Source organism: Tenrec ecaudatus, chromosome 8 (genome assembly GCF_050624435.1).
Source record: "Tenrec ecaudatus isolate mTenEca1 chromosome 8, mTenEca1.hap1, whole genome shotgun sequence".
NCBI lineage: Eukaryota > Metazoa > Chordata > Mammalia > Afrosoricida > Tenrecidae > Tenrec > Tenrec ecaudatus.
In genome coordinates, this window is record NC_134537.1 from 150693094 (window position 1) to 150923053 (window position 229960).

A 229960-nucleotide genomic window follows, 5' to 3' on the forward strand; every position below is an offset into this window, starting at 1 on the left:
GGGCGAAACCTGCAGTGCGTGTGAGAGACAGAGGAAGACAGAGACGGGCAGGAGAAAGAGGAACACTTCTATGCAGAGAAAACCAATCTTATTCATAGACGTCTCCATCCGCCATTGAGACAGCGGGCCAGGCCCACAGAAACCACTCGAGAGCAGCAGCTCTGGCTTGAAGCACAAAGACCTCTTCTCTGATAAGACACCTATGAATGTCAACACCATCTCCCAGGACTCTCCAAGCGGTATCTCCTAACAGGAGGTGTTCAAGGTAAGATAGAAACAGGGATGGCGGTGCCCTGGGCATAACTGGAAGCCACTGAGCAGTTTCTTTATCAACCTTAGCAGTCCCTGTGGCCAGTCGTGAGAGGTTATTCAGCAAATTAAAATGAATGCTTCTTTACTGAGAGCCTCAGTGGGCAAGTCACACCGGGTGATCTGTTCTGTGCCCCCAAGTGTCCCCAGCAGCATTGGTGAAGGGGCAGAGCCGGTAGTCTAGCAGGCCAAGAAACACTGTCTACTCCCTAGCCTGGGCCTGGGTATTCATTTGACTCTATTCGCTCCGATGAGCTGAAGAGATGTGGGAAGCAGCCCTGAGGAGGCCAGCCAGGCTGCATGTCGCTTCCCACTCTGAATCTTTTCCTTGTCACCGCTTCAGGGGCTCCTGGGACTCCTCCTGCCCTCACCTTTGGGCGTCCTTGGCTCCCTCCAGGGGGGGTCTCGCTTCCCGCCCTCCTTCCTCTGTGCCGTCCTCTTCATCCACTCACTGCCACTGAGTCATGCCAACTCTTGTCTACCTTATAGGACAGGGTAGAACGGTCCCTGGTGGGGTCCAAGACTGTAACTCCTTAGAGGGTGTCTTTCTCCTGCAGAGCAGCTAGTGGTTTCAAACTGCTGACCTTGGGCTTTGCAACCCAGCATGTCACTCCTAGCCCACCCCACCCCCCGCTGTCCCACCAGGGCGTTGAGTGGCAGGGAAGATCTGGGGGCCGAGCGGCTGATCTATCTCTAATTCCAAACACCCTGCTCTTCCAGAGGTTAGGTCCGGTGGGCGTGAACATGTGCGGAATGGTTCCCAGGTGTGAAGTTCCCAGGACCACTCTGCTGAGTGCAGGAGAAGAAGCTGAAAAGAGAGATTTTGAACACATCCTAGACCAAGTGGCCAATGCCCATGCGTCCGTGACAGCCAGGAAGGTACCGCTGGAAAGTTCATAGAGTGCCATCGTGCGTTAAGAAAAAGGTGAACTGGTTTGACCTGTATTTTTGAGCTAATATTATGGGAAAGTTAGCTAAAAGGCAGTGTCAGGCATCTGGATGGAGGACCGGGCTCAGTGCTTGCTGTGGGCGCTCTGTTCCATCAATGCCACCGGTCCTACAGAAGGGGTTTCTTCTCTGTGTGGAGGCACACGGAGTCCTAGACAAGTTGTAGCAGAAGATGTGGCCCATCTGCCACTCGGTGTGGTGTTCTTAGTGGAGCCCAAGGCCTGGCCCAACGAGGTTGCAACAGACAGTTGGCAAGTGGAAGGTGAAGTGGAAAATTACCTAGCTTGTACCATCTCGATGTGCGGAAACTTATCATGGCCTAATTGAGTCACCCTGCAGGCCTGTAACCATGATTTTCTTGGGAAAGTCGTGGTTAGTAACTAACCAATCTGGAGAACTTGATATTGGAGAGAAGCAGAGTTCCAGGCGGAAAGTACCCTGTGTCCTTCTCATGAGCTGGTGGTCTCAGGTAAGCTACCTAGCCTCTGGGGCCCTCGGTTTTCTCTCTCTATGAGAGGGTTGGGCTGAATGGTCTCTGGTCTCCATCCCATTCCTGCCATCCTGTCAGTGTGTAATCCTGAAAGCCAAGTGTACCTTACAAAGAGCTCTGCAGTGTGGTGGTTAAGCATCGGACAGCTAACTGCAAGACCAGCAGTTCAAAAACATCAGCAGCTCTGTGGATGAAAGTTGAGGCTTTCTACACCCACAAGTGCCAGTCTGAGAAAGAAGAAGTGAGTGAGCACCTTACAGAAAGAAAAGGGAGCGGGGGAAGTCTCAAAGCCTTGGGCTGCTGCAAGGCCCCCACCCACCCAAGATCAAGGTTCCTGAGCTAATGACATGGACTTTGAGTTTGTGAAAATCTACCGTTCACATCATTAATTTCTGTCCATTAAGGTGAACATCCTTTTGTTTTGTTTTGTTTTTGAGTTTTCCTGGAAGGAGGAATTAAAACTAAGAAATACTCCAGTCTACTTTGGAAAGTCTGAAATGCATGGTTAGTGACCCCGGCCTGAGCCTACACTCAAGAAGAGTTCAGGGAGAGCGATGGTAGGGACACACATTCATGGCTGTTTCCTGAACACCTAGTGTTAAACCTAGAAACTCACAGAAATTTTGCTAAATGATCCTAACCTGCACTGGTTCCATCCCGGGCTCCTTCCCAGAGCAGCAGGAGACAGGGACCAGTAGGGGCTGGTTTGGGAGAACCTTAACTTTTGGAGTGCTGGTGGCAGAGTGCTTATGAGTTGGGCTGCGATCTACAAGGTCGGCAGTAAGAAACCACCAGCAGCAACGTGGGAGAAAGACGGGGCTGTCTCTTCCTCTCAACAATAACAGTCTCTGAGACTCACAGGGCAGTTCTACCCTGTCCTATAGGGTCGCTATGAGCTGGCATCTACTTTTAATGGCAGTGAGTTTAGCGTTAGTGGTGCTGGTACCTTTTATAAGGTTCATACACTGGAGCAGCGGGTCCAACTCACTAACTCCACATTAGAGAGAAGCAGGGAAGTGTGACACCGTGGGGAGACCAGCAGCCGTGCAGACTGTCTTGATGGTATGCTCAGAAGACCTGGGGATTGTGCTTGGACACCGGAACGCACTTTCTGGAGGAGTCAATCACAAGATGTGCTTGTCCACCATCACCGTCAGATTAACCATACGAGCAGTATGGTTGCTGTACAGCAGTGTCCCGAGCCGTCCTGATAGTCTTCCAGCCAGAGTTGTCCAGACAGCCCTCAGGGCCAAATCACGCGGATGATGGCACACCCCATATCTGCCTTGGAGAAAGATATAAAAAGGTATAAAAAATGTCCCCAGGCTGGAGTAAGATAAGAACAATACAAACATGAAGTGACTTAGGCTAATGACAAGCAGAGAGTAAGTCTAGGCTAGGCTGCTATGCTAGAACTACCGCAAGGGAGTGAATGTTCACAATCGGCTTTCTCACCTTTTAGGAGACTAGCATACAAATGCATGACCCAGCTGTAGAGGAAGGCTTTCTCTCGGTCGGCGCTGGGGGGAAGGTGTTGGTCTCTTTCTTTGCAGCTCGTTTCTTGGCTCCTTGGGGAGCTCACGGGGTGGCATCTGTCTTCTCTCATCTGTGCTGGCTTCTTGCTTAATCTGCTCCTTTACATCTCAAAAGAGATTGACTTAAAACACCCTTCACTAATCCTGTCTCATTAACATAACAAAGAAAATCCTACTCCCCAGTGGGGATTGTAATGGTAGGCACTGGAGGACTGAAGGCACAATTCTATCCAGGACTTTGTCCTCTTCCCCAAACCCAACCTCTCTATGACTGGACTTGTGGGTTCCAGAGGCAGAAGCAGGTGTGTGGGGACTGAGTATGACTCGACCAATGGCCAGGCTAACTCATCCAGCCTGGCACACAGCAAGGGCAGACTTACCCCCCAAGTGAAAAGATGTCCTCCAGTGAGACTCGGACATCAGACTACTGATGTGAGAAATGGAGAGGGCTTGGGGGACTAAGGAGAACTCAGCCCACCAAGATCAAGGTTGTTGAACCAGAATGAGAGACGAGGCAGCCCCACCCTGAGAAGTTGACAGTAAACTTATTTTGATGTGCAGAATCCTTGGGTTCCGCCTCAAAGAACTAGGAAGCTGCTGGCATCAGTAAAGGATGCTGTAAGCCTGTGGAGGAATACCCCCCAGCCAAACAAGACAGATGCTCTAAAGTCCTGAAAAGAGCTTGTTGGGTGGGGCAGGGGGTGGGGGAAGCAATGAGAAGTAGTCCTGTGAGCTTCCCACAAGTGAGGCCACTACTTAACAAGTGTGCCAGAATGGTGTCCCCTAACACAAAGCGGGTGCATAAGTAAATGTGGTGAAGAAAGCTGATGGTGCCCGGCTATCAAAAGATATAGCGTCTGGGGTCTTAAAGACTTGAAGGTAAACAAGCAGCCATCTAGCAGAGAAGCAACAAAGCCCACGTGAAAGAAGCACACCAGCCTGTGTGACTATGAGGTGTCAAAGGGATCAGTTATCAGGCATCAAAGAACAAAAACTCATATCACTGTGTGCTCACCTCCCTGATACAATCACTGAAGACAAATGGGTGCATAAGCAAATGTGGTGAAGAAAGCTGGTGGTGCCTGGTTATCAAAAGATATAGTGTCTGGGGTCTTAAAAGCTTGAAGGTAAACAAGCAGCCATCTAGCTCAGAAGCAACAAAGCCCATGTAGAAGAAGCACACCAGCCTGTGTGATCATGAGGTGTTGAAGGGATGAAGTATCAGGCATCAAAGAACAAAAAATCATATCGTTGTGAATGAGGGGGAGTGCAGAGTGGGGACCCAAAGCCCATCTGTAGGCAACTGGACATATCCTTACAGAAGGGTCTCCAGGAGGAGACGAGCCAGTCACGGTGCAATGTAGCAATGATGAAACATACAACTTTCCTCTAGTTCCTAAATGCTTCCCCCCGCCCCCCCGCCCCACTATCATGATCTCAATTCTACCTTACAAATCTGGGTAGACCAAAGGATGTACACTGGCGCAGATAGGAACTGGAAACACAGGGAATCCAGGATGGATGATCCCCTCAGGGCCAGTGCTGAGAGTGGCGATACTGGGAGGGTGAAGGGAGGGTAGGCTAGAGCAGGAGAACTGATTACAAGGATGCACATGTGACCTCCTCCCTGGGGGATGGACAACAGAAAAGTGGGTGAAGGGAGACCTTGGACAGTGTAAGATATGAGAAAATAATAATTTATAAATTATCAAGGGTTCATGAAGGAGTGGGGAGTTTGGAGGGAGGGGGCGGAAATGAGGAGCTGATGCCAGGGGCTTATGTGGAGATCAAATGTTTTGAGAATGATAAGGGTAATGAGTTTGCAACCCTAGTGTAAGGAAAGACGCATGGTGAAGACAGAGTAGACTCAAAGGTCTTCAGGATAGTAAACAGAGGAGGAAGGGGATACCTTCACGTCTTCCTCATTCCACCAGCTCTAAGCCGAGAGCAACAGCGGCCTAGGAGAAGGAGCAACACCCAAATGGGTTTTATCTCCAGAAAGAAAACAGACTCTATCGAAGAGGCGAGAAGTCTCCCCCAAAGAAGAAGTCCCAGCCCCTGCCTGGGGAAAAGCTCTCAGGAGCCTCGACCCTGAGGTTTGAGTCCACTCCTGCTCCTTCCACCCCGACCGAGCCGCCTCCTGCTGCTCGTGGCCCTAGTGCGCCTTCCCCAGCCACACACATGCTGCAGGCTGCAGGGCGATGGAAACCAGAAACAGCCACATCGTTTACCAGGGGTCTTCTTAAGGAGCCCCGGCGGTGTGATGGACTGCAGGTTCAGAGACCCAAAGGGGCAGTTCTATGGGGTCATGGTAAGTCAGACTTGTCTCAATGGCAGTGGATCTGTAGGTTTGTTGTGCTTTTGTGGTCATCATCATCTTGAGGGGGTCTTTTTGGGGGTTAGAGCAAATCCCACACGCTCCTCTTGAGTCTCTCTGCTCTTGAAAAACTGTTGGTGTTGAGTTCACTCCGACTCATAAAGACCCCCTGTGGGTCAGAGTCCGGCTGCCTCTCATAGAGTGTTTTCAAGGACTGAGTGTGAAGAAGTTGACCTCCAGGCGATTTCCAAGGCAGCTCTGGGTGGACTCAAACCCCCGACCTGTCCGTCACCACTGTTTTCCCCACCCAGGGATTCCACCCGCCCTGGGAGGGAAGGAAACCCACAGCACCTTTTCATCGGGGTCTGAACGCACTCTGAGCGGCCCTGGCATGTTCAAGTGTCTGGCTCTGCTAGAGCTGAACCCGTGGGATCTGACAGGCTAATCCACCACCTTCCAAGAAGCAAGTTCAGACCCAGTTCAAGCCCCACCTCCTTGAACTCAAATAGCACTTTAACTCTTGGCCTAAGAGCCTGACAAATCTGAGCCGGGTTTCGTTTCAAGAGGATGAGCCAGAAGTCAGCTCATGGATCTTTTCCAGATGCCTGCCTCCAAGCGCTGAAGTCAGACTCGCTCCTTCCAAACAAGGTGAGCCAAGGGACTGTCCCTGAGCGCCTACTTTCCCACTGCCTTCTGGAGTGCAGCCTCCCCAGGTCTGCGAGCCACCAGACCGCAGAGCCCCAGTATTTGGCCCACAGTTTTCAGAAGCTGGAATTTGGCACGGCTGAGTGGGTTCTGTCATGCAGTTTCCAAGTCACTTGGAGAAAGCAGCCACTGACTCTCCCGAAGACACTGCCCCCAATCCAGTCAAGGTCAGGCAACTGGAATTGAGGGTGCGCTTTCCAAAAGAGCTGAAGTGTGGCGAGGGTGAATGCGGAGGGACTGGCCTTTGAAGGGGGAGTCACGTACTGTGCCCCTTATCCGGTGTTCCTGCCCCCGACCATGCAATTCCTCGTCTCCTCTAGGCAGAAAGTGAAAAACAAAATTGGTGCCAACGCTGAACAAAAGGCTCTCCCCAACCGTCTAATCCTGCAGTCTAATTAAGCGCGGCTCCTACCTCCATGCCAGCAGAACCAGTTCGCCCAGACTAAAAGCGATTACCAGCTCACTTGTGGTGTGTTGGTAAATCCCTGCAGACATAGAGCTCTGGGCTCATCCACTCAGAGGCGCTGTGGTCAGAAAAGCAAGTTTCCGCACTTCTCTGCCTTTCCATTTCCCAGAGGGCCTGATGGGTTTGCTGAGTCGCAAAAGAGCTGCTTTCTTGGTTGAGGAGGGCAGCAGCTGAGTCCTGGGGCCTAATAAACCACGAGTCTTGCACATCCAAGACCGGTGGCTGCATCTTGTTAGCAGGTGTTGCTGGTCACTTAGGAGCAGTCCGTATTTTCCTTGGCATCTGCTTCACCGGGGAGAGTTACCAACTCTCATCCAGCTGTGACTGGTAGCAAGATGAGGCTAGACAAGTTCTCCCCGGCTGGATGCCCCGGCAGCCTGCTCCCCATCGTGGGCCACTGGGTCAACAGACTGTTGAGTATCAGTCTAGTATCCCCTGAGGATTTGTGAGCCCATGCTCCTAGGAGTAAAGGCCTCCGAGAGGCTGGCCCATCTCTTTCCTCAGCACCCAAGAAACTCAGCTCTTGCTACTGCTTTATCTGGGACCGGAAAGGAACTTTGGGGGGAAGCATATGACACACTTACAAGTCTAGCCTCTAGCTCAGGGTCTGGCACATAATAGGTTTTTAGGAACTTCCAGGTAACATTGTCAGTTCAGAGGGTTCTTGACGGACTGGGGGGACTCAGAATGGCTTAGAATGCATTTGGATAGAGACAGGCTGGTTCACCCAGGGAAAAGCCCACACTGGAAAACTCCTCCATAGACATAAAAGCTAGTAGGATTCACCCATTTGCTCAGTACATTTATTTCGTGTCTATTTTGTTGCTTATCCTGCCAAGAGGAGCCCCTTGTGGGGAAGGGAATCAAGATTTACTGAAGACTTATGAGTTGGGCACTGTGCCAGGTACTTGATATTATCTTGTTAATCGTCAATAGTATTTCCATTTTACAAGTAAAGAAACTGAGGCACAAGTGTAACCAGTAACCAGTCCTGGATTGCATATGATAAGAGACAGAGCCGGCCTTTGCCTTTAAGGCTCATTTTTCCCACTAAACCACACTCCCTGCCTATCCAGCCACAGAATGAGGTGAGCCACCACAGTGGCACAGGTGCTGGGGCAGAGGGTCGGCCAGACACCCCACCCAGGTTCCAGGCTGACTTCATAAATGGCAAGATCCATCCATCAATCTCCCTTCCTCTGGGCTGAAAGCTCTGGCTACAGATTTCCTCCAAGGAGAATTGTAGGCCAAAGGTCGACCCAGACTAAGTGCGGGCTCTCGTTCGCCACCCAGCTGAGAGTGAACGACCCAACCAACTCGGTTCCATGGCCCCCAAAGTGCTGCTGTTTCTGGGTGCTTCTCCAAGCCCACCCGTGGTAGGACTGGGTCTCCACATTCTCTCAGTGACCTGGTGAGACTGTGGCATCAGATACATGTCTCTGCTTTAGCCGGCCTTGATGTTGGTGGCTTTGTCATGGAAAGTACGCAGCTTGCATTAACCCGCCAGGAAGCTCATCATTTTCTAAGCCTGGTTTACACTCTGTTTTTTTAAAAAAAAATTGTAAATAAAGTTTTATTTGCAACACAGCAACACTCATTAATTTATAGATTGTCTGGTTTCTTTGGCACTTAATAACAGAGTTGAGTGATTCTGACAGACACTATATACAAAATCCAACTATTTCATATATAGTCCTTTACAGAAAGTTATTTGATGTTTTTTTAGAATCATTTTATTGGGGGTTCGTTCAACTATTACCACAATCCACACATACCTCCATGGTGTCAAGCACATTTGTACATTTAATATTTATTGTATTGGATCCTCAGTTATCTTTCAGATTCAGTGGGTTATGGACTCTACAGGAATGTAATTTCTACCATTACCGGTGAAGTAGAAACTTTGAACAAGTCGCTCTTGGCAAAGCTAAACAAAGCTTCGGCAAACAGGCTGGTTGATTTACGTTGGTGTTAGCTTGCACAGCTTGCCGGGGTCTCCGTTTGGCCTGCCAGTCCAGGCTTCCGTGGAGGACATTTGCTGCTGCAAGATTGCTCGGCCCAGAGGAGGGAGGCAAGACAGATGGAGCTTCCCATTTACAGAGTCAGCCTGCCCCATATTTGGCTATTACTGAAGAATGTGTATTTTACAAGTGACCTTTTTTTTTCAGGCACTCATAGAAATACTGCTTTTTATTCCATCAGAGTTCCATTTAGAGTCTTTCTACCCAAGAATAGCAAACACATTCCTGCATTCCTCCTAGGTGCCCTCAGAATGTTTAGATTATCTATCAGAAGGTCAAATGATTTCTAGAATCAAGTGGAATCAGTCATTAGTAAAATGACGAGAAACTGGCTTCTTGTACCATTCGTTTCTCCTCTCTTCGGGGTTGACGGGAGAAAAAAAACAGCTCCAAATGTCAGCCAGAGGCCAGAGATCACGAGTCATGGACGCACAGGGCCTGTTTCCACAGCTCTTGGGACTGCACTAAACATAGTTTCTAAAATGCAAGAGATGGGCCCACCGTGTCAGGCTCCTAACTGAGAATCCCAAACTACCTCGCTTGTTCAAGCACTGGAAGCTGAGCCCACAACCTCAGCAGCTGAACACAGCCAGTCTCCCGGGCAGCCCTGGGATGGCGGCCTACAGCTGTGGAAAGATGCCCCACATTGCCATCCAAGGATCACTGGGAGCATTTCCCAAGGGACCCTGCTGGATCGAGCACATTGTATATTTTTGCTAAGAGTATGCTTACATAATTTTGTTTACAAGGATGATCACGAGGATTTCTCTTACAGGGATGGTCCCTATGAGGTTAGAGATGTCCCCAAAGTCCCACTTGTCCAAACTGCTATTTATGTCCATCCTTTCCACCATCGACTCCGACCTGTGCCCTCAGCACTCAGTACTCCCATTCCACGGATCAGAAATCCCCTGCCAAGTCTCACAGAGCTCCCAAACGGACAAGGAAATGGCTCACGGGCGTGAGTAGGCTGGCAAGTCCCTGATCTCTGGGTCAGGCAGTAGCCTGGATGATTTTCCTTACTTGCGTGGCTCTAGGGGCAGAGAACCCAGATCAGCCGGTTAGACAGCATGGTAAGGGCTCACAAGACCCTGGACGCTGATGAATTGGATCAGACAGTGGACTGCTATGGCAGGGACTGAAGAAACCTAATCAGCAGGCCAGACAGCAGTAGCTGGCTGGCAGACAGACTGGCTCACAGCTTGATTTGTTTTCTTCTTATCTAGCATCCAAAGAGTATTGAACCCTCAGTTCAGCGATCTTTAACTCGTCGTCTTATTCCCCCACAGCCAGTGTGTCAAACTTTTGTCACTTCCTCAGGACCCTTAGAAATTATTGCTCCCTGTGGTAGTTATATAATCGTTTGTCAATTTGAGGATTAAGAGTGTAGGGGTGGAGTCTAGCCTGTCCATGAAGATATAACCAATGAGGCCTCTGTGTGGGCATGGCCTTCTCCTGAGAATTCTGGAAACTCCTGGATTTTCCTCCATGGAGGTGGGAGACACATTCTCTCTCTCCTCACTCCCTTGGAGACGCTCTACTGACAAGATACATGGCACTACGCTGATAGACCCCTTGCCTTGGGAACTGGAAAAGCCACGTGGAGACCCCTGCCAGCACTGAGATCTTTCTACCACCACTGGATCCAAAAGACTTGGCACCCCCTGGCCTGTGACCTTCCTGCATCTGGCGTCATTGCATGTATTTCCTAAGTCTGAAGAGGACTTTATCGATAGGTATCAGACTTATGGGCTAATGTTGGACTTATGGACTTGGTCTGGACTGGACTGGGCTGGGATGTTTTCTCAATATCCAGTTGCCACTGTATATAAACCTCTTTCTTATTCGCATGAGTGCCTATGAATTTGTTTCTCTGGTCTACCAAGTCGAACACACTCCCTAAACTTCTGTCTATTCATGCTTTCATTGATTCATTTTCTTTAGCTATCATAGCACAGGGCATAAACAATACCGCCATCATCAAGCAGACACAGCCTTCATTCTCAGCAAGGAGCTTACGATCTCGCTTAAGGTCCCTCTCACTCCACAGATTTCTTCCCCAGACATCTCATCCCTCCTACAAGACTTCAGTCTCCTGCTGTATCCTAAGGGGCCCCTCCTTCTCAGATAAATCCTTAAATCCATGCGACTGTGCACCAGACAGGACTGCTTCACTACCTTTTAGGTGTCCTCTCCTTGAGGGTGGTGTGAAGAGGGGCAGTTGGGCCTCACCGTCACCGCTCCTGTTCCAGGCTAACTTCATCCCGGGTGGGATCACCCTGGCTAAAAACCCTCAAGCGCACTGCTTCCCTCTACCTGCCAGTCAGGCCTGGACCATATTCGTCGCTTCAGTCTCCATAGCAGAGCTACCACCAAGCTGGGACACTTAGCAAAGTGGGATTCAAGTCTCCAAGAGAACAGACGACTGATCTGCAAAGTGAGATGCCTAATTGGCTCAGGGATATTGGTTCTCCTTGAGCCCATCATCCCAAATGGCACCTGTAGGAGCTCTCTGCCGGCTCTGGCCACCCATTTGAAGTAGAGGTCAACTGCCCTACACGCTCCCACTGCCACAAGCACAGCTAGAGCGGGTTCCCAGAGAGAAGAAGGGGTGCCTGCTCCCTCCTCTACCACCCACTGTCTAAGAGCACAGGTTCCATCCCAGAATTCACTTCTTCCTGGGAGGATTGACAGGCAGCACAAAGCATTAAGTACTACTTTCAGAGTCGGTGGTTGCAACCTGCCCAGAGGCCGCTTAGATGTACTTGTGAAAGGTCACACGGCCTTGAAAAGCTCCTGCAGCATCAGCGTAGTTTGTCTCCCTGGAGTCGGTGTAGACAGAATGGAAATCCCTTTGTGTCTCAGGAAGATTGGCCTGGGTGACTTCTCTCATCCACGTGGATGGTGACTTCTCCTCGTGACTGGAACTGAACTCCATAGTCTATGCAATGTGGCCTGAGGATGGGTCGAGGCGTAGAAAAGGCCAGTGGTCATTCCCAAAGTTACCTTACACTCAATTTGTGTAAAGCCAAACATAATGTGTTCTTCTGGTGCCCTCCCCCAGTGTGCTCTTTGTGGACTTATTCTTACCTCAAAGAATCTTATCAGCATCCTCAAAGTCAACCAGGCCAGATCTGGGGGTCATCACCATGCTTCTCACTCAGATTGACTTCCACACCTCCTACTTCCTACATGTCTTTCCAGTCTCTCCCTCTTCTCCATGCCTGTCCCGTCTTCATCTCTCCCTGGACCAGAGCAGAGTCTTCACCCTCACTGATCTTCTGACCCACCTCCAGTATCTTTGCAGTAGTTAAAATTTGTGTTGATCTGGCTAGTCCAAGATTCTCGGGGATTTAGCAGTAATCCTCCATGACGAGATCTAACATGATGTGATCATGTCCATGATGAGATATGCCATCGGCAAACAATCCATTGAAAGGAAGTTACCTGGTGCATGTAGCCGGCTCCCAAGGTAGGTGGACACTGTGGAAAGTTGGTTTCTCTTTGCTGGGTCTGGATCTGCTTGTCATCCAACCTCCTGGTCTTTGGACATGAGCCAGCAGCCTGCTGTCTGACTCGTGATCTTGGGTTCATCAGCCCCTGCAGCTATGCAAGCCAAAAGAAGCTTCCAGACTAACACCTGATCCATGAACTTAGAACTTACCTGCCTCTAAGTCGCCATGTGGTGAACTCTTGAATATGGCTCTTCTAGCCATAGCCTTTGTTAATCCCACCAAGCAACTTTTCTTTTCCTGATGGGCCTGGGTAAGAAAGTAGAGGAATACATTGATTGGATTGGATTATATGAATTCACTTACATGGAATCAGCTCTGAGTGAGCAATTTTCCTGAGCATGTTTCACCTGCTACCTTCCCTAATAAACCCACACTGGCGAGTATCACCTGTGAATTCTGTGTAGCGATTGCAATAAAATATCAAACCCAGACACAGAAATTTAGTGCTGTGGGAAGGATGGGGGTGTCAGAATAGGTTAAAAGATGCAGAGTGGAGGCATGTCTGACCTCTGCCTTATGGCAGTCAGCTTTGCAAACTCGATGAGGTCAGATGCTGGCCACATGGCCCCCACATCGTTTGACACACACACACACACACACACACACACACACACACACACACACGGGCTTCCAAAGGCTCATGGGAAAATGCCATTATATCTAGATTCCATTTTCCACAAACTTTTTGGAGCCCGTGTGTGTGTCTATGTGTGTATATACACAGTACACATATGTATATATGCAAGTATTTTTTCAATTGCTCGTATGCATGTGAACGTTGGCCGTTGACTATGGATGACCAGAGGAGAATGGATGCATTTGAACTACAGAGGTGGGGAAGCATACCAAAAGCGCCACGGACTGCCGGAAGAACAGACAAGCCTGTCGTGGAGGAAGCGCAGCCTTGCCTCCTTAGAGGCAAGCATTTTGAGACTTTGCCTTAGGTACTTAGGACATGTTGTTAGGAGCGACCGGTCCCTGGAAAAGGACATCATGCCCGGTAAAGGAGTCATCAAAAGAGAGAAAGAGCCTCAGGAGATGGAGTGACAGCGGCTGTAGCAATGGACTCAAACGTTAATTGTGAGGATGGTACAGAACTGGACAATGTTTTATTCTGTTGTGCACAGGGTCACAGTGAACCAGAACTGACTCAATGGCACTTAACAATAATAATATACGTGTGTAGAACTATACATAAATATGTTTAATATCATGTATCAAATATATTTTAATATAATCTTATATGAGATATATGTAATATATAAATATATATATACACAGAGAGATGTGTGAAGTGAAATTCCATAATAAGGTTTGTCTATTGCTGTTTCCATAACTCCCACCAAATGATTGCCTAGGACGATGTAAGCAGGATGTGTGAAATACTAATAGAGGGAAATGGTTGGGTTTTCCATTCCGCCTGATATAAGGGAGCCATCTCAGACAGCAGGACAACATATCTTGTGCTCATCAAGAAAGAAAAGCCACCACTGGGGCATGGGTGAGATGGCGGCCTGAAGTGGCTGAAGTGGCCGGGGCACCAGAGGCTCCAGACACTGCCCGAGACCACGAGACAAAGCAGAGGAGCAGCGAGCAGCGCCGAGAACATGAGGCCACGCAGTGGGCTTCCTAGCCCACCAAACAAGGCAGAGGTCAAGGGGCCGTGTTGCTGAGAGAGTGAGGCTCAGAGAAGAGGTGGCTACAAAGAGGAGCTAAGGAGCGGCCCTGCTGTGGACAACCATTTCCTGTTCACTTCTCTACTAACACCCCCATAATCGAGAGCGTTGTCTGAGTCTGTTCAGTCACTGCAACGATGATCAAGCCCAGCAGGGAAGTAGAGTGCCGGGGAGGAAGACTTGGTGTCAGAACAGGGTGGAAGAAGGATGAAGGCTGGAGGCATGTCTGACACCTGATTTATGGCAATCAGTCTTGGGCTGGTGTGGATTGGATTATCCTTATCAACTCTATGGCAGTGAGGGTTATGTGTATGTGGCGGGGGGTGTGGGGGTTGTATTAGTCAAAGGAGAACAGAGGTGATTTCCATGCCATGTTATCAGTGAGAGAGAGACTTGGCCCACGGAAGCTGGCAAATCCAAATTTTATAGGACAGGTTGACAGGCTGATAATTCAGGCAAGATTTTTGCTGTGGTCTTTTGTGTTTGTTTGTTTGTTTTGCTGTGGTCTGAGACAGGATTTCTACCTCCTTCTCCAGGACACCTCCATTTTTGTTCCTAAGGCCTTCAACTAAGTAGTTGAGGCCCGCCTACATGATCAAGGGTGATCTTGTTTATTTAAGGTCAACTGATTGTAGATGTTAATCAGATTTGAAAAATACCTTCACAGGCAAACCCAGAGGAGTGTTTGATTAAATAACTGGGTACTATAACTTAGTCAGGAGCCATGGTGGCTTAGTGGTTACACAATGGGCTGCTAACTGCAAGCAAGGTCAGCAGTTTGAAACCACCTGCCACTCTTTGGGAGAGAGATGAGGCTTTCTACTCCCATAAAGAATTGCAGTCTTATACATTCACACTGGCAGTTCGACCCTCTTCAGTAGGGTTGCTATGAGTCAGCATCTACTCGATTGCAGTGAGTACAGCCTCACCAGGATTCCTGGGAGGGGCAAACAATTTGCATCCAACTACTTACTCAAAGACTGGCAACTCCAACCCACTCAGCAACGCTGTGGAAGACAGGGCTGGCAATCTGCCAAGCTGGCACTAAAGACTCACCATCACAAGTACGGTGGTAAACTCAAAAAATCAAACTCACTGCCATTGAGTCAACTCAATGGAACCTAACAACAACAACAACAACAACATGTATGTGTACGTGTGTATAAGATGTAGATATAGAAAGGGACTAAAGAGAATCAAACTCACTACCATCAACTCCATTCTGACTCACAGGGACCCCATAGGGCAGGATAGAACTGCCCTGTGGGTTTCTGAGACTGTAACTCCTTATGGGAGTAGAAAACCCCATCTTTCTCCTGTGGAGCAGCTGGTGGCTTAAAACTGCTGGCCTTCTGGATCACACGCAGCCCAATGAGTAACCACTATGCCACATGGCTCCTGGTACATACTGTGGGAGGCTGCTCCTAAAGTGTTTCCTATTGTTCTTGTCTTTGGGCACTTGTGCCCGTGTAGAATCCCTGTGACTTCCACGTAGCCCACAGATGCTCTCTCTGGCTCTTCTCACTTGCTCTTTAGAAGCAAGCTACCATGTTGTAAGCTGCCCTGTAGAGATGCCCACATGACCAGGCACTAACCGGGCTCCCGGTCAGCAAGGAACCGATTCCTGCCAATAGCCGTGTGGATGAGGTTGACACAGAGCCTTCCCAACAGAACACTCAGTTAAATGCTGCCCCAGCCAGCGCCTTGGTGACAGTTCTATGTCAAAGGCCCTAGCTAAGCTGCACCTGGATTCCTGACTCACAGAAGCTAATAACAAGAAAACTACTGAGTTTTAGAACAATTTGTTGCACAAACAATAGACAACTGATGCAATGATTAAAGGACATAATTCAGACAAAGGGCTGAAGAACAGTACCTGACAAACAGTAATACCATTATCGCCGTCATCATGTAGCCCCACTACTAAGCTAGCTGCTTACAAGGATAGAGCTCAGGCCTGCCTCCTTGTCTACTGTAGCTCCGGTTCTTTGCATAGTCCTAGACACAGAGCATTGTCGTCAATAATTAACATGTGTTGACCCGAAGAATAAACCTGAGGATCCGGGCCTTCCCTGGAATCTTATAGCCTCTCACCTTCCAGACCAAAAGGAAAAGGAGGGGGGGTTTGCTGAGAACTGGGGAGACAGTTTTTGAGGGCCCAAGTTTTCCCTGCGGGCAGTGCTTGAGTCAAGTAAAGTGGCAAGGATCTGTACCCCACCAGGCTAAGGTGGACACCCTTTCCCTGCTCGCACGCCTCCCTGAGCCCAGGCTGGAATCCTCAGGAGCCGTTATAACAATGCTGGCCCTTGTGTCTGTTCTCTGGCTCTGGAAGGCGCCAGGGAAACGATGACTCCATCATCACCCATCTGCCCTCCAAGCCTGCCCCAGAGATGTGCCCTGTGCTAGAAGCAGGCAGGCCAGAGGAGAGACTGTTTTATTTGGCTGGGTAGCATTATTTTTCTTGACTGAAGAAGTACATGCCAGAGATGTTAGTTAGAAGCAAAGGGTAGCTCTTATCTAAGAGCGCTTTATTCTCCAGAGGCCAGGCCCCACAGTAATGTAAAGGAGCTGTAGACAGAGTATCACAGGGCTTGACAGCAGGCTGATGGTCCAGTCCTCGGCGCCCACCGATTTCTTTCCTCTACCCATCACCACGGGAGAAAGACGGGGCTTTCTACTCCTGTGAACAGTTACATTCTCAGAAGCTCACAGGGGCAGTTCCACCCTGTCCTGTAGGGTTGCTATGAATTGGCATCGACTCATGGCAGTGAGTTTGGTTTTTGGTTTTACCCATCACCAACCCCTGCTGTAAGAACCAGCTCAGTGTCTCCTTCTCCATGATAACTTCCTTAACTGCCCAGGCAAACGTAAGCATCTCTCTCCTGGGCTCCTGAGAAACCCTGTGCATTCCTCTGTTTGGAGCAAGCTGTTTTCCAAGCCATTGTGAAGGTGTTCCTGGGAATTGCCTGGCCCATTGGGTGGAGAACTAGCTCCTGGAGCCCAGGAACAATGTCTTCATTGCTTTTGTGGCTGCCACCTCAGCAGAGTTGAAACCGTTTGGAATTCAGGAGGGGCAGAAGTACATTTCCACAAGAGCCTGAAGCCCTGCTAGTGCAAGAATGTCAGGGGAAAGATCGGGGTCATGTGTGGTTCATTCTATAAGGGCATTTTTCTGGAAATGCTGTGCTCCTTGGGTTAAGGAAGGCAGGGCTGCAGGGAACACGGCCTGTAAGTCTGAAGAATTTGATCTACTTCCATGCAGAAGGGCCCCCTCCTCTCTGCATTGACAAAGGATCTTCTTTATCCACAGCTCAGTGTGGTTCCTGGGTCCGCAAGACCAGCATCACTTGGGATCGTGTCAAAATGAACCCCGGTCCAGATATACTGATTCTGAGACTTCAGTGGGTGGACCCAGCGTGCCTTATTTTAATCAGGGTTCCAGGCAATTGTGATGTACACACAAGGTAAAAACCACAGCTCCAAATCCACCAAAACACACATGAAAAAGACATTCGAAATACCATCCAGATCAGTCTAAGATTAGAGGAGAAGCCAGGCCAATGCCCTGGGCTTTCAAATGCCCAGGATCAATGAAACCCACCACTGCTTTCCACGAAGCAGGTCTGCAGGCAAGTAAATGAGCCTGGCACATTTATTTTAAACGTGCAAAATGAATTTTCATATCCGAGGAGTAACACCAGATGTTCTACCTCTGTTTCCTAATTGATTTTCCAGCCTACAGCAATTCGTCTTTAAACTTTCCATTTGGATTCTAACATAGCAAGAAGAGTGTGGTCTGGCAGGCTTATGAAATGCCATGCATTTTAAAACAAGCAGAACTCGGGCTGCCATGCGTCATCTGAGTGGCCGTCTCTCCCCAATATGAAAAACAGGCAGCTCTCGGGACTGGGCAGGAACCTCCCAAAAGGCCCTTTCAGGGGTTGGTCCACTGGTTCTTGGTTGATTGGCTGCAAAACTGAGTCCTGGGCATTCAGCCCAATCCTGAGCAATTCCCCACAGAGCCCTACACTGCCTGGTACTAAGGATTTGCTAGCTATAAAACCCGCAGATAAACATTTTGTTTTTTCCATGGGAAGTTTTGTCCTTAGAAAGAAGGAAAATGGAGGCTGAGGAACTGAAGAAGGTAAGCAGGCCTGAGGGGCCTACTAAGGGGTGAGGCAGTTATTCAAAGAGGAAGCCAGATTGGATGGCCCTTCTGCTCTGTTCTGTGTGGGAAAGCCAGGCAGCTCCCCAGTGAGGGAGTGTTGGCCAATTTAGCCTGGCTGAGCAGGAGTCCTGCTACTGCCAGAGAAGTCAGTGAAAGGTCACTGCCAACCAGGGCAACCAGAATCTGGGAGACAGGGAAAGAGAAGCCCCAAGATTTCATGCAAAATGACCCTAGAGGCCATGGGGAAGGAGGTTGGCAACTAAGTGCCAGAGACCCAGAAAGTGCCAAGGGAACAAAAATACACCCCACACTTAAGGCGTTGGGAGGTTGGCGCTCTGGCTCTCTTCTCTTGAAGCGGCTGGGAGCTGGCAGCTTTGAGCGGTCGGCCTGCAGTATGACTATCATGTCGAAGGCCGCCAGGCTAGTTCTGAGCAGCGCTGCAGGTCTGCTGAATGCCTGCCATCAGAGCACATCAGGAGTCAGCCAGCTGTTCCACCAACCTTTGAGAAACACATGGCCCCAAATGCTAGGATTCTGTCCATGGCATGGCTCATCCAGGAACTTACAATAAAGCATTCTAGGTTCTTCGAGGCTTGTATTCCCATGAGAAGGCCCATGACCGACGAATTGGCTCCTTATTTGGGCTCTCCCCCACTTCTACCCATAAGCTCCAGCCCCCAGAATAACATGGGACAATCTCATGGGAGTACCCTGTAACCCCTTGATGACTAGGGACACCAGTAACCACTTTCTCAATCAACAACCTGGTCCCACATCAGTCATCCAATTTTAAAATGCAAAATTGACACATTTCCAAATATCAACAAATAGGACACAAAGGCCCCCTAAGACTCGGACACCGAAACAAAAGAAACTCAAACCTCTAGCCTCATCTCACTGGATGGAGCACTAGTTAGGGCAAAGGTTTCGGCCCTGGGTAGCTAAGGAAACCACTCATCTTCCTCTGCCACCCAGCCCCACCCCCACCCCCTTCATTCTAATTGACTGCCTTCCCAATGAGGGAAATGGAGTTGGTGGGAAGGACCCCCGCCTTGTGGAATTTCTCCCTTGCCCCCAAATTCCCCAGGATGATCTTTCACACAATTAAACCATAGGAGTCATTTTATAAATGTCATCATCATAGTCTTTTAATATTTTACATAAAAAACTGTGTACACAGCTTATAGAACTTTTATGTAAACATCATAAGCTCACCACTTTGTCATTTGTCAGTTTATTAAAAAAAAAAACGACAATTTAGTAGAAGTACCACTGGGGATAGGGGAGAAAGAATGGAATAGGGGCAAGATTATTCTCTGTATAGAGTTGCAGAGAAAACTTCAGAGTTTAGACTGGTTGGGGGGTGGCGATGTATTAAATAGGTTCCAATACATATTACTGCCCTTTATGAAAATCGTGCATTTGATCTGCACAAATAAAAGTAGTGTTGTTTCTGTCAGGAAAACAAAACAAAAAATAGAGGGACTCCCCCCCAACCCCACTTTTTACGTCTTCATCATGAAAAAAATAAATCTGAAGTAGATGAGGTTACAGTGTACAAGTGTAGTCCCAATGCTTCGGTCTTATGCAAATGACAAGTGCATTAAGTGTCAAACAATGAAACAATTGTGCAAAGAATACTTCTGGGGGGAAAAAAACCATTTTTAGCCTTTAAATAAATCAATTCCGTTTCTTGGACTCAACAATTTTCACTTGTAAGATAGGCACAGAGTTCGCTTATGGCAAGGAAAAAAACACAACACCCTCCCCTCCTCCTGCCCCAGCGGCTGGTAAGAGGTTATCAGGAGACGCAGTGTCGGGAAACCAGGTCCTCAGTCCCAAGTCAGTTCCACAGTCTTCCCCAGGGTTCAGAAAGATGGTCAAGTCCAGTTCATGCTTGGATGTCGGATGGGCGGCCTGGCTCAGGCCAGGCTGGAGTTCTTCTGGCGCCATCACCCCACCCACCACCGCCATTAAATAACACCATCCTACCCCCCTAAAATAAAATTATATCTATATTTATATAACCACCCGCCCACCCCCACCCAGCCCTCCCCTCCCACAGTCCCCGGGGTCTATGTTACAGACAAGGGATGGCAGGCGCTCGCTGACTCTGGGGGAACATCTGATGGGGCGCGGCCGACCCCGGGCGGCGGTGGGCCCGGCTCCGAGGACCAGAGGCGGGGGTGGGGACAAACATGGGGCGAAGAGGGTGGTACACACACACAAAGTCACACGCACACACACACTCTGCCGCCTAGCTCTTCAGAAAAGGATGCTCGGGGGGCCCTTGGCACTCAACGGGGCGCCGGGGCCTGTGCAACGCAGCCGGACGCACACGGACACTGGGAAGGGGGCGCCCGGTCCCTTCTTCGCCCTTTGCCGGCCGCCAGAGCCACAGCCGCCCGTGGACGGCGGCCGGTCCGAACGGCAGACGCCATGCAGTCCGGGGGGGGGGGTCGTTCGGGGACGCGGGTCTCCCGGTTCTCCGGACTCGTGGGGGGCGGGGCCAGGAGGGGGAGCCGCGGCGCTGGTGGGGCCAAGGCGGGGGGCCGGGCGCGGCCCTCATAGCACCTTGCAGCAGTTGATGCAGCCGGTCTGGGAGCCGTAGCGCTTCTGCAGCGCGGCGCGCGTGGCCGTCTCGAAGACCTCGCGCACGCCCTCCTTGGTCTTGGCCGAACACTCGAGGTAGTCGTAGGCTTGGATGCGCACGGCCATGGCGCGGCCGTCATCCGTGCGCACGGGTTCCTGCTTCATGCGCGCCAGCTCGGTGCGGACGTGCTCGTCGCTGCGGAGGTCTTTCTTGTTGGCCACCAGGATGATGGGCACGTTGGGGCAGAAGTGCTTCACCTCGGGCACCCACTTCTCGGGGATGTTCTCCAGCGAGTCCGGGCTGTCCACCGAGAAGCACATGAGGATCACGTCGGTGTCCGGGTAGGAGAGTGGCCGCAGGCGGTCGTAGTCCTCCTGGCCCGCCGTGTCCCACAGGGCCAGTTCCACCTGCTTGCCGTCCACCTCGATGTCGGCCACATAGTTCTCGAAGACCGTGGGCACGTACACCTCGGGGAACTCGTCCTTACTGAACACGATCAGCAGGCACGTCTTGCCGCACGCGCCGTCGCCCACCACCACGAGCTTCTTGCGGATGGCCGCCATGAGCGGGCCGGGCCCGGGCAGCAGGAAGGGGCCCGCGAACGGCTCGCTGCCGTCCCGCTCGCCGCTCACCTCGGGCTCGCGCTGGGGACGAGGGTCGCTAGGTGCACTCACGCCCCGCGGTGGCGCTTTCTCTCGGGGCGCTCCGGCTGCCGCGGCGGGGGCGCGGGGGCATAGGGCGCACGGGGCGTCCCAAGAGCTGCTCCCGGCCGGCGACCGCTCTGCTCGCCCCGGACGTGAGGTCGGCGCCTTTGTGCGGAATCGGCTGCTCGAGCGGCGCCCTCGGCCCGGCTCCCCGTTCGGTTCGGCTCGTCTCCCTAGGCCTCGCCAGAGGTACGGAACGCCGCCCCGCAACAACACACCAGACTGCGGTGGAAGATGCAGGCTGCGGCCCTAGCGCCTGCTATTTAAAGAGTTTGGCCACTTTCTTAATATAGCCGCCCAATGGGAAGCGAGCAGGCTGAGCTCATCGCTGCGGATCTCGGCTCTGATTGGCTGTCAGCTGCAGCCCAGAGGCGGGTCCGGGCGGGCTTGATTGACGGTCTGGGCCGCGGGGCTGGGAGAGGCGGCGACTAGGGAGTCTGCGCGACGGCTGAGGCCGCGGGCTCAGGCGGGACCGTGGCGGGACCCTGGCGGGACTCGGGTTCCCTCCTCCCCCTCCCTTTGGGCGCTGTAGCGGGGTCCCCGAAGCTGGCTGCTAGCATCCCGTGGTTCTGGGCTAGGGATTCGGTGAGATAGCACTTTTATGGGGGTGGGGGCTTAGGGTGGGGTTGGGGGGGGGCGAGTTGGTAGCTTCCGCCTTCTCAGAATTGCTCCGCTTGCAATTCCTTACAAACTCCGGCGGCTTGTTGGACCTGTGGGCGAGGCCGACTCCGTTAGCGTGCTTTTGTTTTTAAATGCACGTACACACACACTTTTATTGCCAAGTAAAAAGGTTTATTCTTTTCTTCTTAGAGACCGCCCCCATCTGGTTTTTCTTCCCCGTTCTCCTACAACGTGCTAGTGGAAAGCCTCAGGTTGGGATGCGAATTGAGACGCCAATTGCAAGCCTAGGCCGGCTCCCTTGGCGCCTCCAAACCCAGCCGCTTGGCTCACTTCTGGACCTTCGGTGAAGATTTGGGGCGGGGGGGGGGGGGGGGAGCTGAATGGGCCAAGAGCTTGACCTTCGTTTTGAGGAAGTTACCAGGCAAGGAAAAGGCAGCCTGAGCCCCTGGTTTGCATGGTGAACTCAGAATGCAGAAGACTGTCGGCTTTAGGTAAAAACCTCACTGGGCCATCCAGCCGTGGTCCCCCCCCCCCAGACCCCCCTCCTTCTTGGGCAGACCACAGACGGGGCTGAGGTCCCGGAAGGGAGGAGAGCCTTGCGGCCACAGTTAACAGGGCCTCCTGGGAAGGCGTTAGACCCCTCACCTCCAGATCCACCAACCCAAATCCAAACCCGGCTGCTGTGCAGCCCGCAAAGCAGAGCCGAACGGCTTGGTGAGCTCTCTCACTTTCTGACGGGTTCGTGGGTTCAGTCCCCTACACGTGGGTGAGCAGCCTAACTTTTCTCACCGCGCCACCAGGAGCTTCCTGTGTGGCGTCTCCCGATTCTGCAGGAGAGGACACCTGGGATTCACCGAGAATGCTGAGCTCAGCCCACTGATTTCAGTGGACCGATGAGGCTGGGAAGTCAGGAGGAAGAGGCAGAGAGGGCCTCCCAGGAAGGAAGAAAACTTAAGCAAAAGCAATCTGGTGGGAAAGAATGGGACACATTCTAGAACAGTGACTAGCTTCGCGTGGGTGGACGTGATGGGGAGAGAAGGTAGAGAGAGCCTGGAGGTGGGCCTGCACCCGGGAGGGCTGGAGAACCAACTGACTGACCTTAGCTGTAGCCGCTGTTGAGACAGTGAGTTACGGGGATCTTTAGCAAGGGAGAGACAACCATGTCATGATGAGCCTCTTACCTAATCCTCTGTTTTCTTCGCGATGCTGCTGGGCTGTTGGGAGGCCAGGAGTTTGTCTTATTTTTCTTAGCCTATTAAAACCTAAAACAATGCCAGCTGCTTGGCTAGAATCTGTGAATTAACCAAAATGCTCAGGAATTCAAGTGCAACCTTGCAAGTGAAGGGGAGGGGGTTCTTAAGAAAAAGAAAAACCTACATGCCATGAATGAGTCGATGCCTACTCATAGCGACCCTGTAGGACAGAGGAGAACTGCCACTGAGTCTCAGAGACTATCACAGTTCACAGGAATAGAAAGCCCCATCTTTCTCAGAAAGGCTGGTGGTTTCGAACTCATATCTCAACTCCGTTAACTCCTATTAGTCAATTCTAGTTTAGAGAACCATCACCCAGCCAAACCCATACATCTAGCTGTGATTGAGTCCGAATGATTTTACATCCATGGGTCCCAGCAACTTCTATCACAGCAGTGTTTTTTGGGGGTGGACACTTTGGGGACAGCTCTGTGGAGCGTGACTATTTCAAAAACGTCACCACTCCCAGGATAGACTTTTCCAACGTAGGTGATGTGCAGAACAATCTCCTCCCATTCCAAGACAATTTCAGTGACAGGTATTACCATGATGAATTCTATTAATATATAGATTCATTGTATGATAGCAAACATGCCCACAGCAGTGAGAGAGGGAAGTTATCCTTCCGCCAAAAGAGGATGCCAATTTTTCTCCAATCTGCTATTTAATGTTTTGGTTTTGCCTTTTGCCCAGTGCTTCCTGTGTAGCTCTGTAATTCAATCCTCGCCCCTCAAAGGCCAGCCCAGACATTCAAATTTTCACTAGATTTTAGCGCCACCTTGTGGTAAACTTTATAGGGCTTTTTTTTCTTTTACAATTTTAAGAAAACTTTTAGTTAAAGGGCTTGCATTTTATTCGATTTCTTATTTTTAAATATTTGTCTAAATGTCAAACTCTGAAGAAAAGTTTACAATTATCCTCTTTAGAAATATTTTATATACATATTTTTGTAACACTTTGTATGTATAACTTTTTCCAGACACTTAAAAAAATAACTAATTATAACTTCTAAAAGAGATTAACAGAAGGATGAAAGTTACGTAACCTTATCAGTCTACATTACACTTGATTTCTTTAGTGTTCAGTACATTCAGAACAACTTTTAACCACAAAAATTGCGTGCTTGTTCCAAGTGAATGAGTACAACACAATTTTCAGAGAAAAAGCTCTACATTCTACTTTGGGGAGTATTAACTAGAGTCTTACGAGCTTGTCAGTGGTCATCTAGGGTGCAACTATTGGTCTCTCCTCATCTGGCGCTGAGAAGAGTGAGGGAAATCAGAGTCCTTCACAGCCCTGAAGCCAGATGAACTAGATGGTGCCCACCTTTCTACCAACCGCTCTGAAAGGGATCACAGTGGAAGAGCCTGGAAAAGGGGGTGAAGTGGGGCAGGGTAATATGCAACAACATTTACAATCTTAGAAAATCCAGGCAGTCTAGTTGGATAGAGACAGGTGGAACTCCTGAAACGATGGCCCTGGTCTCCCCTCAACCCTAGAACTGAGCCCCCATGTGGCTTGATTTTCAGACGAGAGTTTCTGCAAAGGGACCAGTATCACTCGGGAGATAGGGCTTCTTTAAAACCATCCACTATTTTGAGACCCAAAGGGCAATATTTGCCCAGGAACAAAGTTCAGAAGTCAGGAAAGAGCAGGAATAAAGGATGAATGGAAATAGGCTGCACAGGGCGAAAGTGGAATGAGTGCTGCTACAGTGAAGCTCGTGGTTGCAGCCCCAGTGCCCGTCCATCTTGTCCAGGGCCGTCCTCTTCTGCACGGCCCCTCTGCTTTACCGAGCGTGATGTCCTTCCCCAGGGACCGGTCTCTCTTGATAACCCGCCCAAAGTGTATGAGACGACGTCTCGCCATGCTGGCCTCTAAGAAGCAGTGTGGCTGTACTTCTTCCAAGATAGATTTGTTTGTTCTTTTCAGCAATCACCCAATTAACAGTAAAATATTTGTTTAAAAGTCACTTGCTGTCACTACCGCCACCCCCAGTTAAGAAAGCAATTACAGGTAGTCCCCAACTTACAATGAAGTTCCAGTCCAACAACTAGGTTCTAAGGTGGTTCTGGCATAAGTTAACTACTTTTAACTTTTTTCCCTTTTTATTGCCATTTATTAACACGATCTTTATAAATCTGGTCTTCACTTGTCTTTGGGGTTGGTCACATTATCTATAAGCTTGCAGATAGCTTTTAATGCATATATACATTTTTTAAGTACAAACCATAAGAACCTACCTTGTTAATAAACAGTTGCAGAACATTGGCGTGGTTGTCTCTTGTGGCAATATCTCCACTAATGGAAGTTTCTGGATCATCTGGATTATCCCTGGGCATGCGGATGGTGCTTCTAGTCAGAAAATCAGTGAGTATTGCCCTCTATGTGGGCCTGTTCTTTTTTTCTTTGACTATTTTGTGGTAATATCCCACAACTTCCTGGATCTGCCTCAATGGTAGGAAAGCAATCTGATGATTGGGTCCATATATTGAACCCCTTAATCTAGTTTAGAAAGACATTCAACTAATTTAAAAACAAAATTACTCTCTCTTCCCTCTTCCTCATTATTTCATTCGTGTTCACCCTTTTTTCCCCCTCTAAAATCTACTAAGCCCTGATCTTTAATTACCCTTCTTTTTCTAAGCCGTCAACTCCCCCTTCCTTTGGATCTATGAGCAGTTCCACACCAGCGATACCAAGTTCTAAATTCAAGGTTCTTTCCATGTGGACAATTTCTCCTCCCGTCTCTTCCATCATAAGATCCTGATCAAATGCTTGAAGGGGATTCATATCCTTCAGGCTTTTCCCCCATGTTCCCTGCATATATTTTCCTGTCACCTCCTCTCAGGAAGATGTTATGTTCCGGGTATATTGAAGAATGTTATAATTCTTCCAGAATCATGTAAATCCATCTGCATCCTGTAAATCATGTGCCTCCATCTGTTAAAGCTATTGCGTGAACAAACATAGTTCTTAAATGTGTGGGGCTTTTTTAGGGGAGGGGGCTGTTTATAGGAAGAGAGACAGAAGCTAAAGTAGGGTTCTTTGTAACTCAAACATGTCATAAGTCAGGGATGACCTGTTGGATATTCAGTGCTATTTAGAAGTAATAATAATTCATTTGCCGTTAAACACTTACTGGGAACCAGCAAAACCATCCCTGACAGTTCATTTGATTTTTAAACTCTTCCAAATTGCCAACCTTCCAACTGTATACAATTAACTTTTAAAATGGGATGATGGGTAAGCTAGAACCGGCCATACTGTTTCATGTAGAAAAGCGTAGGCAGCTGTCCCAGAGTTATGTAACTGGTGTCCTTTGTTTCGATTTAGTGGGCTCCTAGCCATGGAAACTCCATGTGCAATGGAACAAACAGAACAAAATGTTACCTAGCTCAGTGCCCTCTTCATGATCCGTAATGTGGCAGAGTTCGTTGTTGTGGCCCCTATCGATTTTGAGTGCCTTCCAAGGGAACGGGCTCATCTTCTGGTGCCGTATGAGACAAGACTCTGTTGTGATCCACGGGGTTTTCAGTTTGGCTAATTTTTAGAAGTAGATCACCAGGCCTTTCTTCCTAGTCTCTCTCAGTCTACTGACACTTGCATGGGATCCTGCTGATATTGAAATACATACCAGTGGCATACCTTCCAGCATCAAAGAGCAGACAAGGTACCATAGTACCACCAACTGACAGTGAGGGGGTTACACGGCTAGGAGCTTTCACACGGCTTTCTGGAGACTGCAGCTACGAGCAACTGTTTTCTCCAGCCCGCATGTTTTGTGCCAATATGACCCAGGGAAGACTGGGCTCACAGATAACTCGCATTGAATCTTGGGAATATGTACATTGAGGTATGATCAGACCAATGGGAGAAGGCAGGGGACAGTGGGGCACCTCCTGATCTCTAAAGTGTTGCTGTCCATCAGTCGCCAGTAACCATGTGGGGCTAGTGAGCACTGGAAATGCGGTTGTTAACTACTATCACATCAGTTTGGAGTGGTGGCAACCTGGTGTTACAGAGGAGAATGGCCTCGTAGAGTTTGCTTGACTGGAATCTTTATGGAAGGAGATTACCGGGTCTTTCTCCAGCAGAGAGGGTTCTGGGAGAGTTCTGTCCATCTTTCATTGAGCACTTGATGTAGTGGTTCAGTGCTAACTAAAAGGTCCATCAGTGTGAACCTACCAGGACCACTGTGAAAGAAAAGACCCAGTGGTCCGGGCTCATAAAGATGACAGCCTACAAAGCCGAGGGGGACAGTTGTACCCTGCCCTGTAAGATAGCTGATTTGGAATGGACTCAATGGCATAAAGCAGCCTTTTAATTCATGTCAATTTAAAAATGGATGCTTGGTGGAAACATCTACGTAGATTTGAAATAACTTGAGTATGTGAATATACCTTTTCCACTGGAAATTTTATGCAATCTAAATACAGACAAGTGTTTTTTATTATTATTTGCCACCGGATTTAAGATGTGCTGTAATGATAAATAAACCCAGGACCTTGAAGACTTAGTATTAAAAACAAAAAAATAGATAAACTACCTCGTTAAAACTTTGTATGTTAATCTTAAGCAAAAACAAAAATATATTGAGTGTGTTTTTAACTTCATATGTAATATTTTAGATCTATTATCCAAGTTGATGTCACAATTTTCCTTTTTGTGTTTTTCAAATGTGAAAAGAGGAAAATATCAAATGACACCTTGGTTCACATGGCATTTCTATTGGACGACACTGCTCTAAAATGCCTAAAAGTGCAGCTGGGTTCCTCCCAAACTTCTCCTCTCTGGGAGCCACCTGTTTAGGTGAGCCTCTGGGATTTGTTACTCTTCCAGCTGGTAGGATTCCCTTGTTTTTTTCCTAAATTCCCGCTGGGATTAAGAGAGGCTGGGCACTCAGAGGAACACTAAGGCCTTAGGCAAGTTGGGGCTTCCCACCCTCTCACTTTCAGTCACTGCTTTCCCAGCCCTAAACCAAAACCTCCTGCCATGGATTCTAACTGCCCCTGTGGGTTTCTGAGATAAACTCTTTAAGAGAGGAGAAATCTTTGTCTTTCTCCCACAGAGCAACTGGTGGTCCCCTGGGGACAACAGCCCAACACATAACCAACCAAACCCCATAGGGCAGGGTCGAACTGCCCCCTGTGGGTTTCCAAGAGTATAACTCTTTATGGGAGTAGAAAGCCCCGTCTTTGTCTCTCAGAGCTCATGGTGGTTTAGAACTGCCGACCTTGTGGATCGCAGCCACTATACCACCTGGACTCCTACTAGGCCAATGGGCATTCCCAATCCTTTTCATCTCTTCCCAGAAGTAGCAGCACACCCCCCCCCTCACCTCCCCACCTCCCATTCTCAACACTAGGTGGCGTGCTCCCAACCTGCAAAAGTGGTTGGGGCCTCTTTTGCAATCCTGACTTCCTCTCCTTTCCAAATACATAAATGAAAATCTACTCCTTGTCCAATTTTGGTAGAAAAAAAATCGTAGTTGTTTGCAGTAATTTCGTGCATAGCCTCAATCAATCCTCCTGGTTCTGTGGGAATAAACATGATAAATCAGGTCGAGGGTCGACATGAGACACCCCCTACAGCCATGTACACACACACACACACACACACTCCACGACAGTACATGATACGCAGACACACAAATGAAGAACCGAGAAGGCTGCAGACCAGAGGTAGCATTTGAGCAGGGCCTTGAATAATGAAGTAGGGCGTCTCTAAGTATATTTAATGCACCTTGTGAAATACTTACTGGGTGGGTGGTACGGGGAGAATGGTTCCAACCAGAGACACATGATAGGAAGGGAGAATCACTGAACACCGAAAGGGAAGATATTCTTCCTTGTACACATGACGACGGGGGTGAGAGCTTTGCCTCGCCCTGAGTACGAAGAAGGAAGACAGCCCAAGAACTCACTGTCATGGCAGTGCTGCTGTTACAAAAGCTACCCCTGCAGACGAGGGCTGGCTCCGTGGCAAAGGTTGAGCTGGCACGGGCAGTTAGCAAGTTAGCCAGAGCCACGAGAGAGTGGTGTGTGGATGCAGTGAGCACAGGGACTGGGCTGGGAGGTGGAAGCCATGCATTTTAGGCTGGCCGTGGGCAAATCATTCTCTCTCAGTCTCAGTTTCCCCATTTGGAACACGAGAAGGAGAACTCAGGGGCTGGCAGCTTCGATGTCCACTGGGGTCCTGACCATCACTGTGGGCAAGACGGCCATGAAGGAGAAGTAGGGACTCGGAGGGGCTGGAGAGCCTTTCAGGACTAAGCGTTCTAGTTTAGAATTAAAAACGAAAACCGCTGGCTGTCCAACAACAGACGCAGGCAGAGCAGCCTGGGTTTGGCCAGTAAAACCAGTCTGTGGCCTCCGGACCAGAGGAGTTTCATTCTAACAGGATCAAGAGGAGCTAAAAAATGGTATGATTGCCAATCCTGTTATGAAAAGGGGGGGGGGGGAGGGCGGGTTTTATAAAGCTGTGAATCCTAGTTAATCTATGTTTTTATTATTCAATACTTGCCTTGATTGCAATTGTTTATACTGGGGTCCAGTGAATGACATATCCCCCAGGGTGGAAGGAACCCCGAGGCGTGCGGCCCTAAAGAAGAGGAAGTCACCCTCACAGCGGAGGGGGGCTGAGCACTTCACGGCTGGGGACTGGTTCCCCTGTGCCCATCCAGAAAGGAAAAACACATGATTTTTTCTTCCCTCTTTTTTTTTTTTTCCTTTCAGTCCGGAAAGCAAACGATCGAATCAACATTTAAACAGGATGATTCACTTCTGTGTTCTCTTGGGATGTCAGAACTTTGCAAGAGGAGGAGTGGCCTGCACTGTGGATTTCCACACACTCTGACCTGTGACCCAAGCAGGCGGGTTCTGGGGCTATTTTTAACGCCAGCTGGGGCCTCTATAAGGAACCCGGGGACCGAGCACACAGGGAGGAAGAGGCTGCGGGGCAGACAAAGCGAGACATCCAGAAGCACTGGGGTTCTCGAGCGTCCCCTCTCCCTGGCACAAACCCAAATTCTAGATGTGCTGTGGGAAAACGTGTTGAGCCATGCTTATCAGTGATTGGTGGGAATCCTCCACCAGTCTACGTTCCCAGACGCCGGCCAAAGGCCAACATTGTAAGCACAAGCAGTCAGGCGTCGTAGGGTGACTCTTTTCTGGGCAGAAGGCAAGGAGTTTAAGCTGAGGGCAACAGAGAGCCATTGGGTTTTTTAAAAAGGGAAATATGTTGCTCTGTTGGTTTGAAGGCAATGGGGGTGTGGTTGTAGTGCCACACCTCCTTTTTGAAGGCCGCACTGGCCTCATTGTGCCAAACAAACACAGCCATCCAGCTTTGCCAACTCACCGCGACCCTATAGGATGGGGAGAACCGCTTCGTGAGTTTCTGAAACTAACAGTTTACGGGCGTAGAAAGCCCCATCTTTCTCCCATAAGGAGCGACCAGCGGTTTCAAACTGCTGAATTTGGGGGTCAAAGAAAGCCCAACTAACTTGTAACCACTACGTCAACATGGCTAGGAAGGGCAACGTGGGGGAGGCAGAGGAGCAGGCTGCAGCGTGGGAACCTGTCTGTGCATCCACGCTGGAACCAAGACGACAGCGAAGAGGGGGTAGATTTAAGGAAAAGCAGCCCTCGGCGACATACTGCCCTCCTTTCCAGGCTGTCACCCCACTGTCACATTCAGCAAGACCCACGCTGCCATGGCGGCCCTGTGCGCTGTCTCTAGCCCCTGAGAAGATGGGGGGGGGGGGAGAGAAAGAGAGAGAGAGAGTTGCTGCCACCTCGTATCTCCCTGCTCCCCTCCTGGTTTAATAACGGTTCTGCCAGCGACAGTGGAGGAGGACAAAGGTTGTAGCCAGCTGCGGGCCGGGCGGGCCGGGGAGGACTGGACTGGTGTGCATTTCAGAAATAGAAACCGTGGTCTGGAACCCTGACTCTCTTCCTGAGCGTGCTGTTTGTGTGGTCTCTTCTCTCTCCTCTGAGCCTGCGTAGGGCTCCCTGCTCCCAAACACACGCTCCTCCAGCCACGTCCGCAGGGTTCCCTGGGCTCCTGGGTGTGTGCTGCTCCATGTTGGCACATGGACCAGCAGCGTTCGTGTTTCTGGGAAGCTTGTTAGAATCGGAAACTCTCGGGCCAGACCTACAGAATCAGAATCTGGATTTTAACAAGACCTCCAGGTGACTCCTGTGAACGCCGAAAGTTTGAGAAGCCCCTGGCCTAAGCTTTCCTCCTACCTGGCCATCAGAGGTGGTGTGGGTATGGTTGTTAGTGTGTGCTGGGATGCTGTGCTGTGGCCCTATCTTGCCCCTGTCGTAGGCCTCAGTTTCTCTTCTTGAAATTGGGGAAATGAAGAGTGCCTCTGTGTTAGTCTGGGTGCTTTAGAGAAACAAATCCACAGAAACTCATGTATAAGAGAGAGCTTTATCTAAAGGCTAAGTACACATCGTGAAAACATCCAAACCCAGTGCTGCCCAAGCCCACAAGTCCAACATTAACCCATATGTCCAACACCAATCCACAAAGTCCTCCTCCATCTCACAAAACAGAGGCAATGATGCCGACTGCAGGAGGAAAGCCAAATCAGTGAACATGTAAGCATCTCAGCGCTGGCAGGGGTCTCCACACGGGTTCTCCAGCACCCAGGGCTGCATCAGGGTAGGTCCACATGGCTCCTCTTCAGGGATGTTTCACAGGAAGTGACCTTTGCCAGCTGAAGCAGGGAACTGGCTAAGGCAGCTGCACCCTGGTCCGACCATCAGAAAGCAAGAGACCCAAGAACTAGAAAGGCGAGGCTCACTGAGCCATTTATCCCTCTGCCTTTCATTTAACCCCACATGTGTTTATCAGCCAGGTTGGCACAATAAACTAACTACCTCAGGTTAAATGAATTCTGGCATGTGCAATGCTCAGCCCAATGCCTGGCCCCTAGCAAGCACCCAATAACTATTCATTACTATCAAGGTTAGTGAAAGGTTACCCCCACTCTGGTTAACACATAGCCACCAATTCCCACACTGACTACTCTCAGACAACTGTCCCCCCCCATGTCTTATTGTGTATTGTGATGCAGTAAGGTTACTTCAAATGACTCTTCTATCCATGTCTCTGTAACCCTCCCCCAAGTAACAGAGTGGGACTATGCCTGTGTGCATGTGAAAGTTGGACATTGAATAAGGAGGACCAAAGAAGAGTGGATGCATTTGAGTTATGGAGCCAGTGAGAGTCTCACGGACTCCCAAAAGAACACACAAATCTGTCTGGGAAGAAAATGGCCTGTGGTAGTTACATAATCGGTTGTCAACTGGAGAGGATTAAGAGTGAAGGGGTGGAGTTTAGCCTGTCGATCAGGTCGCAGCTTGATGACCTCATTTAGAGGCGCTAAGGAGCTAAATAGCTCACTGGAGGCAGGATGCAGGCTCACTCCCTGGGAGACATTGCAGCTGACAAAACACATGGAGCTAGGTTTGTTAGACAGGGTTCTCTAGAGAGATAAAACCAGATTGGTGATAATTTTATATATATTTATAAAGATAGATAACACAAGAAATGAACTGTTAAATTATATACAGATAGATAGATAGATAATACAAGAAATGAACAGTTAAATTATAAAGCAGTACAAATGGCTCAGTGAAACTCACTCCCGTGAGAGAGTTGTGAGGCACTGGCAGTCCTTCAAGTCTTGAGAGCCGCCAGGGAGTCCTCTGTAGAGAGAGCTAGGCTATCCCAGCACAGGCAGCAAACAGCAAGGCAGTCACCAACTGTCAGATAGGTCACCGTCAGTCCCCAGCTCAAGAGATGTAAATTTCAATCTTGTGGTCTTAAAGGGCCTCAACGTACAGCGACACAGTCCACAGGTGAGGCGTCCCACAGGTAGTGTGGCCTGTAAATTGAGGCACAGATCAAGCAAGGCAGCCGCACACTGGTCCAATGATCAAAGAGCAAGAGATAAGAAAGGCGAGGCTCACCGAGTCATTTATCTCTCTGCCCTTCAATTAATCCCACTAGTGTTTATCGGCCAGGCTGGCACAATAAACTATCTCAGTAGGCTACTGCCCTGAGGTGGAGGAGCCACGTGGAGACCTCTGCCAGTGCGGAGGTGCTTACACGCCACTGAATCCATAAGACTTCCACCCACTGGCCTGTGATCTTCCTGCATTTGGCATCATTGCATGTGTTTCCTGAGTCTGAAGAGGACTTTATAGACTGGTATCAGACATATGGGCTGATATCAGACTTATAGACTTGATCGGGAGTGGAATGGTATGTTTTCTTAATGTGCAATTACTCTTTAGCTAAAGCTCTTTCCTATACACATGAGTGTCTGTGAATTTGTTTCTCCTAATCTACCCAGAGTAACACACGGCCAGAATGCTCCTTAGAGGCAAGGATGGAGAGACTTCACCCTTGTGTACTTTGGACAAGTTGTCAAGTGAGACCAGTCCCTGGAGAAAGACATCATGCTTGGTAAAGTAGAGGGGCAGCAAAAAAGAACAAGGCCCTCAGTGAGAGGGAGTGACACCGTGGTTGCAACTGTGGGCAATGGTGAAGCTGGTGCCGGACCAGGCAGGGCTTCACTCTATTGGACACAGGGACGCCATGAGTCAGGACCCACTAGACAGCGCCTAACAACAACAACAACATGCCAACACGTCTCATTAGTGAGACACTGATAGAGGGGACTGGTCAGTTGGGTTGTCCCTCCCCTGGCTGGAAGAGAGCTGTCCTAGAAGCAGGAGCAGACACGACTCCTGGGACTATTGAGGAGGAAACGGCATCTTCGGAGCAGGTGGGAAATCCCTGCTGGAAGCATCAGGAGTGGTAAAGACCGGGTCACTCCAAGAACAGAGGCTGAGGCCAGGAGGTAGTGTGACAGAGCGGAGGGACGGTGCTGAGGACTGGGAGGCAGAGCAGCAGGTGGGCTTCCTGGATCATGGAGGCAGAGGCCACGGCACCCTGTGGCTGAGAGGCTGAGGGCCAGAGAGAGAGACTTGGCTGCTGCCTGAGGAGAGCCACTGCTGTGGACCAAAGACAACCTCCTTAATGTCTTCAGATCCTAGCTTGTGATAACCTGCCAAGGTCCCTCCTCACTCGCTGTCACCTGATAGGACAGGGGAGAGCTTCCCCACCGTGAGTTCCCGAGACTGGCTCTTTATGGGAGTCACATGCCCTGTCTTTGACCTGCATGGTTTCAAACGGCTGACCTTGCAGTTAGCAAGGTGCCCAACACCTAGCCCCTCTGCCACCGGGCTCCTCATGTCCTCAAGAACCCCCTGGAATTGTCAGTGTTGCCAACTGTGCATGCTGGGTGTCCTTTGCATTGGATTATGGAACCCAGCAGAAAAGGAATGGTGGCGGGGGCGGTTCTGACCTCTGCCTCGGGACACAGGCCTTGGGCTGCTGTGAAAATGACTTAGCCTTGGCCCTGGGTAGCCAAAGGAGGTCAGATGCAGCCCTGGCAATGACTTTGCAGTCATCTAGTGTTGCTTCCATAGAGGCACCACACGCTGGTGACTATAAGAAACAGAATTTCATGTTCTCACTGTTCAGGAGGTTGGAAGTTCAAATCAGAGTGTTTGCTCGAGAGGAAGGCTTTCTTTCCCTCTGTTGGCTCTGGAGGACCATGCCTGTCTCTTCAGCTTCTGCCTTCTGGCCCCTTAGAACTCACCACATCTCCCCACGGCTGGACTCTGCGTGCTTATAGTACTCCATTGTATGTATGTATGCACCACGGTTGTTTTTTCTGGGAAACAAAGCACAATTTATTATTCATTCTTGCCTTAATTCATTTTTTCAGTGAATAATGATTTTGTCCCTGCCATGTACTAGGATCTGCTCCTGATGCTAGTAAGCATGAATAGCCCATCGAGTTCATGATGGTTCGTAGTGACACTATAGGACAGAGTAGAACTACCCAGATGGTTTCCAAGGCTGCACATCATGACTGAAGCAGACTGCTACCCCTTCCTCCCGTGGAGCAGCTGGAGGGTTCAAACCACCAACCTTTCAGTTTGCAGCCAGACACAGGCACCACGGTTTTTTAAACCACTGTCTGTTGATGGAAATGTGGGTGGTTTCACCTCCTTGCAATTGTGAGCTGCACTGTGATGAACACTGGAGCACAGATGTTTGGTTGGTTTCTTGTCTTTTCTGGGTATATGCCCCGTGGGAGGATTGCTGGATCATATGGTAGCTCAATTTCCATCTGTTTTAGATAGCACCAAATCTATTTCCATAGTGGCTGTATATACCTACAGGTCCACCAGAAGTGGATGAGAGTTCCTATCTCACCACAGGCCCTCCAGCACTTGTTGCTTTCTGATTTTTTTTAATTGGGCTGTCTTTGAGGGTGTTAGGTGATATCTTATAGTTGTTTTAATTAGCATTTCTCTTATGGCTAGGGATCTGGAACACTTTCTCATTTGTGTATTGGCCATTTGGATTTCTGCCCTTGTGAAACTTCTGTTCAGGTCCTTTGCCCACCTCCTCAGTGGACAATTGGTTTTTTTCTTGTTGTGTTAGCAGAGTATGATGGATTTTAGTAATAAGGCCTTTGTCTGCTTTGTCATTGCTAAAGATGTTTTTCCCAGTCTGTGATAACTCTCTTGGCTAATTCTTTCGATGTACACAAGTGCTTTATCTTTAGTATATCCCACTTGTCAATTTGTGCCTCCTCTGTGTTTGTGTCCTTCCCTATTTCCGATAGCCTATGTATTCCTGAGTCAAAGTTCTCAGATTTGTCTCAATTCCCTCATTGATGGTCCTAATAATTTTGGGTTTTACCTCTAGGTCTGTGATCCACCTAGAGTTTATGCTTGTGCATGGAGTAAGGTAAGGGTCTTGCTTCATTTTTCTGCAGGTAGATATCCATTTTTTCTAGCACCATTGATTGAAAAGGGCATCTGCTTCCCATTTGATATTTTTTGGGTCCTTGTTGAAGATCAATTGTCTGTATGCTTATGATTTTATTTCTGGGTTTTCAATCCTTTCGCACTGGTCTAAGTATCTGTCATTATACCAGTACCACACTGTTTTGACACTGTGCTGAAGTCGGGTAAAGCAAGCCCTCCAACTTTGTCCTTTTTCTTGAGTTTTCTGCTAATTCTGGGTTTCTTCCCTCTCCATATGAAGTTGGTAATCAATTTTCCAATTCTTGGAAGAAAGATGATGGTATTTGGATCAGGATAGCATTGAACTTATATCGTGCCTTGGGTAGAACTGACATTTTTACTATATTGAGTCTTCCGATCCATGAGCATGGGATATCCTTCCATTTGTTGAGGTCTCTCTTGGTTTCTTTAATAGTGTTCTGTAGTTTTCTTCATACAGATCTTTTGTTTTGTTTTGGAGGCTTTTTTTAGGTATATCCATAGATATTTCAATTTGCATTTCACCCTTTTTGAAACAAGAAAACCATGCATACACTTAAGTTTTTCCTATAGTGCTGTCCTTGTAAGCTGTGTTCTACATCACATTTTCTGCCACATTTTTTCCTAAGCAGGACAAAAAACTTCACAGCTCCATGCTGTTTTCTTAAATCAGTCATCACAAAAAAAAAAAAAATGAGGTTTGAGAGAAACTGCTTTTATGAAAAAATTCACTGTGACCAGAGAGAACCTTTCCAGGCAACACCACTGGGTGCACTAACTCAGAGCGAGTTGCTCGATGGTCGCTAGTGGGGAAAATGCATACTATGAAAGTTCTGCTCCGCCAAATGCAATTCCAATTTTGGGGGGTGTATCCCCTCATATGCACACTTCCCTGGGCATAGTTAGCACCAGCTAATAGTGGTTGTTCCCAAGGGGAGAATTATCTACCAACTCTTGACCACAAGGTGGTTTAGAATTGACTTTAAGTTGTTGACTGATATTCTCAGAATTCAAAGAAAATTGAGTCCTTAGCAATAATAAAACTAGAGATGTTAATAATGGGATAAATAATAACCAGCAAATTGAGGACTTCTGTGCTAGGTATTATTAAGTTCTTGACATGAACTGTATTACCTAATTCTCACCACAATCCTGAATAAGCATCTCTTACTACAGTGGCAGAATGTGTCAATACTCACACCTCCTTCCCTAGCTACTCTCCCTTGTAGTGATCATTGGTGGAGAGGAGAATTGAAAGGGGCCTCAAACATAAACTGACTTGAATTTTAAATTGCCCAGGAGCTAACCAGTGAACCTTGGCAATGCTATGGATTAGGCATTACAACTGCATGATTGGAGGTTCAAACCCACCAGTTGCTCCTCTGTACAAAAGTGAAGGTGTCTTGTCCCTGTAAATATTTATAGTCTCAGAAACCCTACAGAAGAGTTCTGCCCCATCCTATCAGGCCACTGTGAATCTGAATCAAGTCCATGGCAATGGATTTGGCTTGGCTTGCTTTGGGAGATGGGTCAATAAGGCGAGAGAGAGGGTCAAGAGAGAAGTGGGCCTGACAGAGGGGATTTAGAAAAGAGAGAAGACAGGTTTAGAGAGACTGCTTGAGGACAGGGCTGTGCGGAGCTAGCGGGATAAAAAAGAGATTGAAGAAATATTTGATGTGCTTGATACAATCGATGCATGGATTGTTATAAGAGCTGTAAGAGCCCCCAATAAAATGATTTATAAAGAAAAGAAAGAAATGTTTGTTGGTGGTACCACCTCTTTGGAAGGCATTTTTACATCCTTATCTTCCTTTTCAAGATTCTTTTGATTTATGTGTCTGGTGGGTGCACAACAGGGCCGAGCATGAACCTAGCATGGCTCAGCTCTACTTGTACTACACCATTGGCCTGGGCTTCCATGGGAGACACAGGCGTCTCACATGCCCTCCTGCTGATGAAAGGCAGGAAGTCTGAGTTCACCTGGAAGTATCTCAGAAGAACTACCTGGAGATCAACTTTAGGAACATATCAGCCACTGACAACCCCCCGGAGCCTGATTCGACTCCAACATGTGGGGCCGCTGTGGGTTGAAGTCAAGGTGGTAGCAACTGGTGACTGGTTAATACCGTATATACTCATGTATAAGCTGAGTTTTTCAGCACTTTTTTTTGGGGGGGGGTCTTATAAAGTTTTATTATTTGCTCCTCTGCTTTCTTTCTTTTAAATACTTTTATTGGGGGCTCTTACATCTCTGATCATAATCCATACATTCATCCAGTGTGTCAAGCATATTTGCACATATGCCGCCATCTTCATTTTCAAACCATTCTCTTCCCACTTGAGCCCCATTTCTTCCCCCTCCCTCCCACATCCTCCCTCCCTCATGAACCCTTAATAAGTTATAATTTATTTTTTCCATATCTTACATCGTCCTCCATTGCCCCTCACCCACTTTTCCATTATTCATCCCCCTGGGAGGGTGTTATAGATTGATCTTTGTAATCGATTTCCCCTGTCTCCCCCCACCCTCCCCTAATCCTTCTGGTATCTCTACTCTCCTTGTTGGCCCTGAGGGGTTTATCTATCCTGAATTCCCTGTGTTGCAGCTCTTATCTGTAGCCGTGTTCATGCTCTGGTCTAATTTGATTTGGAAAGTAGAATTGAGGTCATGATAGTGGGGTGAAGGAAGCACCAAAGAGCTAGAGGAAACTTGTATGTTTCATCAGTGCTATATTGCACCCTTACTCACTCATCTCTTCCCTGTGACCCCTCTGTGAGGGGATGTCCAATCGTCTACAGATGGGCATTGTGTCTCCACTCCATGCCCCCGCCCCATTCACCTTGGGTATGGTTTTATTCTGGGTCTTAGATGCCTGATTCCTGATCCCATCGATACCTCATGATCACACAGGCTGGTGTGCTTCTTCCATGTGGGCTTTGTTGCTTCTCATCTAGATGGTCACTTGTGTATGTTCAAGCCTTTAAGACCCCAGATGCTATATCTTTTGATAGCCGGGCACCATCAGCTTTCTTCACCACATTTGATTATGCACCTGTTTTGTCTTCAGCGATTGTGTTAGGACAGTAAGCATCGCAGAATGCCGGGTTGTTAGAACAAAGTGTTCTTGTGTTAAGGGAGTTAAGGGAGTACTTGTGTTAAGGGAGTACTTGAGTAGGGGCCCAATGTCCATCTGCAACCTTAATTTGTAACATATAAATGTGAATACATAGTTCTATTCCCCTCTCATTGTATATATATATATATATATATATATATATATATATATATATATATATATACACACACACACACACACACATATGTACATGCCTGTATTTAGGCCTCTAAAAATGTCCTTTGCCTCCTGGTTCTTTCCTCTATTTCCTTTTTACTTCCCTCTTGTCCCACCATCATGTCCGGCCTTCATTGGGGTTTAGTAATTCCTCGCTGCTACATTGCCCTTGATTGAGCCCCACTAGGCATCGTATGACCTTCCTTCAATTGATTTGAGTTCACTTGTTCCCTTGTCCCTGGGTTGGTTCCCCCCCCTTACTTTCTCCCACCTCCCCTTCTCCTGTACCCCCCAGAACGATTGGTCCTGATCTTTCATCTCTGAATTGTTTATCCTGTCTATCTTATCTAGATAGACATGCAGATACATTAATAAGTGCAAAGACCAGGCAAAGACAAATAAAACAACAAAGGAAGTCAAAACCAACTAAACAACAACAGCAAAAAACAAACACAAAAAATAACAAAAAGAAAGCCACTGGCAAAAATGGAAAAGCCTACAAATAGTTCAGGGTCTGTTTGTCGGCCTTTACAAGTGTTTTCTAGTCGAGTCGGATGGGGTGCCACACTGTGTCTCCCAAGTCTATTTTTGGTATTCCCCCAGGGTTCTATCACTCTGCTCCCCCTGCTGCTCTGCTGCATGCCTTCAGTGCCTGGCCCTGGCATGATGGGGCCAGACCGTGCACTGTCTCCAGGGCTGTCCCCCGCAGTGTCATGATTCCGTGAGGGATGCTGTGTCCAATGGTGGGGCCACCCCTATGGTCCTCCCTGTGCGTTGTCTGCTCCAAATAGGAACATCATCCTCAGGGCTTGGTGGGCCAGGATGTCCTCTCCTCCCTCTCCATCCCTTTGCTTTTCTCCCATGTGCTCTTATCTGACACACCCCTGCCACTCCCCAACCAGCACAGTTTTAATGCAGTTTTTGTGGTAAAATTAGGTGCCTCGGCTAAGACTTGGAAGATGCGCAAGAATTTTCCAAGCAAGGGAACGTGCAATGGCATTGTGCTACTCGTTAAGTTATTGTGTACCAGCTCCACATCAGCAGCTCTCTACTTGACTCTGTGCCTTTGGGGCTAAACTCCTGGCTGTTGAATTGATTCAAAAATAATGGTCACCACATGTGCATCAGAATAGAACTGAGCTCCTTAGGCTTTCCAATGGCTGCTTTTTCTACACAGATCTCCAGGACTTTCTGCCAAGGAGCCTAGGTGGACTCAAGCCTTTCACTTAGCAGCCTCACAAGAACCATTTCTGCCCTCCAGGGATCTTTGGTAAGCTGGTCCCTATAAGGTTCTACCAATGGAGGGCCCTAGGAGGAGATTGGAAGGCAAAGGGAGAGAAGGATTTAGGTTTTCTTGTTTGCTTTTCCTCCTGTTCCTTTCTCTCAGCAATGGTTCTTTACCTCCCAAAACATCAGCTGCTTCTAACCTCTAGCTCACTTCAGCCTCAGCAATTGAGTAACTGGAGAGTCAGAGCTGTCCACTCTGGGATCAGCAGCAGGCTTGCAGATGGCTCCTCTCATGTCAGTCACTTGGTACTGTAAGGTCTCTCTCTCCGGGCTAGAGTCCAACCTCGGTCCGTGGCTCCGCATGAGAAAGATTTCACGCCGAAGCTGGGCTTGTGATCCAAGTGAATTTAATGAAAGTTCAAAGAAGCTTCAGGTTTTACGTGGCACCCATAGGATTCCTTTGACCATGCGGCCTGGCAGAGACTGCTTAGGGTCACGCAACGATCTCTCGCCTCCCACAAAGAGGACCAGACCATCCAAGCAAGACCCTCTCCCTCTCGGTTCCTGCCTTCTTAAGGGTTCCCGGGGGAGGTGTGGTGAATGACCCCAGGTCGATCCCATTGGCTGAATTGCAGTCACCTGGCCCAGGTGGGCTGCTCCAGGTGTAACGCCCATCTGTGCCCACCGGCGGGAAAATCCAGCTTTGTCCTTTGTTGGCTCTCCTGGGCATGCATAAATGGACTTCCCAATTACCTAGGCTAAGCTACCTAACAGTACCAGGAAGGCTGGCAGCCAGAACAGGAGCCAGCCCCGGCAAGTTGAGAGGCAAGACCCCAGGCCTTGGATGGTGGGACCCAGGGGAGCTAAAGTACCAAAGCAGGGAACCAGAGCACCCAAGTGCCTACTGTGAGTTCCAAGAACTGGTAGTCTCACCATCCTTATTTCTAAGTGTTGCACTTCCTCCATCACAGATTGGTTTGGGTTTGGGGAAATTCATGGCACTTTCAATATTCTTTGCCAACACTATACTTTTCAACTGCATCAGTTTTTCTCTGGTTTTCCTTATGCAGAATCCGACTTTCATGTGTATATAAGGCAATTGAAGATACTATGGTGTCTTAGTCTGGGTAAACTAGGGATTTAAATCCATAGAAATTGATATATGTATGAGAGTTTTATATAAAGGGTAAGTGTACATTCAGAAAGCATCCCAATCCAGCCCAGTCCAATCCCGTAAGTCTGACTTAGCCCATATGTCCAACACCGATCTACAAAGTCCCTTCAAACTCTCAAAACACACAATGACGCCAAATGCAGGAGGATCACAGGCCAGTGGGTAGAAAGTCTTTGAATTCAGTGGCTGTGTAAGCATCTCAGCGCTGGCAGGGGTCTCCACGCGGCTGCTCCAGCACCCCAGGCTGCATCAGGGTAGGTCCATGGTGCTTTTCCTCAGGGATGTCTCTCAGGAAATGAGCCTTGCCAGCTGAGACAGAGAACTAGCTAAGGCAGCCACACAGTGTTCTGACCATCACAGAGCAAGAGACCCGAGAACTAGAAAGGCGAGGCTCACTGAGCCATTTATCTCTCAGCCCTTCAATTAACCCCACATGTGCTTATCGTCCAGGTTGGCACAATAAACCTTAACTATCTCACCTGGCTTCGGTCAGATGCACCTTTGTCCTCAAGGTGACTTCTGGTTCTTCAACATTTACTTTAAAGAGGTCTTTTGAAGCAGATTGCCCCAATGCAATGCATCGTTTGATCTCTTGACTGCTGCTTCCATGGGCACTGATTGCAGATCCAAGCAAAACAAAACCCTTGACAGCGTCAATCTTTTCTCCAATTATCATGATGTGGTCTATTAGCCCGGTTATAAGGATTTAGGTTTTCTTTGCATTGAGTTGTAAACCATGGCTGTATTCTTTGATCTCTATCAGTAAGTTCTTCAAGTTCTGTTTGCTTTCTGCAAGCAAGGCTGTGTTATCTGCATACGGCAGGTTCTTAATAAGCCACCCTCTAATCCTGATACAGTGTACTTCTTCATCTTGTCCAGTTTCTCAGATTATTTGTTCACCGTACATAATAAATAAGTATGGTGGAAGAATACAACCCGAACCCACACCTGTCTTGATTTAGAACCATGCAGTATTCCTGTACTGTGTTTGAATAACTACATCTTCGTCTATATATAGGAGTCGCATTAGTACAATTAAGTGTTTTTGAAATTCCCATTCTTTGCAAGCTTATCTGTAGTTTGTTATGATTCAAACAACCAAATGTCTTTATATAGTCAATAAGACAGATGCAAACCTATTTCTAGTATTCTCTGCTTTTGGCCAAGATCTAACTGATGTCAGCACTGATATCCATTATCCCCTCCCCCAACAAAAAGCTCAGAAATGCTGATGAGACCAGCATCCCTTTGCCAGTTCTATTATCTGTGGGAATTCATTGCAAGTACCCTGATCTGAACCTACGTCTCTGGGAGTTTGACCAGGGTGAGTCCATCTTCAGACTTGGAGCTCTGGGAGCAATGACTAGATCAAGCAGTGTCCACAGTAAGGGGGCAACTTGGTCCCTGATGATCTCGTTGTGTTGCAGGCTGGCCTGTGTAGCTTATCCTTACAGGACCCACAGAACAGTGGGCCATTCACAAGCAATGCCTTCATCCCTTGGGTTCTGTGCCACCGCTCTGAAATCCGCCCTGGTCTCAGATGATGACCTTTTCACTACCTCAAGGTTGTGGAGATGAACTTCTGCTCTGAAAGCAAAAGCAACAGGGCCCACCACCTGCCATTCAACAAGAAGCTGGTTGTTATTTTTCATTGAAAGGCTTATTTATCATCAGGACGGTATACCAAGAAGTCCCGAATCCAGCATAGGATCAGGACATCCCAAAGTCCTCTCCTGTCATCGTCTTCCAATGACCACGGAGCAGACCACTCGTTCACAGGCTATTCCAGACATGTGATACATTGTGAGCCATTGTCACTGCCAGCAAGCATGGCATTGATTGCTACCATGGCAACTTTGGTGGGCATGGAAACTTTGGTAGGGAATACTAGAAAGTAAATACTATTTGTCTCATCCAAAGAATAGAGGATCTAAAGAAACACAAATTAACCTCGCTTTTGGCAGAGGACCACTTGCTAGGGACATGATAGAGTGAACATAATATACGCCATGCAAATGCCAAAGATCTGTGTATATGTGGCGAGGGGTGGAGGACACACTTGACATCAAAAACTGCTGTTTAACGATATGCTATCGGTATTAGCTCCCAATAAAATGATTTTAGAAATAAGTTAAATTAAATTTTTTAAATTATGTTTTCAATGCTATATTCACAATCATGGCTTCAAATTCCATCTTTAAATGTGTATCTCTAGCCTTGACCTGGTTTTTTAAATGCAACTTCCTTGTTATGGGTTGATTTGTGATCCACACAAAAATTATGTTGAAGCCCTAACTCCTAGTATCTGTCATATCTGTGAATGTTACCTTGTTTGTAAATCTAGTCTTAGCAAATACAGCTCATTAAAATAAGTCCTCCCTGGAGTGGGGTGGACCCTCATCCAATATGACTGGGGTGAAGTGGAGGAGACCTAGAGACAGACAGACGCACTGCAGAGTGCCCATGGGAAGATGAAGGCAGAGATTGGAGCGAGGCATCCACAAGCCAAGGAGTGCCAACAACCACTGGATACTGGGAGAGCAACATGGGACAGACTCTCATTCAGAGCGTTCAAATGGAGTCAGCTTTGCAGACATCTTGCTTTCTGACTTGTCGCTTCCAGAATAAGATTCTGCTTCTGTAAGCCCCTCACTTTGCAGCGTTTGATGATAAATATCAGCCCTAGGGAACTAATATGCCACCTAGTGGACATTTCTAGAGGAATGCCCCCCCCCCCGCATGTCAAAGCTGACCAATTGAAACCACCCTTTCCTCTAAATCTGCTTTTCCTGTGTCCACGAATGTTTTCCAGGTCACCCAGGTTCAGACGCTCAGATTCACCTCTGGCATCTCTTTCTCACCCACAACCAAGAAGACCAGGCTGTGATGTGTCCGTCATTCCGACTGCCCCTGCCCCATGTCCCTTAGACAGCTGCTGTCCCGGTTCCTCACAGCACACCTCAAAGCACCACTGTCCTCTCTCATGCGAGTTTGACCTCTTGTCCATACAATGTGGCCCAAATCCTTCACGCTGCCATCCGGGGCTTTCATGTCCTGAGCCAAGCTTCCCTTGGGCCCCTTACCTCTCTCTCACCCCATAGTGACCCCTTGCGGTGGTGCCCAATCAGGCTTGCCCGCATCCCCAAGCCAGGCAAGTCTCCGGGACGCGCTCAGGGTTGGTGCTCAAAGCAGGGTGATGCTGCCTTCGGAACTGCCTGGTTGCCCCTAGCAATGGATGGCATCTCCCCCTGGTCTCCCTCCCTGTGTGAGGCTCACACTGGAGAGGCCACTCTCTGGGTGTGTGCTGATTAACGGTTGTGATGGCGCCAGGATCCAGGACTCGCAGACAGAGATGGAGCTGCCTGGAGCAGGCTCCCGGCACAAAGGCAGTAACTCAGGACTGTCAGCGACTCCTTCCTGCCTAGGACAGGGGAGGTGGGCAGCGGGCTGTGTGTGTGTGTGTGTGTGTGTGTGTGTGTATACACGCGCGCGCACACACAGGCCATCCCTGAGACTGTGAGCGATGGGGAGGAGTCCAATGCCTCCTCTCCACCCAGGGCCTTTCTTCCCGCCCGCTTCCTTTCTCACCATCTAGACTCTGCTTTGTCCTGTGCTGCTGAACTGCAGAGTCTGAGTTTGTGTAATTGACCAGATGAAATATCATTCATATGAAATCAGTCCTATCGGTGCCGTTTACTCTTAGAACCCGAAGCTTTATCTCTTTTTTTAATGTTTTCTTCACCTTTTGATCTCTAAAGCAGAGTCCCCTGGCATGGGTGATAGATACTGATCATATAATCTCGGGTGGGAAATTAGCTCCAAAGATGCCATCCAATCTGACATTTCAGAAATTCATAGCTTTTTCTTTCGGCTTTGGTATTAAGTATGAAAGATTGCCTTGTTGTGTGGGGGTTGTTTAGTGGATGGTGGTGGTTTTCTGTAAGATTTAGAATAGCTTTGGGACCAAAGGAATAATATCCTGACTTTAAAAAATGAAGTGTCACCTAATTTTTCCCTTTTAAACGTTGTATCTAGCACTTAGGTTTTAAAAGAGATGCAAATGTTCACAAATGCACACTTTATTCCCCAAAAGGTATTTCCTAAAGGAACATGCTCAGATATGGCTGCTCAAATGTGATGTTTTAAAAATAATGATTTGATTGTTTTTATGGTTCCTGCATGCTTTGCCCTCACTCCAAAGGGCATGGCTACACAAGATAGGTGGGTCAATAGAAGAGATACTTTAAAGAAAGTTCCAAGATTCTCCATGATACAAAAAAGATGGATGTGCGGGTTCTATTTGTGTGATAAAATGGTCAGCAGGATGGGGGTGCATCTCGTGGTGCTGTGGGGTCAGTGTGGGACTGCTAACCACAGATCAGCCGTCCAAGCTGCCGGCTGCCCCCAGGAGAAGGATGAGTCTGTATGCACCGGTACAGGAGCCTTATGTAGGGTCGCTATGAGTTGGAATCAACTTGATGCCCGGGGGGGGGGGGGTGCGGTTTGGGGCCCTTGGGTTTGTTGGTATATCAGCAGTGAACAAAGCTTCCAGTCAACATTGCAAAACTTTACAATAGGGATTTTCACTTCAAAAAATGGATTCTATCATGCAATTTGTAGAATGGGCTTTTCCTTGCTGACAGATGAAATAAGACTGTGCCTTTGCAGGAAGGGAGAAGGCAGGGGTGGGGGTGACAGAAGCAAAGGACAGAGAAAAGAGGGGGAAGTGGTCAATGAAACATGAGGGAGGTGCAGAAACCTCGATACGACAGGGAGCGGATGAACTCATATCAAGTGTGACTTCATCATGAACTCTTCAGTTGAGAATGAACTGCTGTTTAATAGTCCTAGGAACTTGTAAGACTTCTGGACAGGAGAGGTGGTCAAGTAGGCGGTTCTCGACTATGCTGTTGTAACAAATAATCCCCAGTCTCCATTGCTTCCCCCAACAAATGCTATTTTGGTTCACATTACATATCAATGTAGGGTGGCTGAGGACTGGCTGTACTCTAGGTCACTCTTGCCCAAGGCCTCAGGCTAGCAGTCCACACTGGAACTTTGCTAGTCACCACACCAACCAACCAGCTACTGCCAACATGTTGATTCTGACTCATAGGGACCCTGTATAGGGTTTCTGAGTCTGTGACTCTTTACAGGAGCAGCTAGACTCATCTTTCTCAATGCTTACTCTAAAGCACCTTCATCATCAGTCACTGTGATAGTTAGGTTTATTGTGCCAACTAAGCCAATAGGAACATGTGGGCAGAGTTTAATCAGGTCGCAACTTGATTGAAGGGTGACACATAAATAAAGATGACCAGCATCCCATCTCTCTCTTGCTCCCTGGTGACAGGACTAGAGTGCTGCTGATTGAGCTAATTCTTTGCCTCAATGTGTGCTGCACTACCTCTGGGCCAAGCCAACCCATGGATCTTGTTGCTAGAACTTGAGGTTCCTTCGAGACCTGCTTTGCCAGGCCGACACCGCTTGAGTTCGAGATCCCATCGGGGCCTGCTTCCCTAAGCTCCCGTGCTACTGACTGTTGCTGACCCACCCTGCTATCTGCTTCATTGACCTTGGACCAGCAGCCCTCATGAGTTGAGGGATTTAAAGTATATTAATTGTTCCGTGAAAGTGAGTTGAACTGTATTGCTGTGTGGACTAATCTCACTGTATAAATCTATATAGAGAGAGAGACTTATACATATATATGTATTCATAAGCGTCCTTGTTTGTCTCTCGAGAGAACCCTTCCTAACACAGTCACCATAGCAGAGGGCAATGAAAGACAAAGGAAAGAGTGCACTGGCTCTTGAAGTTCAACTGAGAGCTAACACAGTAATGTTGACTCACAGTTAACCGACCAGAATATGATCACATTGAACTCTAAGGGGCAGGAGAGTACCACTTGACCGTGTGTTCAGAAAAGGAACTAGAAACGCATGGGGAACAGCAGTGAAGGACCATCACGGTAGAAGACAGCCACCTGCTCTGAGGATGAGGACACTAAATGAGAGCAACTTCCATCACCAGGATGGAACCGAAGAGGGCCGTCATTATTCTCTACGGGCACAGATCAGCAAACCTTCCATTCTGGCTTGTCTTTATTTGCATCAAAACTTTCTAGAAGGAAGCAAAGGACACAAAAGCCCCTGGAAGTGGTGAGAGTGGAACACAAGATTTCAATTTGCACTTATGTTCTTGTGCAATGTTAGTAAATTTCATTTGTAATGACATTTGAAAATGACATTTATTTGGGTCCCTCTCTAAGAACTCAGAAGGAGGCAGGGGAACTGGCTATAAAGAAGTTTAAAGAAGTGAGTTTGTGTATGTGACTCTGAGAGGAACCAGGTTTTGCCCCAAACACAAACATGGCTGGTGAACTTGACCCAGGGTGAGGTGACGGTGCCCTGTTCCACCCGGGAGCCCAGCCCACATCTGCCACAGGTATGTCTTAGTACTTGTTGCCTCTCTGAATCCAAGAGTGAAGACTCTTTTTTTATCAGCCCTTGTTCTTGGCAGGGAATTCTTTTCAGCTCATTGGCCAGGACCATGAGAATTATTTCATCTCTGATAATATAAAGAATGATCTTTGGACACCATCACCGTGACTTAGAGTAAGAGAGTCAAGGTACACAGCCCCTAAGAAATCTCAGATTTCCAGCTGGAATCTCATCCCCACTACCATCCTGGGGGGGAGGCTGGGAGGGACCTGGGCAGGACAAGAGCTCAGGGAGGTGCTTGAGACGATGTGACTAGCCTTGCCTGGGGGGGGTCTTCTCCACCATCAAGACAGGACTTGCAGCCTGCTTTGCCATCCACGGCAGTTGGCCCTGAGAAAGGTGGGAGACTGGGTCGCAAAGTGAGAAAGAGCCTAACTGAGTTGCATCACTCATGGCCAAATTGGTTTCAGCCATTCCCTACCCCTTCCCCACCTCTGCTTTCCATCTCTAGACATGCATCTACTGGCCGGTGAAGGATGATGGCACTGAGTGTGCCCTGAACCCCTCCCCTTCTTAAAGCAAGCAGCCATCTAAGCTAGGCATCCACTGAGTTCATATAGGAGAAGCCCACCAGCCTGTGAGACCCAAGGATGATAAATAGTACAATCCAAAGGAAAGAATGGTATCAGAACTTAAATGGTGAACACCCCACTTGCAGACGGCTATGGATGACAGTGGGAGCCCAGAGTCCATTGTCAAGGTCCTTACATAGAAGAAGTCTCCGGTGGATCCCCTCTGACCACAGTCGAGGACGGCGAATAACCTTGTTAGCAGACAGGGATGATTGTAAACTCAATCATGGCAGACGGAATTAGGCTAAAATGTGGTGCCTGGTTAATTGATCTTCCTTTGACCCATTTTGGATTTATTTTAGTTTTCGTTTGTTCTAGGTTTTCTCAACAGAGGTTTTATTCTCTGGTTTATTTTAATATTGTTGGTGGTATATTTTAAACTATATTTGATTTTTTGGGTTTGAGGGGGTATGTTTTCCAGTATATGAAGCACAAGGTGGGTGGATGTGCAGAAACGGTAACAGGTGTAATGGTTTATTGAGTATACAAGGTAAATGAAGATTGGAGAAAAATGACATATAATGACAAAAATGGAGCATTATGAATGCAGAATGTTCTCAAACTCATTGTGATGATGTGCATACAACTCTTTTTAATATAACTGAACAATAGAAGTGTAATATATATGAATTATATCTCAATAAAACTTTATTGATCAGCAAAGAGTCCAGCACAGCACCATAATGAGACCTACAAGATGATGAAGCATAGCTAAGAATTAATTCCCACCCTCACCAAACCCACAACCTTGTAGGGGAATTAGAAACATAATCAAACACCAGACAAGGCACAGTTTGGTGGGAGAAGAAAGGTGAAAAGGATACATTTCTGCTAGAGGGATCCAGACACCTTTCCCGGGTGAACTTCTCAACCTGACCCATGGCCATCTTTGACAGAGGTGGCTAGGTGTATATTTCTTGTCTCCAAGGCACAATGTGTGGTTTGGAGCTGAAAACATGTCACACTTTTCCTTTTCCTTACTGGCAACCGCACCATCAGAGCAGAATGAGAAAGACTTTAAGGGTCAGAAGCAAGTTCATGGATCAGAAGCAGTGCATCCGTGGTAGCCCTTTGCCTCCTGTCTGCTCACTGAGGGAACCACACCACCTGCAGGCTGTCCGAGTCGACTTTTCAGGAGCAGAAATGCTCAGCAACATCCTCCACCCAGTCCCTTTTCTGATCACTGTCCCTGAGTGCACTTGGGAGCCGGCTTCTAGTCTGTCTTCCCCTGGGCACTGTGGTGATTCTTTCCCATCTCACATTCTCAGCTTGGCGTTATCAGCCTTTGCTCCCTTGTCTCTGAGCAGCCCATGAGCTTCTTGGGTCTGCTCTAACTTTTCATGTAGGACTCTCGCGGTCATTCTTTTTACCCAGCGCCAATGCGCATTCCTTCCCAGAGACACGTCTTCTGCATCTTTCCTTGTTCCATCCAGTTGGTGACCATACCCTGTCATTGAAGTTTCACGTCTTCCTGTACGGGAAGGCATGGCAGAGCCTTCTAGCGGCAAGAAATAGAAACCCACTCTAACTCACTTGGGCCAACCTGGGGGATTTATTTATCTCAGGTTGTGCCAGATGATCAAACAACAGGAAGGATGGCCAAATGGCAGGTGAGCACCAGCTAGGCACGGACCCGAACTGGAGGACAGTCCAGGATCAAGGCTGCTACCCTCTCAGAATCTCCCCTCTAACTCTTTGGTGCCACATGATTTCTCAGCCCCATCGCACTGTGATTACTCTTCCATTCTTCTCCACTCAGTGATCTTCCCATTTGGTTGCAATTGCCTAATGATAAGTTCCTGAGATGTACAGTTCCTCAAAGCATGAAACCATTAGAAGCAGAATTGTTGTTAGTGGTCATAAAGTTGGTTCTGACTCATACAACCCTACATACAACAGGACAGAAAACTACCTGGTCCTAGGCACGCTCACCATCACTCCTATGTTTGAAGCCACTGTTGGCCACGGTGTGTCAATCCATCTCATCGCGGGTCTTTCTCTTTCTTGCCAGATCCCAAGATGCTAATTCCACACTCTCACCTGGGTTACAAACAGCCGTATCCCAAAGAGGCAGCCACTGAAGGACCAGTTCTTAGAGAAGCCAGTGTTGTGTGGGGTGAATAACTCAAAAGTTCTTGACCACACCATTATGGCACTTACGGAGTTTATTACAATGATGTTGAATCAACTGTGAAAGACCTGCCGTGGCTACTTTTGTGACAATAGAGATGTTTGCATCCAAGAGGTCAATGCAGAGCCGATTCAGTTCTTCCGTGAGCATTTCTCATGGTTGGAGCAACTTCCATGAGCAATTGGAGATGCAGGGTAGCCATCTGCAAACACTTGGGCTGGCAGTGGAAATAAATAAACAGGAAATACACCAGGAAGCCACTGAGCAGGAACAGGAAGAGGTAAAAGAACTCCATCTCGGGATGGTCAATGATGGGTACCAGCACCAGGAAGACAGAAGCCAGGAACATAATGACCGGGATGACGGTGGGAACCTGCAGGGAGCACAGAACAGGCATATACTTGGCCCTGGGACCTAGATAGCATCGGGGAGCAAGGATGTTGGAATATGCCTGCTGCCTGCTGCTTCAACTTGACACAAACTCTTAGCTTCCCGTCCCAGTCCAGGTGGCCTACTCCACCTGTTGAGCTGAAGGGGCGCTCCAGGGAGCAGAGGTGCAGGACCTAGCAGGATTCTCTGTGAACCCAACCGTGCCCATGTGTCTCAGCCTCCGCATCGGTCTCCTGTAGTTTTACCTCAGGGTCCTTTCCCCCGAGGAGAAACTGGTCCTAGCGAGCAGGGTGAATGCCTGGTGATTCGGCTGTCCCTCACTCCCCCAAGTCTTGTTCTTAGAAAAGAGGCTGTCGTCCAGCAAATCATGCCACCCCTTGTTTTAGAAAAGTATGGAAATCTGGTACCAAACTTAATGAGATTGACAAACTCTTACATATGCCTTTGGAGTCTTGACCTGCCTTGGGAAGGTGGCCCAAAGACCTGCCTTGGGAGTGGAGAAGCTCAATGACCATCCTAAAGTGTACCTTGTAGGGTCTTGGAAGATGCTTCTCCTTCACCCGCAAGTAAAGGAGGCAGCTAATGGAGGTTCCGTAGATGATCCAGGCTGTGAGGCTGAAAGAGAAACATCAGCTGATCATGACCAGACTTTTCCACAGAGGGGCGGAACCTACAGAGTCCAAGCTCTTTACCCTGATGGACTAAAGAGCAAAGGAGGCCAGATTGGAGGGCCGAATACAAGAATGCACTGTAGGGAGGGTCAACGTTAACCCATTCCTGCCAGGGTTCTCTGTGGGCACAGAGTGGCACTCTCACAAGCCTAGTCCCCGAGAGGGCCCGCAGCTCAGACTTTCTGACGGTCCTGCATGGGCGATGTTCAAAGGGAAGGAGGAGCGGTTTGTTCTCAAGAAGGAGAGAGGATTGGATTGGCTGGTGAGCTCTCAGGGAAGTGGATGCTCCCCCCAGTAGTTTTCCTGGAAGCTGATAACTTTGCGCGGCTCAGCGAACCCCCAGACCAACCCTGCGTCTCTGCATTTCCCAGGCTGACGTGACTCTAATGGAAACTCCATGCAACCTCAGAGCAGGGTTCAGAATGAGGCCATCCCTTGAGGCTGTCAAGACTGGAGTAGATCATTCCAGAGTTCTCCTTCTGTGCTTGGAGACTCACAGTCACATTAGACCAGCGGTTCTCAACCTGTGGGTCGCAACCCCCTTGGGGGTCAAACGACCCTTTCACAGGGTCGCCTAAGACCATCAGAAAACAAATATTTCATACTATATAATTACATATTGTTTTGTGATTAATCACTGTTTTAATTGCTGTATATACTCTGTATAAGCCGAGTTTTTCAGCACAAACAATGTGCTGAAAAACTGGGGTTCGGCTTATACACGGGTCAGTGGTACCCCAGCAAGGTGTAACATCTCACGGGTGATTGCCATTCCTCTGCTGTTTATTTAAAACCCCGCTGACACTGCGGGGCTTTGAATGTTTGTTTACTCACATCTAACCAATCAGAGCCGTCCTATGACCTGGACGGCTACAATTGGCAGAAGCACCCGTAGTGATTCACTTAGCCGGCAACTGAACTGGTAAGGATGTGTCTGTGGCTGTGCTCCGTCTCTGCCCTCTGGTCTCTGTGTTAATTCACATCCTGCATTTCCCACCCTAAGCTTATACTTGAGTCAATCGGTTTTTCTGGTTTCCCAGGTAATAATTAGGTACCTCGGCTTATACTCGGGTCGGCTTATATTCAAGTACATAGGTATGTTTAATTATGTTCCATTTGTAACCATGGAAATACATCCTGCATATCAGATATTTACATGATGATTCATAACAGTAGCAAAATGTCAGTGATGAAGTAGCAACGAAAATAATTTTGTGATTGGGGGTCACCACAACATGAGGAACTGTATGAAAGGGTCGCGGCATGAGGAAGGTGGAGGACCACTGCTCTAGATAGTTTCAGCCTGAAGACAGTTAACACCCAACACTCACCATTCGATCCCTCTATAATGACTCATCCTAAGATGATTTTCTCCTTTCTCATGGGAGGGAGAAAAAAGATAGAAAGAGCAAACCACGTCTGTTCCCTATGGTTCCGAAGAAAATCACCTCGCGTGCCGTTCCAGTCCCGGAAGATTAGTTATACTTATCGCAACAAAGGGAGGGAACACATGAGGTGTATTTTTTTAATTACTCTTTGAACTCCATCTGCAGCCAGATATGATGCCTGCCCAGCGGTACAGATGAGCCCAGTGAACCTGCTGCTAGTGAAGTCAGACGACGCTAACTGGGTGCCCCAGGGAAGGTCAGAAAGCCGGTCAGAACACCAGTTCCCTTTGATGAAGGGACTGGCTGTGCCTAAAGCCTGACCGTGGGGCGGCCCCTCGGGCTCAGACCCCACACGGAGAGATCAAGGAAGAAAAGTGGTGCTGACCATCCCCGAATGTGTCTGAACATTAGCTTGGAGACAGAATAAGGGAATAATCTTCTCTTTTAGCAACTTGAAATTCCCTCATCACCACCACCCCCACCACCACCACCACAAAAGTGACAAGAACAGCACAAGCATTTCCCCATCCTCCTCCTGATGTCCTGCAGCATCCATTTCATTCTTGGAAAAATAATGGTTGTCAGGGGAGGAGTCACATCTTGTTTGGGAAACGTGGTGGGGAAGGATAGCTGACCTGCCTGTGCACGTATGAGGGTGATACGCCCGGGCTTCCAAGAGTGTGCACGTGTCTGTGTGTATGTTCACATCCGGGACTCCAAATACCTGACCTTGAAGCAGAGATGCACTTGCCTCAACAAGTTCACAATGGCGCTGAAGCTCCCTGGGATGATCAGGATCAACGCCACCGCGGTGGTGAACATCAGGGCTGGGGAGGGGGTGAGGCGATGCGCATGAACCATGGACAGAAGGCGAGGCTGGGAGGAAGAAGAGGGCAATGGTGAGCATGGGCCCAGGGAAGCACCTAGCTCTCCACCTCCCCTCGTGCGTTCTGGTCACTGGAGTGCTCAACCTCGCTGTCAGCAGTCACTCTCGCTTCCAGAGGTAGGTCTCTGTGGTTCACCTCTGGGATGATCAGTCCCAAGACATGGATTGGGAAAGGGGTCCAAGGCTCTCTACCTCCATGCCAGCCAACAGCCTTGGATGTGGAATTGGATATGGGGAGATTTAGCAGATGCCTGCCCAGGTCTTTCGACTTCCTCTTCCTCCCCATCTTACCCCAAACTGAAAGAGGGACAGGGAGGGGAAGAAAAGAGTTTGGGTAGCTATGGGTGGCTCATGGGATGGAATTCTAGGTGATTGTTGTACACTGTGTTAGTCTTTGTGTTATTGCATTATTCGGTGTATTACTAATCTTTGCATTATTCTATAAATATTTAATGTCCCTCTGTTAAACTCTGTGGAAGAACTATAGCTTGCCATCCTCTGGTGTCGACGTTGGCCATGTCACTTACTTTGGCCAATGGAATGTGAGCAGGAATGACATTAGACGAGGCTCACATACCTGGTCCCCTGTGTCCCTGACACCTGCTATAGGTTAAAATGCCCCAGCTTGCCTCTACTACATTATCCTAGGGCTCTGTGATAGGATCAAACTCCGACTCTGAGATGGCAAAACAACTTCCAGTCTGAAGTTGAGCCATAGCTGACCAATTCGATTCATGAGCATGTTTGATATAAGCTACTGAGAATCTGGGACTGGCGATTATTTAACATTATTAAAGCAAAAGCGTTAGAGTGTCAGAGACAGCCTTGGGAAAGGCCCAGAGGGTATACATTGACAACCCCCCATCCCTCCTCCCCAATATTCTTGCTTGGGTGCTGGAGACAAACATCTGGATCACCCACAACCTCCATGTTGGGACCCAGTTCTGTGCTCTTCCAAAAACCTAGTTGTAAAAGGACTAGAGTTTGGGGGTGAGATGATAAAACAGCTGAATACCTTTCCAAAGGAAAGGGGGATTTAGCTTATGGGGAAAGTCTGGTTTGGCTTCAGTGCTAGACTTTGGATCAGAGACTTCGTTTCTTGGTCCTTCCAGCACCCTTCCTACGACTACCTTGTCCCATTCCAGATGCCAATTCTCACCATGTGACCTTCTCGTCCAGCCACATGGCATAGACGGCTTCCACTGAAGAACGCCCCATTTGCAGAACCGAATCCAGAGAGCACAACAGCCACAGGCACCAGCCATCCCCAGGCCCCTAGAACTTGCTTTCTAGGACAACACAGAGATCAATCAGTGCAAAGAAATCCAGCAGTAGCTTGGAAGGCTGAGAGGTTGCATTATGAAATGGAACAAGCAATTCAAATTTAGATAAACATTCCATATCATCGATGATGCCCCCCTGTCCTCACCCCCCGCCCTCCTTAGAATGTTATCTCCAGGTTCGTGCAGTGCACCTGGTAGTTCCCAGACAGGCTGTCTGCCCAGAGCCCAAAGTCCATGTATCCAAGAAGCCTTTCTCAAAGCACAATTTCCTATCCCATACAGTCAGGCCTTCTGTTGGCAGTCCAGTCTGGTTCTTGGAACTTGGGCAAGACCTTCCCTGATCATCTCTGATTTGGTCTGTGTTTCTGTGATGCTCTGTGTTCTGTGTCCAGCATCATCTCTTGTGGCCCCAGCCCTTGCCCTGGCAATGCCTGGAGCACCTGACAAAGCAGATGGCATCTTCCTCTCCTGCCCTTCCCCTTCTTTGACTCTGCCAGAGCACTCTGTGATCTGTCACCTGTGCTGTGTTTGACCCCTACGGGTGCCATTATATTCAGTTCTCTTTGCCCTCATGCTCTCCCATCTAGCCCTTCTCCCTACCCCATCCTTGGTCTTTCTGTCTTGGTCTGTATCTGAGACCTCCTCCCATCAATGCCCCTTTCCCTTCCTGAGCCTTCCTGCTCAGAGGTGACCTCATGCTTTGGTTCTGTGGTCATCACATGGTCCCTCCCCACTGCTGACTCCAACCCAATCCTGACTCCCATGTCCTTCATCATTACCTGATTTCCTCAGCTTGGTTTCCAAAGTCCTTCGGGTAGCCCCTAGATCCTTCTCCAGAATCCCCAAGTGCACTTATTTTTGCAAATAAGCCACTGGCTTCATCGACTTGTCACCCTCTACCTAGTCCCACCATTGTGCTCTTCCTCCAGATTGGGATTGCTCCACCATCTCTCAGCCAGCCCACTGTTACTGAATTATGGAAACATGCCTCCACCTCTTCTAAGAAGTCCAGGTGGTCTGGTGCAGCCTTCACATCACTGAACCTCCAGAGCATTTAAGCCTAGAGCACATCATTTCCCCTGAGACATGGTCAACATGGGTATTTCTTCTGGTAACCTATGAGTTCTTCAAGAGGAGAGGTCACACCCATGGATCAGCACCCCCAACAGCTTGAGACCAACACGAGACCAACAAGAATAGCTCTAGAGCTCAGTACTGAAGCCTAAAAGTGACCAGCTCAGAGCTGAGCACACAGTGGTGGTCATCCCAGGCCAACACACAAGGAGGTGCTTGGGAAGGATTTCAAAGGTGTAGTCAAGAACAGGTCAAGTGAATCCTGATCCTGACAATGTGCCCTGAGAGGCCTAAGAAGAAAAGGAAAGGGTGGTCTAGACCAGCAGTTCTCAATCTGTGGGTCACAACCCCTTGGGGATCACCTAAGACCATATTTCCCATGGTCATAGGAACCAAGACACCATTCCTCTATCCATCTCCAGGTGGGTGTGTCCACATGCAAACACACCCACATACAGGGTCACCACTACATGAGGAACTGTATTAAAGGCTCACGGCATTAGGAAGGTTGAGAACCACCGGTCTAGACTCTAGACCCAGGATCTAGGGGTTTGAGCCGCACTAGAGGGAGACCCCATCCTCAGGACTATGTGGATCAGAGTCCCTGACTACCGCCTGAGTAAGAGCGCAGCCCTGTCCGAGGGATGCCCCATGTGACTCACTCACCCCCAGCTCACAGCCACCGCATCCGAGGAGAGGATCTCACTGGGTGACAACACCAGCAGGTAACTGATGTTGACCAAGATGTATAGGCAGGTGACCAGGGGAATGGCAATCATCAGAGCCCACACCAAGTTCCGCTGCAGAAACAGGGAAAAGAGGCCACATGGTCACCAATCAGGTCTTTCTCAGACCCCTAAACCAAGTACAACAGCATAATGTTCTCATCTTGGGCACAAAGCATCATGGCAGGCCTTGGTGGGCCATGCTAGCTAATTTCTTTTCATTCATGAACGTATGACTCTGCCTGGGCTGAGATGCAGCCGCTGGAAGCAAAGGTGGACCAGGGGAGCAAAGTCCTGGGTTCTCCTTTCTGTGAGCCATGGGTGTCCTCAGCGAGGTGAGCACCTGCCAAGCATGACCCAGCCCCATGCCAAGTCCCAGGGGAGGGACAGGTTATGCTTCTAAACTTGACTTTATCTTGGGCAGCCTACCCACTAGTTAATGAGCTGGGACAATTACAGAGCTCTGTGTACATCAAAGACAGGTTTCTGACCAAGGCATCTGAAAAACAGTGAAGTTTTATTTGGGGTATCTTAATTAAGGACTCAAATGCCAGGGCCCCAAGGCATAAGGCTGGCATTAGTTTGACCGAAGTCCTTCCGTTTCTTAAAAAAATAGTGTGAAACTAACAAAGATACCCCTCAGGTGTGCTTCCAAGGGCAGTGTTAGTGCCTGAACTTCAAATAGGAATGACTCTCCGCCCCAACCCATTTCTTTAAATGCTCTATAGCAGGGGTCCTCAAACTACAGCCTGCGGGCCACATGCAGCCCACCGAGGACATTTATCTGGCCCGCCGGGAGTTTTTGCCTCATTTTGTTTTTTTACTTCAAAATAAGATATATGCGGTGTGCACAGGAATGTGTTCATAGTTTAAAAATAAACTATAGTCCAGCCCTCCAACGGGTCTGAGGGACAGTGAACTGGCCCCCTGTTTAAAAGGTCTGAGGACCCCTGCCCTATAGCAAGTGCTGGTGAACTGTAGCCCATTGACCACGTCCAACCCATTGGGTGTTTTTATAGGTAAAATTTGTTTGGAGCATAATCACCCTCACTTGTCCCTCTGTGGCTGTCATGGCAGCCCCACGACAGCATACATTGTGAGGAAGACTAACTGACATTTTATAGAAAAAGGTTTCCGATCCCTGCTCTACGGCATGGGGAGCCTGCCCTACTGCTCTTTCCCTCAGTCAGGTCTAAGCCAGAGGGCCTGGATTCAGGCCAGGAGGGACCCAGCCCCTGTGAACCGAATGAGCCAATACCCCTGCTCTACAGCCCCACGCCCCCCATCCCCACGCTCAACCAGCCTGAAAACTCAGTTTAGCTCACTTGAAAGTCACCCTGTTCAGCTAGTTAAAGTTATGAGTCCTAGCCTTTTTTCATCGGTAATGGAATTCATTTACGTCCCAACGCCCTGTGGGATAGGCAGGCTCAGCTCTGAGGATGCTTATTTTACAAAGCAAAGAAAGAGGTGCAAGGACTTTCATGTGAAAATAAGCGCTAGACCAGTGGACTTCTGGTTGTCTCCCCAATTTCTTTCTATGCTCTTGAATTTCACCCTTCAAGCTGCTGCCAGTTTCTCCCAATCCCTCCCTCCAGGGATTCTTCGCTGAGACCCTGAAAGCTATCATGGCCCTTAAGCGGACTCCAAGAGCATCGGAAGAACAGACTGGCGGCTCTTATGTGTTCTACGAGAAGGGAGGAAAAGATCACAAAATCTGAACTAATGCCCTGCCAAACAAGTATATCCATCGTAACCCAAAAGTTCAATATTGCAACTGAGTCCCAAGTTGTTCTGCAAACCTGGGCAACGAGTGCTCAATCCTAGGCTCCCAGGTGGGGGAAGTCAGACTGGACATGGCCGTTCCCTGTCCCAAACGGGGCTCTGTCTGTGATGGCAACTGTGAATGAAAGATCCCCTATCCTCTTGTGGGAAGAACAATAGAGAAATATCACGCTGACACCAAGGAGGGCTTCTCGTGAGTACTAGGGTCTCAACACCACCTCATCTTTCTCCATCTCCGTTTCTTGTATCTGAAAGATGGGGTGGTAATGTTTTCCAGACAGGATACCAAAATGAGACCTTGGGTGTGATCCTGCAAAGTGCTGAGCTGATGGGAGGAGTTATGATTTACATCATTGTTGAGACTACTAGAGGTAGACAGCAGCCTCTCATCCTACCCTCCCATGAGTACCAGAGGGATGCCCAGGTGTCCAGCCCAAATGCTCAGGAGTCTTGAGTTAGCCCGACCAACCTTAATGGAACTGCGGAGGTTTGGAAATCTCACCCCCAGAGGTGACATCACGGAATCACGGACTCACGTGTGGATTTCTGAGCTCCTCCACCACGTAGTTGAGACTATTCCAGCCATCAAAGGACCACAGGCCCTGGTAGAAGGCCAGGCCAAAGCGACCCGCCTGCTGCGTTGTGTTGTGGAAGGCGTGCAGAAGGACTTCCTTGTGGCCCTGGCCCTGAGCCAGCACGACGGCCCCGCCCACCACGATGATCAGCAGCGAGAGCACTTTGGCCACGGTGCACACGTTCATCAGCCTGGTGGCCAGCCGCGAGCTCCAGCAGTTGACCAACATCAGCAGCAGGATACCGGCGGCGGCCACTCCCTTCACCGCAACCTGGGGCAGGGAGGAGCAGCCCAGGTAGAAGGGAGCTACCGCGTACTCCGCAAAGCTCAGCGAGAGGGCAGCGATGGCCGCTGGTCTGCCGACTAAGACAAATGTATAGATGACCAGGAAGGCTGGCAAGGAGCCAAAGGTCCGCAGGATGTAGGCATAGTCCCCGCCAGATTCAGGAACTAAGGCACTCAACTCAGCGTAGCACAGGGCCCCCAGTGTGGCCAGGAAACCACAGGCTGCCCAAACCAAAAGACTGGCTCCAGGGCTGCCCACGTAGACCAGCACCCGCTGTGGTGACATGAAGATGCCAGAGCCGATCATAGAGCCAATGATCAGAGAGACAGCACTCCACAGGCCAATCTCCCTTTTTAGCCTCAGCCCCTGTGTCCCACCGCCTGGCTCTTGCTCTTCCACCCCCTCACCGCCAACTCGATCCTTGCTTCTCTCCATCTCAGGGTAGAAAGAGATGCTGCCTCTGGCGGACCAGGGCCATGGACTGTGCCACCTGGTCATGTCGTGGACTTTTCGTATGAGTTAATGATTAGAGCAGCACAGGCGAATCTGAGCCACGGACCAAAGGGCCAGGACGCAGTGTATAGAAGAGACTGTGCCTTCACTGATCTGCTCGGCGCCTGTTTGACTCGGAGCCCAGGGCAGGTAATTTGCAGGAGAAGTTTGCAAATATAACCTGTGAAAGGTCAAGAAAAGAGGCGCTGTAATAGAAATAAATCCCTGTTGCCCAATTTCATAGCGAATATGTGTGAGAGAGCAGAGAAGGGCTCTGTAGGAGTAGTGTAAGAGATCAGCATTGTTTTTATGATCGTGGCTAGGGGCCGTCGAGGTGGTCTTGACTCATAATCACCCTGTACACAACAGAAGAGAACGCTAGCTGGTCTTCACGATTGTTAGAGGTGAACCCATTGCTGTAGCTTGTGGCAATCCATCTCATTGGGGGTCTCCCTCCTTTTCCCTGACCCTCCACCGAGCAGGCTAGCATTTCCCAGAGCAAGTCCTCCTGAATAAAATGTTCAGAGTCCATGAGATGAAGTCTCTCACTGTCCTTACTTCCAGGGAGCATTCTGGAGATTCTTCTTCCAAGGCAGACTTGTTTGTTCTGCCCAAAGTCCAAGCTACACATCCAGTACTTGCACCAAGGCCGTCATTCAGACGCACCCATTCTGCTCCAGTCTTTCTCATTCCTTGTCCAGCTTCCACAGATGTGTATAAGGCGATCGAAAATATCGTAGTTTGGATCATGTACACCTAGTCCTCAGAGTGACGTCTTTGCTCTTTAAAATTTTAACAAGCTACTGGGAAACAAGAATGCCAATGCAGGTGGCCTGAAATTAAAACGACATGAGACCTATCCTGACAAAGAGCCAGGAAAATCCAAGAAGAGGTTTCAGACAAGCTGAGACAGAGCTTGGTTCCCAGGGAAGCAGCTGGTTAAGAGTTCTGGAATGAGATCATTTGGGTCCGAATCCAAGCTTTGTTGCCTCACAGATATGTTAATTTGGGCAAGATCTCTGAATCACACCTTATCTCTCATATAATAATATTTGCCCCACAGTGTTGCTCTACAGATTAAATAGGATGCCCGTGTGGTTTCGTTTTGTAGTGCTGTCAGAATAGAAATATTGCAAGTGGGAATTTGAAAGAACAGAGATCTAGTTGCTCATCCCTTCCTAGTGAGCGTCCCCAGGTGTTCTTTCATGATCTCCATCTCTATCTTCCCTCCTGTGGGCCTCTGCGTCTACTCTGTTCTTTTTATAACTTAGAACTGATGACATTTAGAATTCATTCTACATTGATATGACTTCAACCGGCTGGTTGATTAGATTACATTAGATTACAGCAGTGATCTGCTCTGCCCAAGGCCAGCTGATTAAAATCACATTATCGGATCTTGACAGTGTATGGCTAGGCTTTCAATAAATATGCGGGGGGGGGGGCATAATTCAATCCACAATTCCAAGTAAAGTAGTTATAATAATTTATGACATATAGTAAGCTTTCCATGAATATTAGTCATTACGATCTGATTAACAAGTCAACTAGGGAGCAAGGACTAGAATTCATTCCAGAAGCAATAAGACTGGAGAATGAAACATATCAATTTAATGATTCCTTTTGCTCATCAATAGACAACATTCCATTCATTATTTAAAGATATTCCGATCTATACTGTTCAGAGACGCAAACAATGTTCAGCTATATATTTTTCATCGATCTTTCTTTATAGTTACACAATCTTGAGTGATAGAATCTTCATCAGTGTGATCACAGGAAAGACAGTAGAACTCACCAACATGTGGAGTGAAGAGAGTGGCTCCCAAAGTAGACGACAGGTACTTCCAGCCTCCCAGACAGGGTTTCCAGCTCAAGTTGGCGACATGACTTATTTGTATTTAATGTACATATGTAATCATAGGGAGAAAGATGAGGCTTTCTGCTCCCATGAAGAGATCATCTCAGAAACCCACAGGGGCTGCTCTGCCCTGTCCCATAGGGTCGCTATGAATCGGCATCCACTCGCTGGCAGTCAATGTAACATAAAAACCTCGGCAGATGCAATGGTCTGGGCGGAAGTGTCCTTCCCTGCCTCCCACCCATTGCTGCTCTCAAGTCAACTTGGCATGGGTCCCCAGAAAGTGAGGCGCTATCTGTCTCTGAAAATCCCCGGAGAAGAAGCCCTACAACATTCAAGAGTGCCCTCCAAGATTCCTTCCCACCCAATGAGAAGATAGAGAAGAAGACCACCCCCACCCCCCATCCCCCAAAAAAGCAGATAAAGGAATTGAGAAGAAAGAAGACAAGAATCTTAAAAGCTCAGGAAAGATAACTGCCTACCTAGGATCCCTTAATCATATTTAATCTACTAATATCTAACTAAGGAGCCTGAGCGGCACAGTGGCTATGAGTCAGTTCTACCCCATCCTAGAAGGTCACGCGGAATCAAATTGTATTTGCTGTATTTACTCAACCGCAAGGGGTATGGTGATCTGGAACTACATGTGGTTTTCTACTCTCTCTATTAGAGACAAAATCTATCAGGACATTGTGAGTTACCAAACTAAAGTTAAGAGAGTAATCCACAAACCTGCCCTCACTGCTGACACCAATTGCAAATAGTGATGTCCCTAAAGCCACTCTTTGTTCTGATGGTATGCAAAAATGACTCACAGAACTCACTGAAAACTGTAATAGTCATAATTACCACTTATGATTGTTAAAGGTTCCTGACTAAATTCGGCCAAAGGAAGAAACAATGAAGCAGAGTCCAGGAGAGTTCCAAACATGAAACGTCCAATCGTCCTTTCCTCGTGGTGTCAGGACAGCCTCATCACCCGGAGCTGATGTTTGCCAATGCACACAGAACATTTCCAATTAGAGAAGGCCATCGGGACTTGATCTCCAGAGTTGTTTGATTTTTATTAGGATTTCTTCACATAGATAATGTTGACTTACTGCAATGTAGTGGAAACTTATATAGTAGAACGTCATTTCTTTTTTTCCTGGTTAGCCCAGCTAAATACTTTATCAGTTTTACTGGCTGTGTCAGTCTGGGTTGACTAGCGAAATAAATCCAGGGAGGTGCATATGTGTATAAAAAAGAGCTTTATATACAAGAACAATTTAACATTGAGAAAACATCCCAACCCAGTTCAGATTAAGTCCAATATTCGCTCATATGTCTAATACCAATCTACAAAGTCCTCTTCAGACTCATGAAACATGCAATAATGCTGAATGCAGAAAGATCACAGGTCAGTGGGTTGGAGGTCTTGTGGATCCAATGGCATTGTAAGCATCTCAGTGCTGGCAGGGGTCTCCCTGTGGTTCCTTCGGCTCTGAAACTCTGACTGGGTAGCTTCATGTGGCTTCTCAGAAATGTCTCTCAGGGAGTGAGCCTGTCAGTAGAGAGTCTCCAAGGGAGTGAGAAGAGAGAGTGTGTCTCCCTCCTCTAAGGAGAAAATACCGGAGTTCCCAGAATCCTCAGGAGAAGGCCATGCCCACACAGAGGCCTCATTGTCTATGACCTGATTGACAGGTAAACTCTACCCCTTCACTCATAATCCTCTCAAATTGACACCAGATTATATAACTACCATGTTGATCTTTTCAAATAGCCAACTTTTATTTTTCTTTCTTTTTCTCTGTTAGCTTCCTGTTTTCATTGTATTGGTGGCTGCTCTTATTTTTATTATTTATCTTGTGATATTAATTGTTATCCCCAAAAGTACCAGCACACTTCCTACTTCTTACCCATGTTTAACATTGCCATTCATTGTCCTTCTTTACTAGCCCTTCCTCCTTCTGAGCTTTATCCCTGGGCAGACGAATCACCTATGGTTGATTGTTTTAGGTGTGTATACCTCCTTGGTGCTATTGCTCATCATATGGGCCTGTCTAGTATGTGTCTGGAAGTTGAATCATGGGGTGAGTTCAGCTTTAAACATGAAGAGTTTCTAAGGGCCATGGTCTCAGGGGCTCCACCAGTCTCTATCAGACCAGAAAGCTTGGCCTTTTTATTAGAGTGTTGTTCCATAAATTTCTCCCACTCTATCTGGGACCACCTATTGTAATCCCTCTCAGAGATATTAGCAGTGGTAGCCAGACACCCTCTAGTTCTTCTGATCTCCGGGTCATAAAGGCTGAAGCTCACCACATGGGCTATTCATCTTTTGGTCTCCTTTTTCAAGTTTCCTAAGGTAGAAACTTATTCAGTTTAACTTATTCTTCTTTTCTATTAGATGCATTCGGTGTTCTAAGTCCCCCAAATTAAAGAAGACTTGAGCAAGTTGAAAGGTACCTGTATTTATAGGCTGGAAGCTATAATATTGTTAAGATCGTGAAACCTCTAATGCGTATGCAGATTCAGGGTAACTTACAAAGAAAATTGAATGCCTCTTTTTTTCTGTAATACAGATGAGCTGAAACGAAAATTTATGGAAATTTAACAAACGTAGAATAATCAAAACAATCTTGCAATAATGAACAAAGTTGACACTGCTCAATTTTAAAACTTACTGAAAGCAACATTACTCAAACGGGGTGTATTGGCATGAAGATGAACATATAAATCCAATATAATTAAAAGTCTGAAAATAAACCCATACAATTCAAGTCAATTGACTTTTTTTATCAAGGTGCCAATATCATCCAATAGGAAAAGAATAATCTTTTCAACAAAAGGTGCAGGGACAACTAGATATCTACAGGCAAAAGAATGCACCTGGACACTAATTTACATCATATACAAAAATTAACTCAAAATAGATCAAAGACATACTGTAAGAGTTAAAACATGAAACTCTTTGAAGAAAATCCCCTGGATTAGGCAGTGGTTTCTTAAATATGACACACACAAAAAGGCAACAAAAAATCAAGAAATTGAACACCATCAAAATTAAAAACTTGTGTTTCAAACGGCACTATCAAGAAAACGAAAAGGCAACCCGCCGAATGGAAGAAAATATTGACAAATCATATATACGAAGGGGTCTAATAACCAAGATATATATAAGCTGAAATGCTGCGGTGAAAACACATCAAACAAGTGAAATAAAGTAAAAGTAGGCAAACAATTTGGAGCGACATTTCTTCAAGAGACATAAAAATTACAAAGAAGCACATTAAAAGCACTCAACATTCTTAGTCATTAGAGAAAGACAAATGAAATCTACAGTGAGATCCTACTTTATACCTTCTGTTGTTGATGCTGTTGTCGTTGTTAGGTGCCATAGAGTGGGCTCCTACCAACCCCTGTGTCCAACAGCACAACATTGCCAGCGCTGTGCTCACAACCATGGTTGCAGCCACTATGTCAATCCAGCTCCTTGAGGACCTTCCTCTTTCTCGTTGCTAGGCTACTCTGCCAAGGGCAATGTCCTTCGTCAGGGATCCATCCTGAGAACATGGCCAAAGGATCTGAGCCAAAGCTTCCCCACCCTTCGTTCCCAGCTCTACTTTCCTTGCATTCCAACTGCTCATCTTCCCAAACAAAACTGTTCATTCTTCTGGGGGTCCATGGAATAGTCACTCTTCTTGTCAATATCATAATTCAAATGCGCCAGTCTTCCTTGGTCATCCTTGTTCATTGTCCAGCTTCTGTTTGTATAGAAAGTGATTGAGAAGATCATGGGGCACCTTAATTCTCATGACATCTTTGCTTTTGACCACTTAAGTTTGTTATGGGTTTTTGTTTGTTTGTTATTGCAAGAATAGCCGATTTGACCAATACATTCTGTCATTTGATTTCTTGACTGCTGCTTCCATGGATATGATTGCAGATCCAAGTAAAGTGAAATTTTTAACAACTTCAAACTTTCCTTTGCTTATCATAATGTTGCTTATGGATCCAGTTGTGAGAATTTTGGCTTTCTGTGCCTAGAGGTGTAGCCTATACTGAAGTCTTTGAGCTTCCTCAGCAAACTCTTCAAGTTCATCTTCATGTTCAGTAAGCAAGGCTTTGTCATGTGCCTACTGCAGGTTTTCAATGAGTCTTCCTCTAATCCTCATGTAGTGGTCTCCTTCAGACTGTCCAGTTTCTTAGATTACTTTGCTCCACAAACAGATTGAATAAATGTGGTTGAAGGACCTAGTCCTGACACACATCTTTCCTGATTTTAAACCATGCAGTTTTCCCTAATCTCCTTTGAGTCTATGTATAGGTTCCTCACGAATGCCATTAAGCCTTTATTACCTTGGACCTGCTGATGGGTCTGAGCAGCTGACCTTGTGGTTAGCAGACCAACATGTAATGCTCTACAATTGAGCAATTCCACTCCTAGTTATATGCTCCAGAGAGCTGAAAACATATATGCACATAAAAACTTTTATGCGGATCTTTGTAGCAGCATTGTACGTGTGTGCCCAAAAGTGAAAACTATCCATCTGCCCACTGGCGTGTTCCTATAACAAAATATTATTGAGCCGTAAAAAGGGATGAAGGGCTGATGCATGCTACAATAGAGAACCTTGAAAACCTAAGTGGAAGAAGGCAGACTCAACAGGCCACATATTGCATGACTCCGTTTACATGAAATATCCACAATAGGCAAATTCCAAATTCCCAGAAACTGAAAATAGATTCATGATTGCCAGTGAGTAGGGGGAGGTCAAAATAGAGAATGCTTGATGAAGATAGTGAAAACACAATGTGATACAATAGTAGGGATGGTTGCATACCAAGATATACTAAGAGCCGCTGAATTATACACTTTGGAATGATTAAAATGGTGGGTTTTATGTTGCTTAAATCTGTTGATAATTTTTTAATGAAGCAAAAACAAAACAGAAATTAATGGCAGGGCCTTGGAAGTGGTCTATCTATATGAAGAGCTCCAAAGCTGAGGTCTGTTAGCTGCCCCAGGCCCATCGTCACGGAGGTAGCAGGAAGTACAGTTCACTGTGGTTCTCCCCCACCTCACATACCTGAGCTGCTGAGGATGCTTCCGGTGCCCTCAGCATTAGACTTCCCTGTCAATTATCTGCTGCTCTGAGGGGAGACCAAACTACAGACAGCCTCTTACGGTCAAACCCAGCAACTGGTACATCCACAGTCCCACCTGTTGGCCTTGGCCTCCTTCATTGCGGGCATACACCAAAGTACACGCAAGAGAGTGTATTTGATAAATAAATAGGCGAGACAAATATTAACCTCCCCCAAATGAGGCTCCCATGTATTCCCTAGTGAGCTATTTAAAGCACAGTACCAGCATCACCCTACTGTTGAATTGATCCATCTTACAGACTCGTGATGACATTGAAACTCAAAGGAGAGCAGACTTCATTCAGGTCACACAGCCAGTTAATGACTCCAGTCACACCTATAGGCTCTGTGCTCATTAGTGAACTCTGGCCCCAAGAAAGCAGGTCAAGACGAAAATGTCTGTGCCAGGTGGGCCATCTAGAAGTGATTCCTCCCTCGTCTGTGTCTCGGGACTCCTGCGTCCTTCTGCAACACTTAAGCACGTGGCTGCTAACTGAAAGGACAGTGACTTGAACCCGCCAGCTGTTCTGTGGAAGAAAAACCTGGCAGCCGTTATGCTTCCATAAGGATTTACAGCCTTGGAAACTGTATGGGGCAGTTCTACCCTGTCATTTAGGGTTGCTGTGAGTCAGAATGGACTTGATAGCAATGGGTTTGGGTTCGAGTGTTGGTTTGATGGCACTTGCTGGTATCCCTGACTAGCTGCCTGTGGCCCACCCAGGCTACATCCTGACCATTCTTCCCAGCACTGGCTATTGCTTTGAACTACCCCAGAAACACATAATAAAGAGCGGGTATATTGATCTTCCATTTGTTCAGACTAAAAGAAGGCTGATTGATGGACCCTTCTGTGGTGCACACTGCCTCCATTGAGAGAGAATAGGCCAGACAAAGGTGTGGACTCACAGGGGGAAAGGGAAGGCAGAGGAAATTTTCTATAATCCCAGCACCCAGTGATCACTGTTACATTATTGTGCGATTCCTGAAGCATTTGCCTGTTCACATATGTATTAGTCCGGGTTGACTAGAGAAAGAAATCCAGGGAGACTCATATGTGTACAGGAAAGAGCTTTATAGAATGAGTAATTGTACATTAAGAAAACATCCTAGCCCAGTCCAGATCAAGTCCATAAGTCCAATATTAGGCCAGATACCCAATAATTCTCCATAAATTCCTCTTTAGCCTCATGCAGGCATGCAATAATGCTGAATGCAGGAAGACCACAGGCCAGTGGGTGGAAAGTCTTGTGGATTGTGTTAGTGGAAGTACTTTAGAGACACAAATCCACAGAAACTCATGAATAAGAGAGAGTTTTATATAAAGGTTAAATGCACATCAAGAAAACATCCCAACCCAGTGCTGCCCAAGCCCACAAGTCCAACATTAACCCATATATCTGACACTAATTCACAAAATCCTCCTCCATCTCATAAAACAGATGCAATGATACAGACGGCAGGAGGAAAACCAAGTCAATGAGTGCGTAAGCATCTCAGCGCTGGCAGGGGTCTCCACACGGGTGCTCCAGCACCCAGGGCTGCATCGGGGTAGGTCCATGTGGTTTCTCCTCAGGGATGTCTTGCAGGAAGTGAGCCTTGCCAGCTAAAACAGGCTAAGGCAGCTGCACCCTGGTCTGACCATCAGAAAGCAAGAGACCCAAGAACTAGAAAGGCAAGGCTTACCGAGCCATTTATCCCTCCGCCCTTCAATTAACCCCACATGTGTTTATCGGCCAGGTTGGCACAATTAACGACCTCACTCGCCTATGCCCAAAAATTTACAAGACAACTACCTGGCCAACACACTTGAATGTAACTTCAGTGCAGAAAGGACTCTAACTCAGACAACAGCTAGAACAGTTCTTAGAACTCACAGGTATCAGCTCTGCACATGAAACTATGGGCGGGGTGAGTATACCTTCGGATCCCTGGCACTCATATAACATGGAAAACCTTAGTATGAACTTGAGTGGTGGCAGTATCCCCATGTATTCGAATTCCACCAGACTGCCAGATCAACAGCTCTTTCAGTGTTAGGGTTTGGACCACTCATCACCGCACCCTAGTTCGGAGCGGTCCCCCCAGTCTCTAGGTGGCAGTCGAGTGAGCTCGGGGCGCTGTGCTTTGGTAAACCATTAGCAGCATTCCTCCGCTGACGGGACTCTGATTCGGTCTGGGGGCTTATTCTAACTTGATTTAGTGAGTGAAGCCAGCAAGGATCACGTTTCTGCCTTGATTTCCCGCTTGTTATTTCTATTTACTAGGTCAGTTTAGGTTTCCGTGCAGTGAAAAACAAACCCCGGTGTCAGTGGCTTAGCGAGAGGTTTTCCCCCACTTGCCTGTCAGTTTGTTTTACTGTGGTGGCGTTCATGCGGTGATGACATTAGAAGCTGTATCACTGGTATTTCAAATATGAGCAGTGTGATAGTTACATAATCTGGTGTCAATTTGAGGATTAAGAGTGTAGGGGTGGAATCTAGTCTGTCCATCTGGATATAGCCAATGAGACCTCTGTGTGGGCTTGGCCTTCTCCAGAGGATTCTGGGAACTCCTGTATTTCCTCCTTGGAGGTGAGAGACTCTCTCTCTCTCTCTCTCTCTCTCTCTCTCTCTCTCTCTCTCTCTCTCTCTGCTCACTCCCTGAGAGACATCCTTGTGGAGAAGACACATGGAGATGAGCTGATGGAGCCAGATCTCTGTAGCCGGAGAATTCATGTAGAAGCCCCTGCTAGTGCTGAGATGCTTATATCGCGACTGGATCCACAAGACTTCCCACCCACTGGCCTGTGATCTTCCTGCATTTGGCGACATTGCATGTGTTTATGAGTCTGAAGAGGACTTTTCAGATTGGCATTGGACGTATGGGCTAATCTGGACTGGGCAGGGATATTTTTCCAATATTCAACTGCTCTTGTATATAAAGCTCTTTATTTATTTTTTTATAAAGCTCTTTCTTATACACATATGAGTGTCTCTGTGAATTTGTTTCTCTAATCTACCTGGACTCACAGTAGCAGGTCACCCAAAGTGAACCCGTTTTAACAGAGCTTCCAGACTAAGATCGCACTACAAAGACGGAGTAGGCTGTCCCCCTCTGAGGAATTAGCCGCTGAAAACCCTGTGCATAGCACCCAAACATCGTAAGACACTAAAAACCTCACGAAAAGAAGCAAAACATTGTTGGAGACATGCCGGAGAGTGAGCCCTCTGTTAGCATGCATCAGAAGGTGACTGAGCAGGGTCTGCCTTCTCAGAGGAAGTCGCCAGAATGCTGGGAATGGAGGACAGGTGGGGGAGCTTCAGTGCTGATGGGGTACCACTCAGAAGCAGCAGAAACAATAGTGAGCATCCATTAGAACTGGAGTTTAGAATATAAGAGTATGAATTTAGGAAAATTTGAAGTAGTCAACATGAAGTGGGCCTCATAAAGATGGATAGTTCAGATATTAGTGGACTTAAGTGGACTGGTTTGGGCCAGTTTGAATCAGCCACAGAGTTTGCTGTGCTCAGAATGACCAATTCAAGAGGAATGGCATCACATTCATCATAAAAAAAGGACATTTCAAGATCTATCTTCAATTATAAGTTTACCAGCCATAGAATAGTAAGTATAGGCATACAAGGGGATCCAGTCAAAACAAGTATTATTCAAATTAGTGTGCCAACCACTGTAGTACCCTTTCCAAATAAATGTGACCCAAGAGAATGCTCAGATTATTGAATGATATTACTGATGTCTGCGGAAGTACAGATGAAAGAAAAATTTGCTGAAGATCGTTCAATAATAGTTACAGTAGTATCATGAAAGGGAACTGCCAGAAATCCAAGCTGAATGCAGAAGAGGATTTAGTGCAAGGAATATCATGCCTGATTTCAGATGAATCTTATCTCAAAGCAGGAAATACCAGAAAAATGTTTACTTGTATTTTATTGATATGCAAAGTTATTAGACTCGGTTGATCATAACCAATGATGAATCATATTGAGAAGAATGGGAATTTGAGAACATTGCTTTGTGTTCTAGAGAACCTTCACATGGATCAAGAGGCAGTTGTGTGAACACAAAAAAGGAATACTGTATGTTTTAAAATCAAGAAAGGTGTACATTGAGGAGTATCCTTTCACCATACTTGTTCAATCTGTGTGCTGAGCAAATCATCGGAGAAGTTGGATTATATGAAGAGGATTGTGTCATAAGGATTGGAGGAAGATTTATTAACAAGCTGTAATGTGCAGATGATACAGCCTGGCTTGCTGAAAGTGAGGAGGACTTCATGAACTTGTTGACAAAGATCAAGAATTGCAAGCTTCAATATGGATTATATCATAAATAAAACAAAATCCTCATAACCGGATCAATAGGTAAAGTCATGATAAATGAAGAAAAGTTGAAACTACCAAGGATTTAATTTTGCTTGGATTCACAATCAATGCTCATGGAAGAAACACAACAGAAGTCAAATGACATATTTCATTGGGTAAATTTAAATCTCTTTAAAGTGTGGGGTCTAGCCTGTCAATCAGGTTACAGCTTGATGACCTTATTTGGAGGCTCAAAGGAGATATATAGCTCACTGCAGGGCAGACAGACTCTCTTGCTTCATCTTCCTGCTGACAAGACACATGGAGCTACGCTAGAGCCCTGGAGCTGGAGGAGCCATGTGGAATGTCCCTGCCACCACTGAGATGCTTCTACTGCCACTGGATCCACAAGATTTTCCTCCCACTGTGGAAAGTCTGCACTGTGATCTTCCTGCATTCAGCGTCATTGCATGTGTTACTTGAGTCTGAAGAGGAATTTATAGTCTGGTATTGGATATGTGGGCTAAGTCCATCAGATTTATGGACTTGAACTGGACTGGGATGGCATGTTTTCTTAATATACAATTACTCTTTGGTATAAAATTCTTTCTTATAAACATATGAATGTCTATGAATTTGTTTATCTCGTCTACCCAGACACACAAAGAGTGAAGATTTCACTTTGAGGACTAAGGTACATTTATCCCAAGATATGGTACTTTATATGCAGGTGAAGGTTGGAAATTGAATAAGAAAGGCCAAGAAGAATAGGAAATAGAGGAAAGAGCTAGTAGGCAAAGGGCATTTATAGAGGTCTAAATAAAGGCATGTATATATGTATATATGAGGATGTGGAAATAGATCTATGTGCATATATATATAGGTGTAGTATTAAGGTAGCAGATGGACATTGGGCCTCCACCCAAGTAGTCCCTCAAGGCAAGAATACTTTGTTCTATTAAACTGGCATTCCATGATGCTCACCTTCCCCACATGATTGCTGAAGACAAAGTGGGCGCATAAGCAAATGTGGTGAAGAAAACTGATGTAGCCTGGCTTTCAAAAGATACAGCATCTAGAGTCTTAAAGAATTGAAGGTAAACAAGCAGCCACCTAGCTCAGAAGTAACAAAGTCTAAATGGAAGAAGCACACCAGCCAGTGTGATCACGAGGTGCCGAAGGGATCAGTTATCAAAGAATAAGGCATCAAAGAACAAAACCAAGGCATCAAAGAACATAAAATCATAGCATTGTGAGTGAGGGGGAGTGCAGAGTGGGGATCCAAAGCCTATCTGTAGGCAACTGGACATCCCCTGAAGGAAGGGTCGTGGGGAGGAGACGAGCTGGTCAGCATGCAGTGTAGCAACGATGAAACATACAACTTTCCTCTAGTTCCTAAATGCTTCCTCCCCACCCACTATCATGATCTCAATTCTGCCTTACAAATCTGGTTAGACCAGAGGAGGTACACTGGTACAGATAGGAACCGGAAACACAGGGAATCCAGGATGGATGATCCCTTCAGCATCAGTGGTGAGAGTGGCGATACCGGAAGGGTGGAGAAAGGGTGGCATAGAGAGGGGGAACCGATTACAAGGATCTACATATAACCGCCTCCCTGGGGGATGAACAATAGAAAAGTGGATGAAGGGAGACGACGGACAGTGTAAGATATGATAAATGATGAAGGTAACGAATGTACAGATGTGCTTTATACAATTGATGTAGGTATGGATTGTAATAAGAGTTGTATTAGCCCCTGATAAAATGATAAAAAATAAAAAGAATAGACACATTTGAATTATGGTGTTGGGGATGAATACTGAAAGTATCACACATTGCCAAAAGAACAACCACATCTGTCTTGACAGAAGCACAAGCAGAGGTGAGGATCAGGCTGTTTCATTTTGTTGTGCTCGAGGTCAAATGAGAGACCAATGATTTCTTCATCATAAATACCTTTTCATGAACAACATGAACAATGATTATACCAGAGACATCTCCAGATGGAATAAACAGAGATCAAATTGACTACATGTAAGGGACGAGATGAAGGAGAAGCAGATAAAATGACTGCGGGCTGACTGTGGAATATACCAGCCACTGTTCGCATGCAAGTTCAAGTTGAAGGTGCAGAAAATTAAAACAAGTCCACAAGAGCCAACATAGAACCTTGAGTATATCCCACCTGAAATCAGAGGACATCATGAAAACAGACACGGTCCATTGAACACTGTCAGAAGACCTGAGGAGTTGTGGGATGACATTAAGGACATCACACACGAAGAAAGCAAAGGTCATTAATGTGACAAGAAAGAAGGAAACGATCGGGGGGATCCCGGAAGAAACTCTGACATTTGCTCTTCATCATAGAGTAGCTAAGGCACATGGAAGGAATGGCGAAACAAGAGGGGAACAGAAAATGCATGCACAGTTTGAAAGACAAAGTCGTACCCAGTGAGATGTGCAAAGACCGAGAGTTAGAAAACCAAAAGGGAAAGCCACATTCACCCTCTCTGAGACTGAAAACAAAACAAAACACAAAATTCAAGCCTCAAGCTGCAGTATTGAAAGACTCTCGGGGCACAATCTTGAGTGCTGCAGGATGCACCGACGGAGGATGAAAGAATACACGGAGGCACTGCACCAAGACGAACCGGCCCCAATGCAGCCACTTTGTTGTTGTTTACAGACGAGGTGCCGTTGCTCAAGGACTCCTTGCACACAGCAGAGCAAAGTATTGCCTCTCCGGCTGCATTCCCTGACCTTTGATGTTTGAATCCATCCATGGGTCACTGCGTTACTCCATCTCAGACGCATTTTTATTGCTTCTTGCTCTGATTTGATTCGGTGGCTGAAACCACTTTTTGTCAATCCACACGGATTCCTGACTTGACTCCTTGTTTTCCATCCCACAGAGGGTTTGTTATTATTCTGCTTTTATCCTGATAGGGATTGGTATTTTACCGCAGTCTGTAGATGGGCTTCTCCAAAGAGCAATCTGTGCGGGCTTTTCAGAGCCCCCATCCCGCACACACACAGAAAAAGCTTCCTGTTACCCTGGCTCACGAGAGCAGTGGTTCTCAAAGAGGGGGATTACGCAGCTGTGGCCCTTTCATCAGGGGAGGAAACAAAGTGTGGAATAGCTTTCCAGAGGCTTGTGTTGGCGTTCCCTTCTCCACAGTCTGCTGAGAATTGGTCCAAACTTGGCCTGACTCCCATGCTGCTTTGGCACAGCGTAAGGAAGGAGTTCTGACACACTGCACCGCTTACCTACCCGAAGGTCAGTGGTTTGAAACCCGCAGCCACTCCATGAAATGACTAGAGGCTCTGAAACATTCTTTGTGTTGGCTCGGACTAGATGGCAGTGCGTTTGGTTTGTTCTTCTGTTTACAGGTCACTGAAGATTGAGTGGGTAACAGGAGCTTTGGAGAAGACAGTGAGTACTTCTGACTTTTAAAATATCTGTCAACAGTATCAGTTGGAAAAGGGTGTTGAGTCATTGTTTGGGGGGAGAAATTCACATAAGCATTTATAATAGCTGCTTGCTTGATATCTGATATCTGGATCTCACTCAGTGCCTCCCAGTCACAGAAAGAGATGGTTCCTCTGGGGTTCATAAGATCCAGCTCCCGAGGATCCCTGCGTGTGTTCTCTCTCTCTCTCTCTCTCTCTCTCTCTCTCTCTCTCTCTCTCTCTCTCTCTCTCTCTCTCTCTCTCTCTCTCTCTCTTTCTCTCTCTCTTTCTCTCTCTATTCTCCCCTCCAACTGCGATAGAGAGGAAACAGGCATAGAACATTGAGACTTTCATCTTTCCTGCCTTAAAAACACCAAAAGCTCGTAACAAACTGACTGCAGAGGGAAATGTGTTCTTTGTGGCTTAACAACATATAAACAGTAGTCTTGGGAGGACCAGAAAATGGAGGGGTGCCTAGGCTCCTGAGAACTTTATTGGTCTTGGAAACTGTTCTGGAATTAGGTCACATGAGCAGTTTGGATTACTCAGTAAGCAAGGTTAGCAAGGGCTTGCTCGTGCTTACTTACTAATCTCTAGTGAACCATTTCGCATTTTCTTTTATAACCACACCGACGTCTAGCTTCTAGGCATGGCTGGCCTCTCTCTCTCGGCCTCCCTCACAGCATCTTCCTACACATTCAGACCCTCTCATATGTACAATCTCTGACAGGGTCAGAGTATTACTAACCAGGCTTACTGGTGGTTGTTTACTAATCTGCTGGAAACCATTTCACATGTCTTCTACCGTGAAACCCAGGTGAATTATTTGCTGTAGATTAGTAAGTCAGGGAAAATAAGCCTTTGCGTATCTTGCTTGCTGGGTGACCTGTCCGACCACAAGGATCGTCTCATTGAGTAATAAAAGGTATATGGCTAGGCGGATGCCTGGTGGCTGGCTACTGACTGCCTACACAGAACTAAAGAAAAACTGGCCCACTGGCTTTTCAGCTCTGCTCCTTCCCCTGCTATTTCTTCAGCCACTTATAGCATAGTGACAGATGCAGCTAGGCTAAACGTTGGCATGATTTCAGGCAGATAAATCATTTGCAGAGGCCTTTCCCAACTTTACTAGGAAAGGGAACTTTGGGAGCTTGGACTGGAATGTACTGATGTTTCCATTAACTATCAAATAGGAACCTGCTTGACACAAGGCACTCTTTAGAGAACCACACACTGTGTACCTTCTCTGGGTGAATGCTCTGCTGGGTTACTTGGAAAGACTCTAAGGCAGTGGTTCTCAAACTTCCTAATGCCGGAACCCTTCAATACAGTTCCTCATGTTGTGTTGACTCCCTCCCCCCCAACCATAAAATTGTTTTCATTGCTCCTTCGTAACTGTCATTTTGCTATTGTTATGAATCGGGTGACCCCTGTAAAAGGGTCGGCTGACCCCCAAAGGGGTCACAGCCCACAGGTTGAGAACCATTGCTCTAAGGTTTCCCTGCAGGCAAAATGACTATCCGCTGGGCACCGTGGGGTAGCAGAGGAATGTGCCGTCACGTTGCTCTGCTGCAGTCTTTCCTGCGTATAGAAGATCCTGCCTCAGCATTGAACGAGTGCTTCGGTTTTCATTGTTAAATAGCATAGAGAGTTTACTAGGGTAAACCTGACAGAAAATGGAGGGGAAAAGCCACCTGTAATTTTCTATTTTCCCTCTACCACCTGCCACTCCAATCTAGACAGTTGTCAAATTCTTGGACTGGGCCTTCTGAGTCCAATCTCTCTTATGTGTTCTCCTGGTGATGAGGGTCTCAGGTGAAAGCTCCGCTCTGTCCTGCCATTGTTTGGCCTGTTTGATGTAGTCACTTGTAGCAAAATCAAAAAACCAAAACAAAACGTGAGATGTAAACATGTTTGGGAAACAAGTACATTGGGGAAAGTTTCTTTGCTTTCCATACGGAACCAATCTAAAAAAAACCCTTTTCAAATACCTCCAAATCCCAGATTTAAAAGAAGTCATTACAGGTAGGTACTCGAAAACCCTGCTGACACATGCATGTCTGCTTTTATGGAGAGATCTGACATTTATAAGCAACTTTCCCAAACCCCCAAGGTGACACGCAGTTAGGAATACCTGAGTTCAGGTGACCACATTTCCCCATGAATTGTCTCTGAGGGCTTCCAGCAGACAGAACCTTGCATACTTTGAACCCAGGTGTCTGCACCAGGCAGGGCAGCATCTGGGAGGCACAAGGCTGCGTTTCTATTTCACTGAGACAGAACCTGGGCTTGGGTAGGCTGATATACACCCTCCGGCCTCATAGTTCTTAGAAGGCATTTCTCCAACGTGGCTCCTGACTGGCCGGGTGGAATGAGGACCCGCTCCTCCAGTCAGGTTGATTTATGGGCAACTAAAGAAAGCACAAAGCCTTGAGGTCAGATCGAAAATGCAAGGGGACAAGCATGCTTCTCGTGTCTGCCAAGATCTGCTAGGCTCTCCCAAGTCTCAGCCCTGGTCCCCTCGCCGAGCTTCTGCTGAGAATGGAGTCGGCCTAATGATGCTCAGTGCAGTTGTGTCAGACCCCAATCCTAATTCCAGATCTTTTAATGAGTCCATATTATCTTCTGAACAGTTCAACTATGTTTCTAGGGCATTAAAATTCCTTTGTAATCAGCCTTCAAACACCTAGCAAGGCGTATATTCTGTGCGTACCTGGCACTTATCCCGGCTCAGCCAAATTGACGCGTGTGCAATTTCCAGTCAGTAACACAACCGCTCTCACCTTTGTCACCGGAGCTCTCACTTCATGGTATAACCTTGCCCTTCGACTTTATATACATATGTGTACACACACACACACACACACACACATACATGTATATACACATGTTACTTCCTGGAAGATTTTCTCACTTTTACCTTCCAGTTCTTTTATTGAAATGTCCATTTCTAATACCTATCCAATCCATCCAGCCTAGGCAGCCAGAATGATTTTCCAATAGTATAGCTCTGCTCATGTCTTGAACCAGCTCAAAAACCTTCTTGGGATTCATTAGCTTTGCATCAAGACCCCGTGAAATCCACTCCCCTGCCTTTCTTTATTGCGTTTCCTACTCTTAAGAACCTAAACACTGGCACTGACGTTCTCAGACCCTCCCTAGCTTCATCAGCTGCTCTCTGGTGTAGTGTGTGTGTGTGTGTGTGTGTGTGTGTGTGTGTGTGTGTGTGTGTCGCTACTTCACTGTTCTCTGTGGCCAACACCTAGTTCCTCCTTCGAGACCTCAAGCCATGCCTTCAGATGTGCCGTGAGTCAAGAAGATGTCAACTGGATCAGAGGGCGCCCTCGTTGGGCTCTTTCTGTGTAAGAGAAATGACACAGATCCTCATTCTAAGAACCTTACATCCTGGACCTGACTAAGAGTGTTAAATACAAATAAGTGCACTTTTGCTCTAATATGACACTGCATAAGGATCGCCTCAAGGTTAGATACTAGACTATTCTATTAAGTACTGATCCTAGAGGGAGAAATGCAAATTCATGCTCAATCAATCCCTGCCAGTGAGATATGACGCTTCCATGATTTAGTGGACTATTCAAGTGGACACCACACCCTCCGAGCTGCTACCCAGGCCTGCGGTCACAGTCATGGGACGTCTGGGTTTGATGGGCTGATCAAAGGAAGATTGGCGTATGTCAGGTCAGCAAGGGACGATGTCTGGAGGTCAGGCACAGGCCAAACAGGGAAGCACATCACTTTTGACAGTGGGTGGGTGCCCCTGAGTGAAACCTTCTGCAGCCAAAGACCTTCTGGTCTTCCATTACAAGATAATGTTGACAGTCCTTTAAAAAAGTCCCCTGCTTATAGCTGTACAGCTGTCCTGTAGACATGTTTGCTTTTACTGTGATGAAATGATAAAACCAACACCCATAATCCCCTACATAAAGAAGATTGTTAAAATTCTGCTCAACTTTTTACCCCTTGATGCCTGTCTCATTTGCAGTAGTTGAGAACATATTACGTGTTCTCTATTCTACTTGCCTTTATACCATGTTGATACGTGGTCCCACTGAAGGTTTTCGTCCATTTTAAAATTAGGGGATAATTTATATATGCACTAAAATGTACTCTTCTATGGACAGGCTGTGAGTCTGATGAGTGTCCAGCGTCATACAACTACCGCGATCAGAAGAGAGGACAAGTCGGTCCCCCACGCCTCCTTGTGCTGCTTCGTAGTCAGACACTCCCGCCCGTCCCTGGTGCTGGCCACTCGTGACTTTGAAATTTTCTATGGGTTTGTTTTTGTTAAAATTTCCATATAAATGGGATAATACAATGTATTGACTTTGGCTATGGCGGCTCAGCTCAGCATAACTGATGTGGAGTTCATGTATGTTGCTGTGTGTAAAAGTATGTGTCCCTTTTATTGCTGCTTAGTGCGGGTGCGCCCGCTCTTCTCACACAGCTCTGCTTGTGAAGCAGCTGCAGGCGCACAGAGCAGATCATCAGTGTCCATCCAACCGCTCAGCACATCCCATCGCCTTGCCCTCCCCCCCTCCCCCATCTCTCTCTTACTGGACATTGCTTTCCCTTCTTCATCCAGGTAACATCTGCCTCCTCGCTAGCCTGCGATTTCCCCCATCCTCCCTTCCTCTCCCGCCCTTGAGAACCATGAAAGTCTACTTCTTTTACTGCAAATCAAATATTGTCTTGATGATAGCACTCTCACAGATACTTGTCTTTTTATTTATTTATGTGATTATTTTCTGATTATTTGTCTTTTTGTGTTTGACTAATGTCATGAGCACAATCTTCTCTTGGTTCATCCATATTATGAGGTGTTTCACAGATTAATTATTATTCTCTAATATTACCTATGAATCCATTGTTTACTATACTTTTTTGATGACCTACTTCAGGTACGTTTAAGTTTGAAAATTAGGAAAAGAAAAACCCAAAGTGTTATACAGGTTTTTATACAAAGATAGGATTTTTTTCTACTTGGGTAAATACCTAAGAATTTGATTACTGTGTTATATGATTGATGCATATTAAACTTTATTTTTTTTAATTACCCAACTAGTGCTCAGCTCTTGCTTTCTGGTCTGATTCTCCAATAAAAGGAACTGGGACTTTTTGTATAAATAGCTGGCTCTAGTACTGAGGTAGGAATATACAAGATGACCCTGGAACATCATATATTAACAAACAAAACAAAACCACCATATTCATAAGAATCAGCCCCAAAGCACATAGGTGAAAGAGTCTTCAACGAGCAGCTGGAACAATGGAAACAACTAAATAAATTAAGGAATGGTTGAATTACAACCCCAAGTAAAACTGAAAATCCTTGTTTCCATATTGATGTAAATACATGATTGAATAATTTAGCAAAGGAGGCAGAAGTGATTTATCTGCCAGGCAGAAAACTTTTTAACAAACTATGGGTAGCATTGAGAAGAATGTGGCTTCCATAATTTTAAATAGGGAACCTGTATAGGGATTAAGAGACAGTTGGTTGTTTTTTTTAACAGAACACAGGAAAACTGCATGGTTTAAAATCAGGAAAGTGTGCTACAAGGCTATATCCTTTCACCATATTTATTCAGTCTGTATGCTGAGCCAATACTCAGAGAAACTGGGCTAAAGGAAGAGTAATGTGGCACCAGGAGCAGAGGAAGGGATATAAGTAGCCCAGGCAGTGTTTGCTGGGGAAACGTGGGCCAAGCACAGCCCAAGGCTGAGCACAATGAGATAGAAGCCAGGTATAGATTTACTCTTACAGCTTTTCTTTTCTTAAAAATAATTAACAGATTTATTGACATATGACTTTCAAATCATACAATTCAATAGTTTAAGCAGATTTAAAAGAGTTCTGCAATCATCACCAGGGTCGATTCTAGAACATCTTCTTCTTTCTTGGATTCATTGTTAGCTCATCCCCCAGTCTCATCTACCATAACTGCAAGAAACTATCAATCCAGTTACTGTCTCTATAGAGTTACCTATGCTGGATTTCACATAAAATCACCCCGAAACAAACACAAAACCCAAAACATAACAAAGGAATAACCCCAATAACAGTAACAAAGTAAAACACAGAAAAGCCTAAATTGAAAAGAAAGCAGAAAATGATTTAAAAAACTATTAGCAATTTAAAGTGAATCAAAAGGGAGAACAACTGTTGAGGTGTTAAATTTTAGTTTAACTAATTAGCCCCCTGTGTTAGTCCAGGTTGACTAGAGGAACAAATCCAGGGATGCTCGTGTGTGAGTATGTGTGTGTGTGTGTGTGTGTGTGTGTGTGTGTGAGAGAGAGAGAGAGAGAGAGAGCTTACTTTATATCAAAGAGCAATTGTGTATTAAGAAAACATCCCAGCCCAGTCCAGATCAAGTCCATAAGTCCGATATTGGCCCATATGCCCAATAGCAGTCTATAAATCCCTCTCCAGACCCACGCAGCACATCCACTGATGCTGAGTGCAGGAAAATCCCAGACCAGTGGGTGGAAAGTCTGTGGATCGAGTGGTGGTGGAAGCATGTCAATCCTGGCAGGGGTCTCCACATGGCTCCTCCAGCTCCAGCGCTCTGGCTGCCGTCAGCATAGCTCCACGTGGCTTGTCAACAGGAATGTGAACCAGAGACAATGGGTGTCCCACTTCCATGGAAAACTCCAAAGGAAAACTCCCAGAACCCTCATGAAATGGCCATGCCCACAAGGAGGCATCAATCAGGCTGTGACCTGATTGACAGCTAGACTGCACCCTCTAGCCTATTTAACAAGCCGACATGATGTTATGGAACTACCACACCTCCTCTTCAAAGCGCTCTGTCTGATAGCAAGGCTATCCACAGCCCTGACCTCCGCTCAGAGGGATTGCCAGAGGCTGAATCCCCATGAGGACTCTACGCATGGACTGTGGGCATTCACTGTCATCCCATAGCCTTCTGTAAACCAGATCTTCAGAATTTAGACTCTACTTACATCCCCTCCTCCAGATTCGGAATTTATTTGTTTATAATCCTTAGAGCACACATTCTGATGTGCTTCTTCCATATGGCTTTAGCTTACATGACACTTAGATAGCTGTTTGTTTAAGGACAACCTTTTGAGGCTCTGGCTACTATTATTTCTTGTAGGGGGAACCAGCTGCTTTCCTCACCACCTGTTGCTGTAGCACCCATCTCCTCAGTGATTGCTTCCTAAGGGCAGGTAGCCAGAGGGCATGCCAGAAGAACTGCTTGTTCTAGAGAAGGCTACGATTAAGCAAGTTTGAGCTCAAAATCAATGGATATATCTATGTCCCTGGGTTGCTATAGAGATAACCTTATAATTTTATTGAAGAACGCTATACATCACCCTCATGTGGCATATAGTAATTCTATTGATACTATTAAATTAGCCAATGGAGTAGCCCAGTGGTCAGCAAACTGTGGTTCTTTGGGTACATACATGTGGATCTGAAGAAAAACTCAAAATAATTTAAAGGATATCATTCAGATAATGGCTATTTCATTTGTTTGTAAACCTATACTTATGGCTTTTGAATAATTTAAAATTTTTGTAGACACACACATTTCCTAATTTTAACCACGATCCCTTGTTCTGTTCACACAATTGCCTCTTGATCCATTTAAAAGGTCCCCATGGGCACAATGACGTGTTCTGGAATGCCCATTCTTGTCAAGGTGGTCCCTAATTGGTTATGACCACAACATTGAACGCCTCGGCACAGTCACTAAGACACAAGCCAAGATCTCTGTTTCCAGCCAAGCGCTATCAGACGTCAGATACTGGAGAAATTTAAACTGCATAGTCCCTTCTCCAATTCCTGCACGTTTCAGACCAAGCAGACAGCGGGCTACAGTCCAAGGCGCGACCAAGAGTTGCTTACAAGGAACCTACAGCGGGCCCTTCACCCTGGGCAACAGTAACAGGTCTTCCAGGGCAAGAAACAAAGAAACAACAAAAAACTCTGGCAAAACTGGGGCTTAGGAAAAATCTCTCAAAATCCTCCCTCTGCCCCCCCTCCACCCCAGGAGCCAGCACCCTACAAAGGAACTCATTTCACCAGAGCATCTAGAGCAGTGGTTCTCAACCTGTGAGTCGTGACCCCTTGGGGGTCAAATGACCCTATCACAGGGGTTGCCCGGTTCATAGCAGTAGCAAAATGACAGTGATGAAGTGGCAACGAAAATAATTTGATGGTTGGGGGGTCAGCACACATGAGGACCTGTGTGAAAGGGCTGTGGCATGAGGAAGGTTGAGAACCTCTGACGAGGCGGATAGCCTCTTTCCTCCTTTAGATTCCCCACAAAATCCCTTGAAGACAGGGGTCTGGTTTGACTCCAGGCTTCAGCCTAGTGTCTGACCCGCACTGGACCCGCGTAAATACATGTGGAACTAAGCTAAACTTCGTGCTCTGCGGACAGAAGAAGTCTCACTCCGTCTTGCCTCCTCCTGGTTTCCAGTCCAGGGAAAGAAAGGGGTGTTTTCCCAGTTCTACTCTATTTACCATCCTATCTGGAACCTAATCAGAGTGCAGAGTGAAGGGCAAAGGCTTAGCACACATTCTGAGAAATGGTAGCGGCTCAGAAACATTGCTCAGTTAAATCAGGAGTGGGGAATTCAGCCTGCAGGCTGTTCTTAGAGAAGACCAGCAAAAACAAAACGTGAACTTTCTGCCATCGAGTGCAAGAAAGGGATAATGAGACGAAAGCATCAGGAGACCTTCCGAGTTAGAGCTCGTGGAGGCTCCACAAGGTCTTTAGGGCCCCTGGTGTAGCAGCGTTCAGGCTTGGCTACTAACCACGAGGTCAGCGGCTTGAGTCCACCAGCCCCTCCGCAGAAGAAAGACACGTCAGTCTGCTTCCATCAAGAGTCACAGGCCTGCGAACTCCATGCGACGGTTCCACCCTGTCTTAAGACGCATCTATGCCTAGGAATTGAAGGAACAGGAAAGGGTGCTTGAATCATCAAGGGAAATCTCAGTGTTTATTAGATTGAAATCTCACTAAAATGTCCAAGCCCATTTATGGACCTTCTAAGCAGACGAGACTAATAAGTAGAGAAAGACTTTTGTTTTCCTGGAAAATACAATAAATGAGAATATTTTCCTGAATATATCAGTTAATGGGTAGCATAATGCACCTTCGTAGGTCAAAAACAATGTAGTTGTATAACTCAGGACTTACAATGTTGTCAGATTTTTGTCTTCCGGAAGGCAACTTAGTTTGTAGGTCCTTTTTTCAAGGATACAAACTGACAAGTTCAGTACATCGCAGGGTGTTCCTGTATTATATTAAATTTACTAAAGGCACTGTGAATAATAAAATTGCTTTCCTTTGAAAAATAATAGAAATTCTTGCAAATTCCTACAGTTATTCAAAGTATAGAAAGAAATGTGTGGACTATCTTTTAATTTAAAAACGACATGATGTCTTTTAGGGGGCAGGATCAGTTAAAGAACAAATGTGATTTTCTCAATTGTGTGCCTGAAGGCGGCAGGACCGTTAGGCTAAGAAGGCTCAGGAAAGATGTGAGGTTATAGGAAGCGGTTATTTGGTGAGGATTTCATTCATTGACCAGAAGTATTTATCAAGTTTGTGCTCTGTACCAACCACTCGTGCAGGCTCTGAATGCACTGAATGATGATGCAAACATATTTCATAAACAATCTGAGAGGAGATTTGCTGTTAGTTTCGTAAATGTCATGGAAGAGTTTCTTATCCTCTCTGGGATCCAGTTTTTGCGTATGAATGATGGAGGATCATGGAGTTAGAACACATGGTTTCTTAAGATCTATTCTTGTCTGTCATTCAGCAACACCAAGTGATTAAAACTGTGAACAGTTTAATAGACAATTTCAAAAATAGGAGGAGTTTAATATGCTAAGACTCAATACCAGAATAATCTGAGGAAGCTGTTCACATCACTCCCGTGACAAATAACGCGTGTTCTTGTTATGGTGGAAGGTGAGTGGGAAAGACTTGTCAAAGTTACAGGTAAGAATGGAATCCGTTAGTCCGTGTCTCCCTCCTAAGCTAAGAAGAGACTGGAGTCACTGTGAGCCCATCATGCATTGCTGCTGCTGCAGCTAGACGTCCGTGAGCTGCTCCGTCTCAGGGGCCTTCCGTAGAACAGAAGGAAACACTGCCTGGTTCTGAATTGTCCTGGTTATTAGACCCTGAGTCCATTGTTGATTGTGTTTTCACTGACCCTCTCTTAGCAAACACGCCCATTTCTAGCAATTGGTCTTTCGTAACGAGGTGGCTAAAGTAAGCGAGTAGAAGGCTTGTCATCCGTGCTTTAGAGGTGAATTCTGGTTATATGTCTTGTAAAATTAGTTTTCTCTTTCCTTCCAGCATCCTATCTCATTCACTGCCCTGGAGCAGATGCAGGCTCAATGGAACAGAGTAGGACAGGGTAGGACAGGGTAGACCTACCACTCTGGGTTTCCACATCTGTAACTCTTTACGGGAGTGGATGAGATGCATTACAATAGCAGGTTAGTTTCTTCTTACTGTGAATATGACAACACAGGAGCCTGTACTGTAGGACCAAATTGAATACCTATTGTTTTAGGTTTTTTTCTCTCATAAAGATAATATTGGATTTCATGTTCACTTTTTCAGAAAAATTCCAATTTACAGGCTTAGTTTTCATTAAATCATCTACTTGTCATTGGAGTTTTCTTTCTAAAATACAGTTTGTTTTTTAATCATTTTATTTGGGGCTCTTACACCTCTTATACCAATCTATACATCAATTGTCTCAAGCACCTTTGTATATATGTTGCCATCATCCTTTTCAAAACAGTTTCTTTCTACTTGAGCCCTTGGTATCAGCTCCTCATTCCCCCCACCCCCCACCTCATGAACCCTTGAAAATTTATAAATTATTATTTTTTGCATGTCTACACCACCTGCTGTTTCCCTTCACTCACTTGCTTGTTGTCCATCCTCCTGAGAGGATGTTGTCTGTCCTCCTTTTCTACCCCCACTTTTCCCCCACCCCCGCTACCACCACTCTCATTGCTCGTCCTGAGGGGTTTGTCTGCCCTGGATTCCCTGTGTTGTGAGCTCTTACCTGTCTGTACCAGCGCACATGCTCTGCTCCAGCCAGATTCGTCAGGTAGAGTGGGGGTCATGATAGGGTGCGTTGAGGGTGGAGGCAGGTGCAAAGTACAGTTCTAAGGGTATTACTCCCCTTTCCAAAAATCGGCAGCGGTTACCTAGTGCTTATTAGAGTCACATTCAAACCCTGCATCTTGTACTGTAAGCTCACCACGCTCTGTGTTGCAAGAAAGTGGAGCCCAAACAGGAAAAGCAACTCCGGACACCAACCTGTTAAGAGAAAGAGCCTTTTTTCCCCCACCCGTCGCCAAGGCTTCAGCTGGTCTGGAGGCCAAAGTGGCTGAGCCCGGCTTAGTCTTTGTGTTGACTTTGCACAGTATTACAAGACGAGGAGACCAAGAGAGCCGCCCTGTGACTTCTCTTTGGTGGTTCCTAGCTTAGCGGGTTTTACAGCAGGAAGAAGGGAGACCACTCACTGAAGCCATCATGTTTCAAACTATTGTTCCCCTCTTTGCATCGCACCTCATAACCCTCTTTCCCTGTGGTTCTCACTTCCCACTACACTTCAAAATCAAATCATGGGCCTGGTAAAATATTTATTTCTGAGCCCTCTGACTAGAGTTTCTCATTCACTGAGTTTGACCTTGGGGGCTGAGATTTTACATTTCTCATGAGTTCCCAGGTGATATTGGTACTACTTGTTCATGGGCCACACTTTAACCTCACAGGACCCTGGTTCTTGTTGGGATGCATCTGGCATGGCTGTGATGAAGTGGCATCTACTCGGTGGCCCCATATGTGGAGAGGAGAATGGTTACATAAGGGTTTCAAGGTGGTTTCGTTTTTCGAAAGAAGGAGGCTTCTGGGCGAGGTCACGTTGCCCGCCTTTTAATCAAGAGCATAGTCCAGGGAGGACTGTTCCTTCTTGCCATTTTTCATGCGCTCGTTCCCAGAGCAGCTTCTACGAGCAGAGTGCTTCCATTTCCCTAGGTGTGCTGATTTCTTTAGCGTTTCCCTCCACTGCTCCCGAGTAAGGGAGAGAGGCATGCTCGCCTGCACACTTCTACAGCCAGCTGTGCGCGTTTCTGGTATTCATCGGCCTTACGTTGTATGGAAGGTAGTTGTGGGTTTGCCTTCTCTCATTCAATTGCCATTGCCATAAAGGATGGGGCTCTATAGTTCATTACAGTTGGGATCCTCAACAGGATGAAATTTCACTGTGGTACCTCCCGGGGGCCCCTCTACACCCCACCCCCAATTCTCCTTTGTCTGCATTGCCGCCCCTCGCAGCCACTCCGATTCTGAGCATGAAGAGTCTGCTCTTGAAGTGCCCAGATTAGTCGCTTTCATCAGCAATATTATCGAGAAATCCACCAAGGTTACAGGGGGAAAAGTCTAAAATGTTTGTCTGGCAGGTTTCTGAGCTCCTTGATTCATAAAGAAGCTAAGTACCATTGCCATAAGTCAAGCTACAAAACCCAACACTATGTAAAGTCAACTTCAATCTAATGAGATGTTTGAATTATTTTTAAAAGGAAAAGTGCCAGCAGCGATTTCTTCTCTGTGGATAGTCCCTTCATTCACGGAATGTACAGGGACGAAACAGGGGGATTTGTAATGAAGCCGGGGTAAATGCAGAGTCTGGAAAAAGTTTTGTTCAAAGTAAATTTCAAGGACTGTAAAATAATCAATCTCCTTAAATAGCCTGTCGGTTTCCAAAGAGCACAGAGTGAAACCAATTCTCTCATACGAATGCCTGCTCCCTGCCTGGTAGTAAGATACTGCTGAGCCTCCCTCCTACTCCGACTCCTTTCCTCTCCCATCCTTTTTATTAAAAGAATTCATGGGCAGGGGCGGGGGGACTCATCTGACACTGTGACTCTATCATTTAAGTCAGTGGTTCTCACCCTTCCTAATGTCGCAACCCTTCAATACAGTTCCTCATGTTGTGGTGACCACCCCCCCCCAAACCATAAAATTATTTTCGTTGCTACTTCATAACTGTATTGCTACTGTTATGAATTGGGAGGCCATTGTGAAGGGGTGGTTTGGCCCCCAAAGGGCTCACGACCACTGGTTGAGAACCCTGCTTTAAGTGCTGATGAAGATTCCCACTCCTAGGTCTTTCTCCTTGCTTCACCTTGGCGGCTTCTTAAGTATCACAGACTTAACATGTCCCCAAATGAATTCACCATTTTCCTTGTGCTTTGATCATTTTGGGGATGGAGACAACCACTTCAGGAAACTGTTCAATAAATTCTTTTAAAGTTTAGCAAATGCAGAGCACACAAGAAAACCTAAGGCACTATTTTCCAATTGATTCTGATGGACAGTGAGTCTCTAGAATAGCGTAGACCTGTCTCATAAGGTGACCCAAAGTGGAAGGTGGGCTCAAACTGCTGGCCTTTGGTTAACAGACCAGTGCTTAACCTATTATGCCAGTCGGGCTCCTTGTGCAGCTCATAGGACCCAGAAATTACATACCTGGTAAATAGCTAACAGAAATGTTTACCTTTGTAAGGGACCTTTAGAAAATGTGGAACATGGAATGAAAAGATAATGGAGTCTTTTCCCACAAATGTTAAAGCATCTCCTTGTATTCACCAAAGATACGTGTCAAGTTGCTTATAGTGGCACGATTTGTAACGTATTTGAAAATGAAGCATCTGCATGGTGGGGCTGGAGAAGAATATTGAAAGTACCGGGGATGCTACAAGGACGAACCTATTCGCAGTGGAAGGAGTAAGGCCAGCGTGCTCCTTAGCGATGAGGACGGCAAGATTTCGTCTCCCATGTCAGCCAGGTTGGCACAATGAGCCTTAACCAGCACTCAGGCGAAAGTCTACCCCTTCACTCGTCAGTCTCAAATCGACAACAGATTATGTAACGACCACAATATATATTTTGATCATTTGCAAATACTGAATAGTATTGCACACACTATTTAACCTTTTTTCCCCATCTTAATTTTGAATATGTCCTTTGTCCAACATGTCCTTACCAAACAATTATTTCCCAGTCTGTAGGGACTCTTAACTTTTGGGGTAAAATATTTTGATGCACTTACGGATCTCATTCTTAGGAGGTCCCAGTCTTCTCGTCTGCAATCTTCTGTTTGTGTGTTTCCAGTGATGTCTGATAGAGTATTTACACCATGTCCCCCAAACCAAACCCACTGCCATCAAATGTAGTCCACCTCATAGGGTGACCCTAAAGGATTTCTGAGACTGTGAATCTTCATAGGAGCAGACAGCCTAATCTTTGCCCCTCGAAGTAGCTATTAGATTTTGAACAACTTACCAGGTGTTCAGAAGTCCCATGCTTATCCCATAGCCCCGCCAGGGCTCCTTACACCACGTATTCCAAAAACCCAAGCTCACTGCTGTCAAGTCAATGTCAATGCATAGTGACCTTATAGGACAGGGTAGAACGGCCCCTGTGAGCTTCTGAGACTGTAACTCTTTACGAGAGTGAAGAGCCTCATCTTGCTCCCATGGAGCAGCTGGTGGTTTTGAACGGCTGATCTTGCAGATTGCAGCTCAGAATATAACCACTGTGCCATCCAGGCTCTTTCACGCCATATACTGGGACCCTAAACCTGTCCCTATTTTTTCACTGATGATCTTTATAGTTATAGGTTATATGTTTGGCTACTTGATCCATCTTGAGTTTGTTTTTGTTTAAAATGTGTGAACCTGGTTGTTTCATATGTTCTGCAAAGAGATATACAGTTTTGCCAGCACCTTTGGCTAGAGGGACTACCTCTTCCCCATTTAATGAGATTCCACCCTTTGTCAAACATCAGTTGTCCATGGGTGGACACAGGTGGGTTCTCGGGTTTGTTCCATTGGCCGATGTGAATGGCGCTTTGACAGTGTGAGACTGTTTTCACTGCTGTGGCTGTGTAGTAGGTTTGGGGACTGGGCAATGTGAGACCGCTTTGTTCTTATTCTTTAGATGTTCTTTGCTTGTTTGGGGTCTTTTCCTTCCACATTAGGCTGGTGATGAGTTTTTCTCTCTTTAAAGAGTGAGGTTGGAATCTGAGCTGAGATTGCACAGCTGTAGACCTCCTTGGTAGTATCTGACCTTTGCATAATGTTATGTGTTCTTATCCGTGGGAATGGTGTGTTTTTCCCATTCATACAGGTCTCTAGGTCTCTCTGCTTCCCTGTAGGAGTGTTCGTAGTTTCCTCTGTATGGGTCTTTTGTTTCTCTGGTAAGACTTATTTCTAAATGTATCATCTTTTGGATGGTTATTACAAATGTCATTATGTTCTTATTTAGAGTTCTTTTTGTTTGTGTGAAGCCATGGTTCTCAAATTGAGGGTTACGACCCCTTTGGGGGGTTGAACGACCCTTTCACAGGGGTTGCCAAATTCATAGTAGTAGAAAAATTACAGTTATGAAGTAGCAATGAAAATTATTTTATGCTTGGGTGTTACCACAACATGAGGATCTGTATTAAAGGGTCATGGCATTAGGAAGGTTGAGAACCACTGGTGTAAAGGAATTAAGCTGGGTTTTATATGTTGATCTTGTACGCTGCCATTTTGTTGACTATTTCAATTCTCAAAAAAAACCTCACAGCTCACAAAGGACAGGGTCGAATTGCCCCTGTGGGTTTCCAAGACTGTAAGTCTTTTGGAGAACAGAAAGCCTCGTTTTTCTATTCCATGTAGCTGGTGGTGGTTTCAAAATGCAATTAGCAACCTTTCCTGATTGTATCCTCTCCTCGTACTTATTCGATCTAGATGCAGAGCAAATCATCAGAGAAGCAGGATTAGACCAAAAAAAAAAGTGTGGCATCAGGATTAGAGAACGGTTTATTAATAACCTACAATATGCAGGTTATACAACCTTGCTTGCTGAAAGGGAGGAGGGCTTGAAACACTTGCTGATGAAGATCAAGGATTGTAGTCTTCAGCATGGATTGCAACTCGATGTAAGAAAGAGCAGAATCCTCACAACTGGGCTAATAGGTAACATCCTGGTAAATGGAGAAAAGGTTGACGTTGTCAAGGATATTGTCTTACTTAGATGCACCATCAACGCTCATGGAGGCAGTAGTCAAGAGATCAAAAGACATACTGCATTAGGTAAATCTGCTGCGCAAGACCTCTTCAGAGTATTGAAGAGCAAAAATGTTCATTTGAGGACAAAGGTGTGCCTGACTCAAGGTATGGTTCTTTTAATTGCCTCATATACATGTGAAAGTTAGTACATTGAATAATGAAGAATTGATGCATTTGAATTAGGATGCTGGAGAAAATATATTGAATGTACCATGAACTGTTAAAAAGACAAACCAATCTATATTGGAAGAAATAAGGCCAGAGTGCTCCTTAGAGGCAAGGAGGGCAAAACTTCGTCTTGCATTCTTTGGAAATATTGTCAGGAGAGGCCAGTCCCTGGAGAAAGACATCATGTTTGGTAAAATGGTGACGGTGAAAAAAGGGAAGTCTTTTGATGAGATAGATTGGCACAGCTGCTGCATCAATGGGCTCAGGCTTAGGAACGATTGTGAAGATGGCACGGGACCGGGCAGTGTTTCATTCTGTTGTGCATAGAGTCGCTATGAGTCGGAGCAGACTCGGTGGCACCTAACAACAACAACAACCCTGAGAACAGAGGAATTAGATCGTGCTGAGCTACCATTACTAACTCTTCTGACAGGGATGCGATAGTCACGTTGATTGTGCCAACCTGGCCAATAGGAACATGTGAGATTAATCAGGTCGTACTTTGATTGGAGGGAAAGAGATAAAAGTGGCTCTGCAAGGCCCGCCCCTCTCTCTTGCTCGCTGGTGATGGGAGTGCGCTGCTTCTTTAGCTAGCTCTCTCTCTCAACCTGTGAACTACACTACCTGTGGGCCAAGCCAACCTGTGCATCGCACTGCTAGAGCTTTGAGGCTCCTTCGAAACCTACTTCGCCACACTACTGATGCATACATCGTTTGAGCTTGAGTCTGGTGGATCCTGTCGCCTTGCAGTACTTGTGTTCAATATCCCATCTGGGCCTGCTTCACAAAGCTCACAGATTGACTGTTTCTGACCCACCCTGCTGTTTGCTGCCTGTGGGCAGACTCTGCTTGCCTTGCCTGAGGGAGGACTCTGCTATCTGCTTCCTTGACCTTTGACCTGGAAGCCCACGTGAGTTGAAGGACTTCCAGTCTATTAACTGTTCTATGAAGTGAATTGAACTGAACCCTCTGTACTGCTGCATGGACTAATTAGCAGTTGTATTCCATCTCGTTGCATAAACCTATCCTCATATTTATATAATCATATTGCCCTGGTTTTGTTTCTCTCGAGAACCATGCCTAACACACTATCTCTTTAAATAACCCTGTCTCTCAAATAAAATCCAATTTCTTCATAGTTCCTCTCACCCTAATCCTCCTTCAGATGGCATCTATGTTCATGTGGGAGTGTAGTTGATAGCATTACAGAGATGCTGAAGAGCCTCACAGCTGTGCATGAAAAAAATTATCTGGCTCTGGGGCCTCTGGCCTGAATAATAATATCCTTTGTCTTGGATACAGGCCACCATGTGGGTATCCATCACTGTGGCATATGGTTGGTAGTTTTAAGGCAGTTTTATTTCAGGTACATCCTTGTGGTTCCTCCCTCACTGATTCACCGAACCAAAAAACTCACTGCCATTGAGTCACTGCTGACTCAAAGTGACCCCCTGTAACACTTATGATTTATATATACAGTTTCCCACACTGTAACTGTGTGGGGGAGTAGAAAGCCCAGTCCTTCTCCCACAGAGCTGCTGATGGTTTCAAACTCCTGACCATGTGGACCGCAGCCCAACTTGTCGTCACTATAATACTCATCTCTGAGGGCTCACACCCACCGCTATTAACACTGGTTCAGAATTATCAGTCATATCTTCCATCTGGCCTAATGCTTATGTTGGCCATGCTCCATCCACTGTTGGAGCCAGATTGCCTCGCTTCCAAGGTTCCCCACTAATGTTCTACACGACCAAGCACATTCTGCTATGAGACATGTAAGAATTTGGAGATATTTTCCAGTGTTTGTGGGAACCTAAGGAGATAAACCCAGGGCTAGCAACTAAGCAGCCATCATTTGCAAGTTCCATCCGATTTGTTGAGACCAACCTGCACAGTAGTCTTCTCTAGAGTCCCAGATAAGGAACAAAGGTCAAATGCACTCCCTGCTGTTAAGGACAATGGGCTACTTCTCTCTGAAGGCTTGAGACCATCAGTGTGGTCCCTGTAGGTGGAGTTCACGTCCTCTTGTTAATGGTTTCAATAGAGAGCCTGAGAACAGGTCAAACCTGCTCAGCGACATCCAAAATTAGGCTGCCTCCCTGCATCTAGAATCTGCCCATCTTGTCGCATGTATACCCTTAATCCCTCCTCTCTATAGTGTGTGGACCCCTAGATCATCCCTCTCTCATTATGGTATTACCTATAACACAACCTCTTCCTGTGACGTATGGCGTTACCTGTAATTGGGGGGTTTACACAGCCCCAAAAGATATATAAGTCTTGGTCAGTAAAGAAGCCTGCTCTCCCCACGTGGACCACCAAGTGAGGCTGGGGTGAGCATGCTACCATGAAATGTGTCTGACTCCATTATTTCCATCTCTCTTCTATCTCTCATGCTCTCTATGACTTTACTATAATCTTTACTTATTATCGCTGTACAATTGCGCCTACCAGACCTGTGATGATGTGTTAGGGGCTCTCTCCCCTGACATATTCCCATTGGATTTGGAGCAGGAGGAAGTTCAAACACACATATCTGACCTCTGGTTTTTCTTGTCTCTCTCTCTCTCTCTCTCTCTCTCATACACCCAACACCCCACCCACTGGAGCAAATGAGTCTGCTTCCCATCACCTGCCTGAAGGGAGTTTACATTATGTCTCCTTTCTTCCCTTGGATGGGCAGGCTTGTATGGCAGTGGTTCTCAACCTTTGGGTCATGACCCCTGTCACAGGGGTTACCCAATTCATAACAGTAGCAAACTGACAGTTATGAAGTAGCAATGAAAATAATTTTATGGTTGGGGGGTCACCACAACATGAGGAACTGTATTAAAGGGTTGCGACATTAGGAAGGTTGAGAACCACTCTTGTGGGGGATGTCATAAACTAAATGGAATCCTTACATCTTTATAAAAGCTACTGAGTCCATCCAGACTTGGCTCTTGAGATGATAGCCAGAAGACATGCAGAAAATGGAAGTTCCCGAGTATCCAACAATACTGCTATAGAATCCCCCAGCCCTGTCCTCATCCCCGAGTGTTCAGTGGCCAAGGGAGTTCCATTTTGTTCTGTTCTAATCAGGAGGAAAATGGCAGAGAATCACAATAAATATTGTCCAGTCACTAGAATAGTAACATTTCTCCTGATTTGGTAGATTTTAAGGGGGGCGGGGGGAGAAACACTTAAAAAACAGAGAAGAATTCTATGAAATCCAATATCCATAAAACCTATGGGCCCAACTACCATGGTCTTCATAACTGTTACTGACATGAAAACATCCTGGATCTTAGGACCGTGCATTAGAGAGTGGTGAGACTTGACCACAGAACAAACCGAGTGATCACAGTGTCAGCCACCGCCAATCTTGATCTTTCCCCAGTCTTCAGGATAGTTCTTTCATGGTGTTTCGGTTAAGTGGAGTTTTGATAGCCCCAAAGAACCACACCTGTCCCCTAAGGGGCCCGCTCTAATGCCGACATTCACATCTATGTGTGTGCCAAATAGGGGCTGGAGGGACCTGCCAGGGAAGCATTTAGTCCCCCAAGTGCTTTGAGGAGTTTCCTCCCAGAGTGTCCCCTCCCCAACCAGGTTGGCTCATTTGTCTTCCCACGGTTGGGGAAGTGTTGTTTCTCTGGGCCTCTCAGTGACTCCAGGAACTCTGAGGGTCCCAGCAGGAGCCCAACTTCAGGCATAATCCTCTGATGCAGGCGCTCTAGTTTCGCAGGGTCACAGGGGCCCTGGGGGGTCACTGGGGCCTCACGTCCCAGGACATTAGGTCCAGGCTGAGGACTCTGGGTAAGGTGAGATAGAGCAGCCGAGGGACTGGAGTTGTGCTTTCAACCCTGTGGTAGTTACATAATCTACCACAATTTGAGACTTAAGAGTGGATGGGGCGGAATATAGCCTGTCGATCAGTTTGCAGCTTGATGACTTCATTTGGAGGCACTAAGGAGATCAATAGCTTATTGGAGGCAGGACACAAGCTCACTTCCTGCAAGACATTTCCATTGACATTTCCACTGACATGATGCTATGCCAGAGCTCTGGAGCTGAAGGAACCCCGTGGAGACCCCTGCCAGTGCTGAGATGCTTACATCACCTCTGGATCCACAAGACCTTCCACCCACTGGTCTGTGATCTTCCTGCATTTGGTGTCATTGCATGTGTTTCGTGAATCTGAAAAGGACTTTATAGATTGGTATCAGACATATGGGCTAATATCAGACTTTACGTACTTGATCTGGACTGGGCTGGGACGTTTTCTCAATATTCAACTGCTCTTGTAGATAAAGCACTTTCTTATACACATATGGGCATCTATGAATTTGTTTCTCTAGACAACCCAGACTAACACAACTCCTATGAACAATGTTCCCGGAGCAAGAGGAGGCTGGGGAGGGCAGATATTTCAAGAAGTGTCTGTAACAAACATGTTCATAGATGGGAACAAAACGCAGCTCCCATTTCCTAAAGCTCTCAGTCCTGTAACCATGAAAGAACAGAGGAATAATGACTGGCAATTGAGAAATCATGGGTCGGTCCTATCACTTCTCTGGGCCTGAGCGTTGCACCTGCTCAAGGTAGGCACAGCCGGCTAACAATTCCGGTCCTTGATAGAGAATACAACATTTCCCACCCCCTGAGCTCCCTGACTCTTTGGAGAGGACTTGCCCCAAGAGCTTAAAGGTAATCTTGGTAGCTTTCTGACCTGAGGGCCGGGTTTAGGACTGCAAAGTCTCTGAAAGGGAGGCTGGGAGAGACTGCCCTCTAGTGGGTCCAGGGGTGAGAAAGAAGAGGGAAAAACAGAGGACAAAGGCCTCAACAATTCAAGGAAAGACGGAGAGAGGAGGAAGGTGATGGAAGAAGAAGGGGGAAGAGGCACCCCCACCCCTTGGACCGTTCTGTTTCTCATCATGCAGTCGCTACATGGCCCCTTAATTGTACAACTGCCACCAAGAGCTAGAATATAAGGTTCTCACTCAACTCCAAGAGCTTAAGTTGACATTACTGAGCCATGGCATGGATGACTGGTTTTTGCTGAGCTTATCAAAGCATCTCTGCTCTCGTGAGACCCCACTGAAGGGCAAGTACTGTAAGAGACAGCTCAGGCATCATCTCTTTCTGGCTCCCATTAACCTATTCCTCTGACTTCCGCTCCACTGACCAGTTAGTTGTTGCTGAATCTGTAGCTTTGTGCTTGTCCTCCTTCCTGAGCTTCAATCTTATCAATGCAAAAACCTCCTGATCCCCCACCTGCACGGTCCTTACACCAGTGAACACCAATGGTCATTGAGTTGATTCTGACTCACAGCCACCCCAGGCATATCAGAGCAGAACCATGCTCCAAAGGGTTTCCGATGGCTGATGGTTCCAAAGTAGGCCTTTCTTCTGGGGGCCTCTCTGGATAAACTCAATCTTCGAATTAACACCCAACCACGTTAACCATTTGCCCAACCATTTGCCCAGGGATTCTGATACTTCAAACCCGATATATCCACTCCTCCTTCCTGCAGTCATTATCTCAATGAACTGCAACCATTCCCTTCATATGCTGGTTGCTGTGATGGGGCATCAAGATCCCCCTTGGGCATAAGGGGCTTATTCCTCCAGCAACGGGCCCAAAGCCTTTAGCTGTCAATCTTCTTTAGCTATTTCCTCAACTGCAGAAATTGCCTCGGTGCGAGTAATTCTCTTCCCAGAGAGGCTCAGATACAATGGCTGATTAAAATGGGATATATGGTCTAAACCCACTACCCTAATGTAGCACTACTTGGAAGGCCAGGTTTAGAGCTCCCATATTTGGCTACGCTCTCTGTTGCTCGTATTACAACTCAGCTTCTCCCCTTCCCAGTCTCCCTTGCCTTTGCTTGACTGGCCTGGCCTTGTCTTCTCCCTCTCCCTTCCCCTCCCCTCCCCTTTCTTTTTCTCCCCCCTCACCAGGTGTTGATCGTAAGAGCCCTGCCTACTAGACCTCTGAAATGCTCATCTCTGACTCAGACTCCTTTCTAAAGAATGAAATCAGAAGCAACATCTCATCACAGAGACACCAACCCTCCGAACATCACTGGCATCTCCTTCTTCTTATCCACAACCAAGAAGACCAGGCAGTCCTCTGCTGTGACGTGTCTGTCATTCCGACTGCCCCTGCCCCATGTCCCTTAGACAGCTGCTGTCCCGGTTCCTCACAGCACACCTCAAAGCACCACTGTCCTCTCTCATGTGAGTTTGACCTCTTGTCCGTACAATGTGGCCCAAATCCTTCACGCTGCCATCCGGGGCCTTCATGTCCTGAGTCAAGCTGCCCTCGGCCCCTTACCTCTCTCTCACCCCATAGTGACCCCTTGCGGTGGTGCCCAATCAGGCTTGCCCGCATCCCCAAGCCAGGCAAGTCTCCGGGACGCGCTCAGGGTTGGTGCTCAAAGCAGGGTGATGCTGCCTTCGGAACTGCCTGGTTGCCCCTAGCAATGGATGGCATCTCCCCCTGGGCTCCCTCCCCGTGTGAGGCTCACACTGGAGAGGCCACTCTGGGTGTGTGCTGATTAACGGTTGTGATGGCGCCAGGATCCAGGACTCGCAGACAGAGATGGAGCTGCCTGGAGCAGGCTCCCGGCACAAAGGCAGTAACTCAGGACTGTCAGCGACTCCTTCCTGCCCAGGACGCGGGGGAGGTGGGCAGCGGGCTGTGTGTGTGTGTGTGTGTGTGTGTGTGTGTGTACACGCGCGCGCTCACCCAGGCCATCCCTGAGACAGTGAGCGATGGGGAGTCTAATACCTCCTCTCCACCCAGGGCCTTTCTTCCTGCCCGGTTCCTTTCTCACCATCTAGACTCTGCTTTGTCCTGCGCTGCTGAACCGCAGAGTCTGAGTTTGTGTAATTGACCAGATGAAATATTCTTCATAAGAAATCTGTCCTATCGGTGCCACTTACTCTTAGAGTCAGAATGTTTCTCTTTTTTAATGTTTGTTGGTTTGGTTTGGTTTTCCTCCTTAAAGTGTTTTAAAGGTAACGTGTTTGATATTTGTCGTTTAAGTTTCCGCACAACACCTAGACAAAACTACAAAATTCTGACCTTTTAAAAAAGTAGTGAATGTGCTTTTTCACCTTTATAAGTTCACAATCTTTGTGGTTTAAAATGAAAAAGATAACAAGAGGCAGCTTCAAAAAGGTCATGAAAAATCCCATTATCTCTTCAATCCATCCTGCTGCAAACTTTTTGAAGTCCCCTCCATGTAGAGCCCCAACTAAACTCACTGCCATCGAGTCCATACTGACTCATGGCAACCCTTCAGGTCAGGGTACCACTGCTACCTCCAAGACCACAACTCCTCATGAGAGTAGAAAGCCACATTATTCTCCCGTGCATCATAGTCATCTGGTCAACTGCGTATCTGCCTATTATTGTACAAGCTTACAGTCGAGTTCAGAAATCACACGCAAAGAATGGGAGGTAACCGGTCCCAGCTTCCTGTGTGCGGCACATAAGTCAGCAAGACAAGTGCCAGTGACAGCAGCAGCAAGAGGCCAAAGAAATGCCATCAATCTGGATTAGGAAGTGACACCAAGGTGTGAAATCAGTGAGTGCTCACAATTTGCTTATGTCACAATGGACAATCAGGTCAATCCTCAAAAACAAAGAAAAAAAATTGCCAAGCCATCAAGCGAGCAGCTCACCTGAAAGTTATTCGGCTAACAAAAATGTGAGCGAGACCTAGAGCAGATAGCAAGACATGGCTGTGTGGATCACGGCCCATGCTGACGTGCAGCCCTCGCACCCGACTCATGAGCCCTGCCAAGGCACAAAGCTTGTTCCAGGTGCTTAAGGCAAAGCAGGCCAGGCCACCCTATGGTAATCACACAACCTCCAAATCACCAGGCATCCTACTACATGGAACAGACCGGAATGATAAGTGTGCCTGTGTGTGTGCATGTGTGTGTACAAGGATGCTTCAGAAAGTTTGTAGAACAAAACGAAAAGATAATGACATTGTGTCCATATCATTACTAGGTGCTATCAACTCATAGCAAGCCGTGTGACAGAGCAATACAGTCCCGTGGGGTGGGGTTTGTTTGTTTGGTTTGGTTTTTGCCTGCAGATGAGTTTGAGTCACCAGCCTTTATCAGCAGAGTAAACACTTAACTATTTGTACTACCAAGACATTCTCCCACTCCAGGTGTGCATGCGCGTGTGTGTTTGTACAAAAGTGGTCTTTAAAAAATTCATGAAAATGGGTAATTTGGGGAAAAAAACTAAGAATGGACTTCAAAAAAATTTTTTATAGCAAAATAAGCTTTTAGTAAGGTGTTGGGTTTGAGGGGTTTTTTAAATAAATAATTTAGCTGTTATTGATTTAAAATAAATAATTTATTGGGGGCTCTTACAGTTCTTATAAAAATCCATACAGCAATTGTACCAAGCACATTTGTCCATATGTAGCCATCATAATTTTCAAAACATTTTCTTTCTACTTGAGCCCTTGGTATCAGCTCCTCTTTTTTTCCCCTCCCTCCTCCACCCTGCCACCCTCATGAACCCTTGATAAATTATTATTTTCATCTTACACCATTTGATATCTCCCTTCACCCACATTGCTGTTGTTTGTCCCCCTCGGTAAGGGGAGGGGAGCATTATATATCCATCAGTTTGATCAGTTCCCCCTTTTTCCCCTCCCCTCACCTTCAGTCTACCCTTATGGTATCACTGCTCCTATTGTTGTTCCTGAGGGATTTGTCTGCCCTGTATTCCGTGTGTCCAGAGCTCTTATCTGTACCAGTGTACATGCTCCAGTCTAGCCATATTTGTAAGGTAGAGCTGGGGTCATGATAGGGGGAGGAACTAGAGGAATGTTGTACGTTTCATCAGTGCTGTACTGCATCCTGACTGGCTCATCCCTTGCTTGTGACCCTTCTGTGAGGGGATGTCCATTTGTCTACAGATGGGCTTTGGGTGACCCCCTCATTCTCATGGATATGATTGATTGTTGGGGTCTTCTGATGCCTGATACCTGTTCCCTTCGATACCTCATGATCACACAGACTGGTGTGCTTCTTCCATGTGGGCTTTGTTGCTTACCTGCTAAATGACTGCTTGTTTAACTTCAAGCCTTTAAGACCCCAGACACTATATCTTGTAATAGCTTGGCACCGTCAGCTTTCTTCATCACGTTTGCTTATGCAATCATTTTGACTTAACGATTGTGTCGGAAAGGTAAGCATCATAGAATTCCAGAGTATTAGAACAGTGTTTTTGCATTGAGGGAGGACTTGAGTAGAGGCCCAATGTCCATCTGCTACCTTGATACTTAATCTATATCCTATATCCCTATTGTTATATATTAATATATTTACATATATTAATACCAATATTTATATCTCTGTAAAGGTCTTTTGCCTCCTAGTTCTCTCCTCTATTTCTTTTTACCTTGCTCCTGTCCCACTATCATGTTCGACTTTCATTCAGCTCTCGGTAATTCCCCTCGTCTTCATTGCACTTGATCGAACCCCACCAGGTGTCCCACACCCTCCTTGCCATCGATTTTAGATCTCTTGTTGTTCCCTTATCCCTGGGTTTGTTGGCTTCCCCCTCCCTTTCCACCACATCCCTCTCTCCCCTATCCCCCCTGAACCATCAGTCTCATTGTTGTCTCCTCAGGATTGTTTATCTTGCCTATCTTATATAGCTAGACATGAAAAATAAAGAAGGGTGGGGCTATAAATAGGTCCAGGTCTGTCTGCTGACCCTTATGCCCATTTTCTGATTGAGTCTGATGAGGTACCAAGCCCTGCGCTCCAATTGTGAAATCTATTTTCGGTATCCCTCGTGGACTTGCTTGCTTTGCTACACTTGCTACTCTATTGCTTTCCCTTTGTGTTTTGCTCCAGTGTAGGGGAGTCAGATCAGGCACAATTCCTGCACTGTGTCCCAGTGCTGACCCTGCAGTGCTTTGGGTCAATGAGGAGATACTGTCTTGTGGTGGAGCTGTCCCTATGATCCTCTCTGTGCCTTGAGTGCTCTGAGCAGAAGTGTCATCCTCGGGACTTGGTGGGCCAGATGTGATTCTCTCTCTCTTTCTCTCTCTCTCTCTCTCTCTCTCTTCTCTTTCACTTTCTCTCTCTCCTTCTTAGTTTGCTTCCATGTGGTCTGGGCCGACCCGCCACTCTTCCCAGACTGTATCTTCAGTGGTGTCTTCTGTAGTGGTTTGGGATATTGAGAAAGGCAAGACATCAATTTGGAAAGAGCATCATGAATTTTGCTAAAATCAAAGCAAGAAAAAACAAAATTTGTAGTGAAGCTTGACTGGAAGAATGGAGAAATAACTGATGCTTTAAAGACAGAAGGTAATATGGGGACAATGCCCCAGTGAAATCAGCAGTTTACAAATGGATAACCCACTGTAAGAAGAGAGAAATGATGTTGAAGATTGTGGTAGTTGCATAATCTCATGTCAACTTAAAGATGTTAAGAGTGAAGGAGTGGAGTCTAGCCTGTCATGGTCATGGTCTTCTAATGAGGATTCTGGGTACTTCCTCTCTTTCTGCCTGGGGAGCACACACTCTCTCTCTGATTCACTTTTCCTGCTGTTGAGATATTCAGAGAGCTGGAGGAACCATGTAGAGACCCATACCAGTGCTAAGATGTTTCCGCTGACACCGGATCTACAAGACTTGTCACCCACCAGCCTGCAATCTTCCTGCATTCAGCATCAGTGCATATGCTGTGGAAGTTATGGACTAGAATGGGACTTATGGACTTGAGCTGGACAGGGCTGCGATGTTTTCTTAATACATAATAAATCTCTGATATAAAGTTCTTTGTTATACATATATGAGTGCCCTTGGATTTGTTTCCCTAATCAACCCAACCTAACACAAAGATGTAACCTGCAGAGACAGACCATCCACCTCCATCTCCAAGGAAGCAATTCCTCTTCCTCCTGCATTCAGAAAGACAGAAGCATCAACAGCAGAAGCAGTAGTCAATGCCGTAGACCTCTTTCCCAGTTCAGTTGAACCAATTCTGACGGTGAAAGCTTCTTGTTTGGTTGGTGTCAAATCTGTTTCTCCTAGATAAGCTGCAGACAAGAGCAGAGTTTTTAAAGGAAATGTTAAAGAAGTGGATTCAAGATCCTGAAGTGTTTCTTCAAAGAATTGGAGCAGGAGAGGACAACTGACTTTCCCACCTCGACCCTGAAGACAAAGCAAATCCCAATGACGGCATTGGCCAAGTAGCAGCAGTGGTCCAATTAAAGCAAACGTGGGCCAGTCACAATCCACGTTTTGAAACAGTTATTTGGCAGGGTCAAAATGGATTGGCACAAAGCTGCAACGTGGGCTTGCACATAACTCTGGTGAGAATGGCCCAGGAGCAGTCAGTCTGCGTTTTGGTCTATTTGTGCATAGGGTCACTATGAGTCAGAGCCAATGTGATGGAACCAATGACAGTCAGCAGGCATTTTGCTTTTTGACTTTCTGATGGCCAAAGAACAATGCTATCTGCGTATTAGGAGCCTGTTTTGAAAACGTTAGCCAAAGCTCTAGCAAAAAGCTGCCCCGGAAAACATAGGCAGGGTCCTTCTCCACACAATGATGCCTTGCTCTTTCCTCTCATCAAACAAGGGCAACTTGGAGGGCGTTTCCATGAGAAACCATTAGGCATCACCTTGCAGTCCTGATTTGGCCCCTTCTGGCTCCTTTGTGATTCCTTATCATAAAAACTCTTTAAGGGCTATTCATTGTTTTCTTCAGTTAACAATGCAAAAAGGATTGCATTGTCTTTCAATTCCAAAGATGTCAAACTGGATGAATTCTTATGTTGAGAAATAAAGTTGGTATTTTATATATATGACTTTACTCCCAGAAGAGCATTACACATTGAAGCGGTTTTCCAAGAGCTATGTGCCTTATCCGTTAGTTCTTTAGTCCTTCTTGTTGCCCCTAAGTATTTTACATTTATTCCGAATAACCTTGGATCCATGTTAAGATTAGGGATGGAAATCATCTAGTTAAGAAATCAGTTATAGTTTATGAGTCTAATTTAAAATAAAATACCACAGAGGTCCTTAAAATCAATTAACAAACAGACTAAAATTCAGTGTAATTTCATTACATACACACAAGTTAATGTATGCTTGCAAATTTTCTGCAAGGATACAGAAGAAACTGTTAATCTGGTGACCTCTAAGTAGTGAGACTGGGCAGGAAATGAAGGCCATGCTTCTATGGCTGCTTGTGACTTTTAGCAAACCTGTTAAATGAGACATTTGTGTTGGCTTGGCTTTGGTTGCGGGAAGATAGATCTCAGTGGCTGGGCCCAGGTTTGTGGTACCAAGAGCCTGAATTGAATATAGGACATACTGTTGGGGTATGTGGCTTGGCATTGAGATAGGATGATCCTTAAACCAGCAGCGAGAGTGGTGACTTCCTTGGCAGGGCAGTTCTGTGAAGTTCTGTGGTGACAGGGGAGTTGCTTCTCAATGCCACCTTCTATCTACCCCTCTGGTTCTTCCAAAATATTTGTACCTGCCTAACGCACGGGCTTAAATCTTTCTTCGTAAGTTATCTGTAATAATTCCCACTACCTGTGAGGATACCCTTGAAAGGCACAGGAGATGGGGAATCACAATTCTCAGAGGAGGAGACATCCATATGATAATGCAACATTCTCCTGAACCAGATCCTATTGTCTCTACAGCAGATCTTTCTTTGTTCTAATTTCTTCACCTCCTCAGCAGGACATGTGTGTGTTACTTGACACTAGTTGTCTGTCTAAAGCCAAAAATCTACTACCAAAAACCTTTCTCAAGTGTTAAAAGGCAACAATGCCACTTCGAAGATAATGTGCATCTGACCCACGCTATATGTTTAGTCACCCCACATGCATGCAAAAACTAAACAATGAATAAGGAAAACCAAAGAAGAACTGATGCATTTGAATTTTCATGTTGACAAGAACGAGTGAATATCCCATGGACTGCCAGAATGAACCACTCTCTTGGAAGAAGTATATTGAGAAGTGTTCCTTAGAATAAAAGATGTTGAAACTTTGGCTCATATATTTCAGAAATATGTGATAAATTTTGTGTCGACTTGGCTGGTCCAGGATCTCAGTGATTTGGCAGGTAACACCGAAAAACTCTCCATGCACTAACCTGACACAAGCAATCACAGCCAATCAGTTGTAAGGTTGGAGTGGGTTGTAACACCCTTATTCTGGTGTAGCAGCCCTGATACAGCCAATTGATGGGGCATTTCCCCTGGTGTATTGCCTGCTTCCTATAGAAGTGGGCGCTATGACAAAGCTTGTTTGCTTCTGGCTCGATCTGGAGCCTGTATCTGGCTCATCAACCTCCAGTCCTTTGGAATTGAGCCAATAGTGTGCCATGTTGCCAGCCAATTCTAGAAGTCACTAGCAGCCTGGCCTCTGACCTGCCAAACTTGGATTTACTTGCCTCTACAATCACAGGTCTGACCTGCTAAGCTAGGATCCAGGTGCCTCTGTACTTACCAGCCTGCTGATTTGGGTTCATCAGCCCCGACAGCTACATGAGTCAAGAGTAGCCTCCTGTTCCACACGTGCCCCACAGGCTTGGAACCTGCGTGGACTTGGACTTGCCAGCTTCGACAACTGTTTATTTATATATAATGATACAAAATTATAATATAGTATAAATTTATATATTTATTTGTATACATTTATATATAATTTTAAATTTTCATTTAAAAGCTGTATTTTTTAAGTTTGTGTTCAAAGCTGTGTTTCTTTTGTTTAAAAGCTGTGACTCTCAAATACAATAAGGATTATATTTACTGATAGATTATTTACAACAACACAGAATCTGTACTAATTCCTCTCCCCCTATGTATTATACTTGTCCTCAAATAGTCTTCATACTATACTAGAAAACTGGTTTTCTGAAGAAAAGAAAAGTAAAACACTGATGTGTAGCAGGTTCTGTGATGTAAATAAGGAGGCTTGGTGGCATAGTGGTTACGAGTTGGGGGGCTAACCACAAAGATGGCAGTTCAAAACCACCAGCTGCTCATCAGGAGAGAGACAGGGCTTTCTTCTCCCATAGAGAGTTACAGTTTAAACAGAGTTCAATCAGGTAAGAAATCAGTTTGTACAAAGCAACAACTCATGGACTGCCGCTCACAGTGGGCTGTACTCGCATAAGCTCCTCATGCCAAGGGTATCTTAAATTCTTTGTTTGTTTGTTTTGTTTTGGTGTCAGGAGTGGGATACAAACGAGTATCTTAAATTCTATGTCATGGAAAAAATTACTGATGTTATCAATGCAATCACCTTATACCCAGACAAATGATTGACACTATATTTTTTTAAACTTGTAAATAATTACAGGAAGAAGGAATAGTCGTTTAGGGGGCACTGAGTTTATGTTAATGGGGAAATAATTTGGAAAAGGATATCAATAATGGTTGTAGAACACAAAGAGTATAATCAATGGCATTGAATTATTGTTACAATATTGTTACCAGTTACATAGTCTGGTGTCAACTTGAGACTGTTAAGAGTGAAGGGGTGGAGTTTAGCCTGTCAATCAGGTCACGGCTTGATGACCTCGTTTGGAGGATCAGTGGAGTTAAATAGCTCACTGGAGGCAAGATACACTCACTCCCTGCGAGACATTCCTGTTGACAAGCCACATGGATCTACACTGATGGACCCAGAACCCTGGAGCTGGAGGAGCCACGTGGAGACCCACACCAGCTCTGAGATGCTTTCACCACCACTGGATCCACAAGACTTTCCACCCTCTGGCCTGTTATCTTCCTGCACTCGGCGTCATTGCATGCATTGCGTGAGTCTGAAGGGGAATTTACAGACTGGTATTGGACATGTGGGCTAATATCAGACTTAGGGACTTGATCTGGACTGGGCTGGAATGTTTTCTTAATATACAATTACTCTTTGATATAAAGTTCTCTATTAGACATATGAGTGTCTATGAATTTGTTTCTCTAGTCAACCCAGACTAACAGAAGTATACATGTAGAACTCGTTGAATCGGAGAATATTTTGTTGTGTATGTTTTTGACGCAAGAAAATTACATGAAAAAGGTGGGGAAAAGTGACCTTTTTGTTAATCCACAGAGACAGTTCTACTCTACCCCCTAGGATCAATTTGAGTCGGAAATCATTTGATTGTAGTGAGTTTGGTTTTGATTTGGTTGTGTAAATATTTCTATCGTGGAAAATTTCAAACTGCTAATCATTTAACACGACTTGAAAAACCCCTGGAAATTTAACAGAGGGTTAAAATTTCCTACCAGTGAGAATAACACCTCTCCCCTACTGGCCCTGTGTTTGGCCGCCTGTAAACGCAAGTAACAGTAGAAGACCTGAAGCAAGCAGAAACCTGAACAGGGCCTGCACACTGAAGTGTGTCCTCCCTGGCTCCACTTGGGGCCCTGACAATAACCCTCCACAGGAGCCAGGGATCATTTGCTGGATGGTGGGGAACACCTCTGGTTGTCTCACAAAGGGGCAGAAATGTGAGGGAGGCCATCCATCAACTTAGGCTTTCCAAGACTTGAATGAACTCAGTCACAAAAGTGAGTCCAGCCACACACAGCAGAAATGCAGAATGGAACCAGCCCTGTTTGTTGGATAACAGAATGAACCATCGACTAACAAATGGTTACTGTGTCAAGTCCCTATATTGATATTTCGAAACAACTTGTTATGCAGCCAAAGACAAGCATCACATCCAGGTAGTGCACTCAGCTGAGTCTAGGATCTCTAAGTGATCTCTGTTCAACTGTGAAGATTTGAGATACGATTCGTCTGCAACTCTTTCACTAAGTGATAAGCCCAATGTTCTCCACCACTGCCTGATACAAGATCGTGGAGAAGGCGCAGGATCACGAACGTCTCTTTTAGAGGAAAAAGGAATGAGTACAATAAGATACCAAATATAATGCCACGTGTTATTATTTTTGGCTACCTGGGCTGCATTTCTTTCTGTATTTGAGACACCCCCAGCTTTATAAAGCAGAGCAAGGCTGCACCCCACAGTAGAAAGGAAACTCCAGACTCCCTTGCAGATCCGATATTGGCACATGGCCAAACTCTGCCAAGCAGATTCGTTTGCACTTTGAATCAGGAAATCTTCCTGGAAGAAGCAAGACCCAACAAAGTCCATCCGGTGAGTGAGTGGTGGTCTTCACAGCAGTTCTACTAAGTGCCCAGTGTCAGCAAGGGTGGAATTGTCAATGCAAACCACAGTAGTGCTTGCAGTGGGCACAACACTGATGTCTTCACCACGTGATTTTTAGGCTCTCATATGGCATCTTCCTTTGAGTCCCTCCTCCCCCACCAGCCTCACCTTCATGCCATCCCCACTATTGATCTAGGATGCAGTGGGGAGCAGAGCCGGTCTGGGACACCATCATCTGGGGTTCATTACAGCTATGTTTTTAATCAGCTACGTGGCCTGCTTCAGGTTCCTTGACTTCTCTTGTCCGTTCCACCCACCAAATGTGGGGTTAATAAAAATATCATCTCACTGATATTATGATTGTAGCTATGGTTATGATAAGGATTCTACAAGCATAATCTCTACAAAGAATTAAGAACAATGCCTAGCAAAATGTGAATGGTTAACAAATGTTAAATATTGTTAACATTGCCTGGTTTGACATTAATAAGTTTTCGGCTTAAATCGGTCTGAATACAGTTCGACAAGGTCCGGGGTTTCTACTCTCTTGCCAAACAGGAATTATAAGACTCATCTACTTACTGTCCAATGAGCTGGTTGCTAAGTTTTCTATTGACTCCGGGGTTTGGTTTTGTCCTGGGACCTTGAGCCGTTATTGGGTGTGCACCGCCTTAACCACCTACCTGCTGTCGTCCAGGTGTAAGCAGCAGGAGAAATGTTTGCACAGTCTGAGCACTACCCTGGAGTCCCCGGAGACTAGAGAAACTCCCTAGAGGCATGTTGTGTAGACATGCCTCCTAGCATCTCTACATTGCCGCACGCTGGCTGGCAGGGGGGAATTCTGGGACCTGGCAAGCTTTCCTGGTTACCTCCCTTGGATGTCAGCACAGTGTCGTCTGTCCTTGGGTCCTTAAACATATTTGTAGGTTCTACATAAGTCCTCTCTCACTCCATCTCCGTTACGCAGGAATCCTCCAACGAACAAATGCCAAAACAAAATGAGTGTGCAAGAAACATAATAGAGGACACACGGGTGAGGGGAGGCTGCCATAACACAAAATGCCATGATGTGCCTGGCGCTATAGGAACAAAATTAATTTCTGGAGTGAATGCCAGGCACCGGCCTTGTCCATTCCTTCTGACGTCTTTGAGTGAGAACACCTCTCCCTTCTGGTGGCTGCGGGCAATTTCCCCCTTGCTTTGTCACTAATAGATGGCTCCACTGTTACATGACCTCTGCCTTCCCCACGAGACTCTGTTTCCATGCCTCTTTTCCTCTTTCATAGATCACCATTCGAAAGGGATCATGATGAGGGCCCACCCTACTTCCGTATGACTTCCTTTAACTTTATGGATTAGCAACAGCAAACATTCTATTTTCAAACAAGGTCACAGTCACAGGTGCAGAAGCTAAGGATTTTTTTGTTTGTTTGTTCATTTGTTTGTTTGTTTGTTTTTTTAAAACATAGCCCTTTTGGGGACACAATTCAACTAATGAGAGAGAAGAGCCAGGAAGGCTGGAGAGCTGTCAAACCTCGATGCCGGCCCTACTTTGAATGAAGGAGATGTAGGAAGGAAAGGGAGGTGGAAATGTCTTGTTCCCAGGGCAGCTGTAAGGAGCTTTAAGCAAGAGCATGCAGGAGTTCTCAGCCAAAGTCACGCATCCAAGGAGTCACCTGTCCCCCAGAAATAGGCTAGCCTTAACGTCCCTGCCACAGTCCGTAGCTGGGGGAGCATCTCGGCAGAAGTAGTCTCAGTGGAAATGCACAGGTAGAGTTCAGAGGAAGAAGGGGATGTTCAGTAGATGATATAGGTATTACTGGCTATTCATGGGTGGGGGGAAATACTTTCTATGTTTTGCATACACGCATGCACAACACAACACTCAAATGGGTTAGAAATCATACAAAATTCAAAGTTATGGGTGGGGGAGGGGGGCAATGAGCTGATACCAAGGCCTCAAGTCGAAAGAAAATGTTTTGAAAATGATGATGGCAACATATGTACCAATGTGCTTGACACAACAGATGGATGGATGGATGGATTGTGATAAGAGCTGTAAAAGCCCCCAACAAAATGATTACAAAAGAAAAATCAAAGTTATAAAAGAATGTGAAGAAAATAGGGAACATTTAAAAGACAGAAATGCGCTCAGATTACTTAGAAATAAACTCTAACTACTAGGAAAAAAAGAAGAACTCGCTGTGAAAGCCAGAAGTGATCTTGCTAATGGAGAAGAAAGTGGGAAGGACAGAACTGAGTACTGTAATGCCTTACTTTTAAAATCATTCGAAAAATTGATCACATTCTAATATACACTATAACAAAGCTTTCAAAGGTGTAATTTATAAAACATACAATTTGTAACAGTTAGCTATGGCCATAATAATGATATATCACCCCCTCACACACAGACTCAGTAGCATAAATCAAAAATCATTTCTTCTCAGTCCTGCAACGAGAGGCCAATTGGGGCTCAGCAGATCTCCCTTGACTTTGCTCCATGTCCTTATCCTTTGGAGACCAATGAGCTGTGCTTGCGTTTATTGTTTTGAGATAAACAGGCTCCACGTGGGATGTTTTTGCACAATGGCAAAAACTGCAAAAAGGCCAACAGAAATCACAATTCTTCACATGATTGAAAACAAACAGACTAACATTTCTACCCAAATTTCATCCCAAGCAAAATATACGGCAAGTTCAACATCACGGGAGGGTAGATTTTGCTCTTCCTTTGAAAAGAAGGACAAAAACATGACACAAGGTGTGGGTATGGATGACAGGGCATTGGAAACAGTAATACACCGCCCCCACATTCTAATCGCAATAAAAATCATAAGGTACCTCGACATCACTAAAGATATTTCAAAATGCTACAAATTATAGTATATGAATCTGTTGAAAGCTATTTTTTCTAAAACAAAAATAAACAGGAAATGATATCAAGTTAGGAGACAGAAACCCAAAGCCATACGTTTGTTCATTTTCTGGAAAAATCCATCGGCAATCCAGCGCAATTTTATTCAAAAGAGATCAATCGCTTAAAAGAGATTAAACAACAAGTGAGCCAACAGGAGTGGGGAGTGAACATCACTAATGAACTGTGGAGTGGAAGCTGCTGAACCTGCAGCGAAATAGCCTTTTCACACACAGAGCGAGAGCCCTGTGTTTAGACTTTGAGCCTCCTGAGCGGTGAGAAAATATATCTGTTAACACTCCGCCGCAAAGTCAGAAGACTAATGGCTAATAAAGAAGAATATTTGCTACTTAAGGTCTACGCTCCCTAAAGCATAAAAAAATCATACGTGTCAATCAGGAAAGTGAATGGAAAAATATGCAAAGATCTGAAAAGACAACTCACCAACAAAGAAAGAAAATATAAATGTCGCTCAACACATGTGAAATGATGTATGTCCTTATTGATTGCGGGAGGTAGAATGGCTACTCCCCACTTCCCCCCTCCGCCCCATGCCCTCTCCCTGGAATCTGTTATTAGGTGCCATTACATCATAAAGTGAATGTAGGACCCCATGATAGGGAGATTTTCTTAAAAGCATAGATGTTTCTCTGGCTAGAGCCAGAAAGACACACCAAAAGGAGAGGTGTGAAGGGGACTTGATCCATTATTGCTGGAAAGGGCCACGTGGAAAGTATTGAAAACGCTGGAAAATAAAGCAAGGCCTTGTAAAACTCAGAAGAGACATCGGAGGGGGGAAATCAATCAGGGGAACCAAAAGAAAAGTAGAGGAGTCCAAGGGGGCATACGCATTGTGAAAAATACAGTATGAGAGCTAGAGTTTGAAAAAAAAAAAAAAAAAGCTCATGTGGAAAACGGAATAGATGTGGGGAGAGGGAGAAGACCATTCAGTTACTGCCATACAATGGAGTGCTAATGTCCCCCAAACCAACGGACAGTCCAACCAGAGTGATAAGTGAACCGTACTGGACATCCAAATCCAGATGCCGGGAGGGGGCCATATAAAGTCTCAGCGAAGGTGATTGCATTTCTGTTGGTAGGTAAACAGGGGGAGCAAAGCTTAACCATACTTACATATAACCCAAGGGGAGACTATGCCTGCGACTTCTGTTAATTGGACCCTTTTGACTTACTTTCTATCCAGCCCTGGGTGACCCAGGATGTGCACTATAGGCTATTGGGACTTTAGAATCTGTTCTGTCAAGGTGCACAACAATATACCGTAAAACAGTGGTTTTGTAGGATATCGGTCCTATTGTAATTGGCTAATTTTATTCAGCATAATGCTCTTTGAGTCCACTGATGCTACAAGGAACTTTCTGGTTTGATCATTGTGCTTTTAGGGATGCGTAGTACCCCGATGTGTGTTGTTCCACAGTTTCTTTATCCATCCTCTACTGATAACCGTTTCCATCACCTTTCTCTAGTGCTCAGTGAACATGAGCAAAGCAGAAGAGAACCTGTTCTCAGGCAGGCATGACTGTAACTCAACCATGACGAGTTGGTATAGGAGGATATGTTCTGATGTCATAAAGGGGCTTTGTCAACAGCTATGCAGATTTTCAAGTGAAGTAGAATTTCCTAGTAACCTTTTCCCCAAAAGTCAACTAAACCCAGGTCAGAGGAAGAAGTGGCACCGATCCCTTCCGACCAGCCCCGGAGGCCTAACGCTATGGAATATGTGTAAGCAGTGGTGGAGCGAAGGAAGCGAAGCTGCCGAAGGAAGAGACTCCATGAGAAATCATGTTAGAAGAAAGGAAAATTGCCTGGTGTCTGAGTTAATAAGTCATCAATTACTAAGACTCCCCCCGGAGAGTTTATTAATGTTTAACCAACACACTCACCTTTTGATCTACACTCATGGGGAGATAAAAGCTCGATTGCCTTCCGTGATGCCCTGCTATCAAGGTGATGATTGCAGGACTCTTTGCAGCAGTGGTTCTCAACCCTGCTAATGTCGAGACCCTTTAGTACAGTGCCTCATGTTGTGGTGACCCCCCAACCATATAATCATTTTCGTTACTACTTCATCACAGTCATTTTGCTACTGTTATGAATCAGGCGACCCCTGTGAAAGGGTTGTTCAACTCCCAAAGGGGTCACGACCCATCGGTTGAGAACCACTGCTCTGCAGGATTTCTGAAGCTTTGTAAATCTTCACAGCAGACAACCACATTTCTTTCCTGTGGAGCAAACAGTGGGTTTGCACCTCAGACCTTGCCGTTAGCAGTCCAACACTCAGCCCAGTGCCAACAGCGCTCCAAAATACAACGTTGAGCACATCCCACCTGAACTCGGAGAGCAGATTCGATGCATGGCACTCTGATGGCTGAAGGCCTGACCAGTTGTGGAACGTCATTAACATCGAACACAAAGAAAGGAAAAGGCAAGGCAAGGAAGAAAGGAAAAATCCAAGGGTATGTCAGAAGAGGCGGTGACCCTTGCTCTTGAACATGGAGTTTCTAAAGCAAGAGAAAGAAATGATGAAGGGCAAGAGCTGGACAGAAAATGTCAAAGGGCAGCCCCGGAGAATAAAGAAAAGCATTATAAAGAAAGAGATGAGGATTTGGAGTTGGGAAACCAAGAGGAAGAAAGAACATGCCCAGCAAATCTCAAGCTGAAAGTGCTGAGGAAAAAAATGCAAGTCTTGATTTGCAGTATTGAAAGAGGGTCACTAGGAGTCAGAACCGACTTGACAGCCCCTAACACTAACAACACGAGCAAAATACTGAATTGTGACTCAAAAGTAGACGGGTGGGATACACCGAGTCACGGTACCCAAAATAATTGGTTGACATTCAACCATTTCAAGAGGTGGCGGAGACTCAAGAACTAATGGTGCTGAAGGAGTAAGTTCAAGCTTCACGGAAGGCCTTAGTCAAACTTCGGGCTCCAGGAACTGACGGAAGGCCAATAGAAATGTCTCGACAAGCTGCTGCAGCACTGGGAGTACTAACAGTCTCTGTCAGGAAATTTGGAAGATAGTTCCCTCGCCAACTGACTGGAAGAGATCCGTATCTGTGCCCATTCCAAAGAAACAGCCCAAAGGAACGTGGAGACTGTTTGACAACACCGTTGATATCACATACAAGTAGATGTTGCTGAAGTTCAAAAATGCCTGCAACCACACCACTGCCCAACTCGCTAAAAATCCAAGCCAGATTCAGAAGAGAATGTGGAATTCGAATGTGGATGAGAATGCTAATACCGGTTGGGTCTTGCGAAGAATACACAAAAATGTTTCCCTGTGTTTCATTGACTATGCAAAGGCATTTGCGTGGATAACAAACTCTGGATATCCTTGCAAAGAATGGAAATTCCAGAACACTTCGTTGTGCTCCTGTGGAAGCTGCACATGGATTTAGGGACCGGGGTTTAAACAGAACAAGGAGATAGCACCTGCCTTAAAATCAGGAAAGGTGTGTGTCAGGGTTGCATCCTCTCACCATACTTAATTTATCTGCCCACGGAGCAAATCTGAGAAGCTGGACTACATGAAGAAGAAAGGGACGTCAGGATTGGAGAAAGGTGTATTAACAACCTGCGATATCCAGATGACACAGCCTTGCTTGCTGAAAGCCAGGCGGACTTGAAGCACTTGCTGATGAGGATCAAGGATTGCAGCCTTCTGTATGGATTGAGACTCAATGTAAAGAAGACGACAATCCTCACAAATGGACCGATAGATAGCAACATGATAAACAGAGGAAGAATTGAGGTTGTCAAAGATTTCATTTTGCTGCTTGAACCCATGCTCAGGGAAGCAGCAGTCAAGAAATCAAGTGACACATTGAATTAGGCAGATCTGCTGCACCAAGACAAACAAACTCATTGCCACTGTGTGGATTCTGACTCACAGGGCTTCTTAACTGCGTTTCAGAGCAAGGATGTAATTTAGGTGTGTTTGACCCAATTGATAGTATTTTCTTTTTTATTGGTCATATGTTGAAATGACAATTGTGTTTCCCTTTCACCCACTCTCCTTCCATTTCCTTGCCCCAATCTCTTGACCTTCCTGTCTTACAAGCCTTCAATGTCTGCCACTTTTCCTATGAAAGCCATGTTCTCTCTCTTTATCTCTTGTAACAGTAGTCTCGTGTATTATTTGTCTCCTTGAGACTGTCTTTGCTGAGTATAATTTCTTCCTTGTTCATGTCATGAGGTGTTTGCCAGCCTCATCGTTATGTATTAGAGATGCATGCTATTTCATTGTCTATCTATTTCTCCACCCAGGCACTTTTTGAGTGTTTCCATCCTTTTCCTATTGTAAAGAACACTGTTATAAACATGGATGTGCATATGTCTGTTCGTTTGTTTTTTTGTTTTTGTTTTTTCACAAGAGAAAAGCTTGTAGTTAGTTCAGGGATTGTTTGCTGGCCTTTAGGAGCGTTTTCCAGTCCAGTCTGTTGGGGCATCACGCCCTGGCCCCAAAGTCCACTTTCAGCATTCCCTGGGGACCTTGCCACTCCATTCCCTTGCTGTTCCGCTGCACTCCCCCAGTGATTTGCCTCGGTGTGGTGGGATCAGGTCAGGTGCAATTCCCACACTGTGTCTCCGGTGCAGTCCCCTGTATCGCCCTTAGTCACTGATTGGCATCATTTCTCATAGTGGGGCCAGCCATGTTGTTCTCTCTGTGGACTGGCTGCTCTACTCAGGAACATCATCCTCATGGCCTGTTGGGCCAGGCTGTGCTCCACTCTTTCCTCCTGCCCCTTCATCTGCTTCCGTGTGCTCTGATCAGATATGTTCGTCTCCCAGAGCTGCAGAGTCAATGTCCTCCTTTGGAACAAATTCTTTTCGGGGGAGGGGCAGGAATCCACTTAATTTATGGTGCTGGGGCCAGCCTCACAGACCTCTCCACTGGTTCCCTACTCCACGCCGGGATATTGCATTCACACCTTGCGGCACTGGGTTGAAGTCTGGTCCCACTTTCCCTGTGGAGATATAAACAATACCCTCCCATGTCTGTTCGTTTTATTCGTTATTTCTGAAGTTATATACCAAGTACATAACCCCATATAACCAAGTATATTTCTGAGTCATATGGTATGTATGTCTATTCGAATTTGCTTAAGGAAGGGCCAGACTATGTTCTATAAAGACTACACAATTTTGTAATTCCACCAGCAGTGTATGAGTGTTCCAATCTTGCCAGATCTTCCTCAGCATTTGTTATTGCTTTGTTTTTTTCTAATTTTGTTATCAGGGCCAGGGTGTGGTGGTATGTCATCATTGTTTTAATTTGCATCTCTTATAGCATTCCTTCATAAGGGCCACCTGCATGTCGTCTTTGGTGAATTATCTATTTGTGTGTTCTGCCTATTTTTTAATTGGAGCATTTGTGTCTTTCTTATTGAAATGTAGTTTTCTATGGATTTTCAAGATTAACCCTATTTCTGATAAATCATTGCCAATCCCACCCCCCCAGTGTGTGGGTTCTCTTTGGAATTCTAGATCTTACAGAGTTTAGAACATCATGTTAGATTTTGTTCTTCAAAGAAGAGAATAAATATCAAAAATAGGCATTTTCTCAATGTCTTGGAAATAGGTAGCTATTCTTCCCTCCTGTAGAGGGGTTGATGGCTTTGAAGTACCAATTCTATTATGTAATAAATACTTGAACAGGGCTTTTTCCCCGTGTTTCAGGAATATTTCTTCTGCCAAACTTCCGCAGCCACATGCAGTGATGCAGCATGCAGGTAGATCGCAGGCCGGTGGGTGCAAGGTTGTGAGGATCCAATGGCCAAGTCCATCACAGGGCTCTGGCAGGTCTCAGACAGGCTGACTGGAAGCAAAGTAAAGGCAAAGAGTTCAATTGTATTTTCCATAGCCTCCTATGCAGGTCATAGGGGAGCAATGAATTAAACAGACACAGAATAATTGATGCATTTGAATGATGGCGTTAGTGAGGAATGTTGAAAGTACTCTGGAGCTCCAGAAGGGCTAGCAAATCCGTCTTGGAACAAGGACAGCCGTAAAATGCTCCTTAGAAGCAAGGATGGTGAGATTGTCTCACATCATCTGGACAGGGGGTCGGGAGATACCAGTCCTTGGGAAAGGGCATCCTCTTTGGTAATGTAGAAGCCCAGCAAAAAAGAGGATCGGTCTTCCACAAGACCGATTGACACAGTAGCTGTGACACTGGGTTCAAACGTCCTTCTGTAGGACGTCAGGTCTCTGGGAGCCAGAACTCAAAGGCACCTCGCACCACACATCTTCTGTGATCCCTGAGCCCCGGGAAGATGGAGGAGTGGCTTGGGTAGACTCTAGAGATCTGTGGGGCCTGTACCTTAAAGAGACAGGTTTTCTCCTCTATGAGTAAGCAGCCCTGAGGGTGTGGGAGTAACAAGTTGGACTGTTACCGGTGAGGTCAGCATTTGAAGACACCAGCTTCTCTGGGGAGAAAGAAAGAGGCACAGTGGCAGAAACCCTCGGGGGCAGTTCTGCCCTGTCTGAGAAAGTCAGTGTGAGTTGGAATCATCCGGATGACATGGAAGTCTTGATGTTGTGAGGAAGGATTGAAGCAGGTGACGATTGTTGGCTAGGATGGAGCAGTCATCCCACCGCCTTATCCCATGTTTCAGACAAAGTACCCTAAAGCTTCAGTGGTGACCCCAAGGTGGCAGTCACTGGGTTATCATCCTACTCCAAAGAACATCCACCTTCTCTGCGGCCCACCCTGCTCTCAGCAGCAGGTGTGCGGAGCAAGTAGTGTAGACCAGGGCTCCCCAGTTTCGTGTCATGTGCTGGGCTGTACTACGGCTTTCCTGTGCAGTCTTACCAACTACGAGCGAATCTTGTATGTTTGATCCAAAAGTCCCCACATCCTTTCAGCCTGTGAGAGCAACGAGTTTCTAATTATTATTACAGCAGATTCCCTGCTCCTGTCTCCACTTGCCTGCTCAAGACACCAGGGCCCTAAAAGTTTCCCTCAGTATTTTGAGGGTTCTCAGGAAGTACCCCATGTGTCCCCAGTCTATTCATAAACTAGTCTGGCAGCTACCAAAAACAAAAAACCATTCATGCCATTGAGGTGTTGCCAATTCATAGTGACTCTATAGGACAGGGTAGGACTGCCCCTGTAAGTTTCTAAGACTGCAACTCTTTGTAGGAGTAGAAAGCCCCATCTTTCTCTCAAGGAGAGGCTGGTGGTTTCAAACTGCTGGCCTTGAAGTTAGCAGCCCAATGTATAACCACTGTACCACCAGGCCTGCTCCAGCCAGTGTCAATCATTTTCACCCTATTCTCCTTCCTACTCCTGCTGCTCTTTGTTAGGGACCCAGGTATTATGACCTTGCTACGAGGCCACCCCATCTCTGCCTTGTCCCCTCATGAAAATCCCATCTGTTCAGAGAATTCCTTCCCAAACTTCTAAAACCCAAGACACCTGAGGCACTAGCTTTTAGTCAGAAATGGAAGGAATGCTCCCCTCCTTTATTTGGCATGCTTCTTTTATGATCTAATGACCTTTCTTAGGTCACTCTAAGGCAATCTATGACTCAAACCCTCAATTAACACAACTAAAATATAATCATGAGGCATTCCTCTGCTTCCAACCTTCCTTGTTCCAAAGTGGAAGCCCAGTTCAATTGTTCTCTTCAGTTTCGTGGAGGCCCACGGGAAGGCTGAGGTGTCCTGGGGGCAGAGTTGGTTAAGCTGGGTTGTCACTGAAAGAAACCCACCAGCTGCTGAGCCAGCGAAAGATACAGCTGTCTGCTCCCAGACAGATTTCGTCTTGGGCCCTGAAAGGGGCAGCTCTGCTCGGTTCTTTAAGCCAGAATCAATTTAGTGGCACAAAACCCAGGCAAACTAAACCCATCGCAAGCCTGTCCATTCTGCCCGCAAGCTCCCCTAGTTTGCCCGTAATGCTGGCCTACTTATGAGGACAACCACAGCCCCACTGGGTTGTCATTCACAGCATTCAGTAGGGTTTGCATGTGCTGCCAAGGATTGGTCGCATCCTAAAAGCTAGACCATGTCAGCCTTTGAAGTGTCGTTAGCCTCTCCCGTGGTTTTAGATGGGCAGCCAAGTAGTTAGAGACGTCTTCCCCGCCGTATAGCTATGAGGCAGAAAACAGTCCTTACAGAGAAGTCCAGTCACGCCAGGAATCCTATGTCTAGTCTGGGCTGATCTTCAGGGAGAATGGATTAAGCCAGGTTTCATGCCCTGAAGGCTTCATGCCACAGGCTCCTCTGCCTGTTCAGGACTAGGCCCTGAGGGGCAGTGATTGGGCTCCCAGCTTGAGGGTCTGAGTTCTGTTGCAAACTCCCAAGAACTGGCTTAAACACTGGCCCTCACCTTTCTCTTCCTGAGATCCCTTCAACCACATTCTGGGCTCATTCACTCACAATGCCATTGAGTCGATGCCAACTCTTAGCGACCCTGTGGGTTGCTATAGGACAGGGTAGAACTGGCCCCTGTGAGCTTCTGAGACTGCAATTTTTTTTCAATCATTTTATGGGAGGCTCGTATAGCTCTTATCACAATCCATACGTCCATCCATTGTGTCAAGCACATTTGTACATTTATTGCCATCAGCATTTTCAAAACATTCTTTCTACTTGAAGCCTTGGTATCAACTCCTCATTTTTCCCCTTCCCTCCCTCACGAACCCTTGACAATTTATAAATTGTTATTTTTTTCATATCTTATACTGACTGATGTCTCCCTTCATCCACTTTTCTGTTGTCCATCCCTCTGGGAGAGGGTTATATGTAGATCATTGTGATTAGTTCCTCTTTTCTCCCCCCACTGTCCCCTTCACCTCCTGATATCTCTACTCGGGGAGATTGTAACTCTTTATGGGAATAGAAACCCTGTCTTTCTCCCAAGGAAAGGCTGGTGGTTTCGAACTGCTGGCCTGATGGTTAGCAGCACAACCTGTGGTCGCAGCGTCGCCTCTGCGCCTTCAGATCCGACTAGCCTCTCCAAATACTCAGTCCAACAGGAATACATCTTTGGCATTTTCAGCTTTCCTTTGGCACAGTCTCTCTCTGCTATCAGCAAAGCCACAAAGCCAGCGTCGGGCTCTGTGGCCCAGAGCTGCCTGCAGGGCAGTGAGGTAAGAAATGAACTTCTGAGTCTGGAGAAGGGGGAAGCCGATGGGTGGGGGCATCACTTCAGAGAGGCAGCCTTAGTTAGAAGGAGGGAACTGTGGGCCGGGTCACAGTCATGAGGTGTGGTGGTGGTGGGGTCCTCTGGATGTCAATGACATGGCCTCAGTAACACTCCAAGTGTGTCAGTCAATTCAGCAAGTACCTCCTGCCAGGGACCAAAGGAGAAGATTTGGCTCAGACGGAAATCTGATTCACCCTCCAGAGTCATCCGTCAGCGCATCCTTGTGGTCCTGTGGTGCCTATCTCAGGAACTTCCACTTCCTAGATAGAGTCTCTCCAGAGTCCAAAACTGTACTTGGCACACAACACACCCCCAGTGAATTTTTTCTAAATAGATGACGCTGAGAGTAAGGCCCCCTAAGCTAGAGCTGCTCTGCTAGTTTCATGGAGAAACCGGTCCCCATTTCTGTATCCTTTTTGTATTGGGACGAGGCTCTATTCCCTCCACTGCCTCAGTCCTTCTCCTTCAGCAAGACCTCTCCAGAACTATGGCCCTGCCCTCTTTGCAAGTCTCACTCCATAGGCAGACAGAATCAGGGCTTGGCAATGTCTCATGATTACACTAGTCTGGCCAGAATCCTGCCCCCACTCCTGTCAGACTGGTTTGATGATTTCATTACACGGGGCCTAAACGCAGCGTCATAAACACTCCGCAGCTTCATGTCCCACAGCTCAACCTCCTTTTCCCTGAGGAAGTGCCGGCTACGTGACGACAAAGGCTTGTACTTGTCACTTCGAGAGTCAGGAAGGAATTCCTATAAAAAGCATTTTAAAAATTACCCTGGAGACGCTTAGGGAAGAGTTGCGTGGCCTTCTTACAATGCGTTGAAGCGTTCATTCCACACATATTTCTGAAGTGCTTCCCTCATCTCCAGGGCTGAGATAGGAAGCGAAGCACAGGAAGGAGCAAAACAAAAGCCCCTGCTCTCATGGAACTTATATTCTAATATGGGAAAGTAGATAAGAACTCATCAAGAAATAACCCAGCTTGAATCAGTTCCAACTCAGGCAGCCTCAGATGTGTCTGGATAAAACCATCACTGTAGATGTAGTAGTTACACATCTGATGTCAACTTGGGACTTGAGAGGATTGAGAGTGATGGGGCGGAGCCTCATCTGTCAATCGGATCATAGCCAATGAGGCCTCTATGTGGGCGTGGTCTTCTCCTGAGAATTCTGGGAACTCCTATATTTTCCTCCTTGGAGGCAGGAGATATTTTTTCTCTCTCTGCTCACTCCCTTGGAGATGCTCTACTGACAAGACACATGGCTCTATTCCCTGGGAGCTCGAGAAGCCACATGGACCTACCCTGATGCAACTAGAACCCTGGACCTAGAGAAGCCACATGGAGACCCCTGCCAATGCTGAGATGCTTACAATGTCACTGGATCCACAAGAATTCTCACCCACTGGCCTGTGATCCTCCTGCATTCAGTATCGTCGCATGTATTTCGTGAGTTTGAAAAGGACTTTATAGATTGGCATCAGACATATGGGCTTGGACTGGACTGGGTTGGGATGCTTTCTTAAGGCACAATTGCCTATGGATTTGTTTCGTTAGTCTACCTGGACTAACACAGTAGAGTTTTCAATAGCTATGATATTTGGGGAGATTATTAGGCCCTTCTTCCAAGGAAGATCTGGGTGAAGTAAAATTGTTTTCTTCATGAATGATGTCCTTGATGTGATTCCACAGCTCCTCGGGTCTTCTGTCCTTTGTGTTCAATGCATTAAATCTGTTCTTAAGATGTTCTCCAAATTCAGGCAGGATATACTCAAAGTCTTCTTATAGATCTCATGAACTCATACTTTTTTTCAGTTTCAACTTGAACTTAGGTATAAGCAATTGATGGTTTTCCATAGCCAGTCTCTGGCCTTGCTTTGGCTGATGATGTGGAGCCTCCTTCCTCTTTTCCCACATTCTCCAGCAGCTCTTCCCATGTATGGAGTATATTAGATTTCTGTGTGTGCCATCTGGGGTGTCCATAATATAGTTGCTGGGAAAGGGGCATTTGCATCGAAAGAAGTCATTGATTTCGCAAAATTCAATCTCCAGGTTCATTTCTATCACCAAGGTCCTATTTTCCAACTACCATCCTTCCTCTTTGTTTCCAACCTTTGCAATCCAATGGCCAATAATTATCAATGCATCTTGATGGCATGTTTGATGATACTGAAGAACTTGATAGAATTCTTCGGTTTCTTCATCAGTAGCTTTAGTGGTTGGTGGGAAATTTGAATAGCTGCATTAACTGGACTTCCTTGAGGCCTGTTGATATGATCCTATGTTAGCATTACACTTCAAGGTAGATATTGAGATGTTCTTTTTGATGACAAGTGTAACGCCATGCTTTCTCGGTTTGTCATTCCCAGCATCGTAAACCATACGATTGTCCAACTCAAAGTGGCCAATAAGACCCCATTTCACGGCAATATTTATGTGCTCCATTGAATTCCTGGTGGTCTCTCATTTCTCTAGATTCGTACTTCCTACAATCCACATTCCGGTATTCATGGATTTGGGTAACTGCTTCTTTTCAGTTTGAGCTGTGTCCCGTCAACCAACGAAGGTCTTGAAAGCTTGCTTCCATCCATGTCGTTAAAGTTGACTCTACTTTGAAGTGGCAGCTCTTGCTCAGTCATCTTTTAAATGCCTTCAAACCTAAGAGGACTCATCTTCTGGCTGCTGTTCATGAGGCTTTCACTGGCTCATACCTTGGAAGTAGATAGTCTGTCCCTTCTTCCCTGTCTGATCTTGGTCTGGAACTTCCATGGCAGCCTGTTCACCTCGGGTGACCTTGCTGGTATCTTAAAATACCGGTTTTTCACAGCAGTACAGAAGCCACCGCAGTATGCCACACGGACCAATGAGCGGTAGAAAGAGGACACTCTTCAATGATACAAGGGTCAGTGAATCACAGGGATTTACCAAGTATAGTTATTTGCGCATCAACTATTGGGCACACCTGTGAAAAGCACACACTGAAAGAATTGATAGAATCGAAGGGAGAAATAGGTGGTTGTTGTTCGATTGATGCCATCAAGGAAGTTCTGACTTATAGCAACCCTCAAACAAGAGACCCAACCAATGCCAGCGGTGCATCTGCTTCATAAGTGTCGTTTTGTGGAACCCACTGTTGTTGGTGCAGCCACTGTGTCAGTCCACCTCATTGGCGGTCTTCCTCTTGCTCACTGACTCTTTACAAACTAGGATGTTCTTTTCCAGAAACTGGTCCCTCCTGATAGCATCTCGCACGTCCAAAGAACATGAGCTTAAGTCTCACCATCCTCTCATCTAAGGAGCATCTCAGCTGTGCTTCATCAGACAGCTATGTTCCTTCTTCTGGCAGCACATGGCAGGCTTACTCTTCTTTTCCCACCACAATTCAAATGCACCCCTTCTTCGGTCCTCCTGAGTTACTGTCCAGCTTCTGCGTGCGTATGATGTGATTGAAAATGCCGCGACTGGTCCTCAAAATAACCTCTTTGCTTTTTACAACTTTAAAGAGGTCTTCTGCGGCAATGGAAAATGTTGTTGACTTCTTGACTACTGCTTCCAAAGATATTGATTGTGGGTTGGATGGAGTAAAATGAAATCCTCAATAACTTCAATATTTTCTCCATTTTCCACAATGTTGCTAAGATAATGAGGAAGAAGGACCTATTGATCAACTTCAGAAAATGAAAGAAGGAGCGAGAGAGGGGGGAGAGAGAGAGAAAAGAGAGAGAGAGAGAGAGAGAGAGAGAGAGAGAGAGAGAGAGAGAGAGAGAGAGAGAGAGAGAGAGAAGCAAAGCCAGCAAAGCCAGGGAAGCCTTAGGAATAACAGCATTGTCCGCTGTCATGCTAGAAGATAGTCCCCGGGTTGGAAGGCACTCAAAACACCGCCGAGGAAGAGCTGCCTGTTCAACACAGAGGCAAACTTGATGACAGAACAAAGCTTTTGGGACCTTCATTTTCCAACGTGACAAGACTCAGAATGAGAGAAACAGCTGAAACATTCATGCATAATCAGAATGTGGAATGGACATGGACATGGTGCGCTGAAGGATACTGCTGTACTGCAGTGTAGGAGCGTCTGCAGCTTTGATTTGACCGGGGGACAATATTATATGGCAGGGACTATTTCCTTAGCCCTCTCCCCCTAAATGAAAAACTGACCCGAGCTGAGGGGAGGCCTCCTCTAAAGAAGTGATTTTTAGGAGGTACAAATAGGAATGACAAATGGATCATAAGCATGAGGCTGCCACATTACTTGGAAGACTAGATTAAATGGTTACATGACCTGAGAACAGATGCCTGTCTTGGTGCTTATCCTAATGGCCCCGTCCACTATTTATCCTGCCTCGGGTATTGCTCTGGAAGCATTCCATGTCATTTTTGCTGACTTCTGATGTTGCTAGATTCAAACTTTGTAGTCTCTGCTCCCCCACCCCACCCCCAACCTCCTGTACAGAGGTGCAAGTTCCCTGAAGTAAAAGCACTCAGCTGGTTTATTCCACGGACTTTGGAGACTGGGCCATACTGGTTGGTCAAGTACTCTCTTTAAATTAGACTCAATATGGTGAGCTTTCGGCTCTATAAGGTGCTGGTTCCTAAGGCCCAACTTTGTCTAAGAGGGAAGCCCCATTCCATCACGTTCAAGACCCACTGAAGCACATTCCCACAGGTGGCAAGGCCCATTGGTTTAAAGTCCTACCAAAACAAATGACTTGCTCTCTCCATCTCTCATTCTCTTGATCTGTTTGAGAATCCTCCCCCACCCCCTTTTCATTCTGTCCTATATCCCTCTCTGAGTTCTTCCCTGGTGACTTGGAATCAAGACTGGTCTGAGTGGTCTGGATATGCTCAACCTGCATACTCTCAAAGTGTTGACTGGTACCTCAAGGCCAGCGTCACTGACGAGGTGATCAAGCTGACTGGAGGGCTGAAGCTGAACTTCTGATGCCCTGATAGAGCAATCATTGACCAACTTTTCCCCTCCGACAAGGGGCTCGTGTCTAAGTACAATCTGATTATCCCCACGCGTGCTCAATTTTACATCTTTTTGTGACTCTGTGTTGCTAGACTGTGACCTGAAATGATGTTGGCAGTTTATGTAGTGACCCTTTGTTCTGTTAAGGACCTCGGTGGTGTAGTCATTACACATCAGGTTGTGATCCGAAGGGTCAGTAGGCTGCAACCCCCAGCCACTTGCTCCTCTGCAGAAAGATGAACCGTCCTACTCTGGTGAAGAGTTAAAGTACAGGGCACTCGCCAGGGCAGTTCTACCCTGTCCTGTAGGATACCTCAGAGTCAGCATGGCAGTGACCCAATGGCAGTGAGTTTGTTTTGGTTGTTATTCTCTTAGAGGGATAGATGCTTACACTGAGAATGCTTTTGTTACACTGTCACTATCTATAGTACATTCTGGTAATTTTAATGCTGTTTTGGATTTGTCATAAAACCCTTGTTCTGTTAGGGAAAACTTTGACCCCTGTGCATCTCCCAAGTTGAACTAGCATTTGAGTCTACCACTTAGCCTACATTCCAGCCAGATTCTACCTCATGTCGTTAAAGTTGAATTATGGACTTCCCCATTGGTAACCTGCGGGAAGCAGCCTCCACAACCGAATGGGTCCTAAGGGGCTGTTGTGTAATTGAAGGGTAAATTAAAGAAACATCAGAGAAGGGATGCAGGGGCTCACCTCTTCCATGGAGACTGGACCCAGAGAGACCACAGGCTTTTATAGTCTTGGGCTAGCAAGCCCCGGTAGGCACATACGTACCAGGAAGGGGATGATGTACTCGAGGCATACACATCATAGGATGGGGAGGTCCCAAGGGCACACAGGTGACAGGAAGGCCTATATGTAACAAGGTGGGCAGGTTCTAAGGTTAAGATGGTGACTTAGTTCTGGCTGTTCCTGATCAGTTTGACTTTAGGTGTCCCTGAGCTCTTCTCCAGGGGAACAATCTATGATCCTTGTCAGAAGGGGGTAGGACAGACAATAGGGTCTCACTGCTCTGATGGCAGACAGAGCAATCAGGGGTATAGTAGGCAACCAGGAGCTTGTCAGAAACATCTTAAAATTGGCACAATTATGGGGAGACATTGCGGGGAATAACTTTTAGTTAAGAGAGTGTGACTGGGATTCATCTCTAACTCATGAGCATGAAGGCCTTCCTCCAACGGGGTCTGCCTCCCAGACTCAAGTGTATAGAAAATTTGTCCACGTCCACTCTCTTCCCGATTCTCATTTCCCACAGTAACCTGACTACCTTTAGAGCTATGCTTTAATCTCACTTGGTTTGCTGGGACCCAAGGTTGGTGGATACATGGCCAGATGCAGGAAGCTAGGAGATTGGCTCCCAGGGTCAGAGACGCACATGGGGCCACTCCTGGAGGCAGACAAGAGTCACAGCAAAGCTCAAAGTGAGGGGAGAGAGAAGAGAGTCTCACTGTCTCTCTTGTAGAAAAGGTCACACACCCTAAGGAGGCATCATTGGGCTGTGACCTGATTGATAGGCTGGACTCCACACTCACCCTTACATACAAGTTCAAGTTGACATAAAATCTAGGACCACACTCCCTAACCCCACCTCATCAGCATAACCCAATCATGCCTCATGAAGACATAGAGGTCAGGATTTACAACCTGTCATAAAATGGGGAAGAATCACACAGTCTTGGGGATCTTGGCCTAGTCCGGATGACCCGTCTTTTGGAGGGACACAATTCGATCCACGAGAGCCAGTTTGCAAAGTATATGTGAGCACATACAAGTAAGACACTGCCTACTGAGCACGAGGAACCCAGGAGGAAGCAGGAGAAGAGATGGAGCCAGAGGCAGATCACAAAACGGGTGGACTTCATTCTGTGCCCTGGAGATTAAGAGATTCTCTGATTTTAAAAAGAAATTTAAAAATAAAGTTTCTGTGGTCAACCGAATAGGTTCTGGGAAAGTTGCAAACGATACACCTCCATTGGAAAGCTATCATGCGGACTTTGCTTTTAAAGGTGAGGAAGAAAGGTTGGTATACAGTGCTTCAATACTCAGCAGCCAGCCGCTGGTCTCCAGGAGAACACAGCGGTAGTCTGCTGCTTCTGCAAAGAGCCAAGCCCTTGGGAAGGAAACCCTGTAGGGCATTTCCACTGGGCCCTATAGAATGGCTATGGGCTGGGTTTGATCTGATGGCAGACAACAAGGAGTCTGTTAGTAAACATATCTTAGAGACCAGACCAGCTACCCAGTTGGTGAGGTTCAGTATAAAACTAAAATGAGCACTTTATTTTAAAATGGTTAAAACGGATAGGCCAGCCAGATAGATCCAAAGCAAGGGATAAGGGGAACAATGGAAAGAATTTCTAGCACAAAGAAAGGTAAACATACATGCCCCTTATCAACCACATATCCTCAGCAAAAATCGGGGATGGAACGCAGAGAAAGGGCAGGAGCTGACAAGGGCAGGCTATTCGCCCAATCCCTACCTACAAGGGAATATCTCCAGTCACCAATATTTCAGAGGCAAAGATCTGAAAGCCATGGCAGGTCAGTGAGCACAAGAAGAAGAGGAATAGCTCTCAGGGTCAATGGGGGGAAATGAACAGATGGCGGGACTACGCACTATGAGATAATGCAAGAGGTGGGGGGTGGGGTGGGTGTGGATTCAGTTTTTAACATGTTTGGTACCTGTTTGTGATGTCCTGAAAACCCAACTCATCCAAAATCCAATGCTGCTCCATTTCCGCCACACCCCTTCTCCCCGTGACTATATTCCTTCACATCCCTGAATTCTGCAATTAGCTACAATACCCCCACAGACAGTCACAAAGCTTCCAGGCCATGTCTCATGTGGTGGTAGGTACTGTTCAGTCTGAAATCTGAAGGTCAAGCAGAGCTGAGTCAAAAGCTGGGTCCAGACCCAGAGCCACAAATGTCCAAAAGCCACAGTTTTTGGTCTTCTTGCTTCCACCAAAGCTCAGTCAGGAAAGAGAGGTGGGGCAAGGTATGTTAGAACTGTAAGGTGATACCATTATATATCCAAGGACACAGAGGGTGTGGCTCGATTCCCACCTACTAAGGTCAGATCTTAATCCCACCCTCTCCGTGTCCTTTAACAGAAAATGCCCTCCAAAATGTGACTGTAGCCACAAGTGTATGAAGTCCAGAATTATGCCACAAAAGGAATTAAGGCCAGAAGGGCCACATCAATTGACGCAGTGCCAGGAAAACTATTTGAATGGAAATATCTAGAAGTCAGAATGCTGGGCCAGTGGGTAAAGTCTTGAGGTGAATTTTGGTGGAATAACCTTTTCGGTAATACAAACAGAAGAACTCTCTGGCTTAGCATATGACTGTTAAAGACCCAGGCTCTGGGGGACACAGGATTGTAATCAAAGCATTGTTCCTGCTCTCATAGAGGTTGTGGTGGCCCAGGGAAGACAGATTAGGCAGACAAGATGGGTTGACACAGTGGCTGCAGGAAGAGGCTCAAATGTAACAATCATGAGGTTGGCGCAGACCTGGTGTGTTAGTCTGGGTTGACTAGAGAAACAAATTCATAGACACTCATATGTGTGTAAGAGAACTTCATATCCAAGAGCTATTGTACATTAAGAAAACACCCCCCCAAAAAAAGAAAACATCCCAGCCCAGTCCATATCAAGTCCATAAATTCTATATTAACCCATATATTCGATACCAGTCTGTAAATTCTTCAGACTCATGCAACACATGCAATGACGCCAAATGCAGGAAGATCACAGGCCAGTGGGTGGAAAGTCTTGTGGATCCAGTGGAAGGATCTCAGCGCTGGTGTGGGTCTCCACCTGGCTCCTCCAGCTCCAGGGCTCTCTCTGGCTCCATCATCTTGGCTCCATGTATCTTGTCAGATGAAGCAGTGAGCTATTTATCTCCTTCACATGCCTCCAAATGTGGTCATCAACCTGATTGACAAATAGTAGACTCCACCCCTTCCAAGTTGACAGAAGATTCTGTAACTACCACACCTGGCAATGTTTCTTTCTGTTGTACACAGGGTCCCTATGGGTCAGAACTGACTGCACAGGACGTAACACAGGTATAGGGGATAAGGCGAGCTAGGAGTTGTGCAAACCATGAAGAACAAGGCAAACAGAGGATCCATGCTCTTCTATAAGGAGGCTTCAAGAGCTCATGTGAAAACTCCATCTTCTTTTCACTCCACTTGTCCACCAACATTTTGAAGCTTCCTAGTACATCACAAGTGGTTATCCGTTGGACTGCGATCCTTGGGGCCAGCACCTCAAGACCACCAAGCCTCCTCTGGCGACTGATGGAGCTTTCCACCTCTCCTAAAGAGTTAGTGTCTAAAGCTCACAAGGGGCAGTTCCGCTCTGTTCCACAGGGTCTCTAATTAAGAGTCGGCAGCAACTCCATGGCAGTGGGTTTGGTTTGGTTTGGGTATGTTCCCAAAGGGCCCTGGTGGGGCAGTGGGTGTCCAGTTGGGCTGCTTACCTGCAAGGTCAGCCGTTGGAAACCACGAGGGAGAAAAATGAAGTCACCCAGGTAAAGACTGAGTCTCGGAAACCCGCAGGGGCAGTTCTACTCTGTCCTATAAGGCTTCTGTGAGTCAGAATTGGCTCTATGGCAGGGAGTGCATTACTGCTGTGTGGTGGAGCTGGGGGGTGGGAGGGGGGTGGGTACACAAGCTGAATCACAAGGGAAATAACTGCTATGGGGGATGGTTGAGCTTCCGCAGTGTAGTAGATTGAAGAGGTTAAGTCCTGTGCATGAATGCAGCTCACTGGCCCATTGTTATCATTTGTGGTGGCCTGGAGTCCCATTCATAGCGACTGTCCCCATGTGGTTTTCAGTGACAGATGTTTAGGAGTAGATGGCTGGGTCTTTCTTCCGAATCGCCTCTGGGGGGAATCTGAACCTCCCAGCTTTCTGTGACCAGTTGAAGCCTACCATCTATCTGTACCACCCCTGGGCTTCGCCAAAACTAAAGCATTCAAACCATCAAAACCTGTAAGTAAGAAGTTGGTTTTGACACACAGCAACCTTGCAGGACAAGGTTAGGTCGTTTTAAAACACCTTTACAGTAGCTTACTGCCACGTCTTTACCCTGCGTCTTTACCCTGCAACGTGGCTGGTGGTAGCAGGTGAGCTCCTAACCCACCACGTCACCAATCCATTGGGGGCAGGGGGGGGGTCAAGAGTTGACCCCACTTGTCTAGGGATACACAAAGCGAGTGACAATCCACTTAAAGAGTTTAATTTTTCGGCAAAAAAAGAGGGGGGACCTCCATCGTCTCGCTGAAAAGATCTAAATTGATGTCCTGCTCTTGCGGGTGACAGCACCCCGGAAGCAGAGCACTAGGCGTGCAACGCGGTGGGTGGCGCAGGCGCGGACACCACCACCACAGACAGTCGCGGAGAACAATGAGCTACGCCGGAGGAAGGGGTGGGTAAGCGAATTCGGAAGTCGAGGCCCCACGCGGGAAGACCGGGCCGAACGCGGCGTTCGGAAACACCACGCTTGCGCCGTCCGAGCTCCGCGCACGCTCGTGCAGGGCGCCGCCGCCGCCGCTGCTCCGCGCCGGGGGTCGTGAGCCGTGCAGGCCCAGCACCAGCTGCGAGCCCGGACGGCGAGGGCGGGGAGCGCGCGCCGCAGCCGCGGCCGACCACGCGAAAGCGCAGAGGACGTGCGCACGCGCAGAGCTCCCGCTCGCCCGCCCGCCCGCCCGCTCCCGGAGCGCGGGAGACGGCACCGAGGCCTCCGACGGGAGCCGGACCTCCGTGAGTGGCTCCCCCTCCCCTTTCTCCCGGAGTGCCTTGCGCGCGCCCGGTGGGCGGGGGGAGGGGAGGGGAGGCGGCGGCGGCAGCCATGTTGTTGTGAGTCTCTGTGTCTCTACCTCGGTACTTCGGTGGTTCGGAGGAGGAGGGGGAGGAGAAGGAGGAGGTGGGGTGGGGGGGGAGGGAGGTAGGTGGAGAAAGAAGATTTTGCCGCCACCGAAGGCGGAGGAGGGGGAAGACGGCCCAGAGCGACGCTGCCGTCCGCCCAACGGTCGGTGTCCGCGGCTGAGGCAGCGCGGCCGCAGCAGCCCCGTAAGTCCGCGCGCTCCCTCTCCGCGTCCTTTGGCGCCGCGGCCGGGCCGCCGGGCTTTGTGTGGCGGCCTCGGCTGCAGGCGCCGGCCAGCGGGGTGGCGGGCGCGGCCTGTAGGCTCCCCGAGACGGCTGCGGCCTCGGGCCCGCTCGCACAATGCCGGGGGAGGGGTGCCGGAAGGGGGTGTGCGCCGTGTGTGTGAGTGCGTGTGTCGTGGGGGGCTGCCCGCCGAGCGTTCCCGCTCCCCCTCTCCCCGTGACAGGGCCTCACGGCCCGGGGGACCCATCAAGTTCTAGGCTTCGGCGCCCCCGGGTTGGAGCCCGAGATGTGCGTGCGTCCGCCCGCCCGCCTGCCTCTGTCCTTCGCCTCGGAAAGGGGGGGGCGGGGGAGGCCTGTTGGATCCGAATCCCGAGAAACGTGCGGGTTGGAAACGGTGAAGAGAGGAAGAAGCGGCCTTAGGAAAACCAGTGCGGGCACTCCGGAGGGCCCCCGGGCGCCCCGGAAAAGGTGGCGGTGGACAGGTGTGGGTGCGAAAGGAGCACGCTTGGGGTCAACTTGTTAGGTTGCCGTTAGTACAGTGTGTTGTTTTGTGTCAGCGGAACCATGAAAGAACACATGGTTAAAGCCAAGGAGAAGGTCAGACGTTTCCTGTAATTTAGTTGCAATCTTGTATCCGAATTGTTGCGAATACTGAGAAACTGCACTGTTGACCAGAGTTTCACGTCCAAATGTGTGTAAAAGCGCCACGTTTAAAAACATAGCGAGGGAAAACTGCTTGGCTCTTCTGTCTACAAATATCCATAGATCCGGGCACAGGGTATTGCCGACCTGTTAGGTGCAATAAGACATGTCGATTAAAATCTGGATTTAGGAGATTGTTGAGAAAATTGGTGACAGGGTTTTTTGGTAAAGGATTTTAGGGACAGCTTTGTTAGGAAAATGCTTTTAAAAGATTAAGAGGAATGTAATACTTGCAAAGGTATTGGATATCAAGCAAACTAATTTGAATAAAGGAAGTTACCTGAAGGTTTTAAAAAGCTTGTTTACGGCTTAGGTTCGCGGTTTAATCGGTGACTCGGTGCCACGTGACCCAGAGTATGGAGGAGCATTTAAGGAGTTCTAGCTAGAATCCTGTTAAAAATCTAGGGGTAAATATTTCGAAATTTGCTCTTTCCATTCGAATTTTTTGGTCCTGCTGTTTTAAATTTACTTCATACACAATCATCAAACAGATAATGACAATTCTTTTATAGGAAGAATGTCTTAAATGCTTCGACTTTATGTGAAACATGGGTTGCATAGATAGCATTGTCTTGGTGTTTTTTTCACGATGGTTTTAGTATACAGACAAGATTTCCCCTAATTTTCAAAATTTAAGTTAAAATTTCAGAAACCTAGTTCAGTATTCTTATTCACAGTTTTATTTTTGAATGAAACATGCTAGTAATAGACTTACACGTACTCAAATAATTTAAACTTCATTTATTTTAATATGTGATTTCTTTAATTTCATTTGTCTGAGCCTGAACCATCTTCTTAGATGGTTTCAATACTTCTTAAGATCTCAACAACAAAAAAACTATTTTAATTACACATTTAAAGTTGGTCTTACAAAACTTTCACTTAAAAAAGGCCAAGTTCTTTTTAAGCATTACAAGTATATGAAATACCAAATAATAGTCTTATTGCATAATCTTAAATATTTTGATATTTCCCCCCCTTAAATATTTTGTACTTGTTTGTGATTCTTTTTGACGTTGAAAGAGCATTTGCCTTCTGGACTTACTCTAATTAGCAGAAGTACTTAGATTGGAGATTTGGGCGAGGTGCTATGTCCAGAACCAGTCTTGTTACAGATGATATAACATCTTTATAGTTTTAAGTACAGTTAGTTTCTGCTTCCAAAACTCAAACTATACTTCTTAATTCAAAGAGTTTGAGCTTGGTGGCATTGTAAGTTAGGCAACTATTTGTTTCCCGTGTAACTCTAAAGGTCTTTGAACATGAATGAATTCTGAGTTCAGATTCTTTAAAATTTATTTAAACTACCTAAATGACCCTATATTGTTTTGTCCAAATTGCTATTCACACTCTGAATCCATTTTACTAACAAGTGTGATTAAGAGAAAGATTATACTCATAACTTTGGGTACGTTAGTTTGGGGGCTTGATGTTTTTAAGAAGGTATAAAAATAACCTAGTCCGACTTGACCATATTGCTCACTTCTACCACTATTTGATGAGTTTGCAAAAGAGAGCTGCTCTCGAGTGGTCCAGACCCTTCCTCTCGTTCTCTTTGGGACTGTGGGCCTTGCAGAAAACATTTACTTTGTATTTTCATGAGCCCAGTAAGGATAGAGTCATCTCTTTCAAAAAAGTTACCTATGACTGGGGTTATGATAATTATGGGGAGTGGTGTTAATGGGGAAGCCTGCTTGGACCAGGTCTAAATTAATGCCCTCGGAAACCCTATCTAAGGCTGCTGTGATTTGGAATTGACTTGATGGCAATGGGTTTGGCTTTGGAATGTAGCTTTTTGGTTAGTAATAATGGTAATGTTTGGATTGTCATCAGTGTGACTCCGAAGTATCATTTGTTCCAGAATTTTGAGATGGGAGAAACTTTTCCTTCAATCTGTCATTTATATTAAAAATAAGTAGTCTGACAGTGATTTTTATATTTTGCAATATAGATAGAAAGCCATTTTTGTACAGAATTTGATGATGTAGTTGAAAGATAAATTATGGGAAATATTAAGTACCATGTAAAAATGATTATATGAGCCACAAAAGTTTGTGGATAAATGGAACTAAGATGATGAAGCATAATGAAGTGTATGCATCATAAATGTTGTTCACCATAATTTTAGAGAATAAAAAGATGTGTAAATGAAAAGTGAATTGGATTATAGAAGCTAAGTTTGCAGAGGTTCATAATGTAAATACTGTTTGGAGTTACGGACTTAATGTAGTTTTTTCCTTAATGACTTTTTCTATCGACTTAAAAGATCCACCTTTAAAAAAAAATTAAGTCTTGCCCAGTTAATTGTGTCACTCCCAGGCTGATTGTAATTTCTGTGAAATAGAAGCCTTTTTTAAATGAAGAGTTTGTCTGACTTTTGACTCCTGTATGTTCTTTTCAGATACTTTTAAGAATTAAAGCATATTTGCAACAGAGTAGTTTTCATTAGTGGGCACCATCTTGGCAAATTTAGCTACTGTAACTCCATTTAATTTTGTTTACCAATCATATTTCACTTTTTTTCTGATTCCAAAAGTAGATGAATATTGGAGGTGGGAAGAATGATATACTGGGGGGGGGGGAATGGCAAGAAATATTAAAAAGAGAACCACCAGGCGGTGGGTTGTGGAACCCTGGTGGCAAGAGGTATATATCGAGCTGCAAGGTAACTATTCAAATGCATTAATTCTGCAGAAGAAAGATGAGGCCATCTGCTCTGATCGAGATCAAAGTCTCAGGAACTCTAAGGGGCTGCTCTGTCTCAGTTACTGAGATAGAGTCAATGAATGTGGCCTTTCTCTTATGTGTGATGTATTATAAATTCTGGCCTCTGCCTATAGTTATAATTTCATTTTGGAGGAATTCTCTGCTGTGCTAATGGACAGGACTAATTGAGAATGTGAGTCAAGTCATCACCCTTTGTTTCCTTGAGGGTAAACTATGCTGAAAGACAGAAACCACACTTCAAAGCCATTGCTCTTTATAGAAGAACCATCCAGGAGCAGGGGAGCAGGACAACAGATATCCCAGGACCGTGGGGTGTCTGAGATCTCTGTCTGAAGTGGTAATCAAGGCTAGATGCGCCAGATGCTGTGGCAAGGAGGCCAGGAGGTAGAATAACAGGTGAGCTTCTTGGCCAAGGAAGGAGGAAGCCAAGGAAACATGTGCCTGAGAAACTGAGGACTAGCAAGAATGTTGGCTGCTGGCTGAGGAGAGGTGCTGATATGGACCAATGTCTATCCTTATTGCTGACTGATCCTAGCTTGTGGTGACAGGTTAACTTCCTTAACAAGCCCCCCCCCCCAATAATTGAGTGTTGTCTGAGTTCTGTGAGGCTTTTGCAACAATTTATTGAACCCAACATAGAAGTAGAGTGTTGTGGAACTAATTGTTAGTGTCAAAATAGGTAGAGAAGGATTGAGGGTAGCAATATGACATGTTTTGACCTCACTCAAACTCTTGTCAATAGGGAAGTCAGAAGAGGTTAGATATGGTCCTCCTTATCGCTTTTTTTAGTCTCAGTGAGTCAGAGCCTACTTGATGGCACTGAGTTTGGGTTTGTTGCTAGCTGTTGTTCAGCAGCCCCTGATTCATGGCAACCTAACAATCCCACACCTAGGTATATGCGAGCAACTTAAAAGGTAGTAATACAGACATATGCATATCTATGTTCATGGCAACTATTCACAATAGCAAAAAAGTAGAAACAGCCTAAATGTCTTATCAGTGAACGAGTGGTTAAATAATGACATACTTGCTCAAGTTAAATCAATTCAAAGGACCTACCAGTGTATGGCTTCCTTTATGACATGACAAAAATATGAAAATATAGGGAAACGAATTATTCCAGCCAGTTCCTGAGTTATGAACGTAAGACTTATGGACAACTTGCCCTTTAATCTGTGGCTTCAAACTGGTTCTCTCATAGCCAGTAAAGTGAAACAGAACTGAATTTTTAACACAATTTGAGTGATTAATTTGAAGGAAATTGCAGGTCAAAGCCCTGGAATTAATTTGGGGAAAATCACAGATCAAAGACTGGGCGAGAGAGAGTAAATTCTTTCAGGAGCTTCTTCTGTGGGATAGAAGGATTGTCGAGGGCCACACACATTTAAGGTGACACTGTCAGTTGACTATTTGAGCAAAGCTTTGCCGTCTTTCGAGCCCTGCCAACCCTGCTTCAAATTCTTCATCAGAACCATTTAACCTTGCTGTACATGCAGCTTTCAAGTCATGGAAAACACCACTAAAGTAAAGCTAAAGAACCTTTTGCACCTGTTCCAGGTGACCAACAAACAGTTTTGAGTAGCTCTTCTTCTTAACCCAGGGACTCCCCATGTCAGTGATTACCTGGGCCAGGAGAAAATAAATAATTCTCTGGGAAGTGGTGAGTTTATGGCTACCATGATGACAAAAGTGGCTTGGAATAAGAGTAATGGCTATAACAACTTGATTAACATAACTGTTAGCAACTTAGTTGTACATAGGAAAAAGGCAAATGCTACATATAATTATAGTAGCAGTAAACAAAAGAGAATGCAATTGAGTTTTTAGAGTTTTTGTTCTACTCTGTTTCATGAGTACTGCCTGGGTTCTTAAAAACGTGTGACTGGTCATTTAAAACTTAGACTGAGCTCACTGCCATTAAAGTCCGTTGTGACTCAGCAACCCCATAGGACAGAATAGAACTGCCTGTTTAGAATGCCTGAGGCTGACAACCTTACCTTTCTCCCACCAAGCAGCTGTTGGGTTCAAACCTCTGACCTTGCCGTTAGTATCTCAGTGCATAATCTCTTCTGACCAGGGCTCCTTACAGGTGACCATTCAAGATACAATTGGATGCAGTGGAGAAAGAGGACACCAAAGAATTGGAGAAGGAACTGGACTGCAGGTCTTTCGTTGCCTTCTACTACTACCTGCTTTGTCACTAGACCAGGAAAACTGGATTGTGCCCAACCACCTTTACTGAATGCTTTGATGTTTTAATCAGGGATTCAAGTAGATGAGTCCTTATTAAAGGAATGAGGGGCGGTAAAATAGAACTTTTTCTTTCTTAGAGATTCTAGACTCCCTAAACTCTCTTGGCATGTAGAACCCTCAAATCGGTTGAGAAAATGATTGAACCTTGAACTGAAACTATCCCCTAATGTAATCTTGAAACGAATCCACAGTTAAGCTGAATTGAATGAATAAGAATGTTTATCTTGAGTCTTGTGCTCTTGAAAGAACTATCTATATAAGATCAAATTGATAAAGGTCACTCTAAAACATAGGTGAATTATTTACGAGCCAGAGATTTTACATCAATAGTGAGATAAGGCAAATGAGAATGCAGACACAAGTGTTAGCATTGTCATTGAGTTGTACTGTTGAGACTGTTAAATGGGAATATGATCTCTGTATTTTTACCAAGAACAGAAAGCTCAAGATCTCAAAATGGTGCTCCCTGATTTTGGTTACTATTTCTGAAAGACTTAGTAGAGATCAGTAGGAAATAGTCTAGACTATGTAGGGTGCAACTGATTTTATTCCTTTAGACATTTAAGAAGCGAGCGAGGGGTAGAGTCAAGGAGTAAGTTGCACATGGCAAATTTTCGACATAGGAAAATATGAACTGTCTTATATAGTTTTGTTAAATTCTCAGAAAGAATTACATACAGACAGGCACGCAATTCATCCTGTATTTGGTGACCAGGTCTATTTTTTAAACTAGTCTATTGGGATTTTCTTCATAGCATTTTATTTTTACTTTCAACTTGATTAAAGCTCACTTTCATCAAGTTGATTCTGACTCCTAGCAACCCTGTGGACAGGGTAGAACTGCCCCTGTAGGTTTCCAACCGTTTAACTCTTCACTGTAGGGTTACTATGAGTCAGCTTCAATGGCAGTCTGTTTTTAGCATAGTTAAATCTAAAAGCGTTTTCTATGGTAAAACTGTAGAAACCTTTAAGATAAATTCTGCATGAACAATTAAAATTTGAAATTGAGAAGAAGAGCTTCAGGATTTGCATTCAGATATTTTCATGGGTCTCTTCCAATTTTAGTAAATAATTGTTTTCATCCAAAGGAGAGTCTACGGTCTCTTAATATGATCTATAAATTTACACTGATCTTGGACTAGCAAAAATAAAAATATTTAAGGCTTTTCCCAGTTTTCATCCAGTATGGTTGTAAGAGATACTCATGCATATTTGAAGAAATGCTGTCCGTTTGTTACGCTGTACATCCTAAAGGAACTTTTCGTCAAGCCAGACCTGCATTTTTTTAGAGTTGCTGGTCTCATAAGCCAGATACTTTCCTTAAATTGTTGCTGATAGAAAGACCACTAAAATGACATGGTCCTTGTTTTAATGCCATTATAGTAAGGTAGAGAAAAGCTGATTACATTGTTGATTTCAGGGAATACATGAAGGGAAATTCTGAAGCTCTTGTGTTCATGCAGAATCTGTATGTACATGGGATCAAGAAGCAGATGCATGAACAATAGAATGGGATATTTTGTGGTCAGACTTGGAAAGGTGTGTGATAGAGTTGTATTCTTCCACCTTATTTATTAATCTGTAGAACAAATAATCATGAAGCAGGACAATAAGAACAGTGTGGCATCAGAATTGTAGGAAAACTCATTAAGATATAACCTTCACATTTTTCTCTCACTCTGTCCAGGACCTTCTAAAGCAGTCCCTCAATCCTCTTCAGAATAATTGTCACCATCAGATTCTTCTGGTCTGAGAGTTGTGGAGATGGATGTTTGCATAGTCTTAATCCATTGGACTAGTTGATTCCATGTGTCCTTGATTTTTATCACTGGATCTTTCCTTTGGATAGAGAGAAACTAATAATCCTTAGATGGATGCTCATAAGCTTTCACCAAGGTAGCTTATAGATATAGTGGACTATGCTGTATCATTTGACCGTGGTGCTCCTCTGGAGTATGATTCTGAGCCCCTAGGACCAATGATTCACCTTCCTACCCCAAGAAGCCAGGTTCTGTCCAAGAAGTTTTCATAACTTTGACCCCTATATACTTCAGCTTATCCATGGATATAGTTGCAGTAAAGGCCAAACCTCTCTGTGTGTACATGTGTGTGTTTGTGTGTGCATACTCCAGAGCACACAAATACTCACAGGTCTGTAACAGTACAGTAGAAACCTGGACCTCGACTTTAATCTGTTTTAGAAGGAATGTCAAGATGCGATAATGCTTTCAAGTTCCAAATCAACTTTTCCCATAAGAAATAACTGAATGACTGATCTGTTCTTGACCAAGTTTTTACCCTAACCTTACCTTTTTATACAAAATATTACACAGAAATTTCAAAGTACACAACTTCAGATTTAAATAAAATTTAAATAAGGAACAACATTTTTAAAAAGTTTTTAACAACTACGGTATGGTCCATACCTTGAAATTGATGGGCATCTAGATCTGTGGAGAGGAAGTATGGAGAGAGTCATTGTTTGGAAGGGGAAACCCCTTCCATAAAATTAACTGATAGCAACTTACCTTTCAGGAGATTTTTTTCCTCCTTTGCCTTTTTTTAACTAGTACCTGGCTGGCTTTCTCTTAAAAAAAAATCTGCCTAATGTGGTCTGCTGTTGGCATTTCCTTAACTGTTTTCTAAAAGAGTTTACTAAATTATTATCAACAATATCGATAACCCAGTTAACCAGATCCTTATCGTGATGATTCTTTTCAAAAAACTCTTTCTTAGGACCCATGTTTTTAATCCAAAAACAGTACCAAAAGCCACAGAAACTAAGAAAATACAACAAAATACTTGGAACACAGTTGAAAAGGTTTAAACAACATGCACTAACAGACCAACTAACGCCAAGTGACTGAAAGACAAACTGCTCACGTGTGTTGAATTCCGATCTTTTGTTTCAGCTCCAATGCAAAATTTTTCTTGACAGTTCACTGATGCTGTCTAGTACTGGGGTGCTACTGTAGTTATCGCTGTTGCCTCTAACTCTGCACTCCTTTCATGTCCTTTCTCATTTCCACCCTTTACCAAGCTTCCTCTTACTGTGTGCTACCCTCTCCTTCATCCACTTGTAATTGTATTTCTTACAAATTGATATCTCTAGTTCTGTTTTCAGCCTGATAATTTTGTTTTGTTTTTTAGTTTGGACATTTCTAGATCTGAATTGGCTTTTGGGGAGTGATGTCATTGTGTTTATCTTAGGTTGTCACTTGCCATTCTTGGTTCTCTGTCCAGAGAATTCTTTTAGGATTTCTTGTAGGTAGGTCTGTTTTTTTGCAAATTCCTTAGTTTCTGTTTTTCTGGAGATGCCCTAATTTCACCTTTGTATCTGAGGGCCAGTTTTGCTGGGTATATGCTTCGTGGTTGACATTTTTTCTTTCAGAGATCTATGTGTGTCATCCTATTGTCTTTTTGCCTATGTGGTTTCTGCTGAGAAATCAGAACTTAATCTTACTGGTTCTGTGTAGGGTTTTATTTAATTTATTTTTTTGCTGTTATTCTTTCTTTGGTTGTTCTCAGGATTATTTCCTTGTTCTTGTTTTTTAAAAGTTTGATTATGACTATGTCCTGGTGGTTTTCATTTATAATCTAGCCTGTTTGGAGTTTGTTCAGCTTCTTGAGTGCTTATCGTTCATGAATTTAAGACATTATCTTCAACTTTTGACGGTTTTCTCTGTGCCTTTTTTGTTCTCTTCCTGCTCTGAAATTCTGATTAAACATAAGTTATTACTTTTAATTATCTCCCACATAATATTTAGGCTTTCTTCACCTTTCCTCATTCTAGTAGATTAGTATTGATTTGTCTTCAAACTTATTGTTTTGACTTCGTTAATTCAGTTCTATTCCTTTACTCTTAAGGATTTTTACTTGATGTTTTGGTAGTTTTTAGTTTTAACACTTGTTTTTTTTATGTTGGTTTAGTTTTTCTCTCAATCTGAAGGCGTATAAATACTACTCCCATGAATTTATCAGGTACATGCAATGCCATTACTTCCTGATAATTGTCTTCTGACTCTGAATATTGGTTACTTATTTGAATTACTCGATCTTGTTTCTACATGTGAACTGAAAAGGTCTTTTGTCTCTGAGACATTGGGTTGGTTTGTATTTGTGTTTAATTGATGATAGCATGTGGGTGTAGTCAGTCTTAAGCACTTGGTACTGTCTCCTGTGTGTGTGATATAGAGACTGAGTATATAAGCAGTTCTCTGCTGTTCGTATAGCACTCTTGAGTGTGGGTTTGGTTGGTGGTGGCTACTCTCTGTCAATGATCAGGCAGTAGAGGAGCATGTTGTTGGGGCAACAGGAGTTACAGTGTGACTGGGCCATGAGGGGTAAAAAAGCAAAAACAAAATAATACAAGGAAACAAATGGGGAAGAAGGTAAATAGCAGCCAAAAAAAGTGATATGTCTAAAAGAAGGGAAGGAATAAAAATGGATGAAATAAAGAGAAAAGAGAATGATTGTAAAGAAAACAAAAAAAAGAGTGGCAAGAGAAAAGTAAAATGATAATAGAAGATAAAAGTGGGAAAAGGAAAGGGAACAATGGGGTTGGGGGTGTGTGGGATGCAGTAGTTCCCACTGCTAAGGAACTCAAAGGACCTTAGGGGACCAGAGAAAAGGGAAGGGGCTGGGATTCCCAGTCCTTGACTGGCAGGCTTATGTTTTGTCTTAGGTCAGAATACCTGATCTGAAAATAGTTCATACCATGTCAGATGGTGGCTTCGGTCAGAGTGTTCCTTCACGGAAGAAATTCTTTTAACCCAGAAATCAGGTGGGGGTTGGGGGAGGACAGCTGGTTATGAAAGCAATTCTGTCTGCTTGGGGGTTTCCTGGAACCCCCAGCACAGAGTTGGTCTAATGGCTGGGGCGGTGTGTGCTTCCAGATTTGCAATGGTGCACCCAGCACCTGATCTGTGAATGTATGGCTCCAACCTCAGGCAAAGCAGACCCTGGGAGATGGGGGAATGGGTGAGTGAGGGTGGGGCTAGCCACACATCAGGTCACCAGGAGGATGTAGGGGGAAAGGAAGGATCGCATGTTTTTCTTTGGCCAGGACACTGTCTTAGTGAAAACTTTATTCTGGATTGTTAGCTATAGTACAAAAGTTGCTAATGGCCAGGGGAGTGCTGAGTTTCTTTGTTTTTTTCTGAAAAGAGAGTGGTAGGCCAAATAAGTTTGGGAACCTGCATTGTACATGATCAGTATAGCACGTCTACCTAGTTTACCATTTTGCTGGAGGTCACTAGATAGGTTTGGGGATAGTTTTTTCAATTGTTGGGTTTTTCCTTGAGTACTAATAAGAACTGAAAGCACCCATTCTCTTGTATTCTGTGATAAAACTTCTAAATTATCACATATCAAAGCAGTAAGTTTATAGGTTCTTTTAACATTTTTTATTTATTTTTTGGTAACTTCACCAAACCTTATATACAATACAGTGATATTAGCTAAAAAGCCATCCTGAGTCCCTGGGTGTGTTAAATTCATGAATGTGCTTGACTACTTACCAGAAGGTTGGAGATTGAAGTCCTACCAGAGTGCCGTGGAAGAAACATTTAGTGTGGCACTTCCAAATAATCAGCCATTGAAAAGCCTATCAGTTCTACTCTGACACATGGAGTCACCATGAATCAGAATTAACCTCATGGCACCTGGTTAATTTTCTACTCCTCCTTACCAATTTTGTTTATTTCAAATGTACACAATGTTAAGTACTTTGAAAGTTAGAAACATGAAATCACATTTTTATAGCATGCTGTCAATATATGGAGTTTAAATATATGAATTGGTTGACTTCATATCTGACATTTTGATGACTGTATCAAAGAGTAGAGTAGAACTAACCCAGAAGAAATAGTATTTGTAGCTACTTAACCATGTAAGTTTCTGTGCTGTGTGTATGCTTTTCAGCTGCTACTTCCTCTGAAGTGGGCAGCAGATTTCTTTGTAGTCTGTTTTTTGTCTGGAATCTCTATTGAAACCTGTTCACTTTGGGTGACCCTGCTGCAATTTGAAACACCAGTGACAATGGCTCATGGTGCTAGCAAAGAATATTGAAAGAACCATGGACTGCCAAAAGAACAAGTACGGTTTGTAAGATTACCACCAGATTGTTCCTTAGGTGTAAGACTTCAACTTTGGACATATTGTCAGGAGAGATCAGTCGCTGGAGGAGGACATGCTTGGTAAGGTAGAGGGGCAGTGAAAAACTAGAAGGCCCTCAACGAGATAGATTGATACAGTGGCTGCAACCATGGGCACAATTGTAAGGATGGTGCAGAACAGGGCCGCATCTCATTCTGTTGTGTTGCTGTGGGTCAGAACTGACTTGATAGCATGTAGCAACATCATGAAAGTACTGTTACCTTAAATTGGATAGTGAGAATAATTAGATATATAACCTGGAATTTGTTTTATCAACAGAGTATCATGAGTGTATATCTAAAAGCCTTGGAATTAATGTTGCTGTTTTCCCCCTTCTAAGTGATGTCTACTTTGTTGAAAAGATGATTTTTTGTTATATTACTATGTAAGCTATGAAATGTAGTCTGATACATCACCACCACCCCCATGTTCCTTCTATTCTGATTCAGGATGTGTGATGGGGCAGAACTGTGCTCCCTAGGGTTTCCAATGGCAGGTTGTTTGATAATAAATCGCCAGACTTTTTCCCCCAAGGTACCTCTTGGCTTGACTCAGTTTTTTAATTGGAGCTGAGTACATTACTCTTTTGCATCATAATTGTTTATTTTAGGAAAATTCAAGACTGGCTCTTAGAAATAAAAAGTGGACTAGAAACATTGTAGTAAGCATACTTTTTTTTTTTAAAGTAAAATTATAGCAATCATTTCTTCTTAGTCTTTTCTTAATGTGACATAAGTAATGAAAGAAATGTCCAAGCAATTAAAAGCTATAAAATGTAAAGTAAAATTCAGATATAACCACTATTAACAGTTAAATATTACTCTTTCTGATTGTTTTCCATCTATGCATTTATCTGTATGTATATGTGCTTGTATTTGATCTTTATAAAAATAGGATGATAGAAAAATATGGCTGTTTTTCACTTAATATCCTGAGATATTTTTTCCATATATACACTCAGATCTAGCACATGCTTTTTAACACATTGGTGACCAGTCACAAATATACTCATATTTTCATGCTCACACATTGCTGAATGGTCATCGTTAACTCAGTTTGCACTTATATTAGTCTGCAGTTTGTAAGCCTGAAAGCAATATAGGTCTTTAGAAGAGCCACCTGCTTGGGGTAGTTCTGGTTTGAAATTGCCAGCCAGTCAGCAAAGTTAAATGTGTGTGTAGTTGATAATACAAAGGAGCTTCAAAATGCATGTGCGGAAAATAGGATGAAAAGATCATGGAATTTTTGCACAAACTTTTTGAAGCCATCCCTCCATTATACTATCCTGTTTGATTCTTGCTTTTATAACTGTTAGCTACAACAACAGGCTCCTTAAACATAAGAACAATTTTGAGGATGGCACAGGACCGTGTAGTGTTTCACTCTCCTGTTCATAGGGTAGTCATGAGATGGAACTACCTTGGCAGCACTAACAACTATTGACATTTCATGGAACACTGGGTTTGTTTAATAGATTGGAAAATACCAATTAAATGCCAGGGGAATTCAGAGAAAAATTGGTTGAAAAATGGAAAAAGTAGCATTTGTAAAATTTGTGCATGAAGAGAGAAATGGTGAACTATTCTTTACAGGGTCTAGAGTAGGGTGAGCAATAGTGTATGGAAAAGAATTGTGTCGGTGAATTGATGAGTTGCGGCATATACTCGAATATAAGCCGACCCGAGTATAAGCCGAGGTACCTAATTATTACCTGGGAAACCAGAAAAACTGATTGACTTGAGTATAAGCCTAGGGTGGAAAATGCAGAAGCTATTGGTGAGTTTCAATAATCAAAACAAATGAAAATAAAATTACTAAAAATTGAAACATCAGTGGGGTAATGTAGTAAATATTTATTTTAAATAAAAGGACAAGTCATTTAACATTAGTAAACCAGCGCAGTAAGTGGAAAATAGGTTCAACAAAAACAATAAGATATCAACAATGATACCTTAAGAGTACTATTCCCTGAGCTCAATCAGCAACCACACTAAAATGTGTAGAGTTATAATCCTTAAAAACTGGATTCCTCTTCATCATCCGTATCCCAATGCAGAGCTTCAGCTGGTGTGAGGTCGTCATAGACGCTGTCCTCACTGAGATCACCGTCATCGCCTTCACTGCCATCCATAGCATTACTAATACTACATTTCTGGAAGGCACGTCGCACCATGTCTTCTGGAATGTCTTCCCATGCATCTCGAACCCACTTTGCTATTAACTCTATGTCAGGCTTCATGAGATTTCCTTCTTTTGTTAGTTGGTCTTGACCAGATGACATCCATTCATGCCACATCCTTCTCACACAGTCTTTAAATAGCTTCTTCAAAGACACACATCATGGGACAGCTCTGATTAGTTAGATGTGAGAAAACAAACATTCAGAGCCCTGCAGTGTCAGCAGGGCTTTAAATGAACAGTGGAGAAATGGCAGTCACCCACAAGATAATGGGTGCTCATCCCGTTACCTGTGGGGGGGGGCAGCAAGGTGTTAAACCTTGCTGGGGTACCACTGACCCGTGTATAAGCCGAACCCTAGTTTTTCAGCACATTTTTGGTGCTGAAAAACTCGGCTTACACACGAGTATATACGGTAGTTACTCTTGCCAATCGGTGGGTGGCACAATGGTTTCAGTGCTAATACTAGTGCTTCCGGCACAGCTGGGGGCCTAGCGGCCACAGTCTTAGAACCCCTGTAGAACATTTTCTAATCTGTACATTGTGGGCCAGAATTCGCTCAATGGCAGCTAACAACAATATCAGTGTTGGGGGTTGCTTCGGAGGTTTGACAAGGGTTGAATTCAATGTAATTTAGTAACTGTGTAATACCGTAGGGCCGTTAGCTATAATTTTCTTAATTTCAAAATAGGAATACATTTCCTATTTCAACTTTACTTGGTTGTAGTGAAAATTAGATAGACTACGATATGACTGATAAATACTAGTCTGAAGTTTATGCTAATTTGGAGATCAGTTTTTAGACAATTTTTAAATAAGTGTGCTATTTTGTCAAAAATAAGAAATTAGAAAATAATAAAAGTTTATCTAACACCTTGAACCCTAAGTTGATCAAACTTTGTGAAAAATGGCATTCGTTTCAAGCTGTAGCCTGTACATATTTTGTTTTAAAAATGTCACCTGCTTCCCAGAGCCTTCTGACATAGTATGAAAACAAATGATCCGTTTCTAAATGTACCTGTATACAGGTAGTTTTTGACATCTGACATCCTAGAGTTACTTGTGACATATTCAAGGAGCTGGCAGTTCATCTTGTGAATGATGAAGGAGTCCTGGTGGCATTATTAACTGCCAGATGATTCTCCTTTAAGAGAATTTAGGGTGGAGTGGTTTATATTTATGTCTATTTAAAGATTATCCTCTATGAGATAGAACATTGCACAGACATAAGTAGCAAATATTTGTTTAAGGTTTAACTGTTGGTACTTGAATAAAATGTTTTTTTTTTAATCTGAGGGATTTCGAAGATTTCTGTTGTTTAGTAGTCTGTAAGTGAAAGCATTCATCTTAAACAAAATTTCTCTCCAAACCTGAAGCTTAACTTTTCCTTAATATAATCAAGTCAATAATTTGCCATGTTGCTTAGTGCTGTCAAGTTGGTTGACTCATAGTGACTCTAAGTATAACAGAATGAAACACTGCCTGGTCCTGCATGACCGTCACAGTTCTTATTTGAACCTATTGTAGACACCGTGTCAATCTGTCTGTCTGTCTAGGGCCTTGGCTTCTGAGCAGTACAGTGTGCCATAAATGATGGAGAGAATTTTCTTAAACACAGTCAATTTAATGTATATAACTGGTCCCCAAAAACCAAACTGCCATTGAGTAAATGCTGACAACTCATAGCAAATCTAAAGGACAAGGTAGAAATAACCTCTGAGTTTCCGAGACTGTAACTCTTAACAGGAATAGAAAGCCTGGCCTTTCTCCCAGGGAGCCAACTGGTAATTTCTAATTGCTGATCTTGAGGATAGCAGCCCAATGTATAACCACTACATCTCCAGGTTACTGGTAGATAATGTTTCTTGTTATAAGAAGATTGTTTTAATATCTAATCATTCGAAGTAAAATCATTAAATGCAGTTCCAAATTATTTCCCTTCACCATCACAGATGCCACTAGCATCTGTAGCTACCAAGAAGGTAGCAGCTTGGTGTTTGGCAAACATTTGGATGTCGTGTTTAGTGGGAAATACCTTTGTTAATGTCAGTATAGAGGTTTTTACGGTAGAGTTCAAAATGTTTATTTTATTCTTATTTAATTGTCTTGCTTGCTTTGTTTTCCTTTCTTCTTGTGACTAAATAGTAACATCCTAAACTGAAAGCTATGCTTGAGACAGCTACCTGGCCAGCCAACAAAGAGATCCTGTATTTGTTCCCATTCCAAAGAAAGGTGATCCAATAGGAAGTGGAAATTATTGGACAATGTATTTTATATCACATACAATTAAAATTTTCAGAATGGGATTCAAAATCGTTCCAGTGGTATATGAACAGGGAATGATCAGACATTTAAGAAGATTCAGAAGATGATGTGGAATGAGCAATATCATTGATGTCAGGTGACTTCAGAAAGATGCTTATCTGTATTGTATTGACTGCAAAAGCATTCCAACTGTGTGGATCGTAATAAACTAGGGGTCACATTGTGAAGACTGGGAATTCTAGAACACTTAAATCAGGCTCCTCAAAACCTATTCAAAGACCAAGAAACAGTTGCTTGACTAGAACAGGGGGGGCAGTGTCTGGTTTGATTCAGGAAAGATGAGGCAAAGTTGTTTCCTTTCACCCCAGAGAAGCTAGGCTCTGAAGAGTGCAGCAGTAGCCTTGGAGGAGGACCTCACCGACAACCTGCAGTGTGCATGGTGCACCTTTGTATGTGTGTGAAAGCTAGTCAGTCAACGAGTAAGGAAGGTCAGAGAAGAACTGATGCATTTGAAACATATGCCATGAACTGCCAGAAAGTGAACAAATCTGGGAAGAAGTACAGCAAGAATATGCTTTATAAACATGAAGGAGATTGAGACCTTGTCTCACATACTTTGGACATCTTATCCACATTCACTAACTTTTTCTAGGATACGGTTGCAGTCAGATGTTAGTAAAGGCTGCATACATATGAAGTCTTCAGGAGTTGGATGACCTTCTAAAATGGCTTACATGTGTGGTTGGAGGCCTCTGTAAATGAGAGGAAACCCCTTATTCCCACTGTATTCAACCTGTTAGAAGCAGGAAAAGCACAGGAGGCTCTGCCCCTCTTAAGGCGTATAACAGTTGGGTCATATTTTAAAGCCATTACAGGGTTTTGAGAATATAGTTAATATAGGGAATGCTTACTCTTCAATAAGTTTAATACCTAATGAAATAGTCTAATCTTGTTATTTGTAGTAGTCATGTCTTATAAAGTTGCTACATGTACTGAGTTAATGAATGCTGAATTGATTCACCTAGACAAAATAGGTAGCTTGGTTCCTGTAATCCTCTGGTCCCTTATTTTTTTTTGGTCAATTGATAATATATAAGCTTGTTTATATGTGCTTGTATTTTAGACCTTATTTATAACTTAATCTTTGAAATACTTTTTTCCAACAGTTCTGCAGAAAGCAAAGAGCCATTGACTCAAAACACATGGTCACGTAAGACCATGTGTTGGGAGAAACCCAACATAAATTCTTTGGAAAGAGAGAAACATATATTTTTGTTTGAGGGAAAAGAAAATAATTTTTCAGAAAAATCTCTGAATAGTAGCTTTTTTGTTGTTTTGTTTTTTTTAATGGTGGTTTGGATGGAAGTTTACAGAGCAAATATGTTTTCCACTCAACAGTGTATACACATTTTTTTGTGACATTGTCTGCAACCCCTCGATGTAACAGCACTCTGGTCTCCTCCCTGGGTCCTCTCTTCCATTGATGATCTTTCTTGCCTTCTGAGCTTTGTTTTGGGGCAAACCCTGCCCTTTGGGACTAGTGTGGCTGATTATTCTAAGGAGCACATTCTTAATATTGATCATTTAATTAGGCCTTTTGTTTGGCTGCAAATGCAAAGTGCATTTTCCTACCAATGGAAATGTAATTACCTTCTTTGAGACATCTATGCCCCCCTCCTGTCTTGACTTGAATTTCTTGTCAGAGTGTCTGTTGATTTTGAGTGACCTTATTAGCACAGTGTTGTATGGCAACTGAATGGTCTTAGCCCTTTCTCATCTTGAGAAATGCCAGCTGAGACAAGTGTCCTTTGTTGAAGTGGTTTCTATGATGTACACAAGAACTAGGCAGATGCACTCCTTCCATGCTGAAAGATGGGATTAGATTACACGACCTGAGAACAAAAGCTTGCTGCCACCTTGGTGTTTCTCTAGTAGTAGTAGACTCCTATGACATTTGTCCTTTGGGGTTGACTAACGTGACTCAGCATAATAGTTTCCAGGTCCATCCATGTCATGAGGTGTTTTAGAGCTATCTGGTTTTTAGGGATACATACTATTCGATTGTGTGTATGTACCAGGGTTTATTCTAATGCTGGACATTTGGACTGTTTCCAGCTTCTTAATATTGTGAACTGTGCTTCAATAAAGATGGAAAAACATATATTTATTTGTTCATGATCTTTTAATTCTTTGGGGTGTATGCCTAGCCAAGGTGTTGCTGGATTGTATGGTTATTTCTATTTCCAGTTATTTTAGGAAGCACTCCATCGCTTTCCACAATGGTTGTATATAACCTTATTAATTTTGGTTTTGTTATTCAACAGGTTTGATCTGTGGATGAAATGAATCATGATTTTCAAGCTCTTGCATTAGAACCTCGGGGAATGGGAGAGGTAAATATATATGAATACTTACAATTTATACCTCACTTGATTGCTTGAGCCACTGAAAATTTTAAACTGTAAATATTCTTGAAAATGAAAATGATGGTTACATCTCTCACTGATGTTGGGTTTAATCTTGGACCATACAATTCTTTAGTTGTGAGTTTAAAATTTTGGGGAGTTGATTATGTATTTTAACTTTGCGCACTAATACTTAAAATTCTTAGTGTAATTATATCTAGGCTGATTTGAACATATAGTTTAAAGCATTTTGGTAATGAGCCATAATTAACTTTGTTCAGAAGAAAACATTCTTTACCTTTGTTCAGATGTTTTTATGTGGGACTGTTGACTATTCTCCCTGATAAAATCTGTCTTTGTTAACCCGTAGCTTTTTGCGTAGTAGACTCCTAATCTTCCATAAGACTACTGAAAAAGACTTTTATCTGTTGTCCTATTGCTATCTGCAGTAAATATAATTGCTTCCTCATCTGACTTTAAATAGTTCTTATACATATTATATTACTGGCCATAGTTTTATATTTGTCTCTCTCCTCTGTAGGTTGTTAGCTTTGAAGGCTTAGCACACAGTAGCTACTCTACTTTTTAAAATGGATTTTAGAAATCTTTTTAATATATATTTTTTGGTGAACACCCATTTAACCTCACTATTACATATTACAAGATATCTAAAGATACTTAGCTTTCCATATACCTAATACATATTTAGAAACCTGATTATGATAACCCCTGTGGTCACCTTTCTGTCAAGTTCTTAATATCTGAACTAGTGTGGACTTTGAAAATAGAAAGGTAACAGTCAACCAGATCTAAGACATGTAACTAATTAACTGCTTGCTCCCGGAGATTATTTTACTTCGGTAGATTAGACCTTCCTGAGACTCACGCCGTCCAATGCTGTGCTCTTCAGATGCAGGAAAAGAGTCCAGTCACTCCTCTGGGCCACAAGAGGGCACCCTGCAGCTAGCTAACCCTCCCCTTCTACAGAACAGCGTTGTCCAAAGAGTTTGTCATTTTCAGAGGACTGATTTAAGGGTGAGTTAAGGTGCTTAAGCTTAAGTGTTACCACAATAAACTTGTTAGTCTAGAACGTAAGGTAAAATTCTAGGTACTCAGAGATTTGAGAGAGGGAATAAGTTTTTAAAATTCAAACAAAATACAACCTGGTTTCACTGTAGTGTAGCAGCTATTTAGTTATTATTTTCCTTATGGGAGGATTAGGAGTTATAATGGGCTTTCATTCTTTTCCTGGCTCTTGCTTGTTTTTGTTGGTCTTCAGAAAGTAGAATAAAGTATCTTAAAAGCAAGTTTGAACCAGGTCTCAGCATTCTGGTCTCTGACAAATGTGAAGTTGTTGATTGATTTAAAAGCAAATAGAATCACAATGCTATTAATTGTAGTCACAATGCTGTTCTAGATAAGCCCCTCGACATTTCCCAGATCTAAATTGCAAAGATACTTACAACTTCAAATGCTTTGCAGTTCAAAAAATGTCATGATCAGAAAGTAATTGGAAAGGATTTGTTGTTCTGGGATGGGAGAATGGGATGTGTGTAAGGTTTTTGGAAAAGCTGGGTTGAATAGTATGTGAAATAAGCGTAAACCTCCGCTTTCTTCATGGAAATCTCAGATATGCATAGTAAAAGTGTCTAGGGTTTAGACTTACTGCTACTTGGTGAAGAGCAGCAGGTCATGGTGCTTGCTTCTATGAGCTTTATCCAATAGAATGTAAATTGAAGTCAGCTGTTATTCACTAATTGACTGTTACCTCTAAAAGATAGCTAAGAAACCTCCGATTTCTGTCTCTGGATTCTCTCTCCCACAAGCCTTTCTATCTTTCCTCATCTCACAGGCAGCAGGAACCTTCTGGGATTTCCTTCTTTGCCTGTCTCTCTCTCACCAGTCTTCTCCTCCTTTCCAGACAGGTGAGGTTTTTTTGGTTTGTTTTATCCCAGATTTATTCATTGGAATAAATGAAAAGCAGCCTCACGTTTTGGCTCTTGTTTTCTAAAATTGCTTGTCGATTTTTTTAATGCAGAATCCTTTTTTTTAAAAAATGGATTGCCCTAGGCCTTTTCTTTTAAAAAGTGACATTTTTACTTATCTCTTAAGTTGCTTTAGCTCACTAATGTATATAGCATTGTGTTTATACATGGGACTGATTTCAAATGTACTGCCTTTTGTGACTCATGGTGACTTCAGTGACCCATCAATAGAAGAACAATCTCTTCCAGATGGTTGTTAACCCAATAGTAAGAATGGATTTGTATTTGTTCATTCATAAACTCCTTTCCATTGCCTTACTGATAGCACATTTTTGTCAGAAGACCTTTTGGCTTAAATTATGTCCTGTGACTGAAAATCAAGAGCCCTCAGTGTGGTACCTGAGGTTTGGCTTTGGCTGCAAATTGACCATTCAAAGCCACCAGCTGTTCTTTGGGAGAAAGATAAGACTGTCTGTTCCCTTAAAGATTTACGGTCGCAGAAACCATATTTGGAGGTTAGCTGTGAGTTGGAACAGACTCAATGGCAGTGTGTTTGGTTTGGGATATTTTTAGGGGAATGGGGAACAGGAAGCTTAAAAGGAACAAAAACTGAATGATGGGAGATTGAACTCTGCTTTATCAGGGTAAGGTTTTAGCTGTCAATACTGCAGAGGCACGTACCTTTACCTGTCATTCTCTCCAGGTGGTTGGGGGCACAGTGTAACTAGTTACCCATTTTTTTAAATAAAAAAGAGGCCCTATCTGGAATTCAACACAAAACCCAGAGTTTAACTTTGAGTCACTGAGTTAATGTATTTTAGTTTGGGAGTATTTTTATAGCTTAAGAGGATAGATAATGTACTCTTTTGTGCACAAAAGCCTTTAAAAATATTTATGTACTATGTTCTACTCTGCACAGAAAGCATTGCCATGGGTTGGAATTACTTCATGGCAACTAACAGCAAACAACAAGGTGGTTTTGAAAAGTAAAAACATTACTGGTTAGTGAAGTAAAGAGATTTAGGGATTTTTTACGAGATCATTCACTAATATATAACTTCTCATATGGCTGACTTTTTGAATATATTAATAAGAACAATTTTTTGTATGTTTTCCAGTGAGCTTAAAATAGCTAGCATGGGAATAATACGCTATTAAATAGTATTTAAGTAGCAGGTCATAGTGTTGTGTGTATATAATCCCTATCTCAATCCTTAGTCTCCCTATCTCAACAATCCTAATTTAGTCTGTATCCATAAGTATAGATTGTCATATTATATGGGAAGAATATCATGGTGATAAATCTTACCTTTTATTATTAAATACCTAATAGTATTATAAAACTGGAAATTTTCTGAGATATTAATTGGTAAGAACATTGGCCTTAGAAATAAACAGTGATTCAAATCCTACTACTACCATTTATTAATCATGTATTTAACCTTGGACAGTTTGTTTTACCTCTGGTTCTGTTTTCTTATGTGCAAAATATGCCTGTACTAGCAAATGGGTCTTTATAACTAATAAGTAATGAGGTTTCATGATCACATAAAATATCCAAAGTGACTGGGACAGTAAGGCAATTATAGATGTTTGAAATGGCCAGCCAGTCAAACAGGCAGTTTCTCATTAATGTTTTATAATAACGTACTCATGCATCTGATAGTGTAGGTACCTGGTGTCTCTGTGTCTACTAATATATGTGCTAGAGGCTATGCCAGATCATTTACTTACAGTATTTTATTATGGCCTTATATTCACTCTGGCAAGTTTTCTTATTATCCTTACTTTATAGACAAAAATAAAGCTCAAGAACTTTAATTAGCTGATTCGTAGTCATATGATAGCACTTTGACTTCACAAGTGTCTATTTCCAACCATAATTCCCATTAGAAGTAACAGTATTAATCACATTCATGGACATTAGGAATGGAGAAGATCTGGGGAAGTGGCTTGGTTGAAGAAATGGCTGGTGTTTTGTATAAACAGAAAAGATAATGTCTGGGAAAGTGCTAGTCTTGCTCGCATCTATCCCTCTCTTGGAGGTGCTCGTTTTGTGGGTGGTATGACTTATATCCGGAACTCCTTGGCACAGACCACAGACAGATCTTTGGCTGCGGCACCCTCTGTCGGAAAAGTGCCCCTGATTTGGAGAATGAGTTATGTGAAACCTTAATCTTTTCATTCTTACAGTTTATTCATTTGGTGATTTATGCAGATTTTGCACAATTTACACTGGACAAATATTTTACTTGTAAGCATGACTGTGTACTAGGGGATTCCCCCCTCCCACCCCCCCCTTTAAAATGTTGAATGCAAGGATGCTGACTAACATATTTGTGGAGGTCGACAGGGAAAGTCATTAATGCTTCTTAAAGGAGAAAATGGGGGACAGCCAAGGAATGAATTTCTGTGTTCACTCAATTATTTTTTCAGTTGGAAGAGCGGGTTGAGAAATGCTGAGTTGCTTGACCTTGCATTCGAACTTTTATGAATTAGGAAATTAATGTGAAATAATACTAGATCATTTATTTGACAGATCTTTAAGATCTCAGCCTTCTGTAATATTCTTCCCATTTCTACTAAAGTCTCCAGGGCAAATATTTGTTTTAATAACTGTTCCAGTCACTCTATTATTTAACTCGTTAAGCTTGTTTTGTTGTATATGCTTATCCTATATTTGGTCTATTTTATCTTGATGATAGCTAGTAGTTTCTCTAATTAAAAGTATTTGAAATCGATGTCTGAGCTCTCACAGCTGTTTCTAGAATGTTGGTGAAGGCCTTTGATAGGAGAAATGTCTGTTAGCTACTAAATTTTATTCTGTGCATGGTAATTCATAAATGTTTGCAAAACAGCCCTAATTAAAAATAGGCACATTTGGTAAGTGCTTGGTGTTGGTTTGTTTTGAGTTGTGCACTTTATATTTAAGCAATGGTCTTGGAAGACACGGTCTACTCAGACAGATTCTCTTGTTTCTACCCCCTCAGAAGATTAGTCTTCACACACTACAGGGTACGGGTTATGAGTTGTCTCTATTTTACACTCCCTATTTGATGTCGGTGGTAGTCCTGGTGGCTTAGTGTTTAAGCGTTGGGTTGCTCACCTCAAGGCCAGTAGCTTGAAACCACCACCCTCTTAACGGGGAGAAAGATGGGGCATTTTACTCCCTTAAAGAGTTCCAGTTTCAAAAACGCACAGGTGCAACTCTACCCTGTCCTACAGGGTCACTCCTGAGTCAGCATCGACTTGATGACAGTGAGTGTTGATATTGAAACATTTTCCTTCATGAAGTATTGGTTAAAAGCACTTCTTTGCCTAAAATGGCTTATTTACATACAGTATTTAAAGGGATCAACTTAAAGGTTTTTCTATAAATGAAAGTTCAGTTATATCCAGTATGATGCTTTACATTTTATTTGAATATTTACTTCGCTTATAATAAATTAAAGAAGCAGACAAATGCCAAAGTAAGAAAAGGGATACATGTTATTTACTGGGATCTTTGTTAATGCAGGCTATTGTTAAATGTCTGTCCTTTCCCTATCCAACACAGTCTAGGAAAAATCCTAACATGCAAAAACCTTTATAAATTAGGAATATGACCAAATTAACCCCTGCCCCTTTCTGAGAACAAGAGTAGACAGTTTACTACTTCTCTAAAAATTTTATTTATTTAAAGTTTTATTCCTTTTACTTTGTGCCCCTCTCCCCCCAAATTTTTTCCCCAAAATTTGTATTCAGAGCTTATTGATGCTTTTAAACAATTTCATATTCACTTAATATTAATATTTTTGTTATTTCTGCTAGTATCCTGTTTCAGTGTGTGCTGTCCTTTGGACTTGTAATTCTCTTAAATGGTCTCCCTGTCTTTTTTACGCCTTCCAATCCATTGTTCTTATTGCCATTGAGTAGTTTTCAGAAACATGCTGATGTTACTCTTGTCAACTTCCCACTGCTCTCTGTAACTGCCAACATCCTGAGCATGGCTTTAAGCTTCCTCATAATTGACTTAGGTTTACTAGCATCACTTTCTGACCATCCCACATGGGTCTATCCTTTTCATTCATGGTTCTCCACATGGCATTTTCTCAAATTTTGCCTTTGTTTATGCTTTACAATAATGCCATTCTTATCCTTCACCCTCCCTCTTTTCTACATTTCAGACTCAGTTCAGTTGTTACTAAATTGCTTTTTTTATATCGTTTAGTTTATTATATGTTGTAAACTCTCTGAAGACTAGATCACTATATTCTTAAGGTTAACAGGTGTGATAAATGCAATGAGAAGTTTTGAGTTTATAATGAGCATTTTATAAGTGAAAAACTGGACTCCTCGTTATATACTTGAGAGTAACAGAAAAGCTTGTATAAAATGAATGTCTCAGGAAACCAGTCTGTGCTTTTCAAGTAGAGGTATCCCAGTCCACTTCCTCTGTGTGGTCAGGGAAGGTAGAGGAGACTTGGTTAAGTATAAAATACTAAATAGGAGTTAGCCAAATGTGTATACATTTTGAGTAATCACTGAGAGAATGTATCATCGCCATTTTTATGAACTGTCTATATAATGATACAGGAAAGAGCAAAAAATTTTCAGATTGGTATTTCAAAAATATTTGATATCTTTCCTGTTTTTATAGCATTCTAATTTGGAATGGACAAGTTTTTAGTATTTGAGAGCTAGTAAGAGTTGTGACTGTTAATTCCATGAACTGAAATTAAGGGTGAAAAATATTTTCTGTGCTGGAAGCTGTAGGATGAGAGAAAGTATTCCACAATAAAAGACAGTACTTGGAAATGGCAGTTTTTTCCATTATTCCTGTAGACTTTTGTTTATGAACTATTTTTGAATAAGAAATTAAATAAGTTTTATGAAGTTTATAAAGAATATGACACAATGAGATAATTTTAAAATTATAGTAAAGAAAAAGTGGGCTTTGACTAATTCTTAGATGTATAATTACTAGAGCTGGTACCTAATAGAATTTGTTAGTTACTGAGGAATCAAATTAGTAAATAGGTAACTGAATTTTCATCAGCATGGAAACTTACTTGTTCTTCTGTTACTTGTTTGTTTGCTTTCTCCCATTTATCTGTCTTTAGACCAAATAGGATAGAATTAGAATAATTAAAATCAAATTTAAATGGAATTTTTTTCTCCCTAAATAGCTTTTACCGACCAAAAAGTTTTGGGAACCTGATGATTCAACAAAAGATGGACAAAAAGGCATATTTCTTGGGGATGATGAATGGAGAGAGACTGCATGGGGAACTTCTCGTAAGTTATTCAAAGTTGTTTTTTAAAACACCCTACCCCACACATGATAGGGCGAAATTATTAGACTACAGCCACATTGCAAAAGGAAGTCACTTTCTCAGGAAGGCAACAGAGTGTTAAAGGGGTTATGATACTCCGTAAGTAGGAGGAGAGATTTTGATCTAAGAAATTGTTATGCGTCCCTACCCTCTCCCTCCCCCCCAAAAAAAAGCGTATTATAAATTACCAAACCAACATTACAAACAAAGTTAAGGATAACAATGAAACCATACCACCATGTCAGTTTGTTGTATACTCTGCTTCCCTGAGAGTTACTGTGATGCTGGAAGGCTAAGTGTGCCTTTAGTATTTGAAATCCTAGCAAGGTCATTTATGCCTGACATGTGTCAGTGAACTTTCCAGACTAAGTGAGACTAGGAATAAATGCTTAGTGGATCTACTTCTCAAAATTATTGAAAACCTCATGTATCACAGCAACATTGTTTAACTAGCTAGATTTAGATGTATCGTCAAGAGATAATTATCACTAGAGGAGGATCGGAAAAAGACCTACAAGGCCAACCAAGAAGTAGACCCTCCATGAGATGACTTGGCACAGGATATGCAAGGGTGGGCCCAAATGTATTGGCTTTTCCCTGTTTGCTACTAATTGGCTTTTCAGCTGTATTTTAAAGAGATGTTTAGAACTAACAGCTTTTTTATAAAGATAATTTTAACACTTAAAATAATGTCTTATTTTCATTTGTGTGAAAACATCTTTGTTTAGCTTAATAGTAAGTATATAATGGCATTTTTTTCTCCCAAACAGACCATTCAGTGTCCCAGCCTATTACGGTACAGAGAAGAATTGGACAGGGTTTTCATGGAAACAGTGAAGTAAATGCAATACTGTCTCCCCGATCAGAAAGTGGAGGCCTTGGCGTGAGCATGGTAGAATATGTATTAAGTTCCTCTCCTGCTGAAAAATTGGATTCTCGATTTAGGAAGGGAACTTTTGTAAGTATTTTGAGTAAAGAAACGATTGTTATTTATATATTACCTTCACTTTTAAATCAGTTTACTTTCTGTCCCCCAGCCTGGAGCTAGAGGAAAATTTGGAACTATTAATGCTCTTATTTCCTTGAGTTAATTACTTCTTGAATGCATGAGGTGATTGATCCATTGAGGATAACTATATGGCAAAAATCAAACCGTAGTGGATTAAAAGTATAATTTTAAAAAGATTAAAAATGCTTATTTATGGGATTAATTTATCTAAAATTACTAAGGATGAGATTAAAACTCAAAATGTTTTCTACGAAGTCATTTGTGCACTAATTAGAATTCTAATCTAATTTGTGGTGTTACTGCTTTTCCAGCACCGCTATAGTTAAGGTTGACTTAACCTTCTGTTATAAATCACTAGATTGCTCTAAATATTTTGGCTTTTACTTAGGTGACTATGAAATTAAGACTTGTTGCTTTTATTGTGTACGTGCACTGTAGTGTAGTTTTAGGCCACCTATTGGTGCCTTTTTTGGTGTTCTGTGACATTCTCAGTATCAAACAGATTCTTTTTCCTCAGGGCACTAGAGATGCTGAAACAGATGGACCTGAGAAAGGAGATCAAAAGGGCAAGGCTTCTCCATTTGAGGAGGACCCAAACAGAGATCTTAAACCAGGAGAGGACGGTGATTCTAAAGTAAATGGCAGAGGTTTGCCAAATGGAATGGATGCCGATTGCAAAGAGTTTAAGTAAGATTTTCACTTTCTCCAGATGAAAAGCATCTCTTTAGGGATTTACAATCTAGCCATTATCCAGTTTAGTTTTATTTCCCTTTGTACCTTGTGTGAATATGTATTCAGATGAGTTTTGTTTGTTTGATAAGGATATCTTAGCTTTTCCCCCTGGCTAGGCAAGTGCTACTTGGGGTTATCCTTAAGCGTGCTTTTCTATTGCGTTTTCCTCTTCCTGTTCCTCCATCCACCCCATCCGCAGATCACCTATAACTTAGGAGGAGACAAAGTCAGCTTGAGACCAGACTCTTTCAAATGATACACAAATTTGTGGTAATCCATAGTGTTCCTGCAATTAACAAGTGGAGAACATATTGGAAGCTTCAGAGAGATAGTTTCTCAGTTCAGCATTCTCTGTGGACTGTCTCTTCCTACTGCTTTTCTGTACATTGTTAGTTAGATGTTTTGGAGCCTGTGCCTCCAAAAGAGCCCTTTGAGGTCGTGTGAACCTTGAAATCTGATTCAGAAGAATATAGGTTCATGGTGGGTGGTATACTTTTACATATATTGTCATTATTAATCAAAAGATAGGCTAATCTTTAAAAAAACAATTCTTATCTGTTACAATTGCCAAAAAGCATCCAAAACCAGTAAACCTCTCTTGATAAGAAATAAATTTAAAGCTATTCATTTTGTTTGAGAACCTTATTATGATTTTGCCATTTTGCTTTTACCTAGTGGGCATTATAGTCAAGGACGTAAACTTTCAACCATCCGATTATACCTTTATAATTGAAGTGTTAATACGCCATTAACTATAGCAAGAAAATAGCACCACTCTTTATGGGGTTGAGGAGACTGTTTTGGTTGAATTTAAAAACAACCCTTTCAGGGTTTTTTCCTCCACATGCCTTCTGAATGAAAAGTAAACTTTTGGAATGCTTTCAAGGAAAACAAGTATGATTAAAATGGGAAGGAGTTCAAACTTTCTTCTAATTTGCAATGGCAGTGATTGATTTTTAAATACAACGTTAATCAACTTCAATATGTAGAGTGCTTTATTAATGTTAGGAAATATATCCCTATGTTAGGCCTGTGATATTCTAAACAGATCACCTACTTCTGTAACAATTATATTAAAAGCCAAGTAGAAGAAAATATTTTCCATTTACTTAACGTACAAATTCTTGAACATATTATAAGCATGACTCCTCAGCACAATAAAGTGCTTTCTAGGGAATGGATTCTATATGAAGTACTTATACAGAAGAAAAGTGTGGGCTGTAAATCACCACAAGGTTGGAAGTTTAAACCCATGAACCAATCCACGGGAGAAAGACAACACTGTCTGCTCATCAACAGATTTACAGTCTCGAGAACCCTAAATAGCAGCTCTACTCTGTCTTAAAGGATCGCTGTGCGCTCCACGGGACTTGATGGCAGTGCTCTTTGTCTGCAGAGGGCTATCACAGTAGGCTTCACAAGTCGCCTCCGTGTTAGTTCAAACCACCAGGTCATCTCTTCAGTCTCCTTATTAAGGAAATTGGAGTATTGATGAAGGTGAAATGATGTGCACAAATCCAATGTTTAAAAGACATATAGCCAGGTGATGAACGTAGTGTTCTTGAAGGATGCATGTGAAGATTGTTGCAGTTGCAACTGTTTCATACTTATGTATTTATCACCCAGAGTGAAAAGTCAGCCTTTTGTCTTAGTCCCTTTTGTTTTACTTGTATCATGTATCTCTTGCTTTGAAGGCCACCTCGAAGGGCAAAGTAATTTCTTGTGGCCGTTTTTTCCCCTTGATTAGCTATTGAGTGAGCAAGAAGCGACAGCATAATAGTATATATGCTGGTGGACAGAAGTGTGTTGGTGGTTTTTGGTTAGTACCTTTCTAAATTTGCCACTTTATAATCTTTTTCATTCCCATTCAAATGGCCTCTTATTTGGTTAATATCAGTTCTTAACCCTAAGAGGGGGAAGATATGATTAAAAAAAAGAATGCTTAGTGACCCGGTGTATGTTATTTGTTATCTGTAGCTTGTCACCATTTTGTTTTTCATGATTTCTTCTTTTTTGTTGTTGTTTTGTTTTGTTTTTGTTACATTTACTCATAACCTTTTTTGGCTTTTCTTTCCATAGTCGCACTCCTGGAAGCCGTCAAGCCTCTCCAACTGAAGTAGTTGAGCGCCTAGGCCCCAATCCTAATCCCCCAGAAGGATTGGGATCTCTTCCTAATCCTACAGCTAATAAACCTCTTGAAGAATTTTCAAATCCTGAAACTCAGAATCTGGATGCCATGGAACAAGTTGGCCTGGACTCCTTACAGTTTGACTATCCTGGTAATCAGGTACCAATGGACTCTTCAGGAGCTACTGTAGGCCTTTTTGACTACAATTCCCAGCAGCAGGTAAAACTTGTCCTTTCTTTAAGAAGCTCCTTTTAATGCTTTGTTGAGTAAGCTATCTTTATGTTAGACAAAGTGATTCAAGTAAATACTTAACAAAATTTTCTTCCCAACTTTCTAATTAGAAACAAAATGTTTGAGACTAATGTTCATACTAAATATTTTCCCTCCTAGCTTTTTCAGAGGACAAATGCACTAACAGTTCAGCAGTTAACTGCAGCCCAACAGCAGCAATATGCGTTAGCTGCAGCTCAGCAGCCACATATAGGTAAGGAGAAGTTCCCATTTCTACTAGACTATTAGGGAATCTTGTGTTAAAGTGCTTGGGGGCAGGGGAGGATATATATTTTTTTATTTAGCAGTTTCATTGACATATAATTCACAGATTATACAATTCAATAGTTCATTGATCCTAAGAGATGTTTAATCATCTCCACAGTCAATTTTAGATTACTTTGCTCCTTGTACTCATTTTTAAAAGCTAATTTCCCCCAACCTACCTTGCCATACCCTCACGGAACCATTAATCCAGTTACTGTCTATAGATTGACCTATCCCTGATATTGTATGCAGAAAAACATTTAAAAAAACCCAAACTAGAAAAACTTAATTGAAAAGAAAGCAGAAAATAATATAAGCTAGAACAAATTGTAAATGGGTCAAAAAGTAGATCAAATGATAAGGCGCCAAATTTTTGTTTATTTATTTATTTTGGTATAGGATGGATTTTTGTTTTTTAATTTTTCAAGCATGTTTCTTTCAATTTATTTCTTTTACAAGTCAGTAGTTTAACTCTATTGAAGAGTTGTACAATTCTCACCACAATCAGTTTTAGAACATTTTCTTCATTCTTGTACCCATTATCTTCTGGCCCCTTCAGCCATAACCTTAAGGAACTATGACTCTAGTTACTATTGTCTGTCTATATTTACCTAGCTCAGATTTTAAGTAAAAATCATATAAAAACAAATAAACTAATAACAACAAAACTAGTGGTCACATTAGATGCTGCCTTTAGGTAGGGTTTTTCCCTTTTTCTACAAATTTAAGAAGTATATTTTTCAAATTTCCTTAATGTTAATTAATATTATATTGAGATGTAATATGTGCTTTGACGCTAATTGTTTCCTCTTAGAGTTAATTTTGACTAATGTGGACTCTGGACAATAGTCAAACTTTTAGAAAGTCAAAAACTAGATGATTTTTTTTGGGGGGGTGGGGGGTTAGGAATTAAAGGGCTGATGAATTACCATGTACTCAACAAGAGTTGAATTTAATCAATGGGCTTAAATATCCAGTACTCTTGGTGGTTGGAGAAATGAGAAATGGTCAGTGATAAACTCCCAATTTAAAAGTTCCAAAACTATTAGTGCAAAAATTGCTTGTAGATAGAATAAAGTTAGCTTGCTGAGACTTTTTAAAATGTATTTTCATTTTTGTATGTACTTATTTTAACAAAAGTTTTGTAACAGGATAAGTATTAGCCCTTTTATGGAAACCAGTCAATATGAACAATGAAGTTAAGCTACAGGTATATTTATGTGTCATCATGGGAAATATTTGGCTCCATCATAAATCTTTCATTTCCCTATGTTCCCAGGAGATGAGTTTGGTTTTGTAATAATTTTGTTGGCATATAATTTACATATCCAACTCAATAGTTCAATCATATTAAAAAGAGTTGTGCAATCACTACTACAAACAATTTTAGTTTTTTTTTTTCTTATATTCGTTATTAGCTTCCTATTCCTCCTCAACCTCCCCTGTCATACTCCTAGGTAATTATTAATCCAGTTACTGGCTATAGATTTTCCTATCCTGAATTTCATACACAAAAAAACATGCAAAACAAAAGGAGAAACAAACAAAAAAAGCTAACAACAATGACAAGATAAAAGAAAAATCTCAGGAAAAGAGCAGAAAATAGAAAAAAACGAAAAATTTAAACGGGTCAAAATTAGATTAAATGATAAGGTACTTATATTTCAAGTTAACTACATTTTCCAGTGCTTTCTGCTTAATAAGGCTGTGGACATCCCTGGCCAGTCACTGAAGGCTTCATCCATGGGGTCATCCGGTAACTGGATTTTGGGTTTCCACTGTCATCCACATACTTCTGCAAATGAGGTGTTCAGAATTGAAGCTTTGGTATCCATTCCCTCCCCAAGATTTGGATTTTATTTTTTACATCCTTGGATCACACAGGTTACTGTGCTGCTGCCTGGTGGATGCCTCACTTACATGGTTTGCTTGTTTTAAGACAAGCCTTACGGTGTCTGAGGACTCCAGGCAGTATGCTTTTTGATAGCCTGGAAGGTGCCAAATTTTAACCTAACTATCTGCAATAAACCATTTTGAAAATTTGCAATTGGTGATATTTCATCATTACTTTTTGAAATGTCACTGATTTCAGAGGGTCACAGATTATGTAACAAGTATAAACATTAAGTAGAGAAATATTTAGGATTGTGTTATGTTTAAATCAAAGTTAACTTGATAAAAGATCTTCAAAAGTATTTGTTGTGTGCGTTCATTGTTTATTTCAGTTTCAAGAGAATCAAATAGTTGGGAGCTCAATGCATAGTTATTGGTGACCACTATCAAGTGAGAATGTTCATTTTAAAAGTTGTTTGAAAAAAGAAATCCCAAGACAAAATTCTTAATATTTTCTTCCATCATTAAGTTCTGTGGTTTCTGCCCTGTATTCTTTCATGTAAATTAAGAGAACCTTGGTGTAGTGGTTGGGTGCTAACCACAAGGTGGTCCACAGTTCAAAACCACCAGCTGCTCTGCAAGAGAAAGTTGGGACTTTCTACCCCGTAAAATGTTAGTCTTGATCCTGGCCCACCAAGCCCCAAGGATGATGTTCCTGCTCGGAGCAGACAACGCACGGGGAGGACCGGGGGACCAGCCCCACCATGGGACACAGCGTTCCTCATTGAACCATGGCGCCTCGGGAGACAGCACTGGGGACATAGGGCGGGAATAGTGCACGGTCTAGCCCCATCACACTGGGGCGAGGCACAGAGAACATGCAGCAGAGCAGCGTGAGGAAACCCCAAGGGAATACCAAAAATAGACTTTGGGACAGTGTGGCACCCCATCAGACTCAACTAGAAAACACTCATAAAGGCCAGCAAAGACTTTGAACTATTTATAGTAGTTTTCATTTTGTCAGTGATGTTTTTATGTTGTTTTTTTTTAATATTTTATTAGGGGCTCATACAACTCTTATCACAATCCATACATATACATACATCAGTTGTATAAAGCACATCTGTACATTCTTTGCCCTGATCATTTTATTTTCTTTCTTTTTTTTACATTTTATTAGGGGCTCATGCAACTCTTATCACAATCCATACATATACATACATCAGTTGTATAAAGCACATTCCCTGCCCCAATCATTCTCAGAGCATTTGCTCTCCACTTAAGCCCTTTGCATCAGGTCCCCCTCCCTCCCCGCTCTGTCATTGACTTTTTTGTTGTTGTTTTCTGTTTGTTTTTTGCTGTTACTGGGTTTTGTTGTGGTTTTTTTTTTTCGTTTTGACTTCCTTTGTTGTTTTATTTGGCTTTGCCTGGGTTTTGCACTTATTAATGTATCTACATGTCTATCTAGATAAGATAGGTGGGATAAAATAATGCAGAGATGAAAACAGGACCACTGGTTCCAGAGGGATAGGGGAAAGGGGGAGGTGAGAGAAAGGAAGGGGAGGAAGAAACAACCCAGGGACAAAAGAACAAGTGAACTCAAATCAATGGAAGGAATGTCATTGGGGTCAGGGGTGGGGGTTGGCGGTAGTTCAATCAAGGGCAGTGTAGCAGCTAGGAATTAATAAACTCGAATGAAGGTCGCACATTGATGATAGGACTAGAGGGAAATAAAAAGGAAATAGAGAAAAGAACCAGGAGGCAAAGGACATTCTTACAGAGACCTACATACAGCCATGTACGTATGTAAATATGTATGTATGTGTTTGAGAGGGGAATAGAACTATGTGTTAGTCTAGGTAGACTAGAGCAGCAAATCCATGGACACACATGTGTATAAGAAAGAAATTTATATACAAAGGAATTGAACATTGAGAAAACATCCTATCCCAGTCCAAGGCCATAAGTCCAATATTAGCCCATATGTCCGATATCAATCCATAAAGTCCTCAGACTTACAAGACATGCAATGAAACCAAATGCAACACAATCACAAGCCAATGGGTAGAAAGTCTTTGGGTCCAGTGGCGTAAGCGTTGCTGTGCTGGCAGGGGTCTCTCTGGCTTCTCCAGCTTCTGAGGTCTGATTGCATCCATGTGGCTTTGTCTTCTGTAATGTCTCTCAGGGAGTGGCAAAGAGAAGTGTATCTCACCTCCAAGGAAGAAGTCCCAGAATTCTCAGAAGAAGGCCATGCCCACAGAAGCTTTATTGGCTATCTCCAGATTGAGAGCCTAGACTCCACTCCTACACTCAAACCTTAAATTGACACCAGATTAGCTGACTACCACAAACTATGTACTCATGTCTATATGTTAAGAATGCAGATCAACATTGGGCCTAAACTCAAGTACTCCCTTAACAGAAGAATACTTTGTTCTAACAATCTGGCATTCTGTGATGCTCACCTTCCTGACACGATTGCTGAAGACAAAATAGGTGCATAAGCAAATGTGAAGAAAGCTAATGGTTCCTGGCTATCAAAAGATATAGCGACTGTCTGGGGTCCTAAAGGCTTGAAGATAAACAAGCAGCCCTGTAGCTGAGACGCAGCAAAGCCCACATGAAAGAAACACACCAATCTGTGTGATCATGAGATGTCGATGGGATCAGATATCAGGCATCTAAGACCTAGAATAAAACCATACCCAAGGTGAATGGAGGGGAGGGAAACCCAATACCCATCTATAGACATTTGGACATCACCTCACAGAGGGGTCACAGGGAAGAGATGAGCTAGTCAGGGTGCAGTATAGCTCCCATTAAACACAACTTCCCTCTAGATCTTTTGTGCTTCCTTCACCCCACTATTATGACCTCAATTCTGCCTTGCAAATGGATTAGACCAGAGCTTGCACACTGCTACCTATTAGAGCCCGCCACACAGGGAATCCAGGATCGATACACCCCTCGGGGCCAGCAAGGAGAGTAGAGATACCAGGAGGATTAGGGGAGGGTGGGGGGAGAAAGGCAGAACCTATCACAAGGATCAGTCTAGAACCTCCTCCCAAGGGAATAGAAAAGTAGATGAGGGGCGATGGAGGATGATGTAAGGCGTGGAAAAAATAATCTGTAACTTAAGGGTTCGTGAGGGAAGGGAGGGAGGGGGAAGAAATGGAGAGCAGATATCGGTCTCAAGTGAGATGAGAATGCTTTGAAAATGATGTGCAAATGTGCTTGACACACTGGAGGAATGAATGGATTGTGGTAAGAGAAGTAAGCCCCCAATAAAAGTATTAAAATATAAATAAACTTAAGTCTTGGAAACTCATAGGGGCAATGTTAATCTGCTTATATACAGATTTGCGATCAACACGATGGCAGTGAGTTTGGCTTTATTTTTTAATTTTTGTTGGTGGGATCATGTAAATCAGCTGTCATAAGCATGCTACAGAGTATCGGTATTTAGAATTTTTAGGTGGAAGTAGTGGTTTGTGTTTTGCTTCCCCCACTCCCCCCATTTCCTAAGTGCAAGTCTTTACTGTTGCTCAAGAGAGTTACATGTTTTCTGGTATCCGTTTTATGATAAGTTTTATTTATTTTAGTTTCCCCTCCCAACTCTTACTAAGATTGTATTCCTTCCTGTAGACAAATGCAGTAAAAAATAAGTTGATGGGCTTCCGTTTTGTTTTGGTTTTTAATGCTTATTTTGAAGTAATCATAAATTCAAATGTAATCAAAGGTTCTGTATAGCCTTTACTAAGTTTCCCTATTATGGTTATATCTCACAGTACTACAGTATCAAAACTAGGACTATGACACTGATATAATGTGGGTGAGTCATTTTATCACTCAGATAGATTGGTGTGACCATTTTAATCCATGTCCCATTCCTTCTAAAGAGCCACATGACTTTTTGCAACTCAGTTATTTTCTTCATAACCTTTCTGCACTATTGAATCTTTAGCTCATATTGTGGTTTAATAACGATTGGGTAAATGACTACTTATGACTGGTTACTCTAAATTTAGAGTTATTTTTACTTGTCTTTGAAGATCTCCTGAATACGGAAGAATATCTTAAGTGCTTCTTCAAAGTTTATGTTAAGATATTTTTTCAAAGGGAGAAGAACCAAAACATGAATGTTTCTTAACTGTTATGCTGGTACTCTACAGTCATTTTATATTCAATATCACATTGAATTCTCACAAAAATGCCATAAGACTACTTTTCATGAGAAACTTTTAAAATTATTTCGTAAGTGAGAAACCTTAGACTCAAGTAATGTAACATTCCTACAGTCAGTCAGCTAGTAGACAATATAGGTCGTTTGTCCCTGTAAAACTTCCCTGAGTATCAACGTTACCCCTAAATTCATAATAGCAATATTGTATCTAGTGAGGAAAGCCACACTCTAAGTTTTTATTCATTATTTCTCTCCCTTTTATGAACAGCAGGTGTATTTTCAGCTGGCCTTGCTCCTGCTGCATTTGTGCCAAACCCATATATTATTAGTGCTGCTCCTCCAGGGACCGATCCATATACTGCAGCAGGATTGGCTGCAGCAGCAACATTAGCAGGTAATTTGCTATTGCCTGTTGCATGTTAATTTTTTTGGTGGAAGCTTTGTCTGTCAATGTGGGCAATTTGAGAATCCTAGGAAAACAAACATTTATCGCAAAAGAACAGACGTTTCCAGGGTTTGTTTTTATATTTGTTCCTTCTGATGTAATGTTATAGGAGGAAGCCCAAGCAATAACTCTTCCTTGTATATGTAGTTAGGTTACTTTCTATTTTATAATTATTGCAAACCTCAAATTAAATATTTGGGTATATGGTAGGGTACAAGCAAGCTGAGGGGGCTGAAAAGAGTAATTCTATCTGACATAGGAAACGAAAACTGAGTTTTTTGTTCACTTGAGTAAGGGAGAGTTATGTTGGTCAGCTAGAGACTTAGTGAGCAAAACAGTTGCTGATTTTGGGTTATGGGTTCATGAGAGAAAGAGTTATAACTTTGGAAACCCAAAGTCAGAATTGGCTTGATGGCAGTGAGTTTTAATTTAGGGGTTTGAGAAGAGGGATGGATTGGTTAGAAGACGGGAGTGAATCAGGTTTAAGCATGGTTTATAAACCATGGTTACAGAGGCAAGAATGGGATTGATGTCAGCCTTAGAAAGTATGTTCACAAGTAGCTGACTTTCTGATCTTGAGGCTGTTGATTTTTATTTTGGTATTCAGAGTCACATTTACTAAAGTGAAAAGTACTGATCAGTTAAGTAAGTTTAAATCTAGTCTGGTAGTAACTTAATGTCAGAATTATTGAACAGTCTTTTCCTAGGAATGTAAGGATTATTTTTTCCTGACACTGAAAAGGGAGGAAAGAAGTATTCATTTTAAATTCTCATCTGATAGTTATCCTACTAAAAGTGACCCAACACATTCAGTAATCATATCTGCATGTGATTCCATAATGATACAAGCTTTTCTGGTGCTTCCAGATGTACGTTAGTATGTGTAAAGTGCTTGTATTTTACACATACTTCTTGACCAATAGCACCGAGAAAAATTGCTTTAAGAGGTCTCTTAGTTGTGGGATAATTATACCTTGTAGGCATTCTTGATTTAGGCTCTAAACTAGTGCTGTCCAGTAAAAATTTAATGTAGGCCATATATATGATTTTTAATTTGCTAATTACCTCATAAAAGTAGAGAGGATGAAATTAGCTTCAATAATATGTATTATTTAATGTAATATGTATTATTTAGTCCAAAATATTTTCATTTCTACTTAATTAGTACTTTTTGATATTTTTTTTTTGGTATGCTAAACCTTCAACATTTGATGGATATTATATACTTAACAGCACAGTTCAGTAGATGCTACTTTCATCTTAATTGCTCAATGGCCACTTTTAATAATGGCTCCTGGCTACTGATTTCAGAGCGCAATTCTAGGTAGATGACTGCTTTGTTTATTTTTTTACCATCCATCCTTCTTTCATAGACTTTTTTTCCCAGTATATTAGCATACATCACTATTCAATTTGCTTATCTGTATGTTTAGTAACAATGTCTTTTTAACTGTTAAATGTCTTTTAGTTATTTTAAGCCTTTTCATTTTAGAGGTCCTTTCATTTGTACTTTCAGCTTCCAAAACCAAGGTTTGATTATTTAAAGATAAACACATATTGAACATGCTGGAAATCATACTAGTGGAATTTTAGAACATGTTTGTTACAGTAGGAGTCAATATTTTATCCATTGATTAGGAGCATTTATTGTATATAAACCTTACTGATTTTTTTTCAAGAATTAAGTAATACCTTGAGTAAAGTAAACAGGAATAATCCTTTTTAGTTTTCCTACTTCTATTTCTATTTCCCTTTTTTTACCTTACCTACTTCTTACCTTGACTCACCAGTCACAATTTCCTTACCACGTAAAACTCATAGCTCATTTGTTTTAATGTATTCTTCAGTTGTTATTTGAGGTTTTGTATATCATTCTGTTTCAAATATGAAGACTTTTTATTGAGAATTGTGTGAAAGAAACTTTACAGAGATCATCAAGTTTTCCAGTTAACAATTTATACACATTTTGTTTCCTCTCGTTGCTTGTATTCTCAGCCCTGGTGGCATGGAGGGTGACATGTTGGGCTGCTGACCACAAAGTCAGCTGTTTGGACCCACTAGCTACTCATCAGGTGAAAGATGAGACTTGCTACCTCCATAAAGATCCACAGCTTCCCAAACCCATGCTTCTCTTTTGTCCCATAGGGTTGCTATGAGTTGGAATCGACTCGATGGCAGTGAGTTTTCCATTCAATAATTTCCAAGGTGATGGGTTTTCCATTCAATAATTCATACACCTTTTATTTCATGTCATTGCTTGCAATCTGACAATGTAATATTGCCAGTCCCACTTCTTCACTATGCTCCTTGTTTCTGTTCTAACCTTTCTGGACATTGTCCTTAGGTAAATTATAAGACTTTTTCAATTAATGATTTTCAATTCAAATACACTTGTTGCAGGCTTGGTATCAGAATGTTTCCTAGTTTTGTGGGTATAGATTGGAAAGCTAGGTAGGAACAGTTTGTTTCACTTTTATGATTATTTCAAAAATCAGAAAATGAAAATGCTTTGTTTTAAGAGAAATGAATTGAAGCTTGGAAATACTGGGATTTGGAGCCCGGGTGGCATAGTGGTTATGCATTGGATTGCCAACCGCAAGGCTAGCAGTTTGAAATGACCAGGCACTCTGTGGGAGAGACGAGGTTTTCTACTCTCCTAACAAGTTACAGTCTCAGAAATTGGCAGAAGCACTTCTACCTTGTCTAATTGAGTGTGAGTCGGATGGACTCAATGACAGTGAGTGAATGTTTCCAGAATATTTTCTTTATTTCTTGGTATCAGACCCTTAAATTGAGTTTCAGTAAATGTTGAACTGGCTTCTAAATTCATTGAGTTTAAATTTCACATCACTTCATGTAGGCTGCTGTTTTTACTCGTGATCACTTGCTCTGTTAATGATAGTAGTGATACTTGGTACCTAGTTGAATCACAAAAGTATAAATGATAGATATGGCAGGTATAAATGGGTAGGTGGTTATAAGGGACACCTGTTGTACTACTTCTTAGGGGTTGTCCTTTTTTATAACCTAGTGATAACTAGCCTCAGATACATAAAGCACCTAGTAACTTTTTCCTTTCTTTTCTTTCTTTGGTGCGTGGTGGGATTTAGGTCCGGCAGTGGTTCCACCTCAGTATTATGGTGTTCCTTGGGGGGTGTATCCAGCCAATTTATTTCAGCAACAAGCTGCAGCAGTAGCAAACAACTCTGCCAATCAGCAAGCAGCATCACAAGCCCAGCCAGGACAGCAACAGGTACAGTCCTCCTTTCCTTAAATAATAGATGAAAATGGGTTCTTTTATAATCTGTGTATTCAAGATCTCTATCTTTTGTTTCTTCAATATGTAGCAGAGTTACCTGGCTTATCTGTTTGCTGCCAAAAATCAGTATCATGAATTTAAAATTTTTTGTTATAGTCCCTTTCTGCATTCCTGTGTACTATACTGAAATCGCTTATCATTTTGAATGTAATTGTCACCTTATTTTCCTTTGGATCTTTAAAGTTACTATTTATCTTTTGAAAATCATTTAAAGTTATTTTAAATATTCCATGTATACATTTGTGTGCCCCCCAAAAGATTAATTTATGTTTTATGAACTATTAAATTGTATGATGTATGAAAAATTTCACTATTGCATCATTTTAAATAATGGCTTAAATTTTTTAAATATGTGCTGAGGGGGGGACCTTTTCTTGTGCCTCCATGTTGTTCTTTAATTTGCATCAAGAGCCAGTGAATTGGCCATTGTGTTTGTTAATTTTTCATGCTAACTACATTTCATTGCATGCAAATATATTCAGGAAATATTCAAAGACTTAACCTACTTGTAATATAAAAAAGCTGTCCAAGGTAAAGTTATCTTTCTATTGAAAAATATATAAGCATCCTTTATTCCTTTAGGTTCTCCGTGCTGGAGCAGGTCAGCGCCCTCTTACCCCCAATCAGGGACAGCAAGGGCAGCAAGCAGAGTCACTTGCAGCTGCCGCAGCAGCAAACCCAACTTTGGCTTTTGGTCAAGGCCTGGCTACCGGAATGCCAGGTATGTAGTTGGTTTCCTGAAGATAAGTGAATAAATGTTAAATGTTGACTCTAATATCAGAGTGAAGTGAATTTTAAGTCTTACTCTTGCCCACCCTTTGTTATAAGTTATTTGGAATTCAGATGTGAGTAGTTGAAGTCGAAACTGTTTGAGATTCACTGAAGGGAAGACAGAACCTGTGCATTAGAATTCTGAAACACAGCCATTTTTCTTTCTCTGATTATGACATAAAGCATACCATCTTTCCAGCTGAATCAAGCACAGGATTCTTAACACAATGCTTTCAGAAATAAGATCAATTGGTTCAAATTGGCATGCGAGGCATTACATACTGCCTTTTCTGCCTTATAAGAATGGTTATTTAATTATATTGAGAAGTTTGCTGGTAATATTTTTCTAATAACTATTGTTACTTGTAACTTAATAGCAGTAATATCTATAAAATTCTTAAGAAAGCCTAGTTAAAATTATACTCTGAAATTTTTGCCCACTACCATTGTGTAGGTTTTTGAAGACAATCATGCACAGTTACCCCCAGGTTGGTTCCTAGTGACTAGCTACTATTTCAAATATAAGTAGTATCCTGAGAATTTTCCATTTTTAACCAAAATTTTTGGCAGGTTTCAGTATCAAGCTTGTGCTATTATCATAAAATTAGTAGGTGAGTATACTTTTTTTTCCTGCTTTATACCACAGTTGAAGATTAGAATTGTTCTTTGAGTGAGTGATACCATTCACCACTGCAGCTATCTTATTTTTGGCTGGAGTTTTCTTGGTGGAGAGATTAACTACATACCAGTTATTTTCTGAATTCTTTTCTCAACTTTCTTTAATTCCTTTCTATTATAACTGCTATAGCATTGTAGTGTTCTGGCTTTTCTGCTTTTGTGATCTTCTTTTTATCAGTTTCTATTTCTTCTTTGTGTGTCTTTAAGTGTAGTAAGCTGTCTGGGTTAATCACTTTTCCCTTTATAGTCAGAACTGCTATCTTGAGCTACCATGTAAGTTGTGTGACCCCAGCCACGCTCCTTTCCTTTTTGAAGTTTAATTTTAATATAAGAAAAATGGAGGTAGTGTCTTAGGGTCTTTTTCCTGTAATTGTTATAGATATCAAATTATGAGACTGTAGTGTTTGTCAAAGTAGGTGTAAAATTAATGATATTAATGTAGCTAGGCGCGTTGTTCTATAATACTCTAGCATTGTTTCTCCGTTTCAGTTTTTACATTTATTTCTTGATGGTGTCTTCTTTTTAAAAACCTTTTGTTGTTGCTAGACCATTCAGGGTTAGGATAACTTATGGGTTTTAAGGGTTTTTTTCTTTTGTAGATATTTAAAAATTCAAAGTCTTTGGTGATTTTTTTTTTAATCAATGAACTTTTAAAAGTCTGGGAAAATTCTATATTTACTTTTTCTTGTGAATTGAATGGAGATTTGCATAGTAGATCATTTTTCATTCAACCGTGTAGCATTACTTATTCTACTTGCTCCCGACATTTCTTCTTACATTCCTCCATCTTACCTAACCCTTCTGAATTTTATCCATGGTAATGCTTCCTCTTTGAACTCAAGTGGTTGATGATTCTAAAGTAGTGCCCACCTTCCCCCTTAGACAGCTGTCTATTGTTTGGATGAAAATTGATCCACAGGAATGAGTTCATGTTTAGATCTGAAGGGTGGCCAAGCGCCATAGTCTTAGGGGTACTACCAGTTTCTGTCTGACCAGTAAGCCATGACCTTTTAAAATGTTTTTAGTTTTGTTCCACATTTTTCTCCCACTCTTTTCAGGTCCTTCAAATTTATTCCTTTCAGAAAAGTTGGTGGTGCCAGCCCAGGGCCATGCAGTTCTTCTGGTTTTAGGGACTTGGAGATTGATGGTCTGTCAGTACCTTCTACTAAATGTCTTCAATTTTATTATTCTTTCCTCTGGATTGTGAAAGAACAATAGTTGCACCTTAGATGTCTGCTTCGAGATTTTTAAGACCCCAGTTGTGGTTAGTTAGGTGTTTTTCTGACTCATAGCAACCTTGTGTACAACAGAAGGGAACACTGCCTAGTCCTGTGCCATCCTCACCAGTGTACGTATGTGTAAGTCCATGATTTCAGCCACTGTGTCAATCCATCTATCTGAAGACCGTTCTCTTTTTTCTGTTTAGCAGTGGCCCAGAGACCTGTCTTCTACATAGGCTACAATGTACATTTAGTGCTTAAGGCTTTCCAGCCTTTTTTTTTTAAAGAGAGTGACAGTTAAACAGTTTGATTAGTAATTTTTGATGTATATAAAACTTGATTCTTGTTGATCCAGAATATTTCATTTTTTTCTACTTTAGGAAATGTCTGTCAGTTTGTCGTTCTGTGGTTTTGTGTGATGCTGAAAGCTATGTCATTGGTATTTAAACAGCAGCAAGTTCACTCATCGTGAACAGGTCGCAGCACAGTTCCTATACTGAGAACAAAGTGTGAAGAAGCAGTAGAGTATCCTCTTCTGAGGTTTTAGCCACTGACAACCTTATTAGTAACATTGAAATATTGTCAAGTTAAACCTTACAAATAGAAGCAGAATGTTGTTGAAATTCTGAAGGAAGGGCTGCCTTCTCCAAATAAAGCTATACATAATGATGTGAATGAAGTAAAGCCAGGAGTAAAGCCTTTGGTACCAGCATTTGTTGATGGGGCACAACTCAAAATGAGAGGAAACAGCTGCAAATATTAATTAATAATTCAAACTTGAAAAGTACACAGTATGAATCTAGGAAAATTGGGAGTTGTAAAATTAAAGGTCGAACGCATAAAAATCAATATCCTAGGCTTTAATGAGCTGAAATGGACTGGTATTGGCCATTTTTGAATCAGAACATCGTAGTTTAATCTGCAGGGAGTGGCAGATTCAAGAGGAGTGGTGTTGCCCGGCATCGTCAGAAAAAACATTTCCAGAGCTGTTTTGAAGTACAGTTCTATCTGTGATTGGATTATATATATCCAAATATAAGGAAATACAATTAATAGCAACTATTATTCAGAGTTGTGCACCTACTGCTAAAGCTAGTGTTGCAGAAATTAAAGAATTCTATTACCATCTTCAGTCTGAAATTGTGCAGTTGTGCCACACAGTTATGCATTGATAGCTATTGGCAGTTGGAAACAGAAAAAATAATAGTTGAAGAAAATGGTGTTGGTTTTAGAAACAAAGCTGGGGATTGAGTGTATGGTAGAATTTTGTAAGGCTGACCACTTATTTGTAGCAAATACTTTTTTTTTTTCAACAATGCAAGCAACAACTACACAGATAGAGTTCACAAGTCAAATGGACTATATCCGTGGGAAGAGATGATGCAGAGGCTCTTATGCTGCAGCTAAAACCAGGCTAGGGACAAACTGAAACAGATTTCCATATATAGTTTCAGATTGAAGATGAAGTAAGTTAAAAACCAGCCCATGAGAGCCAAAATACAATCTTGATTATATCCCACATGAGTTTCGAGAACATCTTGAACAGATATAAGGCATAGAACAGAAGACATGAGTTGTGGGATGATATCAAGAACATCAGACCCAAAGAAAGCAAGGGGTCATTAAGAAAAAATCAGTGGATGTCAGAAGGGACTCTGAAATTTCCTCTTAATTGTAGAAAAGATCCCAGTTACTACTCACCAACGTAGGCTATAGAGCAGTGGTTCTCAACCTTCCTAAAGCCACAACCCTTTAATACAGTTCCTCATGTGGAGACCCCCAACCATAACATTATTCTCATTGCTACTTCATAACTCATTTGCTATTGTTGAGTCGTAATGTAAATATCTGATATGCAGGTTGTGTTTTCATTGTTCTAAATTGAACATAATTAAAGCATAGTGATTAATCACAAAAATAATACGTAATTATTTGTTGTGAAATACTTATTTCTAATTACAAATAAATGAAATTTTGTCTTGGAGCATGGTGTAGCATGGGTAACAGTCTTCACGCCGGGTACTTATAAGTGGGTGTATCTGCATGGAGATGGCTAAAGGAGCAGTATCTCGGTTCCTAGGACCATTGGAAATACGTGTTTTCCAATGGTCTTAGGCCACCCCTGTGAAAGGGTCATTCGACCCCCAAAGGGGGCTTGTGACCCACAGGTTGAGAAATGCTGCTATAGAACATTGTCATTCCTTGGGAGAGTTTATCTACTTAATTCATTTCAGCTCGTAAATTTATATTTACTGTACCTCAGACTTTTTTTCCCTTAAAACTTAGCAAAATTTTCATCCTTGAACGAAACTTTTCCATATTTGTTGTCACTCATCAAATTGACAAGATCAGAAACGACATGAATTTCCTCCAAAATCTCATTTTATTGCTTACCCTATTTATTAGCTTCATGTTCTTCTTGAAGAGTTGTGCTAGTGGTGCATTGGTTCAATATCTCAACTGCTAAGCAAAAGGTCAGCAGTTCAAATGCATCAGCTGCTCCAGAGGAGAAAGATGAGGCATCCTGCTTCCATAAAAATTCACAGCCTTGAAAACCCTATAAGGCAGTTCTGTCTATCCTAATGGCAGTACTGTGAATCAGAAACAACTCAAGGACAGTGGGTGTCCTTGACTTGACCCTGAGAATCACCTTCAACTCATTCTTCTGTGCTGCATAGTCAATAAATTTTCAAAACGGGATCATTCCTCTTTGCTGTTTTTGGTTACATCAGCTCTTTCCTCTTGCCAACTGTATCTGCTTCCAATCAGATCTGTCTGTTTCATCTTTATTCTCCTGTCAAAATTTTCAAAGATACTGGTTCCAGTTTTATTGTAGTTGTAGCAGTTTCCATAATCTTACCCAAACTAATTTTATAAGCTATTCTATTATATTCCTCTGTACTCTTCTGTAAAGTTAGACCGCTTATTCCCCAATATATAATGTACTGTTATACTTCTAGCCCTAAGTTCAATTCTTTTTAGTGTCAAATACCTTTTTAAATATAAACAAATGGAGATTTATGCTGTTTGCTTTTATTCTGAAAATTTACAGAGCAAATTCATTTTCCATTCAATGATTCTTAGATATTTTCTTTCACTCATCCCATTTCCAATCTTTAATTTTTCATAACCTTTCTTTCCTTTTGAATTTTGTCCTTGGATGATTACTGCCCTTTTGATATCAAACGATTGATTTAGCTAAGGAGTGCCTGGTGTTACTGTTCTCCTTATAGACTTGTGTATTGTTAGATTGTGCCTCCAATGTGAGTTCAGATCCACACTTGGAGTGTGACTAAAGACCATAGTCTTGGGGATTCGTCCAGTGTCTGACCAATAAGTCTGGTCTTTTTGCTATGATTCTGAATTTTGTTTCACCTTTTTTTCCCCCCACTCTGTCCTGGACCTTTTGTTGTGATCCTTAGCAGAGCAGCATTAGTGGTAACAAGGCACTATCGGGTTACAGGGTATGTTAATCTGGGTAGACTAGAGAAACAAATCCATAGGAGCTCAAATGTGTATAAAGAGAGAGTTTATATAAAGTAATTGTATGTTAAGAAAGCAGTTCAATCGAAGCCCTTAAGTCCTATATTAGCCCATATGTCCGATACCAATCTATAATGTCCTCTTCAGACTCACAAAACACATGAAATGACGTCGAATGCAGGATGATCACAGGCCAGTGGGTAGAAAGTCTTTAGATCCAGTGGCATTGTAAACATCTCAACACTGGCAGGGGGTCTCCACGTGGCTTCTTCAGTTCCCAAGGCATGGGGTCTGTCAGCGTAGTGCCATGTGTCTTGTCAGTAGAGCATCTCCAAGGCAATGAGCTGAGGAGAGAGGATAATGTCCTGCCTCCAAGGAGGAAATACCAGAGTTCCCAGAATTCTCAGGAGAATCCATGCCAACACAGAGTCCTCGTTGGCTATGACCTGATTGGCAGACGACTCCACCCCTTCACTTTTAATACTCACAAGTCCCAAATTGACACCACACAGAGGTTAGGGTGTGGGTGGTCCTTTAATCTTTGGTTTGTTTCCATGTCTCTTCAATTTTCTTCACCTGCCTTAAGCCTAGAAAAGGAGAGGCCAGTAAGCTGTACGTTAGATGACTGTTGACGTGCTTTTAGGATTTCAATAGCTGCTCACCACAAAGTAAGATGTAAGACAGTGTCTTTGTGAACCTATGTTGGGCCAGTTGACCATGATGTCTTTGAATTCCTGGCACATTTTGAGGAAAAGGCTTCAGTATTTTAATCTAGTTTTTTTTTCATTGTGCTTTATGCATTTTTTCTAATTTAGTAATAAAACCTCTTCAGTGAAACCTTCCCTATCTTTTCTTCCCTGTGTGTATTGATTGCTAGTTTTTTTTTACCATGGCACATTTGCTTATCTTTTGAAATTGCTTCTGTCTGCCTTGCATTTAACTGTTTGTGGCTCACTTATACAGTTTTTGACATGTTTGAACTGGAATATGTCTTACAATTAAGAGATGAATAATTTTGTTTGTGCCAAAGAAGTTATTAGATCTATATTGTATTTTAGAATTATTGATGTCATGCTGTATCTTCAGCATCTCCTTGCCTTTCCCCATGCCCTCCATGCACCCACCTAACTGCAAATTCTCAATTAAAAAAAAAAGATAATGTAGTAGAAACACTACATGCTTAATTTAAATTCTGACCACCATCTAAACAACATCGAAGGAATGAATACATAGATTTACATGCATATGCTAGAAATTAGGAAACTACAAACCTGAATGTGCCAAAGAAAGACTAGCATAATTGATAAAACTCTCAGACCCATCAAAAATGAGTGAGAAAGAGAGAAAGCATAGTCGGTATCAGGGAAATTAAGTAGTCATAGAGGCTATTAGGTATAAACCTAACGTTAATAATCTGGAAATGTAAACAAAGTAGAAAATACCTAGAAAGCTACAAGGTGCCCAGCATCAAGAATATATTGAAAATATATGAACTCTTATTAAGGAAATAATTGAGCCATAAAAAATAATCTCAACAAGAAAGTGCTAGCTAAGAAAGCTAGCTTCGGCAGCAAATGATAGCACACATTCCAGGAAGGAAGGATCCTAGTCTTCAACTGTTGCATGAAGTAGGAAAGAGGGAATCTGCACCGGAACTCACTTTATGACGTTCGCATAACCTGGGCACTAAAACTTGTCATGGTTAACTTTCGTGGTTAGAGAGGAAAAAATCCTAAGAACAAACAGCACACATATTTACAATAGTAGCAAGTCATTAGGAATGAACCTCTAGGACAGTTCATGATTTCCAAAGGAAAATTTTAGAGCTTTAATTAGACATGAGTGAGCTCCGAAAGAGCAACAGGTAGCAGTAGGCTACTGAATGAAAGGTGGGAGGTTTTAAAAAGATGCTTAAGAAAGAAAATCTTAACGGAATATTTGTAATGAGCCACTTGGTGTGGAAGTTCACTAAAATTGGATGCTTAGCATTTCATTTAGTGTTTGACCTTGGTGTTCCCCTACATCTATCCTCACTGGCTAAGGAAAGAGAGCTCTTTCCACTGTCAGCCCTTGCTAGCCTGTAGTCTTTATGTATTAAGGAAAATGCGGAACGGTAGCTGTGAAATTTTAGAGAGAACACAAATTGTTCAAAGTTACTTTCATTTTGTATGTAAAATTTAAGATCTGATGCTTCTAGGGTAACTAAAGATGATAATAGTATAAAATACCCGCTTTCAGGTTGATACAAAATTAACAATGCAAGGGGAAATAAAGATATATATTTTGGGTAATGTTTTCACTGGTAAACTTGATTTTGATGTTATCTAGGCTATCAAGTACTTGCTCCAACCGCCTATTATGATCAGACTGGCGCCTTAGTGGTTGGCCCTGGAGCCAGAACTGGCCTTGGAGCTCCGGTTCGATTAATGGCTCCAACACCTGTTTTAATTAGTTCAGCAGCAGCACAAGCTGGTAAGTGTTCCTAACATTTTGGGGGGGGTAATGTTTTTTTCTAAGAGTTCAGAACTATTTTTAAATACAGGATAGATTTCTTGGTACTTTTAAGAAGTGTCTGAATTTTATCACTTACAGCAGCAGCAGCGGCAGCTGGAGGAACTGCAAATAGTCTTACAGGCACCACAAATGGTCTGTTTCGGCCAATTGGCACTCAGCCACCACAACAGCAGCAGCAGCAGCAGCAACAGCAGCAGCCAAGCACCAATCTGCAGTCTAATTCATTTTATGGGAGCAGTTCTTTAAGTAATAGTTCCCAGAGCACTTCTTTATTTTCTCATGGACCTGGTCAACCTGGAAGTGCATCTCTTGGCTTTGGAAGTGGTAGCTCTTTGGGTGCTGCCATAGGCTCAGCACTCAGTGGATTTGGTTCTTCAGGTATGTTCCTTTTTAAGACTAGTGTATTCTGCAAAGTGAGTCTGAGGTGCATGTTTGCTTTTGGTGTTAAAATAAGCAATGATAGCTTGTAGTATAGGAAGACATGAATAGTGTTTATTGGTTTAATTTTATACAAGAAAATATTCCTCCTGCCAAGTTGAGTATTTATGGATGCCTAATTCATTGTAGGCAGCCCATCTTTGCTCAGTAAGATGTTTATTTTTCCCACTGGCTGTAGAATTGTATTTCTGTAATTTTGTTTTAGGTAGTTTTGCTTGGAGCAATATAATATATGCTAATTATTAGCTCTTCCTTATTCTCGTCATAAAATTAATATATGAGGAGCTAAATATTTTGCCATCCTCAATTTTTGTTCTTCCAATATCATCTACTTATGATTTATTTTTAGTGCTATTTGTTCATTATGGTTTTGTGTAGTTGAGAAAATATATATAATTATAAAATACATTTTAATGTTCTAAGCAGAAACCAACCCCTAAGAAGCTTACCAGAATGCTTATTTTTCTCTTACATTAATGCATTAAGCCTTTATTATTTTTTTTAAAAAGCTACAGGTAAATGAATGTTTCCTCCCATATCCTAGCATTATTTATCACTTGAATTCAGATTTAAAGAGCTCCACAAGATAATTTACCCACACAAACAGGTTTGTTGACCGAGTTAGAAGTAAATGAAGAAAAGGCCATGTTGACACTATGCTACATTATATTACTACTATCTGAGATTTACTTTTTTAAGAATACTTTTTTGTAGCAAAAATTAAAAACTGACTTAATTTCCCTGGTTGTGTTCTACAATTAGTAGTAGATTCCATAGTATTCAATATACTTTCTTATAAAAAGTGAAAAAAGCAGCTTACCCTAGCTCATTTATTTTTTTTTAAAAGAAAGTCCCTGACTCATCAACCCAATAGGATGAGATAGAACTGCCCCTTTGGGTTTCCAGGTTAGAACTCTTTAAGACCAGAAAGCTTCCTCTTTCTCCCTTTGTCCATTTTTTTCTTGAGTGCAGGGTTAAAGCTTTACGAGATTTTCTATCTCTGTAACATTCTAGATGTCCACTTCTCATCTGTTTTCCCATCATAACAAATTAATTCTTTTCTGGTGTGGAAAATGGCAAAATTAACACATTCTACCCATTATAAAATATGCTTCTAGCTTTCTAATGAAGTTTCTTTATACTTTTTAGTATTTATATTTAAATGAACTATAAACTTAAGAGGCAGAATGCTTTTTTTTTTTTTTAATCAACTCCAGTATTAAACGCCATACTTACTTAGGCCATCTAAAGAGCGAGCAACAAGAACTTCTGAGGTGAGGGAAAATTTAGTGACCATGGAGACTATTCCACTTTTACACTTTCCTACTTAATTATTTCATCCCTTTTTGAATTGGGTATTTTATTTTATCTCCATCTAACTAAAAATTTAACATTTCAAATGTTCAACATAAAAGTGGAACAATATATAACTTTTTAAAAGAAATTATGTAAATCATTTCTATCCGAAGTGTAGATTTTAGTACCTAGGTAATTCAAGAAAAACAGAAAAGAACTTGGGTGGAAAACAAAAACCTTTACTTCTTTTTCCTGATAAAATACAACAGCTGTGTAGGCCCCTTACATGGCTCTTTCAAATTCCCAAGTGTCTGTGTTAGCTGTTAGACTTTTCCTTGCATTCTAATTAACATAAATATTTAGTGCCTTCCAAATGTCCTCTGTTGCTGATGCCTCTTCCCTAAAGCAAATCGTTACTTTTTAAATGCCTCCCTTTTTTATAAGCACTGCTCGGTTTTGATTTTCAGTCTGGGATACTGCTTTCCCTTATTTCCAAGGACAGTTAGTGATTGTCATGCCTGAAAATACCAGTAAAGAGTCCATTTTCTTCTCCCTCCTCTTGGACAATTTCTGCAATTTCATTCAAGTTCTACATGTCTGTACCCTTAAAATAAATCGACCCATGGGTGTTTCACATTATAATGATCTTTTACCTATTTAAAACCTGTAGTTGTGTGCATGTGTATACATGCCTAATTAGCAGACATACCCTTATTCTTTTAACATATATAATGAAAATTTTAAATATGGTGAATACCTTAATTTATAAAATAATTGACCAGGAAATTTAGCCATTGAACTATAGTAAAGATATCATACTTGTTGGCCCACTATTTAGAAAAATGCTACTTTGATAGAAAATTTGTAATTTGACATTTCATATACAGTTGATGGATGATTAGTGACTATTGTCTAGTCTCTTAGACCAGCTATACTTGGTTATATTTAATAGTCACACCAGATAATTTAGGCATGTAGTAGAACTTTGAGAACCAAGTTGTTTAAAATAAAGCTATTACTGATTTATTTTTAAAAGTTGGCTTGATTTTTCCTTTTTGGAAGAAAATAATATTGCACATGTCAAAACAATTGTTTCTTTATTTGCCATTGCAGTCATGCTGCTGGTCTCATCAATCTTTGTTTGTCAGTTAAAATTGTTTTCAAAAATAAATAGGAATTTTAAATGTTATGTTTTAGGAAAATCACTTTGACAGTGTCCTTTTAAATTAGTATAGTTAATATAGCATGCATTGACAATTTTCCCAAAACCAACTCAAGCAAGAACTATTTTATTACATTACTGTACATATTTGCTTTTGCTATTAAAATGTGTATAATTACTTAATATTTCCCTTTTATATATTTTAAAATGTGAAATTTTCAATAGAACTTACAATGTCTTATCAGAAATAGTACCGGCTAGTCTAAACAGTCGAACAGCATAGTCTCACTTAATACTATAGTGTAAGCCTCTTTTGTATTTTTCTTTCTTAAATTTTTCAGAACAAGTGTAATCAGTTTTCTGTCTGTCTCACAGGCTTAATTTGGGCTACACATCATGTGCTCTGCTTAATTTTTCTTTTTAATCCATAGCCTAAGTGTCCTACTTAAAGTAGACTTGTCATTAGTAAACTAAAACTTTATAGAAACTTTAAAATGACCTTGAAAAGAATTGCCATATTGGTCCGAATATAGAGCATCGAATTTCTGTTTTTATTTGATAAGAAGTGTTCTGTGGGATTCTCTGGTATAAAAGGTAGATTAAAAGAGGCTAGTTTTTGAAAATAAGAAACATCCTTGAAAATAGGTATTGCAAGTGAGCCAGAAGAATCTAGTTAGAGTAAGCCTTGATGGGCAGCCATGGGGGGCACACGTAGAAGAATTCAGTTATATGTTGATTTAACGGCCAGAACTTGCGTTGCTCTGTGAGCATACAGAACTCATAAAGGCCTTCCTGGATATGTGATTCTACCTCCCCACTGCTCGTGATTTTGTGGAATACAGGAATGTCAAAGGGATGTTAATAGTTGAATTTGAGATTAAGTCAGAAGTTACTGATTTTGTAGTACAATAAGGGATGTCGAAGCTTGGATAAATTATATATTGATATGAGATAGATGTTTAAAGATTCTTCAATCCTCACTTAAGAGTCTCAGGATGTTAGTAATCTCAGGAATGGACGAGTCCTGAGGGGTAAGTAAAAGCATATCTATTGGTGTGATAACAGTATTTAGAAGTTTGGGTTGTTGTTTTTTTTTAAGCTTAGTAATTTCAGGTATATTTTTGAAATTTAGATAGAAAATAGGGTAGTATATAGTATGAAGAGTTACCATCATATTCCATTACTGCCTAATATTCGGGCCAATATGAATTTAAAGGGCTATGGTTTGAACACAAATGAGTAGCCAAATGTAGATGGTGAGGAGGATTATTACTACTCTATTAATCAGTATAATCGTATGTTTTTCTTTTTTTTTTTTTTTTTTGACATTGAGTTAAAGTCCAAGAACCAGGTTCTAGAGTTTAGGACACTACCAGAATTTAACCTTATTGGAATTAATTGATCTCTAACATATTCTGAAGCAGACCACTTGTAATTGCAGGGTTTATAATCATACCAGGGTATTAAAGCACAGTAATCATATGTGTCAATGGTAAATATATGTGAAATAATGAAACATATGACGGTTCTGTTTAGTATCTAGTTTATTGTATTGGGGTGCATTTATACCCTTTTATGATTAATAAATTAGTATATATAGTTATCACAGTAATTATCTTCTCAGTAATGTTTCTAAAAATAATTATTGTGATGACTTCTTTTATTGCCCAGCAAGAGTTGGGGATAGGTTTTATTCAGTTTACACTGTATGTAATTAGGGTTTTTTTTATTTCTTCTTCAGTTGGCAGTTCTGCAAGTAGTAGTGCTACAAGGAGAGAGTCTCTATCTACTAGCTCTGACTTGTACAAAAGATCTAGTAGCAGCCTAGCACCCATAGGGCAACCATTTTACAATAGTCTGGGATTTTCCTCCTCTCCAAGTCCAATAGGCATGCCTCTGCCAAGCCAAACTCCAGGACATTCACTTACGCCACCGCCATCACTTTCATCACATGGATCCTCATCCAGTTTGCATTTAGGTAAAAAAAACAACCCAAAACCCTTTTTATTTGTATGTATACATGTGTGTGTGTGTGTGTGTGTTTATAATGTATGTAAAAATATTTATTGTTGGATAAAACATGCCAAATTGCTTTTGCTTTTAGATATTAGCCTTTTGAAAAGGTTCTACTTTTCTGAAATTCAAAGTGAGGGTCTGATGTACAGTAAGGTAAAGGACCCCCCTCCCCCACTTTAATGTTTCTTTTATTAAATACAATAGTTTGTTTTTTTCCTTGTCTGTGCTTTTGATTTGTGTGTGTTTCGGATCATCTGAAAAGTCAACTATTAATAGATGATAGTGAAAGAGGAATTTCACTATCAAAAATTGTTGCACACCAGAGGAAAGCATTAGTCACGCAGTTCACGGAATTTGAAACCATTTAGTTTAGAACAGTGGTTTTGCTTTGCCTTTAAAAGCCTGGCCATTTAACCCAAAAGATGTAACTGGGGATACGAATTTCGTATGTTTGTGAGTTAGAGAAGCTTATGAGTTCGGTTCACATACTTCTCTTAATTTTTTAACGTGTTGTTAATTTAAGGGGGGAAATGTATTAGATTGATAGTTCCCTGGAAGTTGGAGTATTTAGAGCTTTTGGTTTATATATTAGCTATACTACCCCACCCCTATATTATTACATTGGTAGTTTTAACTTTTTTCTCTCTTTCTCCTGAAAGTATAACCATGTAGCGTATATTTTTAAAGATTTTTAAATAGCAGAGGCACTGTGTAAGTGTTCTTTTATCTTAAATTATTTCATTAAAATAGATTCTGAATTTTTGTCATGGAAGTAGGTCTGCTCAAACTGAGGGATTTTAATCCTGACTTTTGTGCTGGGAAAGATTTAAATCAGCTTGTGATTTAAAAAAATAATATGCTCTTGTCAGCAGCTATATTACAAGTTAGTGATTGTGTGTTTTTCCCTAATCATATGGGTCTTGCTCTTTTTCCTAAAGCTCATCAACTTAGTAAATAGCCATCAAAACAAAGACCTGTTTAAGTGGTTACTTAGATTTATGTTATTCTAAGGTGGGCTGAATTTTCTTTTTAAAAAATCCTCATCCTCTGCCCCAAATTCTTCCCCTTTGTTGTTTTGAGGATTTGTTTATTGAATATATGCACTCGTTTCATTCTTTAGCTGGAGTCGTTAGAAGATCTGTTGTGCAGCTCTATTTGTGTAGATAAAACAGTTTTTAGCTTGACACATTTTTTGATTTGTGGTCTTCTTAGTGACACAAGTTTCTGATTTCTATTAGTATTCAAACCTTTCCCCCACCACTGCCCCTCTCGTCACATAAAACATGCCTTTTAAACTTTGAAATGGACAAAAAAAAGTTTGGAGCAAAACAAATCTAAAAATAGACCTATTAAAATAGCTTTGGGTTTTATTTCTTAAGATTATATTTGTACTTTCATTTTCTAATAGGTAAGTTTCAAATCAGATGCTTGTTCAGTTGTTAACTGCTGGTATGCTTTAGAGCCTCTGGAAGTGATACTGTTTTCTATCTTGCTTAGAAATTGGATATAAATGACTTTAAATGTTTCCTTAGCAATCTGGGTATATGCTTCTCTGTGAAGACTGTAGGAATCTAACCTAAAAGATGCACAGGGAAGGAATTTTGGTCATTTGTGGGAAACACATCAGTTTGGGCCAACAGTTCTATAATGTAAAGTTTGATACTTTTGTATTTCTTGATATAACAACATTTGATACGATCTTTTAATATTTATATATAAAATGAGCTGGCCTACAGTGCATTTAAATTAGATTTAACTGTAGATACATGCCTGTGTGTGTGTGTGTGTGTGTGTGTGTGTGTGTGTGTGTGTGTGTGTGTGTGTGTGTTCGGTACTATCACTGGAAGTGCATTTATAATGAGCAGATCCACCAGTTAAAAATGAGTGAACTTCATTGACTTGTTCTTTATGTAGTGTTTGTGGAAATAATATATTCTGCGCTTTCCTGTAATTAAATCATGTTGCGAGACTTGATTCCTCTAGGGATTAAAAAATATTTTATATTGTGTATTCTTGAAGTGAATGTCTTCATGAATCAAAACTGCTGATACACAATATCTATGGGAGTGGAATTTGCATACATATTTTTGTTGATTTACTCAATTCATATATTAATATAAAATAGGGCAGAGATAAGTTGATTTGAATTTGTTTATTCTGGTTATTTTATTGTGTGGTTTTAAGACAAGAAACTTTAATGTAGTTAATGATATGCTTTAGTCTGAGCTCAAAATATTTAATGAAACTTATTAGTTAGCTTTTTATAAGCTTTTTGGGTTGTATGTATATACATAGCTTAATACGAAAACAATGTTTTGCTTCACTTAAAACAACAAATTTTTTAATGTTAAAAAAGATGTTATCTACCGTATATACTCATGTATAAGCCGAGTTTTTCAGCACAAAAATTGTGCTAAAAAACTGGGATTCGGCTTACACACAGATCAGTGGTACCCCAGCAAGGTGTAACATCTCACGGGTGATTGCCGCTGACACTGCAGTGCTTTGAATGTTTGTTTACCCACATCTAACCAATCAGAGCTGTCCTATGACATGGACAGCTTCAATTCGCAGAAGTAACCATAGTGATTCACTTACGCCGGCAGCTGAACTGGTAAGGATGTGGCTGCGCTCCGTCTCTGCCCTCTGGTCTCTGTGTTAATTCACATCCTGCATTTCCCACCCTAGGCTTTTAACTGAGTCAATCAGTTTTTCTGGTTTCCCAGGTAATAATTAGGTACCTTGGCTTATACTCGGGTCGGCTTATATTCGAGTATATATGGTAATTTAAAAGTTGAAGTATGTATTTTAGCAGGATTGACTACCACCACCACTGCCAACAAGCCCATTCTGATTTATAGCAACCCTGTAAGATAGAATAGACTATTCCCTAGGGTTTTTCACCAAGAATATAAAAGTATAGTATAACATGTAAAGTCTTTGGTCACCTTACCTCCTTAACATATTAAGACTGGCATAAAACATTCCATTTTTTAGTACAAGTCTGTAAGAGATACTCTTGTTTAAATATAATCATTGCTGTACTTTTCCAAATTAATAACAATTAATGAATCCTGGTTGGTCTGGTTTTCCCCACTGACTAACATACCTTTTTATTGAGGGTTGACTGAATCAGGGAATACACAGTACATGCTTGAGAAGTCTTTGCAGTCTGTAACAATTCCTCGTGTCCCCACCCCTTCCATGTATTTGTTGAAGAAATTGTCCTGTTCGATTTCTCGCTTTTCTTTCTTTCTTTCCTGATTACCCTTGCTTAACATGTTCCTTTATTTCCTATAAAGTGAAATTGTATCTAGAAGTTTGGTCAGTATCATTTGTTTGTTTTATAAAGATTTGATTCTGTATCTTCTTATTGCACCATTTCAAGGGACACATCTACTTGCCTCCATTTTCAAATTTGTCTGTTCTACCTAATGATTCTAGCAGCCTATGATTATTACATAGATCTACTAGTTACAAATCCAAATTGTGGTACTCTAGTTCTGTCGTAGTTGGCGCTTTTCCATAAAAACCTTCATTCACCCTCATCAACTATAATTTGGTTACATGGACAGGTCATTAAAAATCACAGTAGCAGTTGACTTCCTTTATTTACGAACTTTTTAAAATTACGCACACTACTCACTGGTCGATAGTTTAAACCCCCTAGCTACCCAGAGAGAAATATGAGGTGATATACTCTTAAAAGATGTATGGCCTCAGAAACTCTGTGGAACAGTGTTCTAGTCTGTCCTAAAGGACCACTATAAATTGAACTCGTCTGGACAGCAACAGGCTTGCTAAAAAGATTACTTCCTTTGTCCTCATCCACCCATTCCTACCCCTGGTAACCACCAACCAACATTGGGGTCTGTATACATGCTGTGTTTTGTGAAAACTGCATCATAGATATTTATCCTTTTGTGATTGATGTATTTCACTTGGAATAAAGTCCCCATATTAATCCATTTTACATTTCAGCAGTACATTGTTATTCTTTATGGTTGCATAGTATTCTGCTGATGTGTGTGCAGCATTTTAGTTATGTATATAATGGTAGGGTAGATAAGTTGTTTCCATCTTCATGGTAAAATGACTATTCTTTCCATCTTATTTTGATGCTTTCTGCATCATTCAGTATTTTCCCCATAGACTATGGCAACTTAAGACTTGAATTTTTTCTTTCTTTCTTTTTCAGTTTCAGATACACTGAGCGTGTTCTTCCTTTATGGTTTTCTAACTCTAGGTCTTTACATATTACATTAACATAATTTACTTTGTCTTTTAGAGCTACTCTTTGAAATGTGTTAAGTTCTTTGACATTATTTCTTCCCTTTGCTTTAGCTACTTGGATTAGCAAGTTTCAGGGTCTCTTCGGATATCCAGTTTGATCTTTACTGTCTTTTCTATCCTTTTAATGACCTTTCCTTTCCTCATTTATAATGTTCTGGATGTCATGACAGTTCATCTGTCACTGGTGTTTAGTGCCTCAAATCATTACTGAGATATTCTCTAAATCCAGGTGGGATAGACTCATGATCATGTTTTGGTTCTCATGGACTTAATTTTCTTTTTGATCATTTTATTGGTGGTTCGTACAACTCTTATCACAATCCGTACACACATTCATTCTGTCAAGCACATTTGTTCATATTTTGCCATCATCATCCTCAAAACATTTACTTTCTTCTTGAGCCCATGGTATCAGCTCATTTTTCCCCTCCCTACCTGACCCCCCCCCTCACCCAATGAATCCTTAATAATTTATAATTTTTTCTTGCATATCTCATACTGTCCGACATCTCCCTTCACCCACTTTTCTGTTATTACATCCCCAGGGGATGTAATCGTTTGTATTTACTTTTTTTTTTTTTTTTTTTTTTAGCTTCTATCCTCAACTTACATTTGAGCAATGGATGTTGATTCTACAATCAGCACCTAGCCTGGTTTTTGCTGCTGATATTGAGGTGTTCTAGCTTCTCTTCCCACAGACATAGTTAGTTAATGTGATTTCTGTGGATTTCATCAGCAGAAGTATACATGTATAATCATCTTTTGTGTTTTTGAGAAAAGGTATTGGTGATGAAGAAGTCATTAGTCTTAAAAAATTCTGTCATGCAATTTTCTGCTTCGTTTCCAGCACCAAGACCATATATTCCAACAGCTGTTTCTTCTTTGTTTCCAATTTCTGCATTCTAATTGACAATAACTATCTGTGCATCTTGATCACGCATTTGTTCAATTTCAGACTTAAGACATTCACAGAATTCTTCTATTTCTGCTTCATTAGCTTTATTTATTGGTGCATGAATTTGAATAATAGTTGTATTTACTGTATTTCCTTATATGCAGATAGATAATACCATATTGAAGATTGCTTTTGAAATGTCCTTTTTGATGATGAATGTGATGGCATTCCTCTTGAATCTGCTAGGCCCTGAATAGTAAACCGTATGATTTTCTGATTCAAAATGGCCAACACCAGTCCATTTCAGTTCATTAACGCCTGAAGTGTTGATCTTTATGCATTCCATGTACTTTTTTACATCTTCCGATTTTCCTAGATTCATACTTAATACATTCCAAGATCTGATTACTAGTTAATGATTTCAGCTGTTTCTTCTCAGATCGAGTCATGCTCCACTAGCAAATGAAGATCCCAAAGAATACTCCCTTCACCTCATTGTGTTCAATTCCTCAGTCATATTTTGAGTGTTCCAACAACCTAGGGGGCTCTCACCTTCTGGCACTATCTCTAAAGATATTTTACTTCTTTTCATGAGGTTTTCAGTGCTTGGCAATGTTTCACTGCTATCTGTAAAGTTTTCCATGTGACTAAATCCTCTAAAATGAACAGCCTATCCCTTCTTCGTAATCTGTACTTAGTATGGGAAGCCTGGTGAAACCTATTCACTTTGAGATGACCCTGCAGATAGTTGAAATAATCAGTGACATGTCTTCCAGCAACACAGCTTCACAAACCACCCACACACAGTAGGACAACCTGACAGACACCTGATGGTGTAAAGGTTTACAGGCTCAAAAACCCAGAGGAGTTATTATGTATTATGTAAGATCAATGTTAAATCAAATCCAATGGCAGTATGTCCTTCCTCATTTGATTTATTATAAATGGTATTATTTTATTGATTACTCTTTGCAATTCCTCTTGTTAGTGTTGAAAAACCCATCTGGTGCTTATGTGTTCATCTTGGAGTAGATGCAGGAGTTTCTGCAGACTTTTTGAGGTTTTATATGTTCAAGGTCAGGCGCTCTGGTGGTGTTGTGGGTAACATGTTGGGCTGCTCGCCACAAGTTCAGCAGTTTGAAACCACCAGCTAGTTTCACCCCGCAGGAGAAATAGGAGGCTTTATACTCTTGTAAAGAGGTAGTCTTAGAAATGTACAACCTGTTCTAGAGGGTTGATCTGAGTCAAAATTAACTTGGTTACATGAGTTTGGTTTTCTTGAGTTTGTATTCAAGGGCAATCCTCCATCTAGCTTTATACATTTACCAAGGCAGTGTATCCATTTCTCTGATCTATCCCAGAAGAATTGATTTAATATCACTTCAAAATGACAGCTTGGGCATCCTATAAGAAACCCATGAGATTCTCATAGGAAAGTCATGGCCACCCTCAAAGGAACAGACAGGTGCTGGGAAAACAAGTTCTTAGGAGTGCAACAGTCTTGACTTTCACTCCAGTGCAGTTTTCTAAGTTTTGTAAACTTCATGATAAGCTCCCCTGAATGATTGCCTTATGTCCTTTGAGAAATATATCAAGAACTTCTCTTTGAAATTAAAAAAAAAAGAATTACCATAATGTTCTGGGCTGACTTCTTGGTCTTGACTGGCCCAACAGATCCCCTCAGATGCCTCTACTTTGATTTGGACCTTTTTTGAAGTCTCTTAACAATCGAAGACAAGTATATTATTGAGATGACTCTCTGAAGTTATCTGCTGATTGCAAGGTGTGGTTATGTGCATTTTATTGGAATAGTATATATTAGAATAAAATGTATGACTTGGAACACTGAAAGTAATACTTTCTTTTTTACTTGAACTCCTTATATGTCATCTGCAAATAAGGATTATTTTTCCTTCCTTTCACATTATCGGTATCCTTTCTTTTTTGCATTACCGCTCTGACTAGGAATTGTGGTTCAATGTTGAATAAGAGTTGTAATGGTAGCTCTCCATATCTCATTCTCATTTTCAAAAGGAAAACTCAATTCCAATTAAAGATAATAGCGGTTTCTGATTTTGTGTCTGGCTTGATGAGAGTTCTTATCAGGAAAGGTTGAGACATCCATTGGGCTGTCTTGAGCCGTTTGGAAGCCCTTCAGATTAGCCTCTGAGTTGACTGGCTTTTAAGCGCAGTGCTTAATTGACAAGGGTCAGACAAAGAAAGGAAAAGAGCACCAAGAAAACAGAAGTCTAAACATCAGCAATTGTTTACCCCAACATACAAAGAACGCTGTACAATTCTGAAAACAAAACCTTACCTGAAGCTGTGTTGTTAATCATTTTCCCCAATAAAAATCAGAATTGTATTGAAATATTTGACTCTGAAAGATCATGAAATGTTTCCATTGTTTTGTTGTACCTGTAGCTAAGAGCCTTGGGCAAAGTAGGTAAGTGCTCAGTTCGTAACTAAAAGGTCCTGGGCAATTCAAACCCACCAGCACTCCATAGGAAAAACATGTGCCCACCTGCATCCAAAGTGACCTAATCGTAGAAGCCCTATAGAAACAGTTCTACTCTGTCCTTTTAGGGTACTTATGAGTTGGAATTGACTCTACACCAGCCAGTTTACTTGGAGCTAGCAATCTTCTTGAATAATGCAGCATATTAAGAATTAATTATTGACTTTGTACATCTTATTCAGTTGGCTTATTTTTTTTCCAGCAGAAAGAGTACTAAATGTGAAATGTAAGTTTTGAAGCCAAATATGTTTGTTGAAAGATCACTTTAAGTTCCTAAGGATCACCAGACTGTCTTGTCAATAGATGAGAATGTGTCAGCTTACTTTATATGTTCATAATCTGTCTTCTCTCCCAATCATAAAAAAAGAATATTAAATAGAAGTAGAATTATATTAATGCCTATGGTCATTGTTTCCTTTTAAGTAATTATTAATTGTGCTATTAAAATTGTTTGCTGTTGGCAAATTTAGTCAGTTGCCCCTCTTAGAATGAAATAAATTGAAACAAGCGAGGACAACTTGGTCATAAAGCTACATGCAGATGGTGTGCAATTTTCCTATTTTTCCTATGTCACTGTTCATGATAGTAGAAAGCAATGCTATTTCAGAGCTTTAATTGAAATTAGTCTTTAAAATAGTAATCAAAATTCCTTATAACTGAACAGCATTTTAAAGTTTTCTAACTCACACTTTCATATTAATTCATTCCTTTCTAATGCTTCACATAGATTGATTGGCTGAGTGATAGCCCATTAAAATTAAAATTGAGGAAATTAAAGTAAGTGATTGGTCCAAACCAGTAAATGACAGAACTAAAATTGGAAAACAGTTCTGATTTCTGATTAATACTCTGGTTTTTCCATTGTGCTATTCTATCATGCACTGAATGGTTTTATAAAATGCATTAGTAGTATACTCTAGTCAGCTTTTCATCTTTACCTCAGGAAACAATAGAGTATTGTTGTTTTAATTTTATATTAAGACTAATAGATCTAGATCCATTTCTTTTCTAATTTAGTTCCATTTGAGAATTATGCCAAAGCTATTATTTAAATCTTTAGGATCCAGACATCATCTCCACCAAATGAGACTGCTGTGTAGGCATAAGGCAATGGCTGACATGACTGTACAGCGGCAGTCAGCTCTCAACGTGGCATTGTTTACAGGTTCTGATAGAAATTCAGCACTGTTTTAACATTGATATGTCTTAAAGCTATTTTATTGCTTAATGAATAGGAAAGATGTGAACATGTTCTGAAATTATGTTTAGAGGATTTTTTTTTACTTTTAACCATATGCATGTATTATTTTTTAATCATTTTATTAGGGACTTAGACAACTCTTCTCACAATCTATACATCCATCCATTGTGTGAAGCATATTTGTACATTCATTGCCCTCATCATTCTCAAACATTTGCTCCTCACTTAAGCTCCTGGTTTCAGCTCCTCATTTTTTCCCCAGGAATTTATCATTTTTTTAACTGTTTTGATTTTTTTTTTTACTTATGCTGAGAATAAATGTGTGTGTGTGTGTGCTCTAATTTTTTTTCTTTTAAAAAATAATTTTATTGGGGGCTCTTACAGCTCTTATTAGAATTCATATATACATCAATTGTGTCAAGCTCATTTCACATTTGTGCATGTGTTGCCATCTTTATTTTAAAGATATTTTCTTTCTATTTGAACTCTTGGTATCAGTTCTCCTATTTTTCTTCCATCCCTGTTTCTTGAACCCTTTTTCATATCTTACATTGTCCACTGTCTACTGTCACCGACTTTTCTGTTGTTGGTGGGGGGGGGCGGGGTGTTGTATGTTGATCCTTGTGATCGGCTCCTCCTTTCTCCTCTCCTCTCCTCCCCCTCTCCCCCCCCCCCCCCGCCTTCCCCGTACACTCCTGGTATCGCTTCTCTCATTATTGGACCTGAGGGGTTTATTTGTCCTAGATTCCTTGTGTTCTGAGCTCTTATCTGTACCAGTGTACATGCTCTAGTCTAGCCAGATTTGTAAGGTAGAATTTAGGTCATGATAGTTGGGGTGGGGGGAGCATTAAGGAACTAGAAAAAGTTGAATGTTTTCTTGGTGCTATGCTTCACCCTGGCTGGCTTGTTCCTTCATTCTGACCCTTCTGTGAGGGGATGTCCAATCGTCTACAGATGGACTTTGGGTCTCCACTCTGACCTCCCCCTTATCCACATCAAATTATTTTTTGTTGTGTGTCATTGATGCCTGATCCCATGGACACCTCATTATCACACAGACTGTGTGCTTCTTCCATGTGGGCTTTGTTGCTTCTAAGCTAGATGGCCACTTGTTTATCCTTAAGCCTTTAAGACCCCAGACTCTATATCTTTTGATAGCCAGAGACCATCAGCTTTCTTCACCACATTTGCCTATGTACCCATTTTGTCTTCAGAGATCACATTGGGAAGGTGAGTCTCACAGAATGCCAGGTTATTAGAACAAAGTGTTCTTGTGTTGAGGGAATAATACTTGAGTAGAGGCCCAATGTCCATCTGCTGCTTTAATACTTAACATATAAGTATATGCATACAGATCTATTTCCATATTGTTATATATCAATATATTTACATGTGTACATGCCTGTATTTAAACTTCTATAAATGTCCTTTGCTTCCTAGTTCTTTCCTCTATTTCCTTTTACTTTCCTTTTGTCCACTATCATGTTCAGCCTTCATTTGGGTTCCAGTAATTCCTCTCAGATATATTGCTCTTGATCAAGCCCCACCAGACATCCTATGCCCACCTCACCATTGAGTTTTAGATCACTTGTTGTTCTCTAGTATCTGAATTTATTGCCCCCCCTCTTTCTTCCCCCTTCCCCTGTTGTCCCCCCAGAACCATCAGTCCATTGTTTCCCCCTCTGGTTTGATTATCCTGCCTATCTTATCTAGATATACATGCAGAGACAATAATAAGCACAAAGACAAAAGAAAACAAAAAAGAGCCCAAAAAACGAGAAAAAAAGAAAAGCCTATACATAGTTCCTGGTCTGTGTGTTGACCTTTAAGAGAGTTTTCGAGTTAAGTCTGATGGGGTGCCATGCCCTGACCCCAATTTTTGGTATTCCCCAGGGACTTCATTGCTTTGCTCCCCATAGTGCTTCACCCCAGTGTGGTGGAGTCAGATAGGGCACAATTTCCTCACTGTGTTGTCCCATGTAGCGCTCTGGTCTGTGAGGAACGTCATGTCTAGTAGTGGGGCCGACCCTATGATCCTCTCTGAATTGGCTGCTCTGAGGGGCAATATTGTCCTCAGCGCTTGGTGGGCCAGGATGTATTCCACTCTCTCCTTCACTCTGTTTCTCCTTTGTGCTCTGATCAGTTGCACCCTCTCCCTCAGCTGTAGCTTCAGTGCTGTCCTCTGAAGTGCATTCCTGGGGGGAGGGGGATGTCCAAGTAGTTGGGATTAGGGCTGGTCCTGTGCCTTTGTTGTTCTTAAAGTTGGCATAGTGGTCACCATTCAATTAAGATCATCATGGATTACGACTAGAAATGTTTTATGATCTGATCTCAGGATTCAGAATCACTTTGGAGAATTTAGGGCTTCAGTAGGAAGTGAATAAATTGGAAATGTGTGGCAATCAATTTTGCTTATCACAGTGATTGTGGGGATTTTATTGGCATTATATATTCACAGGCCAGATGCTAACATTTTTATAGTTGTCACAAAGACGAGATTGTCCCACTGAAATTTCCAGTAGCATCCACATGGAGAAAAACAATGGAAAGGAGTAATTTTATTCAACTTTGCTCATAGATCACAGGCTCCATCTGAGCCTTTAAATTTATCCCACGTCATCTCCCAAGTGCACTTTTCCTGCGTATCTGCTTTCTTCCCATTGACCTGAACTCTTGATTACCATTGTATCTTTGACATTTACAAACATACAGGAATAGATGAGCCATAAAATAGAAAAGCCTGATCTTTTCATTTACTAAGATCCATGATTTAGATTTAATGCAATTAACATTAAAATCTTGCCAGGTTTTCAAAGAAAGTACTATTAAAAAAAAAGAAAGTACTATAAAATGTAAATTTAAAAAGCAGAGAGTAAGAACAATAAGAGTAAGAGAGGGGAGAACTTTAACTTCTTCCCTCATAGCTCAGAATCATGATTTTAGTAAAGAGCAAACAAAAATTTGAGCCCACATCTCTTGTAGCTCACTCCAGGATGCCACCCATACTGCTTCTCAAAGAATGCTTTAAGTTTCATCTAATAACTATTGGTGTACATGAAAACACTCTTTTTCTCATCCTTGGAGTTCCTGAGTGGTAAAAGTACTTAGTACCTTTAGCTGCTACCTCAGAGGTTGAAAGTTCCAGTGTACTCGGGGCACTCCAAAGAAAGTTGATGGCGACCTGTTTCTGAGAAGTCAGCTCTTGAGAACCCCGTGGAGCACAGTTCCTTTCTGACGTACGTGGAGACAGCTTGATGCTAGCTGGTCAGAGTTTTCAGTTACCTGAGCTTAGCATCTTTGTGCACGGTCTAAAACATGATAGCAAATCATTTCCTCTGTTGTGACTTGGTAGGAAATGGGAATGGGAATGTCTCACTGTATCAAAGAATCTAATTTTTAAATTAGAAATAACTAGCTAAGGATCATCTTTATTGCTGTGCTTTTAAGTTTAATTTCTAATCAATGAAACAAGTTGCTGTGACTTATCTTTTGCATGTAGTTTTTATAAGCCTTTTTACAATTTTTATGCCTCATCAAAATTTTTACTTAGCCATTTACTCAGCCACTATTTATTATATGCCAACTTTGCATGAAAAGCTTGTTGAGAAAAATAAGCACCATCTCTTCTTACTCTCTTCATATTTGTAGTCTTGTGAATACAGACAACACATCACCATTTAAAATGTAATTGTTTAGCTATTGTCTTGTACTTTTAAAATTTCATTCTGTAAAATTACCATTCTTTGTTGACATTATTGTCTGTACTTTATAGTTTTGTACCACATTGATCACAGACTAGGTTAAAGTAAATAGCTGATAAACACAAGGTTAGCAGTTCGAAACCACCCGCCACTCTTAAGAAAGACTAGGCTTTCTACTTCTGAAGAGTTACAGTCTTGGAAACCCACCGGGGAAGTTCTGCCCTGCCCTAGATAGTCATTCTGAGTTGGAATTGACTTGTGACAGTGTGTTTGGTTTTTGTGGGAGGTTATAATAGAATTACTTCTTGGTTTATTATTCTCCCACTATATTAGAAGCATAAAAGGCAGGCCTTATTCCACACCTTTAATCTCAGTATGTTTGAGTAATTGAATTTGAGTGATTTGGGGTGGGGGGGTTGATTGTTTTACTGAGTCTATCCTTGACCACTGCCTACTTTCTTTTTTTTAATTTGTTCTATATGGATTCATATATTAAAATATTTTTTGACTTCTTGGTCAGCATATTCTCTGTTCAGTGTGTCAAGATGGTATTCTTTTGAAAAGTTATACCAAAACCAAACACACCCATCAAGTCAATTCCAACTCATAGTGATCCTATAGGGCCTGCTTGAGCTGCCCCGGTGGATTTTTGAAGCTGCGAAACTTTTTAATAGCCAAAGGCCTCATATTTCTACCAGAGTGGCTGGTAGATTTGAACTGCTAACTTCACTGAAAGCTGCCCAATATGTAAATCACTGTGTTACCAGGGCTCATTTGAAAAATTATATGGCAATACAATGGTGGGGTTTTTTAATTTTGATTTGCTTTTTGTATTCCAGTTTAATCTTCGGGGTTAAATATGATTGGCTTCAAAATGTTTTGTGGGGAGATTCTATTATCTTGAAAGAGGGATATTTTTCTCATACAGCTGTTAGAATGGCATATTGCAAACTTTGCCTGTAACAAAATTTTTAAACAATAACAAGACTATATTAATGTGACATTTTCATAGCACAATAATTTCATACCATAGGGGCATGCCATGCCTCAGGACTTAGAATAGTAGACGCGATCAATATTTACTTATTAAATGTACTTCTAAAATAGCCAAAGATACTGATTATGGTAAGCACATAAAAGCTGCAGAAAATGAGATGCCAGAACCAAGGTCAAAGGTCGTTCGATACGGTTTTTAGAAAATTAGAGCTTTTATTTTTACAAATGTGTGACCATATTTTCATTGATTCTAAAATTTATTTACCATATATAATAGAGTATAATCTGAGTTTCTTAAGCACGTTTTTTAAAAATGATTTTATTAGGGGTTCATACAACTCTTATCACAATCCATACATCAATTGTGTAAAGCACATTTGTACATTATTGCCCTCATCATTCTCAAAACATTTGCTTTCCATTTAAGCTCCTTACATCAGTTCCTCATTTTTCCCCTCCTTCTTTGCTCCCCCCCCCCCAATGAACCCTTGATAATTTATAAATTATTGTTTTGTCATTCCTTACACTTTCCGATGTCTCCCTTCACACACTCTTCTTCTGTCCGTCCCCCTGGGAGGAGGTTATATGGAGATCCTTGTAATCTGTTCCCCCTTTCCACCCCACCTTCCCTCTCCCCTCATGGTATCGGCCACTCTCACCACTGGTCCTGAAGGGATAATTCGCCCTGGATTCCCTGTGTTTCCAGTTCCTATCTATACCAGTTGTTGTCTGTACCTTACAAATCTGGCTAGACCAGACGTGGGATCATGATAGTGGGTGGGAGGAAGCATTTAGGAACTAGAGGAAAGTTGTATGCTTCATCGTTGCTACACTGCACCCTGACTGGCTCATCTCCTTTCTGGGACCCTCTGTAAAGGGATGTCCATTTGCCTTTGCATCTCCGTTCTGCACTCCTCCTCATTCACAATGATGGGACTTTTTGTTCTGATGATGCCTGGTACCTGATCCATTCGACACCTCCTGATCGCACAGGCTGGTGTGCTTCTTCCATGTTGGCTTTGTTGCTTCTAAAGACCCCAAACGCTATATCTTTTGATAGCTGGGCTCCATCAGCTTTCTTCACCACATTTGTTTATGCACCCACTTTGTCTTAAGCGATTGTGTCGGGAAGGTGAGCATCATGGAATGCCAGTTTAATAGAACCCAAGTATTCTTGCATTGAGGGAGTACTTGAGTGGAGGCCCAATATCCATCTGCTACCTTAATACTAAACCTATAAGTATATGCACATAGATCTATTTCCATTTCCTCATATATAAATATATTTACATATGTACATGCCTGTATTTAACCCTCCATAAATGCCCTTTGCCTCCTAGCTCTTTCCTCTATTTCCTTTTACTTTCCTCTTGTCCCACTAACATGCTCAACCTTCATTTGGGTTTCAGTAATTCCTCTCAGTTACATTACCCTTGGTCATGCCCTACCAGGCCTCCTACACCCTTCTCACCACCAATTTGGATCACTTGTTGTTCCCTTGTCCCTGGGTTGTTAACCACCACTACCTTTCCCCCCACCTTCCCCTCTCCCATGTTCCCCCAGCACTGTTGGTCCCATTGTTTTCTCCAGATTGTTCATCCAGTCTTGACAGACCTGTGGAGATAATAACATACACAAAAACAAGACAGAGCAAAACAAAAGCAACAAAAACAAGCCACTGACAAAAAAAAAACAACACAACCAAACAATAAGGAAAAGCTTGTAGATAGTTCAAGGATATTTGTTGGCCTTTAGGAGTGTTTTTCAGTCAAGCCCTGGCCCCAACGTTTATTTCTCTGTACCCCTTGCTGCTCTGTTCCATGCCCTTAGCTTAGTATTTTGCCTCAGTGTGGGGGGGATCAGATCGGGCACAATTCCCACACTGTGTCTTCAGTGTTGTCCCCTGTAAGGGCTCAGTGAGAGGTGTTGTGTCTCATAGTGTGTCCGGCCATATGGTCCTCTGGATTCGCTGCGCTGAACGGGAATATCGCCCTCAAGGCTTGGTGGGCCAGGATGTGCTCCACTCTCTTCCTCCCCCTTCATTTGCTCCTGTGTGCTCTGATCAGACATGTCCTTCTCCCAGAGCTGCAGATTCAGTGCTGTTCTCTGAAATAAATTCTTTGGGGGAGAGAGGCTGGTGTCCACATAGTTGGGGTTGGGGTCCAGCCTCAGACCTCTACTGGTTCCCTACTCCATGCCAGCATGTTGCATTCAGATCTTGGAGCACTGGGTTGAAGTCTGGTCCCTCTTTCCCTGTGGAGATAAAAGCACCCTTGCCTTGGGTGGGTATTGTGCCCTGTTTTCAGCATATTTTTAATGCAGTTTTGGGGGCAAAAATTTTTCAGCATATCTCTAATGCTGTTTTTGTGGTAAAATGAAGTGCCTTGGCTGTTACTCGGGTCGGCTCGTACTTGAGTATATATGGTAAGGTCTTTAGCCTTTCTATTTAAAGTGTGCTCAGAATTCCAGCCGCAGCATCACTAGAAAGCTCTTTAGAAATTCAGTCTCTGCTATTTTAGCAGTCTCAAGGGAATTTGTGTGCACACTGGGAAGTTCTCTAAAATGTTTTGTTCCTTTCAGCTTCGGATTTACTCAGTAAAGCCAAGTAACATGCAAAATGAGCAGTGAAACTATCTGACCACGTCTGTTTCTAGACTGCAGCAGCTGTAGTACGAATATGGATAACATGATTTTGTGTGTGTTCATTTTTAACTTATTTTGAAATAATTGTATATTTTATTGGAAAGTTGCAACATTAGCACAAGAATATTCTAGAATACTCACAATTCAGATTCTCCACATTACCATCTTAGACACACATTTTTTTCAACCTTTTGAGAAGAGATTGAATATAGGATGTTTCATTTAGATACTTCAATGTATGTTTCAGAAAATTTAGGCTTTATTTTGATAACTACCATTGTCAAAGCCAGGAAATTATCACTGATAGCAATGCTATGATCAAAACAGCAGACTATTCAAACTTTGCTAGTTGTCTCATGCATTTCTATATAACAAGAGAAGAAAGGTATGTAGATTGATTTGAGGGTCTAAGTTTAAATTAAGGATCACACATTTTATGTCAGGATTTTCTATTTTTTAGTCTTCAACTTTTTCATCGTTTATGATTTTGACCCTTTTGACATTTTTTTTGAAGAGTGTAAGCCTTTGACTTGTGGGGTGTCCCTCAATTCTAAAATCGGCCTTGAATAACAAGCTTTTAGTGTTTAGGCAGCCAAATTTAAATTCTGGATGTATTACAAATGTTAATGATCATTGATTTATATAACAGCCAATCTTACCCTAACGCAGTTTAATTTTTCCATTTTATAAATGAATTTTAATGAGTCTTCTATAACTGAAAGCCCAAAAGTTCAAGACAGTTAACCATTATTAGACTTCTAAAATTGTCAGGCAAAGCTTGCGTTGGAATTTAATTCCTAATAGAATCAAAAAATCTACTTAGATGGGAAAATGTCCTTTTTGGAGATTGATAGGACTACCTGAATGATGCCACGTAGAATTGGTGCAGTAATTTCCTAGGCTGAGTACATATTTTTTATGGTACTGAAAATTTGAAGTGCTTTAAGAATGATGGGGCCACATGAGATCCTGATGGGTCCTAATGAGCAATGGCACCGAGGTAATCTGAGAATGGAGAGGAGAGCAGTTAGATGAATACCAGGAAATGCATGGGAGGGACTAGTTTGGGATGATGACTGAAGTTTAGGTTGAAGAACTTAAAGGATGTACTCTAGCAGGATGCTATGGTTTTTAGCATAAAATGGCACTATTATTTTGACCTATTACGGGAAAAGTATAATTAATTGTTACATCTAAATTGATTGGAATGGTAAGCAGAATTCCCCTGACGGAGTTGCAAAGGATGTTAACTAAAAACCCAGTGTCATGCTTGGTAAAGACCCAATTATGAAGGGGCTTTAAAAACTTTGTGGAAAAATTAACGATAGTGGAAGTTTTCCATGACTGTTTTGAGGTTCCTTTGTATCTGTTAAAGCCATCTGAATCCCATTGTCAAAGAATCGGTAGACTAGTTATAAGTTACTGTTGCAAACAGTTGGTTGGAACTATACCATCAGAAATAGTAATAGACTGGAAGGATTGATAATAGTGAAAACATTTTTTTAAAACAATGAAATTTTGTCATGTTTTATTCTTTATGTGTCTTTAAGTGAGCTCTTAGTTATGTAGCACTGGGTACAATGTGGTTTTAATGTATAAAATGAATTGTAAATTATATACTGTTTAGAAGGATATTCTAGAATTGTGCCTACACAATTGATGCTACACGAAATATTAAATATTTATAGAACATTTAATTATCTCACAGGGTTGTAGGTTATTGGGAATCTATTATATGGATGAATATAATTTTATGAAGGCTGGGGATCCAAATAAATTAATATATAATGTGTCAAAGTTCAATTAAGAAAAAAAGTTAGGGCAGTGAAGATAGAAAGTGAGGACTGTGCCAATCCATTTTGACCTGTACAGTTAGAGCTTTTGCCATTCCGTCCCTGGATCGCCTTTTGGCTGTTACTGCTGTGTTACCACGTTGCACTGACAGTGTGTCCTTGGGAGTCTTCTAAACACTGTGGTCTGGATTCGAATGTATAGCACTACTCTACATAGAGTTGGTATCTATTAGCATAAAAGTAATCGTGGATTTTGTTTATCTGGATTATCAAATCTACATTTAAAAAAATTTTAAAAGGACACTGTCAAGTACTTTTAAACTATCTTTTTAGTTAAAACAACTTCCTGTTTATTTACTTTTGTGTCTACTGGCTGCCCATCAGTTTGCTTGTTTGGAATAGATATAAGTTAATTAAGCTTTGTATTCATTTCTCACAAATTATGATTAGCTTTTTTCTATTATAAAAATATTAATGTTTTTAATGTTTGTTAATGAGTAATTTTCTAATTAGTCTGATTTAGATGACCTATCTAATATTGAAGGGGGTTGGGGTTTTTTTGGTACAGGAATTAATCAGTGGATTAACGAAGGAGTAGTCAAATTGTTTTTACATAGATGATATAATGACTTAATGTATTTTTATGTTATTTCAAAAATACAAAGTTATTAGATGTTATCGTATTTCCACTGCAAATGAATTCCAAATTATTTCAGTGTCTTTAAATGTTTTGCCTAGTTATAACTTATTAATATTACTGAAAGCTTTCAGTATGCTGGTATTGATATTCGAGCATATTACATTAGCTCTTTTCATTATATTTTAAACAAAGTGCTAAGAACAATTAATGTTTCTCATCAGACTCTTATGTGCATATTAATTATGTAAGATTTTTTACACTCCAATTTTAATTTTAACAATGTATTAACGTAGTAATTTTTAAAGACTTATTTATAGCCTAAGTAACTTTTATTTATGAAGTTTTAACTTTGTCTTTGTCGAAAATACTTGCTAACACCACTGCTTTGTTGTAGGAGGACTAACAAATGGTAGTGGTCGCTATATCTCTGCAGCACCTGGAGCAGAAGCAAAATACCGAAGTGCTTCAAGCACTTCCAGTCTGTTTAGTTCCAGCAGCCAGCTCTTTCCTCCTTCTCGACTCCGATATAATAGGTCTGATATTATGCCTTCTGGCCGAAGTAGATTATTGGAAGATTTCAGAAACAACCGCTTCCCAAACCTTCAACTTAGAGACTTGATTGGACACATAATTGAGTTTTCTCAAGACCAGCATGGTTCTAGGTAGGTAATGATGATTTGCTAGGGAAATTACTACCTTGTTACAGCGTAACTTGACTATAATTACCTAACATAAATGTTGGAAACTTTTTTTAATCAATGTTAATTTTTTTCCTGGTAGGATAAACTATTAAAATGGTGTTTTAAAAATGGCTTCCAAGTTTTATACCATGTGTATTTTAATAATGAAAATATAGTAATGCTTATTATTGGGTTATTTGGATATATTATCTCTGAATTAATTTACTTGTTTGAAGATTATGCTTTAAATTAACTTTATGTCCCTAATATATAACTTGACTTTAAAAACTAGCATTAAAAAAAGTTAGTGTTTGGGCCTTGTTACTTTTGTACATTAAACATATTAGAGAGAATGATGCTAATACATACATGTGAACAAACATTCTTCAAAAAATTAGAACGGAACACCCACTACCATTGAGTCTTTTCCAATGCAATGACTGTAGGTTTTACAAGGATGTAAATCTTTATGGGTGCAGATAACTTCATCTTTCTAAAAATATAACATTTATGTTCATCAAAAGAGTAAGGACCCAGTGATATGGAAAAATATTTTGCAATTATATATAAAGGGCTGATTTTATTTATTTATCTTATATCATTTTATTGGTTCTTGTTTTATTTCTTTTCATAAATCATTTTATTTGGGCCTCTTACAGCCCTTATAATAATCCATGCACCCATTATGTCAAGCACATTTGTACATTTGTTGCCATCATTTTCAAAACATTTTCTTTCCACTTGAGCCCTTGATATCTGCTCCTCATTTTTCCCTCCCTTCCTCCATCGTCCTTCCCGCATGAGCCCTTGATAATGTATAAATTATAATTTTTGCTTGTATTTTTATTTTAAGGTACACTTGAGGTTTTAGTAAAAGGTTTCCAATTAGTTACTTGCTTCGATTATCTAATTGAAAGTTAGCAAATACAAGGTGCCTTCAAAAAGTAGTACACAAACAACTCCCTTAGGAATTCAGTAGTTGAATTTTATTCCTGTTTGTTCTTGTTTTATAAACATTTATTAATATTTTACATGTTATTAAAAATAAGTTAGTAGCTTTGTAACTTTGCTTCCTTGATTTTAGTGTAGATAATAAACTCAGTTACTGTTTTCTCAGTCAGTGCCCCAAATTTTGTCGGTCTAACTAGCCAAAGTCAATTTTGTGTACTACTTTGAACATTAATGACTCGGGATAGATGAGTTTTGGGAATGACATCAACGATCCTCCTACATGAAAGAAGAGAAATAAAACATCAAAATAGATGTCACAAGAGATTTTGAAATTTTCTTCTTAATGGGAGAAGTAATGAAGTAAAGAATTAAAAATTTCAAAGATTACCAAAGTATTACAATGCAATACGCAGCGACTTTGGGTTTGAAAACTAAAAGGGTAGAGCCATACTCAGCATTTCTCGAACTGAACATTGGCTGTTGTATAAAATGTATATAATACTAGTTTTGAAAGTAATTTTGTGTGTATCTGTAAAAGAGTTTGGGGGGCTCAAATACAAATTTTATGGAAGCTTATTTTCAACTTACTATTATATTTAAAAATGTCCCTCATGTAGATTCATACAGCAAAAGCTAGAGAGAGCTACTCCAGCTGAAAGACAGATGGTATTTAATGAAATTCTACAAGCAGCTTATCAATTAATGACAGATGTTTTTGGCAACTATGTTATACAGAAATTTTTTGAGGTAAGAATTCATATCTGTATATTCATCAAGTGCTTTGAAAATAATTTGGAAAAGGAGATCAGTAATGGTTGCACAGCACGGAGAGTATAATTTATGGCACCAAATTATGCTTGGAGAAGTTGTTGAATTGGAGAATGTTTTGTTGTGTCTGTTATGTCACAATTAAAAAATAATGATTACACTAACAATGAGTACAATGAAGGAAAAAATGTTCTAAAATTGTGGCAATGATTGTACAACTCTTCTGATAGGATCACACTATTTTATGACATATGAATATTTTTAATAAGATGTATTATGTTAGACCTGATTAATACTTGAAAATATAAATAATATAACTCAGTTAAGTCCAAGGTGAATCAATTAATGAATATTTTAGTCTTTATTTGTACCCTTGGCTAGCTATGTTTGTAGTTTTAAATTGGCTAATTTTTTACTATATGACCAAACAGTTACGTAAATATTTCTTATAAGTGCACAATGCCAGTCTTCTGGAGGTATTGGAATGATCCAGGGGAGCTGCAGAGCAGATACCTATACCTTACCTGTATTATGGACTGTAGCATAAAAGTTGTTCATTGCCAGGGGGTGTACTGAGTAATTTTTTTTAAGGGGAGGGTAGTAGACCAATTAAATTTGGGAATCTATGATTTATTTTGTAGCTTGACTTAGCAGATTTCCTCCATTATTGTGCCAGAATATAGTTGAGAATTAACTGGATGAGGAAATGTTAGGGGTCTGCATGTGGGCCTAAGAAGTTCATATGTTAACGATGAATTTCTCTGAGATGGAGAGAGAGAGAGAGAGAGAGAGAGAGAGAGAGTGTGTGTGTGTGTGTGTGTGTGTGTGTGTGTGTGTGTGTGTGTGTGTGTGTTTTAATCGAGTAGTATTGATGGTAAATAATAGTGTTTTAGGTAATATGACTCAAAATATTTCCCTCACCTGCCTTTACCCTCATTCATTTACTAAGTGTGATCCTTTCAAAATAGACTCACTGCATTACAGTTTTCTTACTCAATCAAAGCAAATTATGGTCACTTTTTATGAATCTTATTTTCTTTTCTGCTAGTTTGGGAGCTTGGATCAAAAATTAGCCCTGGCTACCCGCATTCGTGGTCATGTTCTACCTTTAGCCCTGCAGATGTATGGCTGCCGTGTTATTCAGAAAGCATTAGAGTCTATTTCCTCTGACCAGCAGGTAATTGTAAGTTATGACAAAAAATTTCTTACTACTTTATTCAATTTTTCCCTCAAATTTTAAAATATTATTTGTCTTATAATACTCTAAAAAGACAAGTATTTCTACAATTAGACAAAAATATAATTTGTTTTAGTAGTGTCTCAAATAGGGCATTTCTAACTTAGAATTATATCTTAGCTCTTTGATCTGCCCTCCCTATATCTCCTCTTCATTTTTCATCACTGTATGAAGAAATTGAAATGTCTGCAATGTGACAAGCAGAGTGCTTAGTTAATGAGCACTTTTGCTTAGTTTCTGTCTTGTTTCATATTTTCATTTATAAATTTATTTTTTTTAAATAGCATTCTATATACTAGTTAAAAATGGATGCAAATAAATTCTTCGTAAGAAAATCAACAGGAAAAGAAACCTCTTAACAAGATTTACAATTCTTTGCAAGAGAAGAGAGCCAGTAATTAAATAGAAACTACATCATGTTTCTGGACAGAACATCTAAATATATTAAGTTACTAAAGTATTGATATAATTGAATTGTATATTTATTTTGAAATTTTCTTCTAACTGATCAAAACAATGCCAGTATTATTTGCAATAAGACAAGAATATTTAGAGCTGAGGATAGAGAAAAATGCGATTCCGCTACACGTTTAAAATATGCTGTGAAATGACACTCAGTGTGGTTCTTGAATGAGGTTAAAGTGGAATTGACAGCTCCAGAGTTACACAAGGGCAAGTCCTTTACAGACAATTTTTATTCCCAAAACTCAAGGAGCATCCTTGGAGCTGTCAGGAATGCTGAAGCTGCCCTCTGACTGGGTGTAAGCACAGCAGCACAGAGCTCTGCAGGGAAGAGTCAGGCAGATGGCGCACCACCTTCAGAAATATGCAGGCCTGGCTGCCAGGATCAGGGAGAAATGTGTAATGAAGGGTCTGTGGCTTTGGAGGAGCAGTCCTTCGCTCACCCTCCTCTGTAAGCGGTTTATGTGTTACAATGAAAACCCGATCTCTGGAAAAGTAGGGCATTTAGAAAGAGATCGTTCAAACCCATACACATAATAAATTCTAGAATTGACTATATTAATAATAAAAATGATAAATGAACAGGGAAATTGGATAGTATTAAGCAAACATCTTGAAAATCTAAGAAAGAAATGCTTTTCTGAGGTATATTCTGAGTTTGGGTATAATTAAAAACAATGCCACATTAGAGAAAAATAAATTTTATAATGTACAAGTTTAGAACTTCTCTTCCAGAACCCTCAACCTATATTCATATTTTTTAAATACTTAAATTTTTGCAGTATAAGTCTTTAATATTTTCAAGTATTAAGAACTAAGAACAAGCCTGAGGTAAAGCAGTTAATGAATTTTAATACTATATTCTTTATTTTGATCCTTAAGTGCATTTTATTTTGGAATTAGCCAAATTTTAGTTAATTACTAAACACATCACTACCAAGTCTTGACTGAACAGTTTTCTTCAACAGTTAAGTCAGAATGAAGTTGAGAATAGTTTTGTGTAAGCCAAAAATGTGAAAGCCTCTAAATTGAATATGTGTAATACATTTCTCTACCCTGCTGCTTTCATATAGAAAAAAGTATTACTATTATACTAGCTGCCAATGTTTTCCCCAAAGCGTTCATGTCTATTTAACAAGTTCTTGTACATTTATCAGAAAAATATCGTATGGTAATTAGTTAAAAGATATAAAAGTTAAAGAGGGGAAAATATTAAATAAATCTTAACTACAAATGAGTTTAACCTTAATAATAATCAAATAACTATGAATTTAAATAAAAGATCCTGTTTGTCCGTTAAATATCCAAAAAATAATAATAAATCATCCAGAGATTCTCCCTGGGGAAGGTTTCAGAGATAAACGAAAAACTGTTTGAAGCAAATATTTTATTAGTATTAAAAAGAAACCAAAATTTTCAATAATTGAAAAAACATTAAAATCCCATATCCTACTCCCAATTTCTTTCCTTTTCCAAGTCCTTGATATAGTCATTAAATTGTATGCTTTTAGAATAATGAGAAGTCTTTACTGCTTGTAACAGTAAAATGTTAAAAGTGTTACAAGCAGTAAAGACTTTGATTATGCTTTTGCTTCCTTCTCATTATTTTTAACTGTCCTATTTAAGAAGTAATTATCTAAGAAGTCTGATCTCTTTCAGGGTGAAATGGTGAAGGAGCTAGATGGTCATGTACTGAAATGTGTGAAGGATCAGAATGGAAACCATGTTGTACAAAAGTGCATTGAGTGTGTGCAGCCGCAGTCGCTGCAGTTCATCATCGATGCTTTCAAAGGACAAGTAAGATGGATCTTTGCTTCTAATTAATTCATCAAAAATGCATTGCCTGCGAGTCTATGCCTACTCACAGTGCTCTATAGAGTGTATGAACTGTCAGTCTGTACAGGCATCAACATCTGTATTGTGATTATTAGTTGTTGTTAGGTGCCATAGAGCAGTTTTCAACTCACACAACAGAACAAGAGGCCGTGTGGTCCTCACCATCCTCACAGTTGTTATTGTGCTTGATGCCATTGTTGTAGCCACTTGCGTGTCAGTCCATCTCATCTAGGACCGTCATCTTTTTCGTTTTCTTCTACTTGACCAAGCATGATGTCTTCCTCCAGAGAGTGGTCTCTCTGGATACTATGACCAAAGTACATGAAATACCATCCTTACCCCAAGGAACATTCTGGCTATACTTCTTCCAAGGTAGATTTGCTGGTTCTTGGGGGTAGTCCATAGTATTTCTATATTCTTCCCCAACACTATAATTCAAATACATCAATTCTTCTTCTTTCTGCCTTAGTCGGTGTACAACTTTCACACGCATGTGAGGTGATTAAAAATACCATGGCTTGGGTCAGGTGGACCCAGGTAACATAGTGCCATTCAGCACTTTAAAGAGGTACATGAAGCAGATTTACTCGGTGCAATATGTCTTTTGATCTTTTGCCTGCTGCTTTCAGCTAAGGTCCATTTGACAACTAGCCTGGATACCCCTTGTTGTACTTGTTCTTTTGACTCAGGCCTGAATTTCTAGTACCTAGCTTCCCCATCAGTGTAGTGCTGCAACCTATGTTAATGTGTTGGCATGTGATACCAGTGATAATTATTCTAAAATTTTCATATTCTGTTGGTGTGACATTTCCTTGGGATGGGTAGAAATATAAATCTCATCCAGTCATTTGGCCAAGTGGCTGTCTTCCAAATTTCCTGACGTAGACAAGTGAGTGCTTCCAGCGAATGCTTTATTATCAACTTGTTAAATCATTTGAATTGGTATTCCATCAATTCCTGAAGCCTTGCTTGGTACTAATGCTGTCAGTGCAGTTTAAACTTCTTTAGTATTACTGGTTCTTGATCATATGCTACTTTCTTTATATACATATACACACACACACACACACACTACCTCTTGAAATGGTTGAATGTCGTCTAGTTCTGCTTTGGTACAGTAACTCCTTTCTTCCCATCTTCCTTTGACACTTTTCTGCATTGTTCAATATTTTGCCCATAAAATCTTTTAGTATTGCAACTTGAGGCTTCAATTTTTCTCTTGAGTTCTTTCAGTTTAACATAGGATTGGTTGTGTTTTTCCTTTTTGGTTTTCTAACTCACTAGGGTTTTGCACATTTTGTTAAAATATTTGACTTTTTCTTCTTGATCTACTTGCCTTTTGTAATTTTCTGTTCAGCTCTTTGACTTCAACATTTCTTCTATTTGCCTTTAGCAATTTTATGATTTAAGAGCAAGTTTCAGAGTCTCCTTTGACATCTACTTTTATCTTTACTCTCTGGTCTTTTTAAGACCCACTAGCTTTTTTCATGTGTGATGTTCTTGATGTTATATCAGAGCTCATCGGGTCTTCTGTCATTAGTGCTTAATGCATCACATCTGTACTTCAGATGATCTGTAAACTTTGGTCATATAGTCTCAAGGTAATATTTTGGCTATCTTGGACTTCTTTTGCTGTAACCTGAACTTACATGTAAACAATAGATAGTCCATTCTACACTTGGCCCCTGGCCTGCTTTTTACTGTCGTCTCTTTTCATAGATGCAGTCAATTGGACCTATCACCAATACCAAAATTTCCCTCTTTGTTTTCCAATAATTATCAATGCATCTTGAATCCTTGTTTGATCAATTTCATGGAATTCTTCAATTTCTACATCTCTAGCTTTAGTGGTTATGGAAATTTGAATAATTTGGATAGACATTATCCTATCTCAGATAGCAGTGTGCTTCAAGATAGATTTTGAAATGTCCATTGAGATTGTGAGTGCAGTGCCATTCTTTTTTATGGTGTTATTCCCATCAGAGTAAACAGTATGCTTTTTTAATTTAAAATGGTCAGTAACAGTTTATTTTTAGCTCACTAGTGCATAGGATATTGATTTTTAAAATGCAGTCCATTTCGTTTTTAACAGCCTCTGATTTTCTTAGATTCATACTTTGTATGTTCCAAGTTCCAACTATTTACTTGTGTCTCTGCAGCTGTTTATTCTTTTTGAATCATGCTCCATCAGCAGATGAAGGTCCCGAAGGCTCTCCTCTACCATGCCTCACTCTGCCCTTGTCATTATGAATCTACTTTAAGAAGGCAATTCTTCGTCAGTCATATCTTGAGTGCCTTCTGGTCTGAGAGGCTTATCTTCTGGCTTTATCTCTGTCACTGCTCTGCTTCTATTCATTAGTTAGTCAATAACGAATAGTGTTTCAGTGCCATCCATAGGGTTTTCAGTGTCTCATCCCCTTGCAATGGACAGCCTATTCCTTCTTTGTAACCTGTTCTTACTCTAGAAGCTCTGCGGAAATCTGTTTATTTTGGTGACCCTGATGGTATTTGAAACACTAGTGATAAAGTTTTCAGCATCTCAGCAACACACAAGGCACCACATTATTACAAACTGAACCACAAGCCATGGATATAATTAGTTAATAGGACATTTTTCATATGTCCCAACGTAATTCCTAGCACCTTCATACAAAAATAAGAGACAAAAGAATAATGTACATTAACGCTTGCCTGTTTAATAGGGGGACTTATTTGGGAACAAAAGCTTAAAACTGTATGAGTTTTGAGGCATGTTAATGTGTTTCTGAATTTACTGGAAGATGGGAAGGAGAGGAGAAGCCAGAAGAATATAATAAAAGACAATTAAAATAAATGACAGTAATGAATGCCTAGTAATTAGTAGTTCTAAATTACTATGCTATCCTACTTCCCATAAGTCCATTTTACAAGGCCTCAATCCTCTAGTTATCTAGATTTCTTTTGATCATAGCATCTATAGATCTTCACTGGACCTCGTCCCTATTACATGTGATTCCATCACCCTTCCATTTTACATTAAATTCGAATATTGTTAAAAACTTGTCTGCCTCCATGCTTTCCAAAATTGTCAAGCAATGGAAATTTTAATTTTTCTAATTATTTTAAGGTATTTGTGCTTTCAACTCATCCTTACGGCTGCAGAGTAATCCAGCGCATCCTAGAGCATTGCACTGCAGAGCAGACCTTACCTGTCTTAGAGGAACTCCACCAACATACAGAGCAGTTGGTGCAGGTATAAAAATGCTCTCAATAATTTGAGATGTTTGTGTATTTTTTAAATGTCTCTGACTGTTTTAGCAAGGAAAGATAATTTATTACGTAAATGTACGATAGAAAGAGAAGAGCACAGTGAAGACAAAATCCTTTTGTTTCTGAATTGACTGGATTTTTAGATAAGTTGATCAACATCTTTTCAAAGAATCATTCCCTCTTTCTCTTAATGTAAGTAATTTTTAAATATCTATATTCTTAGGATCAGTATGGCAATTATGTTATTCAGCATGTCCTGGAACATGGTCGACCTGAAGACAAGAGCAAAATTGTTGCTGAAATCAGAGGCAAGGTCTTAGCCCTGAGTCAACACAAATTTGCCAGGTATGGCATTTTTTTTCTTCCCAGTGAACAAGAATGTTTACAGCATTATTTGAAATAATAATAAAACAGAATTTTAGAAACCTGGAAACCACCCAAATCTCTGAAACAAGACTACTTTAATAAATAATGGTGGTATTCTAAGGACTAATAAACAGCTATAACAAAATAAAGTTTATATTTAAGGTTTACCTGGAAAGATGTTCATAATAAATTGTCTTATTAAGTCTGAATAAAAAGTATTGGATAAAATAAAATATGAAGACTTCCGCTCCTGGCCCACGTGTGAGAATAAGCCTGGGAAAATGAGTGCGACCTCGTCAAAGAGCCTTCTGGCTTTGAGTCAGCAATCAGAACTCGTGGATTTTCCAAAAGAGTACCCTTTAAGTGTTAGTGGAGATGAAGGGGAAAATGATGGAGAGAGGAAGCATCCCTCAGTGGTAAGAATAGATGGAAATTGAGCAATCAGAGGCTAGTCTGAAGGTGTCAGAGTTCAATGTCAGTTCTGACAGAACTAGAGAGAAACTGGTCCTATCTGATCTGCTTCAGTTCGTTAAAGCATTGTCATCCTTGGTCACTATCAAAAACCAGCCGACCAGAGTCAAATCCAATAAGACTATACAGTTGCCCCTCAACAAAGAAGTGGTCGCCCAGATCCACAGAGAAGTGGCATTCAATAAAACCTCCCAAGCCCTCTCCAAATGGGGTCCTGTCATTCTCAAGAGCATTTTTCCCTTGAAAAAGGAGCAGGCTGCCTTTGCACCTCTTGAGCATGTGCTCGGGGGCTGGAAGGCAAGGACTCCCCTCAAGCAGGAGATTCTCAATGTCCTCCACAAGAACAAGCAGCCAGTGACGGACCCTTTACGATGCCAGCAGAAAAGGCCTCTCAAAGCCATGAGCCTAGAAGAGGCTAAGATGCGCCGAGCTGCAGAGGGCCCGGGCCCTACAGTCCTACTATGAGGCCAAGGCTGGAAGAGAGAAAAAAGCAAAAAGTATCACAAGGTCATCAAAGGTAAAGCCAAGAAAGCCCTAAAGGACTTCGGGAGCCTTCGGCAGGTCAATCCCAGTGCGGCACTTGAAGAACTGGAAAAAGTGGAAAGGGCCTGGATGATGGAGCAAATGAGCCTCAAGCACCAGAACAGTAAAAAATGGGCCAAGTCAAAGGCCATCATGGCCAAGTATGACCCAGAGGCTCGCCAGGCCATGCAGGAACAATTGGCCAAGAACAAAGAGCTGACATAGAAACTCCAAGTCTACTTGGAGAGTGAGAAAGAAGAGAAGGGTGGACGAGGAGGAGCTGCTGGTCTCCGATGCCGTGAATGAAATCCAAATGAAGGCAAATGGGCCAAATTCCTGGATGCTCCAAAGTGTCACCCTGGTGGCCAGTGAAGCCTTTGAGCAGCAGGACCCGGAACAACTTCCCTCTGAGCCCACTGCTGGCGATTCTGAAAGCGACGGGGAAGGGAGCACTGGAGCCACAGAGGAAACCAAGCTGAGAGAATTGGAGGAAAGGCGGTCCCTTAGGAAAAGGTCCGAGCTCAGTCATGTGGCTGGGGCCAGGGACCATCAGGAGGCACTAGATACCAGCAGCCAGGAGGTGCTGGAAGTGCAAAGACTGGCCCAGAAGCTCCCCAAAGAAGCCCAGTCATCCCAGCCCCAAAAAGGGAGCTCCTTGGGCTGTTCCCCCAGCCCTGGAGAAGGAGCAGGCGACTGAGGAGGAGCCCCTGTTACAGCAGAGGCCAGAGCAAGCAAGACTCTGGAAGGGTTGAACGAGCTGAGTGGAGAAAGCTGTTGCCCAAACCTGGAGCTTACCAGCCCTGTGTCACGGGCTGCACATAGGGAGGAGCCCCAAGAATCAGCCTGCTGCTCCCAGGAAGAACGGGAAAGCACAAATGATGAATCTGCAGAACCTCCTCACCACCAGATCTCCTTCAGGGTAGTCTTTGGCAGTTCCCACAACCGTGAAGGAGAAGGAAGACAAGGGGGGGAGAGAGCAAAAGCAAACGATAAAGGAAGCTTTCGCTGGGGATGCTGTCATGGCAGACTTCTTGAGAGAGAAGAGGGAGGCTGAGGAGGCCAGTAAGCCAAAGGACGTGGACCTGACGCTGCCCGGCTGGGACGAGTGGGGCGGCGTGGGCCTGCAGCCCAGTGCCAAAAACGCCACCGGTTTTTCATAAAAGCCCTGGAAGAGAACAGAAGGTGCCAAATGTGATTCTCAGTGAGAAGCACAACATCCACATAGCGGCGCACCAAGTCGTGCTCCCATACCCATTCAGCCACCACCACCAGTTTGAACGGACCATCCAGACCCCTATAGAATCTACCTGGAACCACCCAGAGGGCCTTCCAAAAGCTGACCACCCCCAAGGTTGTCACCAAGCCGAGGCTTATCATCAAGCCCATAAAAGCCGAGGATGTCGGCTACCGGTCGTCCTCGAGGTCCGGCCTGTTTGTGGTACAGCGGAATCCCAAGCAGCTCTCCAAACGGCGCCAGAAACAGCTGAAGAAGAACTCACCTGAGGCGGAGCAGTGATGTTCCGAGGCCTGGCTGCTTTCTCCTTCGGGGGGGCTAAGGGTTGCAGGATCCCAGACGGGCCTGCACACTGCCTCAGGTTCAACCCTGAGTTGGCAAAAAAGGCACTTTTCTCTATTGACAAAATATATGTCTATGAACTAGTTTGTGTGAAAAGGTAACAGAATGCACATATTGTCTTTGAACATGTTTGTATGAGCAGTGAAAAGTAATTGTTTTCACTCCCCATCAAAGAGTAAGGGTGTCAGGAAAGCCAAAAATTCCTCCTTGTGCAGCTTGTTTTAAGAGGCAAGTGTTACCTATAATGAAAAAGAGAAAAAAGCCAGGTGAGTCTCCCCGCCCTCAGACCTTATCTGCCTTCCCCAGGATGAAGCACACTATTCCTGCAGTATAGCCCAATGTTCATAATTCCATATCAGATCTTTCTTTTAGTACAAATTCTTGAGAGTTCTAGACCTTTTAGTGACCTACCTTCATTTCCCCCCCAATTGTTTCATAATTCTAAGAGGCTTGTAATTATACTTGTGGATGTCAAAATATGGGTTCTCTTATTATCTTGGCTTCTATTTTAAAGGCTGTTATAAAGACAAGAGAGTCCCTTCTTGATTCTCTTTATTTATTCAGAAGCCAAGATTTTGCTATTTAAAAAGTTTAAAAGTAATTTTTATGTATATACTTTAATTTTTAGCAATGTAGTAGAAAAATGTGTTACTCATGCCTCCCGTGCTGAGAGAGCATTACTGATTGACGAGGTTTGCTGCCAGAATGATGGTCCTCACAGTGCCTTATACACCATGATGAAGGACCAGTATGCCAACTATGTGGTTCAGAAGATGATTGATATGGCTGAACCTGCTCAGAGAAAGATCATCATGCACAAGGTAATAACCACATGTCGCGCGTAGGGGACTACAGTTTGTGTGAGTGACAAGCATTTAACGTCTCTAGGCTTGATTATCCTCATATATTACAGCTTTTGGGCAGATCTGAAATTAATGGAAAACCTTTTGTAGATGTTGATAGTGCTTACCTTTATTAAATTACATGAACTGTAAAATTACCTTCAAACTTTATCTCTTTAGAACTTTTAAAAAATAAAAAGAACTTAAGTATAATTCTTTTTTCCCCCATCTTATTCAGATGTACTTGATGTTTCATAATAGATGGCTTCAATGCTGACTCTCAATGTAATTAGTTTTTATAAAGGTATAATTTACTGTATGTACTCGAGTATAAGCTGACCCGAATATCAGCCGAGGCACCTAATTTTACCACAAAAACTACAGTAAAAATGTGCTGTGAAACTCGGCTTATACACGAGTATGTACGGTGTGTTGATTTGACTGATTTTTGTTTTGGTTCCAGATAGCAGTCATTCTTAGTACTTGACATTTTAGCTGTACATTCAATACCCTGTTAGAACTGAATGAGCCCCTAAAAAGAAGTGTAAATTGCCTTAGGAAAACATTCAGAAGAAGAATCGTGGAAGAAACAATATTTGAAGACTCAACTTGAAGTTTCTCTAAATTTGTTGATTCAGGAAGCACAAAGCAAAGTCCTTTTTAGATTTCTCTTATGTAGAGGAATGACCTTTTAACACTAACAATATTTTGACTTTTAAAATATATTTCTCAAATCGTTGATTAACATTTTTTTTACCTAAGGCCCACTGGTGGCGTAGTAGACCCCCACCTGGCCCTACAAGGTGTTCCATTCCTGTAAAGATTTCCTAGTACTGGGTCGCTATGAGTGGGCATTGACTCAGTGCCAGTGATTTTGGTTTGGGTTTTTAATCTTAATATTTTTACTTAAAAATTAGTAAATAAAATGTTTTCAACTTTTTAAAAATCATTTAATTGGGGGCTCATACAACTCATCACAATACATACATACATTGTGTCGAGCACATTTATACATTCGTTGCCCTCGCCGTTCTCAAAATACTTGCTCTCCACTTAAGTGCCTGGCATCAGCTCCTCATTTTTACCCTCTCCCTTCCCACTCCCCCTTCCCTCACAAAACCTTGATAATTTATAGATTATTTTGTTCAACTTTATTTTTAACTGCCATGTTATTAATGTCAAAATATGGATTGTCATAACATTGAAAGTTAGTTTTAATTATTATAAACAATATTTTGTGTGATATAAATATAGTTTGGAATTGTGTGAAATTAATGTTCAATATTGATCATTGGAAATCATGCATAATTCAACCAATGTTTTAAAACATTAATTACTTTCTATTAGGTTACCCTAATTTTAAGTTGTATTTTAAGAAAGGAGAAACATAAAATAAATGTTATTACTTAAGTACTTTATTTGCTTTCAGATTCGACCTCACATTACTACTTTGCGCAAATATACATACGGAAAGCATATACTGGCCAAGTTGGAAAAATACTATTTGAAAAATAGCCCAGATCTTGGGCCTATTGGAGGACCACCAAATGGAATGTTGTAAAGGGAAAGGAGAAGATGATATAACTCTGTGAAAAGGGTTTTTTTGTTTTGTTTTTATTTGTTTCGGAGGTTTTTTTTGTTTGTGAATTATCAAAACACAACTCAACCATGGATCTTCAATTTTTTTTTTAAGCAAAGCTATTTATTGACTTTATTCATCCATTTGTAAATTTTTTAAGGTTCTTGTGTATATTTGGGGTGGTGGTGGTGAATTATATAGCCAGCCCTCAGTGGAGACCTATCAGATTGACTTGCTAGCAAAGCACAGAATGCTTGTATATGATGTACCTGTATCCACACACACAGAAAACCTGTCACATATTTTGTAAATTTTTACCTTGTAAAGTCACAAAAATAGTTTTTAAGGGAAAAGTACAGTATTCTTTTAATAAACTGGCTCGCAGTCTGATAGGTCTTTAACCCCATAGCACAACAGGTTTCTAGAGATGTATATAGAATTATAGTCTTTTTTCTTTCTCTTTTGTTTCCCTAATGTGACACCTTTTATAACAGATTAGAAATCAACGGCATCAATATTATTAATATTTTAAATGAAAAGGTTAAGTTGTATTTTGGTAATTCACAAACTATCATGCAAATAAAAAACCCAGCAACTAAGACAAGAATTATCTGACTTGAGAAGAAAATAACCTACATTATTTACAATGGATGTGGTTTTAATACAAATACTTCCCCAAATGTCTCTGGCAATGTACAAAAGTATTGTATATACTTACATATGTAATTGTTGTAAGAAGTCGAGGAAAACAAAATCATGGTGACACTTCCATCCAGTTAAAATGCACTAAATGAAAAGTTAGATCCTATAGTAACTTTTCATTTTGGTCTGCAAAGAGAAAGTGGAAATTTGTATTTTCTTTTGCTTATAGAGTTACAAAGACAGGAAATGTTGGGCTTATTTTGCTTTCCCATAGTAGATCCAGAAAGGCATCAGAGAGAGGTAAAAGGGGCCACTGAAAAGCGAATGTGATAGCTCGCCATTTAAGCATGATTACATACTCGGCTAGCTTCTTCTGCTCCCTATGAATATCTGCATTGCGTGTGTAGTAATAGATGTAAGTTTATACTTTGAAAGCAAATCTTGTTTCCGTGTTTATTATAAAACCTTGATGATTTAGTAGTGATGCTTACCTTGGTTGTACAGGTGTACATTTGTAAACCTTCACGCTGTAAATGGAGTTTGTTTTATCTCTTTGGGAAACATTTGCATTTTAGTGTACATTTATGTCCCTGCCCTCTTTGACTTGGCATATAGTGTTGGATAATGTAAATTTATTTCTCCAAATCAAGAGTGATTTTTTAAAAATTTTTTATCTTTATATGGTTTAGGAGGTATGAACCAGCTTTCTTTTTATTATTGTGATACACATTTTGTTTTATAACATAGTTGTTGACTGTTAATATGGTCGTGCTAGGTTTGGGTAGCGTTCAATTGAAGTCAGGGTATTGTGCATAATAGAAAGTATTGGATTGAGATATTTGGTTACCATGGAGGCCAATGCTTTTTCCATCTTATTAAATGTGATGTGACTTTTTTCTTTGTACAGAAGAGTACTGTATTTTTGAATAGCCTACTCCCAAGTAAGAGCAAATCTGTATGATAACATTTTTTTCTCTGGACATAAGACACAGTAACATATGATGTACATTTACAAGCGGCCTTATGTACATTTCCCAACAATCTTTTTAAGGCAAAATTGTGACCATATGTGTATAATTAAAATCGTTTTTAATCCTTTGCCTATGAAAATATTTTGGAGAAAAAACCTTGCTTTGTATATTCAGTTTCTGAAAGATAAAGAAAGTGCTTTGTATTTTGTTGAAATCAGTATTTTGTATAAAACATTTATGTTGACCCACTTATGTTTAGTGCTGAAAACAAAAGTGAACATTGCTATTTCGGTCGATTGACTCTGTAAGGAATTTTTTTTTTTGGAGATCTGCAGAAGAAAAGCAATTCTCTGAGCACAACAGTGGATATAAAGGTTTTCTCTTTTAGCTGTTTGTATCATAAACCTTAAAATAGTGGCATAACGTTGGCATGCCAGGCATACTTTTCATGTTCCAAGTTGAGTTATTTTAGTTTTCTGACCCAGCATTCCCTGGTGAGGCCATTAACGCTAACCACTTGTCACTGGTTGGCTGTCCTGTCTCGTGTCACACTGGTCTATGAGGGTGCCCTGGTCACAGCAGCAGCAGTGTGGTGGTGGGGTGGGGGTTGGTTGGTGTTTCGTACAAGGCTGCGCTCCTTTTCAGCCCTGCTTTCCCCATGTTGACCTTTCTTCCCCGGGGTCCAGGGTGGTGACTTTCCTGGATCTGCACAGCTGCCGTCCTGCTTTTCTTTGATGCCTCTGCTCTCTGGACACAGGCATTTCGTTCTCTCGGAAAGTCAACTGGTAAGTCCTAGAGAAGATGACGTCGGGAAGCTGACCCCTCTTCTCATTGTGTCTCATCGTTGCCTATCCAGTCTTCCCAACACTTTTAAGTAGTTGGCATAGAGTACTGGTAAAATCTGAAGATTCTGTTTGAGAATGAAGGAATTTAAATTGGGCAGAACCACCTAGGCTTTGCTTTGGAGTGTCTCCTTTTGATATGGATTGTTTCTGGACCAGTTTGTCTAGGTTCTGGCTCTTCCTGGTTCATATGGAATAATGTTAACTTCACTTTGTATATTATGTATAAACTAGAAAATGAAAAATGTGTGAATAACATTGTATGAAATAAACCTGGTCTTGTGTTTTTCTCTAGATAAAATACCCTTCTGTACCTTGATTATAATTCAGATTGTGCCCTTCAAATGTATTGTGATTTAAGGAAATCAAACATTTCTATCGCATGGGTGCTGGTCTGGGGCCACTGATCCCTCTGGTAGTTCACCTGTTGATTAATATTCAGAATCTCCATCTGGTTAGAGTATTTACTTCTTTTGTAGCGATTAATGAAACCCTCTTAAAGGCAGTTTGAGGTCAAATTAATTCCTTATTGATTGGGTGCCTGTTTCTTTCCCACATGCACTTTAGGAGGCAGTGTTGCCTAATGGGAAGTACAGTTTGAGTATGAATTTCAATGTTACTTCACTATTTACACACTTAGGAGCCTTGGTTGCATAGTGGTTATGTGTTGGGTTGCTAAGTTTTCAGAATTGAGAGAATATAAAAAGTACCTAAAAATTTAAATATTTGACAAATGCTAATGCCATTTCCCTTTCTCTGCCCTTTCTCCCATGTGCCAGACAATTGATATAATCAAAGTGGAGATGGACTAGAACGAAATAGGGGAAAGGACCTTCCTTCATGGGCACAGTGTTCATCAGTGTATCTTGGTTCAACTCTGTTCTGGGGTAAAAGCATCTGAAACTGCTGGCCCACCTTTGTGATAAGGAAATTGAAAGCTTCTAAAAAAGCACTTAAATACCACATCCTCTACATTACTTCTAAAGTGACCTAAACAGCAGATTCATTGCTACCTAGTTGTGTCTGACTCATTGTTTCACTGTAAGGCAGAAGAGACCTGCTTGTAGGCTCTCTCAAGTTGTACCTCAGCCAGCCTGTCTTTCTCCTGTGGAGCAGCTGGGGGTAGGTTTGCAGCTGGGGCTTTCCCCACATCTGCCCTCCCATGGAGCTGCAGGGGCGTTCAAGCTGCACACCTGGTTTGCCAGAGAGCACGTAACTGCATCACAGTATCCCTGGTGGCTTTCACATGGCTCTTCCTTCAGGGTTAGACGGGAAGCTTATAAAATGGGAACCATAAAGAAGCACGCCCAAGTAACCTCTACAAACTAGGTTCCGTGCCGGCCTTACTTAACCTAAAAAGAACTGGTTTGACATAGCTGTAGTTTCTGTGTGCTCCGGACATCCAGACAAGTCATCCATGAACAGAGTGAGGACTGGAGTGCCGTGGTGTGGGCTGTGTCTAAGGATGGCAGTGTGCACTCAGCAGGAAGAAAGCCAGAAGCCTGGTCCAGGCAGAGGTTTGTGGATGGTGATCTTGAGTTAACCCGTTAGTCCCATGAGAGACCTATCAAAAGTAAAAGACTGGTATTTCAAAGAACTTTGAAACTGATGAGTACTTATAAGAAGCTGAGAACTCCAAGTGAATCTTATAAGAAAGTTCAATACTAGGTTGAACTTTTCATGATTCTTTTCCTCTGTTGTCCTTCCTATAGATAATTCTTTTCATTCTGTATTTGACCCATGTTGTAGTTAGAACTTTTTTTTTAAAAAGATCGACTTGGAATTTAAACCAGATGAGATAACTTTTTTTCTATTTGGTCATTTATAAAGGAAAGAAGTTGGTTAGATTCAAATGAATTAAAACTTGAGTTCCAGAGTATAGTAAGTCATCGTTTGAAAACTACCTTGGCTCCAAGCAGTTTGATTTTTGTCTCTCTTAGACAAGAGGTTTTATGTCTTCAGGCACAGACTTCCTCACTTACAGGTGAAGTAGAGCGTAAAGCAGCCACCATCCAGATTCTCCTTGTAGAACTGAGTCCATCCACAGTGTTCTCAAAAGTTGGTTTTACAGAAGCAACTTGCTACATAAAATACAATAGCAGATGAATACCCAGTAAATAAGGGGCTAATAAGATGAACCCTGCATATCCATTTTTATTAAAACAGCTGCATTAAGTGAAATTTTTGTCGTTTACATGTACTCCCAAAGCATTCGATTTGGACCTCTGTTATGATTTTGCAAGTAAACAAAGTTCAAGATTCAAGTTACAGGTAAATCACTAGGAAGTCAAAGGGAAAACTTGAAATTAAGTCTTTATTTCCCGACATTTTTTTTTCTTGGCTTTTTAGCTAACAGTAGTACACATCTGTATCCTGATATATACAAATAAAAAGGATGAAAGAAGTGTCTCTTCCTCACACCCTCATCTTCAAAAGGACAGACTCAGGAAGGTGCTTTGTCTTGCTGAGAGTGAATTCATTAATGTGTGCCATTTTCCACCCCACACCATGGTCGCTGACCAGCTTAGTGGGGTGAACACTGTAAAGAGACTGATTCTGTGATTGTGTTTTAGTGAAAGAAAGGCCTGCCAATGAATCTTGTGTTTGGCGGAGCCAGTGATTAGAGAGTCATTTAACACTTGTGTGTAATTAAGCTCCCTCATAGCTAAGTAGGGAGGCCCCTCGTAGTGTCTCCAACTGAATGTATCTAGTTTGAGGTACACCTGAAAACATGAGGCCTGCCAATTTGATGAAGAGACAGCATTAGCGCCTGACCTTTGAAAGGGATGGTAAACCCTGAAGAAAAGCCACAGTGAGTCATTTCATGATTAAATAGAACGTTGAGGATTGTCCTGTGTATTGGGGGGATAAAGGTAATCCCTGCCACGATGGCTAGATAAGAAAAGTCTCATAAAACCTCGAGAAGAGGCCATAGATTTCGTATCTTAGACTGGAAGGAGAGTAGTCGTAAAACTAGGATGGATGGTTGGGGACAAAGTAGCTTTGGCAGCCAGCACGTTTACATTAAGCACTAGCCAGCCAAGCGCTGGAGGTGCTGGGAATACAACCGTCATGAAGCACACCACTGTGTGAGAAGTCCTTAAATCCAAAAGGTACCATTAACTTTTTTAACAGTCAGATCCTTAACCAGGGGAGGCAGTGGGCAGGTGTAGGTACGCAGATACTCATCAAGGAATGCGAAATGGTAGAATCATATCAATAGTTCTGTATTGGTGCAACAAATGCCATCTCTCTCACCTCGTTGCCATCAGGTACTTCATGAAGGAAGCCCTGAAAAGCCAGGGGTCTTAGCCTGTGTTTACTTAATCCTGAGGCTACGAGGAATGCACTTGGATTTTCCTGATGATGAGAAATATTGGGGGCGGGGGGGTGGGTTTGCCTGTGCCCTCACACTCCTGGCCTGGACTCTATAGGGCCTGTCAAACACAAGAGGGAGGAGTCGCCACCCAAATTTTGGAAGAAAGGAAACCTCATTTAAGAAGCCGTCTCCAGTCATTCAGAGCCTGCCTTCTCTACCCCACTCAGCCCAAGGCTGACCCGCTTCAACCATCCTGCCTTAGTTTGCTCATCTAATCCATCCAGGTATTAACCAAGCGGACCTTGCTTAGCTGCTGAGATTAGCCGTGGTGGAGTTCAATTAATCCTAATGTAGAGGCACCTGTGAGAAGACTCCTTGAGCTGGAAAAGGGCGTCCCTTGCCCCCACAAACTGGCAGGATGCGCTGTGGTGGGAGCATGTGTGTTGCCAGGCCACCTGAGGCCCTGACTCCCTCATTGTGCTGTTAATCGAGGTCCACACAAGTTGACCATCTCCTCTGATGCTTGGGGTCACCCACCTTGCTCTCAGAGTTGAATTGCAGCACACTAGGACGGTGGTTCTCCATGTTCCTAGTGCCATGCCCCTTGACCGTGACCTCCCCAACCATAAAATTACTTCTGTTGCTATTTCATAACTAATTTTGCTACTATTATGCCTCGGGTGACCCCTGTGAAAGGGTCATTTGACACCCTCCCCCAAAGGGGTCTCCACCCACAGATTGAGAACCGCTGCTATAGGGAATTGTTCAAGCTCCTGAAATGTTTCTCCTCGAATCAATTGAATTTAAAATCGTAAGAAGGATAGTTAATTTGTTTGAACAGAAGAAAGAGCCCCTACCCACGAACCCTGTCATTCTGGGGCTTCAGTCTGACCACTTACCCCTCCTAACAGCCAGTCCTTGAACTCCAGCAGTAGAACAAATTCTGGTTCGGTGCCCCACTGACCCTTCTCCCCGCAAATATTCTAAATGAAACACGTCTTAGGACTCAGCTCTCCCTCTACTCTTAACATCCCGACCAGGCCAGTCCTAAAGCCGTAAGTGCAAAGATTGAACTTAGAGTATAATTTTTTTTTTAGTATTAAAAAAAAAAAACATAAAACCCCAAAACAGCCAGACTATTACAAAGGAGTCAAGAGTTATGTCACAGGATGTTTTGTTTGGCTTTGCTCTGATCTCTCCCAAAACACATTTCTGTGGCACCGCTGTGCTCACAGCCCAACCATTTGTCCCACTCAGTGGCCTCTGTGAGGGTAATATGTCCCAAAGAGTGCAATGGGACATATGTTAAAAATCACCTGTTTGTCTGACATTTTAATTGAATTAGGCATCCTGCATTTTTTTATTGGCTAATTCTAGCAAAAACTCAAAAACAGAATTCCCCTTGGAAATAGGAGTGACCAGACATGTCAGAAGAAGGACGTCATGCTTGGTCAAGTGGAGGGGCAGCAAAACCGAGAAAGGGCCTCGATAAGATGGATGGACACAGCAGCTTCCACAGTGGGTTCAAGGCTCGCAATTGTGAGGATGGCGCAGGACCAGGAATGTTTCTTCACTGTAAGTTGGAAATCACTGTTTCCTTTGATCTCTCTCTACCCGAAGCCAAAAGGAGCCCCAGTGCAGTTGGCTGTGGCTGCTTCACACTCACCAGCTGCATGACTGGCGGAAAAGACGTACAGCCTCAGAAGTCTGGGGCACAGTTCTACTCTGTCCTGTAGGCTGCCATCAGTCAGAATTGAGGGGTGGTGTTGAGTGGCCCAAAGTCTGACATTAGATATCTTGGTGATGCTCATTGACTAAACCAATGCAAACAAGCATATTTTTCAGTTGCTGTATAGTCAGTCGTGCCAGTCTGTCCACCGCAATATCGAACATCCTCACCTACCAGGTGTTCTGGGTTACTTTTTAAAAACTGTGCCAAACAACTAAGTTTCAAACACAATCAGTAGTATACAGGATCAGAACAAAAAAGGAAACCGTCCCTCACTGCTTTCATACAATCCCGTTCCTCCTAAAAGTTCCTCACTGGTAACAGTTGGCTGTGCACCTTCCACACCCTTCCTTTTGTATTTATTAGGGAATTGTGAAAAGCCTAATAAATTCCAGGATGCTGACCATATGCAGGACTCATTCACTGCACGTAATGCGAAAGAATTAGAAGCCAAAAATAGATCAACCCTCTTGGAACTTTTAAAATATTCTAAGAATTCTGGGTTCAAGGGCTAATCTAAACTGAAGAGAGAAAAAAATCCTATTACAAAGTTCATTTCAAAAGGTTTCAGAGTGAGAGGCTTCCACATTAAAACCAGGGGGCTGATTAAGGACTTCAGAGAAAGACAGCTAAAAAAAGTCTGAAGACAAATTCCAGAAATGAGTAAAGGAACAAAACCATTAGCGAATGGAAGGCGGGAAAGAATAAAACACCTATAAAATAAGGACAGAATAGTTGTAAAAACAGTAAATTCGCATGTTCTTGACAAGTCGGAATTTTAAGAAGATGGAGAACCCAAACATCAGTAAGGGGATAGTATAAGATTGTCTTTTATTTAAAAAGTCAGATGATGAAGAAATTCCCCTGCAATTGAAATGAAAACCTCGTCAAGGACACACCTTTAAAGACACATGGAGCAAGAAGGCAGCAGGTGCACACTTCCCAGAAGAAAAAGAAGCCCACACTGGCAAGGCACTGGTCTCCAAAGTCGGAATGGTGAAAGGCTACAGCAATTAGGTAGACCCTTAATCAAGGAAAAGGTGCCTCATTGGTTCTTCACGCCCCATACACCACCTCTCCCTCAGCCTGCCTCCAGACCTCCAGATGGGTCATTGGTGTTTACAGTAGGCGGGCCTTGTTTTCACAATTCTTAGCTTTGAGCCCATTGTAGCCACTGCACCGGTCCATCTCCTTAGGTCCTCCTCTTCCATTGACCCACTGTACCTAACATAACATGGTGTTTGTTTCCAGGGACTAGGCTCTCCGAACAGCGTCCAAAGTACGGGAGACAAAGTCTCCTAATCATCGCTTCTAGAGAGCATTCTTGCACCTCTTCCAAGAGATGAGTTTGTTCTGGCACACTATTACTTTCAGTCTTCTTCACCAACACCACAATGCAAATGGATCGATTCTTCTGCAGTCATCTTTATAGGAGCTTACACCAACAGCAACTCGTTTTTGTCACTAAGTAATCTTCAGTGTGGTCAAGAATCAAATCTGAGCAGTGAGGGCCTATCTCTGCGCCATTCGATGGGCTGAATTATAGGAAGACTCACATGTCTAGCAGTTGATGCTGACTGCCAAGTGGGATCTCAACAGGAGGTATCACGGCCTCTCCATGTAACCTGGTCTCACTCATGACGACTGGGTGCTAAGGAAAGCACCGTTGGGGTGAGCAAACTGGGCAGAAGTCAGGTCTCCAGCATCCCTGGGGGACAATCCACAAGGTCCACCCACACTCAAAAGGCTCTAACATGGTCTACCTCCCGACAGTAAGAAAAGCAAGCGGATTGGGATCCGTTGGTGCAAGAATCTGGGCAATGCAACCTTGCACACAATGTAAGTACCCAAACTCTTAGGGCTCTGCCACAAGGGCTGAAGATAATTTGAAAGACCTGAGAATGGGCCGACATCTGGGCACAAAGAATAATACCAAATACGTTTAAGTCCGCGAGCTCATGGAGGTGTTAATCTGATAAATACTGAAAACAATTAACTACTTAGTCGTTTTTTTCTTGTCCAGACTCTATCATTGTTAGGTGCCATTGAGTCCGTTGCAACTCATAACAACCATATGCACAACAAGGAAACGCTGCCCTGTCCTGGGCCACCCTCCCAGCGGTTTCTCTGCCTGAACCCATTATTGCAGCCACTGTGCCAATACACCTCACTGAGGACCTTCCCACTTTCCCAAGGAGGATCTTTCCCAGGGACTGGTATCTTCTGACAATATGACCAAGTCTTACCATTGCCTGTAAGGAGCACTCTTGCTCCTCTGCTTCCCAGACAGATTTGTTTGTCCTTTGAGCAGTCCATGGTACTTCAGTATATTTCTCCAACACCACAATTCACATGCATCGATGGTTCTTCAATCTTCCTTGTTCAGTGTTCAACTTTCCATGTGTGGGAGACCTTTGAAGATACCATGGCTTGGGGCAGGTACATGTTAGTCCTCGAATGTCCTTGTTTACCAGCACTTGCAAGAGGTCTTGTGTAGCAGATACACCTGGACGCTGCTGATCTTTTGATCTCTTGACTGCTGTTTCCATGAGTGATTGTGGACTCAAACAAGACAAAGTCTTTGACAACTTCAACTTTTTCTTCATTTATCAGGCTGTTACCTATCGGTCTAATTGTGAGGACTTTGGTCTTCTTTAAACTGAATCAATTCATACAGCTGGCTACAATCCTTAATCGTCTTCAGCAAGTGCTTCAGGTCCCCACTTTCAGCAATCAAGGTTGTGTCATCTGCATATTACATTTTGTTCCAAAAACCTCCAATCCTGATGCCACACTCTTCGTAATATAATCCAGCTTCTCAGTGTACACTTTACCTTAAACCAGGCTCGGCATACACCTTAGCTCATTGCTCAGCATATACTTTACCTCATTTTACCTCAGCATACACTTTAAAAACATGCAGATTTTAAACCCTTGTTCCATTTGCACAACTGCCTCTTGATCCACGTACAAGTTCCCCACGAACACAGTGGAGGGTTCTGGAATTCCTGTTCTTCGCAAGGTTATCCACAATTTGTTTTGATCCACAAGGTCAAAGTTCTTGGCATAGTCAACCAAACACCAGCAAACATCTTTCTGGTAGTCTCTTGGAGCTAGGGGCCGTCTGACATCAACAACACTCTCCCTGGTTCCACATCCCTTTCTGAAACCGGCTGCAACCTTCGGCAGCTCCTTGTCAGTGGACTGCGGCAACCCTTGTTGACGGTCTTCAGCACAAGTTCTCCGACTGTACAATTTCTCTGACTGTACCAAATGGTTGATGAGGGCAGGCTTCTTTTTACAGAAGTAAACTAATAACTACAGAAGGGTTATCAGTATTCTGCATCCCCCAATGAAGTAATGGGCCTTAGTAGTGACCACCAGGGGCCCCATTGCAACACCAGGAGGAGAAAACGGACATCATACGCTGACTGTGCCACAGAACCCCAAACGATCGGCCCGCTACAGCTGCCCACCCGGGCACAGGAGACATGCAGAACAAAGGAGCTAGGCCAGCAGTACCACAGGAGGGCAATCAGCAGGAGCCAGTGTTAGAATAACCCCACCACGTCTTTGACAAGTTGCCAGGAGAGAAAGCTGCTGCTTAAAGTCTCCTGTTACTCAGTGTGGGACTTGCAAGGTCCTATGTGGTCGACCCCCTGACCTCCTGCCCTGCTGCTCGCTCACTGTCTTTTTAGCCACCTGCGCTGTCCACACCAGCCGCTCTGCTGTCCCTCACTGGCCATGTCTCCTCTCCAGCTGCAATGCACCTGTCCTCTGCCTGGAGGGATCTGCCCCAGACAGTCACAGAGTCCCTGCTTGCCTTCAGTTTCGGCCCCACCCATCAGTTTTACCTTTTCCACTTGTTTCTTTCTCTGTATTTTATTTGTCTAGCTGGTGTTGGCCTCTTGCATTTAGACTGCAAATTCTGTGAGAGCAAGAGCTCTTTAGTTCAGTGTCTGACAATAAAGACTTGGTAGTTAAATGAATGATAAATAAGGATGTGGATTTCCCTGCCCACCCACTCCCACCCTAGTTATTAGCCAATGCAATCATTCGTTCATTCAACAAAATCTACTTGACCTCCCGAGTCTGGGAAAACCCAGTGCAGTTCCCTAGTTCTGACCAGCACAGCTGGGAAGTGAGTGAGAAGGGAATTTCTAACCCATATGTCTTGACTGGCTGTTCCTATCCCCCTGCAGTTTCATTGTCTCCTGTGGGGGCGGGGGGGCTGCAGGGAAGAGAAGCAAAACCCGGTTCCAGCAAGAGCAGGGATGCCTCACACATGCAACTCTTTAGACTCTGTCCCTCCCAGACTCTGCCCACTGCCCACTTAGCTAGCATGGTTGCATTGTAAGCAGGCTCGCCTGGCTTCCACGCCGCTTTTTT

The 229960-nt window shown here is 42.8% G+C and overlaps 3 protein-coding genes and 2 pseudogenes across 3 annotated transcripts; 2 read left to right on the forward strand and 3 right to left on the reverse strand.

Moving 5' to 3' along the window:
* Window positions 1–19368: 19368 nt before the first annotated feature.
* RHOB (ras homolog family member B) lies at window positions 19369–21675 on the reverse strand. The gene has a single exon (XM_075557065.1). It carries the CDS (start codon window positions 21304–21306, stop codon window positions 20716–20718), a length of 591 nt encoding a protein of 196 aa, XP_075413180.1. The 5' UTR covers window positions 21307–21675; the 3' UTR covers window positions 19369–20715.
* A 766-nt stretch (window positions 21676–22441) lies between these two features.
* On the forward strand, window positions 22442–220842 carry PUM2 (pumilio RNA binding family member 2). The gene is made up of 24 exons (XM_075557066.1): window positions 22442–22559; window positions 25580–25691; window positions 149705–149773; window positions 150327–150354; window positions 150696–150820; window positions 156939–157047; window positions 157856–158043; window positions 158612–158781; window positions 160906–161173; window positions 161345–161438; window positions 167776–167901; window positions 171063–171205; window positions 171854–171992; window positions 179752–179895; window positions 180016–180315; window positions 184575–184811; window positions 203924–204191; window positions 205778–205907; window positions 206977–207111; window positions 209287–209424; window positions 212570–212695; window positions 212936–213057; window positions 216276–216468; window positions 217919–220842. Exons 3-24 carry the CDS (start codon window positions 149723–149725, stop codon window positions 218048–218050), a joined length of 3366 nt encoding a protein of 1121 aa, XP_075413181.1. The 5' UTR covers window positions 22442–22559; window positions 25580–25691; window positions 149705–149722; the 3' UTR covers window positions 218051–220842.
* Window positions 51221–59821, reverse strand: LOC142455566 (b(0,+)-type amino acid transporter 1-like). The gene is made up of 4 exons (XM_075557261.1): window positions 59807–59821; window positions 57464–57597; window positions 51983–52110; window positions 51221–51519 (listed from the first exon to the last, which is right to left on the reverse strand). Exons 1-4 carry the CDS (start codon window positions 59819–59821, stop codon window positions 51221–51223), a joined length of 576 nt encoding a protein of 191 aa, XP_075413376.1.
* On the reverse strand, window positions 59829–60599 carry LOC142455567 (b(0,+)-type amino acid transporter 1 pseudogene; annotated as a pseudogene).
* Window positions 213076–216254, forward strand: LOC142455300 (U3 small nucleolar RNA-associated protein 14 homolog A-like; annotated as a pseudogene).
* Window positions 220843–229960: the final 9118 nt, after the last annotated feature.

Coding starts and splice junctions, on each gene's coding strand:
- RHOB (XM_075557065.1), bottom strand. CDS start 21,306: ATGGCGGCCATCCGCAAGAAGCTCGTGGTGGTGGGCGACGGCGCGTGC.
- LOC142455566 (XM_075557261.1), bottom strand. Junction 52,111..57,463: donor GCGGTGGCTGTGAGCTGGGG/GTGAGTGAGTCA, acceptor TTTCTCTTTCAG/CCTCACAGCCTGGATCATCT. Junction 51,520..51,982: donor TGAGCTTCTCCACTCCCAAG/GCAGGTCTTTGG, acceptor GATGCTATCTAG/GTCCCAGGGCCAAGTATATG.
- PUM2 (XM_075557066.1), top strand. CDS start 149,723: ATGAATCATGATTTTCAAGCTCTTGCATTAGAACCTCGGGGAATGGGA. Junction 150,355..150,695: donor CTTTGAAGGCTTAGCACACA/GTAGCTACTCTA, acceptor TGTGCTCTTCAG/ATGCAGGAAAAGAGTCCAGT. Junction 207,112..209,286: donor CCTCTGACCAGCAGGTAATT/GTAAGTTATGAC, acceptor GATCTCTTTCAG/GGTGAAATGGTGAAGGAGCT.